The 288,358-nt window shown below is 40.8% G+C and overlaps 2 protein-coding genes, 3 long non-coding RNA genes and 1 other non-coding gene across 10 annotated transcripts; 4 read left to right on the top strand and 2 right to left on the bottom strand.

Annotated features, from left to right (window-relative positions):
- The first annotated feature begins 12,072 nt into the window (after nucleotides 1-12,072).
- LOC130265173 (uncharacterized) lies at nucleotides 12,073-16,113 on the top strand. The gene is made up of 2 exons (XM_056514049.1): nucleotides 12,073-12,506; nucleotides 12,851-16,113. The coding sequence occupies exons 1-2, from the start codon at nucleotides 12,168-12,170 to the stop codon at nucleotides 15,155-15,157; spliced, it is 2,646 nt and encodes an 881-aa protein (XP_056370024.1). The 5' UTR covers nucleotides 12,073-12,167; the 3' UTR covers nucleotides 15,158-16,113.
- Nucleotides 16,114-66,964: 50,851 nt separating this feature from the next.
- On the top strand, nucleotides 66,965-183,118 carry EPB41L4A (erythrocyte membrane protein band 4.1 like 4A). 2 transcript variants are annotated; one of them, XM_056514083.1, is made up of 23 exons: nucleotides 66,965-67,541; nucleotides 113,485-113,589; nucleotides 120,144-120,195; nucleotides 121,237-121,315; nucleotides 124,988-125,085; nucleotides 127,567-127,687; nucleotides 131,868-131,955; nucleotides 134,019-134,107; nucleotides 134,489-134,552; nucleotides 143,670-143,761; nucleotides 144,829-144,906; nucleotides 147,157-147,269; nucleotides 154,043-154,124; nucleotides 158,320-158,403; nucleotides 160,556-160,669; nucleotides 162,960-163,007; nucleotides 166,322-166,399; nucleotides 171,324-171,443; nucleotides 176,759-176,806; nucleotides 177,406-177,474; nucleotides 178,356-178,466; nucleotides 179,498-179,579; nucleotides 180,997-183,118. In XM_056514083.1, the coding sequence occupies exons 1-23, from the start codon at nucleotides 67,443-67,445 to the stop codon at nucleotides 181,123-181,125; spliced, it is 2,043 nt and encodes a 680-aa protein (XP_056370058.1). In that variant the 5' UTR covers nucleotides 66,965-67,442; the 3' UTR covers nucleotides 181,126-183,118. The 2 variants fall into 2 exon arrangements, with proteins under 2 accessions (XP_056370058.1, XP_056370059.1); XM_056514084.1 differs by lacking the exon at nucleotides 162,960-163,007.
- Nucleotides 183,119-186,575: 3,457 nt separating this feature from the next.
- On the bottom strand, nucleotides 186,576-189,505 carry LOC130265196 (uncharacterized). Of its 4 annotated transcripts, none has more exons than XR_008842568.1 (5): nucleotides 189,174-189,462; nucleotides 188,960-189,023; nucleotides 188,111-188,222; nucleotides 187,229-187,459; nucleotides 186,576-186,769 (listed from the first exon to the last, which is right to left on the bottom strand). It is a non-coding gene; the product is annotated as an uncharacterized LOC130265196 (long non-coding RNA). The 4 variants fall into 4 exon arrangements; XR_008842570.1 differs by having other exon boundaries at nucleotides 188,960-189,020; XR_008842569.1 differs by lacking the exon at nucleotides 188,960-189,023 and having other exon boundaries at nucleotides 189,174-189,505.
- Nucleotides 188,677-188,809, bottom strand: LOC130265659 (small nucleolar RNA SNORA13). Its single transcript, XR_008842654.1, has one exon. It is a non-coding gene; the product is annotated as a small nucleolar RNA SNORA13 (small nucleolar RNA).
- Nucleotides 189,506-189,540: 35 nt separating the features above from the next.
- On the top strand, nucleotides 189,541-198,104 carry LOC130265194 (uncharacterized). Its single transcript, XR_008842566.1, has 3 exons — nucleotides 189,541-189,918; nucleotides 190,056-190,291; nucleotides 198,040-198,104. It is a non-coding gene; the product is annotated as an uncharacterized LOC130265194 (long non-coding RNA).
- Nucleotides 198,105-199,193: 1,089 nt separating this feature from the next.
- Nucleotides 199,194-213,617, top strand: LOC130265545 (uncharacterized). Its single transcript, XR_008842619.1, has 3 exons — nucleotides 199,194-199,397; nucleotides 211,738-211,997; nucleotides 212,295-213,617. It is a non-coding gene; the product is annotated as an uncharacterized LOC130265545 (long non-coding RNA).
- Nucleotides 213,618-288,358: the final 74,741 nt, after the last annotated feature.

The raw sequence follows: 288,358 nt of genomic DNA, 5'->3' as shown, positions 1-288,358 counted from the left end.
ATCTGTAAAAGGTTCACCTTTTATTTGCTCAACCACTTTGCAGTTTTCCAGTTCTTCATTTGCATGTGGCATCACCTTCACTTGCCTCAGTTGCTCATTTATCTGGACTCAATTGGTGCTTTTTGTTTCCTTTATCCACTTTCCACAGCCTTCCTTATCTCTTTCAACTCTGCTTACATGGCAAATACTCTTCTCACTTATGGGAGGGGGCTCAGCCACTGGTTATTCCTTTTTGCTGTTTCCCAGGGCAACAAGAGGATATTTGGGATATAATAGAGCGTTCATCTCTCTGCTCAATGCAGCTCTGCTGAGGCTCAGCTGGAGTCTGCTGAGCTTGGGTACTGCCCTTAGGAAAGATGTAAGAAATTTAAAAGAGTCTTGAGAATTTAATATGATCAAATATGACCAGTAAGGAAAGACCAGAGGGTCTTGTGTTCTATTGCCCAAAGAGGACTCATAGGGCACATGATAATAATTTGCAACTAAATAAATGGTTGCTATACATCCAAACATTTTGCTACCTGTGCAAAATGAGGATGATAAAAGTTGATGGCCTTAAGTCTAAGCAAGAGAAATTTTAGCTGTATATGTTCTAAAGAGAATATAAGTGCTGGGAGAAGGACTGCCAAAAGAGACAGGAGAAGTCGTGGACAAGTATTTGTTGCAAGAATTACAAAGGATGAGATAATGTCTCAAGAGTCTTCCTAACTGTGCTTACTATGATTCTGTAACTACTGTTTCTATTTCTCTCCTTATTCTGTTTCCTTTTGCAATAGTAACATATATTCTAATACCTTAAAGCTTTGGAAGATTATTTTTTAACATCACATTTATGAAGATCCAGAGACAAGTTTCTTTCTTGAGGTCACTGTTACACTTTTTTACAAGGGAATTTTTACATACATGACCATGAAAAAACATTAAAATATGTATGTGTGCTGCAGTTAGATCTTCATTTAAGCAGAAAGAATGATGTTGGCCTGAAACTATCTGGATCAAACAGAGGCAAGAATGACACCTGGTGTTCAAAATTTCTTACAGAACTTCTTACCTAGGACAGGGAGCAGCAATCTGAGTAGGGAAGATGATGAGATACTGAGAAGGGGACAGGAGCAGGACAAAAAGCAAATGGCAGTTTAGGAGCATAGCTGGGATGGACACAGTGGGTAAAACAGAGAAGGTGGTGTTAAACCTGAGGGATGGAGAGCAGAAAAATATGTGTGTCCAAGTCCATGTCCCTGCCTGGGGCTGCACAGTTCCACCTCAAACACTGCACAGTTCCACCCAGGAGCTTTGACACATGCCAATAAGTGATCATGGACCTCAGAGCAGAACACTAGCTTGCATCTCAGAACAGCAGCCACCTCGGTGTGGTGCTGCTCCTGGGCTGCAAAGTCCTGCACTGATGCAGCTAGACCTGGAACTGGTTCATACAGAGCTTGTGTGCCAGGCTGGACAGCACGTATTGTGAATTTCACTATTCCTTTACAGACAAAAAAAATCCATGACATTCAAAGGCAAAATAACTTGTTCATTATTTTATTGATCATATCCTTCCTCACCTTCTGTAGAAAGCAAAGCATCCTAATATAGAATCAGTTTCTCAGCTTGGTCCAGGGGCAGCAGTTTGTGCAGCGGACTAAGAGCTCAAGCAGGATAGCTTACCCTGCAAGTGCTTCACGAGTTTATGGGTATTGTGAGGAGTCTGGATACCGTTTCAAGGAAACCTCATAGAAGAGCCCATAATAATTCCTCTGAAGGAAGAGCTTTACAATCTGCAAATATATCAGTCTAAGGTCTATTACCTAAATTCTGACAGTGAGTAGAAAAAACAGTGATTTATTGAATGTCATCACTTCTATCCAGCTGACTCAGGCACTGACTCCAGACATAAGGCAGATGTAACTAAAGGCTGTCTCAGACTGTGTACACAAACAATTCTGGTATTTTCTTGACTGTCAAAAATTTGCAGCTGCAGTAGTATGAAGACAAGGCTAACTTGAGGCATACATAAAGAACCACAGGCTACTGAGGGAAACACCACTACTTTACCTTTCTGGCCTTTGCTGCAGAGCAGGAAAGCCATGCCCTGCTGCTGGGTAGCAATACCTACCCATGCCAAAGCACCCACCAGCTCCTTTCCTTGGCAGCAGGGAAACTAGAAGCCTGGCCTGACAAACAGACAAAACCAAGTATCAGGGCACAATAACATCTGAAACATGTTGAAGCTGAGGAGAGCAAACTCTTCGGCCTTCACAACACCCAAACTGCAGAAGCACCATCCTGCAACTGCTGCCATGGCTCAGAGCTTATCTGTGCAGCTGCTTGTGCAGCCTTTCCCCCATCTAATAGGGGATTTGCCAACTAAAAAGGGGATTTGACTGTTCAGGCTTGCTTGATCCCTGGTGAAATGTTTTCTAGAACAGTGAGGTAATGTGAGAATGCAGAGAAAGAGTACTCAAACAGGCAAAGGGAAACAGTAAAGCAAGGGAAACTCAGTGCAGAGAGGAAAGCTGAACGAAGAGGTTAAGCTTGGAAGGGGGTACGAAGGAAGATAGAAAAACACAGATGCTAAGTTATGAAGTAAAACTTAATCTCATAAATACACATATTCAGCAGCCTCCTCTGAATCAGTTGACTCATTAACTCAGCCAGAGGAACAGCTCTGGGCCTCTTTATGCCATACAGCTCGAATGGTAACACCTCTGCCACTTGGATGCAGTGCACACTGCACCTCAGAACCTGCTCTGTGGATTGTGCCTGACACACCTGGTTGTAAATAGAGTAAGACTTAGTGAGGACTGAGGGGTTTCAAGGTGTTTTTTTACGTCACACAAAGAGCATGGAAGCTGTTGCTATTCCATGAACTTTAGGTGGTTTTATAGGATCAATGAATAATTAAACCAGAAAAAACCCAACTGTCTTGGGTTGCAATGCAGGATGTGACATGGGGTGTGTATTCTATCACCATCTAGATAGAAACCAGGTGGGGCAGTGATCCTTATCTCCGTGGGAGATATCCTCTGCTAATGGGTCATCTGGTAAAATCCAGGTGCGGCAGTCTTTATCTTTTCCACAACCCATCCTTCCTCCAGGAAAATCTCTTCTGTTAATGAGCCATTGAGTCCCACTGATATGACTGATAAAATTACATCACCCCACTGAGAGATGTTGCAGCCAGGGGGAGGAGCCAAGCATTTTCTACATAGATAAAAACTGAGATTTGGAACATCCAGAGCAGCCTTTTTCCACTGGATTCCAGAGGAAAATCAGAGCCTTCCTCATCATGACTGGATCTTCGGAGGAAAACTGCACCCTTCTACAGGACCAGTGATTCAACAGACTCACATCTGTCGCTGCAGGAGGATTGCAGCCACCATTTAATGGAACTGCTACCAACACCCTGACTGACAGGGTGTCAGGTTGTATTCTGACTCTGTCAGTGTTTTGGATTTCTTTTTTTGGGTTTGTTTTATGTATTACTGTATTTTTAAATTAATTTCCATAGTAAAGAATTGTTTTTCCTATTCCCATATCTTTGCCTGAGAGCCTCTTAATTATCAAAATGGTAATAATTTGGAGGGAGGGGATTTACATTGTCTGCTTCAAAGAGCGGCTTTTGCCTTTCTTAGCAGATACCTGTCTTTCAACCAAGACAGATTTTGGCACCCAACGTGAGGCATGAGGGCATCAAGAGTAAAAAGGAGTAACAGCTCTTGAGTAACCTAATTTTTGTGTGCTGGATATAGGTGGCACCACGTGGCCTAGCTTAGCCTGGTTTGGGCGGCACATGGCCACAGCTAAATTTCTCCGATTTGCAGGTGCTTATCTAAACATGGTTCCTGTAACTAAAGTTACTGTGTTTGTTATGCAGTATATTTTGTGGGTGAATAAGGTGAGGAATTAATGGATTTTCAGCTTCCTCTGGAAGCTGGATAGATGGATTCAGGGCTATCACACACTACCTGTATGTTTTTGGGGTTACTTTAATAATGGTACCTACTGTGAGGAAGTGACACCAGGGGAAATTTTCTCCTACCTCTTCAACTAGTTTTTTGGGTCTACCCTACCAGTTTTTGAAGGGTTCAAATCTCTTCTGAATGCTAATGGTATCATACAGTGGCGGGTGTTGCTGATATGCCTGTTCTATTTAGCATTCAGAGGTAAGGGTAGATTGGCTTGGATAACCACTCTGATACTTATCCCAGGAAATAGGGATGCTGTCCCAAAACCTGACAATGCCCCAGAGCCCAGCTCAAAAATAAACCACCCAGATTGGGTGGGGGTAGTAGAAGACAAGATACACCAGGTGCTGAAGGAATATACTTCCCCAGCTGGTGAGAAACCCTCCCCCTGCCCTAAAGAGGGAGAATCTGATGGTGCAGCAGTGGAACACACAGATGTTACATCTATCCAGGTTCAAATTGAACCACAGAGGCAGTCACAGCCAGCAGTAGTCACCCCTTGTGGAAACAAAGAAGTCTAAGATGAAATGAAAGCACCCAGTTAATAAGGACAAGAAAGGAGAGCCCTCACAACCAGCAGGGGAGCCAGAGGTTGAGATGGTCACCGAGTCCCTCTCATACGACAGTCTCCGTAACCTGCGTAAAGACATTGCACGGCGAGGCCGTGAGCCTTTTACAACTTGGTTACTCCGGGTCTGGGACCTTACGGGAACAGGTGTGCAACTGGATGGAACTGAGGCCAGGAATTTGGAATCCTTGGCCCAGGACTCAGGTGTGGTTCAGGTATTTGTAAGGGAGCAAGGCCTCCTTTCACTCTAGGAATGGCTTTTAATGAGTGTAAGATAGAGGTTTGTGCACAGAGAGAGAATGGAGGAGCACCACTGTAGAATGTACTGGAAGATCCTTGAGGAAAGGATACAGTAGCTGAGAGAAGTGGCAGTATTAGAGGTACTCTTTGGGAGGGATGGACAGCATGACAATGACCCTGACAAGGTCAGGTGCACAGGGCAGATGCTGTGGAATCTGGCAACCCTGGGGCCATCTCAATATACCACCTTCATTGCAATGATCAATGCTGATAACCACCAAGAGACAGTGGGTTCTCTTGCCAACAAGCTTAGAAATTATGAGAGACATGATCAATGGCCTGATGCAGGCTCATGTCTCTGCTTTAAACTCCTCAAAGAGGAGTTTAAAGAGGAGATGAGGGGGTTGAAGGAGGAGATGAGGAAGACCAGTGAGGCACCAGTACAAGTCACAGGCCCCAAATCTAAAACCCAACGCCCCCCAGCTAGGAAGAGAGGATGCACCCCACAAGCTGACCTGTGATTCTTTCTGCGTGACCATGGGGAAGGCATGGGAAAGTGGGATGGGAAACCCACTTCTGTCCTGGCAGCATGAGTGCGTTGGCTCAGAGAGGAAAACACTAACCAAGGGAGTTCTACTAAAGTGAAGGTAGCCTCAACCTTTCACAATCAAAGTGCTGGGTATTACAGAAGGATGATCTGTTGGATCCCCTTGAAGGGAATCTCTAGTATGTATGCCCAGGAAGGAAATAGTAACTAGGGCTAGGGGGGCCCTGCCTCTAGGCAGGGAGAAGCACAGGAAAACTGGGTCTTTTGGACAGTATGGATCTGATGGTCTGGCACATCGGAGCTACAGAAATATAAAGTATTACTTGTGTCGCATGTTTATTTTATCCAGTTGATTGTTATAATGGTTTGTTCCTATGTACGCCACGTTTTCCCCAGATGGTTTGTCCCCAAGTTATCTCCACCACTAAAACTACCCTGTTTGGCATTCCCCACCCCTTGCCCCAACCCCTTCCCTGTCCATCATTGCAACTCTGCCCCTTGTTCCAGTACCTTCCTTGTCAATCCTACCCTGGGACAATGCCTAATTGTTTCACCCCTGTGGCGTTGGCCCATGTGACCCTTTGTCTTTGTAGGGGGTTGAGTGTTTTTCTATTACTGTGTCAATTTAAAGAATTTTTCCCATTATCACACTAATGGAGCTTGGTGGGTTATACCCAGGACCTTTGACGACTCTAGACAAAAGGGGTGGGTGGGAGCAGCTTCTGGAGGGGCGACTTGTGTTTCCATGGAGCTCAAAGGAGGACCCCCCATCTGCAATCATGTGGCCAAATGCAGGAGAGCCAGACCCTTTGTGATCACCTGCCCTGCATCTTCCCCCCTGCAGCCTCCTGCCTCTGAGAACACTGCTGACCACCCGCACACAAATGGTGAGTGAGGAGCTGCCCGCTGCAGCCATTCCCACCCGAGACCGGCGTGGCCGCTGCTGCCCCCTCCCGCCTCCACTCCCGCCTGCTCTCTGCAGCTGTTGGGCATTGCCCATCTGGAGCACCAGGACTGAGTGCAGAGAGAGTGTGCCTGCAGGTAAAGAAAGGACTGGAACCGAGTAATCTGTTCTGTTTTGTTGCTAATTTTAACAACTGCTGTTGTTTTTGCTTGTACGGTTAGATATATTAATAAAAGAGCTGTTATTCTTACCCTCTTATCTCTGCCTCAGAGTTCTTGATTCAAACAATTATAATACTTGGAGGGAGTGGAATTTAAGTCTCTATTTCAAAGAAAAACTTCTGCCTTTATCAGCAGACACCTGTCCTTCAAACCAGGACACTCCTCCCCCTGCTTCCCTCATTGGTTGTAACCCTGTAAGACCCTGCCCTCCACTCCTCCCCTAAGGATCCCTTGTTGGTAAATTGCTCTTACCCATCCCCTGATTTGCTCCCGTATATAATCCTGAGTGCAGCAGAGCTTGGGGCTCTTTGCCCCCGAACCATCCAACCCCAATAAACCTATTGGAACCTCAGAAGCTGAGAGCCTCCCTCACCTCCTTTACAAAATCCCAGATGCCAAGCACATCAAGGAGCAATTGGCTCAAGGGTTCTGCCTCCAGGAAAACCTTAATCTGGGGCAGTTCACCACACCTGGTGCGGCACCGGTGTGCCTCAGTGAGCTAGCCCGGGCTGCATCACTGGTTCACAGTGTGCCCTAATACCATCAGGAGAGGTGGGGGCAGAACCTGTTTCCATTGCTGGGGTCATTGCAGGAATTGACTCTGCTGGAAGCTGAGGTGAGCCTAACTGGGAAGGCAGAAACGTTCTATTATGACTGGCCCAGAGGCTCTGTGTATTTTGGGCACAGAATTCCTCTGAAATGACTATTACAAAGACCCAATGGGATTCAGGTGGGCTTTTGGAATAGCTGCTATAGAGGCAGAGGGCATTAAGAAATTGAACACCTTGCCTGGACTATCAGAAAACCCATCTGTAGTGGGACTTCTAAAGGTTGAAGAGTAACAGGCACCAATTGCCACCTCAACAGTGCACTGCTGACAGTACCGGACTAATCAATAGATTTAGGCTGGCAACAAGAGGGAGAGCTGTTCCTGGCTTGATGGGCACCCATGATGCCTCAGGTCACCAGGGCAGAGACGCCACCTGTAAGTGGGCACAAGACCAAGGGGTGGATTTAGCCATGGACAGTATTTTTCAGGTTACCCATGGCTGTGACACCATCAAGCCATCAAGCAGGCCAAGCGGGTGAAGCCCCTCTGGTATGGGGGGCGGTGGTCCAAATTTCAGTACGGGGAGGTCTGGCAGATTGACTATATCACACTGTCTCAAACCTACCAAGACAAACACCACGTGCTGACTGTGGGGAAAGCCACCACTGGATGTTGGAAATCTACCCTGTGCCTCACGGCCACTGCTCAGAACACCATCTTGGGTCTTGAAAAGCAAGTCCTGTGGAGACATCCCTGTGAGAATTGAGTCAGACAATGGAATCCACTTCAAGAACGGCCTTATTAACAACAGGGCCAGAGAATACGGTATTGAGTGGATATATCACATCCCTTTTCATGCACCAGCTGCTGGGAAAGTTAAATGGTGCAAGGGACTACTTATAACTACCCTGAAGGCACTTGGTAGGAGAACCTTTAGAATTTCGGAAATTACCTTACCAAATGAATGGTCAACACCTGAGAGTCCATCAATCAAACTGGTCCTGCCCAGTCTGAACCCTTGCACACACTGGATGGAGATAAAGTCCCTGTGGCACACATGAAAGGTATTTTAGAAAAGATTGTTTGGATTAGTCCCACCTCAGGCAAGGGCAAACCCATCTGTGGGATTGTCTTTGCTCAAGGACCCGGTTACACTTGGTGGATAATGCAGAAAGATGGAGAAACCCATTGTGTACCAAAGAGAAATCTAATCTGAAGTGAGCACTGTGTGTAAGGTTTCATCGTAGAGTCTAAAGAAGGCACTGATTTGGGTATGATGCAGATGGTAATAGAATAAGGGGCAGATAATGTCTTGGGTTGCAATGCAGGATGTAACCAGAATTATGTATTCTATCACCACCTGTTGAAACCAGGTTGGATGGTGTTCTTTATCTCTTCCACAACCCATCCTTCTTCCAGGGAGATACCTTGTGTTAATGGTCCATTGAGTCCCACTGTATGACTGATAAAATTACATCATCCCATTGTGTGGAGGAAAACTGCACCCTTCTACTGGACCATTGCTTCAACAAAGCCACATCTGTCACTCCAGGAGGACTGCAGCCACCATTTAACTGGACTGCTACCAACACCCTGACTGACAGGGTGTCAGCTTGTATTCTGACTCTGTCAGTGTTTTGGTTTCTTTTTGTATTACTGTATTTTTAATTTAATTTTTCTTGTAAAAAACTGTTATTCCTATTCCCATATCTTTGCCTGAGAGCATCTTAATTATTAAAATGATAATAATTTGGAGGGAGGGGGTTTACATTGTTAATTTCAAGAAAGACCTCCTGCCTTTCTTAGCAGACACCTCTCTTTCAAATCAAGACAACAACCAACATCTGGACTAACTTAACCTGGCTATAAACTTGTTTTATTCTCTTAATTTCTCAATCTGTAATAAGATTCCTCATGAACAGGTGAAAATAAGCTAGGCACATTCTGCCAGATCTATTTCAGGTAACTAATCTGCCCTTGCACAAGAAACAGGTGCTTATATAAAATAACCAAATGGATTTTCCTTTATCAACAGTGTGGTTTTCTATGTTTTCTACTCCTAATCCAGTTGAAGTGAAAACATATCACAATCTATGGCTTGTATTAATTTTATTGAAGTAAACGCAACATTCCAATATAATTTCATATGCCCCTGAAGATAATCAGGAAAGGTAATATAAATGGTGTATTACAAAGACCACTGTGCTATACTGAGCTGTACTGAATGTTTCATCTTTTCTTTTTCAACAATACATTATTTCAAAAGGTGTCTGAAGGTTTCCATGCTGAGAAAGTACCAATATAGTTCAACAGGGAATCCACTAGTCCATATACCTGTAGCATTTGTAAAAATATTAACACAGTGAATTTTCTGTTGTGCTTCACTCAGATAATCAGCTGCACATGTAGTACCTGAATTACTTACATATTTTGGCCTCTATGTATTTCAATGTAACAAAAATTTTGCAGTCTTTTAAGTAAGTCATAAAATAGAAATTGTAAATGCTGATTTTTGTGGAAAGGGTTACATATCACAGTGAAGTCAGACTTATACGGGAAACACAGAGTGCACACTGTCATTGAAAGCATTTGCTGCCTACCTTTGAGGTACTTCACATGGTAAAGGAATTTAAACCTTTGAAAAATCAAAACAGAAATTCTGGCTTATTGACAAGTTCTTACTTACCCTGGTCTCTGATTTTTCTCACTACTCCAGAGGGTGATATGTTCCACCAACCTAGAAGTACATCCATTTCTCTTTAGCTCCTAACAATCTGGCTTTTACTTTATGATGAATCAAGACCACTTTGAATAAACTAAAAACTGGACATAATGACCATTACATGTCTTCATCCTCCTTCAGAAACATATGCTGAAGCCACGTCTTGTTTGTGTTTCTAGGTATTATTTTATCCATGTTCTTGGATAAAAGACTAGGTTCCCTATTTTGATTACAGAGGCTTTTAATACTTTATTGACCTGTGATTTCTCTATTACAACTCAAGGACTGTATAATAGTACAAGTCTAATAACTCATCTTTACAGGCACTGCAAGAGTTGACTTAAAATCCTTTTCCCATGCCTCTTGCCACAGGCAGAATTGAGAATGCTCTTGGAAAGACAGAATCAGGAGTGGTGTCCCCCCTGGTTTTCCCAGGAGTCTTAGTAAGTCTTTTAAAGAAATGCACCAAGGTAGCATAAAACTACATCTGAACACACCTACCTGGCTGATTCCTATATATATATTCTCTTTGAAACTAATTGTGGGTGTGTGTATTTACATTTCTGTGGGCCTGAAGAAGACAAGCAGAAGGAAGTTGTAAGAAGAGTGAGAAAGCAGAAACTTTAGAGTGCTTCTGCATTATACTGTAATTAGGACCTTATTCTTCCTGTTTTTAAATAAAAATTATTTTCTGTATGAATGAATAATGTAGTTCCAGATAGATAAAAACCCCTGAGCTCATGATATCTGTTCAGCCTTGGTTTTGTTTGGAATCCAGGCTTTCTGCTCTTGGCCCTGTCAAATGGCATATATATAGGGATAAAATACATATAACTGCATGTATGTTGAATGTAGCTTTGTAGCTTGCATCTCCACAGACTACTACTTTTTTCCCCCATTTTCATTATTTATTTTTCTCATTGGAATGTATCTGGGTTATTTTATATTTCACTTCATCTGCAACTCCTGCTTTTCATAGCACCACAGAGAGAGAAATGCCCTTTAGCCAGACAACTTCTGTTTCAAGATTCCCTCGAGGCACTAGTATTATTATTTAAGATTTCACTGAATAAAACATCACGATCCTCTGGGCACATAATGGCTTCCTTTAACTTATTATTAACAAGGTCAAAGAAAGCACGACTTCAGTGAACTTTATAGCTGATGCTTTGAATGCCATCTAGTGGTGTGTGCCTCGTGTTGAAGGGGGAAGAGAAACTTATCATCCTGATGTCCCTAAGCCTCAAGAGCACATCTTGAGCATGTCACTTGTGTGAGCCTAGTACATGGACTGAGAGCTGAAAATACAGCTAAGGCCAACACAGTTTTCTGTTAGATGATGAGGAGCTGTGTATTTGGGTTGGTTCAACCAGCAATGCAAAAACTTTGTTCAGTTTCTGTCCCTCTTCTCTCCACATCCGTGCCGACACCTTGAGCTGTCTCTGTAATGTGTGCTGGCAGACTTGCATGTCTTGATCCAAGGCTTTCTTTTTTATTCCTCAAGGACAGATGGTGGGGAGGAAAGCCCTGTGCTATGATGTGATTCGTTTGTGCCCTCTTTAGTGTGTTGAAGAAAAGTGCCTCAGATCTGAAAAGGGAATGAAAAGGATTCTAGTTAATTAGAGTCATCCCCAGTCAAAAGCTGGGGCTTTGGAGCTCAAGCCAGTTCTACTTGCCGAATTCCACAAAAAGGAGTGAGCGATGTTCAGTTGTAGAAGTCCTCCAAAGGTCAGTGTCATTTCTGTCTCAGTGCATAGTGAAGGCTACAACAGCCCTTACAGTAATTCAGAAGAAGATGCTGAATTCTGGCGGGACTTTGATTGAGCGGATGTCAGGGAGAGTCATATAAAAGCTTCAAAGTAGCTGGAAAGGGCAAAAGAAGAGTGAACTCCAGAGTCAGGAGACAGGTGGAGGAAGAGACCTCTAGTTACATAGCCATGACCTCAAGTTCTGCCTAGAGGATTTCTTGCTTCCCAAATAAAACTTACTAAAACTTAATGCTTGTGGATGAGGAGTGTCTATCAGACAAACACATAAATAACAACCAGCATCTCTTTCTTCTTCTCTCTTTCTGATGTTTCTGGACTGTTATTTATTTGGGTCCTTCTTGCTGAGGCAATGCGTAGCAAAGTTGAAATCCAAAAATGAAAAAAAGCTGATCCTCCCATCTCATCTTGTTCCTGTACCATTTAAGTTCTTCACTGTCATTCTAAGACAGCATCAGAGAACAGGAAGGCAAAGCTGGGACTTGGTCCTGTGTGACAGTGGCCCTGTGTGATGCTGTGGCCATAACAACCAGAGGCCATTGTGATGCGTGGCCCCACTCAGACAGTGAGGGTATTTAAGGAGCAGAGAGCCCTCGGGTGCCCAGCCCTAGGACAGCAGCTCTCTCCCGAGGCAGCAGCTCTCCAGGGTGACAGTGACAGGTGGCAGAAGACACCACAGGCAGCATGGAGAATTTGCCAGCAGCTGAGTTTGCCCAGGCAGGCCCCATGTCTGTATCGGCTTCCCTGAGAAGGGATGCAGATGTAGGGACAGGCCACCAGCAGCCACAAGCAGGGCTTGCATCGGTGCACATTGAGTGCCACCAAAGCCCTTTGTGGCACGGGCCTGTTTTGAAGGAGGTCAGGATGTCCTTCAAGAGGAGGCCCTCAGAGGAGCCAAACAGGAGCTTTGGGGCCCACGGCTCAGGACAGCAGCAGGATGGCCTGGAGAACAGAGAGCCACAGAGCCGAGGACAGGGTTCCTCACTGAGGCGCTCTAGGGCTCTCACTGACACACCTGGGCAGGTGAGTGCCAATGAGGGAATGGGATGGGCTGAGACTGGATGGGACAGGACCACAGGCGTGGCACGGAGGATGGGCTACACCGCACCACAGCAGCCCCAGGTGACGGGTAGGAGGTTCGCTGAGGGCACCATAAACCATCAGGTGCCACTGGCACAGCTGGGAGCCCAAGCTGCAAGCAGTGAGCCAGTGGCCTGGAGCAAGGAGCAGAAGTGTGAAGACGCTGTTGGTCCAGAGCTGTCTGGAAAGGGGTATGGGAAGACACAGTAGACACAGAGCTGGGTCAAGGGACAGATGACATTGGGTCATCTCCTGTTCATCAACTTGTCAATTCCTTGGGCCTGCAGGACAGCAAACGCTCCTCTCCTGCTCCCAAGGAGGGTCTCAGCTGCCCAACAGATGAGAGAAGAGGAGCAAGTGGCCGACCAGAAGGATCTGAGGTCAAGGAATGTCCCCTAGATGAAGAGGATGAAGGAGAGGATGGCAGAGCCACTGCCACCCCAGCAGCTGAGGAAGAGCGCTGCCTGGTAGGGGAAGAGGCAGCAGGTGGCCCAGATCCAGGTCAGGCCTTCACCTACAGCATCCCTTTTTCTACCTTCCTGGATATCCTGGCAGAAGGGAGCCAGATGTTGCGCAGGAAGGCGCTGAATGTTCTAGAGAAGGCCTTAATTGCTGCGCAAGGCAAAGAAGAGCAAAAGAGGCAGGACCCAACAGGCAGCAAAGAGCCTGTTCTGGCAGAGTCAGCCCAATCCATCAGGGCTGAGGGCCTGGACATGGAGCACCCTGTGAAACAGGGTCGTGGCCAGCAGCTGGCAGAAGCAGAGTCAGTCCTGGAGCTGTGCAGGAAGGAAGCAGCAGAAGCACGAACACCTGCAGGACCTCCCTTCAGATCTCCTTCTCCCACAGTCGTCAACGCCCTGGCTCAAGAGAGAAGGACATCTGTCTTCAACAGTGACCCACGGGCTTTGCCCAGCTCCTTCAGTGCAATGCACAGGAGAGGAGAGTGGGAACAGCAGGAGTACCTGGCACACAGCATGGATTCACCACTGGCAGTAAGAGCCAGAGCAGCAGAGGCTGTGAGCCTGGCACATGGCCCACACAGCCCCACAGCTTCTGGTCTGGCTCTTCTGGACACAGCCCTGGATATGAGAGATGAGCTCTTGAGCAAAGCTAAAATTATGATTAAGGGATCTGAGGTGCAAAGTGAAGAACAGGGAGACCTGGAGCAAGGCACTGGTAGGGGGATGAGAGTAATAGCCCCAGGAGATGGGACAGAGAGGCCAGAACATACCGTGCACAGTGGCACAGCTGATGTACCGCTATTCCTGGAGCACAATGACTACATCCAGACTGAGGTGGATAAGAAGGCCGTGCTCACAGTCCAGAAATCGCTCCAACATCCAGAGGAGGAGCAGGACCAGAAACTCAGCACAGAGGAATCAACAAGAGCAGAAGGACCTGCCGACTATGCCCAAAACCTTTCTGCACCTGCTGTCATCCACACACTAGCTCGGGTGAAATGGCTGAAGCTTGTTGCAAGAGCACTTGGGGTCTGGGGAATACTGAGGGCTCTGCGCTTAGCAGCTGCTGCCACAGCTAATGCAGGAAAGGAGGAGAAGGAGGGGAAGGAGTTTATAGCTGATGTCAGCTATGTGCTAAACGTAGTTGAACATACCAGAACTGTCCAGGATAAGGCTGCATTTGGGATGCATGCATCCAGCCAGCAGATTAGGGAACAGCCGGTCATGAAACACAATGGGGATGTGTCATTAGCAGTGACACCCACTGCAGATGGGGCAAAGAGGCAAGCACATGAGAACCACAGTTGCAGAGCTGATGCTTTGGTACTTCTGGACTACAATGACTACATCTGGACAGAGGTGGTGAAAAAGGCTGTGCTTGTGGTCCAGAAACCATTCGAATACCCAAAGGAACAGCAGGAGCAGGAACTAAGTGCAGAGGGATCAAGAATGGCAGAAAGACCTCTAGACTGTGCCCAAAGCCTTCCTGCACCTATGGTCATCAACAGCCTGGCTCGACAGAGGTGGCTGAGGCTTGTCTGGAGATCACTGAGAGCTCTGCGCTTAAGCTCAAAAAGAACCTCCAGCACAGAAGAAAAGAAGGAGCTGAGAGCTGATGGCGCAGATGTGCTAGACACAGCCAAGTGTATCGGCAGAGATGTCCAGGAGCATGCACCCAGCCAGCAGACTGTGGAACAGCAGGGCATGAAAGACAAAGCGAATGTGTCATCAGCAGTGACACCCCCAGCAGCAGGGGCAGACAGGCAAACACACAAGACCCACGGTCCTAGAGCTGACACTCCAGTATTCCTGCACTACAATGACTGCATCCGTACTGAGGTTGTTAAGAAGGCCCTGATTATGGTCCAGAAACCATTTGAATACCCAGAGGAGGAGCAGGACCAGGAACCAAGCACAGAGGAATCAGTAGGAGCAGAAGGACCTGCAGACTATGAGCAAAGCCTTCCTGAGGTCATCAACACACCGGCTCAGCTGAGATCGCTGAGGCGTGTCTCACATGCACAGGAGGTCTGGAGAGTACTGAGGGCTCTGCACTTAGGCACCACTGTCACCTCCGACAAAGGAAAGGAGAAGAAGGAGAAACAGCTGATGCCACGGATGTGCCAGACATAGATAAGCATATCAGAAGAAATGTCCAGGACAAGGCTGCACTTTGAATGCACGCATGCAGCCAGTAAAATGTAGAACAGTAGGGCATGGACCACGATGGGGACGTGTCATCAGCAGCGGCAGAGAGGAGAGCACATGAGACCCACTGTTCTGGTTTGAAGGACAGGGGTCTGCCAAGAAAGGCAGAAATTTTTTTTTTAAACAGAAACTCGAATTGCACTTTTCCCAAATATTATAAACGTTTGAATTAAGGACTTTGAGGCAGAGATAAGGGGGTAGAAATAACAGCTTTTTTACTAATATATCCAACTGTACCAGCAGAAACAACAGCAATTGTTAAAATTACTAACAAAACAGAACAGATTACTCAGTTCCAGTCCTTTCTTTAGCTGTGAGCACGCTCTCTCTCGGCGGGAGCGGAGGCGGGAAGGGGCGGCCGTGGCCGCGCCGGTCTCAGGGGGGAGCGGCTGGAGCGGGCAGCTCCTCGCTCCCCGTTCGGGTTCTGGTGCTCAGCTGTGTCCGCAGAGACTGGAGGCTGGAGCAGGGCAGATGCAGGGCAGGTGATCGCAGAGGGTCTGGCTTTCTTTTGCGTTTTGCCGCGTGGCTCCAAGACCGAGAGGATCCTCCTCCCCGCCCCCGGAAACACAAGTCCCCTCCGGAAGCATGAGAGCCCCTCTTTAAGCCGATCCCACCTACCCCTTTTGTCCAGAGCCTGCAAAGATCCGCGGTGTACCCAGCAGCTCTATTGGCATGACAATGGGAAAAATTCTTTAAATTGACACAGCAATAGGAAAAACACTTAACTCCCAACATTATCCACCCTGAATTTTTTCCATGCCAACATGCTACAGCAAATTAAAACTTTTATATTATATACATACATGCAGTTACAGGCACAGTATTATAGATAGTTTACTCTAGAACAAGGTTTCCTTGGGGTATGCATCGTGTCTGTCCATCCTTTTGCATCACTTACTAAGTGCAACCTGGTCTTTGAGCGAAAACCACCCCACGAACAGGATTGTCTTTTCTGGAGGGAGAGTTCACTTAAACAGATTTTCCTAACATGCTTTTCAGGTGTACCACAGGGACTTTATCTTTATTTGCTGTTTCCAGGGGCTCGGATTGGGCAGGGCCTGCTTGGTTAGTGGAACCTCGGGTATTCACTAACCATGTGGCCTTTGGTAGATTGATTTTTTAGTTTTTGAAAGTCCCCCTACCAAGTGCCTTTAAGGTGGTTTTAAGCAGGCCATTGCACCGTTCGACTTTTCCAGCTGCTGGTGCATGGTAGGGAATATGATACACCCACTCAATGCCATGTTTTTTAGCCCAGGTGCTTATAAGGCTATTTTTGAAATGAGTCCCGTTGTCTGACTCAATTCTCTCAGGGGTACCATGCCTCCAGAGGACTTGTTTTTCCAGGCCCAAGATGGTGTTCCGAGCAGTGGCATGAGGCACAGGGTAGGTCTCCAACCACCCGGTGGTGGCTTCCACCATGGTCAGCACGTAGCGCTTGCCTTGGTGGGTCTGAGGCAGTGTGATGTAGTCAATCTGCCAGGCCTCTCCGTACTTGTACTTGGACCACCGCCCCCCATACCAGAGGGGCTTCACCCGCTTGGCTTGCTTGATGGCAGCGCACGTGTCACAGTCATGGATAACCTGGGAGATGCTGTCCATGGTTAGATCCACCCCTCGGTCTCGTGCCCACTTGTAGGTGGCATCTCTGCCCTGATGACCTGAGGCATCGTGGGCCCATCGAGCCAGGAACAATTTTTTCTTGTGTTCCCAATCTAAGTCTATCTTTGAGACCTCTATCTGTGCAGCCTGATCTACTTGCTCGTTATGGTGGTGTTCTTCATTAGCCTGACTCTTGGGAACATGAGCATCCACATGACGGACTTTCACGGGTAGCTTCTCGACCCGAGTGGCGATGTCTTTCCACTCATCAGCAGCCCAGATTGGTTTTCCTTTACGTTGCCAATCAGCCTTTTTCCACTTTTCCAGCCACCCCCACAGAGCATTGGCTACCATCCAGGAGTCAGTGTAAAGGTAGAGCTTTGGCCATTTCTCTTTCTCAGCAATGTCCAAGGCCAGCTGAACAGCTTTGAGCTCAGCAACTTGACTTGATCCACCTTCTCCTTCGGTAGCTTGTGCAACCTGTCGTGTGGGGCTCCATACGGCTGCTTTCTACTTCCGGTTTATCCCCACAATGCGACAGGAACCGTCGGTGAAAAGGGCGTAGCATTTTTTATCTGCTGGCAGTTGGTTGTACGGTGGGGCTTCTTCAGCCCAGGTCACTTGTTTTTGCTTCTCTTCGTCAGCGAGACCAAAATCTTCACCTTCTGGCCAGTTTGTAATTATCTCCAAAATCCCAGGGCGATTCGGGTTGCCAATACGGGCGCGCTGTGTGATGAGGGCAATCCACTTGCTCCATGTGGTGTCGGTGGCATGGTGGGTAGAGAGAACCTTTCCTTTGAGCATCTACCCCAGCACTGGCAGTCGGGGTGCCAGGAGAAGCTGTGCTTCCGTGCCAATCACCTCTGAGGCAGCTTGAACTCCTTCATAGGCAACCAGGATTTCCTTCTCTGTGGGAGTGTAATTGGCTTCAGATCCTTTGTAACTTCGGCTCTAGAATCCCAGGGCTCGGCCTCGGGTCTCACCAGGCACCTTCTGCCACAGGCTCCAGGACAGACCATGGTTCCCGGCTGCAGAGTAGAGCACATTTTTTACCTCTGGTCCCATCCTGACTGGGCCAAGGGCCACTGCATGAGCGATCTCCTGCTTGATTTGGGCAAAGGCTTGCTGCTGCTCAGGGCCCCAGTGGAAATCATTCTTCTTGCGGGTGACTAGGTAGAGAGGGCTCACAATCTGGCTGTACTCAGGGATATGCATTCTCCAAAAGCCTATGGCACTTAGGAAAGCTTGTGTTTCTTTCTTGCTTGTTGGTGGAGACATTGCAGTGATCTTATTGATGACCTCAGTGGGGATCTGGCGCCGTCTATCTTGCCACTTCACTCTCAGGAACTGGATTTTTCAGGCAGGTCCTTTGACTTTGCTCTTTTTAATGGCAAAACAGGCTCCCAGCAAAATTTGGATGATCTTCTTTCTTTTCTCAAATACCTTTACTGCCGTGTTCCCCCACACAATGATGTCATCGATGTACTGCAAATGTTCTGGAGCCTCACCCTTTTCCAGTGCAGCCTGGATCAGCCCGTGGCAGATGGTGGGGCTGTGTTTCCACCCCTGGGGCAGTCGGTTCCAGGTGTACTGCACGCCCCTCCAGGTGAAAGCATACTGAGGCCTGCACTCTGCTGCTAAAGGAATGGAGGAAAACGCATTGGCAATGTCAATGGTGGCATACCACCTTGCTGCCTTGGACTCCAGCTCGTACTGCAGCTCCAGCATGTCCGGCACGGCAGCGCTCAGCGGTGGAGTCACTTTATTCAAGGCACGATAGTTTACAGTTAGTTTCCATTTTCCATTAGACTTTTGCACAGGCCAGATGGGGCTGTTGAAGGGTGAGTGGGCTTTGCTCACCACCCCTTGGCTCTCCAGCTCACGGATCATCTTGTGGATGGGGATCACAGCATCTCGATTAGTCAGGTACTGCCGGCGGTGCACTGTCATGGTGGCAATTGGTACCTGTTGCTCTGTTACTTTCAGGAGCCCCACTGCAGATGGGTTTTCTGATAGTCCAGGCAAAGTGTTCAACTGCTTAATGCTCTCTGTTGCTACAGCAGCTATTCCAAAAGCCCACCTGAACCCCTTTGGGTTTTTGTAGTAGCCATTCCTGAGGAAGTCTATGCCTAGAATACGTGGTGCCCCTGGGCCAGTTACAATAGGATGTTTCTGCCATCCCTTCCCTGTCAGGCTAATCTCAGCTTCCAGCAAAGTGTATTCCTGTGATCCCCCCGTCACCCCAACAATAGAAACAGGTACCTTCCCCACGTGTTCTGATGGTATCAGGGTGCATTGTGAACCAGTATCAACTAGTACTCTATGTTTTTGTGGCTTTGATGTGCCAGGCCATCGCACCCACACTGTCCAATAGATCCTGTCATCCCATGCCTCTCCCTGGCTAGAGGCAGGGCCCTTCTAGCCCTGGTTATTATTTCTTTCCTGGGCATACATAGTGGAGGTTCCTTCCAGGGGATCTGACAGATCATCCTCCCTTCTGTGATACCCTGCACCTTTACCATGGGAGGTTGAGGCTACCTTCATCTTAGCACGGTTCCCTCGGTTAGCATTTCCCTCCCTGAGCTGACGCACCCGTGCTGCCAGGACAGAAGTGGGTTTCCCATCCCATTTTTCTATGTCTTCTCCATGGTCTCTCAGGAAAAACCACAGGTCAGCTCGTGGGGTGTACCCTCTCTTCCTAGCTGGGGGGCGTTGGGTTCTAGATTTGGGCCCTATGACTCGCACTGGTGCTGCACTGATCTTTTTTATCTTTTCCCTCATCTCCTCCCTCATCTCCTCCCTCATCTCTTCCCTCCTGTTTTGGACCTCTTGGAGGTCCCTGGCCACGGCAGAGACATTGGCCTGCATTGGGCCATTCATCATACTCTTAAAATTTCTGAGTCTGTTGGCAACAGAACCCACTGTCTCTTGGTGGTTATTAGCGTTGATCATTGCAATGAAGGTGGTATATTGAGATGGCCCCAGGGTTGCCAGATTCCACAGCATCTGCCCTGTGCACCTGACCTTGTCAGGGTCATTGTCATGCTGTTCATCCCTTCCAAAGAGTACCTCTAATACTGCCACTTCTCTCAGCTGCTGGATCCCTTCCTCAAGAGTTTTCCAGCGCATTCTACGGTGGTACTCCTGCATTCTCTCTTTGTGGACAAACTTCTCTCTCACACTCATTAAAAGCCGGTCCCAGAGGGAAAGGAGGCCTTGCTCCCTTACAAATATCTGGTCCACACCTGAATCCTGGGCCAAGGATCCCAAATTCCTGGCCTCAGTTCTATTCAGTTGCACACCTGTTCCCGTAAGGTCCCAGACCCGGAGTAACCAAGTTGTAAAAGGCTCACGGCCTCGCCGTGCAATGTCTTTACGCAGATTACGGAGACTGTCGTATGAGAGGGACACGGTGACAATCTCAATCTCTGGCTCCCTTGCTGGTTGTGAGGACCTTCCTGGCTGATCCCCATTATTTAGGTGCCTTGTTTTAATTTTAGATTTTTTAGTTTCCACAGGGGCAACTGCTACTGGCTGTGGCTGCCCCTGTGATCCGGGCTGGAACTTGGACAGATACAACATCTACGGGTTCCACTGCAGCACCATTTGATTCTTTCTCTTTAGGGCAGGGGGAGGGTTTCTCACCAGCTGAAGAAAAGTGCTCCTTTAACATTTGGCTGTGCTCTTTAAACATCTGGCTGTGCTCCTTTAACATTTGGCTTTGCTTCTTTAACACCTGGCTAATATTTTTCACTAGAGCTTCCACCCACTTTGGGTGGTTTATTTTTGCAGTGGGCTGTGGGGCAGCATTAGGCTTTGGGGCAACATCCCTAGTCTCCGGAGCAGAGTCATGTTCTGGGGCAACATCCCTAGTCCCTGGGGCAGGGGCAGACTCTGGAGCCACATCTCTAGTCCCTGGGGCAGGGGCAGACTCTGGGGCCTCATCCCTAGTCCCTGGGGCAGGGGCAGACTCTGGGGCCACATCCCTAGTCCCTGGGGCAGGGGAAGACTCTGGGACAACATCCCTAGTCCCTGGGGCAGGGGAAGACTCTGGGGCCACATCCCTAGTCCCTGGGGTAGGTATCAGGGTTGTTAACCAAACCAATATTCCCTTGTTTCTGAATGCTAAGTAGAGCAGGCCTATCAACAATGCCAACCAGTGTATAATAACACTTGCAATTAAAACAGATCTGAAATCCTTGAAAACTGGTGGAGTAGCTTCAAAAAACTGGGTGATGGGTTGGGAGAAAATTTTCCTTGCATTCATTACTTCATAGTAAGTACCATTATTGAAATAACCCCAGAAACACGCAGTTAGAGTATGATAGTTCTGGATCCATGTGGCCACTTCCCAGAGAAAATTAAAAACCCATGAATTCCTGACATAATCAATCCACCAAACTAATCGGATAATAGCTACAGTAACTTTGGTGAGAGGGCCCATATTTAAAAAAGGGCTTACAAATGGGAGAGAGGTATCTGTGGCCACATGGAGCCCAAACCAGATTAAACTGGACAACATGTTGCCCCTTAAGAGAGCTGTTACTCCTGTCTTAACTCTCCTCTTAATGCCCTCAGGCCCCACGTTGGGCGCCAAAATCTGTCCTGGTTTGAAGGACAGGGGTCTGCCAAGAAAGACAGAAATTTTTCTTTTAAACAGAGACTCGAATTGCACTTCCCCCAAATATTATAAACCTTTGAATCAAGGACTCTGAGGCAGAGATAAGGGGGTAGGAATAACAGCTCTTTTACTAATATATCCAACTGTACCAGCAGAAACAACAGCAATTGTTAAAATTACTAACAAAACAGAACAGATTACTCGGTTCCAGTCCTTTCTTTAGCTGTGAGCACGCTCTCTCTCGGCGGGAGCGGAGGCTGGAAGGGGCGGCCGCGGCCGCGCCGGTCTCAGGGGGGAGCGGCTGGAGCGGGCAGCTCCTCACTCACCGTTTGGGTTCTGGTGCTCAGCTGTGTCTGCAGACTGGAGGCTGGAGCAGGGCAGATGCAGGGCAGGTGATCGCAGAGGGTCTGGCTCTCTCCTGCGTCCGGCCGCGTGGCTCCAAGACCGAGAGGATCCTCCTCCCCGCCCCCGGAAACACAATTCCCCTCCGGAAGCATGAGAGCCCCTCTTTAAGCCGATCCCACTTACTTCTTTTGTCCAGAGCCCGCAAAGATCCGCGGTGTACCCGGCAGCTCTATTGGCATGACAATGGGAAAAATTCTTTAAATTGACACAGCAATAGGAAAAACACTTAACCCCCAACACCCACATTTGAACAGCAGATGCTCAGGTTTTCCTGGAAGCAAATGACTTTATGCGGACTGAGGTGGTAAACAATGCTGTGCCTGTGATCCAGAGACCCTTGGAAGATGTAGAAGAAAAGCAGGTGCAGGAAGGAAACGTGGACAAAGGAAAGGCAGCAAAAGCTCAATCAGCAGAGACAGAGAGCTTGGCACATGCCCTTCATAGCAGCAGTGCAGTGATCCTCTCTGCTCTATCGTCTTCTCTTGTGGGACTGCAATAGTTAATAACATATGCTAATAACATATATATAGATAGATACACATACACACATATAGATATATACTCGCATATACACACCTTGGTATACCTATATAAACTTATACACAGAGATAGGCTTATATTCATATACACTCATACGTACATATCTATACACGCGTCCTATATAGCTATATATACGTATATATACATCTATAGAGTACCCCTAGGAATTAGTCTCAGCACATAATTATTTAAGGACCATTAGCAAATATGGTACTAGGACATACAGTATTCTGATGTAGATAAAACTCACTTCCTCACCCCCACTCAGCTTCCAAAACACCCCACACAGCAGAAACAGAGTTGAAGGAATTTGTCCAATAAATGCATGTTTTCTGAAAATTCTAAAGTCTTCAGGAATCTTCTTCAGCCCAATGAACAAGAACTTTGGTATTTGCTTACATGACACGGATAGGAGTGTTTGTACTATCACTGTAAATTTCCTGGAGGAGGAAGCACCGCTACTCTTGCATTTCCTTTTCTGAATCAAGCCTCCTCAGTGTCCAATGCGACATATCTTTAGCCAGGTAAAGAATTTTTCTGGTCAATCTCTAGGGTCAGGATAAGAAACCAAGAAACTTCCACCTTACATAACCACATATATTTCAATCAAAGAAATAACTGGTTTTACAATTCTGAAGGAATTAGTAAACACCAAGAGATAAACTGTTGGGGAAGTGTTGGGGAGAGGGAAGATGCTACAGGAAAGCCCTGGTTACTAAATAACCATGAAAACAATAGGGTAGCCCACTGAAGCTAATCCACTCTTAATTAAACAATGCTTTTGACCAGAGGGCAAAAAAAAGACACAAAAGACTAGCCAGCACCCAAAGATTAGATCTTAGAGTTTAGAATGTCACACATTATGCTAATATAAGGATTCCTATAGGCTGCATGAAATGCTATAGAATTAGTATTTTGTATTAGATTGGTTAATGGAAATTAGAATCTTCATCATGGAAACAGATTTATGGTATTACAAATGGGAAGTCGGCCTCTTTACTCTTCTTTCCTTCTCTTCTCCCACTTCTCCTCTCCTCTCCCTCTTCTATTACCCCAATATCATTTTATCCCATTACTCTCTCTCCCTCCCCTTGCTCCTCTAAACTCTAATACGCCTCTCTTCTTCCTCTTTTGCTTTTATGCTCTTTACCTTCTTTACACTCTCTCTCTACCCCCCCTCTTCTCTCTTTCTCTCCCACCTTTTATCTCTTTAATCTGCATGTGGCTGTGCCGGGCAGCTCCTAGCAGACTCTCTTATAATAAACTGCAACTGTAGCTCTTAGCATTTACAGAACGTTTGAGTCTTGTTCCACGCCGTCCACACTGATCCAAAGAATCCAGGAGTCTCCCGCCATAAACCTCCAATTCATTCTTGACACTGTTTTCCAGTCCTTACAGCCATTTTCAATACTTCATCTTCATATACAGAAATGCGTTTCTTCGTGCTCCCTAACCTGGCAAATGAAGCTCCCATCACCCTCCTACTGAAGTGTGCTTTTATTTTATATTCCACACAAAAATCAGAAGAGAATGGAAACATTAATACCACAAAAGCAGTATTTAAAAATAACTGACATAGCTTCTTTCATTCATAAATTCCATAATCTTACTGGTCTTAGATTATGTTGGGTCTTTTCCTTTGCTTGTTTGTGTGTTTGGTGTATGGGTTTCTTTTTCCTCTGTAGTGCCTTAATACCAAACAGATCTCTTAAATTTAGGCCACCTCTGTAATAAACCCATCCTGACTGTTTCACTGACTGTGATCTTGGACACTGAGTTGAGAAACAATTTAAAGCTACAGAAAATTCCATCTGGAATCATCATGACATTAAACTGGGAAGATATGGAAATGATGAATTAAACCTTACAGTTACATTCTTTTGAGGTCAGAGAAGGAAATGCTTAAGCAAAGAGATTACAGATTTCAAGGCACATTAACATAAAAATTTATAATTTGAAGAGAGAGAAAAAGAGATTTACACTCACAGAAATCGAAAAAAATTCTAAACACGTTGAGTTTTAAATATTGAAATTCAAGGCAGGAAGTTTTCATCATATTATTGGGGCTCTAAGCTTATTTAAAGAAGACAGAATTGAATTTGTAGCTAACTCTTTGAGTGAAACCTAAACCTTGTTTTTTTCACGTCCAAACATTTAAAATTAAGTAACAACATTAGAAGGCACTAACAGATTTAAATACAGAAATCTCAGTTTTCAAGTTTTGTTTTGTATGTAATTAAATGTGGTAGTTTAGGTCATGAATCCTTTTTTCAAAGTCACAGTTTTATGACTGCATAGCAGAATTCACTAGTGGTATTAAAGCAAAGGCTGTTTCAAGTATTCTCATTCTTCCAAACTGTTTCCCACAATTAGCAGATCATAATCTTAGTTACACCTATGGAATTCTTAAGACTTCAAAACGATCTATAAAGTGCTTAAGTGTGGATGCAATGGGCAATGCTTTCATTCTCACTTAAAGTGAAAGCAGCAGTTATAAACAACTTGTTGAATTATGGTGATAACTGCGTCTTCAGCAAAATTTTCCAATTAATACAAAGTAAATCACTGAGAGACTCTCTCGCAACTCAGGATTCTCAAGAGCTCTTTCAGAAGCACCAAGAATCTGGTTTCTCCTTCTCATTACAAAGAGTAATCCAAAGTAAAAGACCGATTTATTTTCAAATAAGAACGCCTCAACGCTCTTTCGATTTTGCCGTGAATGGCTGGTTAGAATTCAGTTTTTATTGACGTTAATGGCCAGTACTAGAGAAGCTGCACAGATCTTGGCAGTGATGGCAGGTGACAGCGGGTGCACAGAAAGGCTCTGCTCCGGGGGGATTTCTCCAGCCAGCCAACAGGGGGTGGAGAGCGCCTCTATCACCGAAAGATCTCTCCAGGCTACCCCGCCGAGCTGCTGCTAGGGAAGAACCTCTCCAGACGACCCGATGGCTTTCCTCGGACGATCGGACCACGACAGGGGCTATGCAACACGAAAGAATTACGAACCACATCACCCGGCCCGAAGCCCTCGAAACGGCCTCAACTCGAGGCTGCTCTCCCTGGCCCATGCCCCTCAAGCCCAGCTGGAGCCTGCTAGAGCCTTGCTGAGCCCTGAGCTGCAGCACTGCACCATGGACCCACTGCCTCTCAGAGGGGTCCCAGCCCTAATGGAGACCCCAGCCCTAAAGGAGACCCCAGCCCTAAAGGAGACCCCAGCCCTAATGGAGACCCCAGCCCAAATAGCAGCCGCAGCCCTAATGGAGACCCCAGCCCTAATGGAGACCCCAGCCCTAAAGGAGACCCCAGCCCTAATGGAGACCCCAGCCCTAATGGAGACCCCAGCCCTAATGGAGACCCCAGCCCTAATGGAGACCCCAGCCCTAATGGCGGCCCCAGCTCTTCCCTTCTGCAGTCCCCTCTTGGCCGCCCCGCTTCCCCAGCCCAGTCAATCAGGCACAGAAAGCTTCCGCGGGCGGGCCGGGAGCGACCCCGCACTCGCGTGTGGGGAAATGCCCACAGGCCCGCGAAAATGTACTCGGGAAATGGGGCCGTGGGAGGAGCCTGAGGGCCTCACGGCCGCCCGCTGCGCCACGGGCCGGGCGCCATTTCGCTTTGGGTTTCCTGGGGGCGTTCGGGGTACTCCCGGCGGCTCAGCTGGGCGCTGCTTCCCGCCCTCCCCGCCTCGCCTTGGCCCTTCTCGCTCCGCATGTCCCCCGCGCTGCATCGCCGTTTTCCCGGGGCAGCCGTCACCGCGACAGCCCGGTGCTCCCGTGTTTCCCGGACGGAGCAGGCGCTGCCTGCAGCCGGCCCGCGGCCATCTCCGCAGCACCAGCCCCATCAGCCAGCCCGGTGCACAGTGCGACTGCCATTACTGTTCTGTGTTTGCTACTCATTGTTATAAATACGCGCAGCGCCAAGGCCTTTATTAAAAGCAGCTCTTTTATTAGAAAAATGGGGTTGTAGGGAGGCCGACGCCTGCTGCTCCTACGCCAGCTCAACGCCAGTGAGGAGGTTCCAGTACAATCCTGTCAGAAGGCCGGGTTGGGAGTTCCAACCTCATGAGCACGTCAAGAACTCGAGAAGGGTGGCTCATCAGTTCCAGGTGGTCATTCCTTCTGGTCGCCTCTTAGATGATGGCGATTGGACAACTGTGGGAACGGCGATGTTCTGCAGCGGCTGATGACATGGCTCATTGGATAGTGTAGTCTATGAGTTTGCATTCAGTATTAGCTTGCAATTCTCGAGCATTTTTCTTCCTACTGGAACTTTAGCTAGTGATGGTACTGGGAGTCTCAGAGACTTTGCATATTAGGCTTCGGTGGCTTGATGGACGGGCAGCAGCAGGGCCGGAAATGAGATAGGGGAGAGGGTGGAAATAGGGAGTAACTGGGAAGAGGGAATGCAATAAACTGGGGTTTGAGGATAAACTAGGGATTATACACTTAACTGGGGAAGAGAATATAACAATATTGATCAAAGAATGAACTGGAGTAATACTAGACAGACCACAAGTAAGAACCTTGACTTAAACAATAAGATAAATAACAATTTTAACTTTTCAACTGAGACCATTTACTACAATCCCCCCTCTATCTATTTGATCTGTCTTTCAGACTGCATCAATTAAAAGTTTCAGTTTCTTGAGGATATAACCTTTGTAATTCTAGGTACTGGTTAAAGATTTCTTTGGCTGAGTTGTACTCTGGGTTTTGGGCTTCTACCATCATAATTTTGGTTTTTGTTTGATCAGTTATATTTGCGATGCTAGTTTGTAGGGTGGAGTTGATATTTCTAATTAAACAGGGGAGTAGGCATGGTAAAAATAGGAAGCTTACCACTGCACTTGCAATTAAAAAGGCTACCTTTTTCCACCATTTGGTTTTAAACGACCAGAAATTATCCCACCAGCTGGAGTCTGTTAAGGGGGTCCATTGTTGGGTTCCTACATATGGCACTTTCCGAATTTCTTTAGAGATGTTTCGTATTACTTCGCTCCTATCATTTATTTCTAAGCAACATTCAGATGTATTAATTTTTCCGCATATTCCTCCTTCGTCTGCCAATAAATAGTCCACTGCAAGTTGAAGTTGATAAACCACTGCTCGAGTTTGGGTTAACTGCTCAGTGATGTGGTCTAATGCAAGAGCTGTTCTGTTTGATATTATTTCTAATACTGCTTGAAGTCTAATAATTCGGTTTAGCATATAGAAGGGAGTACGATACCCCCACGACCCATCTTGCTCCCATGTAGCTGGCCCCTTCTATAATTCTCTTGGGGGTCCAGATCTCCCCACCCCACTTTTGGGTGCTTCCTAGGTTAATTACATTTCTTTTTTTTCGGTTAGCCTTTTTCAGATCATCATACAAGGGAAATCCCAATTTTGACCCTGATTCTTTTGGCAGTAGGAAAAATGCTGGTTTTATAATTCCAATTGTACAGCTTCCAGCCCAATTTCCGGGAAGATTGGTGTATGCAGTATCACCACATATCCAAAACATATCCAAATCGGGTGCTGCCCAAAAGGCTTGATATGTTTCTGTGAGACATGTCCAATATTTAGATAATTCTTCTAATCCCCAAAAGGGATTTATTTTTTTCTCAGCACATTCATACAAATTGTATCACTCGAGGTAGACACAACCTTTTTCTTTTTTATTCATTGTCCAATACTTGTTTGGCTCTCGAGGTATCCACCTAGTAATTGAATTCTTTGTGGTTAGATACCTTTTGCAGGGCATCATTCCCACAAACGTTCTATATTGATTTCCAACTCTTTTAATACATTCTTCTCCGATAACTTTATATCTTAAATTCCACTGTTCTTTTTCCTGTTTTTGTCCAGGTAATTGATATGTTTGGTTAGTCTGCTTCCATTTTAGAATTTCTAAGGGGATTAAACTAATTCCTTCCCAAGGCCAAATTTCTGGCATCTGTGTATTGCCGCATACCCAACAGTTTGTTGTGTTTAATTCTTTACTTATTCTTTCAACTAAATCTCTGAATAAGTTTTTCCCCAGGGGTATTTCTAATTAATCTTCTTTTTTGATATTTATTACTAATTGATTTTCTTTGATTAAATCTATTAGTTCTCCTTGATTACTTTTATGTTCAAAACAGAACCAAGCTTCTCCTATAGGGCACTCCCCAAGCAACCGCTGCCGAAAAGTGGCAGTGTTATTGGCAATCCAATAAGTTTTTCCACTTTCTTGACAAGTGGAAATTTGGGAATAGTTAAAACAACTGGGGTTTACGTTGGTGTGGATCCTAATTAGAGACTTTTGAATCTTTCTATCATATAATGGGTGGTAACATTTTGTTGCATTTAGTTTCTTCACTGCTTGTTAGATTGTTTATTAGCAAGACCAGCAACACCTTTCCCAAGAGTCCGGTATGAACTGTTCTCAGTCTCACCCGGGCTTGCCTCTTGGGGGTGGGGATCCCCTCGAGTAAGATTTTAATTCCCCAGAGTTTTTTTGTCTTTTTTAGCATATTAATTTAGGGGTTCTTAGGAAGTGTCCTGTAGGAGAATTAGCTTTTTATTTTTTTTAATTTAAGGACTAGGACGGAGAACTAAGTGATGCTTAAAATCGGAGAAAAATGTATGAATTTTTTTTTTTTTTAAACTTATTGGAAACTTATATGACAATTATGTAACAACAAGAACTATACCAAGCTATGGGAATTGTAACGTTATAATAATGACAGGAGTTATTTTAAACAAGTAGACTGAGTTACTGTTAAACTTTGTCTTCAAACGGGAGCTGTTCAGATCCTTTTAAATGTTCTTTCCCCTCCTTTTAAAAGTGAATCTGAGGTCCGTGGGGCCTTTTGTAATAGTCTATTCGAGTGCTTCTTGTTGGGGTATTGTGGAGTCTGATTCACCGGTGGGAGGTGGAATTGGTCCTTTTACTTGGGAGATGTGAGTCCAACCCCTTTCTTTAGTTCTTACAGCAGTGTTCTTACAGCAGTGTGAGTGGTTAATAAGACTTGATAGGGGCCTTCTTACCTAGGAGACAGAGAGGTGTGACTCAAGGATTTAACAAGAACCCAATCCCCAGGGCTTATTTGATGGGCATCTGAATCTAGGGGAGATGTTTGAGGTAGGTATCCCTTTTTCCTTAGACTCTCTAAAGTTCTTCCAATAATTCTCAAATATTCTTGTGTGGCTGCTTCTCCTTCTGAGTAACTGGCTGAACTACAGGGTGTAATTAAAAAGGGGAGCCCAAACATCATTTCATAGGGAGAAGCTCCTATGTCAGCGCGCGGTCTAGTTCTTATGCGTAGTAGGGCAAGGGGCAAACATTTTGGCCAATTCATTTGGGTTTCTTCGATTAATTTTGTTAATATATTTTTTTAAGGTTTTATTCATTCTTTCTACTTGTCTGGAGCTCTGGGGATGCCATGGAGTGTGTAACCTCCATTTCATCCCCAGCGCTCTGATAACTCAAGGTAGTATCTGTGACGTGAAGTGTGGGCCTCTGTCGGAGTCGATGTTATTAATTAACCCGTATCTGGGGATAATTTGTTCTAAGATTATTTTTATGACTATTTCGGATGTTTCTTTGATAGTAGGGAAAGCTTCTACCCAGTGGGTAAGATGGTCTACTATGACTAATAAATGTTTATATTTTTAGACTGGGGGCATCTCTGTGAAATCTATCTGAACGTTCTGGAATGGTCTTAAGGCCAACTCTCTTCCCCCACACTCGATTTTCTGCATAACCTTCTGATTTGCTTTTTGGCAAATTAAACACCCCTTAGTTATTGATTTTGCCAGATCGTACATTCCAACACAGAAGTTTTCTCTGAGGAAGTGATCACATAATCTTTGGACACCCCAGTGGGTCAATTCATGTATTTCCAATAATAATTTTCGGGCTAAGGCTTTATTTAGAAATTTGCGCCCATCACTCATTAGCCTTCTCCCTGGTTTCCTTGGCATATTTTTAACTTTTTTATCATTTTTAGTTCCGCCTCGCTGAAAGTGGGCCCTTTAATTTCTGATTCCTCTGGTGTTTCGTTCAATTTAAAAACATTTATAGGGTTTTCTGGACTTAATGAGGCCTTTTTGGCTATTCAATCAGCAAACTGATTTCCCCTTTCTTCCAAGGTATTTCCTTTTTGATGCCCTTTTATGTGTACTATCGCAATTTCTGTTGTTTTAAGTAAGGATTCTAATACTGATTTTATTAAGTCTTTATGTACTAGATCTTTCCCTTTCGAGTTTAAATACCCGCGCTCTTCCCAGATCTTTCCAAAGGTATGGACTATTCCAAACGCATATCGGGAATCAGTATAAATGGTTCCTGACTTCTTTTCTAATAAGTCTAACCCCCTCCTTAGCGCATAGGCTTCACAACATTGTGCAGACCAATTGGATGGTAGCTTTCCTTCTTCCATAACTTATAGGTTTTTGCTTTCTGCTCTTTTAACTACTGCATATCCGGATGCTCTTTTACCATTTACTACTCTTGATGATCCATCAATTGTTGCCTGACCTGCAGGCTAGTGCGACCTGGTTGAAGACAAGACCACGGCGCTTACTTACAAACCAGCCGGACAGATCAACATCACACCAATGTGGTGAATGGTGAAGTGCAATTTATTTCCTGTGGGCACCCGCTTATATAACCGCGACGTACCCACGTGACTTCTTTTACAGTTACGTGACTTAGCAACTTAATGGAGAGGGAGGGGCCCTGCCTCCTCGTACATCCCGAGATCTTCCGTACGGTTGTGGCTAACTGCAATCAATAAACAGTACTTCTCCATAAGGTAACGGTGTGCTTTCTAGATCCTCTCTTACTTTTGTCTACAAATCTATGAGCTCCAGGCAATTCTGCTCCAGCTCTGGTAGGGGTTCCCCAGAGAGAAATTGGGCTGGATTTGTACTTTTAGAAGTGACCTATTCTAAGTTATCTGTATTCATTAATATAATATCATATTTTAATATTCTGGCTTCTGTTAGCCACTGCTGGGCCCCTTGGCTTAGGATGCTTTTAATATCATGTGGTGTGTAATATTATTATTGTAATAACTTCTGAGCATCCTCTATTAGAATAGCTGTGACTGCAATTGCCTGGAGACATAGCGGCCGCTATTTTGCCACAGGATCTAACAATTTCGAAAGGTATGCGATTGGTTTTCGACAACTTCCCCACTCTTGGGTTAATACCCCATAGGCCACTCCTCCTTCGGTGTTAGCAAATAGATCAAACTCCTTTTTAAGATCTGGTAAACTTAAAACTGGAGCTGAAGATAATTTTTCCTTCAATTCTTTTAATTGTTCTTTGTCTTGGACTGTCCAATTTATAGGTTCGGGGCCTACCAATTTTTCATAAAGAAATTTAACACTTTGTGAATATTTATTTAGCCAGAATTTGCAATATCCAAAGAGATCTAGAAGTTTTCTAATGTCATTCTTAGTTTCGGGGGTCGAAATAGATAAAATGCCTGAAATTATTTTAGGGCTTAATTTCTTGTACCCTTTTCCAATTATATGACCAAGGTAAATGACCTCTGATTCAAGGAATTGTAATTTATCTCGAGACACTTTTAAACCTTTTTCTCCTAGAAAATTAAGGAGTCTGATGCTAGTTACTCTGACCGACTGTTGTTCTTTTCCGAATATTAATAAATCATCTACATATTGGAGGACTTGTGTTTCTCCTTCTGGAGTGAACTGTTCCAAAAGTTCCTCTAGTGCCTGTCCAAAGAGGTTGGGGGACTCGGTAAATCCCTGGGGTAAACGGGTCCATCTTAGTTGTTGTTTCCTTTTCCCTTGTGGATACTCCCATTCAAAAGCAAACCAGTCCTGGCACTTTTCAGCCAATGGACATGCCCAGAAGGCATCTTTTAGGTCTATGGTGGTGAACCATGCATGCTCCCTTGGAATTTTGCTCAGCAGATTATAGGGTTTAGACACCACAGGGTGTCTAACGATGGTTCTTTTATTAATTTCCCTTGGGTCTTGCACTAATCTATATTTCCCTCCTGCCTTTTTTACTGCCAATATTGGGGTGTTATGGGGAGACATGCATGGCTCCAGGATACCTTCTGCTAGGAGGTGGTTTATCATAGGTGCCAATCCTTCTCTACCTTTTGCTGATATTGGGTACTGTTTCACTTTGATGGGGGAGTTCCTTCTTGCATTTGTACAGTTATTGGTGTGATGTCCAGGAAACCAGTTTTCCCTTTTTCTGCCCACACTTGAGGGTTAATTTCCCCTACGTCTCCTTCAGTTAGCCTCATGATGTGCACAACCATTTTACCATTTTCTGGGATGATTCCTACCCCTAACTCAACCTGTAAATCCCTTCCCAACAAGTTCTTCTCCAGATGAGGTAGATAAATCATGTCAGCCACACACTGCTTGAAATTTCCTTTTAATTCTACTCCTTCAATTATTGGGGCTCGAAACGGTTTTCCTTCGGCTCCTATGACCTCATACGTCTGATTGCCTATATGGACACCTACCAGGAGTTCTTTTAGCTTAGATTTATCTGCTCCCGTGTCGACTAAAAATTCAGAATTTAAATTTTGGGGACCAACATTTAGATTTATCAAGGGCTCTTGTTGATGGTTCATAGGGCCCCCTAAGGAATAGAGCCCCTGACACCCCTAATCTTCTCCTTTCAAAATTTTTTCTAGGGCCTCTTGCTCTCTTTATATGGCCTCATCCATTGTGATTTTCTTACAGTACCTCTTGATGTGACCTCCCTCCTCACAATAATAACATCTCCCTTGGAACTTCTCAAAATTTTGGATCTCATTTTCATTTTGCTTAGGGTTGGTATTTGATCCCCCTGCACTTGATGAAATTTTAGGTCCTCCCTCGTCAGATCTAAATGGCTTCCCCAGTGGATTCTCACTTGCCCCCAGGCATTCTCTAGCCACAGCTACCATAACCCGGGCTTTTGCTTTTGCTTCCTCCCTTCTTAAATACACTTTTAATACTTCTTTTAGTAAATTGTTGATTCCTTTCTCTTGCCAGTCCTCTATCTTTTCTAGCGTTCTCCGAATTTCAGGCCAGGACTTAGTGACAAAATGAACTTTCAGTAATACTTGACCATCAGGGCTATCGGGGTCTATATTAGAATAGAGTTGGAAATTTTTTCTTAGTCAATTTAACCAAGTAGCCGGAGTTTTGTCTTTTTCTTGCACACTACCAAAAGCCAATTTAGTATTGCTTTGACGAGGAACAGCCTCTCTTATCCCTCTGATTATTAAAGCTCGATAGTCAACCATGTTTCTCCTCCCCTCTTCTGGATTAGGGTCCCACCTAGGATCTGCTAGGGGTAACTTATGATCACCCGGTGGTCCTTGTCTATTTTCTCTTTCCCATATACGTAGGCCTGCCGCTCGGATCATACGGACTTCTTCAGGATTGAATAGTATACTGATGACAGAATTCATTTTCCCTCCAAGTGTAAATGTTGGGTCCTAAAAACTGGTCCACTTGTTCTGCAATGCCCACTGGATCTTCCACTAAGTTTCCCATCTCCTTCTTAAATCCCCTAACCTCTGAGGCTGTCAATGGGGGCATCTACAAACCCAACTCCACCAGCTATTCCTCCCATGGGGACTTCTCTGAGTGGGAACATCTTTTCTACTTTTGCAGCCTTGGACCTAGTGTTACAATAAGGCCCTTCTAGGTACCTTCCATCTTGTGTAGGCTAAGGGTTCTGCTGATTACTAGGGGACATGTTACTGCTTGATGGGGATTGACTCAATTCCCAATTGGGAGGGGATGAAGAAACCGCCCCTGGTGGAGAGGCGTGAACCAGGACGGGAGGAGTTGGAGTGTGTGGGGATATTGAGGTTGGAGGTGAGTTGGGAATTGGAGACGCAGGTAAAAGGCTTTGGCTTGGGATTGTGGTACTGAGGAAAGGTGGTGATGGAAGAGAAGTGCCGGATGGTTGAGGAGGAGAAGAAACTAAGGATGGATAAGACGGCGTGAACCCTAGAAGTGGGGGATGGGAGCTAGGTAAAGGGACTGAAGGCATCTCTGGGTGGGCTGTCGGAGGAGGAGGCAGTAGGTGAACAAGAGGATGGACAGACGGAGGAGGAGGAGGTAGGTGATCAAGGGGATCCCATTTACTTTTATTTTTCTCTTTCTCGTCTCCCCATCCCTTTTGTTCTGCCACTTTACTTATTTTTACTGGTTCTTTTCTTATATTTTCTTTCCAACAAGCCACGTATTCTAGTTGTTCTGTATTAGAACCTTTCCAAGTTCTTAGGTATTGATTTAGTACCGAACACATCCAAGGATCCTGAGTTCCAAACCACAGCCATGTACCTGGTAGATCTAGCTCCGGCCACACTTCGACACAATAGTGAATCATTTTTTTTAATCTAAGTTCCTTGTATCTTCCTGAGCTGGTTTAGCATCATACCTAAGGGGCTATTAGGGAGGTTGTTCTTCACTTTGTCTTTATTTTTCCTAATTCCACCCTTTCGGCTCATACAAGCTCCCATAGTGACCACTTATTTGGGCCTAACTAAAAACTTTACTGTGCCTCTACCCGAAGGGATAAGACTGACAGGCAACAAAAACAACAACTTTTTATTAACAAAAATTTGGCCCTCTCTAACTTATGGTATAAATTCTTTTAACTGAATATAAAGTGCCCCTACTCGAATGGAAAATTCAATGACAGGCAACGAAATCCTGGCACAGGAAAGAGGCAATAGAGCGAGTGTCGGGTCTTAGCGAGGCTCTCCCCCTTCCCCAACCGAGTGCTGGGTCCTAGCGAGGGTCTTCCCCTTTCCCAACTGAGCGAGGGTCTCCCCCTTCCTCAATTGAATGCTGGGTCCTAGCAAGGGTCTCCCCCTTCCCCAACTGAATGCTAAGTCCTAGAGAGGGTCTCCCCCTTTCCCAACTGAGCGAGGGTCTCCCCCTTCCCCAACTGGGAGTTCACAAAGAGATGTTTCACTGGGACAGAGCTGGTCTCTATCGGGGCCCTGGTCGCCCCCTCCCTCTACTCTTCCCAGTTTTAACAATGGGAGTTGGGTTAGGTCCCAACGGGGCTCCAGTTGCCCCTCCCTATACCCTCGTCCCTGGGGGTTCGGTCCCAACGGGGCGCTGGCTGCCCCTCCCAACACCCCCCTTTTCTCACACAGAGATATTGAGCGTTGGGTCCTAGCGAGGGTCTCCCCCATTCCCAACTTTGGGCCTGGGCCCCAAGGAGGAGCCTCTTCCACACTCTAGGCCTTAGTAGGCCTCACCCGCTTCCCCCTTTTCCCGGCCGACCCCCTTGCGGAAGTCCGGAACCGCGGTACTCAGGGGTCCGCTCTCACTTCAGGGGTCTGAGCCACCAGCCCCTGTCTCATCCACACCCCACTCGCTCGCCTTCCGTGCCCACCACTGGTCTCCTTACCAGTTCTCTCCCTGCGTTGTCCTGGTCCCTCGATGTCCAGGTCCGGGGGCAGCCAGCTGTCCTGGAGGGCCTCTTCTGGGCGGTGCTCCCCACTCAGGGGTCCTCTTCGGGTGTGGATTCTCCCGCACAAGCCCCCAAAATTGTTATAAATAAGCGCAGCACCAAGGCCTTTATTAAAAGCAGCTCTTTTATTAGAAAAATGGGGTTGTAGGGAGGCCGACGCCTGCTGCTGCTAAGCCAGTTCAACGCCAGTGAGGAGGTTCCAGTGCAATCCTGTCAGAAGGCAGGGTTGGGAGTTCCAACCTCATGAGCATGTCAAGAACTCGAGAAGGGTGGCTCATCAGTTCCAGGTGGTCATTCCTTCTGGTCGCCTCTTAGATGATGGCGATTGGACAACTGTGGGAACGGCGATGTTCTGCAGCGGCTGATGACATGGCTCGTTGGATAGTGTAGTCTATGAGTTTGCATTCAGTATTAGCTTGCAATTCTCGAGGATTTTTCTTCCTACTGGAACTTTAGCTAGTGATGGTACTGGGAGTCTCAGAGACTTTGCATATTAGGCTTCGGTGGCTTGATGGACGGACAGCAGCAGGGCCGGAAATGAGATAGGGGAGAGGGTGGAAATAGGGAGTAACTGGGAAGAGGGAATGCAATAAACTGGGGTTTGAGGATAAACTAGGGATTATACACTTAACTGGGGAAGAGAATATAACAATATTGATCAAAGAATGAACTGGAGTAATACTAGACAGACCACAAGTAAGAACCGTGACTTAAACAATAAGATAAGTAACAATTTTAACTTTTTAACTGAGACCATTTACTACACTCACAATCACAATTCTGAGGGACGTCAGTCTGTGGGAAGAGCAGAAGCTGAAAAAACGGCTGAATCGAGGTGGAGCCCATGGCTCTCCAAAATTATTTTCTAGTTTTCTGCATTTTATGCTCTGTGTTCTACGGTGTCACAAATTCACTCCTCCTATGCTGGGCTGGCTAGTGAGGGAGACGTGCTCATTTAATGAATTGAATGAGAATACGTTAATGACTTCCTGAAGTCTAGTAGAGAGTGTTGATGTTACACTCGGGAAATCTGATTTCATGGAGCCATACGAAAAATGTATTACGTAAGACAACACAGATCTAAGTTAGATAAAATCCTTTACTTGAAATCAAGGTCAGGTTTTGTTCCTTTTTTGAGATAAAACGAGGGAATTTTTTACATGTTTTTCAAGAGCCGAATTGCCACAGCCTGCATTTCCCCTGAACTTAAAGAGCATCTCTTGAGCATATCACTCATGTCAGACTAGCACACGGACTGCGAGCTGAAAATACAGCTAAGGCCAACACAGTGTTCTGTCAGATGTTGAGGAGCTGTGTATTTGGGTTGGTTCAAGCAGCAATGCAAGGCATTTGTTTAGCTTCTGTCCGGAGTGAGCCCCTCTTCTGTCCACAGCCCTGCTGACACCTTGAGCTGTCTCTGTAATGTGTGCTGGCAATGCTTGCACTTCTTTTTCATTCCTCAAGGACAGACGGGAGGGGGAAAAAAATCCCTGTGCTGTGACGTGATTGGTTTGTGCCCTCTTTAGTGTGTTGAAGAAAAGTGCCTTAGATCTGAAAAGTGAGTGAAAAGGATTCTAGTTAGTTAGAGTCAGCCCCAGATCGTTGAGCTCAAGTCAGTTCTAGTTGCAGAATTCCACAAAAGAGAGCGATATCCAGTTGTAGAAGTCTTCGAAAGGTTAGTGTCACGTGTGCCCCAGTGCACAGTGAAGGCTACAACAGCCTTTACAGTAATTGAAAAGAGCCTTGATGTCAGGGAGAGTCATGTGAAAGCTTCAAAGTGGCTGGAAACGCCAAAGGAAGAAGTGAACTCCAGAGGCAGGACCATGACAAGGAAGAGGTGTCATTATTATAGTCACAATCTCCAACTCTGCCTGAGGATTTCTTGCTTCTCAAATAAAACTTACTAAGATGCAGCTCATGAATGAGGAGCATTTGTGAGACAAACAACTGATTAAAAACCAGCATCTCCTTCCTCTTCTCCCTTTCTGGTGTTTCTGGACTGTTATTTATTTGGGTCCTTCTTGCTGAGGTGACACATAGCAACGTTAAAACTGGAAAAATATTAAAAAGCTGAATGTTTCATCTCAGGTTGTTTGTGTATAGTTTAAATTTTCATTGTGTTTCCAAGATTACATTAGAGAACAGAAAGGCAAAGCTGGGGTGTGCCCATATGTGACAGTGGCCCTGTGTGACAGTGGCTCTGTGTGATGCTGTGGCCATAATAAGCAGCGGCCACAGGGATGTGGCGCCCTGCCAAGACAGAGTATTTAAGAAGGTATTTTCGCTGGGGTGCCTAGCCCTAGGAGTGCAGCTCTCTCCCGAGGCAGCAGCTCTCCAGGTTGACAGTAACAGGTGTGTGGCAGAAGACGACACAGGCCAGCATGGGGAAGTGGCTAGCAGCAGAGCTGGCCCAGGCATGCGCTATGTCTTTATTAGATTCCCTGAGAAGGGATGCAGATGTAGGGACAGGCCACCAGCAGCCACAAGCAGGGCTTGCATCGGTGCACATTGAGTGCCACCAAAGCCCTTTGTGGCACGGGCCTGTTTTGAAGGAGGTCATGATGTCCTTCAAGAGGAGGCCCTCAGAGGAGCCAAACAGGAGCTTCGGGGCCCACGGCTCAGGACAGCAGCAGGATGGCCTGGAGAACAGAGAGCCACAGAGCCGAGGACGGGGTTCCTCACTGAGGTGCTCTAGGGCTCTCACTGACACACCTGGGCAGGTGAGTGCCAATGAGGGAATGGGATGGGCTGAGACTGGATGGGACAGGACCACAGGCGTGGCACGGAGGATGGGCTACACCGCACCACAGCAGCCCCAGGTGACGGGTAAGAGGTTCGCTGAAGGCACCATAAACCATCAGGTGCCACTGGAGCAGCTGGGAGCCCAAGCTGCAAGCAGTGAGCCAGTGGCCTGGAGCAAGGAGCAGAAGTGTGAAGACGCTGTTGGTCCAGAGCTGTCTGGAAAGGGGTATGGGAAGACACAGTAGACACAGAGCTGGGTCAAGGGACAGATGACATTGGGTCATCTCCTGTTCATCAACTTGTCAATTCCTGGGCCTGCAGGACAGCAAACGCTCCTCTCCTGCTCCCAAGGAGGGTCTCAGCTGCCCAACAGATGAGAGAAGAGGAGCAAGTGGCCGACCAGAAGGATCTGAGGTCAAGGAATGTCCCCTAGATGAAGAGGATGAAGGAGAGGATGGCAGAGCCACTGCCACCCCAGCAGCTGAGGAAGAGCGCTGCCTGGTAGGGGAAGAGGCAGCAGGTGGCCCAGATCCAGGTCAGGCCTTCACCTACAGCATCTATTTTCCTTCCTTCCTGGATATCCTGGCAGAAGGGAGCCAGATGTTGCGCAGGAAGGCGCTGAATGTTCTAGAGAAGGCCTTAATTGCTGCGCAAGGCAAAGAAGAGCAAAAGAGGCAGCACCCAACAGGCAGCAAAGAGCCTGTTCTGGCAGAGTCAGCCCAATCCATCAGGGCTGAGGGCCTGGACATGGAGCACCCTGTGAAACAGGGTCGTGGCCAGCAGCTGGCAGAAGCAGAGTCAGTCCTGGAGCTGTGCAGGAAGGAAGCAGCAGAAGTACGAACACCTGCAGGACCTCCCTTCAGATCTCCTTCTCCCACAGTCGTCAACGCCCTGGCTCGAGAGAGAAGGACATCTGTCTTCAACAGTGCCCCACGGGCTCTGCCCAGCTCCTTCAGTGCAATGCACAGAAGAGGAGAGTGGGAACAGTAGCAGCCCCCAGCCTGTGCAGAGGATCTGCCCAACAGCACCCAGTGTAGTGAAGTCCGGGACAAGACTGCATCTGTGATCCAGGGACTCCAGCAGACAAAAGAGCAGGAGTACCTGGCACACAGCATGGTTTCACCACTGGCAGTAAGAGCCAGAGCAGCAGGGGCTGTGAGCCTGACACATGGCCCACACAGCCCCACAGCTGCTAATCTGGCTCTTCTAGACACAGCCCCGGACATGTGTTGCCTACGACTGAGGCTAGTGTGACCTGGTTAGGAGCGAGACTACGGCGCACTTACAACCTTGCCGGACAGATCACACATCACACCAATGTGGTGAACGGCGAAATGCGTTTATTTCCGTGCACGCGCTCTTAAGTAACCTCCGCGCGCCCACGTCACTTCCTTTGAGGTTCTGTAACTTGGCAACGCTATGGAGAGGGAGGGGCCCTGCCTCCTTGTACACCTGAGATCTTCCGAGCGGTTGTGGCTAACTGCATTTCCCCCCTTTCCATGAACAATTAAATTTAAATTTATGCAAACGCAACAACTACAGTTTGGGTAAGCAACTTATTAGTAGCATGCAAGTGAACTAAATTGTTAGTAGGTAAAACTAGCTCTGCGGTTATTTTAAGTTAGCTGTCTTTGTTGCAGAAGCATAATATCAATTCGGCTTAACCGAGCTTTAACAAACTGGGTAACCCTGTTGAGCAGACAAGGTCCGAATATGAGGGCAAGTATTATAACGATAACGGGTCCTATTAGGGTAGAGACTATGGGGGTAATCCAAGGGTGTTGGCTGAAAAGAGAATTAAACCAGTTCTGCTGTTGGAGCTCGTAACTGCGACACTCAAGTCTATTTTTGAGCTCAGCCATGGATCGTTGGATGGGACCTGAGTGGTTCATGTAGGTGCAGCACTCTTCGTTTAGGGCTGCGCATAGTCCTCCCTGCTGCATTAGCAGGAGCTCCAGACCTCGCCTATTTTGAAGGACCATTTCTGACAGGGAAAACAGGGATTCTTCTAGTTTTAGAATGTTTTTGTGGATTTCAAGGAGGTCTTACCTATTGTTTGCTGCAACTGCTGCAGGGTTTGTTTTTGTGTGGCCAATGATGTGATGCCAGTGGCTGCACCTGTTCCTCCAATGGTCAATAGTACTGCTAGGCTGATAGCGGTTGCTATTTCTCATTTCATTCGGTGCGGTTCAGCTTCAAAGTGCAGCATGACCTCATCATCTGTGTGATAAGGGATCCTGGGGATGACAACGACTTGAACACAGAAATCGTTAAATTCATCAAAATGCTTTATAGAGACACAGGGGGTAAGCCCGGTGGTGTGACAAGCCCATATATTCCCTGACGCAGGAATGGCCCACTTTTTGCGTTGGTCTAAGCGGATAAAGGAGCCACACAGCTCTTCATTTTGGGTTTTAATGCTCTTGTTTCCTATGCAAACTCCATAGCCTGAAATTATTCCTAGGGTGATCCCTTTGCTGGGGGCATCCCACTTACACTGTTTGGGGCTGGCTTCCTGGGAGTCCCTCGTAAAAGGGTGGTCTGGAATCGTAACACAGCCAACAAGACTTTGTGAGATTGGGGCGTGAAGTGTTAAGGGATATGAAGGCAGCATGCAACATTCAGGTGAACAAGCTCTGTGAAGGGGTTTTGGGTGTAAGAATAGCTCGCGCAAAGTTTGGTAAGGTAGCGGTGGCAAGCGGTTTTTTCGCCATTGAAGGAGTAGCCATGGGTGGTTTATTTTTTCAGAAAGTTGCCAATTCATTTGGCCCCACTGCTATGTGTCGCCTATGTGATGGGGACCTAATGATTTGCACTACAGTGCCTCTGTCAGGATTACGGGTGAGAGACGGATTCTCATGCTTATAAACTGACCACAATTTGCCTATTGTCCAAGATGGATCGTGCGTCTGCAGGACTGTGACTGTGAGATGTGTGCAGTTCCCAGGATGTTTACCTTGGTAAGTGCTTCTGGATATGCAGTTACTGGGCCAACCTGTCACTCTCAAGAATTCGTCCTCCTTGGGAGGCTTCCATCGGTTACCAGTTACTATGGTCTCGCATCCCCAATACCCGCAAAACCAGTAACCTGGGTAGGTGCAATACTCTTTTCCGGGATTATTACTTGGCACCAATATGTCCCTACCTTGATGGCCTGAGAGGTTTGGCCGGATCGGTCGCTGGTGAAAATGTCTGTCAGTCGCACGGTCCAGGCTGGAGTGTTGGTTTCGGTCTGGCCTATGACAGCGCTGGTGACGAAGTTTCGGAATGTCCAGACGTGGGGCTGGTAAGGGTGGTGGCCGGTGCTGAGGTGAATTGATGCTAACAGGATGCAGAGGCACGAGAACTGAGTCGGAGGCTTGGCTCATGGCCTGTAACAGGAGACCTGTGGGGAGATACTCAGAGTGTTTGTTAGCTTTTGCTAGGCAAAACCGGCTTTATGGATTTTAAGGGGCACCACTTAATATCATTATCCTTTTTCACTGCTGCGTACCCTCTGCCGGTTACAATCAGTTTCCACCCTGTTTCCCATTCTCCTAGCTCATTTTTTATGATGACTGGGGGACCTTCTTGAATTACTTCTACAGCCCAATGCTTTTGTGAAGGAGCCTGACTTTAATCCCCTCTAGGGAATTGATTCAAGGCGAGCATGGCAGTTGCGAGCAGACGTGGCTGCTCTGATTGGGGAATGGCACCAACAAACCCCTTGGCCTTTGCCAGGGTTTCCAGTTTTGACTTCAGGGTTTGATTGGCTCTTTCTACGATGGCCTGTCCGGTACTATTGTATGGAATGCCCTGCTTTAGGACAATGCCCCATTTGGTGGCGAATTCTTGGGCTGCTTTAGAAACAAAATGAGTTCCGTTATCCATCTTGATTTGTTTTGGAATACCAAGCCAGGCCATGGCTGATAGCCAGTGTTGGACCGCAGCTTTAGAATTTGCCTTAGCGTGTTGAGTCCCAATAGTGACACCGCTGAATGTATCTACGGTAACAGCGAGCCACGCTCTGGGTTTTAGTAGCTGGCACAGTGTGAAATCTGTCTGCCAAATTTCTGAGGCTTTTAGGCCTCTAGGGTTGACGCCACTGGACCACAGTAGGGACAGGTGGCTACGATGTGTTTGGCATCAGACATGGGAATGCCGCACTGTTTGGCTAGTGCTCTGGCTCCTATGTGAAGGGACTCATGCAACTGTTGCACACTTTGTAGGGTCCATAGGTTCCTGGCTGCGGCATCAGCCTTATCATTTCCCAGCTGGAAATATCCTTTAATAGGGCTGTGGCTGTTGATATGGATGACTGTCACAGTGCCTTGTCGTGAGTGCAGTGCTTCTTCAATCGTTAAAGCGGCAGGTGAAATAGAAACGCCTGGGTGAGACATTGCTTGACAGAGCTTTGCTGCAAACATAGAGTCAGTGACGATGTTAAGATGGTTGGTTTGGAACAGATTGCAAGCCAGCACTATTGCGGACGCTTCTAGCAGCTGGACCGACAGAGATTGATCCTTCATTTTTACGTATTGCCATCGACCTTGTTCTTGCCACATGACTGCAGCTGTAGAGATTGTCGATGATGCATCGGTGAACACAGTTGGACCGGGTAGAGGTCAGTCTAGAACTTTTGGTGGGAGATCAATGTCCACTACAGCAAGTAGCTGGATCCATGGAGGCTTTGTGGTGTAGCAAAGTTCTCCTCCGAATCCGAACAAGGCTAGTGCAAGATGTTCTGAAAGTGCTACTGATGCAGAAGGAATCTGTTTTCTGAATGGGAGATATATTTTCGCGGGCTCAGAGCCCAGATGGTTCAGGGCAAGCTTTCTGCCCTTCATAATTACACTTCCGAGGCACTCAACTCCGGGAGAGAAGGCTCGTTGGGATCTTCCGAGGACTACCCACTGTATTGGTTTGGCCGACTTGGGAGGCCCTTGAGCTAACGCTCCAACTCCCCCCTCCTTTGTAAAATGCACGTACAGGTCTAAAGGCAGGTTGGGATTCCACCTAGCTAGTGTAGCTGCAGCCAATTGTCGTTCGATGTAATCGAGCGAGTGAGCAGCCTCTCTTGAGATACTTTTGGATTCTCATGGGTGTTTGCCTTTCAGGAGGTCATACAAGGGGGACATGACCTCTGGGGGAATAAGAGTGGTGTTTCGCAGCCACTGTAATGACCCCACTAGCTGTTGAACATCATGCAGCGTCTTGACGTTGCGCCGGATTTTAATTGTAGGAGGTGACACATGAGAGCTGTTAATTTTCACGCCCAAGAAGGTAACTGAAGGGCCCTTTTTTATCTTTGCTTCTGCTATTTCAAACCCATTGGTTTTCAGGGCACTTGAAACCTCTGTTACGATGACGTCTACCTGGCTTGATGTGGAGGCGGCGATCAAGACGTCGTCCATGTATTGGATGATTGTTGCTTCGGGGTTCTTTAATCGGACTGGGGCCAGGGCTTTGCTAACGACGATTTGACAAATCGTGGGAGAGTTAATCATGCCTTGTGGTAAGACCTTCCATTGCAACCGAAGGCTAGGTTGATGGCCATTTGGAAACGTGATGGAAAAAGCGAACCGCTCTTTGTCCTGCTCATGCAATGGTATTGAGAAGAAGCAGTCTTTAATATCAACCACAGTGCAAGGCTGGTTCGTGGGTATAAAGAAGTTGCTAGGCAGCTTGGTTTGCACTGGTCCCATTGGCTGAATCTTTTTGTTGACAGCTCGTAGGTCATGTAACAGGCGAAAACCTTTGCCACTGCGCTTGGGAATAACGAAAAAAGGTGTGTTCCACAGTGAGACTGAGGGCTCGATATGTCTGTTTTCTAATACTCGCTCGACGAGTTGGAGGAGAGCGGATCTTCGAGGCTCAGGGATGGGCCACTGCTCGACGTACACTGGGTCTGATGACTTCCAGGTCAATTTAATTGGGAGTGACGGGTACGCCGGAGTGGCCTTAAGGGTAAATTTGTCACCCGTATTCCCAGCAGGGCTTGGGCGTCTCGTCCCAGTAGCGGTGGGGTATTGGCGAGAACATAGACGTGCACGCTGACAGGTTTCTCAACCCTGTCCGGGGTGTATACGGTGATTGATATTGGGTCTACGCTTTTCAGGGCACGTTGTACTCCTCCCACTCCGACCACTGCTGCGGCATCTTGCAGTTGCCAGCTCGGGGGCCAGCGCGTGTCCGGGATGACCATGACGTCAGACCCCGTGTCCACCGTAAAGAGAAGCGCAACAAAGCCGTCGTCTGGTTGGCTTGCTAGTCGGCAGACTCCCCAAACTTCTGGAGGGTGTTGTGAATCACAATTTATTGCCAAGGCCACCCGGGGGATGTCGTTGTGTTGAGGGTCGCCTGTGCTGTGTGTTGCACCTGCATGCCATCTTGTTTGATATTCTGTGTTACCATATGTGCAACCGGTGCCGGCGGAGGCAGCATCTGGGTCGGGACATTGGGCATGGTTTGAGCTATGAAATTGGTCATTTCTCTGGGGGGCAGCGGACTTGGAAGGTGCTCCACCTCTGTGGGAGTAACATAACTGGGCCGCGGGCTGTCCCAACGGGGAGAGGGTCGCATGCTGCCCAATTGCCCCCTTCCCCACCCATTTCCCTGCTTTTTATTGTGGATGCAGCACCGAGCAATGTGACCTTTCTTCCCACAGATCGAGCAAGGTCGTTTTGGCCTTGACGAGGAGTAGTCCGTAGGTGGTGGCCGGCCGTGAATGTTACGGCTTTGGATGGCCATTACCTCTGCTACAGCTGCGCCGACCGCAGCTGGGAGTGGAGCCAATGGGCACCAACCGCGGCTTGGACCGGGGCTATATTTTCCTCTTTTACCACATGCTTGATTATGGTTGCCATGCTGGCACCAGGAGGCAGTGATCGCAATAGCTCTTTGGTGGACTGGTTGCATTGTTGTCTTATACAGCCTTCTAGCACTGGCCCTTTTGCCTCTGGTGGCAGATCTGAGGCGTCTATAGCTGCCTGAAGGCGATCGACAAATGCGCTCACTTTTGGCCTGCCTGATGGTAGTCCATGGCGACGGCTTAACAACTACTCTGCATGCTGTGTGGATGGCTTCTCTTGCGGCGCGGGTTGTGGCGGCGACTTCAGAGGCTTTTAAGCCCTGTGCCTGCGCCTGGGGACTGATCATTCCTGGGTCTCAACCCATTAGACTCTGCAAACTTGAATTGCGCAATGGGTGCTGATCTCCGTTAACTTTGGCAAGTATCTTTTCTAAGTTATCTTCCCATTCTTGTTTAAAGAACATCGAAAATGATGTGACATGTTTGCTTAATATCAAAGGGAAGCATGTCGTCATTGCCAAAGAGGCCGTCTATTAAAGTGGAGACCATTGCGGAATTGATCCCTTTTTCAGCGATGGCTTTTGCAATGGCTTGCACGTCTTTGGGGTTCACCGGGGAGTATGTTGGCATGAGTCTTTTTACTGGAAAAATTCGCGCTGCTGTTTTGGGTAGGTAGGCAAGCGCTGTTTGGACTTTTCCCCAATCCGTCAGGGGCATAGATTTGGAAGAGTTCTTTTTGTTTGCGCGCCATGGGGTTCGGTTCACAAATTCGGCAAAAGTTACCGGCATGAGATCTGCGTCTGAATCGGAACTCGAATCGGAATATGAATTGGAACTGGGCTTTGCACAAGAAGGACATTGCTTTTTATATTTAAACTCCTTGCACCACCCATCCCGGCTCGGCCTTAGGGCTCTCTCGACCTCACTCTCTGACTGGGAGGAAGTGGAGTGGTCAGGGACTTCCGACAGACTGTGCTTTTTAGTTGGGATCCGCCCTCTGGGTTTTTGGTGGGCGGTGGCAACGGTTGCCTTACTCCGCCTCTTTTCTAGGGACTTCTTGGCCGTATAAGGGAATGTTTGAAGGCTCGCTCTCTGATAGGCCTCCGGTCTCCCCTCCCAGTTAGAAACCACGCCTCCCTCCCCTTGGTCTTGACCGCGCATGTCTGTGGCAGGAATCGACTGTTGGCCCTGCCCTTCTCGTTTCGCCTCGGCGCCATATTGTGGGGCATAGGGCGGTGGTGTTATTTCTATTTGGCCTTTATTTATATCATTAGCACCATCATTAGAGAACGGGGAGCTATCACATTCGGGAAGTGGGTTTGGGTTAGTTTTTGGATCGGGGGTCAGGGCTGGACATAAGGATCGCGATAGCGGAAGGTTGTTAGTATCTGACAACGAATTTGAATTTGCAAGATTATCACTAACAACAGTTTGAATTGCGGCTCCCACACCCAGTTTTGGAATGACTCTTAAGCATTGCTGGGCTGCCTTCCACGTCTCCTGCTCTTCTAGGGCCTTTTTCAATGCTTGCTTAACTTTGACCCAGCTTTTAAGGCATTTACTAGAGCCGGATGCGATAACATTGTCGGCGAGAGCAGTCGTGCACCTCCCCCAACATTCTGAATGTAAAATGTCAACAGGACAATCGATAATGTTTAACATTAATAACCCCCTAATAGCGGTATTAAAATCATTAAATTTACAATGAATACCCCACTGCTCGTGGATTTCTGCAATTACCTTCCCGAGCGACTCCATCTTGGTGGTACTGGGAGCATCCTCCCCACCGAGGTCAGCCTGCTCCCTCGGTCGCCTCCTCCGTCAGCGTGTTTCCCGTTGCCCGCCGCTCAGACCCGTGTGCCGGGGAGCGGACCGGGTTTCGGCGCCACTATGTTGCCTACGACTGAGGCTAGTGCGACCTGGTTAGGAGTGAGACTACGGCGCACTTACAACCTTGCCGGACAGATCACACATCACACCAATGTGGTGAACGGCGAAATGTGTTTATTTCCGTGCGCGCGCTCTTAAGTAACCTCCGCGCGCCCGTGTCACTTCCTTTGTGGTTCTGTAACTTGGCAACGCTATGGAGAGGGAGGGGCCCTGCCTCCTTGTACATCCGAGATCTTCCGAGCGGTTGTGGCTAACTGCAGACATGAGAGACGAGCTCTTGAGCAAAGCTGAAATTGTGAATCAGGGATCTGAGGTGCAAAGTGAAGAACAGGGAGACCTGGAACAAGTCACTGGTGGGGAGATGAGAGTAACAGCCCCAGGAGAAGGGACGGAGAGGCCAGAATATATCGTTCACAGTGGCACAACTGATGTACCGGTATTCCTGGAGCACAATTACTACATCCAGACTGAGGTGGATAAGAAGGCCGTGCTTACGGTCCAGAGACCTTTCCAATACTGAGAAGAACCGGAGGAGCAGGAAGGAAGCACAGATGAGACAAGGGCATCAGACAGAGAGTCCAGCACATATGCTTTCCAGTCCCACAGTCCATGCCCCTCCTCTGCTGGACATGAAAGAATTATCATATGAATGGGTTTCCTCTCTTTTCTATGTCTTTTTCTTATGTAGGTTTTAAAGGATAAGAATCTTTCTATATATAAATGCATATATTTATGCATTATGTATATATATCCATTTATATGTACATATGTATTTATATGTTTAGGTATATCTACACATACATACATACTTTTGTATATACATACATTCTGTCTTTCTCTGTGTGGGCATATATAGCACACCTATGAGTTAGTGACTCCTGGCACATATATTATTTAAGGATCATTTTTGAATATGGTGCTGCTATATCAAGTTTGCCTACACTCTGTACAAATTCATCAACTGAAAAACCAGTATACTTATGTAGGTAAAACTCAATTCCTCACCCCTACTCAGCTTTAGAAATGTCCCGCATAGCAGAAGCAGAGTTGAAAAAATAAAGGAACTGATACAACCACTGGAGCCTAGGCTAGTTGGAGAGGAAACACCAGTGCCACGTCAGGTGTGGGGAGCTGCCTCAGTATGGCTTTACTGTGGGCAGAACCCCTTTAGCCACTTGCTCAACATTGTATTCAGCATCTGGGATCAAGCAAAGGAGGAGAGAAAGGCTCTTAGCTGCTGAGGTTTCAAAAGAGTTTATTCAGGTTGAAGGATACAGGAGCAAAAGAGCCTGAATTTGTCTGTGCCCAGGATTAAATACAGAGACACATTGTTGGAGGTGGGTACAATCAATCAACCAATAAGGAATTCTCAGGGGAAGAGTGAAGGGCAGGGTCTTATAAGATATAAGGCAATGAGGGAGGCAGGAGGAGGAGAAAGGGTCACATGGGCCAATGGGGCAACCAGTATAAGGGGATTTCCAGGGGGGTGGAGCCACAAGGGGTTGGCCCAGGGTGGGACTGACAGCGAAGGTACTGGAACAAGGGGGAGGGTTACAGTAATGGACAGGGAAGGAACTGGAAAAGGGGGTGCCATACAGGGTAGTTTCTGGTGCGAATACAATTTAGGGACAAACCAACTTGGGGAAAACACAAGTATGTAAGAGCAGACCATTATAACAACAGTGAACTTAATGAAATAAACACGCACCACAAACAGACTGTTCTCTCCTTCTCTCCTTCTCTCCTGTGACTGACCCTCCAGCCGAGATCCCTGATGGCAGTGCGCAGGCCATCGTGGATCTCCCCTCTTCATTCCCTCCGGTGCCCTCGTGTGTTTGACATCCTGCTCACCCTCCTAACAGCAGCTTTTTCCACATCGACTGTCCGGCCACACATGGTGGCGATTTTGAAAGCACAAATCACACCTTCCCTCGAAGCCCTGATTTGTCGGGTGTCGCTGCCTCGATCCCCACCTCTAGCCCCGCCTGCCAGCCCGCCCTCACTCCCTCACGGCCCGCCCACCACCCTCAGGGGCCGCCCACTCCCGCCCCTGCCGGAAATGGGGCTGAATGCCCCTCCCCTCAGGAGGAGACCGGAACTACCCTTGAGGCACTTCCGGAAGAGCCCACCTCCAAAATGGTCAAAAGCGTATTCAGTGGGTGATAAAAGCATAGTCATAATGTATTTTAAATCATGGGGGGTTAAGATGTGAGCGGTGAATGTGGCCCTTACTTATTTTGTTAAAATAGCATGAGTCCCTGCCATGGCCTTTGCTGCCCTACACAGCTTCTTTATTTCCCTGTACGGCATTGGCTCATACCTTGGGTTTACCCCTCTTCTCTCATAGTGCACTGGAGCTACAACAAACTTGGACATCATCTGCTGTCTCCTTCTTTGATGCAGTTTTCCTGATTATCTCTGAGGGGTCCCTTGGGATTGAGGGGCGAGGTAGCAAGCCTTCAGTATCTGGGGAATTCGAATCCTCTTCCAAGAGAGAAGGGTGACTCAGAGCAATGGCATTGGTGTTAGTCACAGGATGACAGCAGGGCTCATTGTATTTGACCATGGGGGCTGGTTGATTTCCGGAGGGTGGAGTAAAGAGCGCCACCATTTTATCCAGGTGAGGAGGAAGGGTTTGGAACTAAGATGGTGGATTTCTGGAGGTGCGGCCCAGGGTGAAGGTAGAATGATTGATAGAGGGAGCGTGACCCAAGTCTGGAGGTTGGTTCAAGGCAGAAGAGAAGGTGATGGTGACAGGAAGTGGAGGAGCCAAGATGGTGGGAGGACAGTCGAGCTCTTGAGCTGGATTGTGGATCTTTCCATCTTGGGTCTCCGGGGTACAATGCTCCAAGGTGGCATGGCCAGCACCATCTTGGACCATCATGGAAGGTCTGAGAGGGGAAGATTCCAGGAGAAGTTCTGGGTTAGGAGTGACTGATGGATTAGGTAATTGATACTCTTCTTGCTGGTGGAGAGTCTCAAGGATGATGTGGAAAGTGGGGAGCATGTGGGGCATGATGAGATCCCTCTTAACTGAGAGATGGTGTAATTTAACTTCCACAGAGTCCCAAAAATTGATGTGGCAGATTTCATTGGCAGAGGCATAGGGAAAATTTTTAAAAATCCACCTCACCATTGATTTTAATTCTCTTTTGGAAAATTCCTTCTCCTGATCAGTTAGAATTGATTTAAAGTGTCCATATACGCCCCTTTCCACTGCGGACATTAGACTGCCCTTCTTTCACCCTTTTCTTTTGCTCTCTCCTCCTTGGGGAGAACAGCAACTGGAACGCCCCAAATCAATTGGGTGTGAATTTTACAAGACGGTGATAAAATGGGCTATTAATGTGCTGTGCTTTACCCACACCCACCTGCACTCTGTTGTAGGGGCAGCTCTCATCGTCCTAACGTCTCGAGGTCCCTCTTTATCGATGACCTTGCCGCTTGCCTGCAGGGCCCGGCACAAACACAGTCTCAGGGAGTGCTGGCCTGCCTGTCAGCTCACCCAGCTGACGTGATCCCAACAGGTCCCTCAGTATGAGTGTCCCTGTTTGGGTGCCACTTGTTGCACTGAGGGTGGCTGCAACAAAACTCTTGGGTTTAGGGTATTGAAGATCTAAGCGGCAAAAATAAGGGAGAAGGAACAACGAAGTTGGCCAAAAACTAAAGAACTTTGATGGAAAATATAAGAGGGATGATGCCCAGAAACCGAATGCTGTATGGGGACAAACTCCGAGGACCAGAAATAAGGGAGAAGTTACAATATATACCGTCAGCAGGGGTGGAGAGCTTTCTGAAACTGTAACCATATAGGGGGAATGAGAAACCGGTAGGGGAACAGAACTTGGACCACTTAACAACACTAAGGACTGTGGAAAGAACACTTAGGTTAGCCGTATGTTAAACAAAGGTTTCCCAGGGCTTGAATCTAACACCTGGTTCATTCTTGGTGAAATGTGTCTGACTGTGTGTCCTAGCCAGGCTGACTCCCACAATTTGCTGTCTCCTTCTGTGCTTCCTATTAAAAAAAATTCTAGTGCCCCAGGAAATTTGTGCCACTTTTGCTGCCAGCTGATAGACTTAGCTCTTGTACCTCTAGATGTGCTAGTTGTGTATACACTTTCTACTTGCCTGGTTTGCAAATCCAAAAGTGTGCATTGTGTTGGGGCATGGTGTTCACATCAGTGCACTGCCTCTGGTGCTGTGAATGGCCCTTCCTCCTCTTGTGCAAGCAGCAGCGGGGGAGCTGTCAGCTTGAGTGGGCTTCTGCTCACATGCCAGTTTGTTCCAGCTCCCTTCAGCCCCTTTGTGGCAACTGGACTGTGTGAGGGGGGGCTGATGGCAAAGCAGGATCTTTGTTCAGCCAAGGGGGCGATTTGACAATGGCTCCCTTCCTCCTCCAGGCTGTTTCTTGCCACATCTCACCTCCAGAATTTGTGCTTTAGACACCTTCAGATTTGCCTCCAAGCAAAGAGAGCGAGAGCTCCACAGAGGCCCTGGCTGAGGTTGAAGCCCTGATGAGCTTCCCAACTCCAGCAGGTAAAAGGAGCTCACATTGGCTCCAACAAGAAAGGCCTCAGCTCGTGCCCATATAATCCAACCGTGCCCATCAAGGCTTGCAGGCTATCCCCAGGTGGAGGAGCCCAGCAGGAAATGACTGAGAAGAGGCCTGGGCAGGAGACAAGAATACCAGTCTGAGAGGAAGAGGAGGAAGAAGGATGGCAGGAGATACCAACAATGCAGGGGGCAGCTGCAGGCCAGGCAGCCCAGGTGTGGAGGTGCCAGACTCTGCTGCCTGCCTTTCACTCCACGATACCCTGCATCAGCCCAAGGCTCTGGCAAGGGCTGCCAAGGGCTGCTGCTGGCCAGGGCTTGGCAAGAGCTCTTCTGCAGCCCTTGGCTTCCAACATGGCCGTGTGCTGTACCTCTGCCAGAGGACTGCTCTGCATGGGAGAAAGCAGCAGAGGGAGAGGCTGTGAAGATGAGGCAGCTGCAATGCCTCTCCCTCCACTTCTTCATGTAGCTGTCTTTTGAACTGCACTGTTGATATAAGGTTTCAGTCTCTAGGCATCTAATTCAAAGGTTCTAGCTCCACAGCTTAAGAGGTCTCTTGCTATTGGGAGAGGGAGGTGCTGCTTTTTCCCCTCTTCCCGCACTCTGCTGCCTCTGTGCCTTCTTACCTTTCATGCCTTGCCACCCCTGTCCCCTCTGGCCATGCTGGGGTGTGGGCTGGCAGCCAGGCCAAGCCAAGCAGCACTTTCAGCCTCAGCTCCTGGCTGCCCACACCTCATGGGAGCAATGGGAAGTGCCAGTGGCAACCAGGCACTGAGCCTCTCGGGCCATGGGGATCAAGGCTGGAGGGCCAGTAAGGCTGAGGACACTGGGGCTGCCACAGGGGACAACGCCTCTGCTGCTGCTGGGGAGGTGCTGCTGATGCTTACAGCACTGAAAGAATGGTGAGAGGGTGGGGGCTCAGGGCGGGCAGCAGAGCTGAGGGTCCTGGGAGAGCTGAGGGTGATAGCTGTGGAGGCTGAGTGGGCAGGGAAGAGGCACAGGCTGAGAGGGCTGGTGGGGCTCAGGGGACTGGGGACACTCAAGGGGATGGCAGCACTGATGGCCTAGGAGGCTTTGGAGAGACTGGGGAAGGTTGCAGGTGTGCTGAGGCTATGGTGGGCACACTGCAAGTGACTCAGTGCTCCCTTCGCTTCCTATAGATCTCATCTGCTCGATGTTTCCAGAAGGGCCACTCTGCATGGGACCAAGCAATCGAGGGGGAGCAGGGGGAGATGGGCCAGCCACATTTCCTCTGTGTTTTGTCCTACCCCTATATGTACTGAGTTACCATTGTGCCTGTACATAGTTATGTGTCTGCCTGTCTCCAGTTCTATATGGAGTGGTAGAGCTGTACGCAGTTCTGTGTCTTTAGTTACAAGGTGATGGGTACTTTGGTCACTGTATAGCACTGTGTGGGTTTGTGTAGTGTAGAGCCATTTTTATACACAAGTCAATACATTTACACAATGCAGATTGCTATGTTTCTGTCTGTAAACATCCGTCAGGTTGTCCAGTTTTATCTCTGTACCATTGTCTATGTAAACCTGTGTTGTGTTGGGCAGTTTCCTTCCAGCTCTGTGGGTATTTAGAGGGCCGGAGGTGTTTGGCACTCTGCCTCCACACATGGATCTGTACAGGCATCTGTTAGGGATGGGATGGTGTGAACTGGTAGTGATCTTTGTCACTTGCCATGGAGTCAGCAGAGATATAATTATGTGCAGTAAGCTTGGAATAGAACTTGTAAGAAGCCTTTGGACAGCAAGCTATAATGCATTTCAACTCAAGATTGCCTTTGGTGCACTCCTTTTGCACCAGGGCAGCTCCTCACACACGTCTCTGCCCTTCTGCCTCTCCTGCAGGAACTGCTGGCTGTCTTACACCAGCAAAGGCCCACGATGGAAGGCATCTTCTGCAAAGCAGAGAGCGCCACTTGGAGAGACAGATAATTCTTGTTCAGTTTAAATTTCACGCAATAAGCTATAGAAGGCAGAGAACAGAACCCTTCTTGGTATACCTGTGGTTACATTTGAGTAAGGAGGGGAAGGAAGAGCTTACAAAAATTCTCAGGATAGAAAAAATGACAGTTTTGGGAAAAGAATAATGAAGCATAGAGGCAACAGAAAAGTAGCTATTGGAACACATTGTTTCTTATCCTCTTGAATGAATTCTTTGTCTCTTCAATTTTTGACCTCTCGGGGCACAAGCTGATATGCTGTAAACTGTGAGAGTTTAAGAAGCAAAGAGGGCCCCTTTCCTTTCTGCTCTGATTTGTATGACACCACTGAGAAAAGAAGAACTATGTGAAATATTGGTATAAGTAATTAGAGACAGTGCAGTTCAAGCAACAATTTTTAGTCTTTTTGGATAAATACAGCCTGTGGATAATAAGTTATGACAGTATGGATTTAACACCAGTGTCAATGAGCAAACTCATGTTTCCCATGTTTTGGCAGGAGAAGCAACAGTACAGCTGAAGAGAAGGGTTTGGAGTAGGTATAAATATTTTAAAAAATTAATTTCTGTGAAACACAAGAGAAACAGAAATTAATACATATAATTGTATATTTATATACTTACCAGCACGGAGAGATGGAACACATATGTAAATTAAAAAAGACTGTGGTTTATATGGGTTTGAAAAATAGGTATTAAAGTGATTTAAAGAACTCAGGCTTACCTGAATGAATTGTTTTTCTATCCTGCATAATTTAAAAACTTATGTATTCATACATACTTTTGTAATAAGGGATGTTAATTTACCTTCCTTCAAATTCCATCATGTATTCTTAGTTGTTTCTCAAACATTTATGCACATTTGGGTCCAAGTAAATCCTATTAAAATACAATCTTTTAAAAACATTTTTCAGCAAGTGTGAAAGAACAAAATTAATATGACATCTCACTAACTGTGGAAAACAAGATGCTGTAAGGATAAAGCAGCAGATGTATAATTATTTATTGATTTAGCAAGAGTAGAAAAAAGTTTTGGCAGTCTCTTGTACTTTTTTTTTTGTCTTGTGATGAAATATTGAAATTCACATGAAAAATATGACTGGTACAAGAGGCATTTAAGTTTATGTGTTGTTGTTCCATCTTTAGGAATTATTTAATTCTTATTTTCTTGTCTAAAAACAATATAAAATAGTATAGAACTTAATATATTTTATTTTAAAATCCACAAAAGTATGAAGTAGCAATATTCTGTAGCGCATAGCATGTGAAAAAAATTACTTTTAATTCCACGCAAAAAACAACTGGGCATCCAATTTATCAATGTGAAAGGGACTTCACGCTTGTCATTCAAGCAGCTGATTAAGTTGTTCGTAAATTATTCAACAGGGCAAATTAAGGAAACAGATATTTAAAAAACAGAATTATGTTTAAAACACCATCTACTCATAGCATACTACATTAGCAGTAGATTAAGAAAAATGACATACCTACAAGTAAATGGCAATGATGATCATAAAGTAGGTATTTTTTTTGAATGTGGCTTGGTTGCACTAAGAAAATATACAGAAAAAGCTTTCTCTTAACATGTCACAAGGTAGAGAAAGAATAGCCTCTGAAGAAGATCAAAAGAGGTGGGTTTAAAAGCAGTAAAATTTATATTACTTAGTGGAATAAGACTATCCTAAGCAAACCATGAAAAGGATTAAGGGAAGCTGAAAAAAATAGAAGAATATTTTACAAATCAGATAAAATAAGAAGATAAATAATTTCAGAATTTATCTAGCAAACTAAAAAGAAATAGATTGACATCATCCAGTGTAAATACTGATAAATCACCTATTATATGTAGGAAGAAAACCCAAGAAAGAAATTAAAACTGTAAAAAAGAAATAAAGCATCATGTCTCAACTCTTCAATCAATGCAAGATTAACTTTCTGATTACTGAAAAATAGGTTAAATTATTCTTTCTAATGGGCAGTCCCAAATCAATAGAAATAGCGGAGTAATTCCAGAAGCCTTTAGAATGCCTTCAGCTACTGCATAGGCAATATTTAAAAATTTTATTTACAAAATCTTGACACCATAAAGTCTGGTCACTTTAGATAAATTTCAAACTGCAGATGTTCTTTAGAAAATATAAGATTTTAATTCTGGATTGTTTAATACAATATTTTATTCAGATTGGAAACAGTTGGTGAATAAACATTGGCATTTCTAAAATTAAGAGAATGGTCACCATTTTCAGTTTACATATAGTCACTTTTGCCAATTTCATACATTAATAATCCTAATGGATAGTGAACTGTATAACATTAACTGGGGATGTGGCTGGGGACAAACAACATGTCCCTCTGTGATCCATGTGACAAAAAGCTCTCTTTAGTGTTCTGCACCCTCCTTAAATAGGGGTTCTGAATTTCCTGTGTGATTGGTTACAGTCCAGTCACTCATTTCCTTGGCCAATGATCCAACTGCACTTAGGGTTGAATGGATTGGCAGGGATTATTGTCTGTATTTGTTCAAATCCATCCTATCATCAATCACCCAGGTATTGCCCACCTCCAAGCTCGTTGAGTTTAAGGTTGCAGCTTTTAGGCCAACTGCAATGTTACAGACTGAAATGAAAGTTCATTATGAGATGATACAGCTGCTTCATATCCTAAACCACACTTCTGTAAGTAGGACTTTGTTTTCTCAGTGTAACTATAGATCCCACATGGTTATATTTTAACAGGCAGTTCTTTCAGAGTCAGTGAGGTGCTCTGGCCTTGTTCACTGTGCAGCTGAAGATATTTCTTACGTTATCAATGACTTCAGCAGTCCCTCTTTCCATTCAATGCCACCAAACTTCTTAGGGACGACCCCTGAGTCACTACAGCCCTTGTATTCATTGCAATTGTTGTCAACAAATGAGATTATTCCCCAGATAAAGAATCACCATCTTCTCTGGCCACCAATTTTAGCCATAAGATCAGCATGTCTGGGCTTTTTTGAATGGGTATTGGCTTATTTACAGCCAGTCTTCACAGGATGGATTCTGGCATTAGGCTGCCTTCAGGGACTGTGTCTTCTGGCTATCTCTCCTCTAGACAGTAGTGCCAATGCAGTCCCTTTTGATGAAGAGCAAAACCAAAATGATTCTCCATTAAAGCAAGCTGTTCTGAAACAATGACATCATGGAATTTCCTTACATGGGGTAATTTTTCTAAGTGTTGTCCCCAGTAAGACAGACATCCCAACTAACCAAAAATTCTTGACAAACTATTCAGTATAATTTAACCAGTATGTCTCTGCCTATGAAGAAATATACAGGATGATCCCTCAAATGCAGATATTGGCTTGTTCTGTAGGCATCTGAATAATCTCAAAACCCAGCAACTGTTCAGTTGCTCAGATTTCCTCCATGATCTTAAAGGTCATTCTCTTGTATATGGCCAGATAAATGTTGAAGTGTTAATGAGTTTTCTCCATGATTATGGTCAAACCATTAATCTTGTATGAGTCCTACGCAAAGGGCATGAGGAATACCCTGTGTTAAAGAAACTCCTGAAGTTATGTGTTAAAGAATGCTCTCTGATTGGAGAGCCCTGGTATGTTTAAAACATCATTCAGAATAACGTGGTGTCTGATTTGTTGGCTGTCTTGTGCATATTCATATAGATGCAAACAATATTCTGCCCTCATGGCTTTCATTTACCTGTGTGAGAGTATAAAGATGTAGTCTGCAATATCTGAGGTTTTAAAAATAGGGTTGAATAATGTCCTGTGGAAATTTTGTCTGGTCTCAGAGCTGATTAAACTGGAGTTTGACCTAGAAATATCTTGAGATCCATTTCAAGCTTATATTTTGATACCATCATTGTAAGATGTTTGTTGATATCAAGTGAATTATCATCAGTTCTCTGTTGAGTCAGCCTTGGCTGAGTGCCAGGTGTCCTCTTGTTCTTTTTCACTCACTGTCCTCAACTAGACAAGGGCAGAAAATATGACAAAAATCTAATAGGTCAAGATAAGAACAGGGACATGTTTTAGTAAGTGGTGTCATGGGCAAAACAGATTTGATTTTGGGCATATTGATTTAATTATTTGCCAATTAAAGATAGATTAGCATGATGAGAAAGACAAAACCTGAAAGCCCTCCCCAACTTCTTGCCAGGCTCAACTGCTCTCCTTCATTGCCAATGTTTCTACTTCGTTCTGCTTCCAGCAGTGCAGAGATATGAGGAATAGGGGCTGGGATCAGTCCATAGCAGGTCTTTGATGCTTCTCCTTCCTCCTCACTTTCCTGCTGCTCCAGCTTGTTCCTACTGTGGGATACAGACATTCATGAATTGCTAAAGTGTGGGTCCTTGCTGCAGGATGCAGATCTTCACTACTGCTCCAGCTCTTCCCTTTCCATGGGATCAGTCCTCCAGGAACAGACTGCTCCAGTGTGGGTCCCCCACAGGGTCACAATCCTGCCACCAAACCTTCACCAGTGTGGGCTACCCTCCGCTGGCAACAGCCCCTCTGGAGCGGGCTCTCCATGGGCTGCAGTTTCCTTCCTGGGATTTTCTGCATCATCTGCATGGGCTCCTTCACGGGTACAGTGCTGATCTTTGCTCCCTTGTGCCCTGCGTGAGTTGCAGGGGCACAGCTGCCCCGCCATGGTCTCCTCCAAGGTGAGCAGGAGAATCTCTGCTCTGGCACTGGAGCACCTCCTGCCCCTCCTTCTGCACTGACCTTGGGGTCTGTACGGCTGTTCCTCAGGTTTTTCTCAGTCCTCCCTCTCAGTTACTGTGCAGTGTTTTTCCATTTTGTGAAATGTGTTATTAAAGAGCCATGAGCATCTTGGCTGAGGGATTGGCTCTGCCCTACAGTGGGTCTGCTGTGGGTCCTGATGTGTGAGGCTGATCCATCCTCCCTGTCCTGTGGCCATCCCTGCAGCACATCCTGCCAAGACCTGGACACTTGTACCTGGTAAAAGTTCTGCAAAGCAACATTCTAAACTTGGTTGCTCCAAGGGCAGAAGGATCACACAAGAAGGAACAAGAAGTGGGTGAATTTCTTACGTTATTTCCTAAAATGAGATCCTTGTCCTGCATCGTCATGCTGATTCCAAGCTGAGTATGCTTTCTTTGAAAGCTTTGAAGTAGTAGATGAAACAATCAATTTAGAAGACCCAAGTGTTTTTATGAAAAGGTCAAAATTGTTTCAGTCAGCTGTCTGGCTCTTCTTCCAGTCTTTACACCTTTTATGAAAAAACTTGGATCACTAGGAATGATTAGTACACAATCAATATTGCCTTCTTGGTTATCTTTATACCTCTATTGAGAGAGCAGTATAAATAAAAAATCTTCTATTTAATTTTTTGATGGTACAGTCAGCAGCAAACAGAAATAAAACATTAATTTTTAACTGGTAAGCTTAATAGCATTACAGTCTGTACAAACACCCATCTATAAATATGCAAGGAATGATGCAGAACTTGGCTACAAGCATCAGTTGGGTTAATAGACTTCAAGGTATAAATACACAGCCATTCAAAATGGTATTTCAGGTATGCTGTTCTGGCAATGAATAAAAATCCTAGGAATGCAGACCCTATCGAAACAGCATGAGCATAATATAAAATACATATAGAAGCAAATTAAAAATTCATTGGGATCATTCAGTGCTAATAGCAATAGAAATTATTGATGAACTTGGTATTATAAATATGGAACACTATCAGTTTGTACAGAAATAGCGTTTCTATAGATATATTAATAGAGAAGGAATGGCTTAATCTCATTAATCTCTTCACAGATGCTGTGTACAGAGCCCTTATATCCTTGGAGCACTTCTATATCAGTCTCTGGCAATCTGCTATTCTGTAATGTAGTGGGTTTGAGAATATGCATATATTAGGATAGTACTGCATTTACATGCTGTCTAAGCTGTAACATTCTTTCTTTCGTGTCCTAGAAAATCAATTAATGTCCATGGTGTAAACAATTTGTGCATAATATTTAGCATGCTAAAAAGGGGTGTACACTTTGGTTTATTCAGGATCATCTATGAACATCTAATGTGGGACACATGGTTCTCCAAGGCTGACAAAATCCCTTTTTTATTTTGAAGGTATAGAAATGTACTTGGCTTCATTTTGTACTTGCTTCATTTTTTATGTTCAGGTGTGGGGGAAAAGAACCTCCAAACACTGAAAAACCCATATTATATGAGCAACCTAGAGCATGCCGTGCTGTTTAACCCATGTGCTCAGGAGGAGTTACAGGGAGACAGCTTACCAGTTCCCTGCTGGAAGTACCAGAAGCACACCTTTAAAAATTGTGTTTTACCACGCAGGAAGGTTGGAAACAGGTCAGCAGCACAACTTAGGTTTTTGGGGAGCACAGGAGGTCTGTGGACGCTGATGAAGGGGAGGAACACCTGTGGTGCTTAGCCCACATTCCAGTTGCCTTCAAGGCAAAACGTTGCATCGGAGGATAAGACTTGTGCAAGCAGTATTTGCACTTCAATTCCATCAAAGCTGTTTACATTTTCATGATCTCATCTGATACTCTCTTTGTGTCCCTGCTTGGCAGGCTCAGCTCCTACAGAAGCAATTCCTGCTTAGAGCATTTTTATAATACTTTCATTCTGTTTCTCTTTTTCAGTTTATATGCTCTTTTCCTCCACTTTTCCTTTTATTTCTGTCTTCTCTGATGTTCCTCTCATAGTTGCTTTTATTTTCCTGGCTTTCACCTCTGTATGGTATATTTACTTTTCAGTTCTTTTCATCCCAGCAACAAACAGATGTTCTTTCTCCTCCTCCTCTTTCTCCTGCACTTTTCTTGTATACTCCCCTCTCCTCCCCTATGCTGGAAATTGAGTTTTTCCTTTTTTATTTTCAGCCAGCATGGTCAAGTAATTTGAACTTAGAAGTGGGATGGCAGTAAATTAGACTGTTATACAGACTGATGAGGAGCAGTAAGTATTGTTGTACTGTTAAAACTTGTGTCAGACATACAGTGTGAGAATATGAAAGGCAGCAGTACCACAACTTTTAAAATACTCTGAACCTCTTATTTACCTCATCCATTTCTTTGGAAAACACTGGTGCTGATAATTTTATTCTGAATGCAAGATGAGTTCTGTAATTTTCTTCCTTCATTAAGGAACTCCCTGTCCCATGCAGGTCCCATTTACATTTTTTTTTTCATATGTCTTAAGGAGACAATCAAAGATACACCCAGAAACATGTAAATCAGGTATGACCATGTTTAGAAACTCCCAGAACAGGGGAGAACTTTCCAGATTGTCCTGTTGTTCAGCTGGACTTAATAATTCCAGAAAATGCACATTATCAGAGTGAGTTTCTGGCTTCTGCAGCAAGAAATATCCCCCCATATTGAAGGGAATGGGATAAACATGAAATCAATTAGGCAGTCAGCCCTGACTGACTTTGAACTGGAGTAGTTCCTCTGTAGGCTTGGAATCACTCAGAATCAGAGGCTGGTGTAGGAGCTTGAGGGAATCCTTCTCATTTGCTACCGAAAGGAAATTTGAAAGAAAGACAGAGCAGGCTACATGTGACATGTTTTAGTCTGCATCTTCTCATATTAATTATCTGAATCTACAAGATATATGACAACCTGGTTATTTTCTTAAACAGTTGCAGGGAGCTATTTAAATCTCTTTGCTTTTGAAATTAACATAGATAAGTGTAGTCACTGAAGAAAAGATTTATTTCTTCCAATTTCCTCCAGTGTCCCATCACCACTGCATCTCATCATAGCTCACAACAGGCGATGTTCTCCAGACAATAACTGCATTTTCTGCTTTCAAGGTTCAACTAAAGGACACTGCTTTTCCAGAAAGGGAAATTCTTCACACAAATAGTATTATAAAATCTTTAGATTTTCAGATTGTCCAAAACTTGAAGTATTGCTGCATACTACATATTATAGTATTTTAATATGCATCTCACAACAGTAGAAATTGAGATTAGCTACATGAGGATGACAGGTTTAAAGTAGAAACTGTATTTAGGATTAGCATTGAAGATCTCAATTGAGTATGTGGCTGTAATATCCAAACATCAGAAGACAGAGTAAATGAAAAAAAATTTACCTGAATTTTTAAAAATCAAGTTTTACAGTATTGAGTTTATTAAACATAAAAGTGGTCAGCTGTTTTCTCCATCAGAACTTCCAAGTGATGGCCTGTATATATAAGCATTTTCTTTTATGGATGGGAAATGCTCCCTATATAAAATGGTTGTGACCTGGCTGGAGGGAGTCCTCTCAGTCCTCTCAGTCCTCTCAGCCTGTATTTGCCTTGCCTAGATACTTGCTGAGGTTTATTGTGTTCCTGGGTTTATTGCCTTGGCATTTACAGAACTCTGTTTAATTAATCTCAGTGGAACAGAATTGAGAATCTCCAAAACTTGCATCCAGGAAGTGGCCGAGGGGAAAAGAAGAGGTGGTGGTGATAAACAAATGTGGTTTCTATTGTGTTTGAACAATGTGGGGCACAAAAGGCAGCAGACTGGCTACCTGAGTCCCCTGACATTTGCCAACCAGCATGGTTAGCCTGTCTTTGGGATAAAAAATACTTCACTAGGTGTATTCAGAACAACTGCTTTCTACAAGAATGTCAGAGTGTATCTGGTGCCTTGGAACAGGCATAACACCAGCTCCCTGAGATGTAGATTTTGGCTTACGGTTGTTCATTGTCCTACCCCAAAGATGCACATCTGGAGTTATTTTAATGGGATAGCAAAAAGGGCAGTAGTTTGGAGACAATAATCTCATTTTTATGCTTAAGCATGAATCTACTCAGTTGTGCTTTATTAAGAAAAGTGACAGTTTATCCACTAGGTAGTATTCTTTGAAAAACTCTTCTCTTCAAGAAGATCACCTCCTGAGCATCCACAAACTCCTTCACAGTCTCTGTTTTTTTCTGCAGACTGGGGCTACAAATACTGGTTTAAATTGTGAGAGCATGACTTGAAGTCCTGAAGAAAATGCTTGGTTTTGTTTCCTCTTGATGAGTTAGATGGTTACATCTTGGCCACCCAATTACCTTTACTATTAAAACTAATTTAAGTTCTGCTGAGGAAGCTAAGCATAAGCAAAATAAAACAGGATCATATGGTTCTTCTTTGTATGGAAGAAATCAAAATTATCAAAATCTTGACAGACACTTTGTAAAACCACATCACACACAAAATTAGGTTCAATAAACAGTAGCTAAAATCAGATTTTTTTTCTTATTTTGATAAAAGTAGACAGATTTTTCAGTTTCTAGTTTTAGCTCTATAGTTTACAATAAATATCCTGAAAGTTTTATTTTTTTATTTTTAGTGGAGGAGGTATAGTTAATGTCATGTTTTCTTATTAAAATATCTGCAACAGAGAGATGCTTATTATTTCCTTGACTGTTAAATGTGTGTGTGCAGTGTTACAGTTTTCTGGGGTCTTGTTAAATGTGTGAAGAAAACCAAGAATTGATTGTGACTCAGTCCCATATCAGTTCAGAGGACCTCATGGTATTTATTGCTATAGAATTCCTAATAAGTGTAATCAGCTGTTCAAGTTTACTTTGTGGCTTTCTAAGATTTTTTTTGTTTTGTTTTGTTTGCTTGTGCGTTTTTTAATGTTATCCTTGCGCTGTATATCTGAACTTCGGCCTTTCTGTAACATTTCTTGTAATTAAGTGGTCTTAACAGGCATGTCTTAATTTAAGGACTCTAAATATATTGTGCAGAGCATAATGTCAGCATTTTTGCAGAAAATACAAAACTGATGAATATTTGAATTAATTTATTTTCAGTGTTTTTGACCATAGATTCTAATGGTGCAGTGGGTGCATACATGTCTAATATGTAGTAATAACACAGAATCCAGACAAATCAGTAGACAGCATCCCTTGAATGTGTTTTAAGTAAAGCCTTTCATTAGTGAAATGAGAAATGTCAAATCATGCACCATTGTAATAAACTTTTACCTCTGAATACTGTAAAATGATATATGGAAAATATTATTTTTCCACTATCTGCTTTGCTCCTCTTTTTGGGTGGAAGAACCACAAATAAGTAGAGTTCTTAATAGCATGTTGAAGCTCTGGAGAGCCCCTGTGTTAGGGCTGAGGATGGGTGTGTCTGGGCAATACCAAATCAAAGCAGGGCAGTGCTGCTGAGGGAGTTGTACCTTATTTTTCCTGTAAAGACAGACACCCTACTGGACAATAACTATTGAACAGTTGTCTCAGTAAGAATTTTTTCTTTAATGGAAGATGCATTTGGGGTTGTATATGTAGCCCAGAGAGTATGTGCTATTTCTCTCTGTTTTCATTTTAATCTTGCATTAGACCTCAGTGCTTTCTCTCTGCTCATTGTTTGAGCAGGGAACTGAGTCCAGGAGACTTGTTTTTACTTGTAAAGAAAAATGAAAAGCTTGCTTTGTGCCTCCCTTAAACTTCACTCATTCCCTGGAAACCCACATGGATAAGATGCAGGAATTGCATCCCTACATATCAATGCATAATAGTGATAGGTAAATGATACTGATAACAGCTGAAAGAAGTCACCATTAACTCTTACAACATGACCAACTTCCTGATAGAGCAAAAGCGTGAGCAAACTGTGTGAAAATGAGGGAGAAAGCAGATATTCTACCCTGTGTCCTTTGGGCAGTCTAATTGCTGGTATGTTAGAATATGGATATAGGTCACTTCATGTAGAGGAGTTCTTGTGGTGCCATTGTGGTGCCTTGTTTATACAACATCACTGAAAATACTGCATAACAGCTAAAACAGAACATTTTAATGAGGGTGTACTGGATCACAGAGACTTCAGTAAGTTCTGCTGGCTAGTTCATCAAACAGGCAATAGACAAAAATGCCTTTATGCCCTGGTCCTGTACTTACATGCCTGAGTTAAACATGTCCTTAAGTGTTTGGGTGATGAGAGCTTACGTCAACAATTTTCCCTCTGCAGTGCTTGACCTGTGTTTTTTCTTGTAGAAAGGAGTAAAAAGGAGCTCGGTTTCCTAATGGATTTGGAAAACAGATTACTATCTCAGGATCTTCATGAGTTGTGAGCTCCTGATACTTGAAATTGATACTTGAAATGAGACAGGTCTGGTCTTCATTAACATGGAGCTCCAAGGAAAGTCTGGGCTGTACGTTTTTTACCCCTGGTTGTTTTGATTTCCTGAGCTTCTCAGGGCTCACAGTGGTTCGTAGTATAGATCCCATCTATTCTATCCCCTCTTCCTTTGCTTCCCTGGCTGATTTTCTCACTTTTAAAGTTTAGAATCCCCTCCCAGGTTTTCATCTCAAGTAACAGGTTATGGTACTGCTTTATCAAGTGCTTACCTTCAGTAGTAAGTGGCTAAGAGACAAGTTCATGCATTAAATTCTCTGTGCTCTAAACACAGGCATCAGCTCAACATGACTGCATATTTTGTATTTTCCCCATGGACCAATCAGCTAATGTGCAGCAGCACACAATAGGTCTTCAAAAACAGAAGACATGAAATAGTTCACTTGGATGGCTTATAAGCAACAAATAACCCAGAGCAGTATAGATAATACTGCTCAGCATTGGGATTGTGATTGTAGCTATATGAACACTTAAAATTATAATTAAAGATTTTGAAGCAGTTTTGAGTTCACTGAGCCCTCCCTTTCACTTGATTAACCAGTGATTTACACATATATAATGACTTCAACTGACTTAAGGGGTAATTTATGTCTCAATGTGCATGATATATGGATCTAAATAGACTAAGGAGAGGGGAAAAGGAGCCATCTGTTCTCTAGAAAATTGTCTGCTGTCAGAGGTGCTCAAGAACAGTTTGAAAATTGTGTTTAGAAAGCCATGAGTAAATGTCTTAAATTTTCTGTGCTTTCGGGATGGCATTGTCCTTGGGTACATATTGCCCAGGAAAAAAGGTTAGGAACTTGAATTTTTAAACTTTGGTCAGTCTTCTAAGTCTTTCTGGGTCTTTCAAAAGGCTTTATTCTTATGAACATATATAGTGGGTTTTCAGAAAAACCCAGTACTCATGGAATACTGTTTTTGCAGCTACAGGACGGATATAAAGATCCCAACACCCCAAGGCCCAAGTTAAAACATGAAAATGAGAGTGGCATTTCTTGGGACCGCCAGGGTTATATTTAGGACGGGTGTTTAAAAGCAGATTTACGTACATACCCAGTAGGATTTGTCGACATAATTTCCTGTGGAAATTTTCCCTCTCTTATGCTACATGAACAATGACCATAAGAAAGCACTTCTGCGTATTCTTAAATTTACACAGGTGAACTTCTACATTAGGACGACTCATGCGTATTTAAGTGCACAGGTACTTGTGGGATCAGTACTGAACTTGTGGGATCCCTCTTCTACCTTAGAGGGGAAAATCCCAAAGTACAGGTATGTGCAGCAATGAAAGTTGACTCGATTGTTCTCCAGAAGCTATAGAGAGCAACTGCAAAGGCAGTTGGAGATTCTCTCAGGTTCTTCCTTTTCTTCTTCTGTTGGGTTTTGGTTTCAATTTTTAAAATTGATTTTAAAAAATTATTTATTTGTTTTTAATGCTACAGAGCCGTTGATTTGTAAATTGAATATATCTGTAGCAAGCACAGTATTTAACAGCATGATGGGTTCCTTAAGAAATTCAACCTCTGCTGGACCCCTTCACTCGCGGGGTCTCCTGAAGCGCTTCTTTGTCAAGTGCAGAGACAAAACCCTTTCCCCGACCTGACGCCCGCCGGAGCGGGGCCGGCGCAGCCCGCAGGGGTCAGTGCTGCCGCGGAGACCGGGGCCGCGGCCGGCGGGACGGCAGCAGTGCCCATGGCCGCCGGGGACAGCTGAGGACCGCGGGCCGGGCCGGAGCCATCGCCCCCGCCGCACGGCAGAGGGCGGCGGAGGCGCGGGGCTGAGCGCCGGCGGGGTCCCGTGCGGTGAAGGGCGCGGTGCCGCTGCCGGGCAGGTGCCGCCCGCCGCTCTCCGCCCCAGGGGCGCCTCGGGGGAGCCGTGCCCGGCGGCCGGCAGGAGGCGGGCGGCGCTGCTCGGCCGCCGGGTCTCTGCTCCCTGCATCCCTCCGCCCCCGACGGGGAGGAGGCCAGCGCTGCCGGCGCCCCCCCGCACGGCCGCGGGCAGCCGGGGGAGGCAGCCCCGCGCCGGCCGGGCACTGTCCCCGTCACCGCCCCGCTCCGCCCGCCGGCTCCGCGCCCGCAGGGACCTCGCCGGCCGAGCGGGGACCACCCCCACGGCGGCGGGGAGCGCTGCCCCGGCCCCGCTCCCGCACACAAAGGGGAGGCGCGGAATCGTGCGCGGACGGGGCGGAGGACCAGGCGGGTGGGCGGCTTGGTACCTCCCCGGGGCGGCAGCGGCGGGGGAGCCGGCGTGACAGCCGGGCGCGGGCGAGAGCTGTGCGCTGGGATCCGAAAGAAGCCGCCGGTGTTTCCTCCCCCTTTCCCGCAGAGAGAGCCCGGCAGCCCCGTCCAGGCTGCTCCCGGGATGGCGGCTGGCCGCCCCGCGGGGCCGGGCGCTGCGCCCTAGCAGCCGCCGGGCTCCATCCGCGCCGCCTGGGCGAGAGCCGGGCGCGGCCCGGACCCGGCTGCGCCTCTGCCCCTCTCCGCCGCCGCCCGGGGCTCTTCTCGCCTCCCCGCCCCGTTCCCGGCCATCGCAGCAGGCATGGGCTGTTTCTGCGCGGTCCCGGAGGAATTCTACTGCGAAGTTTTGCTCCTGGACGAGTCCAAGCTGACCCTGACCACGCAGCAGCAGGGCATCAAGGTAAGGACGCCGGCGGGGCTGCGGAGTGCGGAGCGGGGCTCCCGGCGGCGGCTGGCCCCGGGCTGCGCTGCGGGAGCTGGGAAGGCAGCGGCGGCGGGGAAAAGGGGTTTCGGGAAGCAAGGGAATAGCGTCCTAACTTTCCTTAGCACAGATGGAGCAGGGTGACGCGCGGCGGTGGGGCAGACGTGGTTCTGGGAGGCTTCACACCGAGACAGAGACTTAAAGCGAGCAGGTGCCAAGCCCCCCGCGGCACTCGGGACGCTCGGCGCTGAGGCATTGTTCTGTACCTGCCACAGAAAAAAAGAAAAGAAAAAAAAAAAAAAGGCGTCTGTGTGCACGGGCTGTTGCGCACCCGTGTTGAGTCACTCCCCGCTCTCGGGCTCGGGCCGTGCCCGCCCTGGGACGCGCTCTCCCGGGAAAAGGCCGAGCGTAGGGGGAAGCTCCAGCCGCATCTCCAGCCCGTGTCCCGTCCCCGGTCGGTGGGAACAGCTCCTGCGCCGCTGCAGCACGCTCGGCGCGGATGAGCTCTTCAAAGCAGTCATCTGCCAGGCGCTAATGAGCCCTGACACAGTATGTGAAAACTGAGATTTTTCTAAAGGCCCTTAACTTGGTCCTGTTTGGTTAAGCCTGGTGGCAGCTCATGGCATGTCGCAGACACTTGAAGTCCGTGTTTGAAGAGCTGGGAACATGAATTTATTAGCAGTGTAAGAACGTGGTTTCAGTGTTGGATCAGGAAAAAAAAAAAAAAAAGAAAGAAAAAGAAAGAGAAAACATAATAAAAAAAAGAAATTAGTCCTTCTAAAATTTATTGTTGACCAATTTTACCAGAGACATCAAAAGGATAAAGATCTGTTTATGGTATAGCTTGAATGATTGAAGCAACTGGGGAAAGGAGAACGTGAAGGAGAGTAGTGGGGACAGGGAGTTTACATTTAACAATATATTTTCAGCTGTAATCTGTGGTATTGCCAGGTCTATATGTATTCAGAATTGTCAAGCTTTGCTGAATCAACTGCCTGCAGATAGGCTCATAAATCTATGCTTAGTGCAGAGGAGTAAGCAAATCATGGTGAGGCTGGAATTCAGTACCTGTGTAGGGTCTTTGAAGTCTAAGTTTAGACACTTCTGAAAAACCCTTTCTATGTGCAGATGTGGGTGTGTATATCATGCATACATATGTACTTTTGTGCTGTAAATGTGCAGTTGCAGAAGTGTGTTAAAGGAGTAATCTACAAAGGTAGTCCTATGTTTAATCTAATGAATCTAAACCCTGAAAGTGAAGGGTTTGTGCAGTGTCTAATAAAAATTAGCGTCCCATAGGAAAGAAAGAGGGTGAGGATATAACTTCTTTCCAAGAATGCATGACTTGCAGTGTTGAGAACTGTCTAGTTTAACATGAGGGTGTGGTTTCCTCCCATTCTTAGTGTGATCTGAATGTGATATGATGCTGAATATTTCATCCCTTCCACCTGCTCCTTCTCTGTCTTGAACCTAAACTCAGAATCAGTTGGAACTGGATCAGTGTGTGCATCTGACAAGAAAAGTAGTAATTTGTTAACATTTTGGCATAGGCACTCACACTGCACAGCAGGAAACCTTACGGAAGGTAGAATATTCCTTTTTGTAGCAGCCTGTTTTCTATGTTTTCTTTTACTGTCCTTTATTTTAAGATTAAGTTTGTACTGTAACTCCATGAATATTTGAAAACCCAAAGCGAGGAGATGCAGGGCTCTCTCCTAGCCAGTGGTTTCCACCATGGTGCCCTCCCTTGCCTTTGTGCCTGCACAGATGTTTGTGCAGCTGTGCATGAAGAGCAGCTCCTGTCCAGCTGAAGGGTAGCCACCAGTTTGCCTTTTGCTGGGTGTGCCTTCAGCTGGACCTCTTGCCCTGTCCACTTCACAGCTGGAGGATGGCAGAAATGGCTTTTTCAACTAAGTCCTGGCTTCTGTAATTTTAAAATGCTCAGGGGACATTCATGTTGTTATTATTCTACAGATTTCCAGGGATGTTATATTATTAATTCTTAGCGAAACAAAACATAAAACTTGTCATATTCTGCCATGCTTTGTCATTTTTGGCCCTTTAACCTTGAATGTTTTATTTTAAATCTATTTACATGTACCCATGTAAATGCAAAGACTTGTATTTCTTAATTTTTATTTTTTTTAAATTGTCATTTCAGCTTGGGCACCTAGGTATAGTTTGTAAAAGTTCATGTGTGTTTGATTTTAAAAGAAACATTTCCTTAGAACTACAGATTCTGCGTGGGATCTCCCTTTTGTTATCTTCATTTTAAATTACATTCAGAGCTACATGAGAAACTAGCTTTCACAGATCTTGAATTGTTACAGGAGCAGGGTTTTTAAATGGTTATACAAGCAACTTTGTTCCTTTATTTTCTCCCAAGCAGATGCATGTCAGTTAAAAATAAAAACCACAGCTCAACAGCTTTTTGCTATCTATTTACTTGCTTGATGTTAGTGGATATAATCCTACTTGCTTTGGAGGGTGGAAGGCAGTGTCCTGTAGGAGTCAGAGACAACTTTGTTTCTTCAGGGAATTGGGTATGAAATAGATACTTGTGTCCTGAGAGATTTGAAGATGCATTGCTTAGTTTGTATAGAGGTTATTTCTGGCTTGTTATGCTTGGCAGCAGCTCTACTCATCAAAACATGACATTTTTAATTACAATTTCGTTGACGAATGCATTTCATACTACAGTGGTCTTCAAATTGTACTTCACATTGAAACAATGAGCAGAGGTGACAAGACTGAGAGTTTGAGTGCAATTTGGTGATACTTCTCTCTGTGGACTTCAAAGAGCTTGTTAGGGAAAGGAAAAGATTAATTTTCTTCTGGCTCCCAAGTGGTGAAGCTGAGATGGAAAGGGGTCAAGTGGGTTTTTCAAGGTTGTACAACAAGGAAACAACTTCCTTTTGGTATTAGGCTGATTGAAACTGACCATTCTGCCATAGGACATGCTGTCTGGAAGGGTTTGTGAGGATCTCTTCCTCATAGTTCCTCAAACTGATTTTTACTTCTCAGGTTTTTGTTGTTGTTGTTGTTTTTTGGTTTTTAATGTTACAAGTATTGCTATTCTTCCTTTCTGTCTTTGTGGTTTAATGTTAGAGCATTGCTCTACCAAAATGTGGAAGCTGGTTCTCCAGCACTGAGGCTCACAGGAGGCTGATAAGAGTTAGGTAATCAGAAAAGGCCATCAGGTGTCTCATAATCTTAATTTTTATGTTTCCTTGTAGTACATTAACGGAGATATTCTGGAGTGTACGTGCATTGAGATAATGATGGCAGTTGTTAGTCCCAACAATGGGGTGGAAGAGGCTATTCACCATGTTCTGGTACAGTTTGTCCAGTCAAGGTGTACATCCTCAGACAGGGACAGCTTTTCCTCTAAAAGGATGTTCAATTTTCCAGTTAGGAAATGTTTTTTTGCTAAAGATATGGTAAGAATCAAATGCCAGCTGAAAAATAATCACTTTTCCAGGACTGCTGCTTTGTCTTCTCTTCACACAGACTAAACAATAACTTATTTTTATGGTACAGTGCAAGTTGTAGCTCATCTGTTGATGTCACAAGACATGTCAGTGGTCTTTTGACATGATACTTGACTGAGGGGTTGTGGGCTTTACATATTTTGGCTCTGTTAAGAACTGGGCTAATTGTAAACAATGGTGTGCCTTATTATACAAACTTGGTTTTGGAGGTTAAGGAAAACATCTTTAGGCCCTTAAAAAAGAATGCCTTGAAACCTATTTGTGATCAGCTGTTTCAGAAAGAATGCTCATCTTGTAATGTGTATGTTACAGGAATCTAAGAACACTTTTTTTCTCCTCTTGAAAATAATATTTAAGGCAGATTTTTTTTTTTCCTGAAAAAGCCAAAAATATTATGAAGCGTTTGTATTTCATGTCTGCATCTCTTTGGTTGGAATAAAGATCCCAAAAAAAAAAAATTAGTCACTTCTTCAGGGAAGAAGCTCTTTAATTTGTCTTAAGCCATCTGGTCATTGCTCTTTTGAAGTACTCCTTGAAATTCCTCTCTGAGCAGTTTTTATGTTCTGTTTAGATTGACGTGTGATGGGCCAACAGCAGAATTTCATTAGAAGTAATGAACAGGAAAGATACACAAAGTCTTCCTGGGAGAAAGAATGTTTTGTAATATTATTTTATTAGGTGGTACCATTTAAAAGGGAACCCTTGCCTCAAAAAAAAAAAAAAAAAAAAAAAAAAAAAAAAAAAAAAAAAAAAATCACAAAACCCAAACCAGCCAACCAAACAAAGCAAACCCAACAAAAACAAACCTGAAACAAACCTGAAATAGAGAGTGATTGATATTAGAAACTGTATTAAATAACTGAATATGTAAAAAACATGAATGGGTTCATCAGAATAAAATACATACTGTTAAAATACTTACAGAATAATTGACAAAAGAATTCAGTATGATCTAGAGAAGTAGGAAAGTTTTCTGTGGATTATTCTGGTATTTTTCCTTGCTTCTTTCTTTTTGTGTGTCTGTGGGGTTTCTCGTTTGTTTGGGTTTTTTGATTGGTTTTTATTTATTTGTTTTGTTCAGTTTGGTTTTTGTTTGGGTTTTTTATTTGTTTTGTCATTGTTTTTGTTTTGTTTTACTTTCTTTTCAGTCCCCAGTGAAGCTAAGCACTTCCATACTTCATGTCTTTAAAATATAGTATACAGAAAATGTGGGGTGCACTTTTGCATCAAGCTGTTTTAGCTCTAGGTACACCAAAGAATCAATCTGGGAATGATAGGGATCAATTTTTTTTCTGGTGAGAATGCTCAATTAATGCATTTGATAGCATGAAATGGAATCCTATGAATAGAAACAACTTGCATTGCGTTAATTATTTTAATGGAGAGTTAGCATTAAAAGTCAAATTGGTAGTCATTTGCTGTGAACATGGAATGTATTCTCTGTAAAGTGATTTCTGTTCTACATTTTACTAGAAAAAGAAATCATATTTTCATGAAAAATTCTTACAAATTTTTAGTTAACAATACTTCAGATATCTGAAAAATCTTTTAAAAGATAGATTAAAATTGCTTTCCACCTATGGAAGTTCACCACCTACAGTAATTACTAAACCGTTTTATCACAGTTCAAGCATATTTAATAATATTTTTCTGTGCCCTCTTTGGTATTGATCGATAAAGACTTCCAAGGCAGATTCTTCTAGATATTCAGCATATTGATTTGTAAAGAATAGTTAATAAAAAGTGAATTGATCAAAAGGACACAGTCTTGTTTCAACCTGGTAATTTATTTTCTTTATAAAGCAACAGTTTTCTGTTATGTGTACATATTTTACATGGCAGCAGGAAAATTACACAGACAATATCATCAAGTTCCAAGTGTGAATAAATACTAGATCTTCCTCGTTAATGTTGAAGAAGACACCATACATCTAAGGATTGTCTGTAGCAAAAGCAACAAAAAAATGGTTAACAAAAAAAAAAAAAAGTTATTGATGATCCTTTCCATATCAGAAAGATGCTGGTGTTTCTTAAATATTTCTGTTATGGGTGTAAAATGGTTATCTGACTGCACACTGAGGACCAGATAGTTTTTGTGAGATTTTACACTGAGTCATCTAAAAATGGACTGAAATACTGCACAATTTTAGTTTACAGAGAATGACAGGAGCAAAAAAGCTCATGAACATTGCTATTAACTTCTCTGCAAAAATTACTGTCACAAATTTGAAATAGAGTACTAATTTCACCAGTATCTTTACTGATGAGGCCAGTGATTTTGAATACCCCATGGAATAACCATAAAATAAATGATCACTGAGACACTTTATTTTCTCTAGGTGCACTTAACTAATTTAATGAAACCAGCATGACAACAAGAAGGAATTCCATTAATTTCTAAATGAAGTCACATCTTAGTCAACCTGAAGTTTGAGCAATGATATTGTCAGAGGTGTCTGTATTCCTGTTTTCATTGAGCAGTAATTTCATAATATGAGCATGGCAAATGTAAGCTGTGTGAGGCTGCTTTTTTATTGTATGTTTTTGGATTTATGTCACTTGAATTGAGCATTTCTTATGTTAAAGTATTTAGTACAGTTAAATATAATCTCTTGATATGCTATTCATTTTAGTTCATGAAAATTTTGAACTAAAATTCAGCTGCAGAATTGCAATCCTTTTCCTCAAAATAAAAGACTGCTAAAAATTATGACATGATATGAGGAGAAATCTTGAAGAGAATGAATTGAAAAGGGACTTCAAAAAGAGAATGTCTTTAAAAGGTAAAATTTTATGTCACTTCATAAGATGATATTGAACACATATGAGAAAAAGAGAAATTATGTATTGGTTATGTTGCATCTTTACTAATATCTGTATTTTTTGGTAGAAAGTTGAGAGATCATCTTTTTTTTTTCCTTTCTAAATTTATTTTTCTAAACGGGATTTAATTTTGCAATGATAGATCAGCTATATTATCTTCCCTTTTTTCTGAGATATTTGCAAGTGAATAATCACATTTCAGTGTCTGGGTACAATTTTGGAAACTGCATTTTTAAGTGCACGTTTTAGATGCTGCTTTTTGGACAGATCTTGTGCTTACTGCATACCAATTAAATTGCAGAGTTTAAAATGAAGGTTGTCATTTCAGTATTGATTGGACTTTTGTTCTCACTTCTATTGCATCCTGAGTTGTGGATGGTTGAGCATTGTAGGCACTAAGGTCAAAAGGACATGCTGGAGGTCAACCTGTGTCATTATTCAGAAGTGGAAAACCAATAGAAACATTGCAAAATGAGAGCTCTGCTGCTTTGGTTTTGCTGCAGAATGAAGAGGGGAGCCTGCCTGTTTTGCCATGTGGGAATGTGCTTTATCTGCTCTGCTTGTGACCACAAACATTGATTTCTTTAAAGGGACAAGATCTTTTATGAATGGTAATTCTAGCAGTACCTTTCCAGAGTCAGGAAAAAGACACCTCAGAGCTTCCTTTGAATTGATATACAAATTGTCTTTATTGAACATAACAACCAAGATTTAATACACCTGCATATACATTTTTGATCATTCTGGATGGAAATCCCTGTTGGGCTAAATGTGTCATTAGCCTATGGTACTCAGGTAGTTACGTTATAGTTTGGTTGTTAGAAGTCTCAAAGATCTGTAAAGATTCCTTTTTAAGAAGCCTTTCTTTCTTCTTGCCCTGTGTGATTTCTTTTTAATTCTGTCTTGGTGTGAGGGAAGTGCATGCAAATGGCAAACTCTGACTCCTATCAGGGGCTCACATTAGTTATGCTTAGTAAGAGGAATCCTTTATATTCAGTGAAATCCAACTGCTCCTGCTTACATTTAAAATAAATAATGAAGTAATTACACTAATGGGTAGTTGTGAAGGAAAAGTAGATCTAATTTGTATGGTGATGTGCTTATTTATTTGTCAATACTTACATTTTAAACTCCCTGGGTTATAACTGGCAGTTCATAAAGCAGAGAAGAAGACAATCTATCTTCCTGTAGTTCTTGAAGTTTTGGGTATGTGGGTAAAATCTGTTCGTGGTTGAGTGAGCCAGCTTGATAATAGATGGCTCAGCACTTTAATGCCTTTCCTCTGTTCTCAGGAAAGTAAGAACTGAATGCACTGAAGAATAAATTCTCTTGTCTGTGTGAGAAGCAGAATGCCTTTCAGTAATGGAAAGGAAGGATCTTCAGTATCTCAATTCCATGAAAAGAATTCGGAAGGCAGAAAATGGCAGTGTCCCTATATAATTAGTGGTAAAATTTGGCATGACTACTAATGTAGGCAGGCACATGATTTAACACTTTGCAAAACTAAAGGCACTTGATCTTCTTGGAGAATTGAACCAGAAGAAAGTTCATCCAGACAAAACCCACTAGATCTGGTTTTTGTTTTCCACATACTATATATTTCACTGAAAGTTCTCATTTTTGTCTGAGAAGAGATTATTTGTACTTATTTGTACTTATAGGTTATTTGTTATTTGTTGTGGAAAATATTTTCTATCTGTAATAATACCCATTTGTGTATTATATTGAATATCTAGTTTATTATTAATCTTTTAAATGCATTAGATATGGGGAAAAAATGCAGTTCTGATTTTGGTTCATCATTTTTCTTCAGATTCTCAGTGTCACAGTGTAAAAGAGTTACCACAAACTTCTTTGCTAAATGGATGAATAGTAGCTGGAAGGAATGTAATGGGGTTTTGTTCTTTTCCCCCCATAGAATACCAGAGCAAGAATTGTCTTTATAAGGGACTGAACTGAGAGCCATAAGGGAAAGTTAATTTCCTTTTTATGGTGTTTGTGAGTACCACAGGAAACTGGTGGAACTAGCAGTTAAGAATTATAAAAATGAGGAGAAATGCATAGGAGACTAATGAGGAATGAGTTCAGCACTGACTCGAGACTTGAAGCAAATTATTTGATACCCCTTGTGAAAAGAGGTAATCCTGCAATGCTGGTGTGACAGGAAACATGGACGCAGATTTTCCACCTCTCTCTAGGGGATGCCTGAAACTGCCTGCAAAATTTGCTGTTTTGAGTTGGGTTTTGCTTTACCTGTCTGGGCAGCAGCAGATACAGAAGAATGCTGCAGTAGGTCCTCTGCTCTGATTCTGTGTTGGTGGAGTTTGCTGTGGTGTAGAAGGTGGCTGTAATTTGTAAAGTGGTGTAATCTCATCACAGACTTGAAGGGAAAGGAAGTCATGTGTCAGAACCAAGTGGGACTGGAAGGTCATGTCTGCCAGAACTTCTTCAATATTTGTTCCCACTGAGGAACCATCAGATCCTCGTTCCCTGTGGTTCCTGTGGCTTTGGGAAGTGAGAAGGAGTGCAAGGGGCTTGTTGCAGCCTGACGCTTCCATGCTGTGTCACACAGAGCCTGGACCTTGCCCACAGGGGTCCTTTCAAGTGTGCTTCAGGCTGACAGGCAATCTTTTGTCTGTGTGGTTGGTTTATTTATTTAACATGCCAGAACAGAAGAAAGCTGAGTGTCAGACTCTCATAATTCTGATTGCCATGCCATGACTGTAAGGGGTGGGTGATATGTTTCAGGTGCCTTGGAGGGAACCAGGCAGCAAATAATCCTGAAAGCTCTGCCTGGATCTCCCTTCAGAGCAAATTAGAACAGCTCAGGAGGGGGCATGGGAGAGAGGTAGCTTAAGTTCAGCAGTGGTGATCCAGAGAAAAAGTTCCTGGGAACTTGAGGGAGATGAACTTCCTGGCAAATGAAAGAGAGATGCAAATGGACACAATAGTTGTACTTGCAAACAAACTTTTGTATTGCAATTTGCTTTGTGAAAGAAGGAGTGAAAGTCATGAGACTTTGTAGAGGAACCTATGGATGAGGTGTGTGAGTATTGTGGCTTGCTCTCAGCTTTTTAGGTTTAATTGTCATTGGCTACTTTTGGTAGGGGAGGAGTGACTGGACTTAATTTTTTTTTCTTTAGTAATATTTTCAGGATGGAATAAAACCTTTAAGATCGAAAGATCAAATATTTTCCTGCTGTTTTGAGGTGATGTCAGATTCTTCAGCCATATTCTTCCCTCCATTATTTTTTACTCTCTAAAAGTCCCAGATTTTCCTTTTTTTGTACAATATGTAAGTTGACTGAACTCTTCAGTTCTCTTTTTAGCGTGTGCATTCTTCTGAAACATAGAAAATTCTAAAGCTGTGAGAAATTAAAGCTTCTGATATCCTCCAAAGAGTATCTACCACATTTATTCTAGGTTGTTTTGATAAGTTTTTTGTTCTTTTAGCAAATGCATTTCTGTTGACAAATTCTAATGCCTTTAAAATCGCCTCTGATTGAACCATCCTTCTCCAAAAATGAGGATTATTCTGAAGCTGTCTCAATGCTCCAGGTTGGATGAGATTTACTAGGAAAATGTTCTTGAGGTTCCTTTATCTGTGTCTTTGGCAGCTTCTGCGAAGACCAGTTCTCTTTCGTGGTCAACAACCATTTAGCAATGTTTCTTTTCTTTTCCTGAGAAAACAATAGCGAGTTACCACAGTCTTTCCTGGATTGGAGAATACTTGAAATTGTGTTTCAATTGGTTTCAATTCCAATGTTGATGAGGTGTTTTGAAGTGCTTTGGCACCAACTTCAACAGAAGCCAAACTGGACCCAATTTTCTGCGGGCAGGTTCAATTAATAAATGAAATTTGCTGGAAAGAAAAAATGTTACTTTTTGGTGAAGGTGACAGATTTTATTAATGTAAAATAAAAATACAAATTTTCTACCTTTTAAATAGAAGTAAAATAATGTTCTTAATCATCTCTGGCCTTTCATCAGTATTCAGATCTTGAGTCTGACTGTTTAGAGCATGAAAACTGTGTTTGTTGTTTTCATGACTGAATCTTTATTCTTTTGGTTCTTTTTTCCTACTTTCCTGGAAGCAAATCTTCTACAGAAACAGATTTCATGAACTGTCTTCTGAAATCTTTGTTAGAAGGAAAACTGCAATGCAAACCATGTTTGCTTATGATGTCTGCTGCTTTGTGAGCAAGTGAACTGAAGCCAGAACAGATGATCAGAAAAAATAGTAGGTTTAGTTTTAGTATTATGTGTGTGTCTGTACAGAAATTGGAGGGGTCTTGGTGAAATGAAGATGCTTGGGAAGAGGAATCTAAAAAATGTCAAAACCAAGACAGTACTAACTACTGTTGTTGTTTTAAACCTTTCTTTGTAGTGGTTGCAGTTTTGTGAAAGCTAAAAATTTTTTCCTGTGGCATGGAGAAGCTCCAGAAGCAGGCAGAAGTCCTGCAGGATAGCTTAACTCCAGCTTGATGTACTTTGTTGAGAGGGTGATTTGATTGGAAGGGAGTTAAACAACTTCCACTGAGCTGGCTGAAAAGGAATCAAACCCCGTTTTTTGTTATAGATACATTTTCTTTTTCCTGTTGCTTAGTCTGCATCTGAGATCTTGACACTTTCAATTCTCTTGATATTTATTTATTTATGCTAATTTTTGGTTTTGTTTATGAGTTTTAGAAAGAACAGGGTTGAAGATTTGCAATAGGGCAGCATGCAGAAATATTTCTGCTGCTGTATGTGACATACACATATAGTGTGCTTATAGAACCCTCTCTCCAAGAATATTAACTCAGAACTTTTCATAAATAAATAGTGCCCCAAAGAAATGTCAAAATTGAAAGGGTGATTCTTTTCTTCAATATTAGTTAATCCTACTATGTGTCTTACCTTCAAGAGAATTCAAACCAGAGAGATTTTTATATGTCCGCTGTACTAAGGTATAAGCATTCACTTGAAAAGTTACAAAAGTACAAGTCAGTGTTCATTCACCTCTCTTTGAAAGTTATATAAATGTGTGCTCTGCCCATCTCCATACCTGGCCTGAGGTAATTATACTGTGTTTGTATCTAATCCATCACTGGATTCATGCAATTCTATTGAAAGTGGCAGAGTTTCTTTGCCTACAGTGAATTAAAGGTTCTTCATCTTCATATGAATTTTTTCCTACATAATCTAACCACATAGAGCAGATGGACTTGGTATTATTATCTATAAGATGAAGAGTGTCTTAACAGGATACTACTTATTATCTTGTTTTTCAAGCTTGCTGTGATTCATATTCCTTTTCTTGCATACAGAAGGAATATGGGATAAGAAAAATACTTGAACCAAAGAAATTGCAGTGTAATTGAATTTTGAACATTGATTTCTGAGTGTACAGAAAATGAAGGGAAATAATGTACTCGAGTAGCAAATTGCAGGAGGTAGGAGAGTGTACAGTGCCTTTAAGAAGCAGGTGTTTGCTGTGGAGTTCACTGTGCATACAAATTGCTTGCATTTTTAAGTTGGATGGGAGCAGTTACAGGGGAACAGGAAACCTGACTGGTCTAATACAGGCTTTTTCTATTCAGTACAGCCTTGAAAGAAGAGGGGGAAATACAATAATGCAGGGAAAAGTTGGGTTTTGTTTGCACTTTAAAGTCTGAATCAGGAGGGGGGAACCAGAAATATGACTTAAAGGAAATTGCAGCAGTGGTTGTTGTAAGTATACACAAAGAGAGCCTTGCACCATTTTCAATCTGGAAGGAGGAACTGAACATTTAATTAAACAATGCCTTTGAATCAGTTAGTTTATGCTCCAGCATTCTTGGTACATATAGTTTTGGGTTATTTTTCAAGTGCACAGCTGTTTCCTTCTGCATAACGTCTGGGAGGGACGTACACTGTGGTTCCAGGAGAAGAGTGAATGGAAGAAGGTTTCTAGGCCTGAAAATTTTAAGCATCCCTAACTCAAAGCTGCAAAGGTAGCTCATCTGACAAAGGGCAAATAGGTAGTTTCACAGTGAGTATTGACTTTATCAAAATCTACCCAAAATCTGTTAAGCCCCTTTGATCACCCCATCACTCCTGCCACACTTTGGGTTGAGCCCCCAAACCTCAGGACTTTCTCTGCATGCAGAAATGCTATTTGACTAATTGGATCTGCTTTCATGGGGAAAACAAAATACTATCCAGTCTGTTTGAGTGTGCATTATGATAGTGCTCATATAACATGTGGGTTACTCACCTGTGGGCAAAGGAATATGTTGGAGAAGGTTAAAATACCTTGAAACATTTATATATATAATTATGCTAAAAATTAGCAGAAACAGTATTTTGGTTAAATAAAAAACTTATTGAACCATGTCACAACAGATGATTGTTGTGATTCTTTTTTCCTTTATCTACCTCCTTTAGATAGAAGACTGGATTTGCTTAAAAGGACATGTTATTTTAAACAAGGATTTGTTCTGGTTTTCAACTGTTGCTTCAGGGGGGAATTGTATCCTCTGATGACACTTGTTTAAGCCAAAATAAGTCAAGTCAGTTATTGGAGTTTAGTCATCTCACACATGTTCTGCTACAAGAGGAGGAAAGAATACTCTCCTGTGCTGAAACATCTCAAATTTCATTTACACAAGAGTATATCTATGCAAATAAAGTTCAGATCAAACAGAAAAAAAATATGCCTAATAAAACAAAGGAATTGGAGGGATCTAACCTTAGTGAGGAAGAGCCTGTCAGTTTCAGTGGGAATTATTGTGTGTCACATAGTCATAGGCAGGATTGCAATCGTGCACAGAGGACACAGGTGTTGGAACTTACTTTCAGAACTGTTCAGGTGCTTGCATAAGAGTCATTCAAAAGTCTTTTCTAAAGAATGTAGTTGGGCACTCAGGTGACTCTGAAAACCTCTCAGGTCTGAATTACCGGTTACAGAGTAAATATCAGGATAACTGTATCACTTACATCCAGGTACCTGGTGTATCAGAGCTTGACCCAGGAGCTGAGACTGGGAAGCATCTCAGCCTTATGAGCTGGCATTTTCTTACTCAGTGCTAGAAACAGAGAATTTTATGCAGTTGAACCCTTGGAATCAACAGTTTTAAGGGACAGCTGCTGCTGAGACAAAGAAATGTTTGCCCCATAGCAATTCTTCACACAGGAGGATAATAAAACTGCATTTCAAAAGGAAGATTTAGCTGTCATAGTCATTTAGGTGGTGACCTTGACCTGAAAGTTCTGTGATTCAGGTCGGTGTGTTACCTTATCTTAAATCCAGTTTTCCAGAGGGACAACAGTTTCTAAATATTTTACTTGTGTATAGTATTTGCAGGCCCTGCTGATTCTTACAAGTTTCTATGGAAAGGATTGGACATGTGATCAAGCTGGTCAGTGTTCAGTTTGGTAGCTGTCCATATGCATGAATAGCAAATATTTAGTAATTCAATTTATTTTAGATTTCAGTAAGAGGATTTAGTTGCATTACCTTTATTTGCTGTTAGCCAGGAGCCTTCACTTGTTGTAATGGTGGTGATTCAACTTTCGTATCTTGAAGGGCTCTGATTTTTCTGGGAGGTTCAAATCTGCAACACTTCAGTATGATCCTTATAGTAGATTTCACTTTGGTGTTTTTGTCAATGAAAAGTCTTGAATTTATTTAATGCTTTCATTTGAAATAAACTTTCTGTTGTCATGGTTGCAGAGAGGAACTCAAAAGCATGAACCCTGCTGACTCCTAAAACCAGTAAGCCTGCATATTTCTGTGAGGAAGCTTGGAATTGAAGCAAATGCTATGATTTTTTTTTCACCTTGAAGGTGAAGTCATTATTTCTCAAGGGCCAGGATTGCTTCTTTAGAACAGCAAGGACAGGAGGGAATTAGATGAGTAGGTTATATAGTCAGTGTATAGTAAATTACCCTACACGAGGGCATGGTCACAATTATATGGCTCATTCTTTACAGGTTCTTTTAGTGTGATCTGTTTTTGAAAACCCAAACTAAAGTAGCCCAGGAGCTCAGCTGCAGCCCTTTGTTACTCCTGTAGTAGAAAGCTTTCCCTGACATCTCGCCAGGGTCACGTTTGTTTTCAGTTAATCCACTTTCATGTTTTCTTGACTTTGGTGGGTCTGTGCACAGAGTACATTTGATCCTTAACCTTTTTTCACATGCTTTTTAATAGAATTTTAGGAGACTTGATGCTAGGAAGTGCTGGAAGCTTTGACTTAGAGCAGAGGCAGACACCCAGGCAATTGTCTGACAGCCAGGATGGGGGAGGTTTCCTGAATATGTGGCATTAAGTGTAGACCTCTCCCACCACCATCTGTCCTACTCATGTACCTAAGGAAAATATTAGGATTTGGGTTTGTTTTACCTTAGCTGTTTCTCTCCCACTCAATGTTTCTGAGTGCCCCTAGGAACCTTCATCTTTGTTCCTGCAGTATGTCCTCACTGTTTTGTAGTGTAGCCTTTCACGAATAGGTTCTATTATTTCCTTGCTGGTAGCATTGGTCTGCTGGCCAAAGGCTTGAGATGGCATGTAAATGAGCAGAGTGCACTTCTTGTTTCTACCAGCCCTTGGAAGAATCTGGGCTTCAAATCTCTGCACTTAAAAAAGTAGGAATGGGGAAATGGATTTTTGTTTGTTTGGTTTGTTTCATTATTTTGGCTTTATGTTTTGGGAACCAGGGATTAGTAATTGATTTTTTTACAGTCCATACCACAGGGAACTACAGTATTTTAGCATTCCTTTTTGTGTCTCATCTCTAAATCATGGTGACAGTAATGAAGCAGGAGGGACGAGAGACATGAGGGGAAATAAGCACTGCAGTGTGAAACATATTTTAATTAAAATTGATCTTATCAGGTCCTTCTACCAGATATAAGTTTTCATACAGTTCTTTGTTAGAAGATCTGAGAAGACCCTGAAGACTGGAAATGGATTGAAGCAAAAATCTGGGATTTTGTTTAAACTAAAGGAAAAAGACTTGACTTAAAACGAACCCACAAAACAGGAGCAGAGCAAAAAAGATAAGCAAACAAACCTCACCCATCAGCTCTGCCAACTTCCTGGCCCATCTCCCCTTAAAAAGTGCCTGGAGTTGAAGACAGATTTGTTTCTGCAGAATTAATTTGGAAATTTAAGTTTACTGGCTCATGCACCCGATATTTATAAATTCGACTACATTGTTGCATCCAGTGCCCCTTCCCATTTCTAAATGTTTATGCATTCACTTCCCAGAGGTAAACCCCACGATTTTAGAAAGGTTTTAGAAAACTCATGGTTTCTAGAAGAGCTCTCTGCTTCCAGGCATCTAGCAACAGGACAAGAGGACATAGCCTCAAGCTGTCCCAGAGTTGGACATCAGGAAGAATTTCTTCATGGAAATGTTCAAGCATTGGAATGGACTGCCCAGGGACTTGATGGAGTCACTGTCGCTGGAGGTGTTCAAGAAATGAGTGGGCAGGGCACTAAGTGGTATGATTTAGATTGGTCAGTGTTTGGACTTGATAATCTTGGTGATCTTTTCCAACCTAAAAGATTCTGTGATGCCCAAAAGTTCCTTGAAGTGGACTCATTGCTATTTGCTTTCTGGTCTCAGGCTTTGATGAAGCCATTTGTAATGGCTTTCTATTAGATTAGCTCTGACCTTGCATATTTGAAAAGTGCTCTGGAGTCTTTGTGGTCGTGTTGTCATTCTGACAGTGGAGTGTTAGACTGAAACTGTAAATGGTGTTAACCACCTTTCTTGCCAACTGCTATGCAGGCAGCAAAATCACAGAAACAGAAGAAGTATAAGGAATCAATGTTTTCCACTGTTGCTGGGTTTGGTTTTACTGAAGCCCTGTAGAACATTAGGGTAGCAGTTGGTGTTTGTCTCCAGCTTGGCACTCGGCTTGCTGAGATTCATGGTATCAGGAACAGCCTGTATTGAGTCACACACCTGATGCACCTTCTGGGCTGGAGGAGTGGGATAGCAGCACTGGTATTGCAGTTGAATTTTTAACTCTGGCACCTTTTTTTAAGATTCAGAAATCCTGAGTGCAGTAGAAATAGGAATGACACAGCAGAGGTGATGCCCCTTCCCATTCATGCTTCTTCCAGCCTAAAATTGTTGGTATTTTTAAGTATGGCTTTGTAAAACTCTTAACACTCAAATTAAGAGGAAAAATGTCTTTGATTAAAATCGTGTTTCTGGAAGTCAATCCTGATTACATCTGTGTGTTTCTCCTCTCCTGACTTGTCCCAGCCCTGTGTAAGGTAGCCTGAGGTCTACTTTAATTTCCTCCAGTTGGCAGTGGTCCCTGAGGAGCTGGGTGCCACCTGGCCATGGCTAGAGCAGGGCTGGTCCCAGCCACCCCCTTTCCCTGCCCTGCCAAGGCGCTGTGGGCAGGAGGGTGTGGGGCATGGATTCCTTGGATCAAAGCCCACCAGGTTCCCTCCAAGTGAGGAGCCCCAGTGGGGAACTTGCTGAGACTTTCCTGTTTAAGTTCTGCGCAGAGAAGGAATGAACCTTCTGACTTCCTTCAAGTACTCCCCCATCTCCAGAGTTTGAATGCTGCAATGCAATGCCCTGTAATTTGAAAGACAGGCCCAAGGTCCTCTGGATGAAATCAGTGGGTGTAACCTGGATGGTGCTGGTCTGAGACAGAGACACAGCACTCTGTGTGTGAGACAAAAAGCACTTTATTGTTCTCAACTGCACCTTAAATATCCTCCTTAATGTTCCTCAGCAAGCACTTGTGATAGGTTTGAAGCTCAGGCTGCCCAGCTCTCTGCCAATAGCTTCTGCAGTGAGGCAGGGACCCACTGTGTCAAATCCCTGTCTGGTTCCAAATCTGTCCTATCCCTGTTCCTTGGAGGACTGTCTATCCCACCAGGCTGTTTTTCCCATATACAGCTACATCAATTGCCCAGTGCCAAGCCAGCTTGTACTAGGACAAGTGGGTTTTATCAAGGACTTTCTCTAAAGGCCCTCTCAGAACAACTCTGCAGTTTGTTAGTCAGAGATACTAATGTTTCTGTACCTCTTGCAAAAATGTTACTTGGATGAGCAAAATGGGAATTTTTCAAAAAAATTTAGTTGCCTTTGTCCATTTACAAAAGATGAGTTTATTTTCAGCTGTGCTGGAAAGAGTTTTATCATCCTGTTTCACTTAACATAGTGTATATGAATAATAAATGCAATAAATAATTACAGAATACAGTGTAACATGATAAATTGAGATCATAATTCATTCTACCTGGTAATTTTTTATTTTCCCACTCCTCTGCATCAGAAATACTTTAATAATTGTTTTTAAATCTACCCTTCTTGCCTCGCTCTCCTAATATATGCTGTGTTTTGGGAGTTGTTATTAAAAAAGTTTGTGCTGAAGTGTAGGAATTGATTCCTTGTCTGCACTAGAGCTGTTGTTTCTTTAAACAAAAGGACAAAGGCACATCCAGGATTATATGCTATCACCAACACATTTCTAGTGTTACTGGCCTGCTTCATGCATTTATTTAACTTTGTGATTTATAGCCAGGCTATTGACTTTCATCTTTGTTGATGGCAGATTCAATGCAGCCACACTTACATTAGGAATTGGGATGTCATTGCAAGAGTTTACAAATAGAAAGTGTTGCTCCAAAGCATTGTACCTGTTCTAAGAGGACTGCTTTTTGTTATATGAGGAATTAACCTCTCCAGCCTTCTGAATAGACTTACCATCCATCATAGAAGATGCATCCTAATATCGTTTTGGCATGATGTTGTCAGCAGCAGAAAAAAAATATGTTTTTTTCTTTTCCCATATTAACCTTTAACTTCACCTTTGTGTTGCAGTAGCCTGTTGTCAGCAAAAAAGTTTCACTTTAATGTTCAGCAGACTAATTAGTTGCAAAAAAAAATTCAGTATCTCTCTGGTTTTTATTATAGTGATTATAGTGAACGAGAGTGTATTAAATTGCACTACTGTAACTTTAATATCTAAAATAAATATTGATTGTGAAAATTAATTTTAAGGATTTTTGACCATCTGGATACTTTCTGTGCAAATCACCTGCATAGTTTTGTAACTATTTGGTTTTACTGAATAGTTACTGAAAAGATTAGCCTTAAATAAAATAAAAAAATACAGTGTACAAATACACTGTAAATATGTAAATATTACATATTTATATATAAGTGTAAAATATTTTACAGTGTAAAAATGCCTTTAAAAAAATTTATATCCTTTACATAAAATAATTTACAGTACAGAAAAACATAAATGTCATTTATGTTGAGATCTCTCTATGTATCTGTCTGCCTAAAAAAGTAATTGAAAGACCAGAGTCTTTTCCCAGGAGATTGCTGGCTGAAAATCGCAAGTATGCTGAAGAACTACTGAGCTGCCATTTCTAAAAGTCTGCAGGAGGGTTTTGAACCCCTTGTGAAAAAGCACAAGGTGCTCAGAATTTTTGTGAGTTGGTTGGCAATGGGGAGAAATTTAAAGATGTGTTGTCCATGTGTTGTACAGTATCAGTCACCTTTCCTGACTGAGATGATGTAAATTTAAAGAATTGGAATTGAATCGTTATACACATAGCTTAGTTAAATGTCACATTTTCCACTGATTTCAAAAGACTAAAGGTCAACTTTTATCACTTTCTCCTCTGTTGAAAAAGACCTTAACAAGGGCCTGGAAAAAATGTGCATGAAAAATGTGCATGTGTGTACAATTTTCTCAGGATATTTAGACAATTTAAAAAACAGTGTAAATGTTCTAGCAGAAATGGAATTGATGGTAAAAGTTTCAAAACACCGGTGTTCAGTGGAATCTTTTCCTTTTAGAGGAGGTTTTGCACACATGCTACAATGTTTGCTTCATGTCTCAATAATTTTTGTCTAATTTTGTCTAAATTGAGACTAATTTGACATGTAAACACAGTATTCATACAAGAATCCATAGTTTAATATATTATGTGATCATATGAACTCATATTTTTAGCCTACATTTTAAAATCCTAAAAGCAGTGTATTTTTTAGATTTCTGGGTATATTTTCCTGAAAACATAAGGCCAGGATTTTCAGGTATGGTTTCCTGGTGGCATATTTCCTGTTTTACATGGCCTTGTAGATTTCCACTGGCTGTGCATTAAACTTATGGAGTTTGAAAATGTTCCAGGAAGTTTCACCTGAACACGAGGAAGAGCTTCTTCCTTGTTCAGTGATGGAGCACTGAACATATTGCCCAGAGAGGCTGTGGAATCTCCCTCACTGGGGATATTCCAGAATCTGGGCACCATCCTGGGATGACCCTGCTTGAACAGGGCAGCTGGACCAGATGACTCCATTGTGGTTCCTTCCAACCTCACCCTTCTGTGATTCCAGCTGTGCACTGTTAATGTTGACCTGCATTTCCAGGGGTTTATGCCTGTGGTATGGGACAGCAAGGTACCAGGGAAATCAGGTCACTGGAGACAGAGTTGGCTGTCCCAGTGGCACAATAGCAGGGAGTAGGAAGTCTCCCTGGAAGCAAAGAGCTGGTATTATTTTGGCTTTCTGAAGGATGCTTGCAGTGCATTTTCTGAGTAGGCCAGGTGTGTTTTTGTGCTTTATTTGTGTATGGTGCTGTGTTCTGAGCTGAAGTGAGGCCAGACTAGGAAACCTTTGGATATGACCTGAATATTCCCAAAGTTTCCACTAGTGCAGTGTTTAGAAGTGGGTTTATAGCTGCTGTCTTGGCTTTTAAGTAGTTTGTGAAGAAAATAGCATTATTACAGTTCTGGCTCATGACAGGTTTTGTGGAGCATCACTGTGGAAATAATCTGTCTTGACATGACTGTGGGGTGCCAGTCATGGTTTCATAAAGCCAGGTATGCTTCTCACAGTGACACAAACGAACACAGAATTAGCCAACTTTTAGAAATGAATAAACAACAAATCTCAACAGCATGTCTGAGTCTGTTTCAGAGAATTTTGGAGATTGTGTGGTTACCAGTATGTTAGTAACTTTCTGGCAGAGCAATTAAATTTTTTCCTTTATCCCTACTTGGGCCAACTGGGACTGCTGAAAAGCCTCTGTTCCTAGATCTCACAAATTACTCAGCCCCGTGTTCTGTTTGTGAAATACGAAGACATGCTGTCCTTTCACCTGTGTAACAGCAGAAAGCCTTTGAGTAGGCAGGGACTGCAGAAGGCATGGGATTTTTGCCATGTAGATGATAAATAGTATGATGGGAATATAAAGTCAATCCAGGCTGTTCTGTACACCTCACCTGCCTGGGAGTGTTCTGTAATTAGCCTTACACGTAGTACCCAAGGGGAGATAAAAATTGCATTTTAAAACCAGGTATGGATAAACCTGCACAATAAATTGATGCCTGGCAGGCAATTTTCTGAGCTTTTTAGCAGCACACTTTGATTTCCTTTTGGTTCCTATTTCATCCTTCCTCTCTTTTTACCTTTTCCCTTTTATTCTGTTTTTATGAGATGTTGTGAGTGAGTGTAGGTTTGTTTTTTTTTTTTGTCCTCTCTCCGTGGTTACTTGTACAGGCTTGTTAGGCAGGCTCTTTCTCACCACCTCGTGCACGATCAGGTGATGGTTCTGCAGAACCAACAGCTCACAACTGAAGCCTCACAGGAGGGTGGGAGTGGGTGGATGAGGCACAGGGGATGTACAAAGCTCATGTGCTGCTCCCAGAAGGCAGATGTTTGTGCTGCCCTCCCTGTTAAGCAGGAGAAGACAGAGCTGGAGAGGGTGTTTGTTTCTTTTACACAGGGCAGTGTTTGCAGTGAGAGGAAGAAAAGAGCCATGCTCTCACTCCTTCTACCTCTTTCTCCTTTGCTCTGCCTCCATTTAATGCATTTTCTGGCTGTCTCCTGCCTGACTGGAGCTCCAGGGACATCCATCCAGTTGCTACCTACCTTCTTTCTTTCTGTTTTGCAGCAGGCAAAAAGCAGAAGGCTTAGAGGGTTTTTGTAAAAGCATTAAGAAAACAGACAGTAGGGTTGAAAAATTTTTATTTGTTGCTCAGCTGTGTCGAAAGCAGACCTTTACTGCTGTTTCTTTTGCTAGTTATCAGTACATGAAGCCTAATGCACAACTGCTTTCAGTACAGCTAGGGATATACTGGTCTCAGGCATGTGGCTTTGAAGCAAGAGCTCATTTTCTCTCTCAGCCTCTGGATCAGAGATATACAGAAGAAGGGCATTCTTCATCTGAGTCCTTCCAAAATTTGGAAGCAAATTCAGAGCTGATGGCTATTGAAAAAGCCACCCCTGCTAATGACTCCAAATAGTATTTGTACAGTTGGTTTCCATCCAGTTTTAAACAAAATCTGCTTTCTTTCCAGAAGTTCTTCCTTCTTTTCATTTCTTCTTGAAAGGAAGAACTGAAATGCAGTTTTTAAGTACTCATTATCTATTTTTGGTATACATCACATAAGATGTGACAAGTTGCATATGTGGCTTGCATATGGAAGTCAAAGTGTGGAGATCTCAGAGTGACTTGTTTCCAACTTAAAAAAATTACCGTGAACAAGGAATTTTTGGTTTCAGGTAGTACTCAGACAAACTGAGTGGAATACAGACACTAAAACTTGTCAGAGAGGATTAAGTCTGAGACTATCAGCTCAGAAATTGTGCCTGTTTATTTCATCTAAGTAATTTAGCAATTCTTTTCATTCTTTAAAAAGCAGCATCCATAAGAAGAAAAGACAGTGCCTTTTTTTGGCAGATTGTGCCAATTGAAGCAAAACCCACCCATCATCTGTGAAGGAAAAGGATTTTGTTTCTGCTTTAAGTGCTAATTTCAATGCAGCTTCAAATTTGGAACAATCATTATGTAAAACCACCCATACTTTAGCTCGTTTTTACTGGCTTATACAGTTTTATAAACCTGCAGAGACAGATATGACAGAACAGCCTGTCTGGCAAAAGCACAGCAAGAAAACTAAGTGCTTAAAAATTAGCATTCATCTTCTTTTAGAGAAAATACATTAGAATATTCCTTTATATCTGAAATTATATTATTGCTTTCTTGAGCTGCTGTTATAATTTTTCTATTATTTTGCCCTTCACTTAATGAACCCCAGAGCTCCAGGATTGCTATTGACTTAGCAATTGAATATTGCAGTAATTTTTCCAACTCTTTCACATTGTACCTGCTTGTTTGAGAGCACTTCTAATCCATCAGTGTTTGAATCCAGTACTGCTTTCTTGCTGTAAACAAAAAGACTAATGGGGGGATGTATCTTCTTGGAAATAGAGAATGGTATCTGGTATTGAGGTGGCAGAGGGGGAAAAAGGGGCCTAGTGTACTTGCCAAGTAATCACCCCTACTTTGCTTGATATTATGCAATATATCTGTAAGATTGTCTTAGATTCCAGTGCAAGATGTAACCAGCAGTATTGTATTGTAGTACTTACATTGAGACAGACACAAATGGCACCATCACCAGTCCCTTATTAAAAACTTTTCATGCCTTCTCTCAGGCAGCTCCACACTGCACTGACTCCTCTCTGCAAGTTTCCTTCTCTCTTCTGCCTGACTGGCTAACCCAAGCTGTTCCTTACCTGGCCACCTAACCCTGCCTGTCCCTCACAGAGCATTTTCTTTCCTTGTCTGTCCTTTGCATGACCACATGTCCCTTCCTCCTCACAGCACAGCCAGCAGACTCCATCCCAAACTGCTGCAGACTCTGAGTCTCAAGCTCCAGCTAACTCCAGACCAGCTAACCCACTCTTTTATAACCCCCATCCTCACTGGACCAGCAAGGCTGTCTGCACTTCTCAGCAATCAGTGCAGCTGAAATTCATTGTGGAAAATTGTGTTCTGCACTGTCCTTACAAACTATCTTCCCACATTCTATCACCATTTATTAAAACTACATAAAGCAATGTTCTTTATCTCTTCTATAACTCATTCCTCATAACTCTGAGGGCATATCCTCTGTTAACAGGCCAGGTTAAAAATAGGTGGGGCAGTGTTCTTCATCTCTTCCACAGCCCATCCTTCCTCCAGGGAGATATCTTCTGTTAATGAGCCATTGAGCCCCACTGTATGACTGATAAAATTACAAAATCCCATTGGGAGATGCTTCAGCCAGGGGGAGGAGCCAAGCCCTTCCTACACAGATAAAATCTAAAATTTAGAACACCAAAGCAGTGTTTTTCCACTAGATTCCCAAAGGAAGACCAAGCCCATCTATACCACAACTGAACCTTCAGAAGGAAACTGCACCTTTCTATAGAATCATTACTTTATCTGAACCACATCTGTCGCTCCAGGAGCACTGCAGCCAATATTTAATTGGACTGCTACCAACACCCTGACTGACTCTGTCAGTGTTTTATATTTTTGTATTACTGCATTTTATTTTAATTTTCCTGGTAAAGAGTTGTTATTCCTCTTCCCATATCTTTGCCTGAGAGCCCCTCAATTTCAGAATTACAATAATTCAGAGGGAGGGGGGGTTTACATTTTCCATTTCAAGAGAAACTTGTGCCTTCCTTAGCAGACACCTGTCTTTCAAACCAAAACAAAGCCTACAAAATGTTTCATGTAAAATTTAGCTTAAATTTCAGCTTAAGATTTAGCTTAAGCTTTCTCATTACAGAACCATGGAGGGTTCTATAGGTTTTTCTGCTGCCTGATACAGTGAGTAAATCCAAGTGCCACCAGAGGCAATACTTTAATTTAGGGGGAGTCAAGTTTTACCAGCCAGTAGTGTCTTTTCACCCCTCTGGACAGGAAAAAAAAAAAAAAAAGAAATCAACTCCTCCACCAGGAGTCTCTGATCTCAGAATTGCACTGTCCTGAGCCATCCCCCTCCAACATGATAATTTGGATCCTTAGGATGGCTATTCCTAAAGGAGGATTATGGAGAGCTTCAATGGCAGTGAGCCCTTCTGCTGGCAGTGCTCTGAATTGGAAAGATGAACGTTTGAGTCAAGTGTCCAGGCTTTGAAATATGATGTTATTCTGATGTGTTTGGAGACAGCCACACATCCTTCACTGCAGCTGTGACTGGTCACTACAGTGAATGTTTAATTTTGGTCATATCCTGTTAACAGTCCCAACCCAGAAATTGTTCTCTTTTCCTTAGCTGCTGATAATTTAGATATCAGTATTGCCTCTCCAGTCATTTGTGCTCAGTTTTTAAAACAGCAGAGATGAGAATGTAAGGTTTAAAATTAAGTGTTACTGTATCACCTGTTAGGTTGTTTGAAGTGTTATTTTTGTTATTGCCACTGTTAATTCTTATTAAAGTTTACTGTGAATTCGCATAGATATCTTTTATCCATTTCAGCTTACTCTGTCTTTTGTTCTTAAAGGCCCTCTGTCAGGGGCCTTCCTTTTGTTGATACTTGGAGGCACAGACCAAATCACATTTTATCTCTTTCTGATACACAGAATATTTCAAAATTCTTTGACTCGTCCCAAATGACAAGATTTCCAGAGTTTATCACTTTGTTTTTTAAAAATCCCCATCTGAATGAGTTTTAATTCTGAAGCACAGAACCAAAGAACTAGTTACATTTTTTCAATTATATGAAAGTATTGCCATGTTCCTGCAGGGATATCTGGAATAGAAATTCATGGGATTGTTGTATTCTCTCTTTGCTTAATAACTGCATCACTGTGATCTCAGGTTCACTTGCTTATTCCTGGTGATGCCCAAATTCTGTTCAGATCTGCAGCTTGTCAGGACACAAACTTTACTTCATAAAATTGGGGTATTTTCCTGCTATAGACGATCTTGCCCTTTGCAATTGTTAGAAGACATGTTTTCAGAGAGCTTGCCTTACCAAGAGGCTCAGTTTATTTTCACCAATAACTGGCTTTTCTCATTATTTGTCACTTTAGTGATTTTTGGAATGTCTACAGATTTTTCTAGTGGGGTCTTACATTGCAGGTCATAGAAAAACTGTTGCAAAGCCCTCCTTTGAACTTGGAAGACAGTTGTCTACTAAAAATTGTATTTTAGGATCTGTAATTCACAACATTAATTTAATTAATAGTTCATTGGTGTTTTTTATAGTATTACTTTTAAACATTATTTAGGGTAGATTTACTTATAACTGCCAGACATCTTCAGTAAAGTGTTTGAATTGTAGCAGGCTCCAAAATTTGAGTATGTGTGTGGGAAAAACAGACCCCTGTCATAATACACATTTATTTTACACAAAGGAAATTGTTGTATTTAATTCTTTTTTTCCCTGACTGTGGTTAATTATTTTGGGGAAGGAAATTTTTCAAATGATATTTCTGGCGCTGGAGCTGAAATGTTATGAAACCTATAAACAGAGCTTTTCCCTCTCCTACCCCCCTGGAATAACATCATTATGGAACACTATCATCAGGCTCTCAAAGGCTGTTTCTGCAGGCTGTTTGCACAGTTGCATTGTGTTTGCATGGCAAGGTTTTTGTGGTGGGGTTTGCAGGGGTGGCCTCTGTGAGGGCAGCAGGGGGAAGTGAAAAGGAGGGAGCAGCAGTGAGGGACAATCATGGATTGATCACAACCCCTGTTCCCCATCCCTCTGCAATCCCTGGGCAGGGGAGTGGATACAGGACTCAGAAGTGAAGTGAAATTGGGCCTGGGAAGAAGAAATGAAAAGCATTTTATGTTTTGCTGCTGTTTCTCACCATCCTTGTTGTAATTGTCCGCAAATGAAATCACCTTTCCCCAAGCTGAGTCTGTTTGCCTCTGACAGTAATTGATGAAGCAATTTCTCTGTCCATATCTTGACCCATGAGCTTTTAACCTTGTTTTCTATCTTTGTCCACCTGAGATAGGGAAGTGAGGAAGTAACTGGGTGGGCATCTGGAAGCCAGCCAAGTCTACTCACTGTAACAATAAAGATTTCAGACACAAAATGTTAGCAGCCTGCTTTCCTTGAATTAGAACAAGAACATATTATTTTAAAGGGTTATGGTAATGCTGCTCATATTCTTGGAGAAGGGTACTGAATAAATTGAAATATTTAGAAAATACTAAGTTATACATGTGCTTGTCAGTAGTTATGGTGGATGATTGCTCTCCCTCCCCAGTTGTAGCACTGAGTTGATGCATTCATCAGTTTTATTCTACCACTTAAAGTAGTTAAAAAATATCTAGCTGCACATTAAAAAGGTACTAGTTATAAGAGCTATTTATGCTTTTGTAGTCATCCTTTTAGTCTTGTGGCTTTTAATGCTTTTTCAAATACAATTCATGTTAGTTTGGCTGCAGGAGTAGATTTTTGTTGCTTTTGATAATTGAATTTTTAGGGTTTTATAAGTCATTTTAGCTTTGGTGTAAAACACCTGCTTTTTTATGTTTTTACTGGAGCAAAAAGTGCAAATATGAATAGAAGATCTTTGTTTCTTACTGCAATCTCTAGTCAGCAGATTTTGAAACAGCATATGAGAACCTAATGTTGATCATGAATTTCTGATAGTTTATTTTGGTATGTGACTAACATGAAAGTTCCACAATTAAATTGCATATGTTAAGATGTGTTCTGCTGCCAAATTGTACCAATAATTTATAGTGAAAAAACTACTCTTATTATTGTTGTGTGGATAGAGGAGGAAGACATCTCCAGGCCCCTCCAAGGGGTCTGAGGAACATGCAGTTGTGATTTCCTGCTCCAGAGAGCAGTATGTTTTATTTTTGTACTTTCTTTAATACCATGTATGTTGTGTCTCAGGTTGGAGATTTTCTGTTCAAGTGCCCTCCAACTGTGGGTTAGCAAAAGGAGATGTGGTATTGTGACTTTGGTTTCATAAATTGTGGAAACTTTTTTTCTGTTTGAAGTACTGTTGTTTTGGTTGAAGGCCAGCAAATTAGGAATCAAATTGGCTTTAATATAATGTTTACTTATTTCTCTAAGAAAATGAAAATTTTTAATTGAAAAGTATGTTACTGGGTCCTAGAACCTCCAGTGGTGTGTTTTGTTTCGTTTTGCTTTTTTTTTTTCTGATATTTTTTTGTTTGCTTGTTTGTTTTTTAATATCAAAGAAATAGAATGGCCTAGGATCAATTCTGATTGATTCTGTCCTTCTGGGTGGATAATGTGAGCAGTGGCTGAAGTTAAACCAACTGTTGCAACTAATGATGAGATTTTCATGTTCTTTGCTTTCAACAAACTGGTCTGCTGTGATGCCTCAGCCCATGCCAGAGCCCACTGTCAGGCACAGGTGCATGGCCATGGCCTTCTCAAGCTGGCATCAGGTTTGCTGCAAATTCCTCAGCCTCAGGGTAGCTCTGTGGTACTGCAGGATCTGGATGTGAGGACATGGGGCACTGGTGCATCCCGAGGTGCCACTGAGATGAGACAGGATTGCAAAGAATTTGGGATGCCTGAACGAGACAGTAGCAATGTGTCACCACGTGGATGAGTAAGTCAGCAATGTTAATAATCTTTGTTAATTATAGCGTTTTGTATTCTTCAACTGGATTGGTTTGAAACACTTGGAAATAAATGCTTAAAATGCACTGCTCTTGTGGAACCTGCCCATGGAAAATGGTGTAGCTGACAGGTGACCTTCAGCATAATTTCTTGATTGAGACCTGATTCGGTTCTCCTGTTTTATATTTTATATGCCTAATGCAACAGCTTCAAAACAAGATTTTCTGACAAATCTGTGTGGGGTCCAATTATCACAATATTCCATTCCAAAACAGAGCCTGGGGCTACAGTATCACAGATTTAGGCTGAAATTTAGAGTTAATTTATTTTCTTTCCAACAGCTTTATAAAGATAAGAAAATGCAGGACCAGTAGGATAAAGATCTTCCCTTGTGCATTATTAACACAAATGTCTTGCATGCTAGTTGATTGCACCTATTTAAGCCAGTGTACAGGTGTAATCTGAAGAAACCATCAGTTTTCTAGCTGCCAATATAGTGGTGCTTGTGAAATAGTATTTTGCCCTGGGAGACCATCTTGGTGTCCCTAGTCATAAATTACATTAACTCAGAGTGTTTGGTTTTTTCCATTTTTCTGTATAAAACAGCAAAAGAAGAAGTGTTAGAAATGTTCCCTGATAGGTATTTAAGTATAATGTTTTAAGGAGTACATTGGCAGGAAAGAAACTTTCCTTTTCAATGCGAAACTTGTTACACAGTTCTGATGGTGCCTAGCCTATGATGAGTTAGGACTTTACTTGTTACAACTAAGAAATGTCTTGCCTTTGAAACAATCAGCTTTTAATGAATCTGTGTTTTAAAATTTTGATAATAATTAAACGACTTTTAACTGTGGTTTTGGAGGTGACTTTTGAACTGTGAGATGATATATAGTCTGCCTGAACTTTATAGGCAGAGAGCACTTGTTTCTCTCATGCTGGAAGAAAAGGAAAAAAATTAGATAAGGTTCCTTGGAATTTGGTATTCAACTGCATTTTCTCAGACACTGTCTTTCTCATTTCTATATATAAGTGAAGAATGAAGTTTAATCTTTAAGAGAAACAAGCTGTGATTTTGACTGTGAATTGCTTGAGCTACAACTCTAGTAAGAAAATTGTCTATGCCTTCTAATTAAAGGTTGTGCATAAGAAATGTTTTTCTTTATCAGTATAATGTGTCAAAAACATAGCAGACTTGTCTCTGTGACATAGATGGCAGAAATCACATCCACAAGTTTAATGCTAAGTTCTGAAATATCAGCTCTATGTAATGGCAAGGCTGTGTTTTAATTTTTGCCAGTTTGCAAGCAGTGATTACTGAAGAGTGAAAGATTGATTTCCAGTTTCTGTTGGGACTGGGCTTCTTTCCTCATCTAGTTGGTAAATGCAAGCAAATTGAGTTTGGTATTGCCTTTCCAGAGGAAAGTCAAAGCATTGTCCTGTTACAATAGAGGTGATTATAGCTGGCCCTGTTTAAGCTGTCCAGAGTTTTCTCTTTTCAACAGTAATAATTCATAATAGTACATAGAGCTAAGTTGGTTGAATAAAACCATGAAAGACAAAAGTAAATGTAAGAATTGCAAAGTCAGTCATCTTATGTTATAATTAATGCTAAGCTATCAGATCATGCTGTGACTGAAATGGCTTTAAGTGGGTCACTGAGATGCCTGTGCCATTGCTTCAAAGTGCCCTGTTAGCAGCACAGTAATTTATTGAAAATAGTCTGCTTGAACTAAGAGTCTTCTGTTAATAATTACTGAAAAGAACTCATGACAAGTGCTGCTGGCTTCAAGTTTCTGTCTGTTCTCTTTAGAAACTCCTCAGAGGCAGCATTTCTGGAAATTTTGCTATAGGTAAACAGAGCTGAGCTGTGTAATTGACTTTATGTATAACCTATCTTCTGGCATGTTTACTTTTAATGTTAAGTTGACTTGATGGTTAACACTAGAATATCCCACTGCAGTTAAGACTTGTAGTTAATATATAAGAGATTCATGTAACTTCTTTTAACTCCTGCTTTCCTTTTATATAAATATAAACACTATAAAAATGAACAAAAAGTATTTTTGTGGGAATAGTAATTATGAGAGTGTCGACTAAGAATTAATCATATGCTGACTATATGAATTAATATGCACAATTACATAAACATATTTTTCAGCTTGTGTATTTATACCTTCAAAATATTTTCGAAGTTAAAGTGAGTAACATTTGGCTAAACAATACTCTATTGTCTTGGAACAGTAAGTGTACTGTTTATAACCATTTCAATAAAAAAGTACTGATAATGCTTGTTGACTAGAGGTCTGTACAGCCTCTGTTAGGAGTTGGGAGTTTTATAGACTACCTCTCATTTTCCTCCCTGTTTTTATAGTTGTATCAATGATATATATTTATTTTAATAATTTCTGTGTGAGAAAGGTTTCCTACAACATCCTTGGAAGCCAGGGATATGGGCATCCTTACCCCAAACTATTTCCACCTATTCACATTCAAGTCTAATTTCAGACAAATGCAGATAAAGTGATGCAGCATTAATTGGCTCTGTTCTTTGGACTGTGTTAAGCTGTGTGATAGGATCATTGAAGCTGGAATGAGCCTCTGGAGGTCATGTAGTTTATCTTCCTTCCAAGTTAGAGCAGGAACTTTCCCAGGTGAGTTCTGTGTCTCTCTGATGGCAGAAGCTCCATAACCTGTGGCTGTGGGCAGCCTGTTTCTGCACTTACTGCCTCTCCAGTGAGAGATTTCCTTTGCTGCATCTTGTGATCATTTCATTTTCTAACTGTGCATCTGTGATGAGAGTCTGGCTCTGTTGTTTCTCGCAGTAACTACATCCTCCCTTTACTTCTCTGCAAGTTCTAGATAAGTTCTCCCAGATACTTGTATGTCCACATGCTGCACCCCACTACTCACCTTTGCAGCTCTCTGCAGAACTTCGTCCTGGCTTATCTTTGTGTGGGGCTTGGATAAACTCACATTTTTACAGAAAGGAGGCTTAGTCAATGTGATATAACTCAGGCAACCAGGAGAGAGTGAGGAATAATAATGAATTTTCTCATGTTGGTCTGTAAACAATATAAAAAAGTTGTACTTCATCCTTGTCTAGATAAAGGTGACTATAAATTAACAAGACTTTTGATGTGCAACTTCTGATCCTAATTAGCCCAGAACTTTCCCAAGATGGTAGGAGTGTGAATGTTCCAGATTAACTGCAGCTGATCTTGGCTTCTGAAAGTAGGCAAAAATAGGTATTATAATGGCAATAAAATTACTTAGAAGGAAATATTTGCCCACTTTACAGTCCTAGTGGCTATGTATTCCTCTTGCTATTTTAAATGAGCATCTGTTTCTCAAGTAAACTACAGAGATAATTGAACTACAAAAATTGCCTTTTCCATAAAACAGAAATCTTAAACTTCCCACTTTATTTGTTAGGTTTTAAATTTGTGCTTATTTTGGTAAATGTAATGTATACAAGCTCTTCTGTGAAATACAGTTTTTCTGAATAGTATCTTGCTTGTGCAGTGAATACAGGATTAGGGCACAATGAGTTGAGTGCTGTCAAAGCAGCCATGTCACCAGCTGACTTGTCAAACAGTGAATTATTTGGAGCCTACTTATGCCACTTGGTTTTGACAGTGGAGTTGCACACTTTTTCTCCTTTGTGACAGATTTGAGAGCAAACCTTGTATAGGGGAATGTAGCAAGGCCTACAGTATTCTGCTGTTTGGTGAACCAACAGTATCTTTAACTTTCAACAGCTGTGCATCTAACTTATTCAAACATTTTCTTTAGTTTTGTCACCTAGAACAGTGCTTTGTAACCGTTGTTGGAACACTGGATGTTTACAGGTCTTGTGAATTGCCCTGTGAACCCAGCTGAGCCTCTTCTACTTGTGTCAGCTGAGGATCCTGAAAAGTCTTGAGTCCCTAAGACTTGTCCCACTCATAGAATTAATCAGATGGAGATTTAATTTTTTTTTTGCCACTGTCAAACATGCAATACATTTATGATCTCCAGGGAAAGAACTTAAAAATGGGTTTCATGACTGTTTTAGCTACTTGGCATTGTGTGATGATATTAGGTTTAGGAATAAAATGCTGAAGCATTTTATATTTGGGCACATGTCAGCTGTATTGCTTTTAGTGGATTTATGCAAAAAAGTAAAAAGAGGTACATAAATACACAAATAAGCATTTTGGTAAGTAGTGTTTAGTATCTTAAAACAGAAAGGATGCATGATCACGCTTGCAAGTGAGGAGGGGAAAAATGAAAAAAAATTGATTCTCACTGTGGGAATAAGTACAGAGAAGACTTTCCTATCACAACAGGAAGAGCTTTAGTAATGCTAAAAATACTTGCAGACAAATGAAGTCAATACAAATGTGCAAAAATCTCAATTGTTGAATATTAACATACTTAAAATAGTTTTTTGCCTTCTTTCATTTAGTACTAGCTTTTTCTGTAAAAACATGCAATTACTTGTTCTTGCTGGTTGCTAGGGCTTTTTTTAAACCAAAATTTAGACCTGCAATGATGGACTAGAGTTTTACAGAGCTTTACCTCAGGGCTACAGTAATGAGAAACTGCCCCTCTCCTCTCCAAAAAATGTTAGCCAAATAATTTGGCCTAAGTGATAACTGTCCTACTACACAAAATGGAATCTCCAGCATTGTTTGGGTTATTGCAGCTCTGAATGGGATAACAGATAGGTTCCTCTCATCCAGCTGAACAGTAATGTTGTTTATGCTTCAACCTACAACTCTGAATTGTGCAAAATTTGTTTCTTGGCAGCCTTCATGGACTGTTCTCAATCTAGCTGTACAAGTGGAGATGGTGGTTTCTCTTATTTACCTTGCTTTCAGTTGCCTGCACTTGATTTTCATACTGTGCTGCTTCTATGTCAAAATGTGACATCCCCAAATCCATCAGCTGCCTTTCTTGAGGAAACACAAGCAGCTTATTTCAGACTATAATATTCAAATCCTCTGTTCAGCTTTGAGTCCCTCACAACAAGAAAGTAACTGAGGTGCTGGAGCATGTCCAGAGAATGGAAACCTCTCTGGGAGCTGGGAAAGGGTCTGGAACACAAGTCTGATGAGAGGGGTTATTTAGTCTGGATAAAAGGAGGCTCAGGGGAGACCTTATTGCTCTACAACCACCTGGAAGGAGAGCACTGGTTGCTTGTCCCATGAACAAGTGATAGACAAGAAGAAATGGCCTCAGGTAGTGCTGAGGAGTTTTATATTGGAAAATGGCAAAAATTTCTTTATGGAGGGGTCAAACAATGTCAAACAGGCTGCCTGGGAAGTGGTCACCACCCTGGAAGTATCTAAAAGATGTGGGCATGTGGCACTTAGGGACATGGCTCAGTGTTATGGGTTTGGCAGTGCTGGGTCAGTGGTTGTTCACAAGGTTCTTGAAGGTATTTTCCAATTTTGGCTTTTCTGTGATTCTCTTATGGAATCAGTGTAACCTTTCTTTTCAGTGTTCCCAGAAGCTTTTGCTCTTGGGGCAGGGAATGACCACTAGGTAATAGCTGAATTTATAAAACCTGTCAGACAACTGTAAAGGAGTGAACAGTTTTACTGTAAAGAGGTGAGAACTACTTCACTCTAGGAGGAAGTGGGGATGCATAGGACCAAGCAAACCTTCAGCATCCCACTTGAGTATTTTCCATATTTTCTTAGTTAGCCTGGATAATCTTCGATCATCCTTCTATCACTGAGGGTTCGTTGCCTGTTCTGTGGTTTTACTTTATATTAAAATTTGTATTAGAGTACAGGGAAGATACTGGGGTAGTGTTGTCCACTCATCCATGGAGACCCTCAGTCACTGACTTTGGTGGAGTGTTGTACTGCAGCAGGTCCAGGCTGGACCTGAGAAATGTCAAAGTCACTGGTGTTCCTTCTCCTTAATTAACTGGATGAATGCCATGAACATCACTGCCATGGTGCTGTTGTCCTCCCAGGCCCAGTCTAGATGAAAGTTCTGTGTTTTAACAGCATAACTCTGTCTGGGAGCCACCAATTTCTGGCTAAAATCTCACATGTTTTGCATAACTGGATGTACCAAGTGCCCTTTAGCTCTGTGCTCTGGCTGGGATAATTGATCACAACTCCAGTGCAACTCCTGCAACCTGGGGGACTTGTTCATTTTCATACTGATTGGATACCTGCCTAAAATTCCCAGCAGGTTTCTGACTGAGACATCAGCAGGCTATGGCAAGTCAAAATCCATTCGATTTGTGAAGTTTAACGGAGAGATCTGTGCTATCCTGGTTCATTTTCATTGAAACGGGATGAGTTATGCTCCCAGGAGCGGCTATTTAGGTTGGCATCTACTTTCTCTTCAGCAGAGGGATGGGATGTCAAGTGCCTCTGGCATCTTGGTGAGAGCTGCTGGATTGGTTACAAATGGGAAATTGGATAAGACTGTCCTTGAGAGCACTTGTTATTGGGTATTTCAGCTAGAGCTAATAGGCAAATAAATGAATGCCTTGAATCCTCAGTCGTGGCTGAGACATTGTAGTACAATGTGGTGGCTGAGGAGCAGAGCTGGGAAGGAATAGTGCTGGAATGAATCTTTAACATGGTGGATACTGGACCAACACCTGTTAGGAAATAAAATGCTTGATTTAGACTTCTTTGGTGGAGAAAATGTACTGAAACCTACTTTGACTCATGTAGAACTGGACCTTTCAGTGGAAAGAGACAATCTTGCAGTTTTAGTGTCTGTGTTTCTTTTATTAGCTACCTGGCATGAGGTTTCAAATCTCACCTTGGCTGGGAAGCATCAGTATTTTGGGGGATGCCCTAAATAATAAAACAGCCTCTTCCACTTCTAAACAAATATGGTTATTTAAAAATCATTTTACAAACATGTTGTAACATGTACGTAGAAAGAGATACATATTCTAATATGGTTTTGGGTGTTGTCTCATGTAACAGTCCTTATGTGGTTATTCAGAGAAGTTTTGTGAGAAGTTTATATCACCAGAAAAAAAGAAATGCAAAAATTAAGACCTTATACTTTACAAGGAAGGCTGCTTAGTTACAATTAATTCTGGAAAATGAGAGTCAATTACTTTGCAACAGAACTTCAAGAAGCACTACTTTGATATATCTCATTTAGCAGCCCATTAACAAAGGGATGAGTATGGGCATGGTGAACGTGCACATGAAGTGGGAGACCTTAAAAATTTTCAGAAACAGTGCCTCAACTAAAATGCCAGGGAAAGTCTAGAGGCTATTACTTTATTAAGTTCTGTTGAATGCACTGCTGGTTTTACTCTAAGCAAACCCACATTATTTTATCCTCAAGCAATCAGATCCTCCTGTACCTCCTATATTTAAAACATAAGGTTGTGGGTTTTTATTTTTTTTTTTAATTTTTTTTTTTAATTTTTTTTTTATTTTTTTTTTTTTTGTTGGTTTATTTTTAAATTTTTTTAATTTTTTTTGTTGGGATTTTTTTTTCTTTTTTTTTTTTTTTTTTTTGGATTTCAGTGTGAATAGGATTCTGTCCGACTCACCCAGTACTAAATTTACTGTAAACAAAAATAATGCTTACAAAAGTCTTGTATTCACCACAGGTCAGAGATGAGTTATTTTACCTTTGACATTTGGACATAACCAAATACATTTTGAACAAGTTAAAAATGAAACTAGTGATCTTCTATTTGAAATGTAATGGTCTAGTCTGCAGAACACGTCATGACTTGCCTGCAGTGAAAGAATTGTGTTGGGCATATGCAGTATTTAAAATAATTCCTTTAAAACATGTTTGTTTGACATTCATCCAGTGCTCTGTGGCAAGGCACAGCTGTAACAGAGCTGGAGATTCTCTGCTGGAGACTCCTGACAATACACCAGTGGCTTGCCTGGAAGCTCACCATTCAAACAGAATAGTTTTTACAATCAGAGTTCACTTGCACACTTTATTTTGCTTTTATTGCAATCACTATTTTTTTACTCTGATTATTGGGAGGTAGCTGGGACCTGTGTGCTGTTTGTGTCCAAAGAAAGGTGATTAAGCTCATGAGACCAGTAGTTCCACTGTGAGAAAATTTTAGGCTGAAGGCTTAAAATCTTATTTCTAACAATATTCTGAAATTCTCTGCCTTAAAATCAGTAATAAATTTCACATTTACTAAAATCTGAATGAGTTATTTTCACATCACCTGTGAAACATCTTTTTTGTTTTTGTTTTCTTCTGGTAATGATCAATGCCTTTTTTTTGTTTGAGATTTCATGTCTATAGTCAGCAAGCTGTTTTAAAAAAACGATTTTCTTTCTTGCTTGAGATGTGTAAGTAGACTCATAGAGTATAGCAGATAGGAAAGGATGGTGTGCCTGGGGCATTTAATTAGCTAATTTAATTAACTGAGTCTGATAATGAAGATGCTGCAAGGATGCCTTTTTCAGTGGATTTTAATATGATCATTAAGGTGTTAACTGCTTACATCTCTTCATCTTTTCTTAATGCACAGACATATTTGTTGGTTTTTATTAAATGTAAAGAAAGAAGGATTTGGTTTTGCAAAATTACCTATGCCATGTTTGCCATTGTGCCTGTGCCACCTGTGCCATTGTGTATAGATCTTTATATGCTTATCACTAATCTCCCTATCATGTGGCAGTAAAGAAATTAATCTAGATTTGCACATGTATATAAGTGCTTTATATTCTCCTTCATGGAGATACATGGTAGAGATGGTAATAAAGGTGAGTGTGGATTTTTCTTTTTTTCTCCATTGCCTTTCTAGTGTCCTTGCCTGAATCACTGTGATTAACAAGTCACTACTTGAGAGGTTTAATTGCTTAAAGGGAAAAAGAATGGATGCCACAGGGAAAGAAAATATCACTAAAATATGGCATAGTTTCCCTTAAGCCACACATATTTGGTATTACTTTTTCATAGGGGGATAGATGTGTTATCACTACAGTTCCTTTTAAAAGAAAGCTCTGAGGAAATAACTGTAAATTCAGTGAAAAACTTGTGGGACTTTCCTGAAGGGCAGGTGCAAGGGAGAGGGTTGTTAGACCTACTGGAGTTGATTGTTCTCTTTGTAGGTTTTCCACTCATCAGCTTTCAAATTCTGCAAGTAATTATTTCACAAAGTTTTGTTCAAATCAGTTAAGCTATTTCCAAGTGCAAAACAAGGAGAAAAAATGGCTGTCAAAGAAAAATAAAACCAGGCAACTTTTGTCTGAGAAAATCTTGGAGCAAAGGCTACAATTGCTGTCAGCTTGGTCACCACGCCAGAGATCTGTTGTTCTCTGTTTGCTGGGCTTTTTTTTTAAAGATATGCCTAAAAGAAGCCCATTTAAGATGCTGGGATCTCTCTCTCAGGAGAGATTTCCCCAGACTTTATCAGTGAAGTCCTGTTAGGATGCTGCCTCACACTGGCCCTATCAGGTCCTGGTGAGCCAGGGATGAGTGGCAATGCCAGGGGGGAGACAGAGATAGTCTGTGTGAGTTCCTGGGGGAGGGGAAAAAACTGGTGACACTGCCACATACACACAAAAGAATGAATTAAAGGTTTGCAGGTTCTGTCGATCCTTTAAATTTAAATCATGTGTGTTTTTATTTTAACTTAACACTAGTGTTTGTGTTTATTTATGTGCAGGGGTATCATTCTACAAAAAACAAAACAAAACAAAACAAAAAAAAAAAAAAAGAAGGCTGTCTTGGATTCTGTTTTATCTGAGTGTGCAGGGCTGGAATCTGCAGTGATTCAGGAGCTGACTGACAGCTGAATGATTCAGGAATTGATTGGCAGCTGAATGAGGCACTCTGGCTGTGAGTGTGGGTGTGAGGGCCAGGCAGCACTAGCAGAGGGTGACAAGAGCTGGGAGCTGTGATGGAAACCTCCTTTTCATCCCCCTCTGCTGCCACGGCTCCGTCAGCATCCTTCCTTTCCCATGCAGGGGCTTTTATGTGTTTTTTTTTTTTTTCAGTCAAGCCTGTTAAAGTTTAATGCAGCCCAGCACCAGTAAAATGGTAATATGAGCCCATGCAGTGTGTGGCACTGGATAGCATCTCTTCAGGACAGCCAGAAATTCTAGAGGGGGAAGGAGAGAATGCAGGTGTATAGAGTTCCCCATTAGCAGCCATTGTGGTCTGCTAATGGGTAACTTATTCTTGTCTTGGTGCAAACATGTTGACTGCTTTTTTTGTCTGTATATGTGTGACATTTGTTAGTGAGAATATCTGGAAAACTATTTTCAGAACAAAAATACTTGCAGTGTATCCTGTATTGCTCTAATGAGAAATGTCTATTAAGCAAAAAATGAAAACATTTTTTAAAATGTTAATCTTAAATTATATTTTTTTTTAGTACGAAATTCCAGATGTTTATTATGAGAAATTTAAATGAGAATTAAGTTTCCAATATAATGAAATCAGTTTTCTGGGAAGCACCATGACAATCAAATTATCAAAGATATACAGAAAACGCATGTACATTTTTTAGGATCATATATGCATTCCTTTGCCTTCTGTCTGTCACCACTGCAGAAGTAAGTAACTTGATGGTGTCAGCCCAAGTGAGAAATTGAACTTCATTGAACTGGACATAAAACTTTTAAATCCTAAAAACAATGAAGTATTTGAGAAAAGGTTTTTGGGATGTGGGGCAGGAATCCCTCGGCTTGTGGTGGAAGAGGAAAGTTCCAAAGATCTATGTGCTTTGAAAGGCTTGTTGAATGGAGAGACCTACTGTTTTTGTTTTATATGCCCCCCTCTCTTTCTTCTCTGAGTCACCCATGCCAGATCTAGGGAGAAAAGGTTCTCTGTCCTTTCATGAAAAATGTCCACTCTTTGTCTTTTCCATTAGTTTTGTGTCTGAGAAGGTTCCACTGTTTTTCTTGTAATGCTTTCTCTTGCAATATCTCATAAGTGATGATTAGACAGATCAATTAATGGAATCAGATTATAAACAAAATTGTGCTAGCACCATTGCTTTTGAAGAAGGAAAATACAAAAAATTATTAATTTTTTTTTTTTTAACTGAGCTTGACAGAGGTTTCTAAGGTGGGAATTCACTTGAGGGTGAAGATTGAAGCCTCTATGTTCTATATGTTGTAGACTTTACTCTTGAACATGGGGATTTAGAAAGGAAGGGTTAAATAATAAATTGAGAACTTACTCTGGAATTACCCTTATAAGTTGCTGACTTCATGACCAGAACACTGATGAACTAAAGGAGGGGGAAGAAAAATGGGGGGATGTGACAAGTAAGTCAGAGAGCAGCAGAAATAATTATCCTAAGAAAAGAAGAAGCAACTTGAAGGCAAAGAGGTTAACAAGGCTGAGAGCAGGTGGTAAGCAGAGCATCAAATTTGGGCTTTGCTGGGGGAGAGAGAGCATGAGAAGGTGGTTTGTTTTTTGCACAGTTTAGTGGAGCTCTGTACAAACAAGCTTCTGCAGGTATGCTCAGCTTTGACAGTACAGCTATTCATTCTGAATGAAAAAAATGGCAAAATTAAGGACTGGCAAGATGTTCTCTGACCTTTTCTCATTTCCATTCTTCTTGTTCCTAAAAACTTCCCAAACAATCTAACACAAAAAAACCCTCTAACCACTCTGCCAGCTAATAGTTTGAGCCAACTTCTTACAACAAGGATATAACTTCATTACTTTTTGTTTAACAGCTGAAGTAATGGTAAAATCAAAATGATCAGCTTGACAGAGTGAGTGTCTAGTCTTTAATTTTTAACATTTCTCTTTCTGAAAGCCTTTTAGAGTTCAACTCCTTACTGACAGTCTCGCTTGTCAGTCTTGCACTTAAAGCAATTAAACAAAGCAAGTGACATATTTAAATTTTAAGTCCCTGTGCTCTAAAACTGCTGTGCATAATCAGTTTAATATGCTGCATGAAAATGCATGCTATACCTAATTTAAAAGAGGTGTTTAAGTGGATGACCATAGGAAAAGATAGAGTGTTAGGATTGAAGCTTTGATAACTCAAGTGCCTCCCTTTGGCACAAAGGCAGAAATCACAAAATCACAAATAGGAGGAATAGAACCAAACATACCAGAACTAGATGACTGGAACAAAAAGGATTACACCTATGTATTTATTCCTCAGTTGATATTTTGTACGTATGTTGACAGTACCAACATGAGAAATATTGTTGTAATAAAACATGAGAAATAAAGGAAGACAAAAGAAAGAAGAAATAAGGCAAAATAACTGAAATGGAGACAAAACACAAACTGAGAATGCCAAAATAAGCAGCAACAAAAATAGACTTTTAAAATTGCAACGAGTTTATATGAGAAAGGTTTCAAGAAAGACTTCAGTGAATGGAAAAAAAAATTGCAGAAACCACTCATGAAAATCACCTAGAAAACAGGGGATGCATACTTTATTTAGAGTGAATGTGCCAAAAGTAAGTACAGCATCCTTTCTCTGCCAGGGCAACACTTCCATCAAATGCTCTTCCAGGGAGCTGCTCAGCTCCTACAGTAAAAGGCCTTTTCTTATCAAGAAGGTACACCATGTCACACAGCTGTGAGTGAAGGGCAGTTTCAATAAGTAGAAAAACAGTAGTAACCTACATCTTCACCATTCCCAATAGGTGATTGTATTCTGTATTTTTAAATTTCATTATTATAGTCATAGTTCGTTTCTTAGGTGTAGAGTTATTCTAAGTACATGAGAATGATGGAAAAGTTCATTGGTATTCAGTTCTTCAGAAAAGCTCTTTTCTGTGAAAACTTGAAATGCCTTATTGTTGGTAGCTTAACTCATCTGTCATACAGTGAATGTAGATGCTAATGAACTGAATAATGTTAATATCAGGGGATAAATTAGTGAAGAGATTTTAAAATAAAATTTATATGGCTAGAATTACTCTAAACAGAACCATTTGCTGCCATCTTGTAAAACAGCATTTATTGCAGAGGAGAGATAATTTTAAAGCACTAGTAAATATTTAATTACCTTTCCAAAATTTAGTTGTCTCCCCATTACTTATTTACTTGCTCTATTTGCCCTTTATTGTCTTAATTGGGCTTTGATTCATGCTTAGAGAATTCCTTTTAATGTGTATGCAGGCCCAAATTGCATTGCTTTACCATGTAAATATAAATATACTTGCTTACATCTTCTCCCCAAAAAGTAATTCACTGAACTGAAGTAATTTCCCATAAAGCCAAACAATTTTAAAGTTTCATTTCTTTAACTTCTTTACTTCTGTGTTTCAGAGTGAAGTAAATTAGTTTACATCCATCTGTGACAGTGCCTCAAAGTGCACTCCAGCCAGTAGTGGAGCCTATGCTCCTAGGAATGTGCCCCTCTCTCAAGGAGTTGGCCCATGAGCAGATAAATTTGTGACAGATACAATAATTGCAAAACCAGAAAAACATGGTCCATCTTCAGATATTTTTTCTGGAATGGTGTTTTCTGATTGGAATGCGATGCTTGACCATTAGTGAAAGCAAAACTGGTCTGCAGGTGTCTTAATATACAGCAGTTAAAATTTAATCTGTTACATCCAGGCAGGTCAGACAGTGTGCCAAGTCTTGGGAGCAGTGATAGGGAAGTCTGTGCCTGTGTCCATAAATCCAAGGAGTTCTCACAGAAAAACCTCTGAAAACATGTTGGCATGTCTGCTGCCAGTGAAATACAAGTAGAGAGGCAGGGGTGGATTAGTACATTTTGGATGGTTCATTTTGATGATGTATACTTAGGGCAGCCTGTGATGTTTCATTTTTATTTGTTAAATTCTCAGTTTCTAAAAGTATTTACTTCTGTTTTATGATTGTGCAGGGGAATGTCTTGCGTAGTGAACAACACTAATGTAAATTCTTCTCTGTTTGGACATGCATTCTGGAAATTAAGGTTAAGTTGTTTTGTCTGGGTGAATATTTGTAAATGTTTAGCATTTTTAATTTAAAAACTTTTCTCTGCTTGAACATGTGGTATGCAAATTGAGGTCTGGGTGGCACACTGCCTTGGGGAGAAGGGGTCCTTAGTCTTCATTGTTAAAAATCAAGAACTTTGATTTCATGCCTTGCTGCTTTTGTCTGGGGAAGATGATGGAAAATTGCAGTGGTATCTAGTCTTTTCTGAGCTTGAAGTAAGGAGGAAGAATAGGCCAAAAAGAAAAGTGAGAAAATGCTGTTTGGCGATACCTATTTCTCCTCTGTGTCTGCTCACTCTCATACATAATTGTGTGCTGCCTTTGTGCATAATTTTAATCTTTCCTTAGTAACCTTTACCTAAGACAAGTACTGCAATTTTGCCTCCAAGCATGCTGCATCCAGGGGGACTCTGATGGGCATCTGAAAAGGCAAGGGCTGTGTTCAACCTAAGTTCTAAGCCCTTTTCCTGAGCAAAGGCTCATGAATTCTTCTGCATCTTCCTTAGCTTTTTTCTGGGTTGTAATAGGTAGAGTGTGTGGATTTAATTATTTTCAGGAGAAGAACATCATGATATCTGCTTGATCCAGAAGAAAGAATGCATTACTTTATTTTGATAACAAGACACTTCACAACCTATAGCACTTTTCCTTCAATACAGGGACTAGCATTCTACTGGGGCAGAGATTTTGTCTTTAAATTCAGTTAATGTCAGCAATAGTTCTGGCCTCCACGGCTCTGTACTACACAAGAGAAAAAAATTGAAAAATATCCTACAAGAAAAACCTCACTGGAGCTAAAAGGCAGAGACCTGTGTGAAGATAAAAATTTCTGGTGTCTAAATATAGAGTAATATGAATATGCTAAAACACAGTACTGTATGTACTGCTTTTAAAATAATAATTTCAATTTTATTAAGAAAGCTGCAGTTAAATCAGCCTTCTCCTGAATGTTCTGGCTGTCATTTTCTTTAGCCAGTATAAACCTGCCTTTCTGGTTTACAAAGCCACACTGCTAACATGTAAAGCAAGATGTTATGACTCGTTGAAACAATTCTTTGTTCTCGCTTGAAAGCATTGCTGATGGTATTTTCAAATGTACTTGGGTTAACCCCTGAGAATGCAAACCTTTCGCAAGTCTGAGCTTAATGTGAGGCAGATTATGTAATTTTTGCAATGCCATATGATGTGAATGTAACCCTGTTAACGTCTTTGATAGTTTTGGTTTCCAGCTTTGCTGAATTTTGCTGTAAGTTTTTTCAGGGGAAATAAGATGGCTTCTCTTAGTTTGCAAAACTTTGAGCAAACGTGGTAAAAATGTGTTTCAGGACTGAGAAGTAGTAACTAAGGGATTCATCACCAAAACTTCTCTTGATTCGACTTGAAGATGAAAATTACTTGTGTGAAACCCTGAAATCATGTGGCTAAAAATCAGAGCTTCAACTGAAAATGTGTCTGCAGTGGTTTCACCAAGGGTCAGTGTTTTGCTCCCCGGTGCTGGGAGAATACGAGGTTAAGGAAGGTGAGGTTTGAAGGGTGTGAGGATAGGTCCTGGCTCACATCCTGGCTGTTCCCTTCCAAAGCACTTCTTTGTGTTCAGCAGGCTTTGCTGAAAGATGTGAAAGGGATTGGCAAAGAGGGCTGTGGAGACTACAACATGCAGTCTGTTTTGGCTGAGCGTAACCAAAGCACTGAGCATCTTGCTGCTGTAAAGGTGGAGAGCCCCCAGCCACTGTAAGCTGGGTGGGTTTGCTCAGCCTTTCCTCACAGCCAGACCACCTGTTTCTGCAGGACCGGCAATTATTGAAGTGTTAACCGAGCTGTGTCGAAAGAGAATAAATTAACAGGCATTTATGTCTGCTCTCTGCCTAGCAGCCTAAGTAGAAATCGGTTAAAAAACCTTTTTAAGTGTGAAAAGAAAGAAAGAAAACCTTAATTTTAACCAAACCAGGTCTGAAAAGTGGATGTTTCTTGGGGAAAACACACCAGCTTTAGGGTCCATGGAAGGAAAGCTGTCCCAAAAGCTCCTAGTGCAGTCCTCAACAGGATGAAGCAGAAGACTTCCAGCCCAGAAGGGTACTTGTATTCTAAACTGGTGCAGAGTCATGTAAGTTGAACTCCTGTAAGACTTAAGCTTCTTTGGTTACTCCTAGGATTGTGACCATTATGGTAAGATGCCTGAATGTCAAATTGGCAGATTCATCTTGGTGGCTCAATCAGTGTTTCTTAGAGCTGTTAATAAAACCAGCTGATGCTGTGAATAATGGTACTGGTCAGACAAGGAGTGGAGAGCTCATTGAAAGCAAACAGATTTGCACTTCACACAATCACAAAAGCTGAGCAAGGCTTGGGTGGGCACCATTTGATGTGTCCAGGCTTTTTTATACCTTCTGCAAGGGCTTACTGACCTCACTGTGCTTAACTGTGTCTAAAACTGTCAGCTCTGAGTGGTTGATGGTGGAGACCCTTCAGCCTAGACATTCTCTAAATGTTTAGTGCCCTGCTGGGAGTGTTGCCATCATTTATCTGCATGGGTCATTTGGATTCAGGGCTGCTTGTTTATTTTGAACTTTTCTTGTGTCTCTTTCTAAAGATGCCTGTCCAGTCCTAGGTTCCCAAGACACTGTTGTACTTTTTAAATTATGATGGAAATAGTTAACAATGCTGAAGGTAATTCACCTTATATGACACAGAATCATAGAAAAGGCCAGTTGAAAGGGGCTCATCAGGATCATCAAGTCCAATATATGAATGATATAACAATATCCATTTTAGTGGAATGTCTCCTCTGCTTCATTTGAATGACAACTAATTTAAAAATAAAATGAGCAAGGACAATTACTACTTCAGTCTTAAATCCCTACTCTCTAATAATCAAATTTGTATTTTTATTATTTTTAAGCTCTGTTTTGGTTTGTTCTGTCTTTTTTCGGCAGTGCTCCTGATAGTCACTCAACAGCTTGTCCTGCTTTGTTCTCACAACCTGAGTTCAGCTTCTGTTGATGAAACTGATGATATTGCTCTGCTTTATCCAACTTGATAAATAGAAATTTAGTGCATTTCTGCTCACCTTAATCATGTTTTTCCCCGGATTCCCTTCTGTTTTGTGGCTCATCATTAAGGCTCACTATACGTGCTGAGGGAATATGTAATTGCAGTTGCTTGGTGCAAACAACCAGTCTGATGGATTTAGACAAAGAGAACCTTTTAAGTACATCTCCTGCTTTAAGCAAATATATAGTAAATGCAATTTCCAGCCTACCAGAGATGTTTACCTTGTCATGGCTTGTTTAGTGTGAGTGGCCACCCGAAACTGTTGTATTGTCCCTGCTTGTGGGATTAGATATGAATCCTGACCAAACGCACCTGCTGAAAAAAAAAACAGGCCTTCACCATTGTGATGTGATTGATACTTCACCAGTAGAACAAAATTAATGGATTTTTAAATCAGCATTATTTGCCATTTTAATTTTGAAATTATCTGTTCATAGGTTAGAAGGTGAAATTGCACAAACAATATCCCACAGCTCGTTTCTTTTCTCTGGGGTGATTTTACTACAGTCTAGTAGTTTATAAAATATGAAGCAGCTAAGCAAAACCTAATTATGAGTTATGTCCATGTTTTCTTGTGAAATTTAAGACTGTAGTCATGAAAGGCTCTAATTGATTCTGTGTAATTATTCTCCATCTTCCTCATCTGTTTGTTGTTGGCTGCCAGGCAAACCAACAAATACGAGGCATTCAGGTGGAAGTGAGCTTTTTATAAAGCATTCTCAACAGCACAATGTTGTTTGCAATATTGTCCCCAGCCATTGTTTGCAATACTGTCGTAGACACTTAATGAAGTGCTATTCAAGAAAACAGTGGGATTATTTCAATTCAAGGTGTTGGACTGCTCTTCCTTGTACTACCAAAAATATTTTACAAGAAAACAAATAAAATCTAACCTTATTTACAAAGATTTGTAACAGAGAAGTTAATGATATATAATTTAGGTCTTAAGGGCAGTTTTGCCTCCTGATCTCCATTGTCAGAGTTGGAGTGACAGGTCTGTACTGGAAGGGTGAGTGGGATTTGAAAAATGCTGTTTTCACCAGAGCTGGGGGATTTTTGTTTGTCTGTTTGTTTTTTTGTTTGTTTTCCTTTTGGTATTGTGTAACTTCTACCTTGCCAGCTTCCTAATAGTATTTTACAGAATTATTTTTTAAACATGTAAAATATTTTCATCTGTACTGCTGAAATTTTTGTTAAAGGCACTGTTAACTGCCTTGGTTTTTTGGTTATTTTTTTTAGACAAAGCTGATTGAATGCATGAATGCCACTGCACATAGCTGACAAAGGCAGAGCATCTTTGTGATTAGGCTCTGTAAATTCTTTCCCACAGAAGTCAACGAAGGGGTCGGTTGTCCTGGGCTACGTATTTCGTCACTTAAACCTGGTGGAAATAGATTACTTTGGACTGCGCTACTGCGACAGAAGTCATCAAACGGTGAGTAAGAGACACAGAGCACTGGATTTGCCATGTGTAAAATTTGCCCTGTTGTGCTGTTTGCCTATGAATCATCAGATTGTAATACTTCCCCTCACTTTCACTCTCTCCTGGCTCAGGTTTCCATTAATGGTTTCTTTTGTTTGTTTGCAGTTAAGTCTTGGAGTAGCCATTAACATCGTGGATGGGAACTGAATCAAATGCTAAATGTTGTTGAAAACTAAATTTAAAAAGTACCAAAAAAAAATTATATAAAAGTAAGATTGGTATTTTTTCCTCTATAATACCATGCCCTGAAGCCAGTGCCTGGTGCTCTGTGCTGCTCAGCCTCACTTGGCCCTTCAGTGCCAGGGAAGCAATGTCCCTGAGTGCACCACAGCCTCCTTCACTTGCTGAAACACCAGCTGAACACCTGTTTCAAGGTGTGTTGGGCAGTGCCATTTTCACTTGCCTGAACCATCTCTGTGTTCCTGAGCCCATGTTCTCCTTGACAGGGACTCACCCCACATCTGAGGCTTTTTCCACTGGGACATTGCCATCCTAAACAGACATGAGGTGTTTCAGCCAAAGCAGGCAGTTTCTTGGAGCAGTGCTGCCTGCCCTGCCAAGGGCTTGTGCAGAATTGCTGCAGGCAGAGGTGAGGAGCAGGGGGTGCTCAGCAAGAGGAGCCAGTGCTGTATTCACAGGATGGTCTTCATACTACCTTAAATTTATAGAGGGAATAGTCCCTGGCCTATGTTAAATTAAGTCAAGCCATTACAGTTTTGAAGGCAGTGTTTTGTGATGTTAGGACTGCACAATACCCTGCTTGATCTATATATAGTAATAACTCATTGAATTGGCTAAATATTTGCCAATTTCTTCTGTTAAGGAGAAGCTGATCATGTAAAGACTGAAATTTAGAACAGTATTAAGCAGAAGATTACTGATTGCTACTGAGAGCTACAGACTGCCTCACTCCCTGTATTTTAACTTCTGTGACGTAGTCCAGAAATTTATTAATTCAGTTCCTTGATAAATTCTAACCATTTCATTCCATGAAGAAGAAAGCCAGATTCAACTGTGAACTAAAGATAGTCTGTTGAAAATGGTTGTTCTGATTTCCTGAGAAATTTGAGGTGTGAATGAAGACCAGGTAGGTATTCCTTGCTCTCAAAAGTGTTTTTCTTTTTGCTGTGGTTTCAAATAAAATAGAAATGGCTGTTCCTGGGAATATTTCCAGAGGCATACACAGAGTGTATTTAGTGGTGTGTATGAAAACATGAGTATGAAAGGGGATTGCACCTCTATTGTGAAAGGGACACATAAAAGCTCATTTTAGGGTACATCCTTTTGTTCTGCTTTCTCTCATGTGGTGCTCCAATGGTGAAAATTTAATGTTAGCTTTAGGCTTTATCCTCTGGCCAGCCCAATGTTAGGAAGCCACTGTGATTCTTGATTTTCCCATGGATTAGGAAGGCATTTATCCTACTTCTGTCATTCACCTCGTCTTCCACTAGCACTGGCCTGGTCATGTGGATATGGGACCTCAGCTCTGTGCAAACCTATGGAGTGCTCCTGCCCTGCCACAGTGACTGGCCAAGTGTGTGCTGCTGCCTTTGCACCTGGGCTGTTCTGTAACAAACAATTGCAAAAAGGGCTGTTTGTGTTGTTTGTCTGTGTAAGGATAATGAAAAGTTGATGCTCCTTCATCTGAAAAGCTCATAAGTGACCCAAACACTGCTGCTGTGTGTAGTTTAATGTGTTTCTTGACGTATGGCTTTATGCTGCTAACTTTCCATTTTTAGTGAAATCTTCTAGCTCTTAAGAATGGGCAATATAATGGAAAGTTTTCACACAACAAACAACACCTTGTGCTTTAGCTGTAAACATATATTTAGTTGCATGCTGAGTACGGCTAAAACTCTCTGGGCTGTTGTGGGAATTAGTCCTGTAATGGCTGGCAAAAAGCCTAGATCTGAATTTTGGATTGGATATTTTTTGGATCGACCACAGTAGATTTCCTAAGGGAAGAGGAAAAAGGTTACCTTGCTAATTAGTTTTAAAACCATGGTCCTGAGTTAGTCTCAGGGGGAGAGAAGTGTTTGGGGGTTGGGCTACCTATTAATACATTGTTTGAGGTGGGGGAACTTTTATTATTTGTACAAGTTTTTTTGTCGCTCTCTATCTTTAACTGAAAAATGAATAAAGCAGCGTAGACAAAACAATATATTTTAAAGAACACAAACCAGTCACAAAAGAAATATTTTTCTTATGAGGGGTTTGAAAGGGCTTGTTTAGTTATTTTCCCCATTACTCTTGCATGCCTCAGCACTTCCAGGTGGTCTTTTAAGTGTTGTGTTAGTGAGCTACCTCTTATGTGGGTGGTATCATAATTATTTTAGTACTACCAGTAGGGCTCTAATGAGTGAACAAGGTTTCCCTGTGCTATGTAGTGTATATGAATGTGTAGCATTAAAAAGGTCTCTTCCTGAACAGCCAACAAACTAATTAGCCTGTGAGAAGAGCTGGATGCAGCAAGCAGATTGACAGAACTGGGTGGCACTGGCAGAGGCACAAGCAGTAGGAACAGCATAAATTGGATGATCCTGTCTCTAGGGTAGTAATTTGGTCATATTATACAGATTTCGCTTTACTGACATTCTAGGTTTCCCCAAACTCTCCACAGTAAAAGGACAGTACTCAAATGGGAAAATCTAGCTCTGGAAGATTACAAGTTGCTGTCAGAATAGCATTACCTATATCTACTTAGTGCTCTGAAAAAGACAGATCTCCAAAGGAACAAAACATATTTTCTAATAATGAGTTAAAATACAGAATTTAATAATGAATCAAAAATTCCATAATAAAAAACGAACCCCCATGAACAGATGGGTTCAGCTAATGCATATTGTTAGTAGTGCTTCCTAAACTCTTAGTGACTCTGTTGACAAACTACATGGTGCTTCTTCTCTTGTGGTATTTGATACCTTTCTTTGTGGTGCAAATTCTTTAAAAGAAAGACCAATTTTCTTTGAGTGCCACCAAATCCCTTACTGTGCTTCATCATCCAACCTTCACTGGAGCCTTTTGCTTTACTGCAGAGAGTACTGGCACACAAATTAGTGTGAGTTTACACCAGATACTGTCCTCGTGGTTCTCAATGTGGGTCTTCCTCGAGAGGGCATTTGTGTCTTCTGCTTCATCTGCCAGGACTTTGTGCCCTATCTATTAGTTTTAGGTGAGACACAACCACCAGAATATGTGTAGCAGAAGCTGAGGGTGGCTTAGGAAACTATGTCCAGAGTCACAGAATCATTAGGGTTGGAAGAGACCTCTCCAACCCTCTGACAAAGCAGGGTCACCCGGAGCAGGTGACATAGGAGCACACCCAGGTCATTTTAGGATGTCTCCAAAGTGGGAAACTCCTTGTTCTCCCTGGGCAGCTGTTCCTGTACTCTGCCACCCTCTATGGAAAGAAGTTCTTCCTCATAATGAGGTGGAACTTCTTGTGTTTTAGCTCATGGCCATTGCTCCGCATCCTTTGGTCACTTTGCACCACTAAAAAGAGTCTGGCACCATCCTCTTGGCATCTACCTTGGAGATACTTATTTACATTAATGAGATCCCCTCAGGATCTAGATCCCATTTGCCCTCATAAAATAAAGGTTCCAGACCCCTTTTCATCCCTGAGGCCCTTTGCTGGACTCTATCCAGAAGCTCCTTGTCTCTCTTGCACTAAGAAGCCCAGAATTGGACAGTTTTCCAATTTTTTCCAGTTTTTTTTTTTCTGGCCCAGCAGAGGAGCAGGATCACCTCCCTCGCCTTGCTGGCCACACTCTTCCCTCTGCAGTCTCTCATTGCTTTAATATTTGGAGAAAACAGTGTCCCAGGGGTGTACTTCTCCAGGGTCTGGGTGACCTGGGGCTACCCTGCCCCTATCCCTGCTGGTTCCAGCTATGCTACACCCAGTCCCTCTGGTTCTGACTTTATGACCTTTTGCCAGGGGAGTGTTGGATAGCCAAGCTAGTCACTGGTCAGCAACAGGTCAGTGTTTCCTTGAGGTACACCAAAGGCAGAGACAGCAATTTCAATGCTTGCATGTCAGAAAAAGCTGAGCACAATTTGATGAGGGAAAGGGTACTTCTGAAGCCCAAAGGTGTTCTCTTTTGTGAAATGCCAAAAGAATCACACTGTATACAAAAAATGGCACAGCAGACTGTGATGAAAATATTCTTATTTTCTTACCTGGTAATGCTAATCTGAGATATCATACTCAGAATGTACCACATACTGATACCCTCCTAGGGTTCTAAGAGGAGAAATACAAACACAGAAGGACATACCATGATATTAATTCATATTGCACCATGCCCCCACCCTTCAGTGTAGGTGTGCTTTTCTCCCCTGCTATGAGGAAGCTCTGTTTGAGTACACAACCCCGAAGGCACAGCTGGTAGGAGGTAACCCTTGTCAATACAGGGAATTAATACCATGCAATGTAGAGCATATTTTGTCCTTCAGATCTTAGAAAGAATATCAAATTGTACTTAGCTTGTGTTTTGTTGAATGGATTTTTTTTCTTTTTATGGATTTTTGCACTCATCCCCAAGCATGGTATACTAAATTATCTAGGAGGAAAGAAAATTGTTGTGTGTCTTAAATTGCATGCCATAACCAGTGGAAAGAAAATGGAGACTGATAATGTTGAGTAGAAACAAGAAATTTTAGGAGAATATCAGACACAAAGCTGATGGTCAGGTGAGTTACAGGTGGTAAGAATATACTTTTAGAGTGCAGCAGGATCAGTTCACTGATTATATGATACTAAATATAATCTATATAGAAAGATAGTAGCATTACATACATATTTTTGTGTAGAAATTGCCTGAAAAAATCTTACATTTCAGATTGAGGTTCTTTGTACTGAACATTTGCAGGAAAAATCTGACAGCAATTCCAATTCCTATTGTTGTCTTAGGTTGTGGGAATTTCAGATTATAGTTGAAAAATGACACATTTTTCTTTTCAAAATTGTGTTTGTTCCTGTTGTAAATGTGATCAAAGACTGATACATATGGCAGGCTAGGTACTGGTTTGTAAGGATCTGAGTAAGACAGTGCAGTATTTAGTTTGAAGTTGATAGATCTTTCTGCATCAGACACTGCATTGATTGACACTACAGCAAACATTTCAACCTAGTTAATATTTTGTTTCAAGCAGGTTCATGGAATTTGACCCAAGTTTAACCCTATACAGATACAAAAAAATTAAGATTCTGGATTTGTGGTAAAGTTCTTGCTGGCTCTTAAAAGGGCTAAATATGAAATACTGCAAGGAGCTTGGATGGATGCTGCTTACATATCTGGCGTGTATGGGAGCCAGATTTGTGAAAGTACAAAGGACAAAAGGGCACACTTGTTCTTGATGCTGTACTTTAAAATATATTTTTAAAATGTAATTTCTAAAATTTAAAAGGGAGTTATTTTCTTTAATAACATTGTACCTTTTTAATCAGTCTTAGCAGATAAATTATGCTATGTAAGTATGGTAAAAGTAATACTAAATGTGTTTGCAAAGAACAATTAGTAAACGAGTCCCATTAGTAACTAGTTGCACTGATTAGGACTATTAAAAATTATTATTTCCCCCCCCCCCATTTCTTCTGTGAGTGTTAAATACTTCTTTCAGATTCGCAGCACTGATCCCTTGCAGGTGTGTGAGGAGGTGCTGGGTCTGCAGCAGTGCTGAGCTGTTTGCAAGGGGGCTCAGGTGGGAGAGCCCTGGGCAGTGTCACAGCAGCTGCCAGGAGATGCAAAGGGCAGAGGCAGCATGTCAGGGCTGCTTTGGCATCCAGAACTCTGGGGCTGCTGTCAGCAGCTGCTGTGAGAGTGGATTAATGAGACACTGTTTTTTTTTGTTCCATTTCTCTTGGCACTTCAGCCTATCAGCCTGACCCACACTGTTTATCCATCTGTACAAGCGTTTAACCAGTATCCAACACGAGTTACTGTGCAGGTGTGCCTAGGTGTGATCCCCGGTGTTGGGGTTCTTGGATCTCTGAATGTTCTCATCTTTACTGTCTGACTTTGGCTTGAAGAATGCCTTTTCATTATCCATGAAATTCCATTCATCTTTGGCTTGCAAATAAAATGTTAGAAATCTCCCGCTCCTCCCCCCGCCTCTTGCATTCTTCAGGAAAATTTTGGCAGCCTTTGAAATAATAAATAGCTGTGCAGTGATTTTAAGCATGGGTTTGTGCCATGCCACAGTGCTAAATACTTACTGAAGAAATGAAAAGGCAGATGAGATTCTTGTCTCTTCTCCACCACACTGAAGTGTTTAATCTCACCTGTGCTGATCCCAAGACCTGTGGCACTCACAGCATGCCAGCACATGCTTATTTTTACTAGCACAAGCAGCAGCCCTCTCTCTTCCAGGGATGACAATGCAGTTCCTCCTGTCAGCTCAGTATGACAGAAGGATAAGAAAATGTTAAGTGATACAAATAACCATTTATTCTGTGTTAATTTTCAAAGTTAAGTAACTAATTTCCATAATTATCTTTCTCGCAGTACTGGCTGGATCCTGCAAAAACCCTTGCTGAACATAAAGAATTGATAAACAGTATGTATTTAATTTTAACTTAAACTACAAAGATGAAGTAACAATGTTCCATCTACATAGTTTGCACAATGTCTCTATTTTAGTCACAACAGATTTATAGTTCTTAACAAGTTTGTTATTCAGTTCTATGTTGCATCAAAATGTCACACATGGATTGCACATGGTATCTTTTAACAGTGTCTTTATTGTCCAAAGACTTCTATGTGCTTAAATTTTGTTTTAGGCTAATAAATGGTGCTATTCTTAATTTGTATAATTAATTTTATAGTAGCTGTGATGCCTAGCATACCAACTTTGATTCCCTTCTGCTTCTTAAAGTAAAATTGGTGCCTCTTGCTGATAATAGATTTTCTGTCAGTCCTCAGATATAGAGATTCTAGATCTGTTATATTTATTACAATTAAAGAATTATATTTAGAGATCTTTTAAAAAAAGTTGTAGAAGTGGAGCATGCATGAAATATATCTGTAAGAATTATGCTACTGAGTTACCTGAATAACAGGAGAGCAATGTTTTTATAAGGTGTATTAGAAGAACTTCTCCAAATATTTCTAAATCTAATTAGAATGATTAAAGATGCTCCATATGATACTTGGAAGTGTGGAAGGGATTAGTATTCAGGTTTACTAGTTATAAGGGCATCACATTTAATGCACAATTATATTTTTCAAGAAGCTTCACTGGAAAAAATATTTAAACATCAAAATCAAGCAATAAAAAAATTATCTTGGAGAAACAGCAATTTAGCAATGAAAGCTAAATTGAGATATTCAAAATAAGCAAAAATTCTAAATAGACAGACAAGATGTGAATCGTTGAAAGATTAAAAAAATAACGATAAAAATCCTTTTTTCCCGTTATGTGTAATGAGTGTAGATATATGGATTTACTGTGTGAATGTAATATTTTTTGTGGAAATTTCAAGTTTCATAAAATTTTAAGATAAGCTTCTTAGTAGCTGTTTTGTAGTCAACTAGTAACAGTTCATACCAATTAGCAATTCATGGCAACTCACTTTTACACCAAATTTTTTTCCTGCAGCTGGACCACCATACACTCTGTATTTTGGCATTAAATTTTATGCAGAGGATCCATGTAAACTTAAGGAAGAAATAACAAGGTACGGTATTCAATAAAAGTGTAGTTTGTTGATCTCAGACTAGCAATACATTTCAGCCAGGTGATATTGTTGTGGTGTGCTTGGGTTGGTTTTTTTTGTTTTTTGTTTTTATTTAACATCTGAATGCTTTTGCTTAAACATTGGTATATAGGAAGAAAATTATGATAAACTTCACTGTGATTGATAGTGACAACTGGTAGGAAGCCCAAGAAGAAAATATGTTCTCTGCTGCATCAAAAATCAAAGAACCTTGACGTGCATTTTTGGCATTTTTTTTTTCTTATTTTCAGTAATGCATTTTTACAGCTGCATTTATACTATGCTATAACCATGTTTAGAGTTTACTTGGATATCAGATAGAACTACAGGAAATTTTTTTCTTTATTGGCCATAGCTTAAATTCCAGAATTGTTTTTCAAGGGGATTTCTTTTGGTCTTACTAAAAATATGTGAAGGAAATTGAAGAGTTGCATGCCTGTGATTCTTTTACCTAAGCTTCTCCTCTGCAAGGTATGAGGATGCACACAGTAACACATGCACATGCTTGCACAAAGACACACACATGGTTATCTGAACTCTCTCACAGTTTTGGGGTTTTCTGTTTGTTTCATTTATTAAGTGTCTCAGACAATTAGTTTTAGGTTCAAAAGGAAATTTGAGAATTTGGGTAGGTAGGCGGACAAAATTAGTGTGCTGGCTTGGAATAATGCAAGTTTTCCTAAATCAAAGGTTCCAGCACAGGCAGAATATTTTTCTTATTCCAGAATGAGAAAATTCTTTTGTTTGCATACTGGCACAACAGGAATGGAACTCTCCAAAGTAACAAGACCCAGGCTAGCCTGTAAAAAAAAATAAATGCTGTGATTTGGCAGGTAAAAGAGCATAAGCTGGCAGCAATGGGATGCCCCAGTGCTATGGAAATTTGATGCCATTTTCTTGTACTTTCCCAGCTGAGCTTTAAATCCTGCTCACAGGGAGAGACAGGTGTCCCTGGGAAGGGGAACTTTGGCCACAGAACCTGTTGTGATTGCCTCCTGGGAGGCAGGGTGGAGGAAGGGGGCTAAATTTTCACAAGTTCTTCCTTTGCCCTGTGATAAGGCCAGCCAGTGATTGCACAGCTGATTAGGGGTGCAAATCCAGTCAAGAAATGTTGCAATGTCATTAGGAAGCCTCTGGTCGTGACTTGACAGTGTTTGGTCATGCAGAGCTGGCACCTTGGGTGGTACAGAGGGACAGCCTAGGAAAGTGATGTGATGGTGTTTTCAGTCTTCTATGAAGCACACTGAACAGCAACTGCCTTCGACATCTGTAAACACTTATTCCCATAGGCTCTCAAATCTTGGAAGGAAGGCATTTTTTTTGTTCAGGAAAGTAACAGTAGTGCAGTACTACTACTACTACTACTACTACTACTACTACTACTATTACTACTACTACTAATACCAATAATACCAATAATACCACCATCTCCTTAGAATAATTTGGGGTGAAAGGATTTCTTAAAGGGTATTCCACTTAGGAGACATTAGAGGCCCTCTTTTTAATAATACTAATACTGATGATGATAATGATAATGATAATACTAATACTAATAATAATAATAATAATAATAATAACAACAACAACGTTCTGCCTAATTGTGGCATTCCATTGATGTGTTAACTGCTTTGTGCAAATTGATGTGTTTCTTTGGAGCCCATATTTATTACTTTAATGGACATGAGAGCTAACTCTGTTGTTATTAGATTCTGATGATCTGTGCCGTTACATGATTACTCTGCAAATAATGAAAACCTGTCAAATTTGTAATTACTTGGCAGAATCTGTCTGACTTGTCGGCAAAAGCTAACACTGTGGTGTTTGCTGGATATGTTTGCTGGAGAAAACTTGCAATTAGGCACTCTAATGTATGCATGACAAACATGACAGCACAAGAGATGAGACTGCTTTAGCTGTAGGTAGGGACAAAAGGCCTGATTTTGTGAGGAACTCAGCAGCTTCAGTGGGAATTGAGATTGTGTCACCTTAGAGGAGTCACTTAAGCAATTAACAGTGCAGGATGCAGGTGTGTTTTGAAGGTTCCTACTCTACTTGATTTTGAGACTAAAGAACTACAGATACCTGCTCCAAGGATAATATATTTCTAGCATCCTCTCCTTCCAAGCTCTGCTATGTGGAGGTGGAGAAATGCTGACAGAAGCATGGGTGTGCATCAGAGATGCATTTCATGTCAGAAAGATGATGCTGTGTATTCCACAGAGGATATAAAACCATCTTGGTCATTATCACAGTTCTTACAGTGAAGATTTGTCTAGGTAAGACTGCAAGCATAAACTAGAGGCAGGACTGAGATGTTACTTAGAGTGAGGGAACACTGACTGCTTTGTGTTGCCCAGTGATATTCCCAGGATTCTTTTATGCAAATGTTCCTCTAAGGCAGAGAACATTAGCCATTTTTAGAGGATGAACATTCCTACTGTAACATCTGTCACAGCATAAATTCTGGGGGCAATCATTAATCAGAAAGGCATGGGTATCTTTATTCAGAGGCTCACTTGATAAAGTATAGAAAATTCAGTTGGACCTTAAGTTTTCTGGGTCAGCTATCATGTAACCTGTTGTTTGTAAACTTCCCTGAAATCAGTGTAAGTGCACTTTGAACTTACATCATTCCAAGGTGCTTTCATAAATTACTTGTGCAAACAGAGAATCAATTATTTGCAGAGTAGCTGAATGGCTCTATGTAGATAAAATCGAACTAGTAAATAATGGAAAACTATATGCTTGTATGGAAGACCTTTTTTTTTTTTTTTTCTGTACAAAATTACCTTCATTGTATTTTCTCATTTTGTAGGAAATCAGTGCAAGAAATTAGCTTAGGATGATGTGAAACACTGCATAAATCTGTTGTAATAAATCCAGACAAAATCCAAATAGTGTTTAAAAGATTTCTTATAAATCATTATGGGAAGTTGCAAAACTGCAGGTCCTTTATATAATGACTTGTTATCTTGTCTGTTCCATCTCTTTGTGCATATTGATTCATTCTAAGTGGTCTCAGCTTTATCAAGTGTAGAAGCAGGTTATGACTTTGAAAATTACATTTTCACCCCTGCTATTGCTATTCCAAGGAAAGTACCCTGTGCTATGACAGATTCAGTTAGTTGCTGATGGCACACCCATCCATCCTCTTCATGGGCTCCATCAAACCCACCTGCTGCACTGTAGTTGGTACTCTGGTACACAGAGAGGAAATATTTGAGTAAGGAAGCATCCAATACCCAATCCTCCTTTACACTGATCCAGTGATGAGGTTAAACTTTTGCCCTTTAATAGGTTTCTTGTTCAATTTTTCTGATTTCTATCCCTCTTCCCCACTTTCTGACTGCTCTGTTAAAGTAAAAAGAGAAAAATTACGTATTAGGGAGATAATTAATTCCATCAGCACAATGTAAGCAGATTGGAAAAGTTGGAAATGCTCCCTTTCCTGGGTTCTTTCACTGGATTAATCTTTGTTGTTACTTCAGGGTTAATAGGGGAAGTAATTTAGAGAGGAACACAGGCTTTTACTGTCACATAGTTATGGTACATGGCATGCGCACAGTAAACAGGATGATTTTGAAATATTAATCGGACTTGAAATAACATCTTTGTTTTATCTCTGTGTTTTAGGTATCAGTTTTTCTTGCAGGTAAAGCAAGATGTTCTACAGGGCCGTTTGCCTTGTCCAATCAACACTGCAGCACAGCTGGGAGCATACATAATTCAGTGTAAGTTCTCCTGGCCCACTGAGAGCTTATTTCTTTCCTCATTGTGGTTAATTTTAAGTGATGACTGAAAACATCATTAACACTTTATGCATTCATTTCCAAACAGAAGTAGCATGACTGATTTCACTTCAAGGGCTGTAAATAAATGACTGTTCTGAATAGATAATGCAGGAGCAATATGGAAGTTAATGTAAAGAAGAAACTTTAAAGTCAGTCTGAAGACTCTGCTGAACATTTCTTTGTTTGCTGGGGAATATTTTGGCTCAAGGCTTTATGATTTTGGATTACCTATAGAGTATGACAAAGCCTTCATCAGGAGATTTACAGATTTCAAAGGCTATTGGCAGCTTCAAATCCCAAAATCTGGGAAATAAAATATGATCTCAAAAATTATATTATGTCAATATGAATACATGTTTACTTAGCAGGAGAATATGATTTGACCTGAACTGAAGAATTTTAATTTTCTTCAGTATTTATCTACATTCATCCATCAGCAGAGATCTTTTCAGAAGTGGTTGTTATATCCTTCATGCTTAATAGAACTTGCAATCAATTAGAAAGGAGCTGTCTGTCTACTGGGGCTATTATTCTTTTTCCATTACAGCTCAAGATCTATATTCAAACAAAATTGGTAACCAAAAATTGTGTGAAGAACCATGCTGAGACCTCTATCTGTAATTTCTTCCGTGTGAAATTTAGATTTGTCAAAAGTGATATGTATCAATGACAGATTATTTGTATTATTTGTGTTACAAGTGTGACTCAACAACACTTAATATATCATAAAAAATAATCCTCCTTTTATATCCATTTTAGAATGACCAGGCAGAATAACCTGTGTGTGATGGGCATAATACAGGATTTCATGGTGGATTATATGTGTATCTGAGAAGCTAAAATTTCAGGCACTATCTGCTTGTGTACAATTATTTTTGACTTAATTTTGCCATCTTAGAAATATGACATCATCATCTGAAAAGTTGCTTGCTATGCACATTCCACTTTACTGGCAGACATGCCTTCCCTGAAGAAATACTGCAAGATGGAAGCAGGAAAGCATGCAGTGATGGTAGCACCTTCATTTTATTATGAGAAATAAGTAAAAAGAGTAAATTCATACCCTTCAGTAATTATTTGAGGTGGTGAGAGGTGTTGTTTTGGTATAGTGTCCTGTTCCTGTAATTATAATCTCAAATGTTCTATTGGAAAGCACGAGCAAGTCTGTGGGAGAGAGAAGAGTTAAAGCATAGCCAAGGTTATGTACAGCGAGTTAAAGTTAGTCCAGGCACTAGGCATGCATTCCCATGGGCCGTATAAAGAACTTTATCCTTTTATTTAGGGCTTGCAGTTGTTCCAAGTATGTAAAGATAACCTGAGAAATGTCCCTCTCAGACACTGAACACATAATTTTATGGAGGTTTTCCAGTGAAACTACTCAACATCCCTACTGAGCAGATCTGTCTTTTGCTAGCAATATTGTTTCAATTGTTTTTCTTTACAAAAACATCAGTAATTAGATGAGTCTTTTTGTTCTTGGCTCTTGAAGCCTCCTTTTGGCTATGGTTTTGGCTTAGTGGGCATTGCATAGAAAGCTCCTTTCTCAGAGAAACCCAGTGAACAGATACCACCCAGTGTTACAAAAAATTGAAATACTAACTTTTGCAGAGTTTCTCAGATAGATGGAATTATAGTTAATATCAATAGATCTGAGTTCTGGCCAAGATGCATATTTGTTTTATAATATTGTTACAACATATAAGCAGACATGACTAATGTGCACAAACTCAGGGTTGCTTCAAAGAAAATTTCATTGGCTATTCATCATGTTCTTTTCTTTAAGAAAAGTCTTTTGAAAGCTATTTTTATTTTTAAAGTGAATTTGATATCCAGGAAGTACACACTGATATTTTATTGAAAAAGGAAAGCTTGTGATTCTTCACAAAAAACAGTTACCATTAGAAGACATTCCCTATAGAACTTTCAGGATATTTACCTCCATTTTTATTTCCAGCTTATGTTAAAGTCCAGCAATAATAAACATTGGCTCTGCCAGTAATATTGCAGTTTGTCATGAGAGCATAGATATTACAAAACTGGATTTTTCTTCTACACTTGTTTTGCATAGGCTGCCAAATAATCAATGTCATTGAATTTAATACTTTGCTGGCTTGGTCAAAATTTCATCTGGCTTGTAGAAGCAGTAAGTTTCCTGTCAAGGCTTATAGCTCTTTCTAGCTCTAATATATATATTATATATATATATTCTATATATCTTTGAAAATGAGTGAAGACAATACTTCCTTGGTTTTATGTGTGCTGATGTGAATAGCTCTGTATTCTCTTCCTTTTTCCCTTATCTGGCTGCCGATTAAATCATCAGCTGCCAAGGAGGAGCTGGGCACCAGTAGGCGGGTTATATAACATTTTTTGGGTGAGGAGAAGCACAGGTGGCCTTTGTTTTGTGCTTGTTTCCTGCAGCTGAGCTGGGGGACTATGACCCGTACAAGCACACGGCAGGCTACGTCTCCGAGTACCGCTTCGTTCCCGACCAGAAGGAAGAGCTGGAGGAGGCCATAGAGCGGATACACAAGACTCTGATGTAAGAACTCAGTACTGGTGTTAACCTGGCAGGTAATACCAGACTCAGGGGTGCTAGGTGGGGATGAACAGCCTGTGGTGCAGAGAGAAGGTTTCCAGACTTGAGGGAAGGACACAGGGAATCCAGTTATACCTCTCAGAAGCAGGAAGGAGTTTACATATTGAAGCTGTTCTTAGAGGAACTGAGTAGGACTGTAATTGGAAATGTGAGGTGTGTCAGACCTGGGTATGGGTGTTTCAGAGCCAGCAGTTTTAATAAACCATATGCCAGAAATTCAACCATACATAGAGCCAAAATAAATATTTACTTGCTTATCTCCAAATTCATGTTCCTGGTAAGTGTAAAGTAGCTTGTTATAACAAATCCAAGTTAGGTGCAATTGTGATATAACCATTTATGAAGATGAGAGCAGAAAGGACCCTTTCATGAGGGTTCATCATACTGTTTGTAAAAGTAGTGCAAAGAGAATCAGTTACCCATCTTGTAGTAGATCTAAATTTCTTGATTCTCTTGCTATAATGACGCTTCGGTCTGGATAAAGGTTAAGTAATTTTTGCCTGTAGCATTGTGTTAATGTTATATGTGTCTTGTTTAATGAGAATAGGTATTAACTCAGGGTCACAGCTGTTCTCTGAAAAGTTTTCCAGTAATTGGAGTCTGTGCCAGTTGCCACCTTGACCTGAGCTTTCTCTTCCAGAGAAAAAATTACTGTTGTGAGTAATTATTTCTGTGTGGTTGCATGACAGCCTTATACTAATTGATACATTTCAAAGAACTTGCTACATGTAGTTCTATGAAGTAAAAAAGTATTGTTTTTTCCATTCCAGAGAGAGGAAACTGAGTCACAGCTAGCTAATTTGGTTCAACATCACAGAAGTGGTTTGTGAGAAATGAGACTTGAGATGAATTGCTGTGAACTAAGCAGCCCTCATTTCTCTCTCTCAGGTTTCTCTAGTCATTAGATTCAGAAGCCAGTGGTTGTGAAGGCAAGTGGTCACTGTCATAGCGGTCACTGATCTGGAGCTCTGGTACTGTTCTGCTGCTTGGCTGCAGTTGGGTGTCAGGGATTTAGCAGCATCAGAACAGAGAGGAAAGGCAAGGGGTACTCGTTGCTACTTCAGCCCAGCTGTTACCATCAGCTCTGCCATCTTTGACTCCTGCTCAGGTGACCACAGCCTCTTCAGCTAAGGAGTGTGGAGCTATAGTGGCTGAGAGCATCCCAAATTGTCTCATCAACCAGAGACATTTTAAGGACAGGTTTGTAATATGGTTTGGAAGAACTGTTTTATTCTTTCTGGATCCCAGCACGAAAACACAGGGCTTTTCTTTGGTCGATTTTTTTGGTGAGTTTTTTTTTTGTTTTGTTTGTTTGTTTGTTTTTGGTTTTTGTTTGTTTCTTGTTTTTATTTTTTACTGTTTGTTTGGTTTTTGTTTAATTTTTAGTTTTTTGTTGTTGTTTTTTTAGCACAGCTGTGGTATTGCATATACCTTCCTTCTCCTGGTTATATCAAGAAAAGCTGGTTCTGATTGCATGTTTCAGTTTTTAAATTTTTTTTTTGCACAGCACAAGAGCTATTTGGAGATTCAGTAAGGGCGCAGTTTTCTGAGGAAGTTTCTAAAGCAGGGAAGGTGAGGGAAGAAGGTGGAGGGGGTTTCTGACTGCAGCCTGCATACTGTGCTTGTTGTGCCATCTGTAAACCAGCATGACAGCTCCAAGGTCAGGGAGCAGTGTGGGGTGACCTGATGATTTTGGGCGTGTCTGGAGGATCAAGCAGTGACTTTGGGGCTCAAACATGAGGGAGCAAACACGAGGTGCTCGAGGAGAGATAGAACCCCTCAGTGCAGGCAGGAGAGCTGGTGCTGCACTGCTGACAGTGCCCATTTCAGACTGGGGGAGATCTGTCACTGGCTGGTGCTTGGCAAGTCAGCTGCTGCTGTGTTTTCAATCAACATTTCATGCTGCCAGTGGGGCACAAGCGAAGCAAAAATGCTGCTGATATGCAGCTCTCAAAGCAGTTTTCGATGCTGTTTAGAGCCTCAAGTGGCACTCAGGTGCCCTTTGTCCATCCAAAGGAGTGTGTGTGTGTGTGTGTGTGTGTGTCAGCAGCATGGCTGTCACTCTGCCAGCTCTGTCATTCCCACTGGCAAAGACTGCTTTAATTTTGGGATGTGTGATGCTGAGGAGAGTTTGTGTTTTCACACATGATCAAAATTAAACACGCTTTGTACTAATGGGAGTTCTTTCAGTCCCTGACACTCCTTTATCCCTTCACGTTCTGGCTTCTCCATCTGCTTTTGGAAGGACTTCTACCTCTGGCTTCCACCTGCTTCCTTCAGAAACTCCAGCTCCTATCTGTGCTTCCTTCAATATTTTTGCAAATTCAGTGCATAAAACGTGATGTATTACTGTGAAAGTATTTATAAAAACACATTCAGACATTTATTTGACATTTGAGCCTTTTGGTCCTTTCAGAGGCAGGTGAGAATAAATGCATCAGCATTTTTCTAAGCCTGGTCAGTAAGGAAAGACTAAAAACAGGGTTTAAATTGGTGTTGTATTCTAGCACTGATTCAGTAATGGGGTAATCCACTTTGCTCAGGATTGGTATTTGGCCTACTTGGAACTCAGACAATACAGCCCCTGTGAACATTCTGCTTACATTTTGGAGAGCTACTTGCAAGACTTTAAATTAAAAATCAAGCTGCAGAGTAAATTTTTACAGCAAAAGTGTATAAAAGACATGACAGATGTGACATTACTTGTGTGCCAAATATCCAGTGTTCTATGTGTTCTGAATACAGATAATGAACTACACATATATTGGGATTTGAAGAAAGAGATTTCTCTTACAAGCTTCAGGTCTGCTGCTTTTCCAGGAGTCCTTGGAGAGAAGAGCACCTGGAAAAGTGGCAGTGCTGCTACATGGATAAGATGAGATGAAGCAGTCCATCTCTCAGATGCAAAGAAGTCATTTAAATGCCTTTGAATACCTTTAAATACTTATTGTATTCATGCTGGCACTGCTGTTTCATGTCTTTGACCTTGGAAGTTCTTTTATCTTTGTCATCCATAACACAAAGCTGGGAAAACCTGGATGGTAGCTTCTAGGCTAAAGAGAATGGTGACACAAGAAGTAAGGATGTGCATATTTCAGGATATTCCAGACCTTTTGTGAAAATGTTAAGTGTAGAATGCTCTACTTCATGCCTTGAATTTGAAAGGTAGCACATCCATGTATGAAGCATTTCCCCAGGAAAACCAACAGGATGAATCAGGATATGCATCTTTTTGAGCTGATTTTTTTACAAGATGTGTTCTACTTTCCCAGTAACAGTCCAGTTTCTTTCAGAGAATTATTGAAAAGAACTGAAAATGAAAACATGGCTTCAACTATTTCAAGTTTACAAAAGAGAATCTTGTTCTTGTATCAGTGGCAGATATTAAGGGAAGAGCAAGTTAAACTCTGAGGAAGAGGTTTTGAATTTATTTAGTTGTTTTCTTCTTTTTGAACATAAATCCATTATCAGTAACGTCAAGTATGTTCCTACTAGCCAGGATTTTTCCCTCACCAGTTTTCCCAGTTTTTTCCTGCCAGTGATGTCTTTTAAGTGATGGATTGATATCTGTATCTAGGAAGGCAGGCAGGATCTTTGAAATTACTACTCTCATGAGACAGACTCCAAATCTTGTTTTCAATGTAGCAGACCTGGTCAGCTGTTGTGACTTACTATAGACAAGATTTTATGCAGAAAGGAATAATTTATCTGGGGTTATGAACCTTGCTTTCAGGAGTTTCAACACTGCTATGGGGAAATAGTACCCCAACCAGTCATACTATGCCTGCTTTATTAATAATAATGTAGTTATTGGGGAAAAAAAGTTATTTTGCATTGAAGCCTAAAAATGAAATGTGTGAGGTGTGTTTGTGACAGCAAGGAAAATGTAAGCCCCTGCATTAGGCAAACATTATGTATATGACAGCATATATGTCTGTGGTAGGAGACCACTAGAGAGCTAATTTTAATTGGAATAAGAAGTTCAGTGTTGAAAAGACAATGACAGTTTAAAAAAACTGGTAAGAAGGGCAGCAGATGTGTCCAGAAAACTCTATTTATTAATATGATCTATTTTGATATTTGATTTGAATTGCATAATTCTTACAAATAATTATGTTTACAGGGGTCAAGTTCCTGCTGAGGCAGAAGTGAACTACTTAGGTGTGGCAAAATCTCTGGAAATGTATGGAGTGGATCTCCATCCTGTTTATGTAAGTGTTAACTGTGAAAAATAATTACTGCATTAATGTGTGAAAAAGTACTTAAATAATTTTGTTGCCACAAATTAACTGGAAAGAGAGCACTGCTCAAGAAATGCAAATGAACACATATTTAAAGATGGAGAGGATTCAGTTATTCATATATACAAAAGCCTAAAGATTAAATGCTGTGATTGTGTTACACCTGTAGAAACCAATAAGTTATACTCTGGATAAAAACAATTCAGATGTAAAAGAAGTAATTTGTGCAAGTGTCATGAGTGAGAGTTGCTGCATTTCTCTTTGACAGAAGAATTTGCACATTATTTTTGTTTAAGTAAGAACAAGTGTGTCCTGAAACATTTTCAATGTCATTGCAAAAATTAGGGCAGAGTAGCAGTAGCATGTTTAGCTTTTGTTGTCAAGGTTTTACTAAAGATCTAGAGTAGGTTTCCAATTTTTTCCAGTGTTGTATCATGCAGCATTGGAAATTGTCTGTATTGCCTCAGAAATCTCCTCCATTTCTTTTTTCTGTCAGCATGTATGTTTGGATTGGATCCAAGTCATCACCTGGAGGCTATGTGCTCCTGGTGGAAACATCATTCTACCTTGTTTGAATTATTCTGCTTGTGGCAGGTTTTTGTTTGAACAAAAGAAAATCGGGAGTTCAAATGGGGAGTTGTAGTATAGATAGTTCACTGAGATAGATGTCAGTACTTTGTAAAATTACTTGAAAGAAAATAAAGAAATCAAGATACTACCTGAAGATTAAACATGTGTTTCCTCTGTAAAGTGTGTAGCCTGCAACATAAAGTACCTTTTAATGCACCCTATGGCTTAATTGTATTCATATCCCAGGCTTTGTTCCCCTCCCACCCATGGAAAGCTGGGAGTTACTGGAACAAGATCCAACATGATCCAACAAAATCATGTTAAATTAGTACAGCCTGGAATTTTTTTTGCCTCATAACTTGCTTTTGTTGTGCACTGAAATCCCTGCCTGGGTAACCTATGAACATCATTTCTCCTACTTACATTACTACAGCAGCAGAAACCCTCATTTGAGACTGAAGCTGTGCACATGATGAGATGCAGTTATTTTCTTCCCTTGTTCATATGAAAAATAAAGTTGCCTTTAGTAGTTAATTCACTGAGGAGCAGAGGCAGAGCTTGCCAGGTGTGCTTGACCTTTGCCAGTTCTGCAGTCACACAGGACACTTTCTCAGTGTCTCAAGTCAGTCCCTCTCACAGTTGATAATTTTGCTGTTCATGCTCTGCTGGTTTAGAGCTTGCAGGGCTGTTCCTCATTGCTCCAAGTAGGCAGGTCAATGAGTTTTTCCAGCTGAATTTCTTGTAACCTCATGCTCTAGGGTTTGCACTCTTTCAGCTGTAAGCTGCTTCTGGTTTTGGTTATTGACTGCAAATTGAGGAGCTGGGGACCTTCTGCCACTCAGCAGCAGGGCTTTCACCCTGTTCCCTCCCAGCGCAGTTTGAGATTTGTATCCTGACTTTAGGAATGGTTTCCTTTGGAGGAGTTGATGCATATAGCTGTTCCCTGCATGCCATTGCCCTCTCTGAACAACAGAAGAGAAGCTTGGCTTTGCCAAAGGAGCCACTTCACTTGGAGGCAGCAGCAGCAGCTGACACTATTTTAGGAGGGGGAAGGCAGCTGCATGATTGTATTGTAGGTCAGAAAATCACTATTTACTTTCAGCTGAAAACTGAGATATCTTTTGCATTCATGCCTGAATAAGGAGTTCAGTTTCTGAGTTTTGGCTATTTGTCAAGTAGTAAAATTTAATTCAGTAAGAAAACAAACAAACAAAAGAAGATATTTTTGTTTTTCACCATGACAGTAAATTCCCATTCTTTATATCACTGCCATTCTTTATTGCCTCTTTTCCGCCTGAACTAGAAATTTTCATTTAGCAGTTTTCATCAGTAGGTCAAGTACTATTTTCCCATTTGTACAGAAACAGCATATTCAAGTCACCAGGATGAATTTCTCACTAGATCTCACTGATATTGTGATTCTATTTACAACTGTACAAATTATATACATTTTTATTTTCTAGGGTGAAAACAAATCTGAATACTTTTTAGGATTAACACCCATAGGAGTTGTTGTCTACAAGAACAAAAAACAAGTAGGAAAATATTTCTGGTATGTATTATTTAAATGTCTGCACTAAACTAATAGCAATGTTTTATGGAAGTCTCTGATTTGTGGTATCTGTTTGTAAGATTAATTATGGCAATATAAAACAAGTATACACAGAATTCTTAATATTCCTCTGCATTATGCAGATTTTTAATTCTTTGATAATCCAAGAATTTAAGACAATAGATCACCTTTACCATACTCATGCTGACATGTTTACATATCACTAATTGTCTGCTGACATCTGGAACATACCTGAAAAATAAATCTACTGTGAATTTATTTTTTTTTGTGTTAGCATGGAAATTCAACTTTATGTTTTATTATGCATGAAGAATTAAAAGCTCATGGAGTTCTGTCTGTCTTTTTTTCTCAATATTACAGGCCTAGAATTACGAAAGTTCACTTCAAGGAAACACAGTTTGAACTTCGAGTCCTGGGAAAAGATGTAAGTTTGTATTTATGCCTGAAAAGATTAAAAAAATACTTTTAGGTCTAGTGAAGGTGGAAATTTAGTGTGTCAAAGTCTAATTGTTTTTATTGGAATTTACTGTATGAAACAAAATGTGGGTGAAGAGAGCCTCACAAAGCTATCAGGCATGAAACAGGCAGTCACATTATATAGCTTGATACCCATTTGTTAGAGTTTAACATCACTTTCCTCTTAGACCATTTGAGAGAAAGCAATGTTGGTTCCAGCAGGGCAAGGCAGTGGGTTGATAGCAAGACAGAAGGTTTTAAGATACAGTAAGTAAAAGAATAGAAATATATTTATCCCCTGCAAAGCATGTGGAGTAGAGAGAGAAGACTGTTAAGAGCGTAGGAAAAAAATAATAACATGTAATAAAAAACATAGTTGCAGTCATTTTGTAGTTTTTACTCTCTGGTTTAGTTATAAGTTTAGTTGGCTGAGTTATTTTTGAAAATACTTTGTATGTCTTTTTGGAAGATGAAAGTTTATAGTTTCATAAGGACTAATAGTTTATAGTTTTAAATAGTATTAACTTGCTGACAGAAATCCTCTTTAACGTGTCTTTGTTCATCTTTGTCATGGTTGTCTCATGTATGGTTTTCCATGAGGACTTTCCATTTCTCTTGCTCCTGTTGTGAGCAGCATTTGTTGTGTCCTTGCGGATGTCTTGGCAAATCTTTCTTTTGTTACTTCCAAGTGGCTTGTTTATATTTGATGTGGTAATCTATGGGAATTTTATTTCTGAAGGTGTGTTTGTTGAAATAGGAGAGTTATTTAAAGGCTGGGGAAAGGTTGGGAAAACTTTTCACCATGTTTTATGTAAAGGGCGAGGGATAGTTCATGTACAAACAAGTCCGAGTTTGACTTAGAGTGAATTGCTTGGAAGCAAAGCTGTAGCTTCTGTTTGATGCCACGTTTCCACAGTTTTTGTTTTAACCATGTGGAATTGCAAAGGCTTAACATGCTGAGTAGAAAACCTGGAAGGTTTTGGAGAACTTGAAGCTGTGAATAGTGATGGCTGATGAACTCTTACCATTGTGAGCATAAGGCAAACATTTTAACAGAACTTGATAGATTCAAGCCTCGACAGGTATTTCTAGGAAATTGTTGAAGAGAACAGTGAGTACAGGGGTGTGGACCTTCATTAAATTCGCCTTTGCAACTAATAGTAACCTGAAATATTTCTACAGCACTTCATAAGCAGACAGAAACCTCAGTCTCTGGATTAAAGTTGTCATAACCATTTATGCTGTTCTACACAGAGGAGGAAAAGCTCATCAGTGTGTTTGTATGAATGTATGTTACAATACTCGTAAAAATTTTGATTCACAAATTTATTTTGTTTCTCTTGTCTTTTTGGAATAAATATTGTCACTTTGTCATCCCATGTACACATGAACGTGTTACAGGAGAGTAAATATGCCATTTTCACTCATTCCTGCCTCCTGGAGTATCACTTTACAGCCCAGGGCTGTAATACTTTCCTTGTGTCAGATGTGGTATACCAAGTCTGGAGTGTTTTGTGTGTTTCCAGTTATAGAGAGCTCCAGAACATATTGAAGAGGAGTAGAAATAATGGGGACTTTCCCATGTCTTTAAAGGGAACTTTATGGCACAAAGTGGAGGAGCTAACGCCATGTAACAGAGCAGATTATTTCTGAGTGAACCGAGTGTGAATCATGTTTTCCATATGCTGTAAAAACTCTCTGCAGGATGGATTTTGATCCATGTTTCCACACACACCAGCTACTCTTATGAACACTGATTGTCACCTTTCAATGCTCATAAAGAGGAAGCTGATGGTGCTTTTAGTGCCAGCAAAGTGTTGCTCTTCCCCTGGATGGAGTTTCTTGTGCTAACTTCTTCATTGTTGCTTGCTGAGATTGATGTGAAATTTTTCCAACCATGCCAGAAGAATCTGTGTATTTCCCACTAGAGGGGTGGAAATGGACATCCTGATCTTCTTGACAGATGGTAGTCTAAATGTGCAAGTCCATGTCTTCCGACTACCTAAGCTCCATGCTCCTGTGTGTCTGTGTCAACCAAACTATGGCTGCTCATTTTCTTGTCTACATTGCCTCATTCTTCATGAAGCTGATGTTTATTGAGCAGAAGATGTTATTGCTTAACATCTTATAGCAAAGTAAGTAGCTTTGGCTTTTCTGTTTTGTAGTGTAACCTCTTGTACTTCATATCACTTCCATGAAAATAATTCCTGTATATTTAGCTGCCTCATATTTTTTTCCTGCATGCCTGTTGCTATTGTGTACAAGCATGGCCATCAGTATTTTGCTTCCATCTTTCATTACTTTGCTAAGGCCATTGCTGTTGCCCCTTCCTGAACAGAATACTGGCCTTAATATTTGGCCATCCATGGAAATGTGAGACTGAAGCTCTTTTTCAGTGGTGTTAATCATTAGATCAGTATTTCATTGTCTCCTGCATGAATCCATGTGGTGAATTCTGAGCTACAGATGTATTAGGTCTTCCCTGGCACCTCTAAGTATCAGCCTGAAATTAGGAACCCTTCCCCTGCAAGGAATGTTCACATTCCCCAAACACGACAAACAATTGGTAAGAATTTTTGAAGATTAAAGAAGTTTATTTCTCAGAAAACTGAGAAATTGATCTAATACCAGTGCACAGTTCAGGGCAGCATGTCTGTTGAGCAACCTTGCTGGAAACAATCCAATAACACAGGTGGCTGCCAAAGCCCTCCCCTCTCCTCCAGCAAACAAAGTTTGACCACAATAGATGCTCCATGTGGAAGTGAGTAGTGGAAGGGGTGCCCAGCATAGCTCCTGTGTTCCCCCATGTGAGGAGCACAGCCTGCTTTCTAGATTTCTCTCTCAACTAGGGACATGAAAGGAATCAGAGAAAAACACACTTGGATAGACTGTGTAGGCTGGGAATGTAAATGTAATAATAGGCAGGCGTGAGAGACGTGGAGCTTTTTTGCCTGTAGGTACCAAATGCTTTTGTGCTGTTCCCTACACCCTGGTGCTGTTTTGTGTAACTGCAGCTTTTATTTTAGTTGCTCTGTGTCTGAACATGCACATGCATGATTTCACTCCTTAGCAGGGTTTATGCAAAACTTCTGTTCTTACTTTTCCTGTTTCACAAAACAGTGAGAATTAAATGTGCAAAACGCTTGGTTTTGTATTTTTTGCTGTAAGAGAAGGGTCTTTTTGAATTCTGAAGTTTTTATTTCCAGATCTCTTGAAATTTTGGGTATTTTTAGGTCAGAACAATATCCCAATATATGCAGTTAAAAATGATTTACACATTTTTGTGCATTCCTCTGCAGTCTTCCATATTCAGATGAAGAGGCCTCCCTCAGCTGAATTCACAAGGCAAAATTGGTAATGACTCTTCAGGAGCAATACCAACCACTGATGCAAGTCCAAAGTACATAATCCTCCCCATTTTGTGTGGCTGAAACTTGTCTAAATACAGTAATTTTTGTTCTTGTAAATAGTCCAGAAAACACTGTAAATATGCTTTGTGTTGTTAATCTACTTTTCATAAGTGTCATAAGTCTGAATTTAATGTATTGTTCCTGAAGTTTCTTGGGAAGACTGAGCAGGATTTGAAGATATATTACTCTTAGTCTTAAGTCCAATTTACTGTATGTGCAGTTTCCAGACAAAAATAGCAATTTGGTCTTTCTTATGGTTTAAGAATTGCAAATTACTTTTGTATCATTTGCATTTTCACCTACTTAACTCAGAGTGATAGTACAGGGTGGAGGTGAACAAGCACAGTGATATTAATATGTCATATTAAACAGTTTTGGCTTGTTTTGGTTGCTTGGGGGTTTTCTTGTCTTTTCTTAATTGCTTTCTGAGCCATCATAGAAGGACTGTAATATCAGTTCAAGGCCTTCATAAAGTTAAATTCACTGACACTAAGGTGATACTGTTAGGTTTCTTTTTTTTTCTAATTCTTCCTTAGTATTTTTTAATTGCTGTAATATGAAGCCAAGATACGTTTGTTTCAATGTTGACATGCAACTGGCACAGCTTTATCAGTTTTAATTGCCAGTTTGGTATAATGTTCCTAAAGATTCACCATGAGTAATCAGTAAGAGTACATTATTTGTTACATAAGCTGTGATTTGTCTGCATATGTCAATATATAAAGACAGAATAATTCCTATTGGAATTAACAGCTGATGGCACCCAGGTATGTGCCTAATCTGGCAAAGAATCATGTTCTGAAGCAGTAGCTTCAGAGCTGCTGTTAATAATTCTGTTACATGTCAGGTGTAGTATGTGTACATGCAGTGTGCCCTATAATGGGGCAGATCCCATGTATGTACAATGTTAGGTAACATTAGCACTCACTGTGACTGGGAGGAGGGGTGTGTGTGCTGGCACTGCTCCTACTGTGGTTTTCGGGTTCCTTCTTCATTTTCTGAGCCTGCATTGCTGGGAGCCTATAAATGTAGGTAAATTAGGGTAGCAAATAGTGCTCTGAATCAGTGGTTCTCTAATAATTTTTGCTCTGTGGGCAGGTTCAGTGCTCTCTGCAATGGATGTAAATCTACTGACAATGGCCTCTTATCCTGGGAGTAATCCATGAACTCCCAGAACAAGGGATCTTTTGGCCCCCAGAGGGAAAAGCTGTCATTTTAAGTGTGTGTCTTCTCTTCCAGGTGAAGCTGAGCTTGCCCTGCCTGAGAACTGAGCTAGCCAGGCACAAAGCAGCTCTGAGCCCTAGAGCTGTGCAGCCAGGCGAAGCAAGCAGGAAGCTGTTTGCTGAGCACTCCAGAACTTGTTCCAGAACAGTTCCAGGGGTGTTCTGTGCTTAGGCAGAGCAATGACCCCTCTGACTCCTCTCCTTTGAAGGGTTTTGTAACACGCTTTCAGATCTTTCACTTGGGAGGGGTGGGTATTAGGGTGTAGCACTGTTCTGATGCCCAGCTCTCTAGTGCAGGTCTTAAAGGCCCTGCCAGATCAATCTTCTGGCAGGTCTGGGAGCCAGCATGAAACAGGGAAGGGCTTCAGTGTCCATCTGTGTATAAGCTCGTAGTGTAGACAAGCTATCTGCATCCACTGTGCTAGTGTCTCTCTCCTCCTGTGGGTAGAAATGGTGGTGGGGTTCTATCAGTATGAGCTGCAGCATGTTTTGGAGACTGCAGGACAAGTTTTCAAAGCACCTAAAAGGAGAGGTATATGTAGGGCTCATCCTCATGTTTTTCCAGTGTGTGCCTTTGGGTTAGGAAGAGACAGTCCCACAGCCTGAGGGGTGGTTATTGCTTCAAGGGTCCTTTTGCAGCCCCTGGTCCCATCATTGTGCCCCTCCCTTGCTCCTGTGAGTCATGGATAGGATTGAAAATAACCATACAAAAAGAAGTGTTTTTCTACTTGTTTGATCAGCAAAATGGGCTTCCTGAAAGAACAAACAAACACGAAGATGGTTCAAAGGAGAGAGATCTCCAGAGTGTGCAGACAGCCAGGATTGCTCTGGAAACAGTTCGTGATTTACAGTGCCTTCAGTACACTGGGCACATTGAAGGCAGCAGGATGAGCAGTCAGGAGAAGCTTGTGAGGCACCAAACAGCATTGAATTACTTTGGAAGTGTCATCTGTAAATCATTAGTAAAATTACTATAGGTCTTCGTTTCTTTTGGTTCAGATATATGATAATATAAGCAAAACACTAACTACCTGTAGGAAACTGCAATGTTCAAAATGCTAAAAATGTTGTCTTTTATTGGAAACAAGCAGTCATGGTCTTAACAGATAAGGCTGTCCTTGCTTTACCTATACAAATCAATCAACTCCCTTAGGAGGAGAAATGTTAAACCAGAAAGATTTTGCTGTTTTCAGTACTGCTTATTTTATATAAGCATTTATAAATTGTCAGGGTAATCACTACTCTTACAAGCCTTAAATACTCCTGAAAGGAATATGGAGGTAGTCCTAAACCTGACTGTGCTGTAAGCAGTATCATACTGGACTTGGTTGCAGCAAGTTACAGAATCCTTCCCAGATAAACTGAGAAATGGTGAAAGAATCATGAATTGTTTTCCCTTTGATGAGGATGAGTGTTTTAGGCTTTTTTTTTTTCCTCTCTAGTAGAATTTAATAGTGCTATTGAGTTATGGCAAGCATCAGTTTTGAGGCCATAATTTTCAGGTGTGATTTTCCTTCAAATCCAAGTAAATCAGCCTGGATTTTTATCAGAAGGCTTGTTGGTCTGTCCTATGATTTTTTAGGCAATTTTTTAATTTTCCATATCTGAGGTCCATAACGTTTTGGAAAATTGGAGCTATAGGGTTATTCACCACCCCTTCTTTTTACCCTCCCCACGTGCTGTTGATTGGTGAATGCTAAGTTTAGATGTCTCAGCATCATCAACATTTTTATTACCAGCTAAGGTGAACTTTCTTCTACCTTAGAAAATAACACCTTCATATGATTGAATCAGTAATTTTTGCTGGTCAGACCTTTCTATGATATGGCACTGTAACTATATGATCCCTCTTACTGTCACTTACTGATTTTCATGTGTTTTCACGCTGTTTGTTCTGTGTATGGGGAAGTTCTAAAACTGTAACTTAAAGAAGGCAAAATGGACAAATAGAACTTTTCCCCAACAGGAATCTGTCATTGAATGCCTGTGGCATTCAAACTGATCTAACAGTAAGATGTGGCAGAAACACTTTATTTTTTAAATTCTCTATAAAAAACATCAAAAAACCATACCTGGCTTCTTCCTGCCCCTCCCTTCCCACATCCCAGAAACTCCTTCCTTTGAGATTATGCAATTTAAGAAATTTAAGTGCAACAGAGGATTCTTTGCCCAGAAGTAGGAGTGAATAAAGAAGGAGCAAGATCCTGCATATTCAAAGTGAGTCATGGAGTTTTTTCCTAACAGAATCTAAACTAACTCATCATATTGCATCAAGTTTTCAATACTGCAGTCCAGTTTGATGTTATCCTTTTGATGATTAGTTGTGTGAAATCATCTTAGATGGCAGTCTGATATAGAAATTGTAATTTAAAACAAATAATGAAATCCAAAGCTACTTTTATATTATGTGCAAAATAGGCAAATGTAAAGTACCGCTTCACATGTTTTCTTTAAAAGTTTTAAAATGTAAAAATGCATTATGATTTTTCAGTGGGTAGACTTTTGTTTCTAGCCATCAGAGGAGAAAGAGCAATGTTATCACTCTAGAATACTCCAATATAAATCAATTTTTCTCCTTGACTGTTTTCAAGATGTTTCAGGAAGCCTTTGAGTTTCATAAAATAAACTTACTTTTGATTTAAGTTAAACCACTTGTGAATCCTGCAGAGACATGATGATCCCTATCAAACCTGAGGGACTTTGGGAATATATTTATAGGACCAATGTACTACAAAGTCATTTTATGATACACACAGCAGTGTCAGATGAATCCTAGGTTTCAGCATTCTTGGTGGTCCTTATGTCATATTGTACTACCTGTATTCTTCTCTCTTGCCATGGAGAGTAAAATGTGCTTTTGATAGAAGACCAGAGAATTATTTTAATTCCATGTTTATTCCATGGGACTGTTCCAGCCAGATATTTAACTAAAATAAGGCATGGGAGAAAATGAGCTCATGTTTATGTTTTCAGTACAGTTTTTGTTGCTGTTGTTGTTGTTTGTTTTTTTTTTTTTGGTCAGGGAATGAAATCTCTATAATTCTAACCACAGATGCAAAATTCTGTCATTTTTAATTTTTTTTTTTTTTTTTTTCGTTTCAAGGTGAAGGAAAAGGTGCTTGTGGAGATAATTTGTGGTTTTGTGAGGCTGCTTGACTGCTGTTAATAGAGATATAGCTGGGTTTTTGCCATAGGTGACATTTTGAATTCTAGAGAACACAGAGAATTAATTCACAGTTTGCAAGGTGCTTGACGATAACAACAAACAATAATAAATGAGGAGGGGGAGAAACTTGCCCGGGCTCTTTACTTGTGCATGCACGGCACTGTAGAAGTGTAACTAAGGCAAGGACATGGATTGTCGGAAATCAGCTGCTGAGGGTGGTGTGAACCACACCTGCTTTGTAACTCACACCTTGGGGAAATGGCTGCAGACTCAATTTGGTTACAGGGGGTGTCACACTTTATTGAGCTCTCATACTGACATCACTGGGACTGCTCATTCTTTGTGCAAATCACAGCTGGAACACAAGCACTTGAGTTCACTGGGTGTAGAATGGATGGGAGGGTATTTTTTGTGAACACACCTGAGTGTTTAGCTTGTTGAAAACAAGCAGTGTGATGTGTCTGTTGCTTCTCCATTTCTGTTGGAAGTATGTTATAGTTTGTCCCTCCACTTTTCTCTGCCAATTTCCTAAGATCAGCTTTTAAGCTTTGAATATTCTTTTGTTGTGGCTGTTGTTGTCTTCCTTAAGAGATTTTAAGGTGGATTTTATGACTTTCAACTTTTTTCTAGCATTTAGAATTATTATGAAGTTAGGTTTTTTTAAAAAGAAAACTCTTCCCTTCTTATGTTTTTTTTCCCCCTCAGATTTACACTGGTCCTTTTCTACATGTATGTTTTGTGTGTTTCCTGTGTCATTGCCTCATATTAGTATATAACAGATAAGAACAGAGTTCTTCCCTTTCCCTTTCCCTTTCCCTTTCCCTTTCCCTTTCCCTTTCCCTTTCCCTTTCCCTTTCCCTTTCCCTTTCCCTTTCCCCTTCCCCTTCTCTCTCTTTCTCTCTCTCTTTCTCTTACTCATGCTTTTTTTTAATACTGTTAACCAGAATATTCTTGACTGACATCTGAGCTGCAGGTTCAGAAAACATCAGAAACATATTTTTTGGTAAAAAACAACTTCTGTGTTTTATTTAGGGAAAAAGCTGATGTGTATGAACAAGAATGAAGGAACAGAAGTGTTCCAATAATCTCTTTCCTCTGTTTTTCAAAAAGAAAACCACTTTTAAAATAAGAATTCTACAGAATTATAGGAGCTGCTTTTCTTGGTGCTGATTTGTTTTCTCGCATGGATTGACATGTGATGCTTGGTTTTAGTGTTCAGTTAATGAGATACATTTCAGTGCCGGGATCCCCCATACAAACATTCATTTGTTTTGTTTAATCTGCAGTGCAACGAAACTTCCTTCTTTTTTGAAGCACGTAACAAAGTCACATGCAAACATCTGTGGAAATGCTGTGTAGAGCATCATACATTTTTCAGGTGAGTGAAGCAGAAGTTAGGCCGTGTTTTCCATGGGGCCCCTGCAGCCTCGTTGTACCTGCAGAGTGGTGTAACTGGGGCTTGCTGCCTGGAAACACGTTTGTGCTCTTGGTTATACAGTGCTTTTAAAAGGAAACACCTTGTGAAACAGTGGGTTTTTTTGGTGGTTTCTTCTGCCTTATCATTCTCTGCTAAACAGTACTTTGGGTTGTGTATAGTAGGCTTTATCAAAAAGATTCAAAAATATATATGGAGGGATTTAAGTTGCCATATAGATTTTGATGTATTTGCCATCAGATTTACCGTAGCAGTACTGGCTTGAGGGAAGCCTTTGGAATTCACACTTTATTTTCTACAGGGCACAGACATGTCTATATCTGTATATCTATATCTATATCTATATCTATATCTATATCTATATCTATATCTATATCTATGTCTATGTCTATGTCTATGTCTGTCTATCTATCTATCTATCTGTCTATCTATCTATCTATCTATCTATCTATCTGTCTATCTATATTTAAATTGAAATTAATTGAATTTCCATAACATTTTGCTTACTTTCTGAGGTGTATAAAATTTTCCCAGTAGAAGATCTCAAAGCGCTTGATTTTACTGTTGCAAAAAACACCAAGAGAAATGTGCTAACATGTCTAAGTGGGAAGTGGTGGATGGAATCCTCCGGGCTGCCTTTAGCAGTGCTGTAAATGAGTAAAATTAAAATGAATAAAATGTAAAACTGAGAATCCCTCCTGCAGTCTCACTACTGTGGCAGGGTGCCTTTGCCTTCTCCCAAAATTAGGTGAAAGGCTGGTTGTGTCAACAATTTACACTTGACTCTGAAATAAGAGCTATGTAGTCAAAATAGGGGGGATAAACAGATTGCTCTGGGAGACTGTCAACCCCATAAGAGTCTGTCCAAGGAAGAGATGAAGAGGAACTTGCAGAAAAAAAATATTTTTAAGCCCAAATTTGTATTATTTTTTCTTAACTTGGGAAGGGGACTGCAATTCAGACCTATCTATGCAATTTAACTCTGTTATTTTATTTTTCAATCTACACAGGGTGCCAGAGAATGAATCAAACTCTCTATCAAGAAAAGCCAGCAAGTTTGGATCCATAGGTTATAGACATCGGTACAGGTGAATTTTTTTGATTGTTTAAACTTCAGTTCATTCCTTTTCTCCTCTTTCCTTCCAGTGAAAGAAAACTCCCACCCAGAATATGACCCAGTATAGTTCTGAAGACAAAAGATGAATCAGGGCCATTTTAACAGACTCTCCTTGGGAGTCTGGCAGTTTTGGGACAAATGTAAGTTTCTTTTCCAGATCCCCAGAACTGGCTGAGGCCTGCTGTAGTCTATACTCAAAGTGGGAGCAGCTTTGGCAGTTCTTTAAAACATTATCTCCTTATAAGTCCTGAAATTTGTGTCCTAAAGAGGATTTCCTGACAGCTGGGTAATGCCAAAATGAGGGTGTATCTTTTCTGACTTGAATAGGTGACAACACTGGACAAATGTTCAAGGCTCTAAACCTTGAAAGATACTGTAAACTTGAAATTAAGGGTGGATAAGGAGGACTGTTTCCATGCAAGTGCAAGAAATAAATGGATCATAATTAATAAGGTTCACAGTCATTAGTTAGGCACTTGGCCTATTTCATAATCCAGATTATGTGAGTTATCACACTCTCTGGCGTAATCCAGATTGTCCTTGCTGTGGCTTGCAGGACAATGATTGTCCTGCCTTTTGTGTTTGCATTACCCCATCCAGGATAATCCAGGGTAGGAGTTCACTGGATTCCTGCCAGAGTACTGCAGATGAGATTTTTCTCTTGGGTCACTTCAGCAGATTGGAACAGGGTGCTGAGGAGGAGAAAGCTTTGTACTGTCAGGAACCTTCCAATCAATTAAAAAACAACATGCCATGAAGCAGTTAACTGTGTTTGAGCTATTGCTGTTGGTGGTGCAGTTCAGTTCATCTTCCTATTTCAATAAATATCACGGGTGGTCTGTGATCAGGCTTGCAATGTTGGGATGATGGTCATAACTGACAGCAGTGACAGTGTTGGGTATCTGAACACATCATTATCTCTGAGCAGAAACCATAATCCCACTGTTTTTCGGTGTAAGCAGGGGGGCCATAATATTTTCATTTGTTGTGTAGGTTGTTTTTTGTTTGTTTGGTTGGTTTCTGTTAATCTTCTAGGTACTTCACATTGTGTCAGACAGTTTTCAGGAAGGCAATTTTCTTTCTTAAGATTGGATGCTTTGGAGGTCTCTGGGAGTGGAAGCTCCTATTCCCAGATGTTTTGTTAAAATTGCCTCTGGAATTTGCAGGACTGTCATGGCTACCAGACTTAAAAGTTGAGCACAGGAGCTTTTGGGCTGACTTGGGAGCATGCTTTAAACTAACTAAATAAAAAACTCACATTGCTCTGACATACGGTTAGGGTTTGAGATTTTTTTTTTGTGCTTTAATTCATTTATACTTTTGAATTTTTTTTTTTTTATATTTTGCAGTGCTGACTATCTGTGAAGGGCTATTGGTGAAAATATTATCAGTATTTCATGAAGTCTATTTGCAAAATTCAGAAAATCTACATATGTAATTCCTGTATAGTTGCTTGATACTTTCTAGTACAATACCTTTTACTTCAAAATCATCAGACTTCAGGTGTTAAGAAATTAATAGTGACAATTGTTTCTCTTGTGTAGTAAGTTTCCAGGAACAAATATAGAGTTTTGGGGAGGAATATGAATTTTAGATTTTTGTTATGACCACTATATTCTGCTTAGTCACACTGAGAGGAACAATAAAATGAATATAAAAGAATTTATTTAACCTTAATAATTTGCATCAATTGTGCAGTGAAGAAAAACCTTACTATAAACAAGAATCAAGACTTTTACTCAATTTGTTGTTATCTGGGGCTGTGCTAGTAATAGTCCTTTATTACAGTGTGTTTTGCAGTCTTTTAGGCTATCATCCCACATGCCAGAGGAGCAGCCCCTGACTGCCTGGAACTGAACAATATTAAATTTGTGTAAACAATAATAAATGTGTTTTCCTGAGAGGAAAACTTACAGAAAAAGTTCAGGAAGTAATAATATTTCTTTAAAAATTTGTATGTTACAATATTCTAGGTTAGAATATCTTAAGTTATTCCTAACAAACCAACATTTTGTTTTAATGGCTTATCTCCATTTGAAAATGTCTAATATAGGAGTGGTTGGCACAATCTGCTGATGATTCAAAACAAAATTCAGAATAGTCCTACTCAGCAGGAGAAAAAGAGGTGGGATGACAAGTTGATAACATTTTTTTTTCAGTCCAAGGATCCTCTCTGATACCTTTTCCAAGTGTTTTCTCATTATTTTGTTGTGTTCTGAAGTGGCAAACCGTCTTTGCGGATGACCAGAGACCCTTCTGTCCAGCTTCCGCGGCCTGACCAGAGCATTGAAAGGAGTCGCAGCAAGACTTACCCCAAAAGAACACAGCAGACAGGTGGGTCCTTCTCTGCTGACCTGGCAAAAGGTGTCTTCTTTTTTTGGTTCATTTTGTCGTCATGGGGTGACTCAGAACTGCTGCAGTGTCCTTGAGGATCTGTCTGAGTGGATTCTGTGTTTTGCCTTAGGTCAGTATTTATATCTAAGCTTATTGAAGCCTACAATATCCCAGATAAAATAAAAGAGTTGTTGTGGATTAAAGAGAATAAAATGTCATGTGCGTAGGTCTAATGTAAAGGTTGAAAGGGAAGTTTCAAAACAGGCAGTCAGAATGTGTTTTTTCCTCAGGAGTCCTGTGTCTTGCAAAAAAAATTTTATGTCTCTTTGTCTTGGTTAGTGTCCCGTTGTTTGACCCAAGGTGCCACTTTTGTGCATCTTCTTCCAATTTCAAAGACAGTGTCCTTTTGTTTTGATATTAAGTTGTCTTGGTTTGAAAGACAGTGTCTGCTGAGAAAGGCAGGAGCCTCTCTTGAAATGGAAAATGTAAACCCCCTCCCTCCAAATTATTATAATTTTGAAATTAAGGAGCTCTCAGACAAAGATACGGAAATAGGAATAACAGTTCTTTACTAGGAAAATTAAATTAAAAATACAGTAATAAAGAACCCAAAACACTGACAGAATCTGACACCCCATCAGTCAGTCAGGGTGTTGGTAGCAGTCCCATTAAATGGTGGCTGCAGTCCTCCTGCAGTGGCAGATGTGGTTCTGTTGAAGTACTGGTCCTGTAGAAGGGTGCTGTTTTCCTCTGAAGGTCCAGTGATGATGTTGAAGGGTCTGGTTTTCCTCTGGAATCCAGTGGAAAAAGGCTGTACTGACATTCCAAATCTATCTATATAGGAAATGCTTGGCTCCTCTCCCTGGCTGGAGCATCTGCCAATGGGATGATGTAATTTTATCAGTCATGCAGTGAGACTCAATGGACCATTAACAGAAGAGATCTTCCTGAAGGGAGGATGGGTCATGGGAAAGATAAGGATCACTGCCCCACCTGGTTTTAACAGATGGTGACAGAACACATACTTTTGGTTACATCCTGCTTGCAAGCCAAGACATAAGTTGAACAGTAGTTAGTGCCATGCAATTTTAACATGATTCAGATGTGTGAGCTGGAAATCTGTTCTGCACATGAAAGCTGTCCTGGCAAGCTGAAAGTTTTTACAGGTGTAAGAGGAGATAGGATTAAGCTTGGGTCACAGAAGTCATGCCCTAGATAATGGATACTTCCTGAAATTTGGTAATAGAGTTGTCAATCTCAAAGTCTACATATGATTACATGAGTATTGCTTAGCTTCATCTATGACAGAAGGCACACACTCTTCAGTCAAATTTGTGCATGGAGTTAAAAGTGTGTATGTGTTTGCTATTTGAGAAAAAAATTGTCTGGGCTTTAAAATATAAACAATAGCTCTCTTTTATCATGTTTTAATATGCTACTATAGAATTTGAGAACCTGTTTTTAAAAAGAGAGCAGATATATACTTCTGGAAAACTCCAGTGTTTATCCTGAATGTGATCTTTTGTCTTTTGATTTAGAAACAAAACTGGTGTAGTCTGGCTCTCAAAATGTAACCTAATTAAAAGTATAGTCTAGAAAAATAGAGGCAGTTTACAACATTTAAAAATATTCATTTTATTTTATTTTATTTTATTTTATTTTATTTTATTTTATTTTATTTTATTTTATTTTATTTTATTTTATTTTATTTTATTTTATTTTATTTTGTTTTGTTTTGTTTTGTATAAAAAGAGAAGAATTGCTTTGCTTTCTGATTCTGATATGTTTCATTGTGTTTGCAGTTTTAAGTGGGTGTCTGACAGGACAAGAAGCTCTTCACCCTTGAACCTAATGACTTAAACATTTTGTTCAGCTGGACTGTCCTGTTCTTAGGGCAGCAGTTCAACCCAAACAGCATTTCCTACCTCTTTAGTCCCTGGTTCTGTTTCAGGAAATTTGTGTGGCTATTTGTCAGCTAAAACTCTGCTCTTGGCTTAAAATAATGTTTGCCTTAGCCCAGGCAGCAAAGGTCAGTCTGTGTTGCTGCAAGGCTGTGCATGTGTTGTGTTTGTTCATTTCGTTTTCAATCTCTTAGGCTGGAAATGTGAGGAAAAACACATTTGCTGTTTTGGTGGCTTTAAACACTTTCTCCCACTTTAAAATAAAATGTCTGCTTTTTTACTTACATGTAGCTGTGTAATCTCTATCATCTTTTCTTTTAAAATTTAGCTTAACTTACTACCCATGTGTTCTAAATGTGCAGTGATATTCCACTGGGGCAAATGTATTAACTTAGATGATATTAATGTTACATGAATTTGTTTCATTTCCCGCACAAATTATGGGCTGAGGGAAGAGTGAAACATCTTTCAAATGCATCTTTCCCAATGAATAAGCATATTTTATCCTTTTTAAAAAAAATTGTCTTTGCTATTCACAGTGATAAACATGAATACTCTTCCTCCATTTAAACACGTTTTCAGAAGCTGAATGAAGACTAATGCTGCTGCTTCTCATTGTGTCAGACATGTGATAGTCTATTGCATAAAATAAATCCACTCTTTTAACCTAAAGTTATTCTTAGATATAACAAAGTCCATCTCACACAATAAATCAAATATTTGGCTTATTTTAAGCATCATTTGCTTAAATATATTATCTCAATGTAGATTTTATTTTGTAGACTATTTTTATCTTGCAAATTAACCTGGTTTTATGAGTTCTGTAAAAGTTTCCCTGATTTAAATGTTTGAGAAAATGAAATTACATCTTAAAATAAATACTTCTTTTTCATAATGACATTATGCAGATGGTTATCATTGATGGCTAGTCCTTTGTACTTCATTTTCATTGTATTAAGGTTAAATATGACTTGTTCAACATTTTAAACAGGGTGATTTTAGTTTGGATATATTATATCTTAAGGTATTTTCTGTCAAATACCACTTTAATTAGGATCCATTAGTCTTACAATTTAAACTTTTTGGAATGAAAGTCAGGTTTCCATTTACTTCTCCAAATCCCACAGCAGCTTACAAAGAGCTCGTATGAAGTAACTTCCTTCCACCTTCTCTGAGTTCTTCATCTTTCCTCATCTGCTTCTTTCCCTTTTTATCTTTTCTTAAGACTGTAAAGTGAAATGTATTAAAGGCTTCATTTTTGCAGCCACTGCAATTAGCCATTTTGATTTTTGTGGTTTTTTTTTTTTTTTTTTTTTTTTTTTTGTTTGTTTGTTTGTTTGTTTTCTTGGTTTTTTTGGGTCTTTGGGTTTTGTTTTGTTTTGTTTTTAGTTTGGTGGGACCAGCCAAAACAGTTAGAATAGGTGCATGACTGCAACATATAAAATTGGCATTGCCTCCATCAGATAAGTGTCTGTGAAGTGCTAAAACCTCTAACCTCTGATATCTAAATAAAACCTTTTCCCTTATTGCTTCTTTTTGTGTACATGTTCTGGTGTTATTAACATATGTGCTTTTTAGATTTTTCTTTTCCTGTCACCTGGAGGTAGAGATTAGTTATCCCTAGCAGAACTGAGCAATAATGTTTCTTTGTCTCATTGGTCCACTAAAGTATGATAAAGACCTTAGGACTGCAGACACTTGGTGAACTCTGGGTTAAGATCTGGAGCAGGTGCCAGCCAAGACAAAGATAAAAAATATTATTTCTGTTTTCAGTAAAAATATTTCTGGTTTGACAGTGAGATTGAAGGAGATGATACTGTCAACAGAGAGAAACTATTTTTTGTGTATAAAAGCCACTGACATTGATTGCTTCCCCTGATAGGATGAACAGTGCAGACCTTTTGGCTTTAGTATGGGAGATTATTTTCCTAGAATACAGATTGCAGTGGTTTAAAATGCAGTAACCTCCATTTTGTCACTTGTTTGATACATTTCATATCTCAGTTGTTCTAGGGCTAGTGGAAAAATCATATCAGGAAACTTTAATGGTTATGATTTTATGTTAGATTTAGACTGTTAATATATTAGTGCATGGGGTTTTTTTTGCTGTGTGTTTAGGCTGGTATTCAAGTTGCTGTTCATTTTGAGAAAGAGTTTTTTTGTTTTGTTCTATCAAGCCTTTTGAGTGAGATGAGTGTAACTTGTTTCATTTGCTTATTATTCCCCTTCCAGCTGAGAGAGAATTACAGTTTCATTTTGCTCTGTTTGCAAATAATAAACTCAAATGTGGAACAGGATCTCTCACTGTTCTATCTTACCATCTTGGGGCCAGTCTGATAATGCTCAGCTTTTGCAATGTAGGGTAAAAGTTCATTATTCTTTTGTCTGAATGCTGAACATGAAAAGCTCCTTGGGAACATCCTCTCAGGACAAACACTGATGTGACCAGACCTGTTGCTGTGGGTCTGAGTTTATTCAGAGGTGGAAAACACGTTGCTTAGGGTTTGTTGTTGTTTGGTAGCTGAGGACTTGGTTTGTCCCTCCATTTGCACGCAGGGTAGTTGTATAAAGGGTAAAATAAGTGCTGCCATTCTGATTTAGAAGCCAGGTGGAGAACTGGGTGTGGGTCTTACAGTTACAGTGCTATCTGCATTGTGATAATCCCTAAGCAATCACATTTTGCCACAGATTCCTGTCACTACCCTACTAGTAGCCATGGTAGGTAGAACTGTTGGTCTGGCCCAGTCAAAGTAATTTCCCAGAAATTGTAAAATTGGGTTTGAAAGTTAGATTTTTGAGAAAATGGATCTCAGGGTGATTTTAGCTATTTCCTAATTTATATACTTGGAGCTTTATACTTTAAAATTTACTTAAAACCCAGTGTTTGATAAAAGGATGGGCGTGACTTCCACATCTCCATCATGGGCTGTGAAATGAACAATCTCTTGAGGCTACAGGTTTAGAAACTAATAAGAAAAACAGCCATTATCACAGAATAGGCTGTGCTGATGTAGACATATGGAAGCCCATTTATTTTTGATAGGCTCATGGTAGCCCAGGGTACAAAGCATGAGCTCTTATTGCATGTTTTCCATTTGGTCACACTATCTGCTGCCCTTGTGACTTGGTTTGAACACAAACACTGCTTCCAGATAACATCAGTTAAGTGGCTTTACCTGACAAGAGACATGGCAAACTAACTACCTTGCCAGGCTAATATGGATTTGGACACTTGAGTTTTTAAAAAATGTAATAGTTGGCTTGAATTGGCTGGACAAATCAGCGTCAAGATGGTTTTAAAAGCGAGTTAAGTGTGTGCACTCACCTGATTGGAAAAGTTCAGTGCAGTGCACTCAATCCTGAGTACCTTATCCAGTCAAATGTAAACAACCAGTGAAACTGTCCACAAATGACATGTTCAAGATTTCTGCCTGTCTAAGGTGTTTTTGAGAGGCCTATTGTCTCAGCAAGCAAGAAACCTGTTTTTGCAATGGGGTTTGTGTTTGGACAGTGTTCTTGGAGTCTGCTCTTTTATATTAAGTAATTATATCATACAGAAGTATAAGTTGGTAGAACAGTACTGTAGTCACTAGAAAATATACCAGGTAGAAAGTCCTTGGAGATAATCACTACAATGTCTGCAAGTGTGGACAGAAAGGTCCTGATTAACCCACCATGGCCTGACATCCAGAGGTGACTGGGTGCCTGCAGAATGGTGAGGATATTGTCAAACACAGCAAACTATCTCTTCTGGAGCTGTCTATTACTTCTATATCATCTGATCCTTGGCTGTTTTTCTGGCAGTTGTATCACTGCTATGATATATTTTGGAGCACAGGTTTTTTTACTGCATTAAGTGACAAGGACTTTCTGTGACTTAATTGAAAACTGCCCCACAGAGGAATATCTGAATTATCAATTCCTTTGTATGAAAAAGACATATATTTGCTGATTTCTGCAGAAGAGTGGCAAATCTAACCTGTAAGAAAACCAGTTGATGAGCAGACAGATTGCCTTAGAAGACCTCAAGCATTTGTGTTGAGGTAGGGTCCAGAGACTTTGTATGCCAAAGGTGTGGTATGGGAAGCTGAGGGAGATTGTGAAGAAATCCTTTCTCTGAGGTTGAGGAGAAAACTTACCATGCATCATCCTTTCACAGCTTAAAATAAGACATCACATTTTTGCTTTATCAAGTCAAAATGGCTTGGGGTTTGTACCACTGTATTAACGACATGTGTGTGATGCTGTTGCTTGTATCAAGAGCACATCATATTATAATCTTAATTTCATTATTTTCAATGAACATGCTCAGAATCCTGTCCAGAGGAGGTCTACCTCAGTAATGATACTGTTCTGTTATTCTACTTGACATCTGTTTCCATAGATGGTAACAGTTTAGTAAGAAATGTGTGAAATTGCCAATTAGGTGGAAACACAATGTGTGAATTGAAGGAAAGTTACAGATTAATATTAATAGCATAGCATGGAAACTGAAATCATGGCACCAGCAGGAACCAAACTGTATTCTCCTCACACCTTTATTCTCTTTATTCATTGTTGACTGAGCAGGGAATTTCCTTCTGTGGACAGTGGCAGAAAACCAGCTTCAGACTTCTCTGTCTTATGTGGAAGAAAAATGAATGTGCTTCATGTTAAACTTTATTGTGCCCTGGTACAACTAGAAATAAGGATTCAAGTCACAAAGACACAAAGGTGTGATCCTTACACACCCTTAACAAGAAGAGCATGCACCATATATCTTGTGTGTCATTTTATCTCTCATGCTGCCCTGTAGGTGATTATGCTGAATAGGTGTGCAAACATTTATGCCACAGGACTCATCTGTTTTGGGTGGATTTTTTTCCCCCCCAGGTTCTAAGAACATGAGCCAGATTACAACAAATGGGGAAAATGAAGGAACTACCAAAATTATTGCACCTTCTCCAGTGAAAAGGTATGTTGACCCACAGTTTCCTTACAGCTTTCAAGAGGTTGTAAACACATTGGCTAGAAGAACACATTTAGTAATCATTAGTACCAATTTATCCTGCCCATGAGCTCAGGACCGTCTGATCATCTGCTGGCAAAGGTCAGAGAGTGTTGCCAAGTAATTCATTTTACAAAACCCTCATCTTCCAATCAGTGCAGAACAGGGATTTCAGGTTACACATGGTTTGAAAACCCATAAATCAGCACAAGTTAGTGGGAGCACAGTCTCAGGTTTAAATAATAAAAAACCAGGTAATGGCCCAAAGGTCCTGTTAGGTGCTATCAGTCTCCCCCTGGGAGCTGTGGCTGGCTATCAGAGCCCTCAGGGCATGGCCCTTCTGTCTCTGAACAGGGCAAGCTTGGGGTGTGTGAGCAGGGAGGAGCTGGGCATGGGCTCTCTCCCAGCAGGTTTGTAAATCTTTCACTGATTGCCCATTACACTGTTCAAATTGTAATAAAAATCTGGAATGTTTGTTCCTGATCTGTAGGAGTAGTGAATTGCCAGGGCTCTTCTAGACTTGTGTGTCTAATTTAGTGCTGAAGCATGCACACCTCTGGTTATTAAGCCTATTTGACAGGAAGAGTTAAGGCCAGATTCAGAAAGGGGTTTATATCCCCACCCCTAATTTTAGGTGAAATTTATGTGTCAGAATCAGAAAAAGAGTGAGTCAAAATCACAGCATTTAACTTTTGTTTAGTTGCCTGGATATCTGTCTCTATAAGCTTGGCAATCCTGACAGTTTTTTTTCTTGACTAAGTAATCCTTAACTGGGCTTACCTGTGCATTGAAGCTGTGGGCTTCACAAACTAGGTATCTGGACCGACCTCTGAGAAAGTGTCTAAAAGTTTACTGCAAATGCTTGGTGACTAGTGTTCTCCATTGCCTAACACTTAGAAAAGTTGACTTCCAAAAGAAAAGCTGAGTTAAGCTGCATTCTCATTTTGAGGGAAATTGAATCCACTATTCTAGCCTTTAGAAAATAACACTAATCAGGTGTTAAAAGAAAGTTTATGGTTTTGCCACTTGGTCATGCTGAAGCAAAACCATTAAGCAGAAAACAATACAGAGGTAAAAAAGGACGTGAAGGGAAGGCAAAAAGAGGATGGATCCAGGCTCTTTCCACTGGTTTCCAGTGACAGGACCATACAATGAAACACAGGAGGTTCCCTCTGAACGTCAGGAAACAATTTTTCCCTGTGCAGATGACTGAACACTGGCAAAGGTTTTCCAGAAATGTGGAGGAATCTTCATCTTTGGAGATGATTCCGCAGCTCTCTGGGAATTATTCTGGGCAACTGAATCTGGGTCACCCTGCTGGAGCAGGCAGCTGGACCAGATGACATCCAGAGGAGCCTGACAACCCCACCATGGTGTTGTTCTGTGATTTGTTAGAAGAAATAAAGATATAAAGCAAAAGGTACCATTATTCCATAGCACAGAGATCATCGTTTTGGGAGACATGGGAGTCCTTCACTACAGAATTTATAACAATGATCTGTTAAAAAGAAGTGGGTAGGCAGGTTTTAAAGGAAGAACCAGAATATGTGGCTCTCAATATGACAGCTTCAACGTTTCTGAGTGTGGTTTCTTACCTTGACAGTTTAAAAGCTATTTACAGGTAGATTCTTACTGGTCATGTTTTATACAGTGTTAGTCACTTCCACACACACCAAAAAAAAAAAAGTTGGAATATATTTTTCTATTTAGGATTTGATTCTTTTCTCTGTGTCTCTGTCTGCACATGCAAAACACCAGGCATCTTGTATGTGAGAGGCAGCACATAAAATTTGTGTAGCACTTAAACAGTTTGGAGGTTTGCTCCATCCTGTGTAATTCTTGCATTAACTGTCAATGAAGCTTGTAGAGAATCTTTCAGTAATGTTCACAAGCTGAGTTTTCATGTTTATCATCTTGTACACTGTTGAGATTTGTAGTTAATTACCTCTGTGTAAGTGGTATAAACTCAAATCATAAACACCACATAATGAAATCTCCCATGAAATTCAGGTCCTAACCCTTTCAGATACTTTGAATAAACTCACTACCTTTTGCAACTGCATTCCTGGAGATACTGCTGGTATTTGAAGAGCTACCATGCTCTAGCTTTCTGTCTGTAAAATGTGTGTCTGCTTCAAATGAATAATGACTTAGGAATTTCATGCAGTAAATTCACCTCCCAGGTATTTTTTCTTTATCTTTTTAAGATTTGAACAGTATTCACAGTTGTTTAAGTTCAACCTAGGTATTATTCAGTAGTTCATGCTGTACAAATCAATTTCTTTTTGCAATATGGGACAGAAATGTATTTATCTGAGTTACTTGCTCAGTCTGTAGTAAGCACATCTTTAAGCCTGGGAATAGATTGCATGCACCTATGAGTCAATAATTAATGGGTGCAGTATTAAGAAAATGATTTACCTGATAAGGTGTAATTTAATTTCTTTTCATGCTGACTTGCTGTAGCTTTGCATTTTGTTCACTCTGTGAGAATTAAATGATTAACTCAGTGACCTGTAGTAACCAAAGGCTGAGGTTAAAAGTGGATTAGTGGGTTAAGTAGCCACAATTCCTTCATAAAGCTGAGTCTGTCACCTCCTGCTCTGGGGAAAGAACTCCCAGCTTATATCCCCCTCTCTGTTAGCAACTGTAGAGCTTTTATTTTTTCTGCTTGAGTTGCACTTTATAACTATATGATGTATTAATGATTGTACAGGGTTGCTGTCTGTAATAGTTCTTAATGACCCTAGTGGAAATCAATGTGGCTGCCTGGTTCTGTCTCAGGTGAGCTGCTTGTCCATGCAGGAAAAGAGCTCTTGAGATGGTGCTGCAGGAAAAGCTCTGCTGAGCCATTGACAGGGGCAGGGATATGCTTCAGCTAAAAGCCACTTCCCGGTATTTGAAGTGGCAGTTATCTGGGAGCTTCAATCTGGAAGCTGTAAAGCCTGACACTGTGACAATGACAGCAATAAAGGAAGAATTGGAGCATCCTGCTTTTTCCTGCATCCCCCTAGGTATGGTGGGAGACTGGTCACAAACACTGATATGTCTCTCAAGCAAGGTGACTGTCCTGGTGCTTTGCCTTGCAGCATTCAGTGAAATCAGCTCTTTCACAAAAATGTCTTTCTGGCAAAAATAAAATGCAAGGCTTTTAAATAAAATAAAAAAATAAAATGCAAGGGGAAGGTATGAGAAGTGGGTGCTACTCTGTGAACCTCTGAACCTGTGACCTGTCGTGCTTTGAATAGTTTTCATCACCCCTGCCTTTGTTGCTCCCATTTTAAAGTAGGTACTGTACACCTGGAAAAATGGTAGAGAAATATGATAAGGATAATCTGAGGTATGTGGTGACTCCTGTACTGGGAGAGATTAAGTAGTCTGTGGTTCTTTCACTTGGAAAAGAGATTAGACAGTTAAAAATGTGTAAAAAAAAAATTAAGGGGTGGAGTTTTTGATGAGGAAGCCATTGTTCATAGCTGTTTGTTTTTCTTAATTTCTTTCTATAATCACAGAAACAGTCAGGAACAAGGCATGAAAGTTTTGAACTGGGTGGAAGTTTTGAAACAATATTAAATAATTGTTTATGTCATAGCCAGATACTGGAACATATTCCTACTGGGCACCATTTATGATAAAAATTAAAAAATGTTTGAAAGGTATTTAAGTAAATCCAGGGAAGAAAAGTTTCATTAAGAGCTTTGTAAAATAAAAAGGAGGTAAAGCTTCTGATTCAATAATTTCTTAACTGCATATTATGGAAGACTATGAGGTCATATTTTATGTTTGCCCTACTCTTAGACTTTTTGCTTAAGTATCTGTTCTTGTTTATTTGGATACAGGATTGCCTGCTTTTCTTACTCAGTGCTGCCACAATTATGAGCTTGCAGGAATGATTTTTTTCTCTCTCCTTTTTCTTTTTTCTTCTTCTTTCTTCTTCCCCTTATGATTGCTTTTTTTAGATGAGATTTTTCAACATAGCAACTCTTTGCCCTCTTTTGCATAACAAATAAGTAACTATATGCCAGGGTGGGTCTCTCTAATGAATGTATGCCTTTAAAATTAAATTTTAGGTGGTTAGCATAAAAGAAAATGTGGTCTGTGTACAATGGTTATTTTTTTTAAATTAATATATACATATGTATATATCTGTACTCTTATTTAGCTTTAAAAAGATGAAAAATGAAAACAGTCCAGAAACACAAAGAAGCAAAACAGGCGCTCCATGGGAAGAAAATGGGCCACAGAGGTAAGGCAAGACTTGATGTCTAAGGTATTGTGCAGTGGTAAATGTCATACCACAGTAGAAGGTTGAGTGTTATTAATATAATATACTAATATGTTATTTGATTAATAATAGATGTGTATTCCATGTAACCAGATAGGTTCTTTCATGGATAAATAAAGTCAAAAATTAGGAAAGTATGTGTGAGAGGAGGTAGCCAGTGAATGAATGTCAGCAGTGGCTTTCTACAGAGATCTGTTTGTAGATCTCTGATATTTAGTATATTTCTCAAAGAACTTGAAAAAGGGATAGTAAAGTTTGGTGATGATACAAAATTGTTTAGGATAGTGAGAAATTCGTGAAGAGTGGCAGAAAGACTCCTAAAGTGTGACTGATGGGTAGTTTCTGTTTAGTCAAAAAATGTGAAGAGAGGTACAAGGACAAAAAAAAAAAAACAAACTTAGATTTCTGATTAATGTGAAATGCTGTGGAATTATGATGGATAACAAAGAAAACATCAGCTGTGTAGCAGACAGAAAAACAATTATAAATTCTTAGTAAATCAAGAGAACAGAATTATGCCATTATATAAATTGGTGGATTACATGTGTGCTCCATGAATTTTGGAAGCAGTTCTGATCCTTATCTCAGCAAAAGGAATAGGCTTTAGGAGAGTGGTGGCAAAGGTGATTAAAATGTCAAAGTCTCTGCAGTAAATCTGCCCAAGGAGAAAGGGCAGACAGGAATCTTCCTTCAGACTGTAAAAGAGGCAATTTCAGGGGATTTCATCTGGAAAATCACAAATTGTACTGAGAAAAGAGTAAGCAATCAGGACTCTATTTTTCCAGCAAAAGAACTAAGGATCTTCAGGTGAAGCTATTGAAGGTGGTTTAAAAACGTTGATAAAGGCAGTCAGTAGTGACTCACCATGAGTAGGAGACCTCTTTGCAGGGAGGTGAATTCCTGGTGGAAGCTGGGTGAGTCATGGAACAAAAATCCTGAAGGGCTTCTGAAGACAGAGGTGTAGCAGCTGGCTCAATAATCCCCTGGACTGGGAATGGTGTGGGACTCAGGCAGCACTGAGAGCTGTATTCAGGGTTTTGCTTCCTGTAGCTGGTTGTTTACAGCTGCTACTGGAAACAGGCTACTGAACCATGCATGAGCATGTAAAGTGTGATCCAGAATGATCCTGCTTCTCTGTGACAATTCAGATCTGTACCTGATGTGTAGTTGGGGCACCCTGATGATTTACCTCTTGTGTTCCTTCTGTGAACAGCAGTAGTTTCCAGAGGAAGAACAGAGCAATGAGCAAGTATTCTCTTTCTAGGACCAATCTTTCTATTTTTAGAAAAGTGGTGTCACTTTTTGTCTCCAGTGTTTCAATTGCTCTCAGGACAGCAGAAAGTTTGATCGTGCAGGAGCCAAACAAGTAGGATTGAGCTTTTGCAAATCTATTAATTCTAAAGCACTATGCAGGTTTAGACACATAAGCAGGGTGGGAGTTGCACAGAGGCTTTCACAGCTCTTATTAATGATTCTCATTGAGATGAGCTGTGGGAACTTTTCACCTGTGCAGAGCAGTGCTGTAATCAGCTGTCTGCACAAGCAGATGAAGAAGAGTGGCTTCAATTTGAAGGTGAGAGGCTTTTAGGAAAACAGAAAGGAAGCTGGAGCTTGGAATGCCTCCAATCCATTGGCAGAGGTTTGGGTGAATGAACAGAAGAGAAACGGAGATAAAATTGTTTCATGTTCCCAAGCATCAGCTCTGTGATGAAGATGTATGTAATGACAGAACAGGGAAAGTCTTCATACATACATCCATGGAAAGCATGAAGAATGCCTAGCTCTGGATCACATACACCACACTAAAGTGCAGAAATTTTCTTATGGTAAAAGGATATCAATAAACTAAAATCTATATTTTGTAAGCTAAGAATTGTTGACTTGGCAATGCTAAGAGGTCTCTCTCCTACATTTCAAGGTTTAGTGTGAAAAATTTATTGCTAGAAAGCAGTACTATCTGCATTTACACAGAACACCCACTAACATCCAGAAAAGCACGTATAGCCAAATACTCACCTGTGCATGCATGTATGCATGCATGAATCTTTCCATTTTTGTAAGCTGGCCTAGAAATTTTTAAAGCTGACTCTTTGCTCTTCCTTTTTAACCTCAGTGGACTGTATAATTCTGCCAGCGACCGCAATAAATCACCAAAGTTTCCCTACTCTCGCCGGAGGAACCCGTCTGGTGGCAGTGAGAATGAGCCTGGGCAGCCGGTTCGGAGGAGGTAAGAGCCTCAGGATTAATTACTGCCAGCTTCTCTGTGCAGAAACATGAGATCCTGGGTGCTCAGTGTTCAGCTGGCTCCTAGGAATGGGGGTATTCCAGGGGCCAGTTGTTAGTCCAAAAGAGCACCTGGGCAAGAATACCGCAGCGGTTTCTGTAAAGGAAGCTTTGGTCAGGTTGTTTGCCTGTGCGCTGTTCTGGGGAAATTATGTTAAAAATGTGAAAAGTTTCATTATTGGCACGTGCAAGATTCCTTTACTTACTGGAGCTCTTTTTGCCTGGTGAATGAGAGCACTGATGGATTTGCTTGCTTGACAGTGAGCTACCAAAGCAGTATTATAAGTACATTTCTTTGCTTTAGCTGCCCCAAAGATTACATAGATGAGCCATAAAGCTGTCTTGAACAGTCCATACGTGAACCACTTCGCATTAGAGAGGATGCCAGCAAAAATACAACTATGTGACACTTTCAGTTGGTACAAGCTGAATTGAATGACTTAGAGGAGTAAAATAGAATGGGTGAAGATTATGTGCTGCGTGTCCTTGAGCATGTCCAAAATCAAATTACAGGGACAGATCTGAAGCAATCGAGTATTGAGAGACTCTGTGTTACCTGGCATGATTTGTTGTCCTGAGAAGCTCCTTTCATCTCTGGGGCACCCTGCCTGCTGCTGTGATCTGTTATGAAGCATAAACAAACACAGATACTGTGCCATATTCATTGCAGTCTTCTAGAACTGCCTTAGGAGCCAGCACATGAGAGTTAAATCTCTTTCTGACAGCTCTGAAATAAGCACCTGTTTGGATTCTAAGCCAGAGCTCGCGAGGGGTCTCTGACAATGCAGCTATATTGATGAGGAAATCTAATTTGATGTGGAGCTTTTATCCTTGTCAGGTTTCTGAACCACTTCAGAGCTTTTATCTGCCATTAGCTGTCTGGGACAGGAGAGAAGAAACTCACCCGTAGTGCATGCTTAGTGACCTCAAATAAATCAGTGTAACTCTCGGGCAATGGAGTCATGTTTGTTTGCTCTGTTGGATAGAGCCCTTGTAGGTGCTAACAGCAATGTGTTTCCTGAATGGGTTTTGTCATGTTTTAACCTCAGCCAGGCCCCAGGCAGCCCCTCACTCACTCCTCCACTAGCAGGATCAGGGAGAGAATCAGAAGGGTAGGAAGTAGAAACCTTGTCAGTGGAGAAGCAGTTTAACAGGCAAAAGCCACTCACACAAGCGAAGCAAACCAAGGAATGAATTCCCTGCTTCCTGTGGTTGGGCAGGTGTTCATCCATTTCCAGCAGAGCAGGGCCCCATCGCACTAATGGTGACTTGGGAGGACAAACCCCATTAGTCCAAACATCCCCCCCCTTCCTACTTCCCTTTGGTCAGTTTGGGGTCACCTGTCCTGGCTGTGTCCCCTGCCAGCATCCCATGTACCCCTGGTCTCCTCCCCTGGGTGGCCTTGACTTTGGGCAATCCTGCTCAGCAATAATAAAAGCATGTCTGTGTGATCAACCCTGTGTTCAGCACAACCCCAGAGTACAGCCGCATTCCTGCCTCTGTGAACAAAATTTACTTTATTCCAGACAAAACCAGCACAGGTTTTCTGATGAATTGCTAGCTTAGTTGTCAGGAGAACTCATTTGGCTTTGTAAAAACAAATGAGTAGAGATGTGCAATTTCTCTTTCATACCAAGAAAAGAAAAGTGTTAGTGCACTGTGCAGCAGGAAATTGTTTTTGTCATCTGGGATTTGCATTGGGCTGATCTAGTCAGTGGAGGACAGTCATGCCAATAGAAAGTTTTCTCTTGGGCTACCACATGAACAAAATGTTTTTAGAAGTCTTATCTCTTATGTGGGACTGTGAAGACTGACAATAGTAGGTGGATTTTAACTTAATTATGCCTTCCTGAGTCTTGGCTTTATTAACGCACTTTCCTTTTCCAACTGCTCTTAACAATAGCTGTGCTGTTTATGTACTCTTTACTGGAAACCACCAGGCTCTGCTATGTTGGAAACAGTAGGAAACTCTAAAGGCCAGCATGCTCTGCTTAATTTTGCAAATCAGGGGTTTGCAATGAGAGCTTGAATGGAATCATGCCTTCAAAATTTATTGTAAAGGTGTCCTGAAAGGTTTAAAACAGGCACTGCCCTATTTTCTCTACCTGACATCATACAGTGAAAAAAAAAATCCATCAAAAGACTAAAACACTTTGGGCTTTTTTATGGGTAGTTGTGTGTATTTGTATTAAGTAACTCTAAGACAATTCATTAAAACTTCCTTAATGTCACAGGAAAAATCAAAACAGTGGTGAAGATTCAGATTTAAAGCCAAGGAGAAGGTAAATATATCATCTATAGCAGCTATGAAATGATAGTGAAGGTACTGGTCATGATGCCATTCACTGCATTCCCTTCTTTCCTTCTTTCTCCCTCTTCTTTCTAAATGTATAAAAGGTTTGTTGTGTTATGAGCTTTTAATTTTTTATTTCTTATCTTTTGCTAAGATGCTATGTGGCACAGCCTCATCACTACAGAGAGCCTTGCAGCATATGGTTACTATGTGAAGCATGTTATGAAAGCTTTCTAAGGGCTTATCTGCAACTTGAAAGTCAGTTTTAGAATTTCTAGCTTTTGGATTTTGAATCTGCAGATTTGTTTTTCCTTCTCCAGCCTCCCTACCCACTTTTAATTAATCTGTTTTGCAAGCAATTGTGCTATCATCTGACACGAATTGTTCTGCCAGAGGTAAGTGCAAAGGCATATGTAACTCCTGATGGTCCTCTTGCTGTCTTGCACATTTTTGGTTGATTTTTTTCCTTAGACTTCTCCTCCCTGCCCCCCATCTCCCATTTCAGACTTGACTAGCTGTCACATTTCAGATAAAATGCAGGTGCGAATTTGGGCGTGCCCTTCAACAACTTCAGTTCTCCACAAATTTTTGCCACATCTGCTTGTCATGACTCTGTTTCGTGCTTCTCCTCCTGTACTCCTGCTTGCACAGCTAGAATAAGGAGACAGTGGGGTGCATTTCAATGTCAGAGGCTCCTGGAGGCTGGGAAGGAGAGGAGGTTCTCCCAGCATCTGCAGCACGGGAAGGGAGCTCTGGCAGGGATACAAACATCTCAGGACAATCACAGGAAGCCAGAGAAAGTGCTCACATACTTTGTACTTACTATGAGATAAGAATATTTTTTGGAAGGATGTTAGCATTACAAGCTGCCAGTGATAGTCCTGTGATAGATGTCCAGCCTATAAAACTGAGAAGATTTAGTTAGGCATCTCAGGTGAAAAAGCCTCAGTGCTCAGGAGGGACCTCTTCCCACAGGTTTGTTATTGTATATTGCAAGAGACCTTCTTAATTTCCTCACAATTTGGCTATTCTTCTCTCATATTAATCAGAAAAAGACTGTGCCAGAATGTGAGCTCCTCAGCCCCCCCAAGCCCTCTTATAAGCAGTATTTATTGTGTCTTTTGTAAAACCAACTATGACTTTTTTCCTGCTCCTTATGCCAGAGTATATAGGTATTCTACCTGCAAAATATCAAATATATTACATGACGAGGAAAACAGGAGAATAAAGGACAAAAAGTACCTTAAAATTGTCAGAGATCAGGATGATCTCACATGTTCTTGCACCTGATTTAGGAAACTTTTTCCCACCCATTTTTGGTATTTTATTCAGTTCAGTAAAAGATGATATTTAATATCCAGTGAAAGATGATATTCTGACAACAAGTATGAACAGCTGCCACTCAGCTGACATCTCAGGAGCCCTTCTGTGTCCCCAGAAGTGCTTTCCTGACAGGGAACACAAGGGAATTCAATGTGCAGTATACAAAAGGTGGATCAGATTTCCATTCCCGAAAAGTTAGAGAAAGGCTTATCTTAAGTTTGATCAAACTGGATGTTTTATCTTGTACTGCCAGCATGATTTTTGGCTGTTTTGGTACCTTATGAGATAACTTACTTAAATTACTTAATGTAAAAAACGTCTTGTCATACTGAAAAATATAGAAGAAAAGATGCAAATGACATAGAAGTGGTAAAGAACAGTGTTGCTTAAATGACTTATTAATGATGATGTTAGTGGCATACTTATTAAACATCTGATAAGACTGGGGTGGGGAAAGGTATACTTTTGGCTGTCTAAGTTCTGCTGCAGTTCTACAGCATTTATTATTTTTAACTCTTCCAACGTGCTTGAGTGACTCTTTTTGACACCATACTTTGATCTTCCATCTTCCTTTGGGGTTTCAGTTTTCTATAGTAACACACAGTTTTTTATACCCACTTTGAGTTCACCCAGTAAAGAGTGGTTTTAGCTGGCAACATGGATAACCTGGCTTTAAATTATGAACATGAAGTTTGGGGATGGGGATGTCACGAAAACTGAAGGGAATTCAAAAACCTTCCAACAACATTTCTAGTATTGGAGAATCAAGACATTATTTTACCCTGGCCAGGATGTTGTTCTGACCAGGATGTGCAACAGAAATAATTTCATCCACACCTAGCCTGGATGTGCAGAGGAAGTAATTCCATGACACATACCTTTTACCAGATTTTTCACTAACTTTATACAGTCAAAACCCATAGAGATTCATTGGTTCAATGTTCATTGGTTCCAAGTTATGTGGTTATTAGTATTTGGTTTTCTGTTGGAAATGAATTTGTAGACCTCCCATGCTAATTTGGTCCATGTTCTTATCTCTCCTTTCCCAGACCAGATGTCCCTGACCATGCCATGGCTGATGTTTAGAGCTGATGGTCATTAGTGGTCGTTGATGGTTGTTATCTTTTGTGTATCTTCTGTGCTACTCCCAGTCTGTTGAGATGTTAAGTTCATCAGGCCTTGGCTAGTGGAACAATGCCCTGAAAAAACTTCTATTCTCTTCCCCCAGGGCAGAGGCTAACAAACCTTTTTTTTTTAAAAAAAATTAACTTGGTATCTTTTCCAACAGGGAGAAGCTTCTTCTCTGGGGAAAATTTCAGTTTGCCAAATTTATTCCCTTCAGGCAAGCTGGGTTGAACTGATTTTCCTATGACTTTAGCTGTCCTATTCTTCTAACACATTTTTGTTTGACTGGGAGATATTTGAACTAATGATTTCCTAATTTAGGAGAGAGAGAACAGACTCCATAGACTGAGGACTTAGGAACTTACAGGATGGAAGTTGAGGGGAATAGAAAATATAGATCTGTGAGCATTTTGGTGTGCCTGCAAACCAAGAATTCTGTATAATTTCTGTTGGTTGTACCACAATGTGCAAGAAGAAAAGAGCCATACAGATTAGAGATGAAACATTTCACATGTCCAAGAGACACATTGATGTGGCATGTACAAAAAGAATGCTGAATGATAAAATAATAAAAATTTTAAAAAATAAATGAAACAGTGGAATTATTCAAAATTAAAATAGCACCCACCTGATACTTACTGCACTCCAGATGCTTTCCTTTTAATGCAGTTCTTCCCAATAATTTAATTAGAAAAAGATAATATGACTCTGAGATATAGACAAGCACTCCATAGTATTTTAATTCTGATTTTCTGAGTAATGTCTTTGCAGTGTTGTTTTTTTCTCACTTAGCACTGCAGTAATTCTTGTGTTGTGGATAAATTCATCCTGAGATGTTGCTTTTCTCTTCTCCAGGTCACGGTCCCGCTGTAACACCAGCAGTGGCAGTGAATCCGAAAATTCCAACAGAGAGCATCGGAAGAAGAGAAACAGGTGACAAATATTAAATATTTTAGTCAGGGAGACATGAAATACAGACAAATGGACATGGACTTTTCTCAGATAAACCTGATAAGAAGGGATCTATCATATTTTATATATATAGAGTCCTCCTGAGGCAGCTTAAGACTCTTTTCTGAATAAGAAGAGTGATAATTGCCAGAACACATCATTATAGTTGTATGCAATGAATGCTTGCCCTCCTGTTGCTTGGGAAGAGCTCAGTAATGAGCCACAAGACCAAGTACAGGGCACACTTACAAAAGACTTGCAATATAAATGCAAATACAGCAGATAATGTCTTGATAATGATATTCTCAGCATATAATTTTACTTCACAAATTCAAGTGCAGATTTTTTCAAGCAGAAAATAAGCTGTTGAGAAATAAAAATATTTTTAGTGGGTCTGAATCTCAATATTGTTTTTAAACCCATGTATTTAATTGTATAAAGATTTTGTTTTCCAAGATGTCAGGTGTGGGTCCAAACCCAAAATACGTACAGCATCAAGTTTTAATAGGACAGCAATAGTTCATATCAAGTGATGCTAACAAGTCCTATTCTGTTTTTCTTGTTGCTGGCATGAAAAAGATGGCATAATTAATGACTTCTTATAATTTCTCTTCAAAGCTGTATATTTTATGTTGCAGTGGAGTTAACAACATCCTAGAGGTATTTCTGAAAAGAAACTTTTTAAAAGCACATAGAATTTCCTCATATTGCATAAACAGTACGAGAGAAATGTAACTAGACAAAAGAAGTGTTTTAAGGCAAAGTTTCTAAGTTACTGTCTGCATGAGCTGCCATCATTTCTTCTTTTCTTATATTCAGTGATAAATGATTTCCAGATCTCTGGAAGCTCTCAGAAATAATTGCATGCTAGATAGTGCTGCAGGAGTATGCAATATAACTACATTTTTAGCATGTCTTGCAGTAGTTAAAGAAACTGTTAAAAACTCATTGTGACACTCACATGGGATGGCAGAAAGCACATCTGAGACATAAGATTTCTTTGAGGCTTTCCTAAATTAGAGCACAGTCTTGTAAGTTGCTTGGCTAACAATAACCTCCTGTGCATGGAAGGTTTGTTTTCCATCTGAAGTTTAAATGACATGCTGAGTGTAGTCTCAGTGATCAGCAGTAAATGGTATTTTATATCCCTTTCTCCCAGAACACTCTTGCCAGGCTTTTTTCCTCATGTGAAACTCCTTGTGCAGGGAGCTCCACAAGCAAGTGAAAGAAATTAGAGACTGACCACAAGAATGTTTCTAAGAACTCCTAGTAATATAAAGACTGAATTGTAAGAAGGATTAAGCACTGCCTATAATTTTTTGAAGAATGAAAGGGCCTTTACCAACCCCTCCTCACTTAATGGAAAAAAATTAAAAATAAAAATCAATTTTTTGTTGCTGTTTCTAATTTTTTCGCATTTTCAGAAATGTAATATACAGCAAAAATGTTAATGTTTCAGCATCTCTTGCTCTTAGATGATCACTTGAAATCCAATCAGATAAAAAATTGTTATCAGTGTTTGATTAAACAAGTACTAAATGAGCTGGAAGTCTAAGACTTGTTCCTTGTGAGCAGGTGCAGGAAAACAATCAGTTGTAATGAATTTCTGCAGTTTGTTAGCAGCCACAGCAGGAGCATAACAAGCTAAAAGGTCAGAGACAGTGAGTAGCTTTCCTGTTTTCAGAGATGAGCTAGCCCTTGCTGGGTTAAATAGGACATTATAATGAGGCTTGCAACTGCTGTTACCCAAGTTTCTGCTTGTAACAATTTATTTCCCAGCACAATAATCAGGTCCCTGACACTAGCAGAAACAAAATTATTTTATTTTATTGGAATAAAATGAGCGAATGTTCACATTAACCAAAGAAATCTACTTCTGGTCATAGCAGAGTAGAATATATTGTTCACATGACAAGAGATCACTGTGAACTATTTGCCAGAAGAAAACAAATTATCAGAGAAAACCAGAAATGTAGGTGAGAGCTTCTGAAGGTAGAACACAAGAAAAATCTTAGGGAAAATCATTTTACCTGACCTCAGTCTTTGAGACTTTGCTCCATTATATGTATGTTTTCTCTTAAGCAGATGTTCATAAGAAAGTGAAGAAAAATCTGTGATGAGCCTATTTCAATCACAGAAGAAAAGCATTTGTGTTTTCAATTCTGTGGTCAAAATTTATTTATTGTGCAGATAAAAATATATTAAAGGAGCAGACAATGTGTACTGGAGAACAGTTTCCTTCCTGACTACACTTAGAAGATGCATCTGATTAGAATCAGAGAGTGGCTGAATGGTTGAGGCTGGCAGAGACCTCTGGGTGCCACCTGGTCCAACCACTGCTCCTGCAGGGCCACCAAGAGCCAGGTGTCCAGGACCCTTCCCATGCAGCTTTGAAAACTGTAATGGGCTTTCAGTACAAGGGCAACAGCTTTTGTTCAAAAGTACATTTAAATAGAAATTCAAAATTTGAGCTAAACTTCTTCCAATTTTTTTTTGTTCTGTTTTGGTTTGGTTTTTTGTCATTTCTGTCACCAAAAATCTAAAAAATTTGCCCCAAAATTATTAGAATTTGAACATTTCATTAAAATAATGTATTTATTGTAGAGATTGCAGTACCTCAGTCATCTTTTTACCATGTTAAAATTGAGCATACGACCTTTCCTTGCAGCTGGAAAATGTATGTTTTGTTTCTTCATGTCTCTACCTGGTAGAGTTCTGCTGTGATGCAACAATGCTTTGGGTGTGCTGACACTGCTTGTTTTAATAGCTGCAATGCTAACTTAATATATTTAGATTTTTGGTATTTTTGTGCAAGTGACTGCCGTGTGTGGGAGGCAGTTGATGGTGTCTATACCATATGGGAAGATTGCTGTTTGCACAAATTGGATTATTTGGGATGAAAATCACAACTCATTACTTGTTGTTGTGTGAGTCCTACTAAATCCTTAGATAGACATTTATGTTAATACCTGTCAGCAGATTACAGATTTTAAAAGATTTGCCTAGAAATCAAAACCTGAGGTTGCAATCTTCTCCAGATGCTTCATACCATTTGGTAGAGTTGTGGCTGTTTACAGTAGTTGGGGATTGAGCTCAAAATTCATTATGCATGTGATAGAAGATCTGATTAAAGGAAAAGCAGAAGCTTGTGTAGCTGGTTTAGCTACACAAACTCAAAGAGAAAAATACATCTGAAGTGAAGAGCAGCAACAACATACTTTGCATTGCCTACATCTCCAGTGTAATCCCTTTATCTCTGTTGGCTTCTTTGTTTGTTTTACCTGTCAGTCTTCCCCTCTGGCTTCTCCAGTATGCCAGTCATACCATCTGATCAGACAATCCACACTTGGGTGAAACTTTCCAGGGATGTTTTGAAATCCCTGCTGAATTTTAAATTCACTGCTGTGACCAAGCATTTCCATTTGCTCCACCACCTTATTCTTCATCCCAGCAGTCATATGTGCAGGCTCAAAACTGCGGGAAGCATCTGTGGAACATTGGCCAAACACTGCCTGGAGGGTTGTGGCATTGTGGAATTACTGCTAACAAACGTGCTGAGTTGTCAGGATTTTGATATTTGGCTCAATCCGTAATGCATTCCATTAATGAATTAATTGATTTTAAGGAAACCAAATTTTTTAAAAAAGGAGAATTAAAAGGCATAGCATGCTGTTTAGATCACACAAGCCATGACAGGGACCATAGCCTCAGGGGATAGTGCAGAAGGAGTGCCATGGAGAGCTGCATGCATCCCGAGCTTTGTTGCAGGGTGACTCTTCTGAGTGGGGACTTACCAAGGCAGTTTTTCCCTGGATTCTAGGAAGAATGCATGCTGCAGTAAAGTGCTTGTGAAAGTTGTTGTCACTGCCCGAGGTGTCTCTTTATGCTTGAGATCACCTCAGGAGGACACGAAGGTGGTCTAAAATTCAGGTTTTCCCCGATGCCTGCTCATGAGAGACTGCAGGAGGTTGTTCTCAGAGGTTTCAGGACTGTTTATTGTTTCTTATCTCAGGAATCCTTTGCCCAGCTAACAGTGATCTGTCCAGCCGGGCATCCAGGGCGGAATCTGCCTGGCAGAGGCAGGACTTATCTTTTATACTCTAAATTAGGTATTTGATATTTACAATTATTTTCCAATACACCACAACCTTATTGTAATGTCTAGCTTTGTCCTCATCCAATCGAAGAATGCCAAGGTGGCACTTGAAGATGGATGGCATGGAGAAGAAGGAAGAAGCATAACCTGCCCCAAATCCTCCATCTTGACCATGAGCCCCTTAATATAAACATTCTAGAAATCTACTTATTCTACATTCTAATAATCTAATTTACACTCTATTTATTTTTGCAGCTTGCATTTCTTCTCTCAATGTTGGTAAATTGTTCCAAGGAGCTAAATCCAGCCCCTGAGACACTTGGGTCTCATTTGAGGGTCTTTGGGGACCCCGCCAGGGGAGTCTTGAAGCCTCCAAGGAAGCCAGAGGAACACTCTGGTTTCCCACAAGTTGTAATAACAAAACTTTTTATAATGATGCAGGTTTCCCATTTGGTGCAGATGAGGTAGAGTGCCCTATGTAAACAGGGAAAAAATTCCAGATGTTCGTCTTGGTCTGGGAAGGAGAATTCAAGTTTTGGGTCTGTCCTTAAAAGCATGGATTGTTATATTTTTGGCTCATGCTATTTCTAAATAACAAATGAGCGAGTTTTCTTTCGTATAGTTCTTGCACTGTAATGTAGTTTGGGAGCGTTAGTTAAAATTTAGCAAGATGAAAGGTTAACTACAGCATTGCAGGAGCTGGATTTTTTTTTTGGCGGGCGGGGGGTGGAGGGTGGGGAATCCCCCATTGCTTCTCAGAGCATGCTGGCCTCAGAGCCCTCGGACTAAACTCTTGGCACCCTTTGGCAGGTTACGGCAGGAGAACGACATGGTGGACTCGGCGCCCCAGTGGGAAGCGGTGCTGCGGCGGCAGAAGGGGAAAACCGCGGCGGACCCGAGCTACCGGCGGTCCCGGCACAGATCGCGATCGTATGTAACCCCACACCCTTTGATGTGTAAATTCAGGCTGTTGAGTCATGTCAGCGTGGTGGTGGCCCTCAGCTGCTGGGGAGCAGAGATTTTCATAAACTACTCCCGCATTAGCTGGTTTGTCTTTGTGGTTAAATTTGCTTTGTTTAGTGACTTGAATTTTAGGGCACAAATAACGCACAGAGAGCTTTGTAACAAAGCTGCTGAGAAACTCTGTCCATCACCTGGGAAGAACTCCTGGATGGCTCATTGAACATTAGTTCTGTAATGAGAACAGTGACTCCTCTTTTCTGGGCAGCAAGCATTGAGATTTTACTTGATAGCTGCGAACACTTTTATGAAACACATGCACACCTGTTTAATCATATAATATCTGCAGCGGTGAAAGCAGCTGCTCATGTTTCCATGTCAAATTATCCCTGACAAGCAGCAGTCAGTGATATGGATTGCATCCTGATGTCAGGATTTCCGTGATGGAGTTGCACTGCCATGCGCTGCTTCTCCTGCTTATCATCTGTTCTGACATGAACAGCTTTTGAAATTAATTTTCTCAAGCTAATGAAAATGTTGGTTTCGTTTAATTTACATTTTTCTTCTAAAATGGCCTGGTTTTGGGGCATAGACACACTGGTATCACTGAAACCATAGTCAGCATTGAAGTTTCCATCATTAAAATCCACTTGAGTTCTGTTTTCAGTTGCCCATGTTGCTAGAACTCATCACTGTCTTCAGTTTTATAGTGCAGTTTTATTTCTTTATGAGGAATAGAATTTACCTTTAAAGGTCCAAATATTGGAACTTCTACTTTAACAGGCTTTGTACAGACTTGTTCACTTTTGGCTGCACAAAAGTTGCATGTTATTAGGTGTAATTGTACAATGATATCTTACTAAAAAATCTGGAATATTAAAGCTCACTTGAGTGGAATACAGAAAATGAAGTTGATTAAATTTGGTTTCCATTTGTTTTATTATATACAGAAAGTGCTGTAAACTTGGAAATATACTCATCTAATAATGGTGAGATTAAATTTATAGCCAACTTTTCTTTTTTACCCACAGGCCAGGTAAATCACATTGTTTGGACAGCACGGGTTCCCTCTTGTGGTTAACTTAACTTATGAAATGGCTTTGATTTTCCAGTACAGTGATATTCTGAGTTATATTTTATTTAAACTTCTTCTAGCAAAAGAAGTTAAGCATTTAACATAAAAAATAAAGGTCCTAGAGGAAGCAAAGAAATGAAGAAGTCTTGAAGATTTTGGAAGGCTTCACATTTCCTTTTGCTATTCTTTTTGCTATTCATGTGTTTCTCCTTTTTATCACACTCTCAAGTTGAAAAAAAACCACAAAAACAACAAAACAAACAAAAAAACAAACATAAAACCCCAAACAAACAAACAAAAAACAAAAAACCCCCACCCCACAATGAAATAAACTTAAACTAACTTTAAAAAATTAGTAAAATGCATTTAACCGTTAACATGTCATACATTATAAGAGAATGCATTTAATTTAGTTTGGCTCAGCTGTTTGTTTCCTTGACTGGATACAGGTCAGAAGAAAAGGAAACATAATTCCATAGATTATGCTTGTTTTGGTTTTAAAAGTTGTCAAATGGTCATTTCAACTTGCCCATTTAAAAAATTGATACAACACCTTAAATTTAGTAGAACAGATCATTCTTTCACAGTAAGTCCATTATTGCACTTGTAACCAGAGTTTCCCTTTGCATATGTGAAGTAGTGGTTGAAATGTTTGTTACTGTGCCTGGCACAGTGCATTTCATTTGTTTGATAATGAGTAATATTAATCATTTGTGGTGGCAAGGTGGTGACTCCTTGGTCTTGGGAATATAAGTATTTGACAGGAATTTGAACTTTCTTTCTCCTCAAGGAATCAGCAAATGCAGAGAGCTCCCAATTCTAGTTCCACAGGATTTATTTTCAAGAGTTCATGTAAAACATCTGTGTAGCCAAAGGGCTTTTTCTAATTAAGAAAAATAGCCATAAAATTCCATGGCTATTTAAATTTAGCATTTGTGACTCAAACTAAAATACTAATAAGGGTGCAGATGCAGGCACAAAAAATAATGTAGACCTTATTAATGTGTAGAGCTGTTCCAGCTTGTGCTAACAAAATAAAAAATAAACAGAAAACCCCCATGAGATTCATCACTTACTGGGAATTCCCATTAGATTTCTTGTGCATTAGAGAAACTGATTAACATGCAAATTGTCCAGAAGGTATTGATCAGATACTGAGATAGGACAATCTGAGTTCTATATATCAAAACTGCAAGTTCTTAAAAAATTCACAGTTAAAAAGATGAAAACAAAGTAAAAGGAGGATTGTGACCTGGCTTTAAAGATTTAACAGAAGAATATCTTTGTTGCAGGCTCTTAAGAGCCATACAAACCTGAATTTCTTATCCAGTATATGCAATACCTACGTTTCATCTTACATTTCACCTTTCTTTTTGTAAGCTTTCCATCATTTTACTTTCAAAGGAAGCAAGAACAGACCCTTGGAAATAAAATGCCTTAATTAAGTTACTTTATCTGCATCATATTTCTTTATATTCTTTGGTGGGGAGCTAACTTGAATAAATGCTGTAAGGTTATTCCAGTATGGTAACACTTCTTAAACAGATGGAAAATAACTAATTGCATTATGTGAATTCTAAGAGAAGTTTGCTCTGAGGAATCATTGTATTTAGCCCTTTTTTCTTGTTTTTTGTTTTTTGGTTTTTTTTTCATGGGATGCCATACTGCTAAATTGGTATTGTACAGCAAAGTCTTTATTAGTAGTGTAATTGCAGGAATGGAAAGAGGGAAAATGGCAGAGATCACAGAGCAAAATACCTGGAGCTGGTCACAGAAAGCAGGAGGCACAGTTTCTAGAAAGTGGAGAAATGAAGATATCTTCTTATTTAACTACTCTCTTTCCATGCTGCCCCACAAATTAATATTTCTTGCCTTTGTTGAGGCTTCACACGATGCTTTGTGATACTTGAGACTTAAGGCCAGGTTCTGAACTGCTGTATTTCCATGAATAAGTAAAAGCCATGAGCTGATCAAATGGGTCAGTGGTGTGCACAATACCCTGCTTTGTGCGGGTCTTGGGTTAGGGAGCGACCTTGGGGCTTTGCCTCCTCGGGCAAACTAGGGCTTGTAAGCATGACAAAGCCTCCCTGGAGAAGCTGGCATTTTCCAGGGAGCTTTCACATCCCCCACTGTCTGATTATTCAGCCTCAGAAGAGGATGCCTATCTTTCCAGCCCCAGGGTGAATGCAGGGTTTGCAGCTGCTATTTTGTGAGCAGGAAGCTTCATGGGGGCAGAAATCGATTCAAAACTGAGGGGCTGAAAAATACTGCTAAATGCCACTGCATTTACTGCATCAGGGAGTTAAAAGCAGCAAGCAATAAAGATAAGTAAATGCAAGAAAAGAGAAGGAGTATTAGGAGTATTGTATTTAGGCCTTTTTTCCTTTCTTTTTCTTTTTTTTTTTCCTATGGGATGCCATACTGTTAAATTGATATTGTACATCAAAGCATTTATTAGTAGTGTAATTGCAGGGATGGAAAGAGGGAAAATGGCATAGATCACAGAGCAAAATACCTGGTCACAGAAAGCAGGAGGCACAGACAGAAGTGAAAATCAGAGAAAAACTAAATGCTTTATAATAAACAGAAAGACACAAAGCTTTAAAAAGTTCTGAACACAGAGAAAAAATGGGCTGTAAACCACATGTACTGCAGCTGTTGCCATCACAAGGAACGGGAAGGGACAGCAGTTTATCAAGGATGGGAATCATCCTGCTTGGAAGGCCTTGGAGCCTGAGGTGGTTATGGATTAATGAATTTTAGCCCTACTAGGGAAAAACAAATGCTTGGTTGCTTTTCACCCTTTGGTTGTTCTCTGGTGTTTATAAACCAGTCAAATAGTATCTCCTGGTACTCCCACTCCTATAAAATCTAAAAAGAGCCCCAAAACATTACCATCCCAAAATATTCTGCCTTTGCATTCACTGTGTTTACTGCTAAATAGATGTCCCTGAACATTAATTCTAGGCTGAAGTCTGGAAATAAATCATGGTAGTGGTGAAATAAGAAAATAGTTAAACTATTATTGGTAGAGAGCAGTTTGGAATTGTTTCTGATACATGTCTGTCTCTGGGCAGGGGAGAGCCCATTCAGAGGTGCAAAAATGCAGATCTCTGCTGTCCTCCTTGATCTGCATCTAAATTTGGATTATACTCCTCCTAAAGCATCTTTGAATATGATAGGCCTTTGGGCATGTTTATATGTGCCATATGTTTCTAAAAGTTGCATCCCTCACGTCTTAGATGACATGAAACAGTCCAGCTGTTGACACTGAGCTTATATAATGACAATGAAAAGAGTTATCTGATCTCTCCATGCAAATGTAGTCCACGCCACTGTCTAAAATCTCTGCTTAATCTATAACTCTGAATGGGTTTGGGTGAATTCTAGGTGCAATTTAAACAACAGCAATGGTTTTGGACTAACCTTGCAATAGAAAAGGAAAAGGAAAAATGAAGGAGTTCCAGTTAGAAACATTTATTCTGTGATTCAGTGCAAAATGCAAGACATGCCCCTCAGGCTTGCTTTGCTATCTCTTTAATTCTTCAACAGGGAGATTACCATTTTTGGTATGTTCTTTGCACCTGAATTAAATACTTGCTAAAGTGTTTAGGTGTATGAATAGAAATAGTTGCTGGTTTGATTAGTTTGTTGGGGGATTTTTTTTTTGTACTGGACAGCAAAAATAAATAAATGGAGCAGAAATCCTTTTTGGAGATGACCAGAAAGAGAGAGGCTGCACTGTGACTGCAGTGGAGCCACAGGTCTTTACTGGTGTCCACTGGGAATGGCTGGGATTACTGACTTGTGGCCTGTCCCTCCTCCTGCCCACCTGCAGCTACAGGACATTTCTGAGGGCCTTTTCAGAAATGTTATTCCAAACATGTTGTCCTTGAAGGGATAAGTGTTGGCAGTGATTTGGCTTGGTGAATTCTGCTGTTTATATTTTATATACACTCTTGCTGAAAGCTGGTGGAACTGGAATTGTGATTGAGAGCCTGTCGTTCAAGAAATGACTTTTCAGTTGAAATAAAGCAATGAAGTTTAATGCATTTTCTGAGATAACAAACCTTAAAATTGAAGTCCCTGGTGGATTACATTTATCATGATTTCTGTGCAGGGTCTGTGCTGTTAAAAGTTATTTGAACAGCAACATGTTAGATGATGGTTGTAACAGCTGAGCCTTTGTTGTCTTTGTTGATATTTATAGGAGAAGCCCAGATGTTCAAGCTAAAGAAGAATTGTGGAAACATATTCAGTAAGTATGATCTTTATAGGGTCTGAGAGATGCTTAGTTTGCTTTTAATGTAGCTATTCAAATCCCTCCACTGTGGCACTAGGCTGATTTAGTTTCAGTAGCTTATGTATATGTTAATGACCTCCTGTGTGTAGAAGATACTCAGGTAACTGAGTGCTCTGAATAAAGATGACCATTGTATGTAAATGATTTATTGAAGAGCAATACATAATTTTAGAGATTTAGAGATTAGATTAGAGCCTGTGTGGCTTCCAAAATGTCTATACCAACACTTTCAGCATGACACCTCATTGCCCTAATGAAGATATTTAGCAATTCCAATATTCACTGTTTAGCACACAGAATGTTCATGATATAGTGAAACAACAAGATCAGATTTGCAGGGAGGTGAGAGGAAGGTGGAACAGGATGCAACATGCAGTTGAAACAGTCAAGGTGAAATTACATTTATTTCAAAATAGGTGTCCTGTTTTGATGTCAAGATAGCTTCAGGGCTGACAACAGCTTGTTTTAGTAAATCTTTTTAGCCCAATATAATAAACATTTTTTTGCACCTCACAGTTACTGTTACATTTTTTACTTTTCCTAATCCTTTATAGGAAGGAGCTTGTGGATCCATCTGGCCTATCTGAGGAGCAATTGAAAGAAATTCCATACACTAAAGTAGAGTGAGTTTATGTCAGAATTTTTTTGTGAATATAAAAGCCCACTTTTCTTAGTTTACCTTGAACCCTGTCCTACTGAAATAGGAATGGATTTACACGTAATCTATAAGCTCATATCTTTTCTAAATACTCCCCTAGGGTGGGGGTACATAATAATCTTAAAATCGAAGATTTTTCCTTTTCAAAATAAAAAAGTCATCATAATCTCTTCTAGTCTCTCCCACACACTCATGAACCTGTCTGTATTTTCTGTATGCCTCCCTGTGCTAGTCATGAATCTTTCTTATATTATAAACTACAGAATCAGAAAGAAGTGAATGCAAACAAGAAAATTCATTTTTTCCTGAGCTTTTTCTTTGTTTTAAATATTCTGATCATCCAAGGCACTCTTCGTCCTCTGCAATCCCTTCCCTGGCTTGTCATGGGCAGCTGCCAGGGCACAGCTATTTCCTTAAGAACCAACATCCATTTCACTGTTGTAATTGCCCATTTGGGATTCCACGTGTCAGTGCAAGCAGCTGAATGTGGCACAAATGTGATCCTGGGTTGCATTATAATGTGCTTCCAAAAACCACTAGGCAGAAAAGGCTGATGTTAAGGATGTATAAATTAATGCATTCTTTATTAAAGTTTCATGCTCAAATATGGGCATGCCAGTTTGTGACCTCTGCTCCCCTAAAGCACTGAACTTGAATTCCAAGTACAGACTTCTAAAAGAAGCCTCAGCCCTTGACATTTAGTCCTTTAAATGCAGCCAGTGCAAGAAGCCATCTGCTACATTTTAGTAAGAAGTGGGAGGACCTCTCAGTCTGCAGCTGAATTTATGTTTTGTGCCAAAGATGTGGTTTACCAGCCCCCTGCTGTGGGCTGTGTGTCTCTCGTAGGACTCAAGGCGACCCCATCCGCATCCGGCACTCGCACTCCCCTCGCAGCTACCGGCAGTACCGGCGGTCCCAGTGCTCTGACGGGGAGAGATCTGTCCTGTCCGAAGTGAAGTATGTGAGCATGGTTACTAGCACTGAATTGGTTCAGCACAGCCCCAAAGTTGTTTAGAAATCATGGTGGTAAGAAGCAGCTTAAATGTGGCTTGTTGGTGGCACAGAGTTCAGGCAACCCCCTAAATAGTATGTGTTCAGAGCTAAACATGAATGAAACAACTCCAAAATCATTTATGGTCTGTTCTCAACCTCAGTGGCTTTCTTGATCCATTTAGAAGGAGGAAAAACTGAAAAGGCTGAAATAAACCTGTATTGGTCTTTAGTGGTGGATCATGAAGTTGCTTAGGGGATGAGAATTCCTGAGTTGCTTTCTAGATATCTTCATCCTTGATAGAGTTAAGATGTTATCTCTGTTGGCTCTGTAATTTGTTCCATGAAAACTCCAGTACAACTCCTTTCATCAGTGGGTGGATCAGTCTTTCCTAGAAGACTGAAGAATAATTATTAATGGAAAAGCAACAGCCCCATTCTCAGTTGCAGCAAGGCCATAAAAATATGAAAAGCAGTCCCCACCTCAAAGGCTAGTTTCAGCTGGATAGCACCCTGAAGGAGCTGTGGCACACCCATGATTTCAGGTGAGACTTGTCTTTGCCACGAGTGTGGTGGGGCACTGGCAGAGGTTGCCCAGAGAAACTGTGGCTGCCCCATCCCTAGAAGTATTCAAGGCCAGGTTGGATGGAGCTCTGAGCAACCTGGGATAGTGGAAGGCATTCCTGCCCATGGGAGGAGGTGGAACTGGATGATCTTTATAGTCTCTCCCAAACCAAACCATTTGGTGATTCAGTGATGATATACCAATTTGGGCTGATTCTGAAGACCAGGAAGAGAGAGGGATGGGATGAGATGGGATGGGCTATGCCCTGAACGTGCCCACAGAGGATCAGCATGACAGCTTTCAGATATCCCAAGTCAGGTTACAAAAGCCTTTCAGATCTACAGAGCATTCTGTGTCAGTTTCATTGCTCTTCTTCTGCAGTTATAGTGTACTTCATTAAAACAACATCCATTTTGTGGTATTATAATTCCAGTGTCAAAACTGATCTGGTCCCTCCACTGCCTGTTACACGATCTTCAGATGGGAAAGGTCCCAGCATCCACCTGATTCAACAGGTTAGTGATTGTACATCCTTAGCAATTTTCCTTTTTTTTGGAGGGAAAAGTGGGGCTCTATTCTTATTTAAGATGATCTTTGTTTCTCAGTGAAAAATAAGATGAGATTTTTTTCAGCAGCAGTGGAATTCAATTTTTGTATTTTAGTTACATTTATACTTTGTTTGTATTAAATAAAAAATACAGTTCTGTAGCATATGTCCCTGTGAACACCTGTCTCTGCTGCTGGAGAACTCTTTGCTGATCTGATGTATTCCTAAGATGCATCTCTGCTCCTCCCAGAAGGAAAACTGACTTTTACAACTTCTTGAATTATGCAGTTGTAATCACATCATTCATTCAACTCTTTTAGAGGCTGTCTGAAGAGTTTTGTTGCTTGGGCTTGAAACAGTGCTTCTCTCCTCTCCTCTCCTCTCCTCTCCTCTCCTCTCCTCTCCTCTCCTCTCCTCTCCTCTCCTCTCCTCTCCTCTCCTCTCCTCTCCTCTCCTCTCCTCTCCTCTCTCCTCTCTCCTCTCTCCTCTCTCCTCTCTCCTCTCTCCTCTCTCCTCTCTCCTCTCTCCTCTCTCCTCTCTCCTCTCTCCTCTCTCCTCTCTCCTCTCTCCTCTCTCCTCTCTCCTCTCTCCTCTCTCCTCTCTCCTCTCTCCTCTCTCCTCTCTCCTCTCTCCTCTCTCCTCTCTCCTCTCTCCTCTCTCCTCTCTCCTCTCTCCTCTCTCCTCTCTCCTCTCTCCTCTCTCCTCTCTCCTCTTCTTCTTTTCTTCTTTTTCTTTTTTTTATGTTTTTTTCTGTTTTTTCTCCCCCCCCACACAAATACTGAATATTTTTAGGCGATTGACATCTAAAAAGGAGAGAACTTGCCTTTTATTAATCTAACTTAATCACTGTCTTTCATCACATATTACATACCGTATCTCTCAGTTTTGATAGATGTATTGAGCTAAAAATGTGAGAAGCAAATTTTACTCAAAAGCACTTGCAGGTCGTCTGTACAAACACACAAAAGGAGAACCAAAACATGGAAGGGAGAATTCCAGATACCTAACTTACCATACCAGTATGGTTAAAATGTTCAGTGTCTACAAACACCTCTCTTTCCCCTCTGCCCCAGGCTCCCTCACAACAGTGGCCATTAATTCCTTGTGAGTGTTTGCTTGCAGTGTTTTGCTAAACATCAAACAATTAATCATGGCATTTCCTGAATAGGCAATAGCACAAAGGGGTAGCAGCTGGCATGAGGCAAAAGGGGAAGAAAGTTCTGTTTGATCAAATAAATGTAGAGACTTTAAAATTCCTGATGCATGTATATATGTGTATATATAAAATGCCATACCCACAGCCTAAGGCTTTCATAGCAACAGTAAGCAAAATACAGTGTTTAAATTCTGCTGTATCTTTTCAATGTTTAATTTATTCTCTTCAGAGACAGAATGGATCTAAAGACAGCCTAATAGAAGAACCATCTCTGCTATCCACCAATAATGTTGATGGAAAAGCTGCCACTAAGATTGTAAAAACTGTACAGGTGTCACGCTTCAAGGTGGAGACTTGACTGAAGAATTGAAGATGGTTAAAGGGTTTTGGTCCTTGGAAAGTGAGAATTTGTTTATGTGTGCAAGGGAAGGAACTGAAGTCGACGTGGTGGTCTTGTCCTTCACCTGGCAGTGCAGCCTGCTTGCTGGGAAGACCAAGCAATGGTTTTATCACCAACATCATTCTAGTGGCGTGAGGCAACCAAAACCAAAAGTCTTTGCAAAACTGAACGATCAGCAGTTACATTTCCAAAAAATGAACAATGAAAAAAATTGCTGCAACAAAACAGGCTTCATGGTCTGCTCTGTAACTGAATAGCCTTGTTCCAAGAAGTGACTGTTAACTGACATCATCAGGACCAGATGCTTCTAGATAAGTAAAATAGTCATATTTTTGGTCAATTGTGCAATACAGTGTGATATGGGGAAATTATCTTCACAATTTATATGGGGATCGACTTATGTCCTGAGACATAAGGACAGATAACTCTTTCAAGGGTTATTTTAGTCTAGCACAAAAACAGATGCTCGTCTTGTTGATACAAATTCTGACTCAACCCATTTTAGCTCAAAAACAATAGACTCTGTAACATGCTGTAGCAGTGAGTTCCAGAGGTGAAACAGACTTACTTTGCTTTGGGCAGGTTTAAATATTCTAAATTTTGAATGCCCTTTTGTGTAGAGGGACTATTTAAATGAACATTCCATACCACAGAAATACAGTCACCAACTTGTAGTAAAGCACACTGGAAATTGGGGAATATAAATTGACCCACTGTGTTAAGACTGCTTAGCAAGGCACTTCAGTGCTGGTTAAATGAAACTTGTGGAGTAGTATTTAAGACAGCTAAAAAATACTTTTTTTTTTGTTTTGTTTTGTTTTTGTTTTTTAATCTAGATTAGTAAAGTCTGTCTTAATTTCTCATATAAAATAATCCGACTTTTCTCTGAGCCATTTCTACTATGTTAAAATGACAAAGGCAGTATTTCAGATATGATAACTATAATTTTTTTTCTATTGTCATGATAGGCATACTAAGTCTTAATGATGCTGCACATTGAGTTATCTTCTAATATATATCTGAAGTGATGCCTGCCTGGCTGTCCTCTTGTCCTATCACTTCTTAAAAATAGATGAAAGTCACTTCTCTGCCTCCCATTTGTCCACAGTCAGCACACGGATGAGCCTCCAGGTTGCTGACTTGCTAGGGAGCTTAGCAAAGTCTTTGTGTTGTGGAAGTAATTTTTGCAAAGTGTAGTATTGAATTTTTCAAGCAGCGTCGTAAACTGCTGTAGCAGCTCACGTGCCTTTCTATGTCTGTCCTCTTTACACTCAACCCCCCTCAACCCACAGAGATTTGCAGTGACCCTGTGTCTTCCAGTCCAAGCAACACCAGGGAATTCCAGCCCTGTCAGAAAAGCAACACTGCTTGAGAACTGGAGTTAGCATAAGGTGTCTAAGTTACACTTTACAAGAGGCATGGGATTACTAATACCCATTTTAACTGACTAAACTGGTAAGCAAAATGTTGTATGATGTGCTTTATTTTCCACTTTTTAAATTCTTCATTGTTTCATGATCTGAGGTGGTCAGTGGAGTGGATGCAGCCATACAGTTTGTATATTCCTATCACAGTATGGAGTGGTGTCTAGGTTGGGACATGCTGCATCCTGTCACGAAAGGCAGATTCACTTAATACTTTTCTTTTGTCTTTTACTTGGGACAGTTCTGCCTATACAGTCTCAGTGAACAAATCTAAGGGAAGGAAAGAGAACCCCTCAGCAGTAAAAATTCCGTTTTCATGGAGGTTCTTAAGAATTTTTTGAATTTACTATGCATTTAATTCTAGAACATTGTTTGGCTTGGCTTAAGTATTTGCTCAGTTTTGTAATTTTTTATAATTGTCAATTTGCTCAGTTTGGTTTCATTGTCACTGCTCCTATCCTTTTTTATGACCCTGTGTAGTACTGGCATGAACAACAGTTAAAAAAAGCCCAAACAAAACAAAACAAAACCAACTAAACAAACAAAAAAATCCAAACCCAAACCACAATAAAAAGCCCAGCCAACCCTTAGGAAAAAGAAAATTGCTATAGCAAAATGGCTTAGTGGAGAGCATCACAATCTTTTGGAAGACAACTGAAAAATGACAAACTATACAAGAACTGGTTACAGTGTCTGCAATGAAAGCTGCTCCTTGCTCCTTTGAGGTGTTCTAACTTGGAGCATTACACACTTGTTTGTAGTTTGCTGCTTTCTAAATCATTACCATTAGTCTGCTGTCCTTACCCAGGCACAGGTAAGTAGCACATAACTGCTGCAGGAGGATTTGTGTTATTATTTGAGAATTATCTGTCCATAGTGTACCCATCTTGCCAATCTTTATATATTGATCAAGGCTTATATCCAACCTCATGTTTTTCTGTATGCTTTCATCTTTCTGTGGCCTTTTGTGTGTTATTGCTGGATACCATCAGCTAAGTGTGTGGTTATTTTACTTACTGTACTACATCAGAAAATCGGCTTCTGTCTAGTTTAACAGTGAAAAATTTCAATTCTCAAGTCACTGGAGTTGTTTCATAACAATTTTTTTGCATTTAAATGAGAAATTTACAGAGCGAGCCCTAGATTTGAGTTAATGGTCTTCTCCTGTAGGAAGCAGGTTTTTAACTAAAATGATGTTAGCCTGGGCCACTGCAATCCAGTTTTGTGTCCACACAAGTATAAAAATGTAATGTCTCTATTACATTTTCCAAATGTTTTATTGTGCCAAAACAAGGCAGAACTTGCAACAAGGACTTCACTGTCAGCTAACAGTACAGAAAAGCAAATTTCTTTCATATATGTGATTCTCCTTTCCCTTCAAGCTTTTCCTCAATCATTTGAGGTAAAGCACCTTTTTTATGATCTTTTTATTTTTGTGAGAGATACACTCAAGTGATCAATCACTGAAAGCACTTACTGTGTCACAACTATGCCTTCTAGACCTAAACCAGCTCTACATGTCTAAGTGGCCAGCCTCTTACAGCTCTGAGCTACACCTTGCCCTCTCCACTGTTGCTACCCTTCCCCAGCTCTCCTGGGGCATTCACTGTACAGAGGCAGCTGCATTTTCAGATCTGAAGTCTGGATGTCAGTCTAAAATACTTCTACATCCTGATGAGTCAGGCAAAAGACATGAGATGCATGTCAATTCTCTGGGGAATTGATCTCAGGCTAATGATTTTAACTTTGTGCCTCTGCCTTTACCTCTTCTGAGACTTCCGTAAGTGCTAAGCATTGGTAAGTTATAGAACTCTCACTAATTAGCAACAATTACAACACAGTTGTACAACCTTTTGCGAAACATATATTTTATACAATAAAGAGGGCTTGCTAACCACAGCACAAAAGTATTGTTGTATATCCTGTACTAGCTCCCTTGCTTATTTGGCTGGTTTCTTTCATTAGGAACTAGTCTTGACCTGCTGTTTTCTACACTGCATCTTGTACCAGTATCATTAACTCTGCAACTTGTATTCTAATCAAGCTCATGATATTGATGATGTTTGTGGAAAAGTCATTACTATTTAAGTTGCCAAATTCATTCCCTTCATACAGGTGGATATGAACAGAAGAGATAGCATGCTTTCTCTTGGGAAGATTTGTTTAATTCAAAACTCCCTAGAAAAGTGTTTGAAGACAACAGACGTGAACATACCAATGTGATACATTTATTCCATGTACATTAGGTATTGATGAAGCAACTGTGTGCTTTATTTTAAAACGAGTTTGATAGATGGCTGTGTCAGTACTTGTGTCCAGGTGACTTAAAGTCAAGTAAAACTTGAATTTTTAGGGCATTGCATGGTTGCCTGTGTGTCTTATTTACATTACACAAAGGAGCAAAGCCTTCAGAAACACAGTTTCATTTGACACCACCATCTGGTAAAAACAGGTGTAGTACCAATTAAAATCCACTTGAGGATACAGCTTCTCCAGATTAAGTATTTTATCTTGTAGCAGGAAGTTGTCAGTGTAAGCTTTGCATTTCCAGTGCACATCTAAACCAGTTTCCTTTCTCACCTAAAAAATCACCAGAGAGCTACAGCAGACTATGTAAGCTGTCAAACCAAACACACAGATACAGAGCTGGTGTGGCAGACACTCTCCCTTATGTGTCTGTTTTTATTCCTGTATTTGTTCTCCTGAGTAAGAGCTGTGGTGCGTTGACCTTGGCTGGACACCAGGTGCCCTCCAAGCTGCTCTATCACTCCCCTCCTTAACAGGATGGGAGACGGAAAAGTCTTTGTGGGTCAAGATAAATTAGTTTAATAAAGCAGAAGCAAAAGCAAAAAAAAACCCCTCACTCCAAAAGATTTACTTTTCTACTTTCCAGGAGCACATGGTGTCCACCCAGTTCCTGCAAAGCAGGGCTTCAGTACATGTAGTAGGTTGTTCCAGAATATGAATTCCTTATCCTTTCTCTTCAGATTTTATTGCTGAGCAGATTCTTATAGTCTTTTTTTTCAAGGGTGCAATTCAGTTAGCCAGTCATAAAAAATAAAAGGTAGTCCTAATGCTTAACATTGTACTTCACATTTACCAGCATTATTATTTAAGTAATCTGTGACCCTTGCACCCATCTATTGCTCCCTCTACCTCACTTTTCCCATGTTCTACCCCACCACACCACCTGTATTATACACTAAATCTTGGTGTTCTACATTTCCTTTAGTTGAAATATAACTAAAATTTTAGATACCAATCATCAAATCCTGGCAAAAGCTGTTAAGCTTTTGAGATTTTTAAAAAAGTTTAAAAAAGCTACTTCTCTTGGTCTCACACTTCAATAGCCCCTGAGCAGAACTCCTGAACAGATGGTATCTTCAGGGAATGTAATCCCTAATAAAACACTAAACTTTCAAGTACATCCCATAATTACATGCTGGATCAATAAAAATTAATTACTCTTGTCTAAACCTCCTTCTCTCTTGACAAACAAAAACAACTTTACACTTAGAATCAGTAACATGCTTACATTCAGTATTAAAAAATCAGACATTGCGAGATTCAAAATTTAAACATTTGTTCTTCTGATAAATCATGTTAAATCTTCCTAAAAGAATAAGCAGCAATCCCAATTATGTCAAGAGTATTTCACTCCAAGATATGCTGAAGTACCACATGATGTGGCTGGTCAAGGTGATAATAAGCCGAACTTGCCATTCTCCATGTCAGATAAACCCCTTTCCTGCTATTTTTAAATGTAGATTTGCTGAATTTCTACTTTTTAAATTTCTACTTTTTCTCACCACAATACAAATCTCAGCCAAACCTATCTCCAAATACTACAGGAGACCATGGTTTAAATCATCACATCCCAAACACTTCATCCAAAGGAGTGCACTGGTATTCCAACTATAACACAGAGGAAGTCTGAACTCTGCAACAGAAGCAATTGTTACTAAAGCTTAGGAAAGACAGAAATTCTGAGAACAGAAACATAAATCTTTATTTTTTGTCTATATAAACATCACCAGACACTGCCACAATGCAGTTAAATGCACTCTGTTGTTCTACATGGAGGCTTAATCGTCCATCTTTTGAATAGCTTTTTGTTTCTTAGGGAGGAGTGTTTGCATAGATGGGCATTGCTCTCAGGCTGCTTCTAACAATTCTTCCTAAGGAAAGAAAATAAACACACAATGTGAGACTGGACACATGTAGCACAAAGCTCTTTTCAGTAACCTCTAAATCCCCAACACTAATACAAGGTTACAAAGACGAGCTTCTCCTCATACCTTGGGCAAAAAGCAAAAAGGCAAAATTTGCCAATCTAATTTTTAAGGAGCCTGCTTGCAGAAGAGGCATTTTGCTCACCTAAGTAAGAATTCAGATGGCAACTAAAAACTGGTGGCAGTAATAACACTTTCTGGCTAGTGGGAACCAGCAGAAATTTCTGCAGTACTAATTCATACATACAACTGTGCATTAGAAAACACTCTGGGAACAGTAAGCCAATAATACATGATTTAATAATTTTATGCTGGAAAACAAGCAGCAGCCCTGTTACTGGACACAATTCTAGCAATGGATTACATGAACATTTTGCGTCCCAGGTTCATACAAAGAGTGCCCACCTTATTCTTCAGCCCTGCAAGAGTCCCCAGTGCCTGGGGTGCAGAAGGTGTGGATGGATTTCACAGGCTCATTTCCTACCAGCAGGAGTGGCAAAGGACTCAGTGCATCTGTGCTGCTCAAGCAGATTTTCACATTTCATTGATAAAACTTTCTGATGTTACTACTTTAAAAGCATCATGGCCAACTTGAAGGAGTTTCATTACTTCACTGAAGATTAATTATATTTTCTCCTGAAAAAAACAAAAAACACCCAAACAAAAACTACAGTGATGTAGTACTGGATCATTCTTACAGCAGATTTTCCGGCTTAGAAGTTCCCAGCTTCAGAGACTTGGATTACTTGTCACACCCTTGGGTATGGAGGTTATACAAATCACAGTCTAAGCAGCAAAGAATGATTTGCTAGTGCATGCAATTTTCATTAATACCTTGTTTGTAATAATGAATTTTGGGCTGACTTGCACTACTCAGTTTTTCAATAGTGTTGGCTTTTCCAAGACTTTACAGTGAAGCAGTGTCTGGCATATGAGATTCCAAGCCTTCATGTTTTGCCAGTCTTTTTAACATTTTCAGTTCTTTTGTTCTGAACTGCTCCACAATATCATACCCCTAAAAGCAAACATGAAAAAGCATGTCCTTGTCCTGGACACAAAGGCAACCACATGCTGATTTAACAAGCCACCCACACCAAACTTTTTATTTTATAGCTTCCACCTTGTTCTTAGCAAAGCCATCAGCCATCAGGCTGATGTCACTCTCACTATTCAGCTCTAATTTCTGCTCTGAAGTCACTGTGCCAAACCTCCTTCTCAGCAGAAAGCCTGCTTCATTGCAAAAGCAGGATACAGGACAGAGCTGGACAAAGAATTATTGTTACTCACAGTTGTGCAATCAGCACTTGATGCTTCTTCCCACACGCCCTTCTCATGCTCAGAGGCTTCCATCACATGGGGCTATTTATCTCTGGGAGATCCTGAACTTCCAGCAAAATACCTGTTAGAAGCATTCCTAGCATTAAGCATTCAGGCAGGAATCTGACAATATCAAAGTATACTTTACACTTTCAAAAGGGCATCAAAGAAAGCATAGCAAAAGAGTAGACAACATATTATTCAATACTGAATAACAGATCCACCAATCTACAAAAACGAAGCACATTTTTTCATCTTTAAGAAGATTTTTATCTTTTCTATACCTGAGTACTAACCTGTAAATAAATATCTTATTACAAAAGAAAAACTACAGGCCACAGCTGGAAACCTGGAAAGTTATGTATTAATTACTTGCAGATGTAAAGATCATGACAAGCAGGACAGCTAACGATGCTAAAAGCGGCCATTATAACTTCAGCTTTTTCTCTTTTAATAACTGTCAGATTCTCCACTTTAAAAGACTGAATAATTAAATCTACTATGTAGCTGCTCAACTGTACTATTTTTACAGGTTTTTTTGTCCTTGCAAAAACAGAGAGGAGGAAGGTACGTAACCAGCTCCCTAAACCAGTTTGAGCAAGAATTCCTGTTTGCCTTTTTTGACACCACATCCATTCTGGGCAGGAATGAACGGGCAACACAAAGGCCAAAGCTTAAGTATGGGAACTCTTTACCTCTGCAAAATTAAATTCACAACTTATGAAAAAGAGCAATTAATCAGTTGACAAATATTTCAAAATTCACAATTAAAGAATATTTTACACAGAGCAAACATCTGATAAGAGAAGCCAAGAATACCATATTCTTGGGGCATCTTTTGATCATGCTGGTGCATGCTCCCGCCAATGACCAACTTCCACTCCTTTCATCCGGAAAGCAAAAAAAAAAAAAAAAAAAAAAAAAAAAAAAAAAAAAAAAAGGGAGAAAACACATTTGGGAGAGCGACGGAGAAACACGAGCAGTTCAAAGAGTCCAGAGCGACGTAAGAGAGGAAATTTCGTACTATACGTACGATTTGGAGGACAGGCAGCCGCCCGCACCACAGCCCCGCACGGCAGCTCCCGCTCCGCCGCTCCCGCCGCGCCTCCCGCGGCGTGAACCATCCGTCCCGAGAGAGGGGGGGACACGCCGTGCGCCGCCTCCTCCCGCAGCGCAGCGGGTCGCGTACTGAGTCTGCCACATGCGCCACGCTACACACTCAGTCATCCACGCAGAAGGAGCCCAGAGCAGGCGACTCCGCCCGGGAAAGCGGCCGGGGTGCAGAGCAGCATCGGCTCTCCCCCCTGTCTCAACGCGGCGATGGAGGCACCTCAGACAGGGAGACATGGTGTCGCATCCCGCTGTCTGCGCAGGCGCAGTGCCGCGCCCACCGAGGCGTGTGGGGGCTGTGGAGGGGAAGTTGCGGATGTTTCCTGTTCCTTTTGGAAGCTGCCGGTGTTTTCCGTGCATTTGTGGGAGCCCGTGGTGTTCCTTGTGCCCTCGCGGCGAGGAGGCTGCGGCGGGCAAATTCCCGGGGTTTCCTTTGTCCTTTCAGAGGCAGATTACGGTGGCGTGGCTGCATGTAAACACCCGCATGTCGTGTAGCCCTCGCTCGCGGTCGCGATGCCTTGAGGTTGAATTGTCTGTCCCCAGGCTGAATTCCCCTCGCCTTTTGTAAACACAACCAGTGCCGTCACGTAACTTATACAGTAGGAGCTGCTTAATAAAAGAATTCAAGAAGAATCGCGCAAGGTATCGCAGAAACAAGCATGCGTTAGGTGGGCCCAGAATTACTTTGTGTGTAAAAGCTCTGACCTATTACTCTTTGGTGTGCTTGATTTGTGGAAGCCTTCACTGTGCTCCCTTGCAGAATAAGCAATGTTTCTTTTCTAAACCCGTGTCTGTCTGTGTTCAGGGAGCCGAAATGGGCCGCGTCCATCCCAGCAGTTCTTGCTGTCCGCCCCGCCGGGAGCCCATGGAGAGAGGAGCCGGCCTCGGCTCACACTGGAAGCTGCCATAGCCCTCGGTATTTAAGGCTTGAACGCCGCAGAAACTCAGCTCTGAGTGCACAGTTTCCGCTTTTCCTGACCCTGCAAGTGGCAGCGTTCACACATTTGGAAAGCTGTGAGAAGGGGGAACTAGAGCAGGCAGGTACACCAGGAGGATAAACCGGCACTGTGTGTAGGGAAGAGCAGGATGAGGCTGGTGCTAGCTATAGGGAAACATGTACAGCTCTCCTGCCTGCTTTGCTCCTTCTTACCTGGGAATATCAGAAGCACTTACACAGTGTCTGGAAGGCAGAGTTGCCAAGTCACTGCTGCAGAGCAGCCTGGAATGTGATGCCTTAGCTAAATTACAGGAGGTCATGAAAAGGCTGCCTAATGCCCAGGCAAAGAGGCACAATTCTTGCAGCCAAGACAGTTAGGAGGAATAAAGATAAATAAAAGAAAAAAAGGGACAAGCAGATGTCACCATTTAGAGCTTCTGGGAAAGGCTACATACGTACAGGGGTGAAGCATTAGTTTGCTTTACAGAAATTAGTTTTTGCATCATTATATCTAAAACAGAGTGCTGGTTATAGCACAGACTTAAATATCAACATTAGATCAACAAATCAACATTAATTTTAAGCAGATTCACCTGCAGTAGCTTTGGCTTGTCATTTGAAATTCAACTTTTTACATGAGGAAGATTGTCTTAGGCATTGCCTCGAGCAGAACTTGGACATGCATAAACGTCAGCACTTTGAGTAAAGTGATGCTTGTAAGTCACAAGTTGTGGTCTTGGAGGGACGTGAATGAGATTGTTGCTGACAGTCAAGCTGTTAAATCAGTGGAGATCTGTTACTCTGTTGCTGATACAGTCAAGTGTAGATTTGCAGCTCAGGGATAGCTGCCTGGACAATAGTTTTTGATTATCTAATTATAGTGAAGTGTAGTGAAGACAAAGCTTTGAATGTCTGTGACATTTATTATTTATGCCTGAGGATACAGGAGAACTTGAATAAATAAATGAAAAAATGTTCCAACTATAGAACACTAATTGACTGTATGAAAAATGTCATCACTTCAGGTGATGCAGTAGTTGTTACTGCGTCACAAAGTCGCAGAATGGTCTGGGTTGGAAGGGACCTGCTAATCCAAGCTGCCTGCCATTGGCAATTGCATCTTTCACTAGACCAGGTTGCACAAAGCCATCCCACCAACCTGGCTTTGAAGACTTCCAGTAATGGGGGCATCCACAGCTTCTCTGGGCAGTCTGGTTCAGGGTCTCAGCATCTTCAGACTAAAGTATTTCTTCCTTATGTCAATCTAAATTTCTCCTCTTTTAGTTTCAGACCATGGTTCTGTCACTACAGGCTCTGGTTTTAAGCCTGTCTTTACATTTGTTATGAGCCCCCTTTAAGTATTAAAATTTGCTCTTTATGGTCTGCCTGTAACCTTCTCCAGGCTGAGCAACAAGTCTTCTGAATCTACCCCTCAAGCCTGTCGAGCTCACTCTGAAGAGAATCCCTTCCCTCAAGCCTTTCAGTTTGGTGCCATCTGCAAACTTGCTGAAGCAATCATATACCATGAGAAAACAGTGATCAAAGCTTTGCAGATCATAGACATAGCTCAGGGACATTGGTTGCACATCCTGTGTCTCTTTTCTTACTAAACAACTTTCAAGACAGTAAAAATAATCAATGACACAATTTACAAAGGACAGGAGATGATACTGCACAGCTGCATTTGTTTACTTTTTTGAACTGATTCATTTAGTCCTATCAGGTTTAGAATTTTCTGGAAAGTGGCAACATAATTTATTTGGATGACCTAATGTGACTTGTCTTCTAGATGATCACAGTGAATTTGAATTCCTAATCTCTGAATCTGTGATAATTTTATTTGTTACGAGTGTTCCTAGAATACCAGAACATGCTAAATTGAAGGCATAACTAACAATAATTATGTAGTAACAATACGTAACAATAGTTTCATAGTGGAAAAAACAACCTCTTGAGGTGGAAACTGATACCACATTTTAACATGTGGGAGGTTTAACAGAAGGTTAAAATGTGAGTCCTGCTTTGCCATGTCAGGACACTTCTGTCCCAGTAGTTGGCCCTGTTGTTCAGATTATTTATTGTACATTTGGCATGGTTATCAGCTATGAATTAGCTGCACTGATAAAATGCCCTGTTGTACCTTTGTGTCCACTTACGGGGAGTCTGAGCTAAGCAACTGTCCTGTAGCATGCAGTGGTTGATGTATTCCAGTTTGTCAACTTAGCCACAGGGCACAAGAGGACAACTTTGACCCTACAGAGATTAAGAAAGAAAAGCTGAACCTCCCTAGTGAAAGGCATAAGACACTCAGCCTTTTTGTCTTTGAAGTTAATGGTAAGATACTACTTTCTATTTTGTTTCTTAAATATGTAATCAATTATTTAATCACTGGAATTATTTCAGTGTCAGTTGGCAATATATTTTTAAGCCAAATTGTAAAAGGGCTAAAGAATATTAAGTTCTTGAAGGTTTTCTGAAAAGTCATCATTTGGCTGGCTGAAAGTGCTGTGTGCACTACTTGCCATCCTGCCAAATGGAGAAAGCATGGGAGGGTCAGTGATAATGTCTACACTCGCTAGTGTATTTGTTCTTTTCTACAATTTTTTTTCCCAGTCTATTAAACCAGCTTGTAAGTGGCACTGCAGACTTCCAGCAGCAAGGTACCTGTGTCTCTGAGTACTTGTGGACAACATTTGTGTTTTCAAGCTCTCCTGAGCTGCTTCAAGCCCAGCACTGCAGTTAAGTCTGCTATTAACAGCTACATAAGCTGAGATTTTTCCTTTCTGTTAAAATATTCTTGGGCAGTTCCTGAGCATGCACAAAGGCCTTTTCTTATCACTGATGTATTTTGTCAGACTGAGAATATTTCTGGCAAGTTTGTACTGAAAGAGCCTATTTAGGCTTTAAATGATATTAACTTTAGTTCTAAAAAGTACTGCATATCAGAAATGATCTCTTCATTCTCTCTTACTTCTTATTTTCAAAGTAGAATTCAATAGCTGGCAACTGACATAGTAAGAAGGGGGCTCCCCACTCCACCACTCCCCAGGAAATACAATGTCAAACTCCGGTAGTTTTTTATAAATGTATCACTCTATACAAGGGAGAATGAATATTCAGTCTTATTCTACAAGTGTAGTAAGCACAGTTCTGGCTCCTCATCCTTTTCAGTAGTCATTGATTTCCTGTAAATGCTAATAAGCAGTCAAAATCTGAATCTGCAATAAACACCTTGTTTTGTTCCATTCTGGGTGTGTCCTTAGTTTTCCTGAGTGAATTCCAACACTAACTTGTAAGGCTAAAATTCCCTCTAGTGCTTTCTTCAGCTAGAAAACCAGTTCCTGCCCTTCCTGTCTTGTGGCCTCATTTCAGTTCCCAACATCTATTAACTGCTCCGTGAGTTTTGTCAGTGCTGGTATGTGCGGCAGCATGCCACAAAACTGGTCACTGAAACGGTCAGACTCCTAAAAACAAGCGGTCTGCCTCCAGGCACACTAAAATGTGCAATAGAAGATAATAAAATAAACAAAAATAGTTTAATATAGCCTGAGAAGAGTCAAGAAAGGTGAAACATATGCATTTCAGTTTGGGGTGTATGTTGCAGAGTGAGCTTGCAGATCCACCTATTCCTTGCTTCCTTCATAAAGATTAAGCGGCTGCTGTGTGTGCAATATTTTTTAGTGGTGTTACAGGAAATCCTAACACAACACAGTAGAGTATTTAGAGGGAGTACCGTGTGTAAAAGCTGAAATATCTCTAAAGCGCTTTGTGAGCAGCGAGGCATTAGTGTAGCATTGTTCCTATCCGGCTGTCTTGAGGCACTTTCAGAGTCAGACTTTCTGCGTGCCTCACTGAACTCCCACCAGAGTTGCAGGGTATGGTTTCCTCTGCTTTTTATCCGCTTTATTTCTTAGTGTCTTGTTTTCCTGAAACCCACCAGAGGTCAGTGTAATGCCGAGAACGGCGAGCAATATGGCCAGGACAGTAATTCCAAGTTCTTGCCAAGTTGCTGCAAGTTTATAGGAGCATAGTAGCGATCTGTCGACAGTGTGCCTTGTCTTTTGTCAGTACCAGCTGAATTAGGGGAAGCGTATAAAGCTGGCAGTAAGTCAGTGTGAAGTCACCTGGAGATGGTGAGCTTGTCAGAGGCTCACAAGCCTCCACAAGCATGAAGCTGGCTGTATCTTTCAAAGAGTGTTAATGTCACTTAGCTGCTTTTCAGGTATTCTGGAGGGCCAAAGAATAGCCTAATCTTACTAAGTTCTTGTGTCAATGGCTCATTCCGTTCCTTTTCTAGCAACACTTGTTTTTTCAATAATGTTCATTGAAGTCCTCACCTGACTACAATAACATGTCACTTTCCTTCAAAAGTTATAATATTAGTGGGAAGTAATCATCCTAGTATGATTTTTTTTTCTCCTTTACTTTTTATTTGTTGTTACTTTGTTTGTCACTGTATTTTCATATTCAGCTGATTTGTGTAGGCCATTTGCAAGTTCCTCTCAGCTTCTGTTGGTAGCTTCACTTGCAAAGTATGTTAAATTACAAAATCCACTAAAATACTGGCATACTAAGAATTTTGTTAAATGTGTGAGACTTTTTTCTATTCAGAATTTTTTTGTAGACACTCTGTATTACAGATCTCTTCACCTGGTGCATTGCATTTGAAGCTGATTTGCCAGAGTGAAGGGCTTTTCCTACCTGTTCTATGATTTTTATCACTACTTACAAGACAATAGGCTACGTTGTCCTGAACATAAAAAATGTTTTGAGAAAGTGTCTTTTTCCCCTGTGTTATGAATGCATCAATTGATTCTATTTTGTGGTAGCTCTAGGACTGAGTATTTGGTAGAAATAAGTACTCAGGCTCAGGTAAATCTGTTAGTAAAGCAGATTTTCATGCACCTGAGCATACCTTAAAGAGGACTTATTTACTAATGTGTGAATTTGGGCATCAGTGGCAAATAACAGACCTTACATATACTTTTAGAATAACATGTTTCCATTATTCTATAAATAATTCTCACAGTTATTGAAAAAAACCCACAGAAAATCAGTATGATTTGGTACAGAAATCTGCCCAGTAGAATATATCTATTTACTCTTGCATTAAGAAGAAAGCTTGAAACTGGTGCAGGAAAATGAGACATTAGTCCTTGGCATAGTGTCACAGTTCTACTCAGCAGATATGAGCTGCTCAGCTGCTCTGTGGGGATGGTGGATAAACCTGCCCCAGATTCTGATTGTGAGAATTTGTGCTTTGTTAAGTCAAACAATTTTAATTTTTGACTTAGTGGACTGATTCTTTTCAAAGCAAGATATTTTTGTGTGTGTCTTGGCACTGTCTTGCACTGTATATACACTAAACTTGTTTTGGAAAAGTTAACTTTAATTCCTGATACATTCAAATATTCTAGAAATAGGTTTTATTTTCAAAACATTAGTTTCCAAAACATTTATTTTCAAAACATTAGTTAATGTAAACACACACTCCCTCATTCATATCATCGTTGTTAAGGCGTTGAACTCTGTTTGTTGTTGAGAAACTCAGTCAAGGTGGGCACCAAGTAAAAATGGTGACTCTTTGTTTGTCTAAATTACCACCATTAGTAGTGGTAGTACTGGGAGTTTTTAGGGTGGTTTGTGGAAGTTCAGTCTTATTATGGCATTTTGCACATTACTCATGAGTAGTGTGTTTAGTTAATTTGACACTGGGCAGTTTTTGAATATGGCTTCTAGGTCTTGTTTGAATATTTTTTCAGTTTCTTGGAACAAGGTTCTTTTAGTCCTGTGGATATGGGCAGAACAGTAGTGAAAAAGATTACAGTATCCTTGCATTTCTTCAGGGTGTGTTCTCTTTGCAGAGTCCCTTGGATAGGTCTCAGGCTCTCTCCTTCTTCCCTGTCCTTTAATTTCTAGTGGGAAGGAGTGGAAGAGATTCAACAACATTTGTTGTACCTAAAAAGGCTTGTTTATTCTCGTCCAGATAATCAGGAGCTGTCACCTAGGTACTCAAATTACCAATACATTTTCTTTGTAAAAATTCTGTAGTTCAACTCTGGCTGTGTAAGAATGGAGCCCATGGCTGTGTTGCAGAGTGATGCATCACTGTTCTGGCTTTTGGTTCTGTATAGGTGTAAGAAGCTGTGACAATTCCTTGTGCACTGATTGTGTTGCCAGCGTTTCTTACTCTGAAAAGGGTAGTGTATCATTACTGTAAACGCTGCCATCTGTATACAAATGAAGTATCTCTAAAATCACTCTGCCTCTGGGTCACTCAGAACCAGGGAAACTGGAAGGAGAAAGATAGGCTGACAAACACACAATGTTTCTGGAGAGAGGGGTGTTTAGAAATGGCTGCCTCCAAAAAAGTTAACAACTGACATCTTTCATCCGGCCTTTTCTGTAGTGTTCTGACATTTCTGTGTCCCTGCTAGAAGTTCCTTGTCCTGATGTGCTTAGGAATTACCTAATTTGGACTAATAAAAAAAAAAGTGGTGCCCTTTTAAATCAAGAGTATTTTGACAATATCTATTTTTGCCTCATGACCAGTTTTTCTAGTCAAGTGAGCAGTGCTGTTTTACCTAATAGTGGCAATGGGCCCTACTTATTCCCTAAATAGAAAAGCAGTTATGAATATAGCACAGTTCTTTTCTGCTTGAATGGTAGACCTGAGGCTTCCTAGAAATGTGGAATAATCAGTGACAAACCTTGAGGCATCCTTTGAGGGGAGGCAGTTAGGTGCAAGCTAGGTGAAGATAATGTGACAATTTGTGCTCCTTGTGACTTCCTTCCATAGAGTCCTCAGGAAAAAGGGCATCTGGAAGGAAACTGCAGGCTGGAAAAATTGCCTTGGCTTGCTCTAAACTGACCACATAACTGGAAATCAGTTCAATCCATGTGCTTTTCTGCCTTCTTTCCCCATCCACTTCTTCTGCCATGCACCTCCATAGTATTATTTGATGACCTTCCATCTTTGTGTGGTTCAGTGTATTTTAATATATCTTTTCTGAGTAGGATGCAAAATTCCAGGAGATTTTTCTTTTCAAATGACAGCACTGTGTAATCCAGAGAATGAAATAATCAGTTGTAAGACTGTGCTTATAGTTGAGAAGTAATGCTATCTGCTGGTGCTAATATACAGAATTAACGTTATTTTACACTAATGCTGCACATTAACCCTCAACATTGTAGTTTCACTGGAAAATGTGTTGGCTTGACATAGGCTAAGATAATCAGAGCTTTTCTTTCATTCTGTGATTGCACACTTCCTCTTTAATTAGGAAATTGCAGAGTAGAAGATCCTTTCAGGCTGCAATATGAAAAATGGCAGTATTAATCTACAATATTTGTCCCATTCACTATGAGCAATTATAAGTGATGAATTATAAAGGATAAATTATACACTGTGGTATTCATTTGTACTGGGTTTGCAATTCTTGTCCCATACATAAGAAATCCCATGTATCTTTTTTCACTATGAAATTGGGATGCAAGTTTTCACTTCTCCTCCAGAGCTGTTGGCTTTAACTTAGTCTAGAACAGCTGCTGGTTACAGGTGTCCATTCCATAGGAGAAATTTGTGTTCAGAGTTCACTGAGGACATACTCAGCTGCCATGGCAAGGATACATATTGATTGCAGACCAGGCTTAGCCAGCTAGGCACTGGATACTTCTCAAAGCTTATCCTCCTTGCAGACTTGCCTTCTTGCTGGGATAAATGCAGTGCCAAACAGGGCAGAGTAAGACTTTGGTAGCAGGCTTTCTATTGACCCTTACAGGTAGAACTTACTCAAAATACTAGGTGGTTTTTTTCATGCGTGTTCTGAAATACTGAACTCTCTCTTTGCAGGATAGCGAAAGATAGACTTCAAAGCCAAGGCAGCACTCAGGATTGTGAAGACTCTATTCCTCTATGGATCTGATCCCAGAGCAGCCAAGTCCTGGTTCTGCACTGCAGTATACCTGTACATATGACTCAATATGAGCATGAAGCTGGAAGCCTTTCAGAGCACACTGATATCAATTTGAAAACAGTTTTCGAACATAGATGTCACTATTTCACTGTGGTCATTGTCTGTTTATCACTGTGTACTGCTGGCTTTGCTCACCAATATATACTTGCTGTTTCACTCAGACTTCTACACAGAAGACTCTGCTACTACCTGGCCAGGTTCAAATTTTTGCTTTAGGTGCTTGGAATACATGCAGATTTTGAAATTCAACATGTAATTCCTTAGTGTTTAACATCACAACTAGTTAAAATCCAGAATGCATGCAGCTACTCTGGAAGTTTGCCTTTAGACTGGCAACCAGATACGATTTTGTCTAAAATTTCATATATTTAGAACTTAAAAACTGCTCTGTGTCAGGAAGTGACTAGAGGAAAGGCTTTTGTTTCTCAACAGATCTGCTCACTAGATTCAGGAGGACAGGATAAACAAGCATTAACAAGCTTTTCCTCCTCTTAACCTTAGAGTTCACTCATCTGAAAGGAATACACTGAGTATTCTTTTTGTATATTCTTCATGTAGTTGCTTACTGAATGCCAACTTTTGTACATCCTTTGAAAACAATGGGTTTCCATGTTCCTGGTGAATGTTCTCACGATCATATGCGAACAGGAATTAACTCATCTTGACATTCAAATCCCATGCTAAATTTGGGCTTGTCAGAAATTACTTAATTTTAACTTGAACATACTGATATGGAGGTTCCAGAAAAATAATACATGCAGAATGCCCAAAAGACCTGCCTAAGAGACATCAGTATATCCATTAAGGAAAAAAAAAAAAAAAATAGAGAGTACAAATTGGAGTGTCAGTTACAGCTGACACACGTCACCTGTGAGTGCTTTTACCAACCACGGATGCCAGTTGTGCTTCTTTGTGACATGTTTGAACACCACATGTTGTCTTAGTGTACTTCTCAGGTTCCTCCTGCTGTATTCAGTCTGTCATTCTGCAATTGTGAACTCATGGTGTCCTTTCTTCCTACCAACAGAGTCTGGCACACATGTCACTGGGAGTGGCGTGAGAGGAGCATATGGTATTGCTGCAACTGAGGAGGGATTCCTTGGAAGTATGAGTGCTGGAGATTTTACGTCACCTGGAAGCTTTTTGTTCCTGACAATTTTTATTTTTGCTTTACTGAAATGGACATGTCTGTCCATAAGCAGGCACCTTGCCACTGTGACAGATGGGCAGTAATGTAAGTAGCCAGGAGAATAGATCTGTATAACTCTCAAATGTGTAATGATCTGACTCTCAGAAAGCTGTCACTGTAGTTCTTCATAGGGAACTTCCTTGGCATATGGCTATAAGTGAGATAATCTGTTATTACTCATTACTAAAAAACCCCCAAATTATCAAATTTAATACTCTGTGTTGCTCTCTGTAATGAGTAGGAAGCAAAATGTCTGGAGATAACAAAAAATCTTCAGGTTTCTCTGTTTATGAGCAGAAGAAATTCTAAGGACAACAAGGTTTGAAACCTCTATTTGTGTGTGCTAATAAGTGGTAAACACTAATTGGTAATCCTGTATTCCATGAAGTATTTACAACCCAGAAGCAGACAAAAGGTAACTGTTGCTTGAGCAATCAAGCAGCTGGAACACAGGCATAGCTAACACAGAGAAGGGATATTACAGTGGTTACAGTAGTATGTTTTCTTCATTCCTGCTTAGTATTACAGATTTTACACTTAAAATATTATTTAGTAGAAAACTTTCCTCCTATAGATCTAATGAAAACTACTGACTTTTTATGAGCAAAAGCTGTCACTGAAAGATACAACACAGACAACTCAGGTGTTACATGTTGTGTTTGGCTGCACATTAACCAGCTGGCAGCTGAATATTAGCAGCTGCATGTTCTATTTCTTACCTATTTCAACTGAGAGTTGTCTGAAGGTTGAGAACAAAGGACACAACTCTAAGAAGCCTGATTCTTAGTTCTGCTACCCACAGAATACCTCGTAATACTTACACTTTCAGGTTAATGAGAAAATCAGTATTTTCAAAACAGAAATTGATTCAATGAGAGATGTAAAATAGGATCTTTTGTCAGGACTGCTGGTTTATGGGACTGGCCAGATCTACATGGGGAACATTAGAGAAAATTAAAACAGAACAACTGATAATGTTCAATCATAACAAACCAGAACATTCTTTAATGTTAGAGGGGAATAGGAGGTTGGGAGTGAGTCTTGGCTTTCTTCTTCCATGCATATGTAGAGGAAGGTATGACCTTCACTCAAGCAGACACCTGCAAGGTGTTGTAAGATGGGGCCATTCAGGCATGAACAGTAATGTAGCTTTAGCACTGTGCAGCCCTGCAGAACCCCGCTGCACAAGGGTTTATTTGTGGGAAACTGCTGCAATTGTAGTTACCACTGGAAAGCATGCCTTGGTCACCTCCAGGAAAATTTAGACAGTAGGGTAGAGGTGCCACTGCCCACTCCACACAGCCCCAAAAGTGGGTATTAGATAATTAACTTGCCCTTGAAATGGAGGCATCGGAGTGTGTGCGTGTGAGCTCTGCAAATTGATAAGCACTCATGCTGAAGCCTAGCCAGACACATTCTCTGGCACAGCCCAATGCTCGTGCTGGAGATGCTTTCCCAAATCCTAAATTCCTCATGGAAAGGCTTTCCTATTTTTTAATCTAATCTCCTTTTTCATTCTTTACAGATAAGCCAAGTAACATGCAGCGTCCAAATTCAAATTACTTGTTAAGTCTAGGCTTTTTACATATATCTCAGTATATACCTCTTCATTTCCAGTAGGGCTCAGAAGACCACTCAGTAGATTCAGAAAACAATGGAGCCCTACTGTCCTAGATGTGAATAAAATCCTTAAAATTATCATTTTAAACTTTGAGACCTTGTTTTTTGAAATCCAGATCTGTAGTGAAGAGCTAGTGAAAACAGTGTTATCAGATTACCTGAATTCCTGCAGGGCAACATTGCCATTAATTATATGCTTAAGGTTAAATGCATAAAAGTACAAGATCTCAGCCTGAGAAAGTAAGTGACTTGGAAATAGCGAGCTACATTAATTCTGCATTTTAAAGGTAAACTGAAAACATTTCCACATACTTTTGCATCCTTTATATTGCTGTTCAAAAACTGCAAAGCAAAAGCAGATTTCATTTTACCTGGGAATGAAAAGCACTTAGATATAAGACAAGTTTGTTACTGAGAGAAAAGCTAAATACTCAAATATGGATTTTAAAGTAGAGAATAAAGTAGCTTCTAAAGAAGCAATATAAGCTATGTGGCTGCTAGAAAAATTGCATAATGGAGGCAAAAAGGCTGTTTTCCGACCATCTCCAGAAAAATGCACTTGAAAACCAATAGGGTCCTGACATAATTTTATTAGCTCTGGAGCATCTTTCCTCTCTCTTTCTGAGTTGCTGTTTTTGTTTGTTTGGTTGATTTAGTTTGGTTTATTTATGTAGAGCAATGCATCTGAGCTAACATTGAAGCCACAACTCAAGGAATTTTAGAGGGATAACTCTATTTTAGGCCTAAGTTAAAAAAAGTCAGAGAAAGTACTGTTTCTAGTCAAGGAATGCTTTTAAACTTATGTCACTCTGTCTATGGAATAACTTCACTGAACTCAGATTCAAAGCTGCAAATTTGCACAAATGTTAACTTGTCTCAGAAACAATGCATTTGTTGATTATGATTACCTGAAACTAGAAAGATAAACAGTTATGTTAAATAGGGGCCATAGTAGGTAAGGATTGCAGAAAACTTAATTTATTCAGCTCAAAAACAAGGACTAGCCACTTAAAATTCCATGTGATTAAGGTGACTCATTCTTGGCAGTAACATACTACACCAGAGTGAAAAATCATCTTGATTTGTAATACTAAACAGAAGCTCATATATACCATAATAAGATGAGAATGAGTATATGAGCAGGACTTATGTGTATTGGCTCAAGTGAGTTGAAATTTGGGCACACCTTTTTGCTTGCTCTGAAATGATCTGGAAGAAGTTCAGAAACACTTACTATGCTGTATCATAAACCAGACTGTATTTTTGCATCACAAAATGGTGTCCTTGCATGTGCAATGTCATTCCATCAGGGTGAGTTTTGATTTAAGGGAAGCATTGCACAACTTCACAAATGGAGCTGTGATCTAAGAAGAGGAAAAAGACACAGCTCCATGAAATAAATTTTACTGGACAAAATATATGCTAACAGATGGTGGAGGTGCTGAAGATGATTTGGAGGACTTGATATTAATACATATATATGTGTTTGGGAAGGTTTGTAGTGTGGGGGAGTAATGGAATTTTTCCCATAAGTGGTGGAATCCTTAAAACTTCTTCTTTCTTTTTGTTTTTATCTCTATGCAGCACCTATGGCTTTGAATATATTTTTTAAGTAGCTTGTGAAATGATTTTATTTCGTTTTGTTTTAATTCAAGATTTACTGTATTCGGAGTGGAAGAAAATAAAATTAAAAATGTGCAGAGCCAGACCTCTTCATTTTCATGCTGAAGACAGCCTGTGTTTAGACAGGATTTCCAAACAGCAATGATGCCAAGGCTTGCTGACTTTTTGCTACATTTCACTATGGTTCATGGAATTATTTTCACAAAGTGGAGCTAGTGGGACTGTTCACTGAAGTTTAGTTGTTTGCATGCTTTTCTGTGCAGATAAGACACCAAAACCAAACCTTTAAAGGCAGATAGTCACCATATCTTCATTTCATTAAGATCTTGATAGAAAAGGTCACTTGCAGGAAGTCGGTTTCGGTCTATACACAGTATATACTCAATCTTTTACACATGCTTGTATGGTGCTGCAATCTTGGGATGTTTTTCAGGTAAAACCTAAACAGAGAGACTGGCCCATGCTCCATTCCATGTTTCCTACATGCATATTTATATGAATGCAGGATTAGTAATCTGTCTGATCCCCTACAATTTATCCAGTGACTGTGATCATGATAACGTGCAGTTCCTATTAATTTATCACCTGTGAGATTTATTCCAAATTTTGAAACTTCTAATACAGCAAATGATTACAGGAAGAAGAGAGCATGACAAGAAAACGTTTTCTTCACTTTTCTAAAAATTAGTTATGTAGGAGTCTTTTTTCTCAAAAATAGCTGATGTTCATGAGCCATTATTAATGTCATTTAATCCAGTATTTGTCCTAGCATTGGATTGTTTAAGGAAAGATTTGCCTTAAAACTGCAATGTTTAGTGCATTTGAAAACTGTAATATTTTAAAAGATGAAAAACATAAAATCCATAACTTTTTTAGAAAAAGTAGTTTATATAATTTATTGATGGCTTTAAAATTTCTCTAGTATAGTAATTTGAATACAAGATACAAAGAAAAGATGCTTTAAGAGTAAAGAATTGCAGATGCTATACAGCATTGTCATATTTTAGTGTTCACAAATCCTATTTTTATACATATGGTGTATGTAGTATATAGAAGTAAGATGACATGAGGAATTATACAAGACCTCAGCTGGTGTGTTTTAGTAATATTTAGTAGTATTCCTAATACTTTTTTCTTTCTTCCCCAGAAACTACTATTGATACAACTCTGTAGGTGATGGAAGAACAACTGACAACTGGGCTTACCTTTAAAATTCTAGAATTGGCTATTAGGGACTTAGCTGCAATCTTGGGTTTTCTTCATACTGTTTTCTTTTGTTGACATCAGTCAACACAGTTCTGAATTGGGATTTCATCTCACTCTTGTGACTTTGACTCATGTGAGTGAATCAGCCTTTCTAAACATCACTCGAGGAATCCTGCATATAGGCTATCAAGCAGTCTGTACTGTGGTACAAATGTAATGTGACAAACATACATTTTATCTTAGATTATAGCATCTTAATGTCTCTGGGAGAAGGACAAAAGATAACAACAGAAGCTGGTTAAGTGTACTTAAAAATGTGTTCTTTCACAATTAACTGACAGGCAATGGTCAAATGTATTCCTCAGACACTCTGAAACACTTGAAATCAGCATTTCTCTGCAACAGATTGTTCATGGTGACAATCTTTTGTGACTAAGTATTATTAGCACAAGGTGACCAAAAACAGATTGCCTATGCAGGTAAAGAAAGAAAAGGAGTAGGGCTATGCACAAGTCTTTTGTCATAGAGGAAGATGTTACTGACAAATAGAGGGCAAAAATATTTGCACATGATCTGTATTTTCAGTAACTTAGTGGGACTAGAAGTCTCAGTGCAATTGGTGGGAGATCTGGAGTGATGCTCCAAGGCAGTGAACAGAGTACTTTTCTGGGAAGAGATGCCAGTGTTCTTCACCTTGCAGATCCTCTAAAAAGCACTCTGGTAGATGTGCCTTTTATTCTCAGCTTTAGCCTTTTGAGACTAGGCCTGGTTTTCATAGTTAGAAATAATGCATGAAACCTCAGATTGAAAACTAGTGACCATGGCCAGTCTTTTCGAATGTGAACTCAGTAAACTCAGATGAAGAGCTCTGTTCCTGGGATTTGATGTAGCTGATGCTTAAATGTAGGCAGCTCTAGAGGTCATGCTGACCTTCAAAAATTTGTGACAAGCAGAATGAACACCGAAGCTGAAATAGTGGCTGTGAGTGCCATTTTTATGGAGAGACACAAAAAGTGAATGCATTTCTTCTGACTACACTTAAAGTTTCCTGGAACTGGGCCAGCTTTGACCTGCAGATCATATAGCTTCATTGCCATGACTCTGAGCCTGAGTAAATAAGCTGTGCTGGGCAAGCTCATGTGTCTCTGCACCTGTCTCCAGAGCTCCTTGAGGTAGTAGAAAGAGATATGTGTCCTTTGGGAAAAGCTGAATACTTCTTTTGTGATAATTGCAAATTCTGTCTTTTAAACCTACCCTATTAATTCTATGGAGGTTTTCAAATTGATGAACCCTGAGAATAGAGCTTGTGTAAGAAGAATTTGTCCTGAAAAGAAATCCAGTTGATTCATTGGTGTGGTAATGGTCCTTGCTTCATTTTTTAAAATCTTGTTATCCTCAAAAGTTGGGGTGTTTTTGAATACAAAGGTACCCCCAGACCATAATTTTATTTGAAGTAGTTTGATGGCATCACAGTCGCTGGAAGGTACTTCATCATAATTTATTTTTCTTCCATTTAACACTCCACTCACATGAGAAACTTCTTCTTTCTGCTTCTGGTTATTCAGATAGTGATACTTTGAAGTTAACAAGAGTTTGAGTTTCTGTGTGGTTTTCATGATTAAACCTAGTAAATGTGGAGACACTTCAGTTGCAAGCAAAACTTGTTCATATTTTAAATAAATTTGACTAGCCTCATTTATGCTAACTAAATGTTTTGTAAGCATAGGCTTTCAGTATATGCCACTATTGCTAGCAGTCAGGAGTTAAAATTGAAATAATTACCATCACATCACCGTTGTGGAGTCTTTTGTAGTGCACACTCAGGTATTTTGTAAAATGGATGTAATAAGCATGTATTTTCTCTTTACTAGCAGTCTTGCTTGATAAGCTCAAATAAAATGTAGAGTACATTTGAATCATACTTTGGTAATACTTCAAACCTGCTATTCATGAGTAAAGAAAAGTTGTCATGGAAACTTGAACTGCGAGATGCAAGACAATAATTTTATTCAAATCCTTTATTCAATGAATATGTTCTTTTGCTGTTAATTGTGAATTACTTACCGTTTCCTTATGTTTTTCTGTTATTTGAAAAAAGTTGTTGAACAATGTCTATTAATGTAATTTCTGAGTACTTCTTTGCACATATTTAATATATGACATTAAAAAGGTTTAGTAGTTTTGGGAGAGTGTGTTGCTTTTCCCTATGCCTTAGGTATGTTTCCCTTTAAAAATACTTTTTTTTTCTTAAGTTAATGTTTTTGATCTGCATACTTCTAATTTTTGGATGTTCACTTAACGGACCTTTTTCAGGGAGACATTACTGTCTGCGCACCCATTTATTTTAATAGTTGTTGAATATAAGAAGACAAAAAGGATTGAATTTGTCACTTGGGCATACTGTAGTAGGCTTGCTAGGAGAACTTTTTCCCAGGCTGATTGATGAATCAGGAAGAAATTTATCTGACAATATATGGCCGTAGTGCTTCAAACAGGATCTATGCAGTGCATTACTTTTCTGTCATGAGTGGACGGAATTCTACTATTGTACATTCAGGAATAGTCTTTAAGTTAGGATTTATTTTTTACTTAGTAATTTTAAAAATTTTAAGCAATTTTAACAGTGTTTTTTGTTGATAATTTTTTTTTAGGTAGGTGTAAAAATAGTTCTGGTACATAAGTTAGTGTACAAGTGGCTGTTTTTATTAAGACTAAAGCTGAAATACAGCCAGGTATTTTTTGTAAATTAATGAAATGTGAATAATTCAGGGTACTTGGTTTTGTAGTCTGTTTGTAGTCTGATGACCACAGTAATTTGCTTAATATTTCATTTTAAAATGTTAACATTTTTTTTTCCCTAACAGTTAGTAAGTATTAAATATACTGGGCTGAAAGTCGTGGAAACTAAATTTCTTTATGAATTCACAGTTTTAATCTAGGCTACAGATCCACTTCTCCAAGTGAATTTCTTCAAACTGAACTGTTCTCATGGACAAGTTACATGAGGAAATTACATTTAAGAGCTGAAAAATGCCTGTTTCTGCTCCACTGGGCTCTGCAGTTGTTTCTGTGTCTGACTTTTTATGTGACTTTGTGTGGGAGTTGGACTGGCAGGGACTGACCATGAGTTGGCCTTGGCCAGCAGTGAAGTGGCCATCAATCTGAGGCCGTGGGAGACAGGATGCTAGGAAGGAAAATATCTGGTTAGGTTATGGTGAGAAGGATGGGATTACGGGAATAGATATGTTAATATATTGGTTCCATGTAAGACAATGTTCTGAGTTCTTGTTGTTAGTTGGTTAGTCACATTTTATATTTAAGGTACTGTTTATGTTCATTGGTTCACTGTTCTGCTACAAAGATTATATATTGTTATGTTTACCCCTCTGAGGGGTTTTCAAGGTTGCCCCATACTGTGTTCACCTTATGTTCTTTTGTTGTCACTACTTTTTTATTAAATTATTTTATGGGTTTGCTGGATCATTCCCATCTGTATTTCAATTGCCACCCTGGCTGGTCCAGTTCAAGTTGCATCACTGGCAACAACTTTGTGCTCATTTACCCCCCTATTCATGCTGCTTTTTCTTCCCCCGTATCTGCTGTTCTAATTTACATTAATTTTTAAAATGTTTTTCCACTAGGGCTGTTCCTTGATGTTGATGTTGAGTGTACCAAATCACAGGTATTATGTGCAGTGTAAATTAATGCTGCTCTGAGGAAATGTGGCTGACAAGTAGCTGGGTGCCTGTGGCCACCTGTAGCCTGGCTGCCTTTCCAGCAGTTTCAAACTCCTGGGAGATGAGTTGGTTTTAGTAGCTCCCATTCCTGTATAAGGTGTTCTGGAAATAGGACCAATAGAAATAATTTGCCAATATAATGTTCATGAGTTTACCTGAGTCAAACCATTTTCCTAAAAGAGCTGCAACTTTATATGCAAATTTACTAATGTGCACTAGCAAAAGTCTTGTGAGTTTGTTGTTGTTTTGGTTTGGATTTTTTCCCTCGATTAAGCATGTCTCTAACAATTTTTGACACTATGACACTGACCAGCATTTCTGTATGTCTAGTTTTGGGGCTAACAGCAACAGGCTTGAAGAGTTTAACTTCAAGAGAAGGAAATGGACACTCTGATGGATAAGCAAAAGTTAGTGGCAGGGACTGGTTTTTCTCACCCTGATGTGCCTTTCAGCGATACAGGCTTTATCTGTGTAGATGAACTGATGTTTGTTCACCTTTTTACTACTCCAAGATTGAGACAAAAAATCGTGTCATTTTAGTTAGAGTAAACATGGATAGAACTTGCCTTATGTAAAAATCTTGTCTATCCTTCATTTTGTGGCTGTGCTTTCTTACCACAGCAAGATGTGGCTTGACTTCAGAATCATACAAGTAATCACATACTGATTCTCTCTAATCTTTAGGCAGGTGATCTGTGAAGCTACTAGTTCAATCCCTACCTTATTGTAAACTTTGTCAAAATCATTATTTGTGCTTAGATGAACTTTGAAAAAACATTGTCTGAAAAAATCTCGTTCAGACAGCATTTCAGATCCTGAAAATGCTCATAACACAAATGAAATAAATAATTTTCCTTTTTCAGAACCTGATGTTTCAGAAACCTTGCTTAGAAGACAAGTAGTTTATGCTTAAGAAAAGGTAGTGTAAAGTGAGTTAGAGAAAATTATCTTCTCCAGAGGCTTTGCTTTACTTGTTTAGAAGACTAGCAACAACATCTTTAAATAGACTGCATAAAACTCTGTTTAGTGAGAATAATCCAGCACACCTGTAAGGAAGAATTAGTTCTCCATTGTTTCTTTGTAGAACTTATTTGTGCAAGAAGGTAACTTTATGAAATACCTTGAAATAAATTTTGTGTAGATAGGAGTACTCAATAGGACATTAGGTCTTCTTATAATAAAAAGAACTTGCCATAGTAAGTTACCTTAGTACAGTTACCTGAGCAGACCAAAAGAAATGTTTGTTCGTGTATTACACCTTTCAAACTGCTAGCAAAAATCAGTGTCCAGTTTACTAGTGTTTGTTCAGAGAGAAGTAGCCTTTTGGACTAACAGTAGCAAAACATCATTAAACTAGTCTGAAGTCCAATGGTTGATCTAGTTTCTAGCTCGAGGCTATTTTGAGAATAACTGTTCTTTAATGCATGCTGTGAGGGGTTGGAGGCTTGAGGTTAGAGCAGCCTTTGAAATAACAAGACTTCCGTGTTTTATGGCTTAAGTGTTTGTGATATTAGGTTTGGACATCTACATTTATTCTGCTCACCAGACAACCTCTGGAGAGGTATTATATTTAACATTTGTTCAATAATCTTTTTAAAGGAGTGATGGCTTAGATTTTATTTCAACTGAGCTGTACACAAACCCAAGGTTTTGGCCTGTTTGGAACCTGTGTTCCTGTAGAGACAAATATTAAGCAGCATGGTAAGATGGACATTGTATATGAAAGATGGGCTTCATTAGCCAGAATTCATTTGCCAGTGATAATTCACATTATAGACTTATAAGGCCACATCTGGAGAATTATGTCCTATTTTGGGACCCCAGTACAGGAAAGTTATTGCCAAAACTTGGATGAGGTCAGCAGTAGGTGCTTTGAGCACATAACTTGTTCTGACTGAGGGTGATGGGTTCGACTGGCTCAATTTTCAAGAGACTTAATTCTTCACCTGCAAAATGAGGGCTGTTTACAAGATGAAGCCCCACTGCTACCAGGGGTGTGAACTTGAAGGACAAGACAGTCCCAACCTGCAGAAAAAAGGTTCTTAGCAGGTATAAGGCAAAAAACTTAATTGTGGGAGTGATTAAATTGGCACAGGTGCCCTATGAAGATATTTACTGTTGATTTCTCATTGTAGACCAGACATAGACCAGACCAGTTGGAGGCTCTTTGGAAACCTGCTTTGAGTGAAAGCTTGGACCGGACAACATGCAGGGACAACTTAAGTGATTCCACTTAAATAAAGGATAAATGTGAACGAGATGAGGGGATAGGCATATAAAAATTCCCAAGTGCTAATCACTTTCTATGGGTTTTGTGTTATTAAAGTCTTTTTCTTGTATTTATTGAGGCTAAAGATCAAATGTTTTAATTGGTACTTTGGATAAAATCTAATTCCATCAATAATGTGTCTTTGAAAAAAACTTAATTTTTGAGATTTTAAGTTTGTTTGGGATTTTTTTCCTTACAAGTAGATACAATATATTGAAGTACAACTTTAAGTACATCAATTTAACATTTTATGTCTTGTCATCTGTTTATTGCATTTCAGACCATCCACTGCAATTATCACATCTGAGTCTGGGAACATTAGTGATAAACAGTGAAACTTATTAGTTAGCTAGGCCTAAAAATAGACTTCATTCTCTATCTTTATCAGTCAACAACACCTGTGATGGAATTCTAGTTTCATTTCCCCCTTCAAGTGCAGAAACCATGAAATTACCCAGAAAAGTAAGATACAGAGAAGAATGTTTATTATGAAAAATAAGTGCTGGAAATGTAAAACAGTTGTGCACCATCTACAGTCATTATGTCCTTGACTCTTGTCTCCTGTAAGAAAGGAAGGGGCTCTTTTGCTGACACTAAACAGGTGGCCAACCCACCATGTGTGGAGATAAGATCAATGGAGAGGAATGAAATTTTGATAATGACAATTGCATTTACTTTTAAACAAAGATGTTTTGTTTCAAACAGGTCGGGTAGGAGTTGATAATGGGAAATCCAGAAAGCTAAAATAACTTTAAAGCTTCTTCTGTAAAGTTCTTTTAATTACCTTTTGTTGTACTGCACTGTGAGGGGAGGGAACAACAACAATGTTTGATTTATTTTTTCTTTGAATTTGGACCCTGAATTTATTTACAACACAGTCTCATGTGGAGGTGTGTTGAAGAGAGAAAGCTTTTGGTCTTTTGGATGGACTATAAAACATGCTGTCTTGTTCATTTCCTCCCTGCTTTTCTTATGTAAAAAGCTTTCAGCTGTTTCCAAGTAATGATTAGGTGTTAGTTATAGTAAGAGAGATGGAAAATTCAGATAATTCAAGAAAAGGTATAATTGGGTTCAAGTTATGGAATGCCACCCATCTCCTGAGAGATGGAAAAAAGAGAAAGAAAAATGGAAGAAAAATAAAACACCTGACTAAAATTGTTCCATGGGCAGCTATGCTGTTTCTTTTTTCCATCCATTTCCAGATCTAGACCCTACAATTACTTGAGAATTAAAAAATTTAGCAATTATTTAAATAACAAATTATGTAAAGCTTAATTAAACACAATACGCCCATCAGAAACATGAACAAATGTAGAACAGCAGGGAATAGATCTACCCACACAAATTCTCTTTCTTCCCCAAAGACCTAGCACAGATAATTGCCTTCCTTTTGGTCCAAGTGACTAGAAAACATTTGGGGCTTTTAAGGATATTCCAGTGAGGAAAAGAGACCAAGCAGTGAGGTGAGTTAGTTTGTTCTGGTTTGTTTGCAATAACACAGAAAATTTGGATTTTTTTATTTATTTATTATTTTTTTTAGCAGAAGAGTATTCAAATAGTATCCTCCTCATAGTCTCTTAGTTTAGGACCAATCCTGGTTTTGTACCTCTTTCTGTGCTCTAGAAAATCTGATTTTTTTTTCCTTCTCTATCAGCATCTCACTTTTTTTTCTAACTTAAGTGCCCAGCATCCATCCAAACTTCAAATAAAGATGTATAAAATCCCTTTCACCTATAGCAACAGAATTCCTTTGCCTGTTCAGTGAGTGGAGATGTCTGAACCAGGTTCAATGAGATTTAATTCAGTGCCTAACAATACCCATTGCACTAGTCTAAAAATTCCCAAGCAGGTTTTATTGAAAGTTGAAGATGTCCTGGAGCTAGGCCATAGAAGTAAATGCCTTCCATTACTCCTTTTATTTTTTTTTCAGCTTCAGGTGGACCATCACATTTGGCAGATGCATTAACACTATGCCATGAAGAAATTTTTCCAAATGGGTAGATCTCACACTATTCAGATCAGAGTTTATGCTGTTAAATATCACCTAGAATCCAACAGACTATTTATTAAGGTCAAAGAGTGTCAGTAACCACACATTCTCAGGAGGCAATGAGTGAAAATCAAACCCATTGTCAACTTTTCAAGTCTGGAAGGGGAAATCTCATTACGATCACACTGCAGTACGATAAGGTGAGTAAGGTGTGGATAACAACAGAGAGGTCTAAACTCAAAATCTATGTCCTAGAATCATGACCAGATTTAGATGGGACAGAACTGCCTTGGCTATTGAAGCAATATTATTATTTTGACCAATTGGGAAACTAGCTAAGGTATTTTTAACAAGATAAAGAAGCATAAAAATGTGAGAAGGCATTATTGTTAAGTGGGATTGGAATTCAATTGAAGAGGTGAGTTTTTTATAGGGGGGCTGGAACAGCAAGTGTGAGTCCCAGTGTTAAATTTATATTGTTACCCCCTTTTTTCCAGCTTTCCCTTCCTGGAAATCACCAGCTTCACGGCAAACATCTGGATGATGACCAGCAAAGCCACTTTAGCCACTGCTGTTTCCAGCCCATCACAGCAGCAGTATAAAATTCAGCCTACATTCAACTCCTATTCCTCTTGTGAGCTGCAGTGATCACCCGTTGAAGCAGCTGCACTTGTCTTAAAATCCCTACCTGCACCAGATGGAGGATGGCTGAGCAGATAAAGGAGGATGAAGCAGGGTTCCTGTGGAACAACAGTTCACAACAACACCGAGTTTAGCTGTCAGAAAGTCACACAAATTCTATGAAATATCTGGAAAGATGAAATGGAAGGCTGCCAAGACATAACCTGTCTAGGGCCTGGAGAATTAAAATGATTTGTTTTTACGAACCTGCACAGCCACTACACAGGTTTTTGTGAATTTCACCAAAACTGGAAATAAATTATTTTTTCATTACCCTTACCCATGTGAAACCTTCTGTATCATGGGAAATGCTCTTTGAGAATGTGGCACTGATGAAACCTGTATTAAAAATGTGCTTTATGTCAAATGGAAGGGAGAGCAAAAAAGAATGAAATACCGATTGTAAAGAAAGCAGATGTCATTTGATGTGATCTTGTTCAAAGTTGTAGTTGCTTCACCCCTGTACAAAGTTTTAGCAGAGGCCTTCAGGATTAATACAATCCCAAATCCTGGGATATTTTTATTGTCTTAATAATCTTCTTTCTGAGTGATTGTTGAGACCCTCAGAATACATAAACCAGAATATTTGTACTCCGTTTATGCCTGCTGTATAGCTATCTAATTACTATTTTTTATTTTAATTTATTTTATATTTGACTGTAAGTAAAAATTGACTAATACCAATGCTGCTGTGTTGATACTGTGTTTGATTTTGCTGTCTTTGTTTTGATTTGGTTTTGGGGTTTTTCAAAAATGCTTGCTGTTTCAAGCATCATGTTTCAGTCTGCATCCCAGTAATAAGCCCACAGCAAATCCACACTGTAGTTTTGTGTTCAGTGTACTAGAAACAAAAGTCAGGAGCATAGATGTGTCCTTTATTATGTGTACATTTCTTTGAGACAATTTAAGGGGATATTTAGATATTTGCCTGCAAACCAGCCCCTGCAGTATTCTAAGATAGGTCCATGTTTTGGATTGCAATACAAGATGTGGCCAGAAATGTATATTCTATCACCCTCTGTTGAAGCTGGGTGGGGCAGGGACCCTTATTTCTGTGGAACATATTATCTGCCAATGGGCCATCTTTAAAACCAGGTGGGACAATCATCTTTATCTTTTCCACAACCCATCCTCCCTCCAGGAAGATATCATCTGATGATGGGCCATTGAGTCCCACTGTATGACTGATAAAATGACATCATCCCACTGGGAGATGCTCCAGCCAGGGGGAGGAGCCAAGCCTTTCCTACCTGGATAAAAACTGAGATTTTGGTCACCAAGATACCGTCTTTCCACTGGATTCCAGAGGTAAGCTGGACCTTTCCACGTCATCCCTAGACCTTCAGAGAAAAAATGCACCCTTCTACAGGAGCACAGCTTCAGCTGAACCACATCTGCCACTGCAGGAGGACTGTAGCCACCATTTAATGGGACTGCTGCCAACACCCTGACTGACAGGGGTCAGGCTGTATTCTGACTCTGTCAGTGTTTTGGGATTCTTTTTTGTAATACTGTATTTCTATTTTAATTTTCCTAGTAAAGAACTGTTATTCCTAATTCCCGTATCTTTGCCTGAGAGCCCCTTAATTTCAAAATTATAATAATTTAGAGGGAGAGGGTTTACATTGTCCTTTTCAAAGAGAGTCTTCTGCCTTTCTTAGCAGATACCTGTCCTCCAAACCAGGACAGTCCAGTAATAGGAATACAGCTATCTAAGCTTTTACTCAGGCTCCTTTTTGATTTTAGCTGCTCTAGATGCAGCAGTTTCCATCAGAAATCTTTTAGGAAATTGCCCCGTACCCCAGATATTAGCATGCCAAATTTTTACCAGATCAAATCGAAGTTCTGGATGTGAACTGCTGTGTTTTTGACCACTACTGCCATCAGTTTTGAAACTGTGACATTTGTCATTGACAATATCCATGAGTCAGAGTGTTTAGCACAGCACGTGCACAACACAGTGTCCCATGGGATGACCTGCTTTATGGCTTGCCAAATCCTGGATTCACGCAGAGCAAGTCCTGAACTGTGCAAACAAGTCCTGCACCTCTCTCTCTCTGTTGCGCATATTTATCCTTTTATTTCTGAAATCAGATCTAAGGAAATCAGTATGCTTAGCTCAGCTTGGAGCACAGTGGGGCATTGCTTAGATTGACTGATGTCATGCACATAAATAGTGAACGAAGGTCAGATAAATCTAATGTGTGAATGCCACGCACCTGGTGAAGCAAAGAACTCAGGGTTGATAATTTATCTAGTGCAGCATTTTTGTGGGTAGCACAGCTCTGTCTCTGCTGAGTGCATTGTCATCAGTGCCTTTGTCCATACAATCATTATTAACATTATAAAAGCCCCATGAGGCCCCAGTCCTCAGCACTTTACCAATGCCACTACAGTAAAGAGCCCTGTCCTGAAGAACAGTCTGGATCTGTGGGGTACAATAATTCCTTTGTCTAGATTCAATAGCACAGAAGAACCAAGAAGATTCAAATGTGCTTGTGTGAGAGGAGAAGGCTTGGACTGGTCACAGCCAGTTTGATTTTATTCCTCTTATTTGCCTCCTCTGCTTTAACTTGTTTTATAGGTGCAACTGAATATTCAAGCAAGGTTGAATTTTTATGCCCGAAATTGTTTGTTATACATTTATACTGAGGTAATACATCTGCATACTGCTGTTGTAAACAGCATTGTTTTGTGTCATACAGAAATTTGTGAACTTGCTTTATTGGCTCTTGTCTCTGGCACAATAAAATCCATCTGTATTTGGAGCAAAGAGATAAGGCTTGGCTGAATGCAGGACTATTCCTCTGTAAATTCTTACTCTCTTTCCATGAATTAAGAGTTGTTCTTTACCCCTGTCTGTTATCTTGTCTTCATGGTCTGGATAAGTTTTTGGAATTTAAGAATTCAGTCAACATCAACTTTGTTGCTGTGCTTTGCTCAGTTTAGGACTGTTTTCTGTGACAGCTGGAAATGAATTTTTTTTACAAAAAGTGTTTGGCTCTGGAGGTTTTCTTGAACATCTATTGTTATCTTCCATAAAATGAGAACAAATAGAGTCAATTATTTTGTTGAACCTTTCTGTATTGCAATTCTGTTCACGTATTATAGTTACTGTCTAATTGGATATGCCCTTGTCCTCCAGCTAGCTGATTTCAGGCAGACCAAACAATGCATTGCTATGTCCATAAATGAAGTGTTATGTTTTGCTTTATACCAGACTTATTTCATGTCAGGATATGTACCAATAAACAGCTAATCATATATACAAAATTGCAGAAATTAAACTCTTTAAACACTTTCCCACAGTTATGAGGGGAGAGGATGAAGTCTCACATGATTTCTGATAAGTCATGTTGAGCAGCAGCTAACACTGCAGCATTGTACATTGAATTTCTTTGTCTCTACAGCTGATCCTGCCCTAGATGAGACAATGTTAATCACAGAGGAGAAAATGGGCCCAGAGTCTATTTTATAAGTACAGCTCTGCAGTGAAAAGGATAGGATTTTATGTCTGTGGCTTATTTTGGTGTTTGAGTTGCTGAAGGACTGACAGCACTATGTATAATTCAGTGATAAAAACTGTAACACTATACACGTGAATGGCTGCTGTTCAAACACCACGACATCCTCAGGCTAGACCACTGATATCAACAAATATTTTTATCCCCATCTGACAGATTCTGAAATGGAAGAAGGGAGTGACTATCTCACCTCAAGTCACACTGCAAGTTAGAAAGCACCCATGAGTGTTTAATATATGTTATATAATACTCTGTGTAATTTAGCATATGTATTTAATATATATAAAACATTCACTGGTAGTTTCTGACTTTGCTGTGTGACTCACAGCTGTGCAAATCCCTCCTTCAGTTTCTGAATATCTAAATAGTAAACCCATCAGTGTTTATATTTTAATGTTTTGTCCTTGTGTTATTTTTTCTGTTCTGCCCTCTGGCTGTTCTTTCTGTGCACCTGGCAGCTGCAGTGTTTTAAAGGTACCTTCTTTAGCTGCATCAACCTATCTGCTGTGGGCAATTAGGAAGAATTTCCAAAAATCTTCTGCAGGTTTGTTCTTGAAATTACAGATTTGATCTATGAATCAAGTAAAACATTTTAATCTTTAAATTATTCAAAAGTCTATGGTTCCTGACAATTCTGTCAGGCTAATATTTTATTCTGGGATTTATACACATACAACAAAGAAGCCACTAAAACCAAAGAGCTAGCAAAATGATCTGGTACTCATTCTTTCTGAAGGTATTATACCACAAATGTAAATAGATCTGAGGATATTTAATTAGATTTAGATTTCAGGTGGGACATATCCAAAGTAAAATGTGAATACAATAATAAATTGTTTAAATCATTGAAAACAAAGCCTGTGGAGTTATGCATGACACATTTATTTACCATGAGGAGAGAGAATATTTGCTTCTAACTCATTTATAAAATTCTTCCCTTCAGCAATATGGAAGTAATTTTGTGGTCAGTGGGATCTGTTGATGTCCTTTCCTAGTTTAAGTGTTAGATATTGTACGTGAGGCATGCAGTCCTGTGTGTAATGTACTCCATCTGTTACAAGACTGAAAGGCACATTTGGTGCACGCGCCTGCCAAATGAACTGCTGTGAGCTGCCAAAAGTGTAAGATGTTAAAAGGGAGAGGTTGAATTTCCTGATTGTCTAATGCCTGCGAATGTAGCAACTGGAAAATAATTTCTAGTGTGGCATACAGTGGAAGAATACAAAATTATTTATATTCCACTGTCTTTTGTGTTTCCAGTCATTTCCCTACCTTCCTCCCTTGTCCACAGTTGTCTCTCTCAGCGGTGAGCGGAGGTTTACTGCCACTGGGCATTACTCAGTCTCTCTCTGAGGTGCACAATCAGGCATCCTGTTTTTCCCTTGGAATCTCCTTGCCTTCTGTTTCAAAAATATCACTTCTCTGCTAGAAGTCCTTGCTACCCAGCAGAGCTGGGATTTTTTAAGCCTTGGAGCCAGACCAATGAGAAGATTCTGGGTGCATGATACATCCAGTTAAAGCAAGGGAAACTTGAAACAGCTCCAAGCTCCCTACCCTGTTAAGGTAGAAAGTGTGCCCACAGTCAGAGAAGAATGCATCTCTATGCTTTTCCTCCATTCTTCCTGCTCTGTTCAAGGATGGCTTGAGACAGGAGGACGTGGCACTCAGACAACTGCAGCTTGCTGGTCCTTTGCCAAGGTGTGCTCTCCCTGCTCAGCTCAGAGCCCTGCTCTTGCTGCTCCTCAGCTTTTCTCCATGGAGGAGCTAGTCCTTGGTCAGTGGAGGAGTGAAGGAGAGGACAGAAGGTTTTCAGGGCATGGCTTGGCCTCTGTTTCTTCCTGTGGCCTGTAGGGCATAAAAGATGCTCCCCTTATCACCTTTGCCATAAGGAGAGGGCCATGGAAGACTTGTGAATTGTGCAGTCTGGGTGCTGCCTGCATTGTGCAGGACTGACATTATATATATATATGTATATATATATGATAATTCAAAATTTTAAAAGCATATAATATGCTTAAATAAGTAGAAGAAAAAAACCCCATAGCTTATTTAGCAATTTAATAAAAGTAGAAAAACAACTTAAAATAAAACACATAAAATATAACTTATTAGATAAAAACAACGTATAACAAGACACATAAAAAATTTAGTTACTAAATTGAAGCTATAAAACCAAAATATATATTGTGAAAACCCACTAAATCAAAACTTAAGTATTGTAAAAACTCAATAAAGCAAAACCTTTTAATTATGAAACCAACATAAAAAAACAAGCTCCTAATTTAGCCAAGACAAACTAACCTAAGAGCTAGCCAAACCTCCACTATACCTGCCCAAAGACAAGGGTCAAACAGTGAACACCTGAGGAAGACCTCTTTACTTCATGTAAAGACCTCCACCCACCACCACCAGGAGGTGTAGCACCACAAAAACTAATTATAATATAAAGCACAAAGAAGCAGAGAGTAGGCAGACAGGGAGGTGTGGGTCTATAAGATGTCTGTATATTTAAACTTAAAACCTGTCCCCAACCAAATACACATATAAAGTAAAAATACCCCCCATACATCTCCAACTAAAATAAAACATACCACTTTACAATTTTAACTGGTAAACTCCTCATTCCACAACACAGTGCAAGGGACAGATCATTTGCAAATATCTGAATATCTGATATTTAGAGTGCTTTGCTATTTGATTCCCTGAGGATCATGTTTATGAACAGAGGACATATGGTGATGGATAATAGATGCAAAAGGACAAAACACACTGATGTCAGCAAAACAACAGCAAGGAGTGGGTAGGTGTACAATGAAATCTGCAACAGCCAGATCATTTCTCTTTCCTGCTCTCTCTGTTTCTTCCATGAATAAAAGATAAGTCTGTCAAGGCTATGGTCTAGACTGCATATTGGAGCAATTTCTGCTGAAACAATGGGACCACAAAACAGATTGCATTGAAACTTGAAGGTTTTAACAGGTTTTAAATTCTGGTTTCCCTTTTGAGAATGTTTGCTTTTGGGATGTTCTGCTTGAATGGATAGTTCTTGGATGTGTTGAAAGGGTTGGGGTTTCCTTCTGCCTGTGCAAACAAAGCTGAAAGCTCTGATTTAGATAGAACTATTGTGTGCATTAATTTAATTGAGCAAACACAACCAGCTATAATGAAAGAAAAGAATTTCTTTGCTGTACAGCAGGCGGGTCTTGCACTCATCAGGGATGGATTATTATGATGACAGGATCTACCCTAACACAATTTGATATTGTCTTTCTTTTTGCTGCTTATCATGGGGACTCATGTCCCAACCAACATTACAAAACCAAGAGAAATTAATGATGTAACAGGGCAAAAAAACATCTGACCCAGAACTATTTCTAGATGGTCAGTGAGGTCACTTGTGATAATGGTGACAAAGCTCAGGAAATTATATAGCTTCATAGACCAGAAATCTTTTTCGGTAGTCCACTACAAATTAAGTTTCAGGTGCCAGTTCTGTCCCTAAGTATTCAGTTTGCTGCATGGCTGGTAACAGGTAGTTTCACATCTTGAATCTTGACTGCTTCTGGATGAAAGGTACATCATGGGAAAAGACTGCAGCATCACAGCAGCTCTCTGCTGCTTGGAAAGCTGCACAGCAGCTGTGGAAGCTCAGTATAATTTAACATCAGTGTAATTTAACATCAGCAGTAAGGCTGATCCACCTTGGGCAAAGAGCTAGAATGGCTCCAGGGCTGGCTGAGCCCCTACTGGCTCAAGTCCTATGAGATACAGAGCATGAGTAATCCTAAGGATCCAGAGAGAACAGTAGCTGTTTGAGGATTATAGATACATCTTTTTGGTATCCAGTGATGAAACCAAATTTTATACCCTAGCCAAGAAATTTGAGGCCATGGTGTTATTAGCTGCTCCTTTTATCACAGATCTGTGCATGAGTGGGGGAAGCAGGATGACACATGCAGGTGTTTCACATAAGGATCTAACAGCAAAAATGACAGAGCAAAGGAGGAATTTTCCCAGTTGACAAAACGGCGTCATTCCCATAGGTTCAGAGAGGGGTTGAAAGCACAATTAGTGTCATAAAACCAGACAAAGTAAGAACTTGCTTAAATCCAAAATTTTAATGAAAACCATGAAATGTCAGCTCACAGGTGTAGTGTGAGGATTTTTCTAAATTTCAGGTTGTACAAGTATTTTTCAGCTAAATTTAAGATACCAACTCACTGATTCCATAGTCTGAACTTCCAAAAGGTTTATTCAAGACTCCCAGGGGTTTCAGCAGGAGTAACCCTCTGGTTATTAGGCTCCTGGACCCAGATGCCAAGCTTTGCACTTTGAAATAACTGCAATTGCCTCAGCAGCCATGTGGTGTGGGAGAGATCTTTCAGGATATGCTGCCTGGGGACAAGAATTATTAATACTGCAGTAAGCAGTGGTGCAATATTCTGCAGCACATCACAAACAAAAAAAACCCCCAGACTTTGAAATGGATTTCACCATAAACTGAAAGAAATTAGTTATGTTTACCTACATAGTCAGTGACAGATGAGTTGAAAGTGGAAGAAAAGAGTAGGCAAATGTAAAAGTGGCCAGGCTTCCTCAGTTGTGACTCCCTGAAAACTGAACCTGTACACAGACTCCTTTGCAGCTGACTGTGATAAATAAATAGATATCTCATTTCTCTCAGTGCAGTTTATGTGCTGAGATGTAGAGGAGTGTATATTTCTCTGGTTCAGAAGGCACTGAGAAGAGTGGAAAGAGGAAAACCTTGCGAAGTTAAGAATTAAGTGCCCCTAATATTTAGAAGCACTTTTAGAAATTCCACAATCATGATCATTGCAGGAGAGTAGGGTGAAGGGTGATTTAAGTACTGAGTAGCCTCAGAAGAGTTAATTCCAGAAAGAAAAAGAGACAAGTGAAGGAAAGCTAGAGGCAGAAAGTGATTGCAAACTCTGTGATTAATACCCCTTTGTAAAGTCATCTCTGTGTAGACATGGTAGCTGACCTTAAGCTGCTGGGAGGCACTGGCTGAGTGAGGAGTGTGAGAAGGAGTGTGAGAAGGAGAGTGAGAAGGAGAGTGGCTCACCCAGCCATTCTGGCTGCTCAGTTTTTTTTGGCTTCCTGCAGCCCATCCCCTTTCCCCCAGGACGATGAGCTCATAGCAGATACTCTTCCACTTGGCCTTGTGCCACAGGCTGAAGTGGATTTGGAATGTGATCTGTATTAGCAACAAGCTCGTGCTGTACTGAGGCAGCCCTTGGTATATTGCTCTTGCTGTAATGCTTCTCAAATAATTATGATTTAATTGTGATACAGTCATTCAGGCTAACCTATGGCTGCATTATCTCATGCTTTTTTGTGGGCAGATTTTACTCAGCCTGTTTGGCAACTGTCTCAGGAACAGGACATGTTAAAATTCTTCTTCCATTTGTCTGTTCACATTATATTCCTGTCTGATAGTGTAACATTACACATGGTTCTCAAAAGGTCACGCCAGCCTGTACTTTCTGTAACTCTACCTGCTTCCATCTCAAGCAGCACTGAAGCACAGGTACCTCCTTTGCACCTAACCACTTACTTCAATATGCCCAAAATGTGCAAACATTTCCTTCCCTGATGGTGAATAACTTTTCTCTTCCTAAATGGTGTTGTACGTACTGCTCACAAAATGCAGACCAAAAGAACAACTGAGATGCAATGAAGAGAGAGAAAAATGCAAAATGAATTCTCTTATTGTGACCTATTAAAAATCTTTGCACGTTACAGAAAGCTGCAGCTGGGATTGTCCTGGGGCCAGGGTGTGGGTCCTGATACTTCTGTGGCAGACACAAACATGGTCACACTCCTGTTTTCACACTCAGACTGCAGCAAGGATTATAGCAGCACATAATAACAAAAGAGTAAAATCTAAGTGCAGCAATTTACCGTAAGTAGTAATCACTGCTGACTACCCTGTAAGAAGGAGAAAGACATTTGTTCAAGCCTGTGGTTACATATGTATAGGTACTCAAATACATCTACAGATGTTTGCTACCCACTAGGAAAGCTGTTGTTAAGAGTGGGATTGTTGAGATTGGGCTGCAAGAGGCATTTTGTGTAGAGATTGCTGCTGCCAACCTAGTGGAGCACAGGCTGAGTAGTTCTTAAAATGCCTTTCAATCGATATTACAATTGTAATGCAGGCACACTTTTATAAGTGTATGTGAAATAAAAAGTCTGTAAGTCAACAAGAACAAATGAATAATGCAGGTGCAAATTAGAGACTTTGTTGAAGCAATAACCTCTGACAATCTGGGTGGCAACAGAAAAGCCACAAATGGCAAGGTAGAAACCAATGATTTTATATTGGCTGCAGTGGTAAGTAATGGAAGGAAATCTTCCTGTCCTTCCCTGACATCAATTTTCACTCTGGATCAAATTTTGTTCCCTGCTATTCTGACTATTTAAATTATTATTCTCTGGCAAGGTCACCTGACACAGCTGTAGAATTACTATGTGCAGTAAGGTACAAGGACAGGCAATACACATCATAAGAGCATCTCCTGCTCTAGTCCCAGTACAATTGTGGGTTGCAGATCAGGAAAAAGTAGATGAGAAGGAGATGTACTATCATTTGCTATGACTCACAGCTTTTAGGAAACCTTGTTAAGCAAAATTTCCAGGTACTGCATTAATTTTCTTGAAGTTTTTTTCAAATATGTTGCTCTCTTTGCCACAAAGTGGCACACTGAAGTGTTTTCAGAGACATGAAATTTAGCTAATACATAATAGCAGAAAAAAAATAAGATACAGTTTTATAATTGAAAAAAATAGCAGAAACAGTCCTTGCTTTTTTTTTTTTTTTTTAGATTTTTATTTGTGTCAAGGCCTGAGGAGATGGATAGAATTATATTGCCATAAGGGTGACTTTTGTAAGTGTTTTTATATTTTAGCTAGAAAAGAGGCTTCTACCAGCCTCACTGAGTCAAATATTTTCACTTTGACAGAAAGGACACATTTTCAGAAACCAGGTAGCATTTCAATACCTTGGCCTAAGTAATGAGCCCAGGGTTTTACCTTGGGTTTCAGAAAACTACAAAATTCATTTTGAGTGAATGTAATCAACCTGAGTCTTAGATTTTAGATCTGGCCACCAGCTGCCAAGTGCATGCTTTCCTTTCTGTGTTTGGGGGTTTTTGGTCTTGTTTTGTTTTGTTTGTTTAATTGTTAGGGGATTTTTGTTGAGTGATATTTTTTTTTTTTTTTTTTTTTTTTTTTTTAGTTATTTTTTTTGTTTTGGTTTATTTTGGTTTGGTTTGGTTTCTTTGTGTGTTCTTGTTTTTTTTGTTTGGGGATTTGGGGTAGTTTTTGTTTGGTTTTGTTTTTGTTTGTTTTTATTGTTGTTTGTTGGTTGGTTTTGCTTATTTTTGGTGGAGTTTTTTCTGTTTGTTTTTTAATTTTTTAATTTATTCTTTTAGGATTTTCCACCTCTTTCTTTGGGTTCTTCCTGTCATCCTGGTTTTGGCACTTCTCAAGCTCATCGCTGGAAGCAGAATTTATGACAGAAAGAGTAGAAGAGGACTATCTACAATTCAACTTCACTTTTAATTGCTAATCAGCATTAGAAAAAACAGTAATATGTTTGTAGATTGCAGTGGAATACAGGTTAATTTTATGACTTGTGTTTGTTTGTCATTTAGAAGTGCACATAAGTCCCAAGCAGTATTGCAGCCTAAGTATACAAGACAGTAAATAAATCCAGAGCATGTCAGGAACATCCCCCAGGACCTTACAAGCAAATTCAATCTACTCACATCAGACACATCCAACTGGATGAAAAAACAACATTGGAGGGAACAGGGAAAATCTTCATAGCATAAATGTTTTCATAACTGTTTGAGAAACACAGCAAAAGTTTTCTACATAGAGGAGCCAGATTTGAGGAGAAAATGTGTAGGAACATAAAGGGATAGTTTGAAATGAACTTAGCAGGAGAAGAGAAACCTGATTTTCCAGCTACTTTTTCTTAGGCATGTTAGCAGGCAGCATGAAGGAGAAGAGGATAGGCCAACACAGAAATGGGGTTGTGTTAATTGCAGGGGTCTGTGCCAAGCAGGGCAGCCACATACTACAGGTGACTTCTGGAAGTGTGTGAAGATGTGGAAAAGGAGGAAAAGCATGAATATAGAAGCGAGGATCAAGCAGCAAACAATGGAAGAACAGAGAGGGCAATAAAGTAGGGAAATGTGCCAAAGGTTGACTAAGACAAGTGGCCAGGAGGAGGTGAGAAAATCTTGCTTGGAATAGAGAGGAAGAACAGGAAGATGGTGGGTATAGTGCTGTGAGAAAGAGAATTCTAAAGGCATGAGGTGAGGAGGAAGGTACAATAAAGAAAGAAAGAGGTAGTGCAAGGAGGAAGAAGGAAGAGGCAATGTTGTGAAAGTCTGGTGGAACAGTGAAGTGATGCCCAACAAGAACTGAATCACTTGGGGAAGAAGAAAATAGCACAGAGAGTAACCACTGAACACAGGAGGTGAACTGTCTGCCAGAAGAAAGCCTGGTCATACAGCTCCTGAGTGAGGCAGTGAGGCACTGAGCATCAGGTTTGTGAAAATTTAGAGCAGAGGAACAGCTGGCTGCTGTACCTGTGGCTGGCCCTGGCAGTCTGACAGCTGCCAGCCAAAAAGTGGCTATTGGCAAGCGACAAGGACAGAATGTGGCTGTGTGTAAGTTCTCTTAAGGATGAGTGATAAACTGATCTGATTTTGATGTTAGGAATGGGTTATGTGTGGGCCAGGACTCTGGCCTGATTGACACTGTGGGGAAAATCAAGGAGGGAGAATGCAGAACTGTCTTTCCAGCCATTTCCATGTCCCTAGTGTTGGAAGTTCCTGATGTGTGGGGTAGACAGGTTGGTAGCAGAGCACTATTCTGCTATTCAAAATCTCTAGAAGGTATCAGCATCCAGTTGTGCTCTCTTTTAATCCTTTCCCAAGTCTCTCTCAAGTTGAAAATGAACAGCCCAGAGTGGATTCCACATTTTCTGGTGTCAAAAGTGGTTTAGCTCTCAACAGCAGTGTGTTGTGAGGAACTGATTCAAAAGATTTGACTGAAGGAGTGGTTGTTTAGACATCACCAACCCCAACTTTAAACCAGCCTGCAAGCTATCTGCACTTATCAGCACAAGGCATCAAATCAGGCCTTAATTTACCTTAATCAATTACCTTGATTAAAAAGGGTGACAGAAAAATGCAAATATTAGATCTGAAATGTCATAACATCAACCTAATATACTTCTGAATTATTCAGTGGGACAATGCAGTATTGGTAGATGATATTTAAATTATTAAAAACATAATTTTCCTCTTCACAAGCAAAACAGTTTTTACAGGAACCTCCCCATTTAAAGTGATAAGACTGAATGAATTTGTTAAGGACTCCAAACAGTTCACTGTATTATTGGTAACAAACAAAAACAAATTTACCCAAGCTATTCTAGTTCCTGGATTTTAATTTTTGTGTGATTGTACTTGTACCATAATTTTTGTGTGATTTTTCTTTTTTTTCAGTTAGTTAGAGGTTATTGCCTGAAGTGTATTACTTACACAGCGTGGTACTTACACAGTACCACACAGTACCACAGAAACACATAAGTATCCTAGATCTTATGCTGAAGGATGTTGTCATTTCACCAAAACAGATATAGGCATAATGTTTTCATCTCAAAATCCACATTTCTGTCTGCCTGCCTCTGTTTGGTTACTTGATTTACCATGCATATTTTTAATGCTTGCATGACTGTGCTATCTGGCCAGCCTACAAATGGATAATATTCTACATTTCTTTGTCATTTTGGACCCAAAATAGATCAGGCTCTGTAACTATAGTGATGATCAGTGTTGGAAAACATGCCACATTGATTACAGCATGCATACATGGATATTTCATAATGTTTTTCACAGCAAAAGCCAGTTCCAGCAGGAAATGTCCTGCCCCCTCTTCCAGGCACTCGTCCCAAGAGCCCTCAGAAGCAACCAAGATTTGCCATCAGGATGAGCTGCAAAAGTGATGTCATCCAGTGGGTAAACTTTTCTGATGCCCACCCTGAGTCCTAATCTGCTGATGGGTGCAAAGCAGAGGCTGGTGTCACCATGTGCCATGTCAGGCACTTTGGGATGCTCCACTGACATGACTGACAGCTCCCCTGCCACTGACCACTGCAGGACACCACATCCTCCCCAGCACAGCCCAGGACCTCACTGTTTTGGAATTTCAGCTTCAAACACACGTGGAGGTCACCAGTGACAGAAAACCTCACAGAATCTGGCAGCTGCTGCAGAAAGCTGAATTTCAGCACCTTCCAGTGAGAAGTGTTTTCGTGCTGTAAGATTCTACTTGGAAAGGTAGATGAGAAATCAGTTAAGGTGCTGGCCCTGAAAGTGTTTCATAACCCAAAATTCCCACTCAGGTAGTTCCTGTGAGGGTTTTTTCCAGTCAGGTGTGTGTTGGCCCAGAGCCTGAAATGGCACAGATATTCCTTTCAGCTTGAGGACCAAGTTACATTTGAGAGAGGAAGGCTGAGCAACCTCTGTGGCTTTCACACTTCTGGAGTGTGAGCAATGTCTGAGCAATGGCTCTCAGCCTCTAACATTAACAGTTGATAGCCATGAATTAATTTGAAAATTCTGATTTTTGCCTATTCACTGTGCCTTTAACAAAATCAAACCTATTGTGCCAAGTAGGATGGTGCATAAATAAATAACTAACTCATAGCAGCTGTGAAGTCAGTGCTTGCCAGAACTGTATATAGCTGTTCCCAGAGACCACTGGGAAGCTGTAGAGGAAAAACAGTTTTAGAATAACATTTTAAAGTACAATTTTTAATCAGACTAATAACTTACAGTGTAACTGCATCTGTGGACTTATTTAAGCAGAATAAATGTGGAATAAACAGAATATCCACATCAAGCAAATATATAATGAGAGTGATGAGAAGTATACTCTTCTCCACACTATCCATCTTCTAAACACCAAAGATTTGGGGAAGTGGTTCAGACATCATCCTGCTCCCTGAAATTTAATACTAATTCATTTCCACCCCATTCCTGATTTGTCATATGAAGGACTGTGACTCATGGGATCGTGAGCCTTGCTAAAGCAAGAAAAACTATTGGCTTCTGAGTACTGTGTGCTTAATCTTTTGAAGAAGTGAAAAATATGCAATACTAAATGCTTTGAATTCTCATTGCTATTACCAATTTAGGGTGGGTTTTTAAAATGCTCATTGTTTAGCAGTTCCCATTGTGACCCTACTGACTGGACACCCAAGAACTTTGTGCTTGGTATATCTATCTATTCTGGAAATCTGGCCTCAGTTATGGAAGCTAAGAAGTTTTGGAAGTCTGTCCATTTTTCCAGTTGTTAAACTTATCTCATGATTGAACATGTAATAATAAAAGAGTCAGATATTTCTTTAAAAATATAGGTGAGTCCTAAGGTGACCACCAAGGTGATCAGAGGGATGGAACACCTCTCCTATGAGAAAAGGGTGAGAGAATTTTGGATTGTTCAGCCTGGAGAAGAGAAGGCTTTAGTCTTCCAGTGGCTGAGAAGAGCCTACAAGAAGGATGAAGAGGGAGTATTTGTGAGGACATGGAGTGAGAGGACAGGGGGGAATGGGTTCAGACTGAGAGAAAGTAGGTTTAGGTCAGGTATTAGGAGGAAGTTCTTTGCTGAGAGGGTGGTGAGGCTGTGGCACAGGTTGCCCAGGGAAGTTGTGGCTGCCCCATCTCCAGAGGGCCTCAAGTCTGGGTGGGAAGGGGCCCTGAGCAAACTGGTCTTGTGGAAGGTGTTGCTGACAGGCAATGGGGGCTGGAACTGGAAAATCTTTAAGCTCCCTTTCAACCCAAACCATTCTATGAATCTTTGGTCACTTCACCCAGTTCCAGACCATGATACCTGTTGTGTGAGGTACCAAAGCTATCTGCCAAGTGCTAATCTTCAGGAGGGGAAGGAGCCCTCTTTCCTGTGTGGACAGTGACCTGCTTTCAGCCGTCACACTCAACAGACCCTCGACTTACTCCTCAGAATGGCAGAGTCCACCTGCACCTCTGCTGCCATGGTGGGACGCGACTTCTGAGCCTGCAGGGTCTCTGAGAAGATCCCCCCACTGTCTCCCTCATCCTCCTCAGGGCTGCACAGCCTGTTCCTGTCCTCACATGGAAGCTGATGAGAGGCAATTTGATTTTAAGCAAAATAATTTGATTTATTTGATTTTATTGAACGTGGTTATAAAAAGACGTTAATTTGATTTCCAAATAAATTGGTGAATCTGAGTTGTGGATTCAGACCTTGTGTCCCCCACTCTTGATAATTTTAGAGTTTTTTAGACAGCAGAGTCTTCTTAATGCATCTAAACTTGATACACAAAAAACATAGTCAAATTTGAAAATCTCTACCCCTTAATAAGGCAAGCAATATATGCAATGCTCATGAAATGGCAAAATATTGAAGCAATATGGGCCAAATTGCTTAAAGAGGAAAACAATTCTAAATTGTACCAGTAATTTCAAAAAAATTTACAATCCAGATGATATAGTCATTAAAATGTGATTGTGATATTCTGAAACCAAGAGAGAAAATAGTTTTGCAAAGATACAGGTCTCACAGTATATGAAATGAGTGTCTAAGAAGGAGTCCTAGGCTGGTACATAAAGCTACTGGAGTTCTTGGGAAGGACTAATAGCAGGTAAATGACCTCATGTTTTCTTTTTTTCTTGGCTGCATACAAATTAATTGAATACAAAAAATATTTTGATTAATTGCATTAAATTATCCCATGAGTTATAATTATGCATTTCCTGATTATAATTGTACATCTCCTCAGAGTAGCTGATGTGATGGAGAAAAGAAATGACCTTTAGTTTCTGATTTAAAGTCCCGGTTTTAGAATAAGTGAAAGATCTGTGTCTGAATTAATTATTATATTAGTAATAAGATAAGCTATAGATTTGCTTTTCATTAGCACTACAGAACATTAGTTATTCAGTACACTCTGTTATGTGTAGTAGTCATTCCTAAGTGACTAATTACAGGGATGATTCATGTGATATTTGAAATGCTGATCTCACTGTTCATCATTGCCATGAAATGTGGATAATTTCATGTACAGTCTGGATGATGGTATTGAATGCTATGTGATGTAAATATGTCACAGCCCGATATTTTCTGACCCCCCTTATGGCAGAGTCTTTGAAATATTTCTTTGTAAGTTATCACTGTCATTGATTATCAACAAATTTCCCTCAACTCTCTTTTTTTAGCTCACTAATTTATATGTGTAATTTGTCTGTGGAGCTGAGAGAAGATTTTTCCATTGAAAGCTGGAAATTTGAAAGAGAGGGAGTAAGAATTCATTTGGTGGATAGTTGTAATAGCCAGTGTACACATTGGAAAACCAAGTTCTCAATTTTGGAGCTCCAGATCTGTGTTTTCTTTCAGAATTTAATTTTGAAAGCCAAAACTTCTGTCAAGACCTCACAGTGCTAGAGCAGTTTTTATCCTTTCTGGAGCCAAGGAAAATATTTGATGTATCATAAAAGACTGTTGTAAAATACTTATTTTAGGAACTGTGTACCCTAATTTTGGCAAATGACATCAAAATATGCCAGTAGACACCTCCTGGGTGTGCTGCTTTTGTTTGCACATGCTGTAATCAGCTTTCTCTTGGCTGGCCACAGTTTTGAACGAGTGGTTGGGGTGTGTTGGGTGTGATTTGTGGGTGTCTGCTAAGATTCCTGAGGTGGGGAGCATCCCTGGGCCTTGATGGACCTCAGTAGTGAATTCAGCAGAAGCTTTTCTGAGTCACATCTGCACAGATGCTGAGCTGGACAAGATGCTCCCATCAAACTGCCTGCCCCAGAGCTGAGGTGTCTCCAAGATTTACTCAGCACCGTGGTTAGACAGAGGTCACAGGGCTTGAATGTTTTGACTGAAGTCCTGCTGGTGATTTATTTCAGAGATCCAAATCCTTTCATGGGTCTGAGTCATAGGCATGGATCTGTGACATGAAAGCTGAGAGCAGATTGTTGCATCTTTATGGGGACAAGGTTCTGGACAGACACTCATTTTCAGATTCATGGCTTGTCAGTCTCTGATGGGAAGGGTTAAATAACATCTTTGTGGTAATTCTCTGTTCTGTGGATTGAAATGCTGCACAGGAATGGAGCAAATCCTCCTCCCCACCCATGAAGATGAATTTCACCCACGGGGATTGGGAGCTCACTGGGAAACAGCAATGGTATTACTCATTTTCTAATGTGAGCTAAGACCAGCATCTCTCCTGTGTTACACAAGGAAAGAGGGCTATTTCTAGTGAATCAGAGAATTAATTAAATGCCATGGGTATAAACAAAGTAAATAATCATGTAAAGGAAGGCAAACATTTTATACCTTTCAGACAACAAATACAGAGAAATTGATCAGAGACTTGTCATCCACGTTGTATTCTGCTGCTCTTTTGGGTTTTTTATTTTGGTTAGTTTAAGCAGTGACATTTACTCACAAGTTTATACTAAATGAATACGTGATATTCATGAGTCATTGATCTTAGTGTGGTATTGGGAATGAAAATCTAATTCTTATCAGCACCAATCTTCAAGTAAGAAAAGGCACTATCCAACTAGATGGCCTTAATTGTCTTTGAGCAAGTAATAACAGGAAAAGTGATAATAGAGGCCCCATTTAAGCAAATATGAGAAAATATGTACAAGAATACACACAGATCATGAACACCTGCTATTTTATAATTGCTATGTTATACCAAACACCAAGCCAGAGGGCTGAGGATCAGACTATAACGTGTCTCATTTTGTAAAAAACATGTGATAGAATGGAATAGGAGAAAGAGAAAAAGCTCTTGTACAGAAATCAGGATGTTTGCCAGACCCCTAGGGTTGGTCAGAAAGACAAGGCTTCCTTATTCACTGTCTCTTATGCCAGTGGCATTGGCATGTCTGGAGTGCTCTGTCACACTTGTGAGCACAACCCAGCAGCTTCCCTTCATCTCTGTGGTGGTCTGCAAGACCCAATCTTTGTTTAGCTCATGGCCCTCAGACAGTGGGCTTTGGGTGGAAAGAGCCATGGCTTTATCTACGTTATGCTTTGTGAGTGGTGCCAGGAAAAGCTGTGAACAGCATTAGGATTGACTTTCTTCCTAACCCACATCCCTGCTGCACTGACTGCCCACAGGAAGGCCATGGGGAGCCTGTCAGCTCTAAGGTGCATGTTAAGATGTCCAGCAACCAGCCAAGGTTTTGTGGCTGGAAGACAAGGGCTGTTGCCTCAGAGCAGCAGAAGTCTGCACTTTGCACAGCTGCATTTTATAAAAATGTATAAATAAATAATCACATGTATAAATATTTTTGCTTGAGATTAGCATATTTGTCATGAAGGATACTCAAAATTCTGTACCTTTTTTTTCTGTTCCATAAGTAATACAGTGAAAGAAATCAGAATCTAATATGAGAAAGCCCACATAATTTTTTTGCATAAGATGATCTACAGATCTTTTGTAATGAAAAGGCACTATTTTTACTTTCTTTTTGTTTTCTTCCTTTTTTATTATAATGTTTTTAAATGACTTTATCCTGGCCCAAGATCAGCGTTTTTAGGACATGCAGAATTACATATTTATGGAACTTAAGTACTAAAGATGTACAATTTGTTCTTTAAATTTTGGCTCCCCTTGTAGTCTTCACTTATAAACCCAGATAAATAGAAGAACTCATGCCTGGCTGAAATGCACAATCCTTGCAGTTCTGACTAATTGCTTCCTCATTGCAAGTCCTCCTTCAACACTCCCTCCCCTGGTTTTGTTTCAAGACTGTGAAGACATTTTTGCCTGCTTTATGTTTGGCAGAAGATTGAAGACAATTGCTAGATAAACTTGGTTACCACTCTGAGGGCTAAAAGACCAATAGCTACCCAGTCTTCTGCATAATGCCAAGACAAGAACTTGACCAGAATAAATTGTCTTCCCATTAAGCCAAATCTTTTATGTGGAACATTTTTGCTAACTCAGTAAGGAAAAAAAAAGTTATTTTTAGAATTTTAAAAAATACATTTAAATTACCCCAGCCAATAATCTGGAGAGTAATTAAGAGTAATTTAAGGCCAAATGGCAGGCTCGTGCAGGTAGGCTAGCATGCTTACCAGAGAAGGAAAATGCTGAAGCAGCAGTTACAGGCATTGCCAGCAGTGGGGTATGCCAACACTGCCACTATTTTTGGAGGCATATATATGGCAACTATCAAACTTTTCCAGGAGATGTGAATCAGTCTTGTTAACTATCAAAGAACATAGTCAATGGACATGTTTTCTTAGAGTTTTGATTTATTAACTTCTACTCTGAAGCTTAAAAATCTGAACCAGTAGCATGCTCAGGTTGCTTATGTGTTTACCATGCAGTAGTTAATACATATCCTACTCTCATTTGAATATGCTTGCTCTATAGTACTGCCTCCAAAAGGTAATGCTCTGACCATGCCAAAAGAATTTAGCCTGGATTACAGGCTCAGAAATGCACAGAACCTATCCAATTTTATCTGGAAGGTGAATTTTAAAGTGTGGAAGTCTAGGGAATTTAGGGAGAAAAGGTTGAACTTTAGCCTGTGTTTGTTTACATAAGGAGTGCTTTCCTGGAATGTAGACACCTAGATGTTATGTATTAGCAGCAGAGCTATAAAGGCAAAGATTTGCAGTTTACACATATATCAAAGCACTGTGGCCTCCCACTCACCTGCCCCGGGGGAAACAAGTGATTATTCAGAAAAAAAATGTTGTTTTTCCAGTAAGGTCTTTTGTCAGTAGGTCAGTTGGGTAGGGCTTCATATTCTTCTTAGCTTTGCAATCTTCTCGAGCAAATTCCTTGTTGTGTAAACCTAGATGAGTATTGGATTTTTATTTGCAATGTCTGCACTTAGTGGTCATTTTCTTGTGTCAGACTTGAGTGGGTTAAGGACACTTTGCTGTCTGAGCATGCAGAGGTTGCTCTGTAGCCACGCTGGCACCATCTGCTAGGGACTGAAGCCCCAGGGAGGTGATGGATGCCCTGCCCAGCTCCCTGCACACCCCACACAGTCAGGTAATTTTCCTTACTGCCTTGACTTCAGGCTTCCCACAGCAGAGTCTGAGACCTCTGGGTCCTTAAAATAATATAATCTTTTGCAACAGCAGATGTGCAACTGCCTCACCTCCAGGCTGGTGCCAAGGAGGAGGGATCCCCCCAAAAAAGGAAACCCACGGTTTTTATACTCTGGCAGCCAGCATGGGGACATCTGGGGTCTCCCTGGCGAGTCTTTGGCTCCTGCAGTGCCCCTCACCTGGCTGTGACAGAGGTCCCTGTGCATTTGTTTTGCAGAAGGTTGGCAGGTCATGGATGCTTGCCCCAGGCTCTGCCATCCCGACCTTAATCTGCACAGTGAGCTACCTGCACTAAATATATTCCTCAACATCTGAGACATTCTTCCTCTTAGCTTCCTAGTAAGTACTTATCCCTGAGTATGACCTTTTGGCTCAAATTGCCTGCTGAAATGTTTCATTTAAACTGATTCCTCTCCTTAGCCTCTTCATCTAGTCAATTACAAATTTTCTGGAAAACACCTGCCACAGATAATATCGTATTGTGAAGAGAAGCTGCCTAAAATACTTTATTAATATGACTCATAATTTGCTTGATATTGCACTGGTTGCTATACAGCTGCTATACTTGCTAGAATGAGTTCTTGGCTGTTTCTGATAATCTGTCTCATCGTTTACTAGCCATGGTACTTATTTGAACTTTGCCTGTGTGCTGAGGTTGACACCATGGCATGGAAATCCAGGCTGGGAGATGGGATAAAACCCTTTGGTAAACCTCTGAAGAACGATAGGAGTGAGAAGTTTTTGCTGAGCTCATCATACACAAGGCTCTTTTTCAGGTTGTGAACCAGCCCATTTTTTTTCAAGCTGAATTTGCCCATGCAGTCTTTTAGGAGACTCCTCAAAAAAACTTTGGTAAACACTGGCTTTCCCTGACAAGTTCTGGAAGAAGTTTGTGAGTCCAGGAATTGTTCCAACTGCACAGAGTGGCCTTTTAAAGGTGAGGAGGAGGATGGAGATGGTAGAAGGGTAGATGAAGAGCTCTGTGTTAATTTGTTCAGCAGTATAAAGGAACAGAGAACTGGGTTTGTCTAGGCAGGACAGGAGCACAGCCCTTTCATTGCTTGATCCTGATTGCTAGCAGTGTTTCACCTCTCCTGAGGAAGGTATTTGTGTTCACCCACTTGCAGACTCACAGCACATGGCTGTGGTGGTGGGGTAGACCCTGGTCAAAGTGGCATTTTGACCTCCTGGTTTTGGTTCAGTGGGTGACATCCTGGATAGATGTGCTGGTAGCACCTGCCAGGCAACTTGTTGAGCAGCTGTGTGGGGCATGTTTTGGGTGGAGGAAAATCAGCTGTCTGCTCCTGGCCTGAATTATAGGTTCTGCAATGTTGAGCTTGTCTGCAAGGCAAAAAAAATCTTGTTTTGTCTAATATGCTAATAAACATGTGAACAGGCTTTGGTCAGGAAAGAGGCTGGGACTGGAGGGTAGCGTGGACCTGAGGAATTTTATCTACAGTTTCATTTGCTGTGCTGCCTGGTTGGTTACATTGTGGTAAAGACAGGTATTAAAATGAAAAATGATGGAGAAAAGTGAGTTTAAACTTGGCTAGAGAATATTTGTTTAGAAAATGTTAACTTCGTTTAAAATAATAATAAAAAAAGCCAGTTTTGGCAGGGTCTCTGGAGGTCATCTGGTCCAATCTCATACTCAAGCTGGATCAAGTCACTCAGGGCCTGATCTGTCTGAGGACATCTCCAAAAATGGAGTATCTTCTTCAGGCAGTTATGCTGGTGCTTTACCTCTCCCACAGGGAACATTTTCTCTGGAAATCTTGTCAGAATTTCTTTTGCTGCAAGCTGGGACAGTTGGCTCTTTTCTCCTCAATGTGTATCAGAGAAAAGTGTGTCTTCATATTTCCTATATATTTCCTGTCTGTTTTAGTGATGAATATTCTCTGTACATGACTACTTTGGTCTAGTCTAGCTGTTCCCAGGATGCAGGTTAGGAGTTAGGCATGTCCAACAGCACAATTGTCCATGGTGGCTGTGGTTTTTCTGCAGCTTTTGCAATTGAATGGATGACAAAATCAGAGCTCAGTAGAATTCAGCTCAGCTTGTGCTGTCCCTAGTTCATTCATACTGATGTTAATTCAGCCTGTGACTGATGTCACATATTGAATATTTCTATAAGGCAAATACAGTTCCACTGCTCCGGTAGTGATGTCACCTCTTTGAAGTGACCAAATAATTGTTTTAACCCAATACTACAGTGTAGAAAATGATTGTGCACCTTTTTGCTCTTTCCAGCTCCATTCTCCACACTGGTGGAGCTCAGCAAGATCTCCATATCCGGGCAGGAATGGGGCAGGCTTAGGAGCTGTCTGCTTTGTTCAGCATTTTCTTTGCAAAACCTACAGGAAGCCAAGACATTCTGCCTGCAAGGCTTCTTATTACATATTGTGCTGTGTGGTTTCCCTATGGAAAATATATGACTGGAAGGAATGTCTTGTGTTGAACCACTAGAATGTGAAGAATTTTGGAATCTGTTTTTCTTACATATCTCTGTACTCACTCCTCAAAAGAAAAACAACAGAAAGGAAATTTTGTCATATCCTGGGGTTATATTATCTCCTTTATTAACTATTTACTGATGGAGATATTCTAAAGGTTGTTTTAGTCTGGCAGAAAGATGGAAGAAGAGGGAAAAGCAGGCAAATGAAGAAAGGGTTGAGTGGTCATACTAAAGGGAATTTACTGCTAGACTCCAGTAGAAGGAGGCAAAGAGAGCAAAGCAAAGGATGACATAGTTTCATCCTATTTAACAGCATGGATTTTGTTAGCAGTGTAACCATCCCACAGAAACCTCCAGCAGCGAGAGGTAAATAGTGACACTGAGAAAAAATTCTGGTGTACATGACTCACTTTGCTCTTTTGCATGTGGTAGTTCCTAATAGCATTCTTGTCAGATTTCAGTGATCTCCAGAACCTGCTGTTTTTATTTGGGCTACAAGACTAAATCTCAACACTGCAGTCTTTTCTAATATTCTACGAGTTTTCAGTAACTTTTAATGAGAAAAGAATTGCTGTAGAATATGAAAATGCCACAAAAACTTCCATGTAAATAGATTTTGTTTTTTTAAATATTATTTTAAATTTGTAAAATCATGAGATGCATCTCAGAAAGTATAACATTTTCATTCTTTGATAATGTAATTGTGTGCATGGAGGTCACAAAGGATTGAAGGGCAAACCACTGAAATAATTAATCTTCCAATTAAATTGGTTTTGTTATTCTGAAATTGAAATTAACATTTTGACTTGGTTTACACTCTGAATTCTTCTGCAAATCCTTAATTCTTTATCCCAGGAAACTAAAAATGTCTGACATGAGCATGACTGACATTTACAAACCATAAATAATACAGTTTTAAAATACAATCTCTAAGGAAAGTAAATACTTGAATTAGTAGAATTCTTTCCCAGTGGTTCTGTGCTTTGGCAAGATATTTTCTTGGATGCTGGAAAGCAATTAGAGATGGACAGTCAAAGAGGGAACATTTGAAGTGATTTTTGCTGTAAGTCACTCTTCTGTTTTAAATTAGTAAGATCTGAAAAATCATGGTAACACATGTTGGTATCTAAGGGTGAACATTTCAGAATGGAAATCTCTTTGTGTGTCACCTGCTCTGCATACGTGATGTTAGCAACATACAAACATATCTTGTCATCCTAAGAAAAGTTTACCTACATTGAATAGCTGGCTTAGTTAGACAAAAGTTAGTAATCCTAAAAGGGTTAATAATCTTATTTTGCCTGACTGGAATAAATACTAAGTGTCTGTGAATATGTATGACAGTGAAAACAATAATATCTTACCTTTTTCTATTTTGCTATCCATATTTATTTTAAGACAGAAATATGACATCCTTTGGAAGAAAGCTTCTCATTTTTGCACGAAAACCCAGGTTTCACAAAATGTGGGTCATAATAACAGGATCAGGGGAAGTGAATGCTGGAAGTCATAAATATTGAAATAAGTAGATTTACTCTCAATGTCTATTGCAGACATGAGAACTTTCAAAGGTTCAAAGGGTATTGATTATTAGATTATTGGAGAAGATTACTTCTATTTCAACAACACAAAATACACTGCTTTTATAAATGAGTCATCTTTCTTAATTTATCCTTAGCATTGAAAATAATCCCTTTATCCCGCTGCCAAATATAATATCTTTTGTGTGTATGATCACATATAAATAATTTGAATTTCCAAAAAAAGCTTATACTCCCCTCAGGTAAGGTGAGTTTAGAGCCTGGTAGTGGCATTTAATAGTGATTAAGAATGGTAAGTGATTAAACTTATCACAAGATGAGGCTTCTCATTTGCCAATTAGAAATTAACCAGAAGTGTTAATCAGACCCATGATCTTAATTTTCTCTGCTCTGGAAATTTAGAACAGATATTGCATTTTCTAAAGATGAAGAAAGAACCTGGAAAACATGATACAGAACCATATATGGATCCTTCCTTCCTTCCTTCCTTCCTTCCTTCCTTCCTTCCTTCCTTCCTTCCTTCCTTCCTTCCTTCCTTCCTTCCTTCCTTCCTTCCTTCCTTCCTTCCTTCCTTCCTTCCTTCCTTCCTTCCTTCCTTCCTTCCTTCCTTCTCTTCCACTTCTTTTTATGGAATTTCTACCCTGCATTTTTCTCCTGTCTGCATATCATTCTATGATTTGACCTGATTTCACATTTTTTTCTGTCTATCATCCTTATGCTACCTTCTATTTTTATTATTTCTTCTTCTCCACCCCTTTTTGAGAAAAGTTGCTTCCATAGTTCTTATTTTCTGTTTTCCCTTAGTGCAGCCAAACCCTTCCTTGGGAATATCTTTGCTCTGGTACCTTTCTTCCTCCCTTTCTTCTGTCCTCACATTCTTCCACAGGCAGCCCATCTAAAACAGGGTATTCTGCTACTTTTTGCTGTAAGGTACCTCTCAGTCTTGGGTTACCTACCAATTTTTTGCTCCATCATGATGATGAATCTCTATCAAACTCTGTTATTCTCTACAGTTGCATTTAAGTCTGAGGTCTCATCCTTTGTTGCCTTTGTATGGCCAAACCTTGCACAGCAGTGGTCTGTGCTGGGTAGCCCTCTGCAGAGACATTTCTCTGCATCTGCACCTTCTCATTTATGTCATGCCAAGCCTTCAGTCACTTCCAGCTGCCTCTCTCTGTGTTTTATCAATGACAACATTCTCCATTTCACTTAAAAGAGAAAGAACAATATATCTCAAAATGTCTGTTATGGTCTTTGCTTTATTAGTGTGTTGGGTTGACCCTGAGACTGGATGCAAGGCACCATCAAAGCCACTATGTCACTCCCCTCCACAGCTGGGCAGGGGAGAGAAAACACCATGAAAGACTTTTGAGTTGAGATAACAACAGGGAGAGATCACTCAATGATTACCATCAGAGGCAAAACAGACCCAACTTGGTGAAGTTAGCTGAATTTATTACCAACAAAAATCAGAGCAAGATAATAAGAAGTAAAAAAAATCCAACACATTAAAAACAGCTTCCCCCCACTCTTGCCTCTTTTCCAGACTCTACCTCCTCTCCCAGAGGCCCATGGAGACAGGGAATGGAGGTTATGGTCAGTTCATCACATTTTGTTCCTGTTCCTTTGTGCTGTTCATGGAGAGGGGTTCATCCACTGTGGATTCCCTCTCAAAGGAGATAGTTCCCCTTTAATTTCTCCAGCATGGGTCCTTCCTATGGGCTGTGGTTCTTCATGAACTGCTCCAGCACAGGGTGTAGTACTTCAGGAGCAGCCTGGGCTCCCCACAGAGTCCCAAGTCCTTCCAGGAAAATCACTCCAGTGTGGGCCCCCTCCCCACAGGCCCTCAGGTCCTGCCAGGATTCTGTTCCAGCATGGACTTCCCATGGCATCACAGCCTTTCCTGGGCATTCCCCTGCTCCAGTCAGGGTCCTCGAGGGGCTGCAGGTGCATCTCTGCATCCCTGTGGATCTCCAGGGGCTCCTTCTCCACTGGCCCAGGTGTCTGCAGAGCTGCTCCTCTCACAGGGTCTCACATCTGTTATCTCAGAGGCATTTCCACCATTGCTGATGGGCTTGGCCTTGGCCAGTGGTGGAGCTGTCCTGGAGACAGCTGGCCCTGGATGTGCCATGGGGGGAACTTCTGGCTGCTTCTCACAGAAACCACCCAAAAACCCCCCTCTACCAAAACCTGGCCACACAAACCCAACACAACTAGTAACTTTTCATAAAATGAAGGAAGAATGTCATTATTATGAAACTAATGCTTCTTTCCTCCTGCATTATAAAAGTGGCTGAATTCCTGCTTTAAATATGAAATTTGTTGGTGTTGACTGTGGAAACTTAAGCTGTATAATTTGTTGGCAATCTTTGCAAAATTAAAAGCAAGTGTATGGGATTACATGCAAGAGTCAGTTACTAGCATCTGCTTCAATGCTATACTGTAGGGGAACAAAAGGAGAAGGATGGATTCAGAAAGATCCACAGCTAGGTAGTAGTAATAAATGGTAAATATGGATAAATGGATAAATGATAAATAGCTACTCCACTGCTAGGGAAATTGTCCACTCAGGATATTACCATTAGAATTAGAAAGACTGTTTGAGAAACAGCAGGTTTTGTCATCAGCAGCATCTACATGGTGTCAAATGCAAACACCTGTAACCATCAAGGCTTAGAAGAGAATTAACAGGATAGTCGACATTTTTCAGGAAGTTCAAGTTTCTGTCTTTTAACTACCAAAAAAGTTCAGATTTTTGGGGAGACTCATCCATCTGACAGCCAGCCATAGCTCCCACTGACAGGACACTACTTTGTCCTCACCGAATCTGGATGAAAAAGGTTGTGTACTAGGCCATACAGAAACTGGTGATCCAGAAATTATGTTTTCACCACAAGTTTATATATTTTTGTCAGGTCTGATGAAAGCCAAAGGCCCAGATTTTCACACAGTCACCATGATTTGAGAGCAACTTCAAAATGGTAATTCCAGGTGCTGGTTCTCATACAGCTGTTTCTGAATTTTGAACCAGATAACCCAAAATGACCACCCTTAGATGGCAGGTTATATAGCTATTTTTTTCTTTTTAAGTGTTAGAAAGCTGTGGGATTTGTTTCAGTTTATCAGTTCTACGACTGCTTAAAAATAGCAGCATTGGAATAGACTCCTCAGGGCTGTGGTCACAGCACCAGCCTGTCTGAGCTCAATAAACCTTTGGACAACACTTTCAGGCAGTTTGTTGTGACTCTTGGGGTGTCTCCTAAGGCACAGGGCCAGGAGTTGGACTTGATGGTACTGATGGATCCCATAGAACTCAGTTTTTCTGTGATTCCATAATTCTACAAACTGTAAGCTGCATTCTGACTGTTAATCAACAGAATTTTTTGTACTTCTTTTTATTGAAAATCATGCAGTTTATGGCTTCAAACGTCTCTCTTTTCAATTCTATTGCAATGAGACATGTGGCTCTCTTTGTTGGAAGTGACGAATTTGCAATTTTATGACTGAATGTGAAAATTATCACTCTCTGGTTTGTCTGTTTTCTTCTTGTCTTGCTGAGCAGTCTGCTCCTGCTGCTGCAGAGAACTCTCTTGTGCCAACCATGTGTTTGACCTTACAGCAGAGGTTACCCTTGCCAACTAGGAATTCTTCTGTGGATGGCACTTTGTCTGGCTGTTCAAGCTGTTAATTGTGGACGCCATTGAAGCCTCAGACTGAAAATTGCGAGGGCTTGAAACTTTTCTCATGCAGGGGAAGCTTTCCCAGGCTGAGACAGTTTCTCAGTTCCAGCCTGAGCCTTTCCCAGGATGATAACACTGGGGAAAAATAAAAAGGAATTAATAACAAGATTAACACCTGGGCTTCAATGATAAACAGTTCTCACGGTTTGTGAGAAAGTTTTGTTTTCTTCAATTATCCAATAGACTGCTGTTCTGTTTGTAGTTTGCGGAACACACTATAAGAATGTGATCCGGCCGTTCAATAAATCGCTTCTTTAGCCACCTAGCTAGAGGAGTCCGTGTCGTTATTTTGCGCGATACATCGCGAGTAGCGACAGTTAATTAATTTTGCTTCTTAAAGCATCATTGAAGCATCTCACAAAGATTCTTGCACTGATGAGAGGGGGTGTGCGTTTGCTGGTGAGTAAGCAGAATGATAAAGTCTCTGAGCCTCTTGTGCTGCTCATGGGAAGGAGAAGCAGTGTTGCAGGATGAGGTGTTGACCTTGGTGACTGGCCATAGTTTTCAGATCACATTTCTAGCAAGTCATGTGCTTTCAGCTTCCTTCTCTTATCTATCATTTCCATCGCCTTTGTCCAGGGAAGAAATTCAGACATTTCTTGGATTGCTACACAAGGACTTTCACATTTGTTTTCTTCTCTTCTGCAAGCTTTTTCCCTTGGAATACAATTTTGAGAGGAATTTAGAGGAGAGAGGGCTGCTGTGGAGCAAAGGTGCTAATTGGCATGGGCATTGATGACAGCAGTAGGTCTTTCAATGAGGTTTCTGGTTTGTCCATCCACAGAGTGATACAGAAATTCTCTTGGATTCATGGATGCTACAGATGGAAAAGTCATATTTGGTCATCTGGTTCATCCATTTCAGGGCACAGGGTTATTCAGCAGAACATATGTTTCTAATAGTTTTTCCAACGTATTTTTGTAAATTGGTTGATGAAATATGGGGTTTACACCATCTCCAAAGAGCCAGTATTCTATGTCTAATCAAATTTCAGTGCTGGGAAGATTTTTTTCTTTGCTATAGGTTTTCAATTCATTAATTTTATTTTGTTACTTTTTCTTATCTCTTCTAAGCACATCTCTTGTTTTTTGTATTTGAGTTCTTCATCTATATCTTTGGTCCTATCAGATCATGGTATTTTAAACAGGGCAAGTTGTTGAAGCCTATCTTTATTTTTGCCTGGCAAGTTGCCTTATAAAACTCTTGGTACGTTAATGTATCATTTAACCTTCAGACTTAAACATTTTGGAAAGTTCAGCTGTATCTGAACGAAGACTGTGTGAGGCAAAAATACCCATTCTCCCTTCTGTGTTAATATAAGCAATATAGTCATAGCTGAAGCTCTGCACTGAAGCTCTGAAGCTCTGTGCCTCTTGGCAACTCAATGGGAAAAATTCCACAGGTAACAAGGAAAGAAAAAGGACAGGGCCCTGCCTTGCCTGAAGAAATGGGGCGCCCTTCCTGGTGCTGGCACAAAGCTGGCACCAGGGAAGCAGGAGAGGAAAAAGAAGCATCAAAATAGAGAAAGAAAGGGTGAAGGATACGCTCAAGCTGGGAAGAAGAGGTGAGGGCAGTCAAGGAAAGCAGTACAAACTAGGCAGTACGAGACTCTGTGTCATACGGTCCCCTGCAGGACTGGGTGTATGGTAATGGGAAGAAAGGCATGTATTTCTGTATCCTAAGGATAAGCACCTATATTGTCAGTCCTAGTTTTACTTAGTTTTAGTTCCTGGCTCTTTTTTTGCCTGGCTGGACCCTTAAGTAGCTCAATTCCCATTTCTCACCTCCTGTCCCATGTTCTCCTGAACACCTTTCTTCCCAAAGGCAGCTCCCTGTTTTCCCCATCTCCCAGATCCCCATCTTCCCAGCTTGCAGTCCACTTCCTTTCCACAGCAACCAATAGTATATGTTAGCAAATTTTGGGCTGTATTCTTTTATTAGGTACTATGAGGTGCAGTGAAATATGCAGGATGACTGATTTGTACATGGTAATAGGAATCACAACTTCTGTCATTTCAGTAACTATGAACACAGCATGAAAAGTCTCTCAACAAAAAATACCATCTAACCCTTTTCATTTCAATGGCCATTTCAGTAGAGTATTTAATTGTAGTTCTGAGTTTTGATGGAAATTAAGATTTTATCAAACTATATAAAAAAAAACCTAAGTGAGATGAAGGAAAAACATTACTTTATGCTTTAAGAGGGAAAGCTAGTTTTGCCTCCAAGGATTTTCCTTCAGAAAGAGGCTAAAAGGCTGCCAGATATTAAGGACAAAGTTGTGGATTACAATGTTTAACTTTAACTGCATTGAACATTACTAGGGCAGTCATAAAGCAATATGAATTTGCATTTATTAGTCTCCTTGCTGTCAGTATCAAAGCTGCTTTTTAAGATCATGGCTTAAGAACTGAGATCACTGAGATCATCTGTGCCATAAAGAAACCTTTTGTTACTGGACTGGGGATGTTTATGCTAGTGCAGTGGAGATGGCATTTGAGGGAAATGTACTCTGCTCTTTTGGAACTCTTAATGGTTTATCATCTAATTCCTAATGTATGAAATTATGTTACTGTTTCATTTCTTTCCAATACGTGTATTCTTTGATTCCTTTGCATGCAGTCATTTCAAGGAATAAATATTGCTAACATCAAAGTAAAGATAAACCAGTTGCTACTGGTTACCCAGTTCCCAAATCCAGACTGTTGTATCTATAGTATGATTTACTTTGTTTTCTGAATAAAAACTTTTGTCTTGTTAATGAATGAAGATCTCTCCTTTGCAGAAAATATTGTATTTAACCAGATGTGTTTCAGGATTTAATGAGCCAGGATTTATTTTGACCTATCACTTACTAAGCTATTTGTGATTTTGTCAAGTACAAGGTGTACATTTCCAAAAGAATCTCTACATAGTGATCTGGTGTTAAGGAGTAACCTGAACCCTTTAAAATATTGGAGAGCATTCTGTTCAAGATCTACTCAGAGTAAAATAATATTAAGAAAACTGTTATCGACAAGGCGATGGGTTTCTTTCCAGAGTCTCTTTGAAAAGAATATATTTTTAAATTGAACTATCAAAACCACATTCACCAAAAAATTTGTTATACTGGCAGATGTCTTTGTGAATTTCCTTTGCTATTGGGGTAGATTTATGTAGCAACCATTATATTAGCATTGAAAAATGTAATAAATTAAAAACCATGACTAATTATTGTTTTTGTATTTGTGAGAACTAAATAAACTTGTTCTTGCTGAAATTACAAACAGATAAACTCCTTTCACCTCTGTTTACCCTTGAAGGATGTTTTGCAGTTAATTATCTCTATCACATGCACACCAACACACATTGTACCCATTCATTTACTCAAGAAATTCAATTGTACACATAGAGAAAAAAGAGACTTCTCCTTGTAGCCAGAATTCAGAGTGGCAGTTCTTTCTTCCTCATGCAGCCCAGCAATATTTGTAGCATGGGAATGCCAGCCCTCCTTGTTTTGAGTCCGTACTGTGGGAAGGGTGCTGAAAGCTGTGTGCTGAGGAATGAAGTGGACACAGTGCATGAGTGAATTACCAAGTGCACAAAGATTCCCTTGAAAGACTGCAGCATCTTGAAGTAAACTGCACTTCACCTTACATAAAGTAGTGACATAAAAGCCACCATCTAATGCTGTTTACACAGGCTGAATCACTGCAACTCCACTTGTTTTCCCTACCCACTTGTTTTCCCTCCTCGTTCTTCCTGCTTGTGACTTGTTTGAAGTATATAACAAGTACCTACCTCTGGACAAGACTGTCTGCTCTTGTTATTTCATTAACTAAAACAATATGATTCAGTCTCCATTTGGGAGGCTGGTAAGCACTGGGAAGCTACTGGTAGCTAAAAAGAGAATATTAATTACTGAGGAGGGACTTTCCATGTAAAAAATCTGTCAAAATAATATGCCACTGCTAACATTACTGCGTTAGACTTCAGAATATGTGGTCTGTGTTAGGACCTGGTAAAGTAATTAACAGCTGCATTGGAAAGTATTATTTGGCTAAGGGACTGGTCAAGGGTTAATAGACACCTGCAAAATTCTCTGGTGATTTGTATATGCCTATATAGCTTGTATTTTCTTGCCTCTAAAACATTAGAACTGTCCAGAATGAACTTGTTTTATCACTACATCTTTCTTCTTGAACAGGAGGCAGAAACCAACAGCAAAAGGACTCGTTTAATTTAAGGGTTAAGCAGGAATTACACCATGTCTTTTCAGCTCTGGTGGTCTCTCATTTCTCTCATTTCAGCACAGCCTTGGGCTGGCTGCAGTGCACATGACTAAGTCTCCAAATCCGGATTTCCAGAGTTCAGTTTAAGAGAGGATGACCTGGTTAGATATCTCCACATCAGAGGGGATAAGCAGGCCAGTCAAGAAGCCAAGACTGGAGAAAAGACTGTAGAAGGCTCTGGAAGGCCATTAAAAGACAGTCACAGAAGAGGCAAGAGTGGTCAGGTAAGGAGCTGGCCAGACTGAGGAAGACGGAGAGCTGCTAATGACCCTTAGGTTTGGGACCAGAAAAGCTGCTTTATGGATATTCTTGGTGGGAAGAACAGATGGAACAGTAAGGTGACTATTCAGTTCCTTTGTTCATCCAGAGCTTGTAGTGAACCTTTAAAGGTGATTCTTCAGTCTGAAAATCTTGCAAAGGTTAAGGTGGCTGTAGTGCAGCTAGAGAAAATTGTAGGTAGTCAAATTCAAAACTGCACTCCTATAAGCCATCCTTGTTGGTTTCTTTCTTCTTGTTCCCCCCTCTGCAAGATTTTGCCTCTTTACAGATACTGAAGCCCCAGATTGTCATGGCAGAGGAATTAGATATATCCAGCTCATATCTACTCATGCATACCACTGGCTTAGATTCTTGAATGAACCAATGTGCCTAAACTTCATGAGATCCTGGTCCCAGAGATGCTTGAGAACACATTTCTGCACAGATCACTGCCCAAAGATCTTTACCACAAGTGGCAACACACATGAGAGCTGCCCTGTTTCTAACCAGAGCTGGCCAGAATCTCAGTCTTGACAGAGGCAGACATGGACACTTCTTGATTGAGATACTGCATTCACTGATGAGAAATTGATCACTGAGGTTTGGAAATGCCTATGCATGGAAAGATTACATAATAACATTAATTTTGATCCTGATATCTCTAACAACAAAGGAAGAATGGATTGGGAAGACATTCAGTGTCATGAATACTGTGCCTCTGGACCCAGGAGGAACTGCATCCCAGCAGACTCCTAGGCTGCTTTGTTAAAAGTGCTGTATTATTTGCACAATTCTAGTCAGCTTTAGGTGATCTCAAAAATGTGGCATTTAACAGATTGGTTAATTTGTAATGAAGAAATGGATAAACCAAACAGCCTAGTCACTGACAAACAAGCAAAGAAGTAGTATATTTTAGTCTTTGTTACCTCAGGCTTCCTGCCATAGTCTCCAGCTGCTACTTCAAAAATTTTCTTGTGTTATTACCAAATTGCTTATTTTAAAAAGTCATCATGCAAAAGCTGGCTGATTAAAAGCAAGTTACTCATCCAACTCATTACAGCTTTCATGAGTATTTATCTCATAGCAGCCGGAAGAGTTATTTTGCTATAGTGGCATTTTCATTAAATCTCCTATTTTAATTTCTGTTTATCAAGCCTCATTTCTCCAAGGATCAGTTGTCTTACAAATGTATCCAATATTCTTTTGATTTTGCCAATAAATTTCTTTGAGGGACGAGGTGAAGTATGAAAACTCTACTAATGACTATCAACTTGTCCCTTTAAAATTCATACTTAATTTCTGAGTTTTCACTGCATAGGTTTGCATTCTTACTGATCAAAAACTCTCCCTTGATTTGTCTGAGCAATTAATTCTCTCTAATACATTGCTGTTTAACTTGTGTTTTGCTATTTGACTTTCTTTCTTTTCCACCTATCTATAATTATGAAAACCAGTCATGGTTCTGAAAGAAAGAATATGTTGTTTTGAAAGTAGATGTTCAAAGCTTCCATGCTTTTTCTTTGGTATGAAATAGAGCCCACAGATCTCTGTCCCTGACATGCAAATTGTGGAAAATTCAAGCAATTTTGGGGACTTCAGAAGAATTTTGAAACCTCAGTGACAATTGAGACTTCTCTTTTCTATAAGTATTCACTATCAATGCAGTGGGTGAACAGAAAATTTTCTTTTGACAGCTCCAGGATAAATTCCTAGTACCAGTAAAGGGAGTTATTTTAGAAAATTAAACCCATATTGTCAGCCTTGTGTTTTGAGCAAAAATGCAATAATCTTTCCAGAGAAAGGTGGCACAACACTGTCAAAATGGTATTAAACTTTGACATATGTAGTGTTTTCATGATCAGTGTTATCAAGATTGGAGACAGTAGAAGTAATCACAACAAATTAAGATAATAGCATCTAGTTTATTCTATAAGTCTTTGATCAACCCTCAAGAGGCCTATCTGCAAACAAATCTAGTCTTATTTTAGCATAGCACTGGGGTGGACTTTTTGAAGTGAGTGGGAGTTACATCTTCAGTAACATTATTCACCTTCCTTTTTAACTTTTCCAAATAATAATTATTTCCATAAACCTAAATTAATTTGAGAATCTGTGATGGACTATTTTCAGCTGCAAAATAGCACTGTGTACCTCTGATACAATCAGATAACTGCAATCCAGAGGTAAAATAATCATCTCTAAGAAGCAGGCCTAGACAGAGAAAACATCCTGATAGCAACAGGGGAATTATTTTCACTCCCAAATACTTTCCTTTACAGATTATTAGGAAAAGCAGTTGTCATCTAGAATTCATGTGGAAACTAGAAATCCCTTGTCATGAAGAGGATCTATCTTTTCCCTTAAAACAACGCTTGATTCAAGTGCTCCAATTTTGAATTTCATAAGCAAGATAAGAAGAAGGTAAGAAGAGCAGTCTGCTGCTACTGCAGAGCTGCTTACATTTTGGGTCCCCAGCATCCAGAGTAGAAACAAGACAAAGACAGAGAAACAGCTATTCTAGAAAATTTTGCCATTTCTATTAAAAAAAAAAAAAAGAAACAAACAAACAAAAAAAAGAAACTGTAAATTCTTTGTCTGTTGGGTGTCCCTCACAATGGCAAACCTTTTCATCAGTCATTTTCCAGTTCCAGCAAACTGTTGGACACAGTGGGAGTGCTAGAATAGCACAGGTCTTGGACTCAAGGTGGGGGAAACCACAAGCAGCCGTGCAAAACTGTGCTGCTTTCCTTCAGCTGTGAAAGCTGAGTCCTCAGCCTCTGTCACAGAGATCATGGTCACTACATATGTGCCAGGAGGTTCTCTCTTTTGCTGAGGCAGTTATAAAGGAATATGTGGCTCTATCAAGGGTAGAACACTTTTTCCTTTCATCTCAGTCCAGATGTGTCAGAATTATTGTGGCACCAATAATTTCTCACATTATCAGTCTGTATGTGCCCTCTGGTTCAAAAACAAAAAGAGCACAGGATGAAAACAAGGCCCAGCTTCTGTTTGCTCAGTGGCAGAGCTGCTCTCACAAGATGTTTTTATCATCTCTAGGGCACTCATTGACCATGGCTGTGAGCCCAGACCACAGCAAATTGCAGGCATATTACAATAAACATAATGCAACAAGTGCAAAACTGGGGGAAGAGACAAGCCAGTTAGACACAATTTCCAGTTAAAAAAAAAAAAAAAAAAAAGTTATAGACTTTGAAAAAGATTCATCAAGTATGAAATGGATGAAATCAGTGGGTTTTCTTTGCAGTGAAAATCACTATGATTATTTCATACTGACTGGTTACTTTGTTTTCTGTTGGATATTTTCTACTCACTTCCCTTTGAAAATAACAGTTGTGTATAGTAGTGTTTCCAGCTGTTTCATGAGATTGTTAATCAGAAATAGACCTTGATAGAGATGTTTCAAAACTGCAATATGTTTAATCAATAAAATAGGGGTAGGCTTAAAGGAGACAAAGGCAGAACTTCCATAGCAGCTGAACAGGTACTATATTATCTATTTCTGAAGCAAAAATTGATCAGGTTTTCTCATACAAATCAATGTTAAAGCATTTATTTACCTTTTCCTCAAAATAACTTTTCAGGTTCATAACTGGAACACAGACAAGCACAGACAATATGCTAAGCATGGAGTTAAATAGTGAAGCCAGTCCCTAATAAGCCCAAGAAAAACAGGAGAGAGAAGACTGAGACATTGTCAATATGTTATTATATAGTGCAAAATAATAAATACATTGTTAGTCATCAAAATGAATTAAACCCATTGAGATCAGGCATGCCACAGGATGCAACTACTCCAGTTAGACTTGGTTAGATTAAAATTTTTTAGAATCTCCTAGTCTCTTCTGCAAAAACTTCTAATTCTTCTTTCTGTTGCTTTCCTTTTTTGTTGTTGCTGCTGGATTTTTTGTTTGCATGTGTGTGAAGTCAAGGTATGCCTGTATAAAATTTAATAATTGCTGCTCATAAAGGGAACAAGGGATCCTATATTCAAAGCTGGGACTGCTTTTCTTCACTGAAACAAACTTAACAAGCATCAGACTAATTTAGTCATAAGGCAGTTCAGTCTTTCTTGATATTATATTCAAACATACAACTCTTGAAAAATTTTTAGACAGTGAGGTTCTAGTGTGAAGGAAAAGTGAATGCTTTGCTCTACTTTGATGTTTCCAAGTGGATCCCCAAATGCAGATAACCTGCTGCTCAGAAGAAAATTATACCCTGTGTTCCAGAACAGCAACAATATTCTGTCTGAAGATTGTATCCTAAACATCTCCCATTCACAACTTCCTCATCATCTTTTTAGAGTGGCACTGGGAGCATTTTGTCTGAAATGCATTTTGCCCGTGACTTGGAGCTGGTTCTGGATTTGTGTCTAGCAGATCAATCCACAGAGTGCCATGGATATGCTGTGCTTACATGGGAATTGCCATTTCAGGGCCTGCTATAGGCACATGCAGGAAAAGGGATAATTTGTGTGGGGAAGCTGAGAGCATTGCTACACTGTCTGAAGTGCAGCAGTGATGTAACTCAGAATTTGTGTACAAGAACACAGGGGATTTAGGAAGATCTATCTGCTCCCTCTTAACTAAGCTGAGGTAGAACAAAGTACTAAATATCTTTATCTGTCTTTAGGTGGCATCACTTCCACCTGCAGAAAACCTCAGGGTCTCTGAGTTACAGAAAAAGAGCAGTAAGAGGTATATTTAGTAATAACTAAATACTTTCCCAATAGCTCTCAAATTACTTCGGAAGTAGAAAAAAAAAAAGTGAGAATGAAAAAGAAAACAAAAGAAGATAAAATCATTGTTTAAAAGTCCTCTCTTAGGAATGGAAGTATTCCAGAAAGAAAGTGTTACTTCTTGCTATCTCTTGTGATTTTAAACATTAGTCTTGCATCATATTTTTCTTATGGAGCAAGTTGCTGAGATCAATGCAACACTTTTTTTATAAGGCATTTTTTAAGGAAGTAGGGGTGGAAGGTGCATGAATGAAGTGTATATGTGAGGTTTAGGAATTGTCAGCTAATGCCTTTACAGCCTGATAAAAATCATTCTGCAGAATAGGATTTTGTGTTCTCAGGGTATCCAAGTCTTCAGATTACAAATAAAAAGTGAGATAAAGCATTTATTTTTTATTGTTTCAAGATGAAGCCTTGCTATCTGTGTTTAGGGAGCCACTTAGAAAGTGCCAACTAGAGAGAGTAGTGGAAAACACTTTTCCTTTGAGTTCTTTTGACCAAAGTAGTCTCCAAAGACATCTTAACTTCCTAGACTTCCTGTGCAAATTTTATTCACACAGGAAGTGCAATCACCTGTCAAATTACCACCGAAAGATCTATATAGATCAATTTTATTTCAGTTTGTATTTCCTTATTCCTTCTGTGAGATATTTAGTGAGCACTTCTGGGGCACAGTCATCCTGTGGATATTCCCAATTGATGTCAATGTAATGACACCATAAGTGGTACTATTTTTCTATTCCAGGACATTTCTTCCTCTAACAGAAAAAGCCATATAAATTTATTTGTCATGGACTGTGAAAAATTAGGATTTTGCCTTGAAATCAAAGCATTACAGTAACTGTGATCTGATGTGCCCTTTTTTATTAAGAAAAAAATGGGCAAATTGCTGTTGTCATAAGCAGAGGCTAAAGAGGAAATACAGTTTATCTCACTACAATGTTATCAAAGACTGCAAAAAACCCAGCTTCTAAAGGAAATCCTTTAATGAAGTGTTTGTAAAGGGTTGGTCTCTATGTTTGTGCTGTCTGCTGGTTTTCACCAAGATGCCACTTTGTTTTCCACTGTGAAACCTGGATAACACTAGTGGAAAAGATTAAATTAGTTGATTTACTTCTTTATGCACTGCTTGTCATGCTTTACTTTAAAACATTCAACATGCACCAGTAAACAACATGCTACTATGTCTTTCAGAGTGCAGTGTGTGCACTTTGCATGTGTTCCAGTTCAGAGGCTTTTTCTTTTCACATTAGCAGGTCCTTTAAAATTAAAAAGAGTATTCTCTTCTCTTATTGAACCAGATGTTGCTGTAACTTCTTATGGCTTCATGAACAAGTGTTCAGAGTTTCACTATAAAGGCTCTAATTATTCCTTCTGCACTTACACTTACATAACCTTCATTTGTAATTAAAATCTATTTCTGTCTTAATTGTGGACTTGATTTTCTTAACTGGTGATATCAATGCAAATGCCATTTTATGCACTCACAGCCACATGGTGCTAAAGCTATACATGCTAAAATGACTAAGCACTCATAACCACAATTCAGAAGAAGCTTGGTGAGATGTTTTTTCTTCTTATAACTTCAAGACATCCTTATGAAAATCTCTCAGTGAATCTTTTTCCTATATTCTGATAATATATCTGCATTTGCTGGCTTCTAAGTTTCACTGAACACCATACTAACTTGGCTTTGATGTAAATTCAGCAAAAAACCAATTCATGGTAAGAAGAAAAGTATACCTCATAATTCTAGCCATATTTTCTCTGTTCCCTCAAAGATGTAGAGTATATTTTTGAAAACAGCTGTTTAGATTGTAGATTAATCAGTTAATCAGACTCATCCAGAAGTTTAATCATCTCGGTTCAAGCCCTCCTGACAAGACCACATTTAGGATGGCTAACACCTGAACATGGAATATGTCACTTTGACAGTGTACTTCTGTTTCCTTGGTGACAGAGCTGACTAAAGTAGGGCTTAATGCCATGAAGTACCTTGATAGCCTGTCAAGTGTCTTGTGATAATTGTAATAATTCATGTGATTGTAGAGCTGGGACAAGAGGTCTTCTGCAGGAACACAGGACTGCCAAACATTCCTGCTGTTGTGCACAACTGCATAGCCATAGATGGTTCTTCAACTTGTCCTTTAGCCCACGGCAAAGTTTGACACACATTTCCTCTTTTCACATTTGCAAGGATTATTTGTGCAGAGGCAGCTGGTACAAGAACATTGCTTTCCAAAATTCCCCTGATTATTTTAAAATAACTGCAGTACTCCAGTCAGCCAGTATGTCAGCACAGGCATTCAGAATGAAAAAAGGATAGGAAAGTAGCAAACTTTCTGGAATAGCCTTTGTAGGAAAATATGTGGGCACAGTGGGAATGGAAACCCTTATCTTTTTTTTTACACAGTTGTGCCACCCTGCTTTTGGCACTTAGTAGGTAAAGACATTGATCTTGTAGAAGAAGAGCCATGTCCTTCAGCCTGCAAGTGCAAGTCCAGTAGCCAGCCTGCCACTCCTTACTATGTTATTATACTTCTGCCATATGGTCTTTTTTATTGGTAAAATACCAGGTGTTGTTAAAGGGTAAATTAAGTTTTCTAAAGTGTAGAAGAGGGCAGGTATTAAAATGGGAAATTACTTGGGTGTAGTAAATAAGAGCTCTGCCTCTCTAGAAAGGTAAATGGAAAATGTGTGCCCCACCTTGATACCTTGGTACCTGCATATATGTGAGTCTGGCTCTGTAATCAAGGACTTCAGACCTTTTTCCCCTGTGGTTCCTGCTTTTCTTGTGGTAAGGAGAGTACAGGTATTACTACTGATGCACTCAAAGATCCACAGCTGCCTGAAAGGGCCAGTCTCTTGAGCCACTTTCCATCTCAACCATTAGTGGTCACTAATTAGTGATTATTAATGCCCATCACAATTGAGTAAAACTGCTAGCACTAGCAGTTGACATTCTAAAGCAAAGGGCATGCATTTATTTGGGTTGTCCAGCTTTGGAAAGGAGTTACAAACTGTGTCTGAAGGAGTTACTTCCCTTCTTTGCTCATCTTAGTATTTAAGGACTGGAATGAGTTTTTAATATGTAAGTTTTTCATCTATTCTTCATAGATTCTGATCTGAGAGAGTATTATCTCCTCCTCACTCTGCCTCCAGGGAACTATTGGCTACAATAATTCCTGTTCTTCTGAAGGGAGGATGTGGCAGTGCTGTGTACCTGGAGATCACAGCCTATGGCTGCCTTGTCCTGTGTCCAGTCATTGTGTCTCAGGGGACAGTGGATGGCCAGGTCATGTCTGGGAGCCCAGATCCCCTCTGCTCTACAGTCATGCCTTCAGAGAAAGCTGATACGGTGCCCTTTGTAAGAAAAAGCTGACTGATTCAACCAATGACTAATGCAACACAGTTTGGATTCCAAAGCTGGATGGTTTGGACAGCAGCTATAAAACACTAAGCCATCATGTTTCTTGGGTCTTAAGTAGAAAAAACCTCACCTTTTCACGAAGTTTTCTTCACTGAAGGAATCTTGAGATCATTGATGAAAAGGCTAATAGTTTCCCATTTCTTTCTATAAAACATCCAGCACTTCAGGCTGCTGAAACACCCATGAGACGTGTGAAATAGCCCTGAGATGACAGAGGTATCAGCCTACATCTCCTGCAAGGACAGACTGAATGTGCTGGAACTGTGACTGCTGTATGTGGCTGGATGGCACATAAAGGAGTAATCTTGAAAGTTTTGTGACTCACAGGAGCCGTAGAGTGAGCATCTTTCAGAAGCTGTGTTGCTGCAACATTTTATTCTGTTGCAAGGCTGTGTGCTGGCCCATGCAGTCTGTCCCCTGTCTATATCAGAGCATGACCTGTGACTCAGCTCTGGAAAATCTACTGCAGAAAAACTGAGAGAGCTTTAGCAGCAAATTTTTCACAAATGAAAAAGTTTTTATTTCAAGTAGCCCTGTTCTACACAGCCAAGGAAAAAGATCTTGAAGACATATGACATGAACCCGTGCCTTATTCAATCTTACAAAGGCTTCCAGGGAAACCTAAAGTAAACAGCAGGTGTCTATTCAATAAATAAAACAAGTATGTTAGAAAAATCCTCCAGCTACTTTGGCACATTGCTCTATATGGACCACTAAGGAACTTCAAATATAAAAATGCAGTCATAGCTTTGACCCAAGCACCAGAATAATGATGCAAATGAACAGAGCTTCCTTTAGTCACTGAAGAGTCCTCAAGAAACTATATTTGTTTTTGGCTTCTGCTACAGTCTGTTTCCTAACAATTCTTTCTTTCTTTCTCAGACTGAAGTTGTCTATGGAAGTACTGCAATATTGAAGAAGAATACTGTTCAGAATTTACAGCATTATATTTGGAACATGTACTTTTTGAAAAGATAAGAAAAAAAGAAAGAAGCAATACCAAAAATAGATATTAATTTTTGGAGAGATCTTTTCCCCGAAGCTGTGTTGTTTCTATACACAGAGATAAATGAAACTGCCCAGAAGCCAGAAGTACAATTTGAAATTTTTGGTAACACCAGGAAATTTTCAGCTTCTCCTTCAAAAGTTGCCTCTGCTTCTCCAGTAATCATAACATTTCAGAGAGGGGAAACAAACAGAGTTAAAAATAGAGTGAAAATCTCAGTGGGGGAAAAAAAAAAGGATAATTTTATCACTCTTTCTTCAAGAGCTCCCTAGTACTTTCATCAAGTTCTTTGTAATATCAGCCACCATTCTGACTTTATTTTTAGGCTGGACTTACAAAAGCTACAGAATCTAAAGCAAAAATGAATATGTAGTAAATGAGTTTCAGTTTCCCATTCCTTCAGCATTGCTGTGGGTGGCTATGTATGCACTTTGTTCACATTTTTCTCTTCTGTGAGTAATTCCACATTTAGCTTCTTGAGGTACCTCCTAGCCCTATTTTCCTGGATTTGTATGATTGTTATGCTGCACTTTGCCTCCTAGGATGGTGGCCAGGACTCATGAGACTTGTTCCTTGCCTTCTTTCAGGCAGACAGTAGTGAAGAAAAGAGTCTCCTTATCCCAGATGGTGTTGCAGATGAATCAGAGCACCACCCCAGACAGCTTGTGCTAAGTCCTCTGCTACAGAATCAGTCTTGCTTCTGGCAAAACTGAGGGTTTGTTTGGCTACACCACACAATATAGGTGATGGCTTGTTGGACAGAGTCTTCTTGGCAAATTGTTCCACCCAAGTAGGTCAGCAAATCAAACTGCTTCACTGTGTCCAGAAAAATACCAAGCCCTGGCTGTCTCCTGATAGGCAGGCAGGCAGGAACCCCCTTCTGTCCATTAGCTCCTGCTGCTTTGCTTATCTCAGGGATGTGCTTTAAACTTCAAGCTATTTCTCATCAAGCAGCACTGCTGGACAGAGGTTTTTCTGTAACCTCTTACATGTTTTCTTTCTCAATATAAATGCTAGGAGTTAAGTTTATAACTATGTTTTCTTGCATTTGGCATAGTCTACTTCTGCCATCAGTCACATCCATTTACTTTTTGAAAGCTTCCTCCACTAGAACTTCCACAGTTTTATGTTCTGCATTCATCTCTTCCATTATCCTTTTCATTTGAATTTAAAGCTTATTAAAGGGTGCTAACAACAAAATAATTAAGGTGCAAATTGCTATGGGAGAAGGAGAAGTTAGGCATGTTTGTTTCATATTTTTTTCTGCCACTCTGAGCCATTAAAAACACAGCTAAAAATAACAAAAAATTTAACTGATTATCTCATAGCAGCTACTTTACCTTTTTTCATGCTTAGATATATTTACTTATGTTACACCTATCTCCAGGTGGGACTTTTTTGTCCAAGTAACACACAAAGGCCAAGATGGGCCAGCAACACTGAGAGGGAATGATCATCATCCCATCCAGTCTGTGGCTGAGGTGAAGATAGGTGTCCTTGGAAAGGGGAAATCAGCTCCACCCCCATTATGCCTGAAGGCTGGGGCTGTGGGTAAGCACAGTGTGGAATGCCAGCTGAAATGACATTTCCAGCCCTCTGTGTTAAAGCACAGGTCACTCAGTGACTGCTTTGTGGCCAGTGTTTTGGTCTGCTATGGGTCTGTAGCCTCTCTGCTGGTGTTGCCCCTGATATTTGAAACGCTTGAAATGGATAATTGAAGTTTTGTGGCTCCTCTCTTGGCTAACTTCTCCTGCCTTCCTGTGTGAATTTTGCTGGAATCAAGGGTTCACACTACCTGTCAGTACAGGCGATTTCTGTTTTCCTTCTCCAGTATTAAAAAAAGTTGTTAGGATGCTCAGAAAAACAAGCTTTGTGCAGAGTAGAAACTTCAGCTCATCATAAACATTAAAAACATGAGGGAGATTTCTTAAAAATCTTCCAAAGCTACCCTTCCAGGCCTACAGGAAGACTGTAGATACCCTGCTGAAGAGATGAGCAGGTAACTTCTAAGCAGGCATGTTTTGCTGGCAGGGAAGGCAGATGAGTGCATGTCTGGCTCTCCGCCCATCTCCTGTCTCAGGCAATCACTGGTGAGTGTTGAGTCTTTACTTTGCTGCCTCTTACCTAAATAATGCATGGCCACATCTTTTCCATTGTTGGTTTGTTTCCAGTCTGTCCATGGCTGTAGATATGCCATAGATATGCTTAAGAATAAGACCACACATACCATATTGTGGTGTTTCTCTTCGACCTCTCTAGAGAGTTTGAAGCCAGCACAGTCACATTACTGCCATCACCCCAGAGCACCTCAGGAGCATTATGAATATGAGCCAGATCCCTTCATGCTGCTTTCCCACAGGACTGAATTTTTGCAACAGTTCATCAGAAAGCACCAACTGTGCCTGTTCAGCTGGACTGCTCAGTGTGCTAGGAAGGCAGAGCCAAGGTTTCTCTCTGACCTTACACAACTGCTTCTGTGGGCAATACAAGTGCTAAGCAGGCTTTTGTTTTCATATTGTGCATTTATTTTCAGATCTATTAAACCAGGCTGTAGTGATTCAAGGGTTTAAAAGTGATTCTTTTCTTCTCTTGGCAAATATTCCTTTTGCATCTAATTAGTTAATTATGTGCATGGTCTGACTGGTGCTTAGGTGTGTGTTGTTGGTGGGGCAATGACACTGCTAATGAGCAGTAAAATATTAATTTAACTGGAAAGACCTTAAGTGAGAAAGCCTTAAGGCTGTGACAAAACCTGTCAGAGCCATGAAGTGGTAAAATGTCAGTTTTACTGATGGGAACTAGATGAACAGTGTTGTATTAATTCTTTTCATTATGAGCTTTTAAATCAAATTTTAAGTGGATGCCCATAACTACTACAATCAACCTACTCAAGCTTGAATGTCTAATATTTTCAGACTTTAATTTTTTTCAGTTTATTAAGTTCTTTTGCTTTAGCTCAGTTTCAGTGTTTCTATTGTCAACAGTTGTCACCATCAGCCTAACTGGACTAAATCAATTCAGGTCTAAATTAAATTGATCACTCATATTGTTTGAGACAAGCTAGCCTAGTGATTGCTACAGTGAGAAAAGAAAAAAGTCTTATTCTGTGTGGTAATTCACTGACATGTTCCACACTGTTAGGGAATGATCCATTATAAGAATGGCCAGTCAAAAAATCAGCATTCTTCTTTGAAAACTGACTTTCCACAAAAATATTTTACTGTTGGCAAGATATTTTCCGCTGAAAGGTTTCTGTTATACAATTTAAATACAAAAAGACAAGGGAACAAAGCCAGTTTTCAACCCATAAAACCTGAGCAAAATTTTTCATTCATCATAATTTCAATGGAATAAAGAACTTCAAGAAATTATTACTAAATTGAAACATTCACACAAAATATTATTCCCTTGATAGGGCCCCCTGCTCCCATAATTTAATGGATGATTTGACTAGCCCTGCTTTTGAGGAGCTTTTTGGGCAAATAGAAGGGGAAAAAAAATAAAAGAAGAAGGAATATCAGTATTTCTTTCAGATATATAGCTGTTATATACTGCAATTTGTAAACCTTTCATTTACTGTCCATTTTATGTAGTACTTTGGCTCCTATTTTCTCCATTTGCAGAGAAAAATCTGAATAAGCCACAGGCACCAGAGATTTTGGACAAAGGTTTTCTTAAGACACATACTTGCTTTCATTAGGACACTAAAGTCTGTCTGTGGGAGATACACCTTGTCTCCCCAAAATGCAAAATTCTGAAGTTGTGTAAAAGCTGGGTTTTGTACAGCACAAATAAAGGTAAAGAAGCAAAATTCATACAGTAATTTTTCTTGGGTGTGCCTTTTAGAGATCACTCCCTGGGAGCACCTACCATGTGTACATCTGTACAATCTGCCAAGAGCTGATAACCTCTCCTTACCAACCCTAAGAATGTTTTAATTAATTGTGTGTTTAGGTTGATAGGATTGTTTTCAGCCTCAGTAGCATGAATCCCAATAAATGACACACAGAGCTCTCTGCTCTCAAACCTGCTAGCAGCAGGGGAGAAGTTTAAATTTTGTCCAGGTGTTGCCTCCATCATTTTTTTTTCACAGTGTTAGACATCTCTTAATGAAAAATATGGTTCAGAGAGTTGGAAAATGAGTACTCTGGGTGGGCTTGTTTGGCAAGGAACAATGGAGTAGCAATTGTCCCAAAAATTGTCCCTGGTTGACACCTTGCTTTAATGTTGTTGTCTGGACACTCCTTGGAGAATCAAGAAAGTGCCATTTAAGAACTTTTTTTTTCAGAATGAGAACTAGCCAGTCTGGAGGAATTCTCAGCATCAGGGCAGCAACCAGCTAATTAATTTGTATAGTAACCACTGTTCAATGTATGCAAGTGAAAGTGCTTATTGTGCATAGCCTAGGTGGGCACCTCATACTTGCTGTGCTTGGCTTGTTCATAACCACTACCATACTCTCATCTTTGAAAACTGAGAAATTCACCATAGCAACAGAGATGTCTCACCAAGTTTTTGCCATGATCACAGGGTTTTCTATTTTTTGTGGTTGATGTTTCCCTTCTCATTGGCCAGTAGGAGCAGGGGAGAAAATACTATGAAGCCCTGGATTCAGGCTAGCCTAGAGAAAAACAAGAATGAGAAGTGCAAGATCCGAAGGTATAGGAGTCATGGCTCTTCTCCTTTTAAAGGATATTGATTTTCTTCATAAATGCTATTCCAACAGCAGTACAGCTGGCCTTGATGCACCAGCCCAGACTCTGTCTGTCAGAGAGCAGTGCTGGAGCTTCTGACCTGAAGTCTGTTACAGGAATTTGAAAATTGGTGTTTGAAAATTGGACATTGTATGAGAGTGCTGCAGACACTGGAATGGGGGTTGAAAATGGGTAGGGTGGAGTCAGAGGAAGGAGAAACCTTGTTAGATCCTGTCCCCAAGCTGCACTGAGGAGGCTGCTTCCTGCTTAAGCCTCACCAAAGACACACCACAATGCAGGTATCTCAATATTTAAATGTCTGTCTGAATAAGTAATAGTGGGGCAAAGCTTTGAAAGATACACACTGTTTTGCTTAGAATTAGGAAGTGGTGATTAAAGGCTTGGCATTAGATGCTTCATCCTTTTGTAAATTCCTCTCCAGTCATTTACCCTGCAGCCAGGGGGTTGAGTGGGAAAGAAAGTACACACTAATTAGGTGTAAGACACTCAGTTTAGTGAGCTGGTAGGCTAGATCCTGTTTTTTAAAGTTTTTAGGTATTTGAGAACTTACATCTAGACATTTCAACATTTCTGAAGATTTTATACTCTGTCAGTAGTATGGTTTGTGAACCTATTTAATTAGATTAATTCCCAATTTCTGACTGACAATTTATATATCTTCTTTTCTCTCACTCTCTTCTCTACCCACCTCCCATTAAAAATGGTGTAGTAGAGTTGACAAAATAAGCTTTGGTTGTAGTGTGAATCATATTTAAACTGAAGAAATAAATACAGTCACTGTCAGATGTTTTGATAAGGCTTTCCATGCTGAATGACAATTAAACCAAATTGCTTCATTTTAATGGCTATTCTTTTTTAAACCTCACCTAAATCTGCAGTGGCAGTGTTTGAGGACTGCTCTTTCATTATATTTGATTGGGCATGAGCTCAGTAACAACTGAGCAAAATATATTTTAAAGAAAATGCTAAACTCTAATTATAGCTGGTTTAACTGACACTGATGAATAACATTCATACAGCATGGCTCTGCCTGGACAGATATTAGCATAAGAACATTAGGCAAAACCCTGTTAGAAAGCTAACATATATTTAAAAGCTACTAAGTTGAACCTCTTATGTACATACAAATACATCCACTTTACATCATCATCGTCTGTAGCCACTGCTCCATTTCCTGGGGTAATTTGTTCATTTATACCTCATTTGTGCAGCTTCAAGCCATAATTTTTGCAAGGTATTGTAGCTACTATATAAAAATGACAGGAAGTGGGATCAGTTTGCCTGGAAGACACTGCTTGGCTTGGAACATGCTGTACTCAGTGTTCTCCTCTGAATAACTGGACATCAGCTCTCTTGTGAGGACTTTTGTCAGGCTCTAAATGACTAAGTCTTCTTCATAGCCAGGCTCTGTATCAGAAGGATTATTATTTGACATTGTTTCTGAACAGGTTCATGTCCAAAGAATGGAAATTGGGTGACTCTGGAGTCAAGTGAGGAAAGTTGGTAGTGATTCTTGAAGCTGATAAAATTCAAATTTCCCCAGCATGGAAAGAAATTAATCTGGACTCAGATCCACTATATGAGTCAAAGACAGCTGGGTCCAAAATGTTATTTCTTAACTGAATTTATTGCTTATGGGGACAAAGTACACCTTGAGCTCTAGAGGCTGTGTAAGCAATGCAGACTCCCTTGCATGAGAGAAACAGATTTCTGTCTTCCATCTGCCTGCACTTTTCTCACTGATATATCTACACGATAGAGGTAAACATGGGAATAATATTAAATATGTTCATCCATTCTGTTAATTACATCCCCCTTACTTCTTCATAGTTCTGTTATGACCTGCTCAAGAAAAAATGGCTGGACTGTTGACAAGGCTTTATTTGAAGTTACATTTTCAATGTACCAGAATGTCTCACCCCAGTCTTGTAGATGAAGTTATTCCTCAGTCAGGATTCTAATGATTATATCTGGTTTTGTAGTTTTTCATTCTGCATCTGTGCAGCTCCAGATGCAGTGGGTTGTAGTAACCAAGCAGATCATGAATCATGGTAGCAGGGCTCTGGTCCAAAAGGAAATGACACAGAGTTTTTGGCTTAAAGATGGAGAGAGGCATTTCTTGCCACTGTTGCTATTGATGTGCTCCTGTGCAGTAGCTGGCCTGGCACACACATTCTCCCCATCGGCCCATTAAGGAGAAAAAGAGCAAGTCCTGTTTCCTGATTAGCTCCCTGACATCCCTTCATGCCAGCTCCAGGGCTGGCCTGTCTGAGCCCAGCTCCAGGTGGCTGCTTGGTCAGTACCTAAGGTCAGCGCAGTACTGGGGGGATGATTCTGGCTAAGAGCCACGATTCTGATGCTGCCCTAATCTGATGCTGAGTTCCTGCTAGAGTCCACAATGTCATGAAGTGCCCAATGAATCAGAATCACAGAGTGGCCTGGTTTGAAGGGACCTGAGAGATCATCTGGCTCCAACCTCTCCTGCCATGGGCAGGGACGATTTCCACTAGCCCGGGTTGCTCCAAGTCCCATCCAGCCTGGCCTTGGACACTTCCCAGGGATGGGGCAGCCACAGCTTCTCTGGGCAACTGTCCAGAGCCTCACCACCCTCACAGGAAAGACACTCCTCCTAATACCTGATCAGAACCTGTTCTTTCAGTTTGAAGCCTTTCCTCTTGTCCTGTCACCCCATGCCATTGTAAATAGCCTCTCTCCATCTTATGAGTTCCCCTCAGGACTGGAAGGCCACGATTTGGTCACCTCAAAGCTTTCTCTTCTCCAGGCTGAACAATCCAAATTCTTTCAGCCTTTCCTTATAGCAAAGGTGCTCCATCCCTCTGACCACCTTGGTGGCTTCCTCTGGATTCACTCCAATTGCTCCATGTCCTTCCTGTGCAGGGGATGTTTTGTTGTAACTTATGACAGTGATGTCCTTCAGTCTGAGTGAACATGTATCACAAATAATGCATTTTTTGTTCAGTGCACTCAACTCTCAGATTTATTTATTTATTTATTTATTTATTTATTTATTCATTCATTCATTCATTCATTCTACTGCATATATAGAATTGTTAAATTTCTACTGAGACTGTTGGAAGTGGAGTTTTGAGAACTAAACAGTAGGGAAAAAAAAAAAGAAATTACATGCCACTTACAACAATAAAGAGTGCTTTTGTGATTTTATACATATTAAGAATCTGGTTCTGTATATGCAAAATCACAATCTATTATAATATGTCATAGCATAATGAGCTTTTGTCGTGTAATTGTTACCTATGCAAATATTTTAGCCCAAATATTCTGAAAGATTTAGAAATACAGGTGACCTCAGGCAGAAATAAATGTTATCCTTTGTAATAAAAAGACAGTATTAGTATCTTCTGCTATTAATACAATTGGATTGCTGCTGCATTTCAAGAGCTGCTGCTGGAAAGCTCAAGCCAGGCAAGAGCACTATGAGGAAAAGGGATAGCTCATACTGTAGCTGCCCTCTGGCTTGGTGTACCTTTTCCATTCACTTCCCTCAGAGTACAGCTCCTGGATGGCATACAACAGGAAAGGAAAAAAGGGTTGGGTTACATTCCCATTTACCACTCTTGTGTCACACACAGGCAACTGGGACACACAGAGAAGTGATGCTTGAGAGCAGTCAGATGTGGATAGGAAGGCAGTGCTGTCAAACAGCTTTTCTTTTGGCAACATAAGTCAGGGTAGCCAACAGAGACTTGTGGAGTAGTTTAGGGACCATGTCACTATTGTCCACTTGTTGACACTGCTGTACTGTGGTGGAGAATGGTAATTTGTTTCTTACAACATAATTATGTCTCCTATGAAGGCAGGCTGAGAGAGTTGGGGCTGTTCTGGCTGGAGAAGGTTCTGGGAAGAACTTAGAGTCTCTTCTAGCACATGAAGTGGGTCTATATGAAGGCTAGAGGTTTAGATTAGTTATTAGGAAGTAATTCTTTACTATAAGGATGTTTGGGCACTGGAACTGGTTACCCAGACGTGTCATAAACTCCCCATCTCTGGAGGTGCTCAGGCCCAGGTTGGATGGAATTCTGAGTAACCTGTTCTAGTGGAAGGTGTCCCTGCCCTTAAAGATGGTCTCTGAGATCCCTTCAATCTTTTGAAAATTGAATTACAACTCTGAAGGCAGAGGAACCCTGACAAACCCTAAAAAGGAAACTGAAAGTGCATCAGAGAGCAGTTGGTAGTGGCTTTCTACAAAGAGCTGTACAGGTTGCATTCTAACACACCATTAATTTCCCATTAAGCTTTCCCAGTTTTTCCTACCAAGTTTTACATACAAAGAATGTTCTCTTTCCTTTAAACCACACATTCCCTAAACCATGACGTTTTTGTGTCCTGATGTTAAAACTTGAATGGCTTTTCTTTCAAGCTGAGAATCATCAGTGAGATGGTTTCACCTCTGTTTCCAAAGACTGCCAATAGGAGTAAAAGCTGTTTATGCCTAGTATGACCCCCATCAGCCTGAACAACCCTTTAATATGGGTCTGTGATAAGACCAGATGAGAGCCTTGGGTGGAAAGTGTGGATCCACAAGGGAATGCATTTAAGGATCAAGCATTCATGGTTTCAGTCCAGAGGAATAAGGGGTCCTGCAGGCATAGCACTCAAAAGCTTGGATGTGCACTGGTAGTTCTTCGAAGAAAGCATGTTTCTACAGCAATTTCATTTCCATCTGCTTTCTGAGGCTGATAGTTTGTATTACATTGGCTGCTGACTGGTGACCATGTGTTGCCAACCTTTGGTCACCTGTGTGAGAGTAGAGAATAGCAAATGACCCATAGTAATTTAATGAGTTAAGTAGCACATTCTCACTATCACATGTGGTAGTACCAAAAAGGGGTACTGCCCATTTTTGATCACATTCATGACATTGCCTTCTTCATTCTTAGCATACTAATCTGAAAAAGATACCACAAGTTGTTTCAGAGTTGAACATTAAAACTTGTTGAACTCAATTTGCTTCCCAAATACCCACAGGGGCAACAGTTTATCTGAGCAATCTTAGCAGCATAACAAGTGACCAAATTAATACCTGAACAAGGCACAACATTATCTGAAAGTGAAATTGTTTTAAGAGTAAAAAACAAACATTCCCCCATCATCCGCTAACTAGCCTCTCTGTTCATGGGTGACATTTTTAATCTATGCTCACTTTTTTATTTTCTTCACTGATACCCTTTCCAGCATACAGATGTCTATTTTGGCTGTTAAATTGCAGCCTTCAATCTAAATGCTTACTTAAATATCTCACTGCTATGGACATTCATGTTGCTGTCCACATCCTAGCTTTGTTAATCCTTACCCAGTCACTGTAAAATAGATATCCCTTTTCACAATTGAAGTTTAAAATTACTTCACAATTGTTTTCAAATACTTGTGAAGAAAGAAATAATAGAAGATTGCTTGCCTGCCCTTTTTCAAAACTTTCTGTGGCAAAACCTAGCTCAGGGCAAATTTATCAGTTGAATCTTGAAAATGCATGTTAAATGGAGAAGTTGACAGGCCATGAACTGCACAGTCTGACTTAAACTGTCTGTAATTTCATGTATTTTCCCAGTGTGTAGGATATCTTGTCCTCTTTTCTCCCTAACTCAAAATGACAGGTCTGCTACACATATTTATACTAAGTGCCTAATGGATTAAGACAACCTTGATTTTTAAGATGCAGCCACTAGATGGTTCTTGGAAGCAGGTGCTGTTTATGGTTTGAGCTCTGTTTCTCTGTCTCTCTGCTGTTAACGTTCCCATCTCTGCTATTGATTAACAATGAGGGGTTTGGATGACACCAGGACAGCGTCACACTGCTATGGAGACCGCTCGCCTTTCTCTCCCCCAGGGCTCTGAAAAGAAGGGAGAGACACGTGTTTATATAGTCATTAAGCCAATATTTACTTTCAGTTATTTTGCAATCTACTTGCTTACAGACTTCCCTGCAGGCTGATCTCTGTGCCACCTGTCTCTCCTTGTATTCCCACAGCACTCTGGTGTTTCTTCCTGGTGTGAAGGGGCCAGTGACTGAAACAAGAGACCTGAAGAACCTGAGAAAGTGCTGTCAGCACCCATTGCTGCTATCTGTTGTCTTTCCTTGTGATATACCTAATTGATCAAGAGCAGAGACTAGTGGATAGCCCCAGTTTAGCATGCAGCTGATCCCACCACACCCACAGTGTGTTTCCTAACATCCCTGGGTAGGAGCTGAGAGAGAAAGCCCAGCTGTGTGCTACAAGGTGATGCTTGGCCTGGCAGGCACACACTGATGCAGAGATGTCTGAGCTCTGGAAAGCACCTGCTTTAGCTCCTCTCAAATCCCTGCCTGCGCTTGCACCTGCTGAAAAAAGGGTAGGAAAGGCGCCGGGAGCTGCGGGGGCTGTGGCTGCAGGTTTACATTGGACAGGTGTTGATATGAGGGCTCCATATGTTACCTTGCTGCCCAGCAAATGAAATGCCTTGCAGCAGTCCTCCTGCACCTGAGGTGTGCAAGCAGATGGCCTGATGGCACTGCAAGGCACTGTTGACAGCATTTGTCCTTTCCCAGTCATCGAGATGGAGCAAGGACACAGTTTGATTCATAGCACTGAGGGTCCTCCACTTCTGCATCCATTGAATTTCACTGGTTGCTGTCCTCAGAAGTAGCTAAATCAGGAATTAATTTTGCCCCTCCTTTTAAATTTATAAATATTTCTGTAGAAAAAATTGTCACTGCACCTACAAATTGAATTATACATATTAAGATTCTCTAACATTTAAAATTGACACATTGGCTGTTCAGTCTTGTCATTTAACATTTCTGAAGTGAAAATAGATGGAAGTGAAAATAGGCATGTGTGAAAATAAATGTGTTTACAACATTTCTACAGAAATAATTTACTTTACTTGTAATACAGCGATAAAGTAAGTTACCGAAGCCAATTATTAGGGCAGTGTATATAGCAATTGTGTAAGATAGGTATATGGAAAATGTGGACTTTTGCTAGCAGAGAGATAATAGAATAAAACCTTTTTCAACTACCTTCCTTGTTCATTAATTCTTTGCTTTCCATTTGCATCAAGGACAATGAAACAGCTGAAAAGCACCATGTAACAAAGACGCCAAGTCCTAAATGTAATTGAGGGAAGCCTTGCAGAATCTGTGGGTTTTACAGTGAGGTTACCATGTCAAACTTTTTAATTTGGTGCATTGTTAAGAACATTTGTGAGAACTCATAGTAATCAGCAAGCTAACAGGATTCCAGTAAAATTTCAAATGAGAGGTGATATTGCTTGGAAGGACATTTTATAAATTATTATATAGAAATCTGATAATTTCATTGAGAGTTATGGAAAATACACTCTCAAAGTACAGACAGCACAGGAGAAGCAGCTCGTGGATTTGTCAGTATGTCCTTTGGTATAGTATCCTGATACAGCTGCTCTTACTGCCTACTGTATTAGTAGGAATGTTTTTAGCAGGAGACAAACATATCTGGTCATTTCCCCTCTTCATCCACACTGCTCTAGACATACTGTGGAACCCAGGAAATGGAAAAGACTATGAGAAATATGTGCTGTTCCTCTGTTTTGGCTCACAGCCATTTCAACACAGCATTATTGATGAGAACAGGCTTTGGAAGGAGAATATTAGAGACAATGAAGGATTAAGAGTTATGGCCATAAGGCATTAAAAAATATTTTAACATCTTTCCCCCTCTTATCTGTAGATGTAAAACAACCTGGTTTTGTTGTTAAAGCAGCCTTCAAAATATGCTGGACTCAATCAGAGATAGGAGTGAGAAGAATATATTCAGATCTGGTGGGGTATGTATCAATTCTTTTCTAAAGTCCTCAAAAAATAATGTGGAAAAATATATCTTCCAAGTTCTTGTTGAAACAAGAAAAACAGATACACAACATATTAAAATGAGGGTGAATTCTGTCATCTGTGTAAAAAAAATGTTGAATGAAAAGATGCCTCAGAAAAAAACACACTGGTATGTGCAACAGTCTTTTATAAGCTCTGCATCCTTCTGCAGGCTGTATAATTATTCTGTAGAGTAGCCAGCAATCGTTTGGAAAAGTAACATTTCTCCCTACAAAGTTCAGTCCTGGAAAAGACATGATAAGAAAATTGAACCTTCTGTTATTGCTGTCTCCTATATTTTAGTTTAAAAATGCGGATCAGGGTTGACCTCTCATTGTGTACTTGTTTTGGTTTAAGACAGATATCTGCTAAGGAAGGCAGGAGCCTTCCTTGAAATGGAAAATTTACTCCGTCTGAATTATTATAATTTTGAAATTAAGGAGTTCTCAGGTGAAGGTATGGGAATAGGAATAACAGTTCTTTACTAGTATGTGTGAATATAAAAACAAATAAACAAACAAACTACCACTTAATAGGCAATTTAAAATAAAATGCAGTAGTACAAAAAAACACTGACTGAGTCAGAATACAACCTGACACCCCATCAGTCAGTCAGGATGTTGGTAGCAGTCAAATTAAATGGTGGCTGCAGTCCCCGTGGAGGGGCAGACGTGTGTCTGTTGAATCATTGCTCTTGTAGAAGAGTGCAGTTTTCCTCTGAAGGTCCAGTGATGATGTTGAAGGGTCTGGTTTTTGTCTGAAATACAACTTGGAAAAAGGCTGCTGGAATGTTCCAAATCTCAGTTTTTATCTAGGTAGGAAAGGCTTAGCTCCTCCTCCTGGGTGCAGCATCTCCCCATGGGATGATGTAATTTTATCAGTCATGCAGTGGGACTCAGTGGCCCATTAACAGAAGAGATCTTCCTGGAGGGAGGATGGGTCATGGAAAAGATAAAGAACACAGTCTCATCTGCTTTTAACAGATGGTGATAGAATATATACTTCTGGTTACATCCTGCATTGCAGCCCAAGACATTATCCACATTTTATTCTAATACCATCTGTATTATACTTAAATCAACACATTCTTTAAATTCTACAATTAAAACTTACACACAGTTCTCACTTAAGATTAGGTTTCCCTGCAGTACACAATGGGTTTCCCCATCTTTCTGCATTACCCACCAGGTAATGTGTAACCAGGTCCTTGAGCAAAGACAATCCCACAGTTGGGTTTGCATTTGCCTGAGGTAGGACTAATTTTAAACAGTTTTTTTTTTAAAAATACCTTTCATGTGTACCACAGGGACTTTGTCTCCATCCAGTGTGTGTGCAAGGGTTCAGACTGGGCAGGACCAAGCTCGATTGATGGACCCTCCAGGGCCATCCAGGTGGCTTTTGCTAAATTAATTTCTCAATTTTTTAAGGTTCCCATGCCAAGTACCTTCAGGGTAGTTTTAAGTAGTCCATTGTACTGTTCAACTGCTTAATGCTCTCTGTTGCTGCAGCAGCTATTCCAAAAGCCCACCTGAACCCCTTTGGGTCTTTGTAGCAGCCATTCCTGAGGAAGTCTATGCCTAGAATACGTGGAGCCCCTGGGCCAGTTACAATTGGATGTTTCTGCCATCCCTTCCCTGTCAGGCTAATCTCAGCTTCCAGCAAAGTCAATTCCTGTGATCCCCCTGTCACCCCAACAATGGAAACAGGTTCTTTCCTCACGTGTTCTGATGGTATCAGGGTGCATTGTGAACCAGTATCAACTAGTACTCTGTGTTCCTGTGGCTTTGATGTGCCAGGCCATCGCACCCACACTGTCCAATAGATCCTGTCATCCCATGCCTCTCCCTGGCTAGAGGCAGGGCCCCTCTAGCCCTGGTTATTATTTCTTTCCTGGGCATACATAGTGGAGGTTCCTTCCAGGGGATCTGACGGATCATCTTCCCTTCTGTAATACCCAGCACTTTGATTGTGAAAGGTTGAGGCTACCTTCACTTTAGTAGAACTCCCTTGGTTAGTGTTTCCTCTCTGAGCCGACGCACTCATGCTGCCAGGACAGAAGTGGGTTTCCCATCCCACTTTCCCTTGTCTTCCCCATGGTCACATAGAAAGAACCACAGGTCAGCTCGGGGGGTGTACCCTCTCTCCCTAGCTGGGGGAGTTGGGTTCTGACTCTGGGGTCCGTCACTTATACTGGTGCTGTATAGGAACTGTTCCTCCTCACCTCCTCCCTCATCTACCTCATCTCCTTTCTGTTGGAGGCTCTTAATCACAGCAGAGACATGAGCCTGCATTGGGCCATTGATCATATTCTCATAATGTCTAAGCTTGCTAGCAACACTGTCTCCTGGTGGTTATCAGCATTGATCATTGCAATGAAGGTGGTATATTGAGATGGCCCCAGGTTTGCCAGATTCCACAGCATCTGCCCTGTGCACCTGACCTTGTCAGGATCATTGTCATGCTGTCCATCCCTCCCAAAGAATACCTCTAATACTGCCACTTCTCTCAGCTGCTGGATCCCTTCCTCAAGGATTTTCCAGTGCATTCTATGGTGGTACTCCTGCATCCTCTTTTTATTGACAAACCTCTCTCTCACACTCATTAAAAGCCACTCCCAGAGGGAACATATCCCTTACAAATATCTGGTCCACACCTGAATCCTGGGCCAAGGATCCCAAATTCCTGGCCTCAGTTCCATCCAGTTGGCACCTGTTCCTGTAAGGTCCCAGACCCGGAGTAACCAAGTTGTAAAAGGCTCACAGCCTCGCCGTGCAATGTCTTTACGCAGGTTACGGAGACTGTCGTATGAGAGGGACTCTGTGACAATCTCAACCTCTGGCTCCCTTGCTGGTTGTGAGGGCTCTCCTTTCTTGTCCTTATTAGCTGGGTGCTTTCATTTCATCTTAGACTTCTTAGTTTCCACAGAGTTTTCCACAGTTTTCCTGCTGCTGGCTGTGATTGCTGCTGAGGTTCAGCTGGAACCTGGACAGATGTAATGCTTGTGGGTTCCACTGCTGCACCATCCGACTCTCCCTCTTTAGGGCAGGTTCCTCACCAGCTGGGGAAAAAGTGCTCCTTCAGCATCTGGCCCATCTCATGCATCTCTTTCCCCAAAACCCCCACCCACTCTGGATGGCTCATTTCTGAGGCAGGGTCGGGTTCTGTGACAGCATTCCTAGTCTCTGTGGCCACATCAGGTTCTGGGGCAGCATCTCTAGTTTCTGAGGCTGTGTCAAGTTTTAGGGCAGCACCTCTATTTCCTGGGGTAGGTATCAGAGTGGTTATCCAAGTCAATCTCCTCTTGTCTCTGAATGCTAAATGGAACAGGCCTATCAGCAACACCAGCCACTGTATGATACCATTAGCATTTGGAGAAGATTTGAACCCTTCAAAAACTGGTGGGGTAATCCCCAGAAAAATGGGTGAAGGGTTAGGAGAAAATTTTCCCTTCTATCACTTCCTCACAGTAAGTACCATTATTAAAGTAACCCCAAAAACATATAGTTAGAGTGTGATAGCCCTGAATCCATGTACACACCTTCCAAAGGAAGTTAAAAATCCACAAATTCCTCACCTTATTAACCCATAAAGCAAACTGGATAACAGCCACAGGAACCATGTTTAGATAAGGGCCTGCAAATGGGAGAAATATAGCTGTGACCATGTGCACCCCAAATCAGGCTAAACTAGGCCATGTGGTGCCTCCTAGCAAGGTTTCCATATCCTGCACACAAAAATTAGGTTACTCAAGAACTGTTATTCCTTTTTTCACCCATTTTCTTTAGATGTCCTTGTGCCCTATGTTGGGCACCAAAATCTGTCTTGGTTTGAAAGACAGATGTTTGCTAAGGAAGCAAGAGCTTCCTTGAAATGGAAAATATAAACTCCTCCCTCTGAATTATTATAATTTTGAAATTAAGGGGTTCTCAGGCAAAGATGTGGGAACAGGAATAACAGTTCTTTACTAGTATATGTGAATATAAAAACAAATAAACAAACAATCTACCACTTAATAGGCAACTTAAAATAAAATGCAGTAGTACAAAACAGCACTGACAGAGTCAGAATACAACCTGATACCCCATCAGTCAGGGTGTTGGTAGCAGTCCCATGAAATGGTGGCTGCAGTCCCCCTGGAGTGACAGATATTGGTCTGTAGGTCTAATGCTGTGGTCCTGTAGAAGGGTGCAGTTTTCCTCTGAAGGTCTAGTGATGATGTTGAAGGGTCTGGTTTTCCTCTGGGAATCCAGTGGAAAAAATGCTGACTGTGGTGTTCCAAATCTCAGTTTTTATCCAGGTAGGAAAGGCTTAGCTCCTCCTCCTGGGTAGGAACATCTCCCCATGGGATGATGTAATTTTATCAGTCATGCAGTGGGACTCAATGGCCCATTAACAGAAGGGATCTCCCTGAAGGGAAGATGGGTCATGGAAAAGATTAAGAACACTGCCCCACCTGGTTTTAACAGACGGTGATAGAATATGTACTTCTGGTTACATCCTGCATTGCAACCCAAGACAGTACTGCTAAGTGTAGTTAAAAATTCTGATAGGCACATGTCTCATGGGTCAGGATCCAGTTACAGCATACACTACTGAAAAGAGTATCCTTGACTATCATCAGGACTTGAACACGAGGGCCCAGAGACAGCTTGGACTGAAGGTGATGTTCCCTGGGAGAAACTTGCTGAACTTTCGGGTTGGCCAGAATGAGACAGCTGCAGACTAAAGGGGTGACACCATGACTTGCATAATGATTCTTAGGCTTGCATTTGCAAGCAAAGCAATGGAGAAATATGGTAACAAGGGAGGATATAATGGCATTGCAACAGTGAGATATGTGGAAGGTCGGACAAGGGGATTGGTCTGCAAGAATGCCAGGAAAAGAAAGAAAACGAGACAAAACAAGGTTTCAAGAAGATGGCTGACTTTTCACAAAGGTTTCTGTGAAGATGGGGTGTAAGCTTTCAAGGAAAACCTATCTTTGATCAGATTGATTGCTTTCTGTAGGCTTTCTACAGACCAGGACTTCACTGAGTGGCACAGGTATGTGCATACACCCAACTCACAGACCTACATCAATTATGGCTAAATGCAGAGCCATGAACTCCACTGTGGGTGTAAGAAGATCCTGTTATAAAATCAACTTCTACAGTCATTTTGCAAACTCATTGTCATGCACACTGCCAAGAAGAACAGATGATATATGTCAGATCCTTCGGAATTTGCTCACACTAGAATACATTTAGTTCTTTGCTGTCCCTCTCCTCTGCACTGGGGTGGCCTCATCTCAAGTCCTGGGGGCAATTTTGGGTGCCACAATACAAAAAAGACATTAAGCCATCAGAGAGTATCCAAAGGAGGCCATGAGGATGGTGAAGGGCCTTGAGATGAAGTCTGAGGTCACTTGGTCTGTTCAGCCTGGAGAAGAGAAGACTGAGGGGAGATCCCAATGGAGCCTGCAACTTCTTTGTGGGGAAAGAGGATGGGCAGGGACTGATCTCTTCTCTGGGGAGACCATTGACAAGACCCAAGGTTCCTAAAGTTCAAGGACCCAGGACCTAAAGTTCTGCCAGGGGTGGTTTAGGCTGGACATCAGCAAAGTTTTTCTCCCATAGGTTGTTTGGGCACTGGAAAAGGCTCTCCAAGGCAGTGGTCACAGCACGAGCCTGACAGAGTTCAAGAAGCATTGGGACAGCATTCTCAGGCACATTGTGTGACTCTTGTGCCTTGTGCAGCACCAGGAGTTGGACTGAATGATCCTGATGTGTCCCTTTCAACTCAGCTTTTTCTATGATTCTGTGAATAAAGTGTGTGGCACCCAGGGATCCAGACTGTCGTCTGTGCTAAGGGGAGCTCATCCTTCCATCTGCCATGTAATGAGTTTCTCTTGCATCTTCTCTGACATATCACTTTTACTGGATAAATAGAAAGAACACAAGAGGGTGACTATTTGCACACACTCGTTCCTCTGTGTATCATGTATGTAGTTAGTCTGTACAAATTAGTGGGTTTGTTTTCTAGGGTGCTTAATAACAACAGCTAGATAAGAACTTCCAAGTGTCCAATTAATTTGGAAATCAAGTCACTCATTCGTATTACAAACTATGATTAACCAAATCATATTAACTAACCTTCTATTTTGAAATATTCACAGTTCCTTTTAAATGCCACTGAAAGAGAATGGTGTGACTATGTTTTAACAGACATAGCTGCTTTACTTTAGTTCTCAGTGCACTACATCAGTGCAGAAAACAGCCCAGTACCTTCAAAATGCACAGGAAACAGGAGTAAACCTCATGCTCGTGATTCATATGTTTGGCTTCAGGTGTCAGACTATTCAGGATTTACATCAAGACCATTGAAATTATATTAGGTCATCCAAGTAGTATCTGCTCATTCATGTCCTACAGAAGAATTGGACTTTCATGCATTTAACTGAATTGGCATCTGACCAAGGCACCTCTCTCATGGGTGAAACAGGAACTGAGTTCTCTCAGAGCACTTAAGCTGGACTTTCTGCACACAAAACACTTAGATTTACTTTCTTTCGTAATTTACTACTGCTGGCATTCATGTGGGCCTGTGGAATTCAAGTGTGCTAGGTTAATCTTGGCCAATTTATTTCTGTCTGGTTCTGCCCTGAGCAAATGCTAACATTAGACATAACAATAACACACAGTGCTGTGCCTCCAACAGAGGATAAACACAATCTGTGTAATTCATTTATGAGGAATAATAATGGGAAGTTACCCAGTACCAGCAAAATCCAGGTCAGGACAATTTCAAGGTCCTGCAGTGCTCCAAGACTACAGCAGATTCTTGTGCACAAAGTATTGATAAAGATCAATAATGTAAAATTGCAAGATAATGCTCTTATTTATCTTATGGTACTTCATTGAGGAGTAGGCCCACAGAAAATTTTTCTGTCAAAGAACAAGCAAACCATCAGAATCTTGCCTTTTGTTGTCAAATTTTAAAAATTAATTACCTAATAAACTACACGTATATGTAGCTTTAGTACTTAAAAGGAAATAGTTTTAGATATCTTCTGATACAGCAACTCTTAAGGGATGCCTCTGAGGGATTAATAGGAGACAGTAAAGGACAGAAAGGTATTGTCAATAGTGTTATGTCTTTAGAGGACCACAAATTGAAGAAAGGTTGACAGTTACCAAAAAAAGCACTTGTATTTATCCTTACTTGGCACAAAAATGATGGAAAACAACAATGCAAGAATTATAGAGGTATGTGGGGTAAACACAAATTTGTCCAGTGCATTGTGTTTATTTGGTGACAAAATAATTCCCAGACTAAACAAATGCACGTGGACAGTGTATAAAAATTTATAACACCCTGTCAGATTCTGTGATAATAGGTTGCATTATCATGACAATGAGTCCTTCAGTGCCAGGCTTAGAGAGTTAACTGCAGAAAACCTTATTCAGTCCTTCCTCGGGCAAAATTCCATTTGCTCAGCAGGAGTTTGTTTGGATAAAGAGTTTGGGATTTGACAGGCAATATTGGTGAGATGTACAGAAAAACTAGCTGAAACAGCAATCTTTCCAGCCCTTCTTAATGGACTAATAGCACCTAAAGGATTTTCTATAATGCCTCCAAGTCCTTAATACCAATTTTATAATTTTGTCTTCTAATAAAGGATGGAAATTTCTTTCAGTTTACCACCTCAGCCAGGTGCCTTAATGAGCTCTGCAGGGCAGCTCACACAAGCCACAACAGGAGCTGGAAGCACAGCCACTGCTCTAGGCACAGAACAGCTGCTTACAGATGGTTTGTGGTGAAGGGCCACTCCCAAAATCTGAGGAGACTGCATGTCCAGGGCAAGGTTATTCTGGGTAGGACATTGTCCCTGTTCTTTCAAGTCTCCCTCAATATGCCTTGCCTGCCTGCTTGCCTCCTCAGTAAGGATGAGAAGGGGGCACAGACACTTCATCTGCTCTTGGTGGGGCTGAGATGCCTGAATATGTGATCTGTACTGAGAACTTGTTTTAGGAATGATAGACTGAGTAGGAGATTTTCTCTTGCATAGTTTTGTACTGCCTACTACAAGGGACAGAAGACAGTTTCCTTCCTAGAATATGCCTGTGGGTTTTCATGAGGTTGTTTTTCTTATTAAGGAGTTTAAGGGTATTTTAGTCTAGAAACATATGCACAATCTTATTCTAGTTTGAAAAAAAAATAAAGCTTTTTCTTAATTTATCAGAAAAAATGGTGTAATATTTTTAATACTCAGGCTTCAAAGTGCTAAACATTTTCTCCTTTTCTGTGGCTACTGCAATGTATCACATCTCCTGAAGACATTTGTTTCCTCAATTAAATATTTGCTTTTATTGTTATGTATATGGACAAAATGAACCATGGTCTGACATGTAATCTGTGGTTCAGGTATTTAGCATTTAGAAGTACATGAAAACAGTATAGAAGATCATACTTAATAGAGTTCATTTCTGTACTGCTTTATTTCAAAAAGTTATTGTGGTATAAAATGTCACTTTTTATTTGGAACAGCTGAAAATTCAGTGCAAGACTTGTTTCTGCCCCTATGGCAATAGGAAGGATGGTGTAGGCAGGTAGCTTTTCCAACATCTGTTTGGCATGGAGCTTGGTGCTTCTGTCTGGCTTGATGAAGGGACTGGGTGATCTTACCTGACTGTTACAAACAGTATCAGCTTGCTAATAAAAGATGCTTTCTCTCCTGTAAAGCTTAGCTTTTTATAATAGGTATACTTGTTCATCTTCTACATAATAGATATATCATCTATTGTACAATAGACATGCACATGAATGTCTATTGAAATTCCTTGTAATTCCTTGCGCTGCTGAGCCCTTTATTTTATGGACAATAATGGGAGGTGTCATAACAGCAAAACTTTCAGCATTTTTGTTCCAATCAGTGGTGCTGTGGCAGGAGCTTTTCCAATTTTTACAAAACATGGAAGAATGGGAGATAAGCAAGAGTTGTGTCAAAGTTACGGTCATAACTAAGTCCACAAGATGTCAGGGAGCAGAATATGCTGGTTCACCATCAAGTTTGCCAGCACTTGGGGAATGCACCCCCATGTCCAAGACAGAATGCCTGTTTTCCAGATATATATACCTGTCAGCAACATATTTTCAAGGCTTTCCTTGCACTATCTTCTCTGGTGGAGAGGAGCAAGACTAAATATCAGTAGCGCTTGTTCTTCTGGTAATAATATTGTGGGGAATCAATACATTTACAGGCCTGCTTTTGTCTGACTCCCTGGCAACCCAGAGCATTAGTATTAGGGTGAAAAGTTACAAGAAGTCCTGGAACAAGGGACTGCTCCATTTAGTGCATTTTGCTGCTTTTATATTACTCTTTTTTCTTCATACTTTTATCTGGATTTTTTTGGGGAGAAAATGAAGGGCAAACTAACCTTTGCCCGGACTCTGTGGCTGTTTTACTAAGGGAATAATTTTTACAGCTATACACCATGAGTTCATGCTTTCTATCTGAAGGATTCTTGAGAAATTTCTCGCTTTGATCCTGTTTGAACAATTAACTTTTACTGTGGTATTATCTTTATCGGACATTCCCCATCTCTTAAGCATGTCTGGGAAATCAGTGTGATAGAGACCAGTGATTGCACCATACATTAATTTGGGAATGTGAGGAGTATCTCAGAGATGAAAGAACAGACCCCTGATCCCCATACTCAGATTCTGTACCTCTGCTTTATTCCCAGTGAACAGCTGCATTGCAATGGCAGTGCAATCACTTGGTAGTGTAATCTTGCCTCTGAGCTGCTGCACTTTTGGAAAGAGCTTTTTCTTTTTGATCTTCTCTTTGTGTCTTTCTCAACTTTGATTCTGAGGTTCTGTGATGGTTTTGTCTGGTGTAGAGTTAGTTTTCTTCCCAGAGGCTGGCATAGGATTGTGTTTCATATTTGGGCTGAACCCACAGTTGATAATTCAGAGATGTTTCTGTTCTTGTTGAGCAGGGATTGCACAGATCCAAGGCCTTCCCTGCTTTTCACACTGCCACCCTTGGAAAAGGGCTGGGGGTGCCTGGGAGGTTGGGACAGCCAGCTCAGGTGACCCCAAACTGACCAGAGGGATGTTTCAGACATTGTGACATCAGGCTCAGTGTATAAAATATGGGGAAGAAGGAGGAAGGGGGGGATGTTTGGAGTGATGGAGTTTGTTTTCTGAAGTGACATTAGTGTGATGGGGCCCTACCTTCCTGGGGATGGCTGAAACACCTGCCCAGCCACAGGAAGCAGGCAACTCATTCCCTGTTTTGTTTTGCTGTGAGCGTGGCTTTTGCTTTCCCTATTAAACTACCTTCATCTCAACCCATGAGTTTTGTAACTTTTGCCTTTCTGATTCTCTTCCCAGTCCTGCTCATGAAGGAGCATCTCTCTGGGGCTCTGTGGGTGGGGTTAAACCACAACAAAAAAAAATCTGAGAGGGGAAAAACCCCCATATGGTTGTCACTGGAAAAGTGACTCATTATTTGGAGTTGTTGTGTTCTTGGACATCTGTGTTAGGGCAGGACTCAACACAAACTTTCTACCCGCATCTGAATTCTCTGAATGCAATTATCTTCCCTGTAAAGGTGAATCAAATTTGTTCCCTAAGGCTGTATCCTGTCACACCTAGGATTCCCCTAGAAGACATCTAATTCCCCTTGGACCTCACAAGTCCAGTTGACACTAAACAAAGTTTTTAGCAGTAATGGATAGTCTTGTTGACAATATCAGTAGTAATACAGAGAAAACTGAACACCTGGGAATGATTTGGCTAAACAAGAGCCAAAGCTTATTGCTGCCTGGAGAGTTGTTTCTGCCTGGGGATTTAGAGGTACGCTGCTTCTCCTTGGGGGATAGGTGGTAGGCAGCACATTTCACAATCACTGCATTTACCTGTGTTCAAGATATTTAGGCTTGCTCTGCCTGCTAGTTCTGTTAAATTTACACCAAGCTGAGACCATCATGGTCCTGTCATTCTATTTGCCTGAACAGCTTGTACATTTTGATTACTGAGGCTCTATCTGAACCACTGGTTGAACTGATCTGTTCTATGTTTGCCAACTAACCAAAGCACAAGTTCCCTCTTCAAATATCTTTATTAGTCAAGCTATTGATTCAAAGCTTTGTTCAGAATGCATGATTTCTGATAAGCCAAGCTTTCTGACCTGGTCTTAGGGGGACAAGACTGTTTTTTTCTTCAGAAAAACAAGAGGCAAGAATCCATACCTTCCCTATTTCTCACCAGTCTTGTGCTCCTGAAAGCCACGTTCTTCTTATTTTCCAAAGGGAATAAACCCCTAGTTGTACCACAGAATAATATTAAGTATAACTCTTCCACAGGAGTTCAGACACTGATTTTTCCTGGGATGTCATTTAATAGAGGGAAAAAAAGAAAATAAATACTAGAATTTTTGCAAGAATGTAGATGTCAGCAACTGTGTGCCACTGTATGATGGAAGATTGGCAAAAATATACTCCAAATGGTCTCTTGACTGTGTTTCCAGTAATAATGAAATGATCCAGAACTCCCTTACAGGTGATCTTGTTGTCAGCTTCTTCTACACAGGATTATAAAATTAGCTCCAAGAGGAGAATGTAAGGGATGTTCTTATGGATGTGTGGAGTTGCTCATAAATTCCCTACTGAGATTAATGATTTAAAAAGTGCAACGTACAAAGTAATGAATGATTGAAGCTGAGTAAGAAAGAGCTGGCAGTTCTGCAGTGCATGAAAATTTAAAGCCTAATGGAGTATCCTCCAGCAAGGATTCATGACAGCCATGCTGGATTCAAGGCTCTTTTGCTTAAGCTGACATTCTGCTCTGGCAGCAACCCTGTAACTCTTTGCTAAGAAATTGTTTTCCAATGAATACTGCATCAGGCAGTACCATGCCAGTATTGCAGATATAAGCATGTACTGGCAATATATTTTACAGACCACTGCTCCTTTTCCTCTCAGATTCTTTTTATGGACTGAGACACAAAAAAAAAAAAAAAAAAAAAAAAAAAAAAAAAAAAAAAAAAAACAACAAAAAAAACCCCAAGAAACAACAAACCACCAACTCAACAACCCCCTCCCCAAACCCCAACCAAACAAAAAAAAACCAACCCCCCAAAAAAATACCCCAAATGAAACAAAAAAAAAAAAAAAAAAAAAAACCCCAACCTCACTAGAATAGTTTAAGCAATTAATTGGTGTTGCACTCCCTTGATCTGCCTACTCACATGGTGACTGTATTGGGCCCATGTTCTGTTAAGTTACAGAGTTAGGAATTTGACACAGACAAAAAGTGAAATAAAGCTTATGGACAATAGTCTTTGAAAGAGATATGCCCTTTTGTTACTTCCTGCTTGTTGTAATGATGAAATAAAAATGAGAAACAAGAGGTCCAGCAGCAGAGAGCAACTCTGATGACCTCTCATTTGCAGCAAGAATTGCTAAAGCACAGTGAGATTAATCCCCAGCACAATTGTTGCATATAGAATAGAAAATTATGTATTTGTATCTACTGGAAGGTAAGTTCAATGGTAAATGTGTGTTCATTTGACACTTTTAAAAAGAAATAATCTCTCCACAGAGAAGTTTTGAACAGACTGGTGTAATATAGTTCTTACACCGTGGTACAAGAATATCTATAAGCCTTACATTCAGGTCCTACTTAGGGTTCTAACCTAGGTCTAGCAAGATCAAAAGCATTCTTCTCTCAGTCATATTGTTCCTTTTTAGGACTTTTCATTGCAATCTATCACTAGAACACAATTTTTATGGGTACATTTCTGTGTTGGAAAGAGTCTCAGCATATGCAGATGTCATAGCTCGAGTATGATTTCTCCTGCACCAAGAGTGCAGGGAGTGGAGCCGATAAAGTGAGTTTTTTTTCTGAGTGCAGCAGCTGGCATGGATCCCCTGTGGTGTAATCCACACTGGGCCCCCAATTAGAAAGATTGAGAGTGCTGTTATGAACTCCCTGTCCGCCACCCCACTCTGCCAAAAGACAGTACGAGCTGGATGCCACAGGCAATCTGATCCCTGTCTGCAAGACTTAGAGGGCAGCATTCCAGTGAGAGAATTAACACTCAGCTAAGGTTTCAGGTGAAAAAAACTGCTCCAATAGCAATTCTGGCTGCAAGAATCCCTGCAACTGCTCTTTAGAAAAAGACACGCATGACTCATGTGCTCATGGCTCTTGAGGGTGTGCAGATCTGAGGGTGAAAGATGCTGCTGCTTCCAGGGCAGAGCTCTCCATCACAGCTGCCAACAGAGCTGCTTGCCTATGGCAGCCTAGACCTTTTTGTCCTTTTTTATCATTGGAGTTATGAATCCAGTTGTTTCTTTTGTGCGAACAAATAAGATGTAAAAACTTGTCAGCAAACACTGCTGTGTTACATTCATTTCATCTACTGTGTCCCCCCTAAAAAGAGGTCAGTGAAATATGGCATGTGCCCGTTCTGGAAATCAAATACACAGAAGTTTTTGTAGCAGAGAGAACAGACTGGGAGAGAAAATGCTGCTTGACCAGCCTTGCATGGAGACCCTGCTCTCCTAGGTCGTCTGTACCCTGTCTCTCCCTACACTCACATATTCAAGATTCCCTATACATTTAATTTCAGCTTTAATACTAGTGTCTTTCACAAATATTAGACAACAGGCAGTCAGACCTGGATGCTGGTGAAATGACATTATAAGGGGTGCAGGGTACTGAGGAACAGCACTTCTCTGAGTTACACTTTTCCCCTCTGCATCTTGCTCTGTGGCTCCTGGTACAAGGAAGACACAGACCTGTTTGAGCAGCTCCAGAAGAGGAACACAGAGATCATAAGAGGTCTGAAACAATTATGCCATGAAGACAGGCTGAGATAGTGAGTTGTTCAATCTGGAGAAGGGAACGCTCTGGAAAGACAGTATTGTGCCCTTTGGAAACATTGAGGGGCATATAAGACAGAAAAATGTTTTAGCAGGGTCTCTAGGGATAGGACAAGTGGTGATGGTTTTAATCTAAAAGGCACTAGACTTACTTTAGATATAGGTAAGAAACTCTTAACTGTGAGGTTGATGAGGCACAGGTTGCCCAGAGAAGCTGTGGATGCCCCTGGGAAGCATAAGGCAAGGCTGAATGGGCTGTTAAGCAACCTGGTCTGGATCAAGGAAAGGGGGAATAGACTAGATGATCTTCAGAGGTCTCTTCCAACACAAACCGTTCTGTGACTCTAAGGCAGAAATACATGGAAATATCCTAATGTATAAATGACATTTTTTTGTGCCTTCAAAGCAATTTAATAAAGAAAGTACATTTTAATTCTTAGAACTCTCTGTGCATCATACTAGGGCAAAGCATTCACCGCACTATTTTATGTTTTTTTTTCATGCAAATCTGAAGGTGGTTTCATTCTATTGGTATTAATCCTTTTGGGAACACTAAGATCCTGTTGGTTTCATCTCTGGCTTATTCTGCTAATACAGTAGAGAAAGAAGGTCTCTATTATTTTAATTTCTCCCCATTATAGTTATTTTATATCTTCTTGAAAAGATAAATCTCTCTGAATTTTAATACACATTATTCTGTGGTCAATTGTTAAGGAGATTCAGATCTGAGAAACACTCAAATCCCTTCCTAGAGAGAAAGGCTAAAGAGTAAAATACTTCACTTTAAAAAGTAAAGCCAGTTTGTGGTTAATTACTTGAAGACCTATAATAACACTACTGATTAGATCTTACTAATCAGGAGCATGTTTTTATAATTTTTGCTTTTAAGGATACTTAATTTTCCCCCATGAAAAACTAGCTCAGTGAACCAGGAATTCAATCCTCATCTTTCTCAGGGAATGTCTGTGAACATTGAAAACACAATGCTACCCGATAAAAACCCACAACAGTAAACATAATGACCCAGGAGAAACTGGGAGTGCTTTTGATTCCTTTTCTGAAAGCCAGTCAGATCCACCAGCCATCACTCAATATTTTACTCTGTTTTAATGTTTTACTTATGGTTCAGTGTTTCTTCCCTTTGCCAGTTCTCTCTTTCCATAAATACTGTGCTGAAAAGGCCAAACTGCTACTAATGCTGCAGAGACAAATCCATACAAACACAAAATGACCTGTCACAACAGATTTCAAATGGCAATTTTAAAAACCCTGTAAAAAGTCCATTATGTAATGACCAAATTCCACATTTTAGATGCAACCTTCATGCTCCTAAGTCAGAGTGAGATAAATTATCAGATTCTGCTTTTCAGTGTGATTTTGTCTCCCAGTCTGATGGCAGATAGAGATTACTGTACATCAAAGTACATTGTATAACAAGGCTGCCACTGAATTGGAATGAGGACAAGCTGCCATGCTTTATTAATGTTGCTGCAGAAACTAAAATAGAAGTATAAAAGCCAGATTCTACCCCAAGTGCTCAGTTAACCCTGGCAAGCAACACACCAGAAGGGTTTCTCAGCCTATGGGTTCAATGGAGGAATAATTAAACTTCAGCTCATTCCTCCCCAGAGAATATTGCAGTGGAAGCATGAGGAGATAACAGGATGGGAAGGCTGTTTTGGCTTTCCCACAAACTGTGGTGTCCCTGGGGGCTGCAGGCTGCAGATGGCTCTAGTGGCTGCTGGCCTTCAGGTAGTGATTTTCTTATGTATGTATTTCATGTACTTTATTTAATACAGTTAGGGCTGAGTCAGAATTTGGCTTGCAGGTGAGAATGCCAAACATTCCAGTTCCAGCATGTGACATCCCTGGCATTGCAGCACTGCCTGGAACTATGTTTGTCACAGCCCTTGGCAGCCCTCAGCCTAGGTACAGGCAGCTACAGCCACTGTGTCCATACACGTAATATAAAGTTTACCATGAAATCCAAACATGCTACAGGGACAGCTGCAGCTGTGTACTGAATCAGTATATGCTGAATATACTGCACAAAATACACTGAAAATACTGAACAAAACCGGTTTCCGTTTTCAACCGAGCATGCACAGCACTTCCTCTCTTTCCAAGAATTTGTCAGGCTGTATCTGCAACCAGAATCTGACACCAAGATTTCCTCTGTGGAAGTTTTGTAGGTCTCCACTTCAGGGCAGAAACAGATACTATTTCTGTTACTTGTTAGTTACAACCCAGTGGCATCCATACCAAGTACAGTTGTGCTACTTCAGCTGGCAAAAGCAGGACGTTGCATTTTTACAGTTTTCATGACTGAGTTTACAACTGAGAATTATTTTGTAAAGCTAAGCATAACAGAGACATAGATGAGAAACTGTAAGTATTGACTAAAGTAAGAAATCAGTCTCCAAAAGCTACGTTAAATACTTTGTGCTTATGCTCAAGATTGTCAGTAAAAATACCAAATCCTTGTCCCAGTTAAATAAATTCTTGGTAGGCTAATAAAAAGGCACCTGTGACTTTTACCAAGACAAGTTTATCAATATTTATTTCATAAAGCTGTACACCAGATAAATTTTCAAGGCACGCAACATTACTTTCTTCCTCCCATGAAGTCACTTATCCTAGCAGCTGTTTTGGTGATTCCTTCTAGATAGGATCTGGCAAGAAGAAAGCAGCAGTAAGTGCATCAAGAAGAATAATAACAGCAAATGTACAACAGCATGCCAGAAAATCTGCACAGCCAAACAAGATGCTAGCCTGAAAATTCTTTGCAAATATTACAAAATTTTGTCCACTAAGGCAAGGAACGTGAAACAAAAATGTTGATTCTGCAGATGTAGAAGTTATCACCTTTTTATAAACAGAAGTGTTAAGCAGAGTGGTTGCTCCTTTTGGTGGGTTTTAAAAAATTTTGTAAATCTTTGAAAACATTGACTTTTTTGGGAGATTATGACAGGGAACTGAACAAAAATAGAAAAAGAGGTCTACTGCATTGCTGTAGACCTCTGCAATGGGTTTGATTTCCCTGATCTATGATAAAAAAATTTAAATAAGATCTTGTGTTTCCTTTTAAAATATGCAAATATTTGTCTTTATATACCTTTTCAGCAAATGTAATGTCCTCATCAAAGAGTGCAGTGATTGCAGTTGCTGCAACCTTACCATGCAATCAAACGTATAATAGTCGTGGCTTTTATTATTCATGGAGAACAGCAATTATTACAATTCACATCTCATGTCATATGAAACAAAAATATATTTATTATTTGATGCTAAACACAAGTATTCTCCTAGCACTCCTTTACCAGACCAGTTGAGAATTATGTGCTCCTAATATTCTGGAGAAAATGCTTCGATCCAGTTTGGATCCAGCAGTTCCAGTGCAGAGTGATATCAGGATCAGAGCACAGGCAGCAACAGCCAGGGGCAGCTCTCCTGCATGTCTGGCAGCCTTATGAGAGGAGTAGCTGACAGTAGACTTTGGACATCTGGACATAATTTCTGTTTAGAAAAACAATAAACTTTCTGCAGCACCTCTCTGTATAATAGACATCACTCTTCCGGTATTTGAATTGTGCCTCTTCATCTGCATTTTTTGCCAAAGAGTATCCTGGATAGTTGTTTGCCTCAGAAGCACAACTGATGCTAAGCATTAAACACAAAAATCATATTCAAGCATGAGTTTCATCCTTTATTGAACACAGATGGCAATTTTCCTAGGGGCAATACTAACACTGAGATAAAATCCTCACTCATATACAGTCTCCTCTACATTGTATCAATTATTGAGATTCATCAGCAGTGTGGCCTCCTGATGGAAAATAATATGCTCTTACAAGTAATGCTTCAGCTTAGGCACTTGATGTCTCAGGAAGATATTTTATTCTCCCCAGAGCATTTAAACAAAGGAAACTCAAGGAGTTTATGCGGGAGCCTAGCAACAGTACCCTCATATATGCTACTGCTCTCATTAAGCTTGTCTTGGGCTTAATTGCTAACCCAAATAACACTGGGTTTTAGACAATTTGAGCATTTTCAAGCAGCTACAAGTAATTAATTTGGCTGCATGAGAGTGACTTATATCGTGTGGACACTTTTAAGATTTTGGAAGAGCAGTAAGTATCTAAGAGATGTTCCTAAGACCAAATGATTTTTAGTACCGTACCATAGACAGATGGCCAAAGTCCAACCCCCACGGACATCTAGGCTGGAATAGTCCTCATGGGGCACCAAAATAATGGGATCTTCTGGCTAGGAAAGGTTGATATAAAGCAAATATTCAGCTGTGTGCTGGAGGGATCCTGGGAGAGACAGGGCCAAAAGCTTTATTGAAATCCAGAAAGATGTCATCAACTGCCTTCTCTTGATCAACTAGGTGGGGTCATTACCTTATAATAAAAAGAAATAAGGTTGGACAAGCAGGGCTTTCCTGTCATGAAGCTGTACTGGCTGTGACCAGTGACTGCATTGTCCTTCAGGTGTATTTTAATACCTCCCTGAATAATATTCTCCATAACTCTGCAAAGCACTGAAGTGAGACTGACTGGCCTGTATTTTCCAGGGTTCTCCTTCTTGCCCTTCTTGAAAACTGGGACATTGTTGCTGTACTACAGTCGAGACTGTAGTTATACTTTTCAACTCTAAAATACAATATGTAGGTGTTTTGCTTATAATTTCCTCATACTTACAGGATGAATGAACATGCTACAAGAATATTCCTTTTTGGAATGATCAGATGCTCCAATTTGAATAGTGCTGGGCCAAGAATATGGAAGGTTATAACATAACTCTGCTGATGTTGGGGTGCAATACTGAACACCATATCATCTGTAAGCATGAGTTTGGGATGGCTGTAAAATGGGCAGTGGATATATGATCACCTAATGCTGTTCTTTGTTCTTGTCAGTCTTCGCTCACAACCTACTCAATCTGTTTCAGAAAGTACAAACTGCAACCCCTTGTCCTGTACAGACAAAATATGGACTCAGCAGTGGGAGCTACCTGTATTGTTTCCACAGGGAATGTATTTTCTCATGGATTCAGAAACTCTCTGTCTAGACAAGGTGGTAATGAGAATAAGCTGAAAATGCATCTCCACCAACAATCTTAGCTGTCTTCTCTTCGGTGAGATGCTCTCTTTCTGAGCAGTTCTGGAAAAAAATCTTCCCCACAGCACAGAAACAGTACAAGCAGCTGTAAAACTCATCTCTGGCTTTTCCCAACACCTGCTAGGAGCCTGTTTGCCATCGGATCTTGTCCTTGAATTGATTCTAAACAGCTCTGTATTTTTTTGTCACTTAGTGCCAGATGGAAGGTTGGTGCCTGTCTTCCATAAGAACATCTAAAGGTTATTTTGAAACGGTTTAGGAAGTATCTGCTTGTATCCTGATTAGAAAAGAGGGAAGGATCTCTGCTTAGATGTTCTTCCACTGTGAAATATGGATTTATCAGTGTGAATGACAAATGCTGAAAATATGCATTCCTTTTGTTGCATGAATGAAGTCTTGTGGCTCTCTTGGTGTGCACAGGTTCAGTTGCTTCCCTGTCTCTCTCTTTCCAAGGGATCTCCCGTGACAGGGATCTGGATAGCCCTGGGGTGCTTTATTCTGTTTCCCCCAGGATCCAACCAGTAGATCTGAACCATGACTAAAGCTTTCCTCAGGTCCTTGCTAAGACCTGCTGACCTGGATTAGTCTCAGACATACCACTCTTCTCCACAGAAAAAGTGAAATGGATTTCTGCCCCTGAGAAATGCCTCTGCTCTGGAGTAGCCTGCACGTGGTGCTGGCCCCTCACTCAGTTCAATCAGAAGTCAGTTTGAAGTTCTTTCACCCAAATCTATAAATGTGTGTGCCCTGAGCGAGGAGCACATTTTAACACTGTGTCCCGGGAAGGGCCTCCAGAACTCAGAATTCTCATCTAAAATGTGGTGCCTTCTGAGGTGCTTTTACTCTTCTACTCACTTCTTTTCTCTTGCCTCTCTTCCTTCCACCCCGCCTTCTGCACACCTGGCTGCTAAAACCAGACACACATAAGCACAGATATGTTTAATGCTGTCTAGACAAGCACCCTATTAGGCTGGGCTGGGGCAGTCGTTGCCATAGCAATGAACAAATACAGTTCTGTAGCTGAAAATGAGGTGGCAGGAGATTCATACTTTCTTCACAATATAGTGGCAATGTCACGGTGAAATTGCAGCATGAGAAAACAACTCTGTGTTAACTATTAGCAAAGGAGTAATAAATAGGAAGAGATGTGCTGGTTAAGGACTAGACTCTTCTACTTTTGAAACAGCCTCCAAGCTGCTCCTGAATGCAATGAAGGTCACTAAACATTTGCTGCATTTCATTTTTTGTTTGGTATAAAGCATAACTTTATATTAACTTTAACATTTGAAGTTCACTATGAAGTTTTAGCTTAACAGGTGGAAGTCTTCCAGTGCTAGAGGGGCCCAGAAAATTCTTTCTAGTTTTTGCAACGCTTCTCACTGAAGTAATGTTGCCAGGGAATTGCTGAGGCAGGCTCAGGGAAAAACCACGAGATTTTTCTCACTGCTACGAAGATTCAAGGGGAAAAAATGCTTCTCTTTTTCACTGTATGGCATAATGCAAAGTCAAAATCACCTCTCCCTTCATCTATTCGGCATAGTGGTCAAAGGTTGGGCATGGTGATCTTGGAGGTCTTTTCCAGCCTTAATGGTTCTGTGGTTCTGTGATTCTGTGATTAAGGGTGGAAAAGACCCTGAAGATCATCAGGTGCAGCACTTAAGTTCACTGTTAAATTTCTGTTCTGCTGTTCACTGTTCTGCTGGGAACTCTCTGGTTAGCCAGGACTGCTGGAGAAGGATGGAAAGTGGCTCAGAGAGTGCTTCCAGTTCCCTCAATTCCATTTGGCATGTAGAAGTGGAGCAGCCTGTGGACTGTTTCCTCCTGGATTACGGGGATGTCGCTGCTGTTGAGGACAGGCAGGTGACAGAACACGCCGAGGTTCATGTGACATCTCCTCGTGGAAAATCTCCTTGTGGAGATTTGAAGGTCTGTGCATTTAGTCCTGATTGGCCAAGCCAGTTGCCACCTGGCCAGCTGGTGAATAGCCTAGACCTGCTCCCCAATGGTCCAGACTGGTTGATTATATAATTAAGGTAATTATATAATTAGTTATATAATTAGTTATATTTCAGTTATAAGATTATTTATAGCTTTGAGGCCTTCAGGCCAGCTGCTAGCCACCACATGGGAACTTTCTTG

The sequence above is a fragment of the Oenanthe melanoleuca genome, chromosome Z (assembly GCF_029582105.1).
Source record: "Oenanthe melanoleuca isolate GR-GAL-2019-014 chromosome Z, OMel1.0, whole genome shotgun sequence".
Lineage (NCBI taxonomy): Eukaryota > Metazoa > Chordata > Aves > Passeriformes > Muscicapidae > Oenanthe > Oenanthe melanoleuca.
This window is presented reverse-complemented; position numbering and strand designations above follow the sequence as displayed.

Excerpts from the sequence above, each read along its gene's own strand:
- LOC130265173 (XM_056514049.1), top strand. The coding sequence starts at position 12,168 with ATGGAGAATTTGCCAGCAGCTGAGTTTGCCCAGGCAGGCCCCATGTCT. Across the intron at positions 12,507-12,850 it reads TCACTGACACACCTGGGCAG|GACAGCAAACGCTCCTCTCC; the intron begins GTGAGTGCCAAT and ends TTGGGCCTGCAG.
- EPB41L4A (XM_056514083.1), top strand. The coding sequence starts at position 67,443 with ATGGGCTGTTTCTGCGCGGTCCCGGAGGAATTCTACTGCGAAGTTTTG. Across the intron at positions 134,553-143,669 it reads TTCGAGTCCTGGGAAAAGAT|TGCAACGAAACTTCCTTCTT; the intron begins GTAAGTTTGTAT and ends TTTAATCTGCAG. Across the intron at positions 160,670-162,959 it reads GGGCAGCCGGTTCGGAGGAG|GAAAAATCAAAACAGTGGTG; the intron begins GTAAGAGCCTCA and ends TTAATGTCACAG.